Source organism: Dasypus novemcinctus, chromosome 1, assembly GCF_030445035.2.
Source record: "Dasypus novemcinctus isolate mDasNov1 chromosome 1, mDasNov1.1.hap2, whole genome shotgun sequence".
NCBI lineage: Eukaryota > Metazoa > Chordata > Mammalia > Cingulata > Dasypodidae > Dasypus > Dasypus novemcinctus.
Genome location: NC_080673.1, coordinates 200,376,268 through 200,579,104, shown reverse-complemented (window position 1 = coordinate 200,579,104; position 202,837 = coordinate 200,376,268). Strand labels below are relative to the sequence as shown.

The following is a 202,837-nucleotide window of genomic DNA, read 5'->3' as shown; positions in this document are numbered from 1 at the left end:
GCGGGTGAGCTTTCCAGGAGGCGGTGGGCGACGGCAGGGACCCGATCGTCCCCTTGGTGCCTGGAGGGACGGAGGGGTGGGAGGCGATGACAAGAGGGCGCGTCCCTAGGCAAAGGGGCGGTGGATGGGGTGGGAGCCGAGGGGGAGATTTGCAGGGGTGCGGGGTGTGGAGGGAGCGCTGGGAGCCGGAGGCGGTGTCCGGGGTGGGGGGCGCCCGGGGGTAGCGAGAGGGCAACGAGAGAGCCTGGTGCGTTGAGACGAAGGGGAAAGGAGGGTTTCCAGGGGCCTGATCGGAAAGGAAGGGACCGCCCCCCACGCCGCCGCAGCGCCGAGCACCGGGGCGCAGAGAGGGGCCCGGGGCGGGGGGGGGGGGGGGGAAGTGGGGGGCAAAGCTGCAGCGGCCAGGAATTAAGGGGACGGGCTGGGGGGGGGGGGGTTCGAACGGGTCCCGCGCGCCCGAGCAGGGCGCTGTCCCCGCTGCCCAGATTGGGGTCGCACCTTGCAGACCTCGCGCCCGCCAGGCTTCGCCAGAAGCAAACCCGCGAGGGGGGCGTGGGAGCAAGACCCAAACCCGAGTGGGGCCCGGAGCGGGAGGAGGGCGGCTTCTCCAGCCGCTGGGGAAACGGGCTCTCCTCGAGCGGCCGGGACGGGCGTCGGGGCCACTCGGGCACAGAGCGCAGCCCCCCTCCCAACGCCCCCGAAGTGGTCACTTTCCCACCGGGCTTGCCCGCAGGCCCCGCGTTTGCCCTCAGCCAACGAGGAGCAAGGGAACCGCCGGGTAGTGTCAGCGGGAGCGGCCGCCACCGCGACCTCCCTCGGCCCCACCGAGCCTGCCCGCCCTCCCCGCGCACCCTGACTTCAAAATTCCCACGAGGGCCCCGCCCCTTTTTACAGGGGAGGCTCCAAGCTTGTCTTCACCCTCCAGGTCTCTAAAGGGACTAAGTGGAACTCGAACACCCATCAGGCTGGGGACCCAGTTCCTGGCGGCCTGCTCCTCCCTCCCCACCCGCCAGCCCTGGGAGGAGGACGGAGAGGGCGTGCCCTGTGCCGGGCAGCGGGTTGGTGGCATCCTTCCCCAACCCAAAGCCCTTTGGACCCAGGGCGCTGAGAGGCAGATCGTTTTTGGCCACACCCTCCTGCCCCAGCTCCGCCTCGTTTGGCCCCTGGTGTCCCCCTGGACCGCAGGGGACTCACCTGGGGACTGACATCAGGTCAGGAGAGAGCCTGTGGGCCTCAGGGAGGGGCTGGCCTTGTCCCCTTCCCGGCCCCAAGCATTTTACAGACCCCAGCGCAGGCCACCCCCACAGCCCCAGGCTGCCGCCAGACTCCTGGGCAGGGCCCAGTGGGGTGGGGGCATCCTGGCGCCAGTCCCCTCCCTCTCTCTCAGAGGTGCTGGGAGGAGGAGGTCGGGGAAGAGCCTAGAAGCACCGCACCTGTAGCAGAAACAGGCTGTGGGCAGTCACGCTCCCTTCTTTCTTTGTTGCCTTGCCCAGTTCTGGATGGTCTCCCGCCCTGGAACTCTGCGTGGCCGCCCAAAGTACACCCCAACTCTGCATGTCCTGTGAAGGCCCAGGCACGCACGACATGCGCGGGACACCTGCCCACCCGCCGGGAGCTCATGGCCACGAGAAAGCAAAGGGGCCAGTGCAGCGCCAGGAGGAGAGCCTCGGGGCCAGGCTGGGGGCCCACAGGGGCCGGGTGCAGGCCCCTCCACTGCCAGGAGGAGCCAGGGGGAGCCCTGAGCAGGGAGGGAGAGAGCCGCCCACCTGTGCAGTAAGGCAGCCAGCCCAGGGGGACGGCACAGCCCGAGCCTCCTGTGCCTGCTCCACCAACCAACCTGCTCCAAAGAGCAGAAATTGCTCCTCTCACACGTCTGGGAGCCAGAAGTCCCACAGCAAGGGGCCAGCGGGTCGTGCTCCCTCCAGAGAGTCTTCCAGCTCCCGGTGGCCTTGGCTCGTGGCCTCCTCCTCCAGTCTCTGCCTCTTGCTCTTCCCTCTGTCAAATCCCCTTCAGCATCTGTCACCCGCTTTAGGGCCCACAGGAGAGCCCAGGTGAAGTGCTTCCTCTCAAAAGCTCTACTCTAATCGCACGTCGCACCATGGGCTCCGGGGGCAGGACACAGCCATGTCTCTTGGGCGTCGCGGTCCCGCTCACTGCAGTCAGCAAGACGACAACAGCTCTGTGACTTGGGGAGCCCAGGTGACTGCCGGGTGGTTGCAGGTGGTTGGGGAGGGGCCGGGCTGTGGGGAGAGCACAGGCTGAAGAGCTGCAGAGACGGAGCGGGCTGACGCCGCTACCGCAGTTACACCCAGGCACACGGCTTCCCATGCCACACGGCTGCCCCAGCCACCTCCCCACCCCAGCCAGCCACCAGGAGCAGCCAGGTTCAGCTCCCGGCCACTCAAAGCCAACTGTGTCATTCCCTTCAGGGACTTCTCTTGTCCCCCTGGGTGAAGTCCAGACTGCTACTGCACGAGATGGTGTGACACGGTGGCTAAGCCATGGCCTGATTCCTTATCCCATCTCTCCTAGTTCCTAGCTGTGTGGCTTTAGACAAGTGTCCTAGCCTCTCTGTGCTCCATTTCCCCATCTATAACATGGACATAATAGTATCTCCACTCAGAATGTTGTTGTGAGAATCAAATGAGCTATTATTACAGTTATTTTTAAAAAAAGCATGCCTGATTTGGCTATTATTGTTATTACTTTGGCCTCCAATATCTACCTCTAGGGTTAGAAGCATTTGCCCAAGCCAGGGGAGGGGCCTGGGTGAGGTGGTGGATGTGGGATTAGCCTCAGAGTGACAATGGTGACATCGCCAAGCATTCTGGTAAGTCTCTTAGTAGCTCAGAGAAGTCAAATGAGGACTCCGGGGCCGCTGAGCTCTTGCAGAGCTGGGAGCAGGCTGCGACTCGTCCAGCTCTAGCCCCAGGGCAGGTGCATGGGTGCTGAGTGGGTGGCCATGGCTCGCACCTTTAAAGCAATCCCCCTGAGACAGGGCCTCGGAGGAGGAGTCCCTTTCTCGTATGACACCAGCAACCCCTTGTCGTCCCATACAGACATACAGAAGCCGTGAGCCCTTGTTTTATTGCTCCTGGTCAGACCCTTCCTAGAGCCTCAAGCAAGAAATCCCTCCCTTGACCCCCCACCAGGGGTGAAGAATTAGAGGATGCCAAGAAGATACTTTCCCTTCCTTTTTTTTTTTCTTTTTAGCATCACAAAAATTCTGGACTAGAAGGGGCAGGTATTGTTTCACCTGTTTGACAGATACCATGTAGTGAATGCTGACAAAGCACCAAAGTGTGCCATCTGCACCTTCCCCCATGGAATCCACTGAGCCACCCTCTAGGGTACAGGCTACCATCATCCCATCTCCCAGATGTGGCAACTGAGGCTGGCGTGGTATTATAAGTGGCTGCTGTAATAGGCGGTTGTTAGCACGGAGCTGGAAAGCTATATTGGCAGAAGAGGAAACCAGACGCTTCGTGGAGCTCGGTGTGGCCCGTTTTGTGCACACCCACCCGAAAACGCAGCCACCTCCCCTCCATCCCAAGTCCCAGGCCTGCCCCGCGCTCATGCCCTGGGACCTGAGAACCTGGCTTTGCCTCGGTTTCTCCTTTTTGATCGGGGGTCTACCTAGGCCCCACAGGGGGAGAGGGAGATCCCCTAAGCCTGAATATTAGCCTCTGGCCCATGCCAGCCTGCCTTTGTGCCAGTTGTCACTCTCCTTGCTGCAAGAGAATCCTAATAGCATCACGGCCTGCTGGGCCTCGGTTTCCCCTTCCGTACAAGGAAGGATTTGGACCAGAAGGAGAACTCAGTTCTGCTCCAGCTTCAAAGGCCCCCTCTCGGTGATGGAGCAATTTTGGTAACAGACAGTGGTGATGGGAGCACAACGCTGCAAATGTACCACCATTGAATTGTATAGTTGAAAGTGGCTAAAATGGGAAATTTTATGTTGTATACACATTACCAGGAGAAAAAAAATTTTAAACGCATAGAACTGTACAACACAAAGGTGAACCTTCATGTCAGCTATGCACTATGGTTAATAATATAATTTATCATTGTTACGGCTCATTAGTTGTCGCAAAGATACAACACTAAAGCAAAGTGTTAATAATCGGGGAAACGGGGGGTGGGGGTGGAGGGGTGTGTGTGAACGCCATCCTTTCTGGGTTAGAGCTGACAACAGCATTAATAAGAAAATAAATATATGTTTTTTAAAGCTCCCCTCTCATTTGGTTCATGGTCGCTGTGATCAGAACGGCCCAGGATAAAACAGAGCCAAAATTATCGAGGGCGTGTAGAGGTCGAGAGAGCCAGCGCACGTTACCTGGGCAATAAATGACAAGGACCATATAATTTAATTCTGCTCTTCCCCCTGCTTTTTTCATAGACATTCCAATATCACCCAGCACCAGCCAAGGACCAGGTTTCTAGCTTGTAGCAATAACTTGTATTAAATTATTTAACCGGGAAATGATTATGAAAGCGCTTTTCCCAAATAAAGAACCGCAGAGAAGCCAGATTCTAATAACCGTCATCCGTCCGCTTGAATTAATTATTGAATTCTTACCCCTCCCCCTCCCCAGATGGATGAGCGCGATTCATTCCACGCTCTGTGGAGCCAGAGTCCCTGGGAGAGTGTCTAAAATTCACAGGCTCTCCGGAGCGTGCCGGAGATCCCACGGCGAAGGCCCGACTGCAGTGCAGGCAGCTCAGTGATGACCTCATGGCCATTTCCGTCCCCCACGTCTCCGCCGTGCACCAGGAGCTGGGAGTTGGGTCGTCGCGGCAGGAGTGAAATTAGCACGGGGCCCCCTTGGCCAGCACCCATCCACAGGCCCCGGGAGGCCCCGGGCCTTCTGGCCAGCCTGACGCGATTTCTGCCGTGGCTTTTACATCCATAATTCATCACCGCGCCTCTGGCAGGCAGGCTCTCCTCCTTTCTCCTGCCTCGCTGGGGAATCGGCGGTGGGGAGCCTCCTAAGTGGATTTTCCAGAGGTTAATTCCCCCCCCCCCGACCCATTCTGGACAAAAGTCATTCTGCAATGCCAGGCACATTTCCCTGCCTTCCGGAACAGAGGACATTGGCGAGAACGTGACCTCTTCTTGCAGGACTGGCCCATCCCAGGCCCTGCACCGCCAGGCCAGGCTCGCTGCGCACTGGGGAGGCCCAGGCTGCTGGGCTTGTGCGGGTCCCGCGTCTGCTTTTGTCCCTCAGTTACTGTCTCTGCTTTCCTTGTGTCTCCGGGACCTCCGCCCCGGCCAGGCGTCCGCCGGCAACGGTCTGCACCGCCTGCCCCGTCACCCCTTTCCGAGGTACCGGATCTAATCTGTGGTAATCAGGGAAACCAAGTCACCAGACTTACAAGGACGATGGCTATATTTTAATATACCCCATTTTTGGTCTTTATTTATTGAGGGAAAACAGATATAATTTTACCACCAGATATAACATAATTTTACCACCTTAAAAACATTTTTAAGCATGCAATTCAGCCGCATTAGTTACACTCACCGCGTTGTGCAGCCATCATCCCTGTCTATTTCTAAATTATGTCAACACCACAAACAGACCGTTGGCATCTGAAATGATGCCTCCTCCCTACCCCCTCTCCCCAGCCTCTGGGAGCCTCTATTCTACTTTCTGTCTCTATGAATTTGCCTCCTCTGGATGGCTCATGGAAGGGGATTATACATTATTTGTCCTTTCGTGTCTGGCTCATTTCACTCAGTCAGTCCATACGATGGAATATTACTTGGCTATGAAAAGGAGTGACGCACTGACAAGGCTACAGCATGGATGGACCTTGGAAACATGATGCTCAGCGGGAAGAGCCAGTCACAACAGGCCGGGGAGATTCTGATTCCACTGGCAGGAAACATCCAGAATAGGCCCACACAGCGTCAGAACGCAGACGAGTGGTCGTTAGGGCTGGGAAGGTGGTGGGGTCGGTGCTAATGGGTCCAGAGTCTCTTTGGGAATGGATGACAATGTTCTGGTATTAGACAGTGCTGACGGCTGCACCATGTTGTGAATGTACTAGAAACCAGTAGGCTTTAAAGTGGTGAGTTTTATGGCCTGTGAATGATATCTTAATTTACAAAAAAAAGGCTAAAACAAGGAGGGAGAAGACAAGAAGGATTCTGAGGCGTAAGAAAAACAAACAAATACAATAAATACAGGCATTAAATTAAAGCCAAGGCTTTTATAGCACTTATGTGACAGGCCCTCCAGTAAGACTTGACACAAATTTATTAAAGTACTGTACGTACCACACGCTTGTGCAGCAGATGCTATCATGGGAGTCTTTTTTTTTTAAAGATTTATTTTTTATTCATTTCTCTCCCCTTCTCCCCCCTCCCCCACCAGTTGTCTGCTCTCTGTGTCCATTCGCTGTGTATTCTTCTGTGTCCGCTGGTATTCTTGTCAGCAGCACAGGAATCTATGTCTCTCTTTGGTGCATCATCTTGCTGTGTCAGCTCTCCGTGTGTGCGGTGTCACTCCTGGGCAGGCTGCACTTTCTTTCGCACTGGGCGGCTCTCCTTACAGGGTGCACTCCTTGCGCGTGGGGCTCCCCTACGCGGGAGACACCCCTGCGTGGCAGGGCACTCCTTGCGCGCATCAGCACTGCGCATGGGCCAGCTCCACACAGGTCAGGAGGCCCTGGGTTTGAACCTTGGACCTCCCATTTGGTAGGCGGATGCTTTATCTGTTGGGCCAAATCCGCTTCCCTCATGGGACCCATTTTATGCACAGGGAAGTTAAGGAGTCTATCTCAGCGCCCTGGGGCTTCCACACTGTGGGAGCCCAGCTCGCGCTGCTGTGCCGCTGTGATTTTGTGGCAGTGTGGGTGTGCACATGTGTGTGAGGATGTGTGGGCATGTGGGTGTGCCCATGGGTGTGTGTGCACCATGCATGCACTGTGCTTGCCTGCACACATGTGTGTACTGCACACTCAGGAGAGGAGCCTGAGGGTGCATCAGGGAAATGCCACCTCCTGGTGGGGTTGGATGGTATCTCAGGGTGGGAGGAAGCTGGGTTTAGAGAGTATAACTCAGAAGGAAGCCAGTGGGGACCAGGACAGAGCTTGGAATTCCAGAGCGAAGCAGCCGCCCCTCCAAGCTGCTCCTCAAGACCAGCTGCTCCTCTGGGAAACCTGCAGCTCCCCAGGTGGAGCTGGCCTCTTCTGGCCCTCTGGCTTCCACCACATGATGTGGCAGAAAAGAGCACCTGGCCAGAGTTCTGTCCTGGACCTGGGTCCCTTAACCACTGCGAGGAAGCCACGTTGCCTTTCTGAGCCCCCAATCTTCTCTTTGGAGAGAGGAAAGATGCAGTAAGATGCTGTCAGGTCTCAGCAGCTCCCAGAACCTGGAGTGTGGCTCGAGTCCAAGAGAAGACCCTTCCCTGCCGTGGGCTCATCACGACTTCCAAGAGCTGAGCCTGCTGCAGCCGGGCGAGCCACAGGCCCTGCGGACTTGTCTCACGGAATCCCACCCCAGCTAGGGGAGTGGGGAGGCTCCCGCCTTCACTGCCCACTCCCTCTGGGGAAACTGAGGCTGGGTGAAGCCAAGCGCTTGCTTGAGCTCGCACAGCTGGGAGGTGGCGGGCTGGGGACGGGTCTCCTCTGACTCAGGTTCTTCTGTGCCTGCACTATCCCCCCCATCTGTGGGCTCTGAAGGGGCAGAAAGGCCCCCAGACCTTCCACTGAGCAGGCCTGGGTGAGTTTTCCAGAAATGGTGCTCCCGGTGCATCAAAGTGGCCTGGAATAGGTGAGAAGCATGCAACAGAGGAGCTGGGCGGGGGGCATCCAGTTCATTTTGTTCTCTGGGTCGCCTTGGCTGGTGAAGATAGTTTGGAAGCCCCCATCCATGACCCATGGCTGGGAAATGAAAATGTTTTCCCGGTGAAAGAAGCGTCCATCCAAGCAAGATGGGAAGCTGACCGGGGAGCATCGCCCGCTTCGCCCCATGTGTAAGGAGATGAGATTTATAAATGATACAGCTAATTGTGTCTTTCTACAAGATTGATTTTATTGTCCCATTATCTGCTCCTTCTGAATCCACTCAGGGGTGGATTATGTCTTAGCCTTCATATCCGGCGCTTTCATTAATAATTAGGTCACCTTTTAGCCAGGAGTTCTGGATGCCCCAGAAGAGGGAAAGTTCCAGCTGTTATGTTCTCCTCATTGCCAATACCAGGACTCCTCAGCATCTAGGGAAAGTGTACTTCCTCCAGTTTGCTGAGGGCAGAAGCATATGTTTGGCGTTTCTGGGGTTCCAGGCAATATGGGGAGGGCACTTCTGGAAGCCTCAGACAACCTCCCTGTGATATCAGATCTATGACCCCATTTCATGGAGGACAAGGCTGTCACCTGCCCCAGATGGTGAGGTGTGATGTCGTTTAAGTACAGCTTACTCCAAAGCCAGGGCCATCCCCACCCTATCACATGGCAATTCTCCAGTCTAGAGAACTGGAGGACAGAGTGACACTCTCCCAAGATCTAAAAGCAGCTCAAATGGAAACCTACAAGGTTCATCAAACATGTCAGCATTTATTAGTTCTCCAACTTCGCTTCTTTGGCTGCTTTCCCAAACAAAATCCTTTCTGTTTGGTAGAAGATGGAGCAGACAATGGAAGACTGGTCCGAGACCTGGATATATTAATACTGCCACTGATTGAGCCCCAGCAAGTTAGCAGGCAAGCTTAATAGCTCATTTCTGGTCTTCACCATAATCCCCAATGGTAAATATTATTTCCTCTATTTTCCAAATGATGTAATCAAAGTGTCTGGCCAGACACTGGAGGTTGACTCATCATTCAGCACCCAAACAACTTCTGCTGCCCCCTGTTTATCTATTACAAGGGCTGGAATGCTGGATACTTGGTTGTCCAGACTCCCTTGCAGCTAGGGTTTCGTGAGACCCAGATCTGGCCAGGGAACACCATGCGCAGGTCTTCTGGGAGTCTCTGTGGGAAAGCTTTGCTTTCCTGTCAAAAAGGGAGATGCTTTGCTGGCAGGGCCTGTCTCAGTTTCCCAGTGCTGCTGTAACCATACTATAGACTAGTTGGCTTAAACAGGTACTTATTGGCTCACAGTTACAAGTCTGAAATCAAGGCGCTGACAGGGTAGAGCTTTCCCCGTAGCCTGTGACATTCTGGTGGTGGCTCGCCAGCCACTCCTGCCTCCATCTCTGTCTCCTTCTGTCCCCTCCTTTCTCCTACCCTGCGTCCAGTTCCCTCTGTTTCTAAGGACTCAGTCTTATGGGATGAAGGCTGCCCTGGTCCAGTCGGGCTTCATCGTAGTTGGACCTTCAAAGGTCCTATTTACTAGTGGGTTCACACCCACGGGACCAGGGGTTAGGCCTGGAACAAGTCGCTGTGGGGGACGCAGCTCAATCCATACCACTCTATTGCCAACATGCCACCACCAGACAGCTGCAGACTTCAGTGAAAGCATGATCCTGCTGACACCTTGGTCTCCAAAACTGTGATGATAAATTCTTCTTGTTTAAGCCAACCAGTCTGGTATTTGCAAGAGCAGCCATGGCACACCACGGCAGAAGCCTTCCTCCTTCTTCCTGCCTTATATGCAAAAAAAAGACTTTTGATCCCGCAGCAGCCTTCTGTCCACCAGGCTTCAAGTGCGAGGGTAGAATCCTGTCCTCAAAGTATTGTCACCTTTGAGCTGGCTGTACACCAGGCACGGGACTTTTCTGGTTCTAGGAGAAGAGCAAAGCTTCCTTTGCTTAAGCCCTCCCAAGGCAGGATGTCTTTGTTCCTTGAAACTGAGCACTTTCCTTACTGGCTTCGGCTCAGATCGGTAAGGGAAGGTAGAGCTGTTGATTATTCCCAACATCCATTCTTCCCTTCTTCCAATGTGCTAAAAATTTCCTCCTGGTGTGTGTCTGCTCAGAATAAAAACTGCACCGTTCTGCCTCCCTTCCAGCCACGTGTGGCCCTGTCACTAAATTCTGGCAAGAGGGAAGTGAGCAGAGGGCTGGTGCGGCAGCTTTGAGTCACCTTCCGTCCGGGACAGCAGGGCCCACTCCTGGCCCCTGTCTGTTTTGTGCCCCCTCTCCTGCTGCCTGGTGTGTGGACGTCACCACCTCCGCTCATGAGGATACGAGTCCCACCTAAGGTGGTGTCGTGGGGGGCTGGGTGGGCCTTGGGTCCTGAGGATTTTGTGGGGCCCACCCCCACCTCGCCAGCCACCACTTATTTGTATATAAATCCTGTTTGTTTGTTTTTGTTCTTAACATACTTTATTTTTCTCTATTTTTTTTTAATGTTACATTTGAAAAATATGAGGTCCCCATATACCCCCCACCCCCCTCACCCCACTCCTCCCACATCAACAACCTCCGTCATCATCGTGGGACGGGTTAGGGCAGTTGAGTATGTAAAGCCCTCAACATTGTTGCAAGTATCTCTGAATATGATGTGGGGGCATTTACAAACCCTTTTTAGCCGCCGTTATTTGGGATTGCCTGTCACCCACAGCCAACCCTAATCCCAGTCGTCTTGGTTTCTAGGGCTGCTGGAACAAATGACCACAAACTGAGGGGCTTGAGACACGCTCAGGCTCTCCTCTTGCAGCTCTGAGATCAGAAGTCTGAAACCAGGGCGGCGGACTTGGCCCAGTGGTGAGGGCGTCCGTCTACCACATGGGAGGTCCGCGGTTCAAACCCCGGCCTCCTTGACCCATGTGGAGCTGGCCCATGCGCAGCGCTGATGCGCGCAAGGAGTGCCCTGCCACGCGGGGGTGTCCCCCGCGTAGGGGAGCCCCACGCGCAAGGAGTGTGCCCCGTAAGGAGAGCTGCCCAGCGCGAAAGAAAGTGCAGCCTGCCCAGGAATGGCGCCACACACACGGAGAGCTGACACAACAAGATGACGCAACAACAACAAAAAAGAAGTCTGAAACCAGTTTTTTGGGGTTAAAGTCCAAGCGTCAGCAAGGTTGGTTTCTTCCAGAGGTTCTGGGGGAGAGGGTGTTTCCTGCCTCGCCACCACCTTCAGAGGCCGTCACCCCAACCTCTGCTCCCACCGTCGCGGAGCCTTCTCCTCTAATCACGAGTCTGCCTCCACCTGCCTTCCTCTTCTAAAGACCCTCGTGATGACGGTGGCCCACCCAGACATTCCAGGGTCATCTCCCACCTCCTACCCCCTAACTCAGCCACATCTGCGTTCCAGGGATCAGGAGCTGGGCACATTTGGTGACGTTATTCAGCCGGCCACACTGACCCAGTCATTTCCTTGCTCTTGGTCATGAGGCTGGTGGGAAGGGGCAAAGGTGGGAGTCAGGCCCGAGACTCATGGGCTCACACCCATGCCCCATTCTGCCGGCCTCTGGTTGCCGAGGGACCGTGGGGGGCAGCGGATGGCAAGGCGTGGGCCCTGCTTCAGGGGTGCCAGGATTTAGTTAAGTACTATATCATCAAAGATGTAGGTTGCCACGTGTAGAAGTTGATCATGGGGACCTAAGGAGTGAGATGTTTCCCTTTGACACTAGTCTCTGTCTGCAAAGCTGCTAAAAGCAATATACCAGGAACGGGTTGCCTTTTACAATGGGGATTTGTTGGCCCACAAGCTTCCAGTTCAGAGGCCATGAAAGTCACGGAAGACCAAGGCTTCATCAGGCGATGCTCTCCCTGAGGCCCGGCTGCCGGCGACTGGGCTCCTCCGCCACGTGCCAGGCACCTGGTGGCCTCTGCTGGTCTCTGCCTCCCCTTTCCGGTTCCGTTGCTTCAGCTTCTGGCTTCCAGGGCTTTCTGGCTCAGCTTCTGTGGCTTTCTCTGTCTCCCTCGGAATTCGTCCCTTTCTAAAGGACTCCAGGAAGAGGATTAAGACTCACCCTGGGCCTTACTGCAGTGACCCAATCTAAAGGTCCCACCCACAATAGGTCCACGCCCATAGGAAAGGACCAACTGTGTGGGGTCCACACAGCTCAAAGCACCACAGACCGCGTGGCGGACTGCAGCGAACGCCTGAAAATCCGTTGAGGGACAAGGTTAGGCTCTGCCTCCAGTCAGCTGAGGCCAAGCCTGCTGCAGTAACAGGAAACCCCAAGAGCGCAGAGGCCTGCACAGAGAAGCCCGTTTCCCTCCTCTGTGGGTCTCTGTGTTTCCGTGATATATCCTCTTTATTCCACAACACCAAAGAAGCCACAGCCCCTCTCTAGGACACGCTGTCCTCACAGTAGAAACAGCCAAATTGTGGGAGGTCCTTCAAATTATTCCAAGGAGCAGCCTATGTCCCTTCCACACACATTTCATTGTCCAAGGCAAGTCACCAATGGGGAATAGAATCCTTTTGTACATGGGAAGTGGACGTGGCTCAACTGAAGGAGTGTCCGTCTACCATATGGAGGGTCCAGGGTTCAAACCCAGGGCCTCCTGACCCGTGTGGAGCTGGCCCACATGCAGTGCTGCCACGCGCAAGGAGTGCCCTGCCACGCAGGGGCGCCCCCGGATAGGGGTGCCCCATGCACAAGGAGTGTACCCCGTGAGGAGAGCTACCCCGTATGATAAAAGCACAGCCTGCCCAGGAGGGGTGCCGCACACAGGGAGAGCTGATGCAGCAAGATGACATAACAAAAAAGAGACACAGTTTCCCAGTGCTGCAGGATAATGCAAGCGGACACAGAAGAACACACAGCGAATGGACACAGAAAGCAGACAATGGGGGGAAGGGGAGAGGAATAAATGAGGTAAATCTTTAAGGAAAAATAAAAGAATCCTTTTGTACAAAAGATGGTGAATAATTGGAAAGAACCATCTCAGTCTTTTTTTTAAAACATTCTCTGCCGTCTGCAGTATATGATTTCTCTGAAATCATGGAAACTGGGCTTTTCCTCTTGGTAGTTGTAACTTTGTTAAAGTGTACAGATGTTTGCAATTTCTATGAGCTGGGCGACCACAGTTATATAGCAAACAGGGCCCCAAGCCAATGTCTGTGAGCATTCCACCACACACCCCTCAGGAGATTTGAGAAAGGGGGTGAGAGTCAGACAGCCTGAACCCCATCCCAGATGCACCACGCCCTTGCTCGCGGGGGAAAGCAGGTGGTTATCCTCTCCGGGCATTAGTTTCCTCATCTGTGAAATGGGCCCAATCACAGTCAATAGGTAGTTGTGGGCGCAGCTGGGCTCAGTGCCCATTGTGCAGGAAACGTAGGGTGAATAAGATTAAGCACAAGCCCTCGTTCTCATGGTCCACCCGCTATCTCGGGCACCCCTCAGCCCTGTTCATTCATCCACTCAACACCTCTCCCCAAGGACCTGCTCCGAGGAGCTGGGCGCCGCGCGTGGCCTCAGGAATACAGACGGGCAGGTCCAGCTCCCGCTGCCCAAGAGCGACCACCAAAGTCCTGTTTCCTTGAAATGATGACTGCACAGCTGTGTGGTTACACCAAACACGACTGATTGTACACATTGGACTGGTCACTTTGGCTACAGTGTATGCTTTATTAATATGTATCAATAAAATTGATTTAATTTTTTAAAAAGAAAGGAAACATGTTAAAACAAAAAAATCCTATTTTCCCTCACCAAAGGGCTGGCCAGCCTCCCTCTCCCCGAAGCACGGCAGGCAGGTTTCAGGCTTCTGAGCTAAGCCCTGCTTGGCTGTGTCCCTTCCACCCATGCGACTTCCTCATCTATAAATCAGAGCCCTTTTGACCACTTGACTGGCCCCCCAGGCTCACCAATGACCACTCCACGGCACTGTGTGCAGCCGCTAAGTGCTGCACACCCAGAAGGGAGCATGGCTTGTTTCTGAACGTGGCCGTATGTCTTAACGTTCACTGACCCTGACTGGGGATGCACCTACAGTCCTGAGGGCCTTGTTTGGATTCTCTCTTGCAATCCTCAGGATCTCCCTGGAGGTGAAGACTGTTACTGTCTCCAGTCTGCAGAGGCGGAGGCAGGCCCGGAGAGGTCCCCGCAGTTCCCTGCCAGCCTTCGAGGACTGCGTGAGGCTAGGACAGCCGAGGTCAAGAGATGCTGCAGGAACCAGTGCCCCTACAATGTCGGCTCCTGTCTGTGTCCCCTGTGGGACATGCCTTCTGTCCAGGAGAGAACAGAAAAGGATAGGTGTGAAGCAGAGGCCAGCGATGGGGTGAGCTGTGAGCTAAAGTCTTGGCCTTGGGGCTGGGGAGGAGGGTTTGGATTTGACCTTAAGGAGACATTTTTTGGTGTTTTTTTTTTTTTTTTGTCTATGGGATTTCAAAAAGAAGAATCACTCAGATGTACTCTGAGCCAGTGAGGAAGAATGGACAGGAAATCTAATAATTCTTCAGCTATCAAGAAGGGAGGCACTGAAAGTAATTCATTGGAAGCCTGGGAGATTGGGGAGCACAGTCAGCTCAAAGCAAGTGAGGAATGTCAGTGGAGCTCATCCCAGTTGGCTCTCAGGGAGACACTTGCCAGCCCTTCGAGATGCTTAATAACCCCAAAGATAGATGCTTATGGCTGGTGAAGAGTCATTTCACCCGTGACAAGCTGTGAGCACAGACCGTATCTTCCAGAGAGGACCCAGCATTTGCTAATAAAACAGAAGGCATTGGAGACAGCCCGTGCGATGACAGCTGAACACACAGAGCCGGGCTCCAGCCAGGTCTGCCCTGGTGACCTTGAGTGGTTCTGCTGAGCTCCCCGCGGCTCCTGCGTTCGGTGGGAAACATCAACTGAGTAGCTTCTAGACATGTTGAACATCGTGGTACAGAGATGAGAACTCACGCTCCTGTCCAGCTAGTGGTGGAGGCAGACATTCAGCCGACAACCCCAATAGAATATGACAAGTGCTGGAATGGTGTATGGGAAAGGAATGGGCTGGACTAAATTCAACACAGAATCTACTGGGCGCTCATGACAATTGCTAGGCTAAGCCTTTTAATGTACATTATTTAATGCATGTTATTACCTCATAATGGCAAAGCTGGAATCTCTACTCTGGGGTTCTGTCCCCTCGCCCCCCGCATTCCAAATCAGACCTCTGCAGTCCCTTGCGTTTGTAGCGTTCTACTGCATAATGCCATTGCAAACCCCAGGGCCAGGAAGCGAAAGATACATCTTGTAAGTGAGAATTTCAAAGCCCCGGGTAGTGAGACGGTATTCTTTTCTTTCCTTTTTTTTTTTAAAGATTTATTTTTTATTTATTTCTCTCTCCCCACCACCCCCAGTTGTCTGCTCTCCGTGTCTATTCGCTGTGTGTTCTTCTGTGCCCGCTTGTATTCTTGTCAGTGGCACCTGGAATCTATGTCGCTTTTTTGTTGCGTCACCTTGCTGCGTCAGGTGCTGGCAGGGTGCCCTTGGAAAGCTCTAGGGAGACCCTTCCCGGCCCCTTCCAGCTCCCCAAGGCTCCTGGCAATTCTTGGCGCTCCTTGGCCTGTGGCCGTGTGGCTCCCGTACCCGCCTCGGTCCTCACGCAAGCTCCTGCTCTGTTGGCTTGTGGGTCTCTAGCAAGTCTCCCCTGCCTTTCTCTCACAAAAGAATTAGGGCCCACCCTGGTAAGTCGGGATGACCTCATCTCAAGGTCCTTCACCTGAGCACATCGCCAAGACCCTGTCTCCAATAATGCAGCACGCGCAGGTTCCAGGGATCAGGCGTGGACACCATTCAGCCCACCGGCGCTCGTACGTGGTGCTGCTGGGATTCGCACCCAGGCCGTTTGGGTCCTCAGCCCACGCTCATATCCATAACTGACGCTGGGTAGCTGAACTGGAACTCATGTTTGCATCCCATTCTCATTGAACTTGTACCGTGTTCATTTAACCCCGCCCGGCCCCCACGTGTGGTCATGATCTTGACCCCAAATAACCCCGCAGCTGCCGCCCCTCTCTTCCCAGTGTTCCCCACAGCTGCCACCACAGGGCTGGGTGTCCGCCAGATGCCGGGGAGACGGCTCTTCCTTCCTTGAGCTCGTGTCATAAGACAGGTCTAAAGATAAACCGTCACGGCTCCTTGTCAAACAAGTCTGCAAACCACGGGCAGGAGGCGCTTGTGCTGACACGGGGCTGCATTTCTGGGTGGTAAATATCTCATCAGCAGCCGTTCATTGGGCAGCCCCGGCGAGCCAGGGGCCGTGGGGGGCACGGCCGTGTCGCAGGCCGAGTGCCGATTCGGGGACCGTGCTTGCAAGCGGAGGATGCCCGGCTCGCGCGGAATTGGCACGACCATGTGGCCCGGTGCCACGGGCACAGGGGAGGGGAAGGAGGGCTGAGAGCAGGGCGAGCCGCGGCAGGTGGAATTAGAACCCTGGCCCAAAGCACGTTTCCATCGACACGCGTTCCTGTGGACTTGGAAATCGCGTCGTTGGCTCTGTTGGGGCGAGTTGGTGAACAGGGTCTTCGAAGGCCCTAATTAGGTCCAGCTGGGGTGGGGCCTCACCCGCATGCCTGGAGGCCTTACAAAGAGCAGGGCGCCAAAGCCAGGCACCCAAAGGCCCACCCAGGGAGAAGCCGGGAGCCAGTGGAAGGCAGAAGAGCGGGCGAGGTGGCCGCGCCGGGAGGCCGAGAGGCAGGCCCCCGAGCTCTGAGGACGTGCCGAGGAAGCGCGGCCTTGCTCACATCTTGGTTTTGGACTTTTCACCTCTGAAACTGTGAGCCAATAGATGCGCGTGGTCGAGGACACCCCGTTGTGTAGTATTTGTCACAGCAGCCTGGAAACAGGCTGGATGGACCTACCACCGTGTCCTCCTGGGCCTTACTGAATTCCTTCCACATTCCCTGTGGAAAGTATTATCATTCCCATTTTATGAAAGAAGGAAGGTGTTCGGAGAAGGTGAGAAATGCAGCTAAAGTCACACAGCAGTAAGAGGTGAGTGGGTTTGGGGCCTTATCCCTTTGGCTCTTTTCTCTCTGCCACCCCCAAGGGGAGGAGAGTGGAGTGGGAAAGATCTGGAAATCTGGTGTGGAGAAGGTGTCCGTTCTACAGAGCTTTAAAGGCTCAAACTGTTCTGGCTGCGGGTGGCTGGGCACGCAGGCCATGTTGGACATTCAGTGTCGAGTTGAGAACGTCCAAGCTCCCAGGGGCTGGTTTGTGTGGGTTTGGCGCAGGGGGTCTGCCCCGCGAGGCTGGGGTCTTGTCCCTGCTGCAAGTCCCCGCAGATGTGCCCTCCACGCTCCATGGCATCCTGAGGCCACTGAGGCTTCACAGACAATTGGGGGCATTGGGAAGCAGATTTGGCCCAATGGATAGAGCATCCGCCTGCCACATGGGAGGTCCTGAGTTCAAACCCTGGGCCTTCTTGACCCGTGTGGAGCTGGCCCATGCGCAGTGCTGATGCGTGCAAGGAGTGCCGTGCCATGCAGGGGTGTCCCTGTGTAGGGGAGCCCCATGCGCAAAGAATGCACAGCGTAAGGAGAGCTGCCCTGCATGAAAAAGGCGCAGCCCGCCCAGGAGTGGTGCTGCACACACGGAGAGCTGACACAGCAAGATGACGCAACAAAAAGAGACACAGTTTCCCAGTGCTGCCGAGAATGCAAGCAGACACAGAAGAACACACAGCGAATGGACACAGAGAGCAGACAACAGGGGGTGGAGAGGGGTGGGCAGGGAAAGGGAGAGAAATAAAAAATAAATCTTAAAAAAAAATAATTGGGGGGTGTTGAACTGTAAAATCAACGTTTGCTCTCTAGCGGGGTACAAAGGACTCAGCTCCAAGAGCTGTGAGGCAAACCAACCCCCAGCAGGGGAAAAGGCAGATGGAGAGGTGGCGGCTGATTCCAAAGCAAGGTCGCCAAAGTCCGGGTGAAGGCAGCATGGAGACCCCCCTGCAGGCAGCATGGCCTGCTGCTAGAGCTGCAATTATTTGAACAACCCTTGAGTGGCCTTTCCTTCAAGCCAGACACTGTTCCCTGTGCTTGGCAAACAGGAGCTCGTGGAAACCTGCAGCTCCCAGTGACGAGGAGCCATTCCAAACGCTTTTGACTGAAGAAACAGAGGCCCTGGGCATCACAGACAGAGCTGGGACCCCAGGCCAGACTGCCTGGCTCTGCGCCCCCGCCTGCCACTGTGGCTAAGCCCCTTTGCCTTCTGCAGCTTTCTTGGGGGCAGAGAAAAGTGCCTTGTAAAATGCCCAAACCCCGGCTATGGGGTGGGGCCCGACACCCGGCCAGCTCTGCTCCGTGCTTTACACTTCCTCTTACGCCAAGCTTACGCGGCCAGGGTCACTGTCCCCATTTTTCCGACGGGGAAACTGACGCTCACAGAGATGAAGCCACTTATCTAAGCCCTTGCAGCTGGGAAACGGCAGAGCTGGGATCTAAGCTCAGGCCCATCATTCATTCACTCCAGTCCGTCAGTATCATCATTTCTCAGTTGCTACGACAAATGGCCCTCAATTCCTTGAAGAACGGGAATTCCTCCTTGGCTCGCAGTTTTGAGGCTAGAGAAGGAGTCCAGAACTGAGACACTGGCCAAGCAGTACTTTCTCCCCGGGTCGCTGCCCTCTGAGCCAGCTGCGGCATTTCCTGGGCTCCAGGCTTGGGCCGTCTCGGTCACACAGCGCTGTCTTCTCCCTACCCTCCCAATGTCTGGCTCCTCCTGTGGCGCTTTTCTTAGTGTCTCAGTTTCTTCTGCTGTCAATCCCTCATCCCACTGGGCTGCACCCTAACTGGATAGCGCCTTCAGGAGGCCGTGCAGACGATGGGCACTCACCCATGGGGTGCAGATTAAGGACGGGTCTCGGCTGGGGCCTCGCTGGGTGCCTGGGGACCTTGGCTCTTGGGAGGCCGGACCCCAGGGCCCCCAAGCCACCCTCCCGGCGCGCACGCGGTGCTCAGATGGGCCCCTCAGCAAGCACAGAGCTTCCGCCTCCTCACAGCCGCCCTGCCAGAGGTTCCCAGCAGACAGACGGGAAAGCTTTTTGGCTTAAAAAGATTGTTACCCTCAGTGTTTGTCAGGCGCTTTGCAAATGCTCAGAAGACAGAGATTTCCCAGCAACTCAACAAATTGCAGAGCTGGCGAAAGGCCAGTGGGTGCGTCTGGCGGCGCCCGGCGGGGTGGGACACGTTCCTGTCAGCCCTGCTTGGCAGAGCCTCCGGGTCCCTGCAAGCCGCCCTGGGATTGCCGAGGCTGCCTGCGGCCAGAGCACACGGGTGGTGCCGACGGGTGGCCAGCACGCGTCCATGCAACTGGCACCCAGTGGCATCGGAGGACTGGCAGGTGCTTGACTTCCTAGTGGAGGGAGGGAGGAGAGGAGGAGCAGGCAGGAGGGAGGGGGTAGAGCCTCAGGGAGCAGGTCTGCGGTGCCACCGCCAGCTGCCTGCCTGGACAGATCAGGCAGAGGCAGGTTCCAGGGGGCAGGGCCGAGGGCCTGGGGTGGCAGCCGGAAGCCTGGCTGTGCAGACCCACTTAGGGAGCCTGGCTTTGCCCTGTGTAACCCGTGGGGGAGCCTCTGGACAGTTCAGTAGATGACATTGACATTATCGGGGTGAACATTATTGACCTCTGATTCTGCGCTCAGCGCAGCTCTCTCTGCTGATTCAATTCACACAATAAAACCCGATGCAACTTCCCTGGTGGAAAGCAAGTTTGGCAGTTCCTCAAAAAGTTAAACATAGAATGATTAAATGGCCTGGTAATTCCACTCTGGGTATATACCCCGAAGAATTGAGAACAGAGAGAGACTCAGGCCCTCGTACACCGATGCCCACAGCAGCAGTATTCACACCAGCCGGGGGCGGGAGAGCCCCAGTGCCCCTCGCCTGACGAGTGGAGGGACAGAGCGAGGCAGGGCATGCAGGGGAAGGGTGTTTGGCCACACAAAGGATTGAAGTCCCAATACACGCCACAACCCGGAGGCACCCAGAGAAGATGTCGCGGCCCGAAAGCAGCCACGCACCAAAGACTTGTGGTCTAGGATTCCGTTGTTATGAAAAGCCCTACACAGGCAAGTCTACAGGGACGAAAAGCAGGTGAGCGGGGCGGGCAGGCGCCAGGGGACAGGGGCGTGGGGAGCTAGTGCATAATGGGTCCAGGGTTGCCTTTTGGGGAGATGAAAACGGTGTGGAACGCGATGCAGCTGACGGCGGCATAGCCCTGTGAATCACCACAAGATGCTCAATTTTATGTTCTGTGCATTCACCTCGATTAATGGCAAAGGCGATTACTCCCCCCATTGACAGATGAGTGCGGGAGGCCCAGGGCACTTAGCAGTCCCCGCCGCAGGCCAGGTCAGTGGGGCCTGCCAGAGGACAGTGGACATGGCTGGGAGGTGGCTGCCTCTGCAATGTGGAGCGGGGACCTGGGGTGAGACCAGCGCGGGCGGGTGGGGGGCTGTGGCAGGAGGTGTGGTGAAGAGTCAGCCAAAGGGGTGCTGAGGCAAAATACCAGCAATTCATTGGTTTTTATAAAGGGTATTTGTTTGGGGTAGGAGGTTACAGATACCAGGCCATAAAGCATAAGTTACCTCCCTCACCAAAGTCTGTTTTCATATTTGGAGCAAGATGGCTGCCAATGACTGTGAGGGCTCAGGCTTCCTGGGTTCCTCTGGGCTCAGCTCCTCTGTTTCCTCCACAAGGTCAGCTGTAGACTATGAGGCTCTCTAGGCTTTGCCTCTCTCCACGAGGTCAGCTGTAGGCCATCAGGTGACCAGCTCTGTGCCTCTCCGGAGCATGGTTCTCTCTGGGCTCAGCTGCTCTGCTCCTCTGTGCGTTTACTTCCTGGGCTCCAGCTCAAAACTCCCACCTCCCTTCTCTGTGGTGCAGTTTCTCTGAGAGTCCCTATCACCAAGGGGTTAGGGACTCTGTGTCCTACTGACATGGCCCAATCAAAGCCTTAAGCATTAGTTCATCAAGTAAAAGTGAAACCTCTGAATCCAATACACTCTAGCATGCCTAGAGGAAGAGATCCGTTTACAAACATAACCCAGTATTTCCTTTTGGAATTCATGGATAATGCCCAGCTGCTACAGGGAGGTAGAGGGGCAGGCACAGAGGGGGGGAGTGAATCTGGGGGGGATGCTCTGTCCTGAGCAGCCGGCCTGTGGGCATGCCTGGGGTGGGGGACCCCCTGTCCCTTCAGGAAGCCTCCCCAAGGCAGGAGGGGTGTCCTGTGTCTGTCCTTGGCTGGCTCAGGGAGGGGGGCGTGGAGACTGCAAGCCGATGCCCGTGCTAAAGGCAGCAGGCCTTGAGTCTCCCCACCGGTGACCGCCGTCTGTCCTTGGCATCAAGAGCGCGCCAGCGTCACGTTTCTGCAGAGACTCCAAGGACGTCATCCAACAACTGAGAAAACGGAGCTGGGCCCTGGGGCCCTGGGTGGGTGAGGGCTGGGGGTGGGTGGAGAGGGCCAGTAGGCCTGGGGCGCTGCAGCCTGGCTGGGCCACCCGTCCTGTCCCCAGCCTCCTGGCCTCCAGGCTCCTTGCAGCAGCGCACACTACCCACGCGCCTCTCCTTTCACACTAAAAATCCCCTGGGGGAGGGACCCATTTCCTGCATCATCAGGCTTGGTTCCTTGGCAGGTGTGCAATCAACATTTACTGAGTGGAATTGAATTAAAATGAAACTCAGTGACTTAAATGAAACTAATAGAAATGAATTGAATTGAATCAAATACACTGACTACTGGAGTAGAAAAAATAGGAGCTGTTGGAATTCAAATACCAGCCCTGCCTCTTTCTCTGTGGGCCAGATACCTTAAGGGCCTCTAAGCCTCAGTTTTCCCATCTATTAAATGGGGTCCTCATTCCTATGTCTGACAGTCAAGGATAATTGAGCAAGTTAATGTGTAACTTCTTGGCCAGCCCTGACCTGCAGTCACTACTCACGGACCAGGAAATGTTAAACAGGATTTTATTATGGGCCAGGTCCGCCTGGGCTCCGGGGATTCAAAGGTGGACACAGGCTGCAAATGTTTCATTGTAGCGACGCAGATGAGCCCTGGGCTCGGGGGTGGGAGGGACAACGAACAGGGGAATAGAGGAGGGAAGTTCCAAGTTGCCTTGGGACGGTCAGAGAAAGCTTCCAGAGGAAAAGGCAACTGAGCTGGGTCTCGAAGGATGCGTAGGAGTTTGTTGGGAGGAAATGAGAGAGAAGTGAATTTTAGGCAGAGAGAGGAGCTTGAGCAAAGGCACGGAGGAATGAAGGGGCATGGCTGGAGGCTGGAGGGAAGGATGAGCTTGGAAGGCAGGTGGGTAATTTGACGGGGAGAGTCTGGGCCTCCCTTCTGAGCTTGGGTTTATCCTGCAGTCTGTGGGGAGCTCTTCAAGGGCTTTTATTTTTATTTTTTTTAAAGACTTATTTATTTATTTCTCTGCCCTCCACCCCCAACCCCGGTTGTCTGTTCTCTGTGTCTATTTGCTGCGTCTTCTTCCCTGTCCACTTCTGTTGTTGTCAGCGGCACAGGAATCTGTGTCTCTTTTTGTTGCATCATCTTGCTGTGTCAGCTCTCCGTGTGGGCGGTGCCATTCCTGGGCAGGCTGCGCTTTCTTTCGCACTGGGCGGCTCTCCTTACGGGGCGCACTCCTTGCGCGTGGGGCTCTCCTATGCAGGGGACACCCCCGCGTGGCAGGGCACTCCTTGCGTGCATCAGCACTGCGCATGGGCCAGCTCCACACGGGTCAAGGAGGCCCGGGGTTTGAACCGCGGACCTCCCATGTGGTAGACGGACGCCCTGACCACTGGGCCAAGTCCGCCGCCCTTAAATGGCAGGAGGGCATGCTGAGCAGGCTGGCGCCCGCGGGGCACACCCTGCCTGCAGGGTGGAGGAGGGAGGTGGGAACTGGCTACCAAGCGTGAGAGTTTGGGGAGGGGGGCAGAAGGGTACGGCCCCTGCCCCAGAATGCTCTGACACCTCACGTCCATTTGAATGCCCCTTGTCTTGGGGTGGGGGCTGGTAGGTCGGGTCATGCACCCCAATAAACCCATGCTCTTCATCTCAAAGTCGCGACCCAGTGACCGCGACCCCACTGTAAACGGGACCTTTGGCGGGTGTTACTTTTGGTTGAGTCAGGGTGGCTCTTAACCCTATCCCTGGACGCTTTAAAGGGAGAACCCGGGAGTCACAGGGGAGGAGGTGGCCGTGCGACGGAGCCAAGCCGCCGAGCCAAGGGAGCCCAGGGGCCGCTGGCAGCCAGTCCCCGCCCAGCGGAGCTGGAGGCGGCTCCCGCACCTCGGCTTTGGACCTCTGCTAGCCTGGAAACCCGGAGCCAGTACGTCGCTCTTGTTCAGCCCGCCCGTCATGCCAGCTCAGGAGAGCTGAGAGGTGGGGGGCAGTTTCCAGGCCTGTGACCTCCCCCTCACCGGCTCCGTGCCTCCCGTGACCGTGCCCTCCACACTCGGTGTCTACTTTCTCTTCTCTTTTCTGGGAAGATGGAGCTTCCCTTTAGGAGACCTGTTCTCACGAGCACTCCAACCCTTTTTCCTCTCTGCACAGTCTAGTATAAATTTGCAGTCCTGCTGGCTGTACAGTTACATCCTTTTTCACTCAGCCTCAGCATTCTCGTGAGTTGGTACATTTTCCTATCAATCTGATATGTCATTGTTTATCCAATCAATCCCTTGTGGTTGGACATTTAAGCTTTTCTCTAATTTATTTTTACCACTACTTTTTAAAAAGGCTGTAATAACATCTTGTACAGAAAATTTGCCCGCATCTCCGATTGTTTCCTTTGGAGAGATTTTTAGAAGTCGGGATCACTGAATCAAATGTAGGAATTTATTGGCGGCTCCTGGGAAACCAGATCAAATTACTTTCCAAAAGGAGCCGCAAGCCATCTAGGAAAGTGACAGTTTCCACACGCCATTTCCAGCATTGGCAGTGACCATTTTTAAAAGGAGTTTTCACTCATTCGAAGGGCAAGGAAAGGCATCTTGCGGCAGTTTGTATTTGATCCCCGGGGGGCGGAAGCGTGGCCACACGTAGCTGGTGACAGGCCTGTGATTGCCTGCTCAAGCCCTTCAGCCCCTGCTCCGGCTGCTGACGTGGGGAAAGGAAAGTGCTTGGTGCAGGGATTCTAGAAAGGACAGTAAAGCAACCCAGAGGAAAATGTCCCTTTCATCAGGCTCGCGGGGTACAGCAGGGCCCAGGCTCAAGCCCCCCAGGCGCGTGGAGCCAGCCGGTGAGCTCGCCGGCCTATCTCTGCTTCTCATTTTGTGCCAGTGTGTGGGGTCCGGTGCAGGCTGGGGACTCTCCACTTTGGCGGGGACAGCTGGAGGCGTCGAGCAGGCTGGCCATGGCCCAAGCCGCTGAGAGGACCCCGGCTCTCTGGCTGCCGCGCGAAGGTTTGTGGACGTGTCTGACCTTGATTGGGCCACGTCTGTAATCTCCCCATGCCTCAGTTTCCTCTTCTGTCAATTAAGGATAATAATGAATCCACCATTAAAGGACACGATGCATGCAAATGAGGCGGGCCTGATGGGGCCTGACGTGGAGTAAGTTGCCTGGAAAATGTCCTTAGCCCTTCCCCTTTGCTGTCTCCAGATGGGCCCTGCAGTCAGAACATCTGGGCTCCGACTCCAGCTCGGCACCCTCCCAGCCACGGGCCGGTGGCCGACGTCTCTAAGCCTCGGCTTCCTCTCTTGTAAAATGGGAGTGCTGATCGAGCCCTCAGCACCGCACCGGGCTCAAAGGAAGGGCTCAGCAGAAACTGGTCTCGTGAAGGTCTATCGATTTACCGAACCGCTGTTCGATAAAGGATGACTGTGCCACAAGGTCTACTTCGCGCACAGTCTGCGGACCCACAGCCCCTGGGAGCTGGTTCGAGACAGGCCAGGGCCACTGCCAAGTCAGCACCTGCATTTTATGGAGCGCCCCAGGGGGCTCATGCGCAGGGTCAAGTTTGAGAAGCTCAACTGTAATGTAGACTCGCCAGGAGGAGGATCCCCCAGGAAATGAGTCCTTATTACAAATTCCAGATGCCTTCCCAGACCTGGTGTTTCAGAGTCTCCAGGGGCAGGGCCTGGGGAGCTGCATGTTCAACCCAACTCCCCAGGAGAGGCTTTTCACCAGAGCTGTCCAGGAAACAGCCAGCAATGAGCAGAGCTGGCCCTTGCTACGGGTGGCGGCTCGCACCTGAGCTGGTGGGCTTCTCCAGCAGGGGGGCTTAGGAAGGAAGGGGGTGGGCATGCTTTTGACCACTGCAGTCCTGCCGCCTGGGGGCCATTAAAGAGCCTATATTGATGTGGGCTATGGGTGGGGGCTGGTCATCTCTTCATAGATGACCTGAGCTCTCTGTGCCCTGAGCTGTGCATTTGGGACAGTGAGAACTGCAGCCCTGCCCTTGGTAACCACGACAACAACTCCAGGCCTGGAGAAACAGTTTAGCAATGCAAACTCTATAAACTTTAAATATTCAGGGAAATGCAAATCAAATGTGCTAAAAGCTTACCTAGAGTATATGACGTCCATGCTAAGAGCTTACCTAGGAGGTGGAAGATACATGCCAACTCAAGCCTATTGAGCACTGAAACAAAGAACCATTTGGCCCTTCCTCTGTATAAAAGGAACTCAGAAATCTTGTTCCGGGCTCGGATTTTAAAATGAGAAGCTCCAAGCCCAGCCGTTTGTGAATAAATAATTTTTCCTTCCCAAAAATTATTCCAGAGTCCTGGCTTTTCTACGCACAAATAATTAAACCTCTCAGCTTCTCCAACAATATGAGCCAACAGGCGGTGCTGTGCCTACCCATAACGGAATGCGTAACAAGTGCTCAAGAGAGGCGGCTTAAATGGAAGAATAAATGAGCAAAGAATGAATGAATGAACGAATGAACGAATGAACAAATGGAGACAGAACCCTGGAAAAGGTGGGAAACCCTTCAGGATTCCTGCAAAGAGTGTTCTAGCACCTTGGGGCAAGAGCGTCTGTGCAGCAGGAGCAGGCCCTGTATCCCGTGCCTGCATTTTATGCTCGAATTTAGCTGCTGAGCAGGTGAGTGAGGGCCACAGGCCAGGCGCTGCACAGGTAGCGTGCCCCCTGTCTTCTCCTCCAAGCCCTGTGATCCCCAAGCCTACCCTCTCCCAGGCAGGGAATCCTTGTCTCCAGGAGGGCCTCCCACACCACCCTCAGTACTTTCGTAGCATTTATCATATTCTGAAATTCCCTTATTTATTTTTGACCGGCTTGTCTCCTCCCATGAAAATGTGAGCTCCCCAAGATCGGTGCCGGAGGTGGTCTCGGTCTCAGCTGGTCTGCAGCATCCAGCATTGCCCGGGCATACAGTAAGTGCTCAATAAGTGCCTACTGCATAATGAATTGATGCCGCTGGCCCAGAATCACAGCTAATGGGTGTGGGGAGGTGTGGGAAGGGATGGCCAGAAAGCCAGGGCACCTGAGGCAGGGCTGCAGGTGCCCCTGGCCAGGGCCCCAGGTGAGCTTGTGAGTGAGCGTCACAGGTAGGCCATGTACTGGCCCGTGAGCAGGTGCTGTGGCCATCCCAAGGCATGGAGGAACTTACTTCCGATGACACAGAGGATGAGGGCACCTGCCAGACTGGCCGCTCCTCTGTCTTGCTCTGTTTGGGACTCTACCCAGTTTAGGTTTAAGTTAACTTGGAAACAATAGAAAACTATGTCTAAGTCTGGACAAACCCTTTGGTTTCACAAGTCTGTTAGAAATTAATTTTCAAAGAAAGGTAACACCGTGTCTCTCATGCCCTGTGTTAAAGATTTTATTTTATTTTTATTTTTTTAAAGATTTATTTATTTTTATTTATTTAATTCCCCTCCCCTCCCCCGGTTGTCTGTTTTCTGTGTCTTTTTGCTGCGTCTTGTTTCTTTGTCCGCTTCTGTTGTCGTCAGCGGCACAGGAAGTGTGGGCGGCGCCATTCCTGGGCAGGCTGCTCCCTCCTTCGCGCTGGGCGGCTCTCCTTACGGGGCGCACTCCTTGCGCGTGGGGCTCCCCTACGCGGGGGACACCCCTGTGTGGCACAGCACTCCTTGCGCACATCAGCACTGCGCATGGGCCAGCTGCACACGGGTCAAGGAGGCCCGGGGCTTGAACCGCGGGCCTCCCATGTGGTAGACGGATGCCCTAACCACTGGGCCAAAGTCCGTTTCCCTAAAGATTTTATTTAACTCAGCATCAGGGAGGAAACTAGGCAGGTGTTAAAACCAAGTTCAAAAAGGAATCTAAAGGGAAGTGGATTTGGCTCAACTGATAGAGCTACCATAACGGAAGTCCGGGGTTCAAAGCCAGGGCCTTCTGCCCCATGTGGTAAACTGGTCCATGTGCAGTGCTGATGCGCGCAAGGCGTCCTGTGCCACACAGGGGTGTCCCCCGCATAGGGGAGCCCCACACGCAAGGAGTGCACCCTGCAACGAGAGCCACCCTGTGCGAATAAAGCGCAACCTGCCCAGGAGTTGCACTGCACACATGGAGAGCTGACGCAGCAAGATGACAACAAAAAGAGACACAGATTCCTGGTGCTGCTGACAAGAATGCAGGTGGACACAGAGGAACACACAGCAAATAGATACAGAGAGCAGACAACGGGGCGGGGGGGTGGGTGTATGTAAGGGGAGAGCAATACATAAAAACTTTTTAAAAATCTTTAAAAAAAAAAGGGAATCTGAAGACATAAGTTTAGATCAGGATATAAGTTTATAAGTTTAGATCAGGAATATAAGTTTAGATCAGGAATATTGCAATTAATATGAAAAGGGTTCAAAACTGGTGTTTTCCTGGCAGAGAGGTGGAGGGGGTGGGAGAGAGAAGCCAGGGAAACCTCTGCTGCAGGGAACAGAATTTGCAGGTCCCGAGACAAGAACCAGTTTGCACTGCTGTGGGTTACCTGCGGCTGGCAGAGTTGTAAAATGCCCAAAGACAAGGACAAGCTAGACTCAGCTCATCTGGGGGACACGCTGTTGGTGGACAAGGCCGGGCTGCCCTCCGAGGCACACATGGCCCCTGGGAGGAGCAGAGGGAGGGAGACGAGGGACGGGTCTGACGATGCCTTCCAACAGGTGGCCTTGGCGGGCGCTCTCTCCAGCTGCCGCTTGACTCAGACTTTGGCAGGCTCCATTCGAAGCCTCCTGTGGGTGGAAACCTGTGCACCCCAAGGCTCGGGGTGGCCAGGACGCAGCTCCTGCCCGAGCAGCTCGCCAGCTCGTAACTGGCTGCTCAGAATGATTGATCTGCGGCTCCTTTTGACTCATCTCGCCCCCTCCCCACCCCCCCGCCCCCGCATAAAGGTTATTATTGGAGGTAAAAATAACAACCATACTTCCCATGCCGCTGAGGACCACAGAAGCGGACAAAGAAACAAGACGCAGCAAAAAGACACAGAAAACAGACAACCAGGGGAGGGGAGGGGAATTAAATTTAAAAAATTAAAAAATAAATCTTTAAAAAAAAAAAATAACAACCATAACCACAATTTATTGCAGTGTCAGACGCTTGACATGCCTTTCGTTTCATAGATTTGGGTCCTGCTGCTTTCTGAACGATTTTAAGTCTGTTTCCCTAAGTGCATACAATACAAGAGAATATAAGAGTTTAAAATAATTGGATGAGGAAAGGAGGAAAGAAGGAAAGCAAGAGGAAGAAGTTTAGATTTATTTATCTTAGCCGTAAGGAGACAGAAGCCCCTTCCGGAGCAGCGAACAGCGTCAGGGCCATCCTCTAGACAAGAAAACAGGCTCCCAGGCAGCAGCTAAAGGGGGCGGCTCAGCCTGCGAGGAGGAGCTGGGGTTTCAGGCCGCGGGCACTCCCGGTGACCCCGCCCGAATCACCACTGTGCTTTTGCCTTATGGATGTTGAGCCATACAGGGATACTGCTTTGAAGTCTCTTTAATTTTGTCTCCTGCCTTTCTGAGTGTATGGCCTTCCTCCCCGGTGATCAAAAACAGCCACCTGCTTGGGTGGGGGGGACGATTGGGACTGTGACGGAGGAAAGCTCAGAGAAGGCTCAAGGCACCCTTTGGATTCCTGCAGCAGAAGAGAGTGTTTCAGCACGACCAGACTGGAAAGCCGGGGTTTGGTTGAAGAGGAGTTTCCAAATCCCTCTCTGTCGATCTTTAGCACGTCAAGGACTGGGCCCTGTGGACAGAGCTGGCCAGCTCCAGAGTGTAGATCTGGAAAGTTCTGTCTTGGGATATGGATGTGGCTCAACTGATAGAGCATCCGCCTACCATATGGGGTTTGATCCCCAGGGCCTCCTGGCCCGTGTGATGAGCTGGCCCATGCACAGAGCTGCTACGGGCAAGGAGAGCCGCGCCACGTGAAAAAAGCACAGCCCGCCCAGGAGTGGCACCGCCCAGGAGTGGCACCGCACACGCGGAGAGCTGGTGCAGCAAGATGACACAACAAAAAAGAGATGCAGTTTCCTGGGGCCACTGAGGGTGCAAGCGGACACAGAAGAACACAAAACGAGTGGACACAGAGAGCAGACAACAGTGGGGGGGAGGGAAGGGCAGGGGGAAGGGGAAAGAAATAAAATAAATCTTAAAAAAAAAATTTCCATCCTGAAGGTAGAGGGAAGAGAAGGCGGGTGAACAGCGGAGCCATCAGACAGAGGTGCTGGGGCCCCCTCCCTGGCCAGGCTGTGGGGGCTCAGCTCTGCTGATCGCAGAGACCATCCACTGCCTGCAGGGGCCTCTTCACACCTGGGGCCCAGCCACAGCCCCTGGGCCACTCGGCAAGGGCAGACCCACGGAGGATGGAGCTGGCCCTGCCCCGGCCGTGAGGCTGCTGAGACCAGAGCCCGGGGCCTGCCGGGGGCCCACTGGAGCTGGGTGGGCAGATGCACGGTGCAGGGCTTCTAGGGTGGAGGGGTACCGCGGCAGGCTCCACGGCCTGCAGGGATCGGGGGGCCGGCTGCAGCGACGCCAGCCGGGAAGCTTCCCCGGGCTCGGGGCAAGCTGAGAAACTCAGCGGTGAGCAGGGGCAGCAGGGGGCGGCAGGGGACCCCGATTCCCCCCCACTCCACCCAGTGTGGAGCAGCTGTGTGACCCCATTACACGAGTCCAAGTGCGGGAGAAAGCAGAGGGGCACGGTTTGCGCTCTCCCCAGCTGGAAATTGGATTAGCCATTCTGTTTCTTTTTCTGGACTTCCTTTCCTCAGGAAGAATCGTTGCAGACAAAATTAAGGAATTACCAGGATCTGAATTCAATTTTGCGACCTTGACACATTTCATCTGAGTCCTTCCAGCACGTGATGAACCCTTGCTTGTATTTTTACTGGTCATTTTAATAACAACAAGAAGGAAATGAGTTCTTTGACTTGGACCCTCCGTCCACTCAGCAGATCTCTTGGGAGTGCCTGGGACGGGCCAGACCCTGCTCGGGGCTGGGGGGAGGACAGCACTGAGCCCCAGGGGTGGGCGTTCTCCCTGCACTCGCCCCTAGAGACCAGGGCCCAGGGCCAGCACGCCTGGGCATCCGCCTCACGCCAGCCGTCTGGGGTGGGCACTGCTCTATCAGCCCCACTTACAGAGGAGGAAACCGAGGCCAGGCAGGAGGAGGGGGGGCTGCTCTCCACCCAGGTGCTGGTCAACCCGCGCCGAACCACCAGGCAGGACCAGGGGACCCGGACTCCTTGGTGGCGCCGCCCCCAAGGCTGCTGGGAGAGCAGCCCTGAAGCCGCAAGAAGCAGGGCGGAGGGGGCTGCTTCTGCCCTGGCCCTGCCTCGGGGGGGGGGGGGGGGGGGCCGGGGAGGTGGGGAGGGTCTCGACTGCCATCCTCTAGGTGCCCTATGGGCGGGCCCCTCGGAGGCGAGGCCCGAAACGACCCGCGCCTCGGGCGGCGCAAGCGGCAGCTCCCGGGACTCCTCCGCGCACCTCCGGGCTGTTCACCCGCGTTTGGGACAGAGCAGACTCTCGGTAAGGCGGAAGGACTAAGACTACCTGGGAAGACAGAATGCACCCTCAACTATTAGGTGCGGGGGGCGGGGGGGGGGGAGGTTCAAGCGGGCCCGGATGCGTGAGTGAGCACTGCGATCCTGCACCTGCCCAGACTGCCCTCACCTGCCCCGATTGCCCACACCTGTCCTGGCGCTGGTCCGACTACCCGCACCTGCCCAACTGCCCGCACCTGCCCCGACTATTCGCACCTGCCCGACTGCCCACACTTGCCTTGGCGCTGGCCCGACTGCCCACACCGGCCCCCACTGCCTGCACCTGTCCTGACTGCCCGCACCTGCCCTGGAGCTGGCATAACTGCCCGCACCTGCCCTGACTGCCCGCACCTGCCCTGACTATTCGCACCTGCCCGGACTGCCCGCACTTGCCTTGGCGCTGGCCCGACTGCCCACACCTGCCCCGACTGCCCGCACCTGTCCCGACTGCCCGCACCTGCCCTGACTGCCCGCACCTGCCCCGACTACCTGCACCTGCCCCGACTGCCCGCACCTGCCCTGGAGCTGGCACGACTGCCCGCACCTGCCCTGACTGCCCGCACCTGCCCCGACTACCTGCACCTGCCCCGACTGCCCGCACCTGCCCTGGAGCTGGCACGACTGCCCGCACCTGTCCTGAGCCGACCCAGGTCCAGCTAGCGCCGGGAGTGCGGCACCGCCACGTGGCGGCTGCGGGGATAGCCAGGCCGGGAAGCCCAGGAAAGGGGCCTTGCAGGCCTCGAGAGCGCCACTGCGCTGCGTTGGCCCTGCGCAAACACCCCGGAGCTGAAGGGAAGAGTGAGGGGACCATGGCTGGGGGTGATGGGTGTTGTCGACACACATTTACTTTTTGCCAAGGAAAGGTGTGGATGTTAACTTGCTATGTGAAAGAGCAAAGTACAAAACAGTAGGTACTATACCAGCCAGTTGAAAGAAATCAAAGTGCCTAAATTTACTTGGACCTGAATGCCAAGGAAAACGTCTGTAAGGCAGTAAACCAAGATGTGCTGTGCCACCTGATGGGGTGGCTGGAAGGATTTGGAGCTAATGCAGGCAAAACACAGAACCTGGCACAGAGCCAGCCCCAGGCAGGGGCCGCGGGGGCTGCTGCTGGGAATAGTGCTAGCGTCAAATTGGTCATCATCATCTCCAGGTGATGATACTCTTTATTTTTAAACTCATCTGTATTTCCTTGATTTTTTTTCACTATTGTCCATGGATTATACTTGAGTAATTTAAGGGGGAAAAAGGTTAAAGGAGGGGGGGAGAGGGTGATGAGCCCTCCTCAGGGACAAGTTACACGTTTCGTGCCTCTTGTAGTTGTAGGTTGATGGCTGAACGTATGCTCAGCAACCTGGCAGGTGAGACCTGCCTTCCATTCTGGACTGGGCCTCCTCCAGGCAGCGACTCTGTCCCCAAATTACCCTGAGACCTTGGGGCCCAACTCTGCCTCTTCCCATAGCACAAGTTGCTTGACCTCTGTAAATGGGGGTGATGAGATGTACCTCACAGGGTGGTTACCAAGTTTAAATGAGCAGGTGCTTCTCAAGTATCTGTCTGACACAGGATAAACACAATGTGTCTTTTTATTCCTTTTCAATAGACTGTATTTGTTCCAATTATACTAAGACTTTTAATTGTGCACGATGCAGCTCTGCTGTGCAATCACCGCACATCTCAGAGCATCTCTAAAATGAGAGAATTAGAGTAGACCAGACTAATTGCCAGAAAAAGACTTTCCTTGCACTACCCACCTCACAGTCATCTGGGTAACATCCTAAAATGCAGATTCTGAGGCCTCTCCTGAATCAAAAATTTCCAGGATCTGCATTTTAAACAAGCTTCCAGTGAGCTCACAAACAGAACCAGAATGTGACTGGTTCTAGAAGCATCCAAGGTCCCTTCTGGCTCAGACATCTAAGATTCTGGGATTCTTTTGACAGTTTGCCCAATCTCTTCACCTCTGCACCTCATTTTTATAACTAATGAAGTTCTTGGCCCTGGCAGGTTCTAGAGGAAGCTGGTTACGGTTCACTGTTCCAGCGTCTTGGAGCAATGCAACTGAAAACACCTCATTCCATAGTCAGGACATCGAAGACGAGACAGGGGAGGGGACTTGTCCCACAGTCGGCAAGCGAGGGAGCTGAGAACACAATCCCGACTCGGATCCGTGGCGTGTGTGTGTGAGTGTGCACAGGCGCTCTGATCCTTGCTTGTGCTACATGCACAACACAAAGTCAAGGCCTGGCCCCTGCCAGATAATTTGTGTTCAAGTATACATTCATGCACATCCAAGCCTTTTCACCAGTTCTGAGTCTTTATTTAGGGTGAGGCTTTGGGCAAGGTGATAAAACAGGAAATAGGACTTAAAAGACCTTTGGTTTTCATTTTTTCCCCTAAAGTTTTACAGCATTCTTCACGAACCAATTCTTGTCCCCATCAAATAGATTATTCAAGGATATTTCCCTCACTCTAGGCTAGCTGCTTTCTTGGAGTCTCCAGCAAACCCAGCACCTGACATGCAGAGTGACTTTGTAAATGTTTCTTGACAGAATTAGGATGATTCCTAAGGTTAGACAGAGCAACCAGAAGAATGGAATTGCCATTTAATGAGATGGGCAAGAGCAGAGCAGACAGTTGGGAGATTGGGAGCTTAGTTTTGAGAATTTCTAGTTTGAGATGTCTATTCAACGTTCAGATGAAGATGTTGTGTAGGCAGTTGGGTATATGGTTCTACAGTTCGGGGAGGAAGCCCAAGACTGAGTATTATCTTAGGAGTCGTGGGCAAATGGATGGCACTGAAGTCACTGGGCATGGTGAGATCACCAAGGGAGTGAACGAACGGGGAAGAAGAGCAAGGCCTGTGCTTTGGGGCACCCCAACACCTAAAGGTGGGTTGATGAAGAGGGCAAAAGGAGTCTTAGACCAAGCAGCCTGTGAGCTGGGGGGAAACCCAGAGGGAGTGGAGACCCAGGGGTGCCAGTTCTTGTTCCAAGAGGGAGGACCAACTTTCCCCTGAGTGTCAAACACTGCCTAAGGTCAACCAAGACTGGATTTAGCAATGGGGCGGTCATCAGTGACCTGGATAAACAGTGCTCATTGGCGTAATGGGGACCAAACTCTGATTGGCCAGGGTTCAAGAGAGCAAGGAAAATGAAAGGATCAAACAGGAGGTCCAATATTTTGACTAAAAGGTGTTTTCAAAGCATTGCCTTGACAATTATCTACCAAGCATCTGTTAAGAACCAGGCTCTGTTCTGGACCCTGGGGACACGGCAGTGAAGAGAGACAAAAATCCCTACTGTCCTGGAGCTCACATCCAGTGGGGAGAGAAAAAAGAGTGTATGGCGGACAACGCTCAATCTGGGAGAGGCTGCAGTTTTGGATGGGGATGCCGAGCCTGTGGGCACACCAGCAGGTAGGCTGGTGGCAGGGTGGGCAACTTGCTTCTTTGTTCAGTGAAACAGGAAGCCTGAGTTTAGAGGGAGGATGGGTAGGGAGGTGCTAGTGGGTCGAGCAGAAAATGTTTTGAGAGTCTGGGGCAGCACAGAGGCTAGAGAAACTAGGACAGGGGTGCAGCACTCAGGGCTCCCTTGAAACCAGAGAATGGTTCTCTCCAGGCAGCCTGGCTCCGCCCCCTGTGAGGAGGACGGGAAGGCAGAGTTGGATTTAGCTCGGGCTGGAGGTTTACCAGGTTAAGTTTGCTAAAGAGCTGGAGAATGTGCCACAGCCTGATGGAGCCTGGGCTTTACGCCGGGCAAGGTGGGAGGGAATCCCAGGGGTGTGTGGGGCCGTGGGAGATGGATGCATCACTGGGCTGTTGGTCCCAGGAGGGCGGGAGAGGTTTTTGGGGCCCCACACGCAGGGAGGAGCTGGAAAGAGGCAGTGGGAGACGTGGAAGATGAGGGAGGAAGGTGGGTGTGCTTGCTCCCAGGCACAGCTGTGGAAGGAGCCCCAGGTCTCACTCCTCATTAGCTACATGTCCTCCGGTCTGTAAAATGGGGGAAACGAGGAATTAATGGAATCTGCCTGATTTCAAAGCAGATACTGTCCTCTACAACCACGCTGCTCTTCACCTACTGACCAGCTTCCCCAACGGGTCTATTAAATTTCTGAGAAGTTGGGGGGGTGGGGTAGTGCTTTCAAACATCTAAGCCCTTTGTACAAGCAGTTCTGGCAAATATTATGTTGTTTTACTAAAAGTGCCCTGTGGGCAACATTTTCCCATAGGTTCTTACCTTGATGGTCTAGCAACAGCGCTACCACCGGAACAGGTTCTCTGCTGTTGGCTGGGCAGGTGAGAGCAGGAAATACTTGCCCAGGAAGCCCAGGCAGGCGCCAGGCCGCGGGCCAGGTTTAAATGTATGACTGGCTCCTGGAAGTCTTGTGAAATGCCAAAGGCTATTTCTCTCAAATTACAGAAAACCCAGAGAGGATTCCGAGAGGGAGAGCAGCTTGCCCGTGACCTAACAAGGAAGTGGCAGGCTGCTTCCGAAGCCCACTGCCTGCAGATGGCAGAATAATTGAAACCCCACTGCTCTTTTTATATCACTGTGGCCTCTAGATTAATAAAAACGCTGGAGAAAACAGTTTATATAGGAAGGCAAGTCTCATTTATTCAAATTAAATTATGAGTTTCATATACAAATAAAACCTTTGTGCAAATATTTATAAGTACAAAATGCTACAAATTTCAATTTTGTAAAAAAAGTAAAAATAATATATTTTTTTATATATATATACTTTTTCTTTTCGCATGACCAAAATGTACAGCAGGTGACACAGCATGCACTAGCATGCTAGTTAACGTGAGAACTTCTCAAGTCTTTGGCTTCTGTGATTTAAGCCCTTAGCTTCTGGGCCAGCCTTTCTTCCCAAACCCTGAGCTCAAGACACTTCAAACTTTCAGCCACCAGGAGGGAAATGATCAAAATATTCTTTGGCTGGTTAGAAGGGACCAGTCCTGTGGAAAGTGGTTTGCTCCTGTTGCCCTGACACCAGTCTGCCAAGCTTAGAAGACGACGCTGTGGTCAGCCCGTCACTGATCCAACTCGTTCTCATTCTGCAGCGTCTTCATCGCCAGGCCCCAGAGGGTCATGCTGGAAAAAAACTGCCCTTCTGAGTTCCGGTAAGCTGTGGAGGGGGCCCGGCTGCCCAGGGGCTCACCGCAATGATTGTCCAGAGCCGCAAGGGACGAGCGGATCATGGACATGCCGTCGGCGGGCAGCGGCTCGTCTGGGCCCGAGGGCTCCATGCCCGAGTACGTGTAGGCCTGGTGCGGTGCCGGCTGCATCGGGGGCTTGGCCGGTCTCCCGGGCTCCAAGCCCAGTTCCTCCTGGTCACCGGCTCCTGGAGGGGGCCCCGGGGGCCGTAACTTACAACAGGCGCCTACAGGGCGGCTCTCAAATCCTGCCACAGGGTTTTCCACCGTTGGGCCTGGGAGTTTAACAGGCACTGGCATCAAAGTCACAGACATGTCTTGGGAAAAAGAATCTGAACTCTGAGGTTTCGCCAGGTCTGAGGTCTCGACAGCGTGGCTGAAGTCCTCCAGGGCGTCCTGGCTCTCATCGTCCGCTTTGCAGTGCATCTTTTTGTGCCGCCGGAGCACAGCGGAGCGGGTGAAGCACTTGTTACAGATCTCACACGTGTACGGCTTCTCCCCAGTATGTGTGCGGACGTGCCTGCGGAGGTCCCCAGACCCCCCAAAACATTTTCCTGGAAAAAGAAAAATTGGATGTTTTTAGAAGTGGATGTAATGAAGATTCCCCTCTTCCCCCTTCAAAAACTGCAAATGAATCTGCGTTACGGAGAGAGGGACTGAATCACGACTGGCATCCCGCTCCCTCTGGAAACTTCCGTTCTTTGGGGCGGTACCTCCCTGCCGTAGAGGCAGTCCCTGCTGCAGAGCCACCTCAGGTTTCAGAATCTGGGCAAGCCTTCTAGTGACGCTCCCTGTCTCACTGCACAGGAGCGCTGCCTGGCGACGGCCTGGGTGCCTGCTCCTTCCAGGGTCTGGGACTGGGAAACATGAGGTCTCCTTGTTAGACTCATTCCAATCTACACTCAAAAGCATCTCCATATTTGGCTTTTAACGTGATTTTATGCATATGTCCTGAGTCTATTTCCTTTGTCTGTATAGAGGTAAGGGATCTAGTTCCATGATTAAAATAGGTAAGAAGATGAGAAAAGAAAAATCAGCCAACAGCCTAGTATATTTCCAAGAGACTACCTGAGAACAAACCACACCATTAATGTGGGTATATATTTAGAAGTTCTCACTTATCGATATGTCACTATCGTTGAATTCTCAGCTAGCCAGCCCTAGTCAAGCAACAGGAGAACTATTAAAAACTATCTTGAAACCATCAAATTAGTTGTCAAAGTCCATGCATTACATTGTGGACACTTTTTTCCCCATATAAAATGTACTAAAACAATAAACTATAACTTTGTCTCTGTTTAGTGACTTTTTTGTTTTGCTCACTAGGTAAGGGTCTGTTTTCTTTAGTTAATTTTATAGTAAAAGCAGTTTTACATTTTGCTATATTGTCTTTATGGCATATATTTATTAAGCTGTGTGATATTTTATCATTGGACGTGATAAACCATTCCTCTACTGTTGGACATTCGGCTGCTTCCAACTGTTCGCTACTATATATGATGCCTGATGGACCTCTCTGGGCATAGGGCTTTTATCTTTCTTTTCATTGTTTCCTTAAGATACATTCTCAGTGGTGGAACTACTGGGCAAAGGATGACGACCATGTTTAGGGTCTTTCATCTCCACACATTTTTGTCAGAGAAGAGTTCCTTCCTTCCAGTTGTCTCGAGGAGCTTATTTTGTTCTACACATTCATTTTGACAAGCATTTGTTAGACTTTGGCTTTCTAGGTCAAAGAAGCAAATTATGGAGTGGGTAAAGATCACATGAAGAAGCTGATACAGTGAAAGCCCAAGAGGCAGCCAGCAAAGGCTTGCAGCCAGACCTACACGCCACAGGCAGGAGAGGCTGGGACTGACTGTTCTCTGGAAAATGGTCCCAGAGAAAAGGCCTGCAGAGCTGGACAACTGGGGCTGCCCCTGCTGAACAGGCACCCCTGTGAGACCGCTGGGCTCTTCTGCAACCACCCATTTAAAACAGGAATGACAGCTAAGGCCCAGCGACCATCAGGGGTCCTGGGGAAAGCCTCCGAAAAGAAAGGTGCCAAGGCAAACCAAGGAAGACAAAAGCCAGAGATGCACACAGAGACTAGAGGAAAGCACAAAAACAAACCACACCTTCAGAGAAACAAAGGGAAGTCCTGCCTCCATGAAGGAGAAAACAGGATGCTATAAAACAAATATTCAGAGAAGAAAACAGTCTTGGAAATTAAAATTATTTATTATATTGGAAGGTTAGAAGATATACTTGAGAAAACCTCTTCGAAAGTAAAACAGGAAATAAAAATAAATTAAATTAAATTAAAAAAACCCAAAAGGTAAGAAAAGATAAAATAAAACATAAAAACAAAAAAGAAAAAAGAAAAAGAAAACACAAAAGAATAAAAAATAAATTTTAAAGAAGTAAACAAAAAGAAAAAAACAAACAAAAAGTAACAGGAAGCTAAAGCAAGAGAAAAGAGGAGAAAAAGTTTAGAGGACCAACCCAGGGAGGTCCCCATCTCGACTGAAAAGTGACCCCCACAAGTTCACCTAACACATCTCTAGGGAAAGCCACCAAAGGGCCAGGCAGTGCCCTGGGCTCTGGGGCACAGCAGGGAACTGGAGACCAAAGCCCTGCCCTCCGGGATGAGGCACATCACATCCTGATGAGGAAACAGAATTAAAATGTTAAAGATGGTGACAAGTCTCTTCTAAGAGAAGAAACAAGTAGGAAGGGAGACAGGAAGGGGAGAGGTCGGGGGGAGCCTGGGATGACCTCACTGAGCAGCCAAGGAAAGGAAGGAATCGCAGGCCACCTTCTCTGCAACAGCGTCTCTGCAAGAGTCGCTTCTACATGACCAGGGCCACTGTTACGAGGACAGGGCACAGTCCTTTGTATCTTACAGGAGATAAAGCATCGAGGGAGCTCAAAAAATGAAGGAAAGAACAGACTCATGCCATTTCGTTCCTCCAAACAATCCCTAAAACTTTTACAAATGAGGAAGCTGAGAGCCAGATGCAGGTAACTTGTCCAAGTTTACGGAGGTAGGTCAAGGCTAAGCCAGTTTGACTCCAGCAATTCTGAAATCAATGTTTTTTCTACTATACCACTTTATCTTTTAAAAATGTGAAGGTCTGGGGAGCAGATGTAGCTCAGTGGTCGAGCACCTGCTTCCCAGGTACGAGGCTGCAGGTTCAATCCCCGATACCTTCTTAAAAAAAAAGTGAAGGTCTGCACTGGCTGTGGAAGCAAAGTCATATATGACACATTCTATACTCTGGTTATCTGGAAGATTCATTCACAGGCCATTTAAAACTACAAAAATATGGTGGGATTATAAAAGTGACATACAAAGCTGTAGGCTAGTTCTACACAAGAACTTAGTGATACTCAGCTATTTTGGAATAACCTGAAGGAAAAACTTCCAAAAAGCACTTGACTAGATTTGGCTGAATTTATTCCTTAAGATGAGCGATCCGAGCAGGAACCCGCAAAGCAAGAAAAGTAAATCTGATTGCAGAGGGTTCAACTTTAGTGTCTTATATTAATTTTTAACTAGGAAGAGCTGACTGTGCCAGCCTCACAAATGACCCAACAATATCTCAGGTAGCCTGCCACGTGGGGGCAATGGCCTGGGTAAACAGGTGGGTGAGCCACATCAAATGCCAACTTGTTGTCATTACAGAAAAGCATCAGAAGAGGAAGGAAGCAGGCCTGAGAAGTACCCGAGGAGGGAAGAAGCGGTGTGCCCTAAGCAGCTACTCAGGGTCTGCACACAGCAGGTGCAAAGGAGAAGGGGGCAAGGTCACAGCTGGGAAGAGGAAGAGGTCAGACCCCAACCAGGTCTAACGGGCGCCATCATCTAGGTGAACGTACTATATCAGGCCACCTGTAAAAGGAGTAGGAATGGGGAAACTGAGGCGGGCAGAAAAGGAAGAAACTGGGAAGAAAAGTCAAAAGTCAGAGCAGGCGGGATGAGGACCAGCAACTCCTGAAAACAGGCGGTCAGCTCGTGCAGCCCGAAGCTCAGCAGATCCAAACAGGGAGCAGCAGGGGCCTGATGGAGAAAGCAGGTCCTTCCACTGAGACCCCCAGATTCCACAGCTATCAGGTGGCAAGCTGAGTCCCTCCCAGGCAGTGACTGAAAACCAGCTATCCAACTCGTAAGCCCCTTACCCACAATCAGGGTGGGCATCAAGGTCAAGGGCGAACATCTGAGGAAGGACTTTGTGGAGAGAGCTTTGATGTGCCCTCCCTCCTGTGGAGAGGGAGCAATGGGACGGTGTCTCCCTTACACCCTGAGTGGAGAGAGGAGCTTGGCTTGATGCACCTCCTGTCATTAGGTGGGCACAACGGGTCAGCGCCTGCCTCCTGCCTGGTGAATGCAGCAGGCGAGAGAGCTGCCAGCTGCACGGGAGGCACAGAGAGGAGGGCTGGCTCTGCGCCAGTGTGGGCTTGTGCACCACCAGAGCAAAGAACAGAGGTGTCTCCATGGAGTAGGGGAAGGTCACGCTGGTCAGCAAGTCAGCCTGGAGCCATTTAAAACCCAGCCTAAGAGGACAGCCTAGAGGGGCAATGAGATCCCCCTCAGAGAAAGTCTCCTTGGAATAAGCTGCTACAAAACAGGGGTACATGTGCCAGCTGGGCCCTGAGCCTCAGCAGAGTTGCAACTCTGATTCTCCAGTTCGTTGGACTTGCCCCGGCCAGCTAACAGGGAGGTGAGGATGGTCAACCACCACACCAGGGAATCAAGAGTGCCTACAGCTGCCAAGCAGGAGAATCGCATTCAGCATCCATGTGGAATCTAAGCCCCCTCTCGATATAGAGGTGGAGTGGACATCACCATCCCAGGGTCCACAGGATGGAGGAATAAAATATGGACTAGAGTGGACATACTGATATTCTACTATAAAACCATTGTGACTAGTAATAGAAGAAATTGTAGCATTGATATGGAGAAAGTGGCAACAGTAGTTGCTGGGGGCAGGGAGAGGGAAGAAGATTGATGTGGGGACATTTTCGGGACTTGGAGTTGTCCTAAATGATACTGCAGGGTCAGATGCTGGACATTATATATCCTGCCATAAGCCATTGAATATACTGGGGGAGAGTGTGAACTACAGGGTAAACTATTATCCGTGTGTTGCAGCAGTGCTCCAAAATGTGTTCACTGAGTGCGATGAGTGGGGGAGGTTGTTGGTGTGGGAGGAGTGAGGTGGATGGGGGGTTGGGAGGTATACGAGAACCTCTTATGTTTTTTAATGTAACATTTTTTGTGATGTATATATCTTCAAAAAAATAATTCACAAAAATGATAGGAAAGGGGGGTGGGGAGTAGGTTATATGGGAATCTCTTATGTTTTTTAATGTAACATTCTGTGTGATCTATTAACTTTAATTAAAAAAATGTGTAAAAAAAAAAACCCAAAAATACTGAGGGCTAGAGAGAAGAGCCAGTGGGAGGAAAATGTGGTCTGTACCTTGGAAAGTGCAGTTAAGTGCTGGGGGGAAGGGAGAGAAAGGCTGTCTTTTGAAGGACATGAATTGCCCAAGAAAGAGAATACCTTTTAACACTGCAAGCCATCTTAAAACTGCATTTCTTGGGAAGCAGATGTGGCTCAAGCAACTGAGCTCTCGCCTACCACATAGGAGGTCCAGGGTTTGGTTCCCAGTGCCTCCTAAAGAAGAGCTAGACAGAGAGCTTATGCGATGAGTTGACACAAGATGACACGAGACACAAGGAGGAAAACAATAAGAGACATAACAAAGAAAGGAGCAGAGGTTTCTCAAGCAATTAGGCACCTCCCTCCCACACAGGAGGTTCTGGGTTCAGTTCCCGGTAATTCCTAAAAGGAAGACAAACATACAACAGACACAGCAAACACAAACAATGAGGGGGTAGGCAGAAATAAATAAATAAATCTTTTTAAAAAATCAAAAAAACAAAAATCCTGCACTTCTTGGGAGTGGATGTGGCTCAAGGGGTTGAGCTCCCACCTTCCACAAGGGTGGTCCTGGGTTTGGGAAGTGCCTCCTGAAGAAAAAAACAAACCAAAAAACCTACACTTCTCTATGTATCCAAGAAAGAAAAAGGAAATCATCCGTTGACACAAAAAGTTGTACACAAAGTTTACACAGCATTATTCATCATAGCTCCAAAGTGGAAACAACCTAAATGTCCACCTATAAGTGAAGGGAGAAACAAAACATGGTCAAGCCACACAAAAGAGTACTATCCAGCCATACAAAGGAATGAAGCTCTGATACATACTACGACATGGGTGACCCTCGAAAATGTAAAGCTAAGTGAAAGAGGCCAGTTACAGAGGCCACATATTGTATGATTCCTTTTGTATGAAATGTCCAGGAGAGAGAAATCTATAGACAGAAAGTAGATCAGTGGTTGCCAAGGGCAGGGGCTGGGTAGGAATGACAGTGACTGCTAACAGGTGTGGAGTTTCTTTTGGGAACAATGAGATGACCTAAAATTAGATTGTGATGAAGGCTGTACAAATCTGTGAATATATGAAAAAATCAGAGAACTGCTTGCTTTACATTGAGTAAATTTTATGGCATAGAAACGATTTCAATGAAGTTGTTTAAAAAAATTGCACTGTCATGTAAGAACATTCTAGCTCCCTTTAGGCTCTCCACATCTTCCCAGCTGACCTTGCCAGGGTCAGAAACCAGAATCAGTGAGATGGGGCAGAGGGAGGAAGGTTCCACTTCACATCCTCAGCTACAGGGAGGGAAGAGGCAACTGTAAATCAAGTTCACAGTTGTAATAATCACTGGGGAATGACACTTTAGTGATGTGAGACCTTGTTTGTGATTTAAAGGGATGAGCAGTCATAGAATTGCCTAAATTTTTCTAAGAGGGGAGACAAAACCAAAGCTGCCTTCTGGGTACGTCCCAGGAGTCCTACCCTACTCAAGAACCAATCACCACGAGGCACTCTGAAAACTGCCCCCTCTCCAGGCTTCCCGCAGCTGGACTCCAAGCAAAAAAATTTCCCAATTTGTTTTAATCAGGCAATCAAGAATATCTTTACTCATTTATTCACCCCATGATTCAACTGGCATTAGTAAGTACCTGCCACACGTGCGCACGCACACACTTCGGTCCTTCAGAGACATCCTGGTCCTACCACTCTGGGATCATGGGCAAGCGGTCACCTCCATGCAGTGAGGTGCCCTGGGTCCAGGGCTGCTGGATTTCTGCTGTCCTTTCTTGGTGACTTCACTGATGCTGTAGCAGAGCATCACATGCCCCCAGAAATGTTCTCTGCTTTCTAAGTAAATGCTGGCACTCTGTCCTGCCTCTCGACCCTGCCTTGATGCTCACGTGCATCCCCTGCTCGGTCAGGCCACTGTGCTGTGGCACATGCTGCAGGCCCTCCCACAGCCGCCCAGGCCTTCCCACCTGGACCGTCAGCACCTGACAGCCAGGACTGGCTCCTGAGCATCTGCCACGGTTCCTGACCCCTCTGGTACATGAACATATGACCGAGTGAGACAGGAATGTTTTCTGAGGCGGTGGCTATGGCTCCCAAAGGACTTCTCTGGGACGTGGAATCAGTGAGTGACAGAATGCCCTTCCCCTCCACGAGAAACCAGCAGGCCGCCTGGCCTGAGAAGAGCAGACTCACCGCAGGCAGAGCAGCTGTAGGGCCGCTCGCCCGTGTGCCGGATCCGGTGCTTGACCAACTTCCTCTGCATGTTGAAGGACTTCCCGCACTCGTCGCAGGTGAAGACTTTGTCAGCCGTGTGTGTCTTTTTGTGCTCCTTCAAATTACTGAAGTTACTAAACCCTAGGGAGACAAAACAGGTGTTACACCGAAGGACAGAGAACACTTTAATGATTAATCATCAAGGAAAAAAGCCAACGTCCCCACTCTACCTCGACCACAGACATCACACAAGTGCGGTTTCTCCCCAGAATGGATGATGATGTGACGCTGGACGTCGCCGGAGGCTGCAAACCTGCCACGTGAATGAGAATGCAAGTTAGAGCCTTTCCCCACTCCTGGGAATGTTTCTAACTGCAAGGCCCTAAGGGAGGGATGGACTGCACACTTCAGAATGTACGCAGAAGTGGCCTCGTTTCCGATAAAATGTGCATTTAAAAAAATCTTTACTTCTTTTAAAGGGAAATTTTAAAAATTTGCATTTTGTTTTAAAATTTTTTTCCCTACCTGGTTTCATTAATCTTTCTTCCTCAATTTTTTTTTTAAAGATTTATTTATTTCTCTCCCTTTCTCCCCGCTGCCCCAGTTGTCTGTTCTGTGTCTATTTGCTGCGTCTTCTTTGTCCACTTCTGTTGTTGTCAGCGGCACGGGAATCTGTTTTTCTTTTTGTTGCGTCATCTTGCTGTGTCAGCTCTCCGTGTGTGTAGCACCATTCCTGGGCAGGCTGCACTTTCTTTCGCGCTGGGTGGCTCTCCTTAAGGGGCACACTCCTTGCACGTGGAGCTCCCCTACGCGGGGGACACCACTGCGTGGCACGGCACTCCTTGCGCGCATCAGCACTGCACATGGGCTAGCTCTACACGGGTCAAGGAAGCCCGGGGTTTGAACCTTGGACCTCCCATGTGGTAGGCGGATGCCCTAACCACTGGGCCAAGTCTGCTTCCCTCCTTAATGTTATGTGGCATGAGACCACATACTATATAGGATAACCCCATGACCTTAGGAGTTACTAATTAAAAAAAAAAAAAGAGTCTGAACCCTGTAGCTCATCAGTTGAGAGTAGAGCGAGGACCTTCGCCCGCGCAGCCCCGCTGGGGTGGCAGGGACCTCCAAGAGAGCACACCAGTTGTGGAGTCCAGTCCCTGGAGAGCAGCCACAAAGGGGCCCTGAGCCTGAGTAAGGTATGGTCACAGCATGCCCACCCCAGATCCTTCCACCACAAGGGGAAGTGCAAGGATGAGCTCCAAAGCGCCAGGAATCAAGACTGAAGCCTCTTTGAGAGAATCCTCCCCTTCCTTACCTCGGATATCCCTCGAGAATGAGCTCTTTCTCCTACTCTTTATTGGAGTCACAAAAGGTAACTGATACAGAGACCGAAAATTAATAAACTAAGGGAACCAAATGAAAGAGAGAAGGCAGCACTTATCCAGCAGCTACCAGAGGCCAGGTGATTTGCTAGATGTTTCTGACAAACACCATCCCTTAATCCTCTCCTCAGCACTATAAGGTAAGCATTTTATTCCCACTTTTTAGATGGGGAAACTGAGTTCAAAGATGGTCATGAACTTGACTTAGGTCAATCCAGGCCTTCATATCAAAGATTCTGAATCTTTGCTTTCTTTCCATTCCACCACCCTTGGTAAAAGAATAATACATGTTAGGTTTGGGGAAAGATGCTACATATATGCAAGATTTTAAATGCACTGCTACTTTTAAATGGGGTTCAGAAGGCTCACATTTAAAACACTGTGTGAATAATACACTGGGGGTTAAAAGGGAAGTGACGGCACCTGAGCAACAGCAGGTTTATGCTGCCAGGCACACGAAATGAGCAGCGTCTAGCTCCTGGGTCCTGGACCTGACTTTCAGGGGCTGGGCAGCTGAGCCAGAAAGGGAGCCTGGATAGTTGTGCAACCTTCACAGCAGTCTGCAACCATCTGCCAAAAATCCCTTTTCCTGGAAGAGAATCAAGAGCTGCTTCCTTGTCTGGAGAATACAGAGTTATGTGACTGATAATACTCTTGGCTGATGCTTGTTGTCCTGACACAACCATTAGATGACAGAGTATACAGACCCCCCAATAGAGAACCCATGTGATGGGAAGTAGGGTCAAGGTCGCAGGCCTGTGTGCAGCCAGGAGGGGACGCTCTTTCATTCATTCCACACTGCACAGAGGACTCTAACTGCATTCCATCTCAGATGCAAGACTGTCTGTCGCCAAGTCAATTCTCATTTCCCATGCAGACATCCTCCTTGGCCACCACGGCTGAGCTCCATCTTTCCTGCAGCTCTCAAAGCCCTTGATGAGAACATGGCTATGATGCTCTTGACCCTCAACTCTCTTGAAGGGCATTTAGGCTGCATGTCTCCTCTCTTCTACCAATCAGTAACCTCCTTGGGGACGTTTATCTACTTCAATAGACATTTTTAGAACGAAGGAAAATTCCAGTAAACAATAATTTGTTTCCTGTAAAATTCCATTTCCTTCTAATATTCCTATCCTAGACTTTCTTTATTTTAAGCGACATTTCTTTTTCTTATTCGCATATGTACCACTTATGTAAGACCAGGGGATATGAATATACCTGTGAGTGGTAGAGTAAGCCCATACATGGCAGGTATGCAGGCCACAGCTTCAGAAACCTCAGATTCCAAAGATACTCTGACTGCAAGTTGTTTCTTACATATAAGAATAAGCCTAATACTGACCTCTTTCCACAGATTTCACAGATGAATGGCTTTTCCCCAGAGTGTCGACGTAAGTGAGTCTGCAGGTTGCCTGCCTGCAAAAAAGGAAAATAAAAACACACCAATAATAAAAGTTTGATTTTTGAAAGGTTTTATAAACTCAAAAGGAAATCTAACAGATCTCTTCAGATTCCTGGGCAACTTCTAAACAAAGCCTACACTTCACAACTTGAGAGGAGCCACATGCCAGCAAAACAAGGACCTGCCAAATGCTAACAATGGGCAGTAGCAGCTACCCAGCCATCTGCCTAACAAGGGATGGGTTTAGGCTCAGTACTCCTGAGGAAAAGCGGCCCAGGGGAGCCCCCTGCCGGTATCCCTTTTCAGGCATTGTTTTGCATGTGTGTTTGTAGTGTGCTTCCCTCTTAAATGGGTCTTGTAGCAGTACAGAGTATGCCTTGGGGGTCACTAAACCTGTATTTTAAATATCTTCTGGTGTATTTTATTTCTTACAATTTTAAAGTGCACCATCTATATGCAAACATATTTTAAAAAATAAAAAGGTGAAACCTGCCCATGGCTGTTTCAATATTCATCATTTTTGTCTGAACAATATGCTTTCATAAGACATTTCTAGAAAGTGTCTCCTCTGGCAGTCTGGTCAGTGCTGCTTGACAGGCTCATCATCTGACCACTGTGCACAAATGCGAAGCAGGAGCAACACAGTAGTCATTCAGTTCCAGAGTCTTTTCTATTTAATCTAGCAGGGCTTTATAAAGAACTTATTAATATTCAAATGAAGATCATAAAATATGATTTCATGTACTAATCAATAGGAAGTCAATATTAAATTGCCTGAAGTACAGTGAAATTAAAGCTGTAAAGGCCTCAGATATTAAAAAGCTACTTGCTAATGTTTCAAATTAGGATTTAGACACAAAATCTTCTACTGCTGTAATTTAAATTAACAGTCTCAACTTGTCAGTTCTCCCATTTAATGTGTTACAGAGCCCTCTTGCCATGAAACCCTGAAATGAACTAATGCCACCCAAGGGTAAGAGTGTGCAGGCACAGAGAATAAAATAAAATGCAAAGAGAGTTTAAGACTATCGCTTTGAAGATGGATCTGAAGTCCCCTGTGCACTGAAATTTATAAGAACTAAAAAATGTTCCCCTGACATCGCTATGATAGTGAAGTATCTGTGGATTTTATATGCTTATAACATGGAAGATTAATTATATCAGAAGCTGAAAAACCCTGAGCTATATTATATCATAGCTAAGAATCTAATAAATATGGCTTAGAAAATACTCAAATTTATTTTAGATAACCAAAGAGAAAGAATTTAGCAAACCTTTGGGAAATAGTGAGCTTTTTGCAGAACTGACTACTAATAACAATAATAAAACAAGTAATAACAATAGCAATAAGTTTGTGGAAATTCTACTTTGTGCTATGCAACCCAAGGGTCCATCAACAGATGAATGTATTAACAAAATGTGGTACACATACACCATGGAATCATTTCGCCATATGAAAGAATAAAGTTCTGAAGCATGCTGCAACATGGAAGAACCTTGAAAACATGCTTATTGCAATAAGCAAGACACACAGGGTGCATGGTGTCACAGGAGATGTCTAGAAAAAGTAAACTTGCAGAGACAGGGCAAAGTAGGGAGAAGGTGTATATTTTAAACAAGAAAACGTATAGAGACCACCAATTACACACACACATTTTTTTTTTTAATTTTAAAATTTTTAAAATTTTTAAAAATTAAAAAAAATGTTCTTTTAGGGAAGTAGATGTGGCTCAAGCGATTGAACTCTCGCCTACCACATGGGAGGTCCCGGGTTCAGCTCCCGGTGCCTCCTGGAGAGGATGCGTAAAACAGAGAGCTGGCATGATGGGCAGGCATAGTGAGCTGACACAAGATGATGTAATAAAGACACAAAGACAGACAAACAAAGCAGGGAGCTGAGGTGGCTCAAGCGATTGAGTGCCTCTGTCTCACATGGGAGGTCCCAGGTTCAGTTCCCAGTGCCTCCTAAAGAGAAGATGAGCAGACACAGAAAGCACACAACAAATGGACACAGAGAGCAGACAGTGAGTGTAAGCAAGATGGGGAAATAAATCTTTAAAAAAAAAGTTCCTTTATTTAGTAAGTGGAAATGCAGAATTAAAATAATTATCTTTCTCCCAGATAAAGGAACATATCTGAGAAATAATATAAAAGTAGATTCAATAAAAATATTGGAATGATTCAGAGAAAAAAATCCAGTAATATATTCAGATAATTTATACCAAATTAGATATCAATGGGGGAGATTATTTGAACTTTAGTCTGGTGTCATTTTTGATAAACTTTTGATATACTCCAGTACAAATTATATCCTTAGTATATAAACCACATTTTCTACAGCTGAGTCCACGAGAACTCTAGTGCATGGCAATAATAATAGCTATCTTTTATTAAGCGTTTACCAGGCATGAAGCACTTTGTTCAGAGGTCACAAACATCATTTGCAAGTATTACCTCACAACATCCTTATAAAGTAGTAATATTCGGATTTTACAGAGAGGCAAACAGAAGTTTTGTGAGCTAAGTAATCAGCCCAAGTCATTCAGTTGGGATCTAATCCTGTACATCAGTATCTGTATGCCTACTTGAAAGTTTAAGCTGTTAAACCTATGTTAATGTGTATTAGCTGTAAAGGCATTTCAATCATAAGTAAACATCACTTTACTAAATTAAGATGGAGCTGGGGAAGCAGATGTGGCTCAAAAAATTGGGCTCCCATCTACCATATGGGAGGTCCAGGGTTCGATGCCCAGGGCCTCCTGGTGAAGGCATGCTGGCCTGTGTGGCGAGCTGGCCTGCGTGGAGTGGTGGCCTGTGAGGAGTACTGCCTCATGCAGGAGTGCTGGCCCGCGTAGACGTGCTGGTCCAGCAAGGTCACACAACAAAAAGACACACAGAGGAGAGAGAATAAGAGACACAGCAGATCAGGGAGCTGAGGTGGCACAAGAGAATGATCACCTCTCCCCCACTCCGGAAGGTTCCAGGATTGGTTCCTGGAGCTGCCTAACGAGACTATAAGCAGACACAGAAGAGCACACAGCTAATGGACACAGAGAGTAGACAATGGAGGGAGGAGGAGAAATAAATACATAAATAAAAATCTTTAAAAAAAGATGGAGCTGTTAGTAATTTGAATAGAAAAAATTCTGTTGTAGAAAACACATAACAGTGAGGTCTTGAATAAATTTTATAATAAACTGCTTCTGATAATTTACTTGAACACAGAATTTAAGCATGACCAAACCCAACATATATTCCCTTGTTTAACAGCAGCTGAGTGTCCCAGCTACATAAAAAATTGCCAGTGGATCATAAAACTTTGGAAATGCAAGGGATCTTAGATTTTAGAGTATTCCAATTAAGGAGTTCTAAGATTTTAAGATTTCACTAAGTAGTAAAAGTAAAAAGAAAAATATCTAGGGATTAACAGAGAGGGGCCATCTAAACAATGATGATCATTATACCACTAAAAGGACATTTTAACCAAGAGTGGAAAACATCATCTTACAGCCAAAAAACTTAAAACTCAGGAGCTCATTAAGATATCTTATTTTTTTCATTTTCACCATGGACTGCATGAAACTTTGTCACGTGCCAACAGTCCCCAGAGAACCCAGCCCCCTATAGAATGCTGGAGTCCTTTCAGTAACACCCTCTGGACACATCCTAACACAGCTGTGCTGGGAAAATACGGAGCCTCTCAAAACCCATGTGGCCTTCTGTGATATCTGCTCAGTGTTTCTACCTGCTTGGAGAAACAGGACAAGTCTATTCCCACCAGGCCACTAAACACACCAAGCTTTCTTTCTCTTATTTTTCCTGTGACAGGGATAACTGGCCTGTGACTATCTTTATTTTTCTTCTTTGGATACACTCCAAACTGTCTGTGTACCACTTCATACAGGAGGCCCATTGCTCCATACAGACTAGTGAATGCTCTGAAGTATGTTAATGATCCTACTTTCTAAGATCTGGAGAGACAGTGTTCAGAATTATATTTATATATATTTATTCCATTGTTACAATCTAAGATAATATTAGCTTTTTCAACCGATGTACCATAAGGCTTGCTGACTCATTATTAAGGCTGTGGTTAACTTTCTTTTGGTGAAGACTAATCCTACTAAATAACAATTTCTGAATAAATAAAGCTCCCCGCTTTGGTATCACTGCTTTCTAACTTTCAAATCCTCCAGGATGCAAAATCTAAGAACTCACTTCTAGCCAAAACAAACCCTGGCAAACTACATGGAAGCATTCTAAACCTCTGCAACCACAAATGTTTACTGCAGCTCCTTACGAGGACTGATTTTTTGGCTTACGGGAAGGTTAGCTGGCATTATTTATTAAGTATCCCAATACAAACAACACAATCGCTCCCATGACCTGAAATGTTAGACTTCCAGGCTCATCAAAAGTCTGTCTGTCTTCAGGGCTCACCTAAGTAACCTGTGCCGTTGCCCCACCCAAACATTCACCCCGTTCAGGGAGAAATGAACACTCCCTTCTCCGCCCATATTCCCTGTCCGTGTTTCTGCCCCAGAATTTGCAACATTTCACTGCACTTTATCAGTTTATCTATTTTTTTCCTCCAAACAATAAGCTCCTTGAGGGCAGGTACCAGGCCTTATTTATCTTGTACCCTGGCATTCAACAGAGTTCCTTGGACATGGCAGATTTGCAACAAACATTTGATAAATGAAGTTTTAAAAATGTTCTTGTCCACAAAAATTACATCATTTCACTATGAAAATAAGATAGTGATACACATGTGAAAACCATAACCATACATTCATAAAAATCTAACAACAAGTACACAGATACCACTAGAGAAGAAGAGAAATTTTGTGGTATTTATCAGACATGGCCGACCCTTGGGAGGGGACAAGAGGACAGGTGCAGGACAAGCTCTAAAGTCTGATTTCTCAACCTTGCCTACACATCAAAATGGCTGTATTTATAAAAGTACCACTACTTGAGCCCCACAACAAACCCAACGGAATTAGAGTTAACGAGGGTGGGGACCAGGCATCAATGCAAGAAAGAAGGCTTGAAGGCAGACTATGGAGATGCAACACTGTCTGGTTTAACTTTACTGGGTTAGCAATGGAGAGTTACAAAAGGATTCTGAGCAAGAGAATAGCATAACTCATTGTTATCACAATGTAAATGTCTTATAAAGGGCCTCCATATCCATTTTTATTTCTAATAGTCTCATGAAGCATTATCCCTATTTTAAGAATTAGAACCTCAGGCTGGGCAGGTCTGAAGCAGCCAGGGCTTCCCCTAGAATGGTGATGAGAGGAGTGATTACTCCATTCAGTTCATCGAATACTTACTGAACATTACTAGGTGCTGGGCATGTTTCTGGATGTTGGGAGTATGATGACCAATAAGACATGGTCCCTGGCCCATGGAAACTAATCACCTTGGAAGGACAGGACTGACAAGGCAAAGAAAGAATGTCAGAACTCGGTGCGTCCTTGTATTAGGGAATCAAAGGGTGGGAGGAGTGCAAGCAGTTCAGACTGCAGGTTTGAGTGTGTGGGAAAATGGCACTGACACCAACACATGAAGGGCAAACTGGAAGAGCTGGCTCCATGGGAAACGTGGCCAAAAGAAGGCGCTGCTCTCGCTAGTTCTTTGGTCTGCATGGCCTGCCTTCCCAACTCTTTCTAATGCTTGTTACCTACTTCTCAATCAAGCCCCCTTGAAAGCCAGCCCCCCAACATAACAACTTTGCACATGCTGCCACTACAGAACTGTGGATAAAAACAGAAATGCCCGCGGTGGTTTCCTCTGCAGCACTGTGTACTCCCAGCGAGCAGCTCTTGCCTAACTGAGCTCTGGAATCCCACAGTCCTACCCGCGGGAGGTAAGCAGGGTTAGCTTCTATTTCAGAAAGAAAAGCCATTCTATTACATTCTAAATTTTCTATTCAAACAATAAACCTCTGGGTTAATGTCTAGCACCTAGTAGAGTACATGGCCCAAAGCAGGGTACAATAAATGTTTGCTGAATGAGAAAATACATTGTCTGAATTACTTTAACAGAGGTCAGCTGAAAGATAGTAGTAAAAGCAGGGGATGAAAACTGTTTGGTCTTTTTTTCTGACATTCTAAAATCTATAGTCCCTATAAGAATTAGATGACTATTTGTCTTGGACCCAGCCCAAGATAATCTACTGCTTCTAGGTATATGCTCAACAAGTTTTACTGGGACACTTGGAACTACTATATTGATGAAAGAAAATATACTAGGATTAGACTTATCCTTAAAGAAGGAAAAAGGGCATTGTGAGAGTTCACACACTTAGAAAACATTCTACTTTTCCCTCAGTGTACTGGAAATTTGAAGGTTTCAAAATTACAGATATCATTAGAAGTTTCTCTCACAAATCCAAAAGAATTTTTTTTAAGGTGGTTCCTGGGATTGAAGCCAGGACCTTGTACATAGGAAGCAGGCACTCATCCAGTAAGTTTTACCTGCTCCCCGAAAAGGATGTTTTATTTGTAACACAAATAAACACTGTTTCAAGTTTCCAATTAACAGTAAATAAGAGAATCCCCACCTGAGAGAAATGTTTCCCACAAATGTTACATTCAAAAGGTTTCTCACCTAAAACAGAACAAAACAAAAAAACAACTTGTAAAATCAGCAGCAGCATTTGCAATTTCAGTTTAAAATGTTTACACTATCTCCTGTGTCCTGCACTTCAAAAAAGAGCATTACATCCTTTATTACAAATATGAAATGGGGAGCCTCCACTTCCTTATACCTTCTCTTTCTCCCTGAGATGCTAGGCTAAGATAATAAAAGTGAAATCTAAATTTATTTCTCTTTAAAAAGTTAAATTCCCTAAATATAAACTATCAAAATAAAATTTATTTGCATTAAACCCACACCTGAGGTTTGGACACAGATTTTTCCTTCAGTTGAAAATCAAATATGAGTTTTCTCGTGGAACAAAATGAACCTTGTTCACCTTTTCTTCACAGCATGACTCCTTCACTTTACCAGTAATTTCTAAAAGAAATAGAGTAACATTCACATCACCCCAGCTGTGAGCGTGGGAGAGCCCCAAACGGGGAAGCACTTCCTAAAACTCTCCACTGCCTTTCAGCCTTGTTTTAAAATATTAACAAAGAAAACAAGAATTCATTCTGGGAGATGTTGTCCTCTGCTGACTTCTTGGTCACCTCTGATTTCAGAAATCGTAAAAGATTTTATTTGGGTATAGAATAGAAGGTATAGAAGTACTCTTCTATAGAGGACCTACAGCTGTTCTGAATATAGTCTCCAGGGAATGCTGTTTAACAGTACACTTCAAGTTCCCACCCTTCATCTATAAAACCCTACTAAACAGGCTCCAAACACTGAGAACCTTCCATATCCCCCATTCCTCTCAAACCAAGTGGTTTCATCAGAGCTCTCTTTAAAAAGTAACATTTTCTCTTCCTAGTGTATTGTTGGGGCTTGCTACTTTGAAGTAATTCGTATGCTAGCTTTTTTAACTCAGGCTGGAATATTTTCACCTTGCTCTTCTCCTAAAATGTTTAATGGCTTTCTCAAAGGGAGGAAGGAGGCTTTGAATCCTGAACAATTATGATCATATTAATTCTATATTCAGTAACTCCATTTATGTCTGAAATTATTGGGATAATAGAGAATAAACTAAGGCCCCTATTATGAGACAGAAGAGTTTGGAAAAAGGACCAGTTACTTCACTCACAGGTGACCAGGGGTTAATTTTCGTACTCCAGCACATCTCAACCTTTTTGTTTCCAGGACCCCTTTACCTTCTTAAAAATTGAGGACCCTAAAGAGGTTTTGTTTATATGGGTTCTATCAATATATACTATATTAGACATGAAAACTGAGGGATTCTTAAAACACATGAACATGCAAGCACGCCTATCATCAGCCACCAGTGATGACATCACTGCACATCAGGCAGCATCTGGAATAGTTGTGAGAGGAGGACAAAGAAAAGGCAAACAATACACTATTTTGAAAACTGATCTCAGGAACCACCAGTGTTCCCAAACCATATTTTTGGGAACTGCTATTCTTCTCAGTAAAATGTTTTTGTCCCAATAAACCTCTCCACCATAAAACTACTCTCATTCAAAGATGTTCTCTCAAAATAAATATTTTTATTTCCCTTGCAGCAAAACATATGTTCTCAAATTTTAAAAACTCAGTGATTGTTAGGATCTAGAAAATTTAAGCAAAAAGAATGATGTATCACCAAATGCAATGAATGTGCCACAATGATGAAAAAATTTGTTGATGTGGGAAGAATGGGGGGTAGGGGGTGGGTTATGTGGGAATCACTTATATTTTTTAACGTAACATTTTTTGTGATCTATGTACCCCCCCCAAAAAAGATAATAATTTAAAAAGTGATGTAAATTAATTTTTCCAAGGCAAAGGTGAGTCAATGATACTGCCTTCTGTACGGAGTGATTTTGAACCACTAATAGTAATAATGACAGTAATTTATATTCAAATAGCACATTAAACGTTAGCAAGGGATGTCATAAATATTAAAGAAATTTCACAACAGTATGATCAGATAGTAAACACCTGAGCAAACTGGGAACTCAGGATGATGACAGAATGGCACATCAATAAATGCAATTACACAAGGACCTTATAAGTGATTATTTTGGAAATATTGTGTAGCATATTTTTCATGCCAATAAATTAACTGTTGTTAATATGTAATCTGTTATTAAAGTCATCATGTTTAATTACAGGGAGGAAAGTAATGTATATGTATTATATAATACCTTAAAAAAATTGAGGGGAAGGGACGAAGATATGAATTAATACTTTGAAAATTCAATGTTCAAAATGTAAGAATTTTCATTTAATAAAGTCAAATGGCTAAAGCTGACTCTTACTAAAAAGTTTACTTCCTTCCTCCCAGGTAATCAGATTACTTCTAAGAGAATTTTTAGAATTACTCAAACTAAATCATTTTAGTCTAAACCTACATTATGCTTTTAACAAAATAAGCCTAATCTCATTCTAAAGGAATAACAATGTAAATATACCTTACGTGTCTTAGAATTAGTTTGAAAGTTTGACTGCATCAACAGAGGCTTAACATAAAACCACAATTAAGATAAAAAGTAAAAACATACCATCTTTGCTAAACTGGCTTTATCAAATCATTTAAAGAGCTTTACAATTATTCTTTAAGATGCATTATCAAAAACAGAAATAAAAGTAGCTAAACACCCCTGAATTTTTTTTTAGACATCAATAACTTTTCAAGCAATAGCAAAACTTCTTACAAAAACAGGAGCAGGCAGTGGTGTCTGAAAATCTGCATTATTTCATTTCCTTTGCCTGTGGGTACTGAATCAGTATACCTGTATGAGACCGTTTGTGTAGCTCCAAATTGCTTGGGTGTTTAAAAGGCTTCCCACACAATTCACACGCGTACTGCCTCTGTGACTGCAGTGTCTGTGACTGCTCTTCCAACGTGGCACTGTCTTCGGATCTCTCCACTTCACTAATACAATTAAAATTCTCTGGGCTGACAAGTTCTTCACCTTCTTTTTCTTCAGTGCTTTGGCTGCTAGTCTTTTCTATAGAGTTTTCACTAACAGATTCTATCCTCTCTGTTAAACCATTATCTGATTTGTGTTCAGGTGTTTGCTCTGCACATTTCTTTGACTTTAAGAAATTTAGTTTCTTAAGGTGAACGGCCTTTTTGAGCCTCATCTGTTTGGTAGGTTGTTGACATGTGTTGTCTGATTCAGGATCTGGGGTAGATTCATTCAAAGGCTGGGCCAGGAAGTTGGAAGGCAAGTGTTCAGAAGATTCCAGGATGCATTCGGAATGACTGACAGCACAAGGTTGGTTTTCTACTGCATTAAGGTCTGTAGATGTACTGAAAGTAAAAGGTTGCTCAATTAATTTCTCATGACTGGGACAAGTAGCTTGCTTATAGTACTGCTTACTGTAAAAGTTTCTGAGTTTGTAATAGTAATTTGGTTGTTTAAAAGGCAGTTCTGTGCAGCTGCTATCTAAAGTATCAGGGGCTTGTTTTGGTATTTCACCTGAGGAATGATGAAGATTAACTGACAGCGGAGCATGAGAATGAGATTCATCCAAAACTTTATTATGCTGTACATCTGTTGAACACTCTTGCAGTAAGTGAGGAGGGTAATTTTCATTTATAACACAATTAGCATCAGGAGTCAAAGTGCTTTGCAGGGAGAATGTACTGTTACAAGGCATGCCAGGTGCCTGTTCTACAGTTGTTGATTTTAAAAATGTGTGACACAGATGCAGAACATTTTGAACTTGTAAACACTGTGCTATATCTAGCATAACTTGGATATTGTCTTGGTTAAGCTCTAAATGAGAGGTGTACATGAAGTCCAGTATCTGCCCGATACCGCTTACATTTTTAATATCCAAGTGAAAAACATCATTCTTCTGGCCTGAAGAATTCTGAAAGAGGCTCCTGATAAAAGAAAAGATACTTGTTTACAGTGTTAAAAGCTCATATATTCCAACATCTTTTTCTTATAAACATTCATGTTAATATTCAACATTACTACCCTTCTATAAATGCCAGGGCTTTAAATTTAAGGTTGTTTTAATCCTTTAAAAAATCCTGACAAGCTATTCACTTGTGCAATTCAGATGAATTAAATCAGTGTGTTGGGTAGCCAACTTCCAAAGAGATCTCAAAGAAAGATTTTGAAATATACTCCTTACATTTACAAGTTTAAAAACAATTACAGATAATAACATGGCTGATGCTCCACAGATGAAGATGCAAAGGTAAGTGCCAAAACGTAGCCAGTGAATGACACGCACAGCACATACAAGCGCACTCTATCCTATTTCTTCAAATTGGAATTCTCCTTATGTTATTAATTGCATGTTGATAGGATACAGAAAACTAAAGGACACAAACTTTTCAAAATTTCATGTTTAGTATGACAAATTATGTATTTCAAGCCTTAAAACACCATCCAGATATTTCAAGTACAGAGGTGAACGAGTTGATATTGTGTATAAAATAATAAACCGAGTTAAGCAAATTATCTTACAAGATTGTTGAAAACATGTTAGCAAATAGCATCATCTGTTTCCCCTAAACAACCTTCAGTTCTTTTCCTATTTGTGAAAAGTACAAATCTGAAGCAGGATGGGGAAAAGGCAAACCATCCACTGCAATGCCACAAGACAGAGGAAACCCATAGAATAGCCCAGGAGCCGGGACCACTCTGTACCAGCCAGAAAAGTGCTCCCTACCTCAGTGTGTAATTATACACATACAGTGATGGAGACCGAATATGAATATTCAAGATAGCAAAGAAATAGTAAATCATGTGCTATATATTGTGTACTAAAATAGTAGAAGTATGCATTTTGGAAACAAAAAGTACTAAAAAAAAGACGGAAGTTTTGGTGCTTAGAGAGCGAGGTCTCAGTTAACCGGAAAATTAATTTACGCAGAATTCTAACTTCTAAAATAATGCTTGATATTATTCAGTATTTATAAATAAATCTCACATATAAGCAAAAATGATTGCTTTAGAGGTAAGTTGACTTCAGACCCAAGGTTTTCTTAGAATATTCAAGTGAGAAACAAAAATGAAAATATTTTAATAAACAAAAACCAAAACAAAATAAATAGGGTGTTTCTCACTCTGATTTCTTATCATAAACACTTCTTAGCAGGTATTCAATTCCCCAATCTTTTTATCCTGAAAAGGATAAGAAATAGATATATAGAAGACTGACATTATTTGGACTTATTAAAGTTAAAGACAAAGTGCCAAAGTACTTTCAATCACCCAAATACATTTTCGTTAAGAGGCTCTTTTCCTTTCAGGTTACTTTGAAAACAAAAGCAAAAAACCAATGTGCTATAAAGTCAGGAAAGTAAAACAAAATTTGGCCAAAATATTTCCATTCTAGAAGAGCTTCCTCCCCCACAACTGGAAGAATGAAGCCTCAAATACATACCTAAAATACTGACTGAAGGCTGCCAGAACATTCTTATGTGCTTTAAAGCAGACTCCTTTCACCACCAACATGCAGTCACAAAGCAGGCCTTGAATCCGCTGCTCATGCAGTTGCTGGAGGAGATGACAGCTGTGAGAGGCCACGGGGTCCATGCTCAACCTTTCAGAAGACCTTCAATAGGGAATATGGACAAAACTGTGGATCTTAATGGCACAAGAGGAAACTAAACCACAGCAACCATTAAAAAAAATCACCCAACTTTCTTAGGCCATCTAGACCAGTGCTGTCCAACAAAATTTTCCCTGAAAGTGGAACTTTTCTCAATACAGTTGCCACCAGCCACATGGGACCACTGAGCCCTGGAGAGGTAGCTGGGGAGACCCTGAGATACTGAACTCTTAATTTAATGCATATTTAACAGCCACCTAATTAGACAGTGCAGAACAAGAAAATGACTGTGATCACACTATATGTGCTTCTCTCGTGTATTGGACTACTTCAATAAAAAAATTCGTATGAATAAACACATATAAGGTGAAAATACGTGCAAAAAAACACAATTTTTTCTTTTCAGGTCAAACCCATATTCACTGAGCATTTACACATTAAGTCACTGAATTAGATGTTGAGGAAAGCTAGGATATGGTACAAGGTAAAAATAAATTAACAATAAAAGGTTATCCCAAGGCTGCAAGTCCATCCATCTGTTTCTTCCTGCCTCTGACGAGGTACACTTGAGCAGAAGGAGGTAAGACAGTGAGCTGTGCAGGTCCCTGGAGGAGAAGGACCAGCAAGTATGAAGTCTCTGATGAAGGAGCTTGCTGGGCATGCAAACGTGGCCAAAGCCGAGTGAGTGGGAGGAGATGACATTTGAGAGGGAACAGGGGCCAGACCATGCAGAGCCTGATAGGCCATTTTAAGTACTCTATCTGTGACTCGGGAGGGGATGGAAAGCCATATGTGGATCCAGAAACTTTCGTCATTCAATGTATGTTTAATGACTGCCTACTGTGTGGTAGGTCCTAGGCTACAAGAATAACACAACACACAAGGGTCCCATGCTCCCAAAGCTTAAACTCTAGTGAGGAAAACACGCAAAAAATGTATATGACAAATAACTAAACAAAACAGTTTCAGCTAGACAGTGGATTACACAGGCAAGTGAGACATAATCTGTCCGGGAGCTCAGTCAGTAAGGGAAGATTCATGGAAGAGGAAAGATGGGGTAAATGAAGTCAGAATAGGATGAACCATGGAGGCTAAAATGGCAGTTTGAAACGCCAAAAAACTAAAAAGTCATCGTCTGCCTTCTTGGCTTTCATCCTCAGTGTGCAAGCATCACTTAAAAAGGCAATAGCCCACAAAGCCAAATGCTAAGCTTTTTAACATGGTCCCTACACTCTCTCCCATTCTTATCTCTGTTACTTCTGGTCTGAGTCAGGCAAAATGAATTACCTGCAGCTTCCCAAACAGGCTATGCTGTCAGCCAGTGGGTTGGAACCCTAGCTCTACCACTGATGAGCCATACAACTTTGGGGAAAAGACTTCCTCCTCCTATCTCATAGGTTATTGAGGTATGGTGATAACCCCTGTAAACATTTAGAATAGCATCTGGCATATATAATTATTCAGTAAGGATTAGCTATAAGAATCACCTGGGGGAGCTTGTTAAAATGCAGATTCCCCCATCCATCACAGAATTTTGTTTAGCTGCTCTACAGTGGGGCCTGGGTAGCTGCATGATAAGCAGCTAGGTGATTCTGAAGCAGGTGGACTGCAGACCTCTACCTTGCTGTCTCCCCCAAAAGCCTTTAGTTCTGATACTACCAGTGCTGGAAAAACTTTATTCACATCTGACTCTCTCCCCTTCCACATCATGCTCATGCCCTCATCAGGGCTCAGCTGAATGGTCATGAACTTTTCTGACATTCTTAATATGCTCCCTCTTCCCCAGTCTCCCCTCCTCAAGTCTGACTTTGGGGCCCCTCCTCTGCACTCTTGCAGCACCCCATATACACTTCCATATGAGACTGTATCATAGTGCTGTCATAGTGTTCTGTTCCTTTCATTTCCAACCCCTGTGAGCTCTCTGAGAGCACCATCTTATTCATCTTTGCTGGCATAGAAGGAAAGGATTAACTGTTAAAATTCAGGGGGGTGAGGGGTATATGGGGACCTCATATTTTTTTAATGTAATATTTAAAAAAATGAATAAAGACAAAGAAATTACTAAAAAAAAGGATATGAACTGATATATGCAAAAAAAACTTAAAATTCACACTGGCTAACCTCTGGTTGCTAATTTCTTAATATGGTTTTTTTTTTTTAATTTTTTAATTTTATTTTTTTATTCATCTTTTAAATTAATTTCTGTCTCTTTCCCACCCACCCCCACCCGCAGTTGCCTGCTCTCTGTGTCCATTCGCTGTGTGTTCTTCTGTGACCACTTCTATCCTTATCAGTGGCACCGGGAATCTGTGTTTTCTTTTTGTTGCATCATCTTACTGTGTCAGCTCTCCGTGTGTGCAGCACCATTCTTGGGCAGGCTGCACTTTCTTTTGTGCTGGGCGGCTCTCCTTACGGGTGCACTCCTTGTGCGTGGGGCTCCCCTACACAGGGACACCCCTGCATGGCACGGCACTCCTTGCACGCATCAGCACTGCGCATGGGCCAGCTCCACACGGGTCAAGGAGGCCCGGGGTTTGAACTGCGGACCTCCCATGTGGTAGGCGGATGCCCTATCCATTGGGCCAAGTCCGCTTCCCAGTAATGGTTTTGATTTACGACTTTTTGACTCCCTCTACATTCCCCAAAATGGCTATTCTAGATTGTCTCCACTTTTTTCATTCCCTGACAACCGTGTCTGTCTCCTTCATCCATAGAAATGACTGTGATTGTGACTTTACTAAGGTCAAGCCCATATATACCCTGAAAGCCTTCAACTTCTCATTTCAATTCAAATTTCACACTCACCCCTCCCTCATTCTCTTTGACTTCAAGGGATGAAGTGTGCTTTCTCCTTTCAAAGCAAACTTCCCCTCTCCCCTAGGACTCTGGTACATCATCATTCCATTTGTTGTTTTAGTATCTCCTCCACTGGCTCCTGCTTTCTATAGACACACCAAGATCTCCCCATGTTGAAAGCAAAACAGAAGAGGACAACAACAAAACCCTTCCCTTAGGTCCTTCTATTCCCAGCAGGCCTCTCTTACACTTTTCAAAACAGCAATCTATACAACTCCCTTCGCTTTCTCACTATCCCTTTTCACTGTGCAATCTGGCTGCCATGCCCACTAGGCTGAAACTCCTTGCAACAGTGGCCTTCCCTGGGTCCTCGCCATCATCCTCAGCTTTCCTACGAGCATGTGGTAGTGCAGCCTGCCCACTCCAGTCCTTGGTTTGAGCCACAAAGCATTCTTCTGGTTCTCTCATTATCTCCCTAATCTGTCTGCCTATGTTGTAATATGCCCCCCCCCCCACTCCTTAAATGTAAATGCTCCTTAAGATTTAGCACCATAGCCCTCTTATCCTTCCCTTGGCAATCACACCTACTCTTGACCTTTATCTATTCTAAGGAGACAGCTCTTATATTTGAAATTTTAGCCTCAACCACCATTTCCAAATCTCTGACTCTCCGCTAAACATCTCTAACTGTATGGTCCCTCAACTCAGAATACCTAGAACTCAGCCCCCATCATCTCATTCCTCAATCCTATACCCGGAGTAGACAATGTGGCCCAAACAAGCAAACAGACAAGAGAACGATCTGTCTGTGCTGGGCATTCACTCCTCAGTGGAACTGAACAGTCAATGATTAAGTAATCGGGTCCCTCCCTCTACCCCACTGGTGGCCTAAAAAGAAAAAGTTTCTTGGTTTATTATTATTATTAGCTGTCATTTACTGATGACTTATAACAGGCCAGGAAATGGGCTAAGCATATTACATCGATTAGCTCAAACAATTCTACAAGAACCTGATTATTCCCATTTTACAGAAGAAGAACTTGAGAAATGGGGAATTTAAGTAACTTGCTCAAGATCTTAAAACTGACAAGTGCCACAGCCAGGATATGAATTCTGATTCCTTAATTCTCAAGTCCCTGCTATGCTCCCTTCCATTCGAAAAATATTTAAAAGTGACCTTTCTCTGTTGAATTAAATGTTAACATATAGTAAATATTCTGGATCTATAATAGCCATTTTCTTGCACTATGTAAGTGATAAAGAAAAAACTTCCTTGGATGTCTCTCAGAGTTATGATGATATAAGTTCCATGTCCCAAAATTTACTTTTACTATGAAAATTATAATTTCTATATTAATTTATGTAGAGTTTTCTGTTTCACAGTGTTAATCCTCTACCACCCCAGAAAGATTATAAAAAGCTCTGGAAAAAAAGAATTTTGTATCTTGTATCTTTTATGATCCTGTAAATAACAATGTATCCTGTACCTAAGAACAGTAATAACGAAAATACTTATAAAATGTTTCCTATGTGCCAGATACTATTCTAAGCCCTTTACATGTATTAACTCATTAAGACCTTATCATCACCACAAGATATATAGTATCATGATACTCATTTTACAGATGAGGAGAATGAAGCACCTGGCAGATAAAGATGGCCACAAATTCTTTGACACCCCTCCACGAGAAGGTGCATTCTAGGCTCCCCTTGAATCTGAACAGGCTCTGACTATCTTAACCAACAAGAACATAGCAAAAGTAAGGCTGAACTCATTTCTGGTCCAGGCCTTAAGAGCCAACAATGCCCACTTCCCATGTCTTGGAACACTCCTTCTGGGAGGCATGTAAGATGACCGACTGGAAAGAACACATGGAAAGGGAGAAGGGCTCAGCTAAGCCCAGTTTTCCAGCCATCTCTTTCAAGAGAAGTGAGTGAAGCCATTTTGAATCCTTCAGATGAATGCCATGTGACCCTATTCCATACCTCACAGAGCTCAGAAATGCCCAGCTGAGTCTTGTCTGATTTCCTGACCCACAAAATCGTGATAAATTTGTCCTTAAGTCACTATGTTTTGGGGTAGTATGGGGCACACAACCTGACCAGATATAGGGATGATAGGAAACTTTCCCTTGGTCACACAGCTAAGAAAGGGCAGAGGTGGGATGAAACCCAGGCAATCTGATTCCAGCGCCCACACTCTTAACCACTACTCCGAATTACGTGATTTCCTTCTTTGGTCTACTGCTTACCGTAATACTTAACCTGGCCAAAGAGTGGGAGACACAAGTACAGCAACGTTTGCAAGATGTGAAATGGGGTAAGTAGAAGCACTGAAACCAAAATTAAATTGGAGGTGGGGTGGAGGTCTCAGGGGAAAACTTCCTGGAGAATAAGACTTTTGTGCTGAAACCCAAAAGCGAAGAAGTTTGCCAGACAAAGAGGGAATAGAGGAATACTTCAAGTAAGAGGCAAAGGTAGCGGGAAGACCAGGTATATTTGTTTCAAGTGATGACAGCTTTGAGTTTTCAGGGGGATTAAATGAAAAAATGTAGGCGAACACAAGAATAAAGTAGACACATGTACCTTGCACACAACAGGCCTGGGGCACTGCCTTTTTTTTAAACCCGTAGGATGGAGTTTAATATTTTCTTGTTTATTGTGTGAGTCTTCACCTACTGATATAACACACTATGATGAGATGAACACCTACATATTCCATAGAAGCCTGCTCCAACTCTGGCACCTGCTTTTGAACCTCGTGGCCATTCTCCCACTTCTCTTGGGAAGTATTTTTCTCCTTGTCCGTTCTGAGGAATTCCTTCCACTCTAGACCCAACACGGCTCACTTCCTGGGTGAAATCTTCCTGATACCCCACTTTAGGATTAACGTTTCTCATGATACTGTCTCATTCACACCTCCACTCAACCACCCCGCTCAACTTTCATTCACGCAACAGACACTCAGTGACCACCCAGTGTATGCCAGACCCTGTCTCGAGCACTGAGAACACCAACTAACCTTCACTGAGCATTTACTAAGTGCCAGGTATTGTCCTGGGCAGGTGCTGCTATTCCCCCTTCTACGGATGTGGAACCGGGGCGCAGAGAAGTCGGACAGTAAAGAGGGCCTGGGCTAAGCTACGCGCTTGGTAACAGAGGGAAACAAGAACCCAGAGATGGGTAGCCCGGGGCGTGGGAGAGCCAGGCGGGCTTCCGGAGGGTGAGGCCTGCGCCGTCCGAAGGAGCAGGGGGCCAGGGGAAGACCTAGTGTGGGGTCTCCAGGCCGAAGGGACTGCACGAGGGAGAAGGTCCAGGTCCCCGCACGGGGTCTTGTCTTTAGCGTCTCCTTCAACTTTCTGTCAGGTAAAGAGTAGTCACTTGTGAACACGCAGGAAGCGGGATGGGGGCGGTCGGGGCCCCACCGGGCCTTGGGGTCACCCCTCGGGCGCCCGGCCTCCCTTCCGGACGGCTCCCTCTCCCGTCGGGCCCGCACGCCTTCTCAGAGGCCGGCCTCCAGGCCCTGTGGCCACCTTACCCCGGGAGGCCGCGCTCTGCTCCACCGCTGCCTCTTCACCTGCCGCCGCCGCCGCACTCAGCGCCTCTTACCCGGCACAGCCGGCCGCGGAACCACCCGAACGACGCCCCCTGGGCTTGCCGGACCCGCTCACCGGTTTCCGGTTGCGTCACTTCCGCCAGGGGTTGTGGCCGCGGTGCGCAGGCGCGCGGGCCGGCTTACCCGCGAGTTCTGCGCGGGGAAGCGCGGGAGAGAGGTGGTGGCTGCGCGCGGCGAGCGGCGGTGATTCCACGTGTTCCCCGCAGCCGCTTGAAACCGTTGGCGGGCTCTGGCTGAGAGGTGAGGGGGCGGCGGCCCTCAGGGCCGACTGAGGAAGTAGAGGCGCAGGGAGGGAGGGGGCGGTGGGGCGATGGCTCCATTTCCACCAAGTCCACTGTCAACCCCTCCTTCGGCTTCACGCCTGGAAAGAGGAGGAAAGCCATTCACATCTTACTCGCGCTGGGGAGGCGTGGAAGGAGTCGTGGACCTAAGGGGGACCAGTTCGCCCCGTTTTAGAACTGAAAGCCCCACCACCCGGGAACCCCCTCAGTCCTGGACAGCCCAGGCTGGCTGGACCCCGCCGGATTGGGCTTCAGGCTTGCTGCCTGCTGGGGACAGTGCTCTTCTCTGCGTCTCGGGGAGGTGGGCTCCCAAGAAGGAGGCCTCAGGGCATCGTGGTTGAGAGTACGGGTTTAGGACCAGAATCACTGTGTGTGTGACCTGGTGCAAGTTACCGCACCTCTTCGTGCCTCAGTTTCTTCCTTTGCCACATGGAAATGCTATAGAACCTAACTCACAGGACTGTTACGAGGATTAAAGGAGCACAGCCCTGTTAGCTACTCGTGACGGTGTTGGCACGTAAGAGTCAGGCATTTTTCTGCAGCACCTACCCCTGAAGAATGAGGTGGGTGTGTTTTTGCAAGCCTGACTCTCACGTGTCTAGCACAGTGCCGGGCATATGGCACACGTCCCCAAATGACTATTTCATGAGTGAGGGGATGCTGTTTAAACAATGCTGGTGATGGAGAGGTCAGGTCCAGTGGGTGGGGTAGCGGGAGATACACTGGAACTTGGAGGCTGACACATGGTTTAATTTCCCTGAGTCTCTTTTGCTTGTCTAAGTGGAGATAAATGTACCTACCTCCTAGGGCTTTGCAAGGATCAAAGGAGAGGTCCTTCATGAATGCCAGTTGCAACACTCGTCACCCTCACATGCAAGGGTGTGGGCAAGATGGTGGTGCTGTGTACTTGTCTGACCTTCCCTTGCATCATACCCTTTGTCTTGGGGCTCTTCTAGTTGGCCCAACCCCTTGTTTCACAGATGGGAGAACTTGAAGATCAGAGGTGGCACTGAGTTGCTCGAGGTCACTTGCTCACTGAGGACTGTGCTGGGCTGACAGTCCCAGAGCCAGGTGTTCTGTTGAGAAAGGTGGGCTGTTTTGAGGTCAGCGATCAGGTTTAAGTCTGCTGTGCATCTGTGAGTGTTTTAAGAATAACATTGTTTTTGTTAAAGAAAATTGTATTGTTTAAAACATAAGCAGTACAGAAATGTAGAGGGAGAAAGGTTAAAAATCACTCCAAATCCCAATCACCAGAACCAAACATTATCAGGCAACAGGTTGGTAAGTACCTATGGGGTGGGGAGCCAGAGGAGATAGGAATAAAACTGCTCTAGAGTAAATTTATGAAGGTTGATGAGTCAAGGGTTATATTTAAAGGTGCCGTGGGTTTGGGAGGTGACTGGGTGCAGTAGTGTTGATATGCAAATTAATAGATCACTATGAAACATTTTACAGTTGAATAATGATGAAGCTTTTACATCAGGTATCTTAACTGTCCGCATAATGGTCTGAGGTAAATATTAGACCCATTTTACAGGTAAAGAATCAGATTCTGGAAAATTTAAGGTACCTCAAGGTCATTCAGGTTTTAATTGGCATGTGCAGGCTCCAGCACTGTTAAAATGCCTCCAAGACCAAGCCCTGTCAACGGTGTGGCTGCCATCTTGGTAAGAGGAGGCAAAAGTGCCTGGAGTTCTTCCTGAGTTCCCAGCCTGCTGCTGGCTGCTCCCTCTCAGCTAGCTTGGCAACACTGTCCAGCACCTGATGTTACCAGCCATGACATGGATGATCTCCTTGCCCAGTGTGGTTGGCCTTAGAATTAAGATTTAGGGTCCTAATATTTTTAAACAGAAGGCCTTTTAGAGCCCTTGATGTTTCAGATGAGCAACAGCCACCAGATGCTGAGCGATGACCAAGCACATGGCCAAGGACACTACAGATCAAGAGAGGCAGTACAGCAGACAGTGAACCCTTTTGTAAATGATGGACTATAGTTAATGAAACAATAATAAAAAGACTTACGAATTATAGCAAGTGTACCACACTAATGCAAGGTGGTATTAATAAAATGGTATGTGGGAACTCTTATTTTACGCATGATTTTTCTGTAAACCTACAACTTATTAAAAAAAAAAGAGAGAGAGAGAGAGGCAGGAACTTGGGGTTGCTGTCTTACCTTACAAGCCACCTCTGCCACTTACTGTGACTTCAGGCAGGTGACTTAACCTCTCCGAGCCTGTTTGTTGCACTGATGGTGGTTGTGTAATTGTACCTGTCGTTGAGGTGGTGGGTGTGATTTGTGGTAGTAAATGTGAAACGCTTTCCAGAGAGCTGTTGAGCATGTCTCCCGCCCTTCAGCCCTCACTTGCGGCAGGAGCTCGATAAAGTGAACAGACAGGTGGATAGACAGCCAGAAGGATGCACAGAGGACCTGGTCTGAGTTGAGTGGGAGCCCTCGGCTATATCTGGTGCAGCACAGCACCTGGCACACACTCAGCACTCAGTGAAGGATTGCTGAATTGAGGGATAAGGCCTTACCTGGGAGGAGAACCAGGTGGGCTGCCTGCTGGTCCAAGAACATGTTCTCCGCCTGTCATTCTCTTTTAACATATCCACATTTCTAGAAGGGAGGGCACACAGGATTTCTGTGACTTTACGGGAATTGGCACGTTTGGCACCGAGAATGGGGGAGCTGGAAGGAAAGGGGCCTCTCCTTTTAGGTCCAGCCCCAATAGAAATGCTGTCTTGCCATTTAGGACTACAGCTTGAACTATGTAATGCCTGAGCCTGGGAATACCAGGTGTCTCAAAAGTCTTACTGCAGTTATAAGCTAAGTTTATAGCATTTGCACTTCTGAAAGTATGAAGCTTGCATGCTCTAAGACTGGAACCCCCTGTTTACCGTGCAGTTAAGGTTGTTTTGAAAGCAGGTGGTGACCGGCTTGCTGTTCTTTGCAATCCGCCCCCCCCCCATATACATATGCGTGCATGTGCAGGCCTGTGCTTACTCATATGTGGAAGGTGTTTCCCGGGGGTCGATCAAGTGTGGGATGTCCTTTGGCTCTGACAGAGAGGTAAGCTCCTTAGGGACCTAATCTCATCCGCCAAGCGGGCAGATGGCTTGTCTCCATATCATGCCAAGTGTCAAAATGCAGTGATTATCCTCAAAGTCCAAAGGCAGGCACTGAGAGACTGAGCTCCGGCTTAAAACTGTCAAATTTCTATAGATGAACATTTCTTATCAATAAACAACAAATGGGGCACATGACAGATTCTAATCCTGCCTGAGTTGCTGTTTGCCGGCTAGGCCTGGCCCCAGGGGGCGCGCGTGTTTTGCGCAGGTATCTGAGCATCTTTGTCAGCATCACTGGTTGGCTTCTTTCAGTCGACACAGCTGCCCTTCCCAGGCCTTCAATTCCTGACCTTCCAGGAAGGACTGCTGAGCAGGGGGTCTCCCGATGAGACCTTGAGTCCTGCTGAAACCCTCCTCCCACTTCTCCCAGTAGACCGAGAAGAACAGTCCTCAGCAACAAAGGGGCAGAAAGCGCTCAGCCACAGCTACACTTGAGGGGGTGTTTTCATTATTGAATGTCATTGCGAACATTACTTTAAAATTTTTCAGCACATGAATTGGCCTATTGCCGCTACCTCTACCGTGTGCGAAGGATGGCAACCCATTTCTTGGTGACTAATAATTTATTCTTATTCTTACACAAAAGGGCACCCACAGACTACTTGATAATGTCATGGTGGCTCTTGTTTCAGCCTTTGTTCCCCATTGCGGGACAGAATGACTGCTCCTTTTTGTCTTTGCCTGATGTTTGTTGAACATCCATCAGCCTGGTACAGAATGGGGAACCTAGAGGGAGCTGGGTCGTGGTAAATGTGATGCCAGTTTCTAAGGAGCCTGTGACTCCAAATATTTACACACCTGCACATCTTCTCAATAACCAGATGAGATGATGATGGTTTCTGCTGTCCATCCCAGACCAGCAGTGTTTGCTTTGCTCTACACTCGGGCCTGGGCTAGAGCTGACCACTTGCGCCTCCTTCCTGACCTACTCTAATGGCGAGTAGAGGAGGCCACTGGGGCCAGGGCCCGCATATGTAAATGGAGGGAGAGGCCTGCTGTGGTCTGACGGTGTCCTGGCAGGGCAGGAGGCCTCCCCGGGAGGCGCTGGGCCAGGGTGGACGTTTCCATTCCCGGCTGAGTGGGCGTGGGCACCCTGGTCCTTGCTTCTGGGTGGCCTCGGCAGCAGTCATCCGGAACGTGTTAGTGGAAGAGAGATATAATCTCCCGCAGAATCTCTGGGAACCAAGAGTGGCTTGTTGGTGTGGAAGGATTCTTGGATGGAATCTTCCCAAGCAAATTTTATCAGTTTACTTGGTCTTCTCCTTTTTTCATAACAAGGAAGAAAGTTATGCAGTTAAACAGTACTTCTCAATATTTTTGCTCTCAAGCTTATAATGTAAATGGCAATACCCCTTTAGAACCCAGTGATTAAAAAATTGTATAACCACGGAAAGTTCCTATGACTCCTCTAAGGCTTTTTGATTACCTTGTTTTGTTGCGCACAATTGCATCTCTGAAATTCTTAAATAGTGGCTATAAATATGTGCAGATGTTTTGAATGTTGGGATGTGCTAGGGACTCCTGGCACCCCTGGGCTTTTCCCTCCCTCCAGTCCTTCGGTACCCAGTAGGGGGAAACTGGGCAATGCTTCTGGTTCTTTCTGACAAACTGGAGAAACAGCCAGATGCAGGAGGCACCTCCCCCTCCCTGCCTACTCCTTATCTACGCAGGCTGAGGGGCATTTCCTCATATTTTAATAGCTATAGGTACATAGAATGCCTATAGGATTGTCTTTAGTTCCTGTAGAAACTCTTTCTAGACCTTTTTTTAAATGTCATTTTCCCCACCTATATTCTTGTTCTGTCTGAGGCCCTAAATAATTTGTAGTGCCCTCCTAAATTGCAATGCCTTCTTTTAAGTTTAATTAAAGTGTATTTGTGTATATTATACATTAAACATACATTTGTATATATATACCTTAAGGCTATTAGAAAAATTAAGATATTTCACTTAAACATCCCAAAAGCTCTCATCTTAAGAGCCAGCCTTCCAGGTTTAAATGCTGGTTCTGCTACTGTGTAATCAACTTTGATTCTGCTTATTTGTACCCATTTTCATATCAAATTATGGTTGAAAAGTTAACTGTCCGAATCACTTTGTGAATAGACATTTCTGTTTATAAGGATAATTGTCTTTGTCTTTTTTCTTTTTTTAGGACAAGACTCAAAACCAATTGTGGATAGAGAATATTAGATCATTTAGCTAAAAATGGTATTTTTTACTTGCAATGCTTGTGGGGAATCAGTGAAGAAAGTTCAAGTAGAGAAGCATGTGGCTATTTGCCGAAATTGTGAATGCCTGTCTTGCATCGACTGTGGTAAAGATTTCTGGTAAGCTCCTCATAATTTATGTAGACACATAAATGTCCCAGACCAGTTTGGGAAGCCCTGGCCCCAAAAGCTTAAAAAAATAGTGATAAATTTGAGGAAAGAGACTTTTTAAAATCTTATAAAACCTTTTTATTAAAATATGCTTTAAAAAGTGCTTTAAAAAAACCGTTTGCCTTTTTAGAACATTTTTAAGGGATGGAGAAGTGTGGTGGCAGTAGGGCCTCTGCGCTGTCAGGGGCCCACACCCACTGTGCCCCTCTGCCAGCATTGACCATGTGGAGTGGGGCTTCAGGGGCTTTGGAGCCAGTTTGGCTAGGCCGGGGTGTTGCGTGCAGAGCACCCTCGAAGCAGTGGACTCGCACACCAGAAAAGCTGTTCGTTAATTTACAGGGAGGGAGGTGTCTGATAGCAAAGGAGCCCAGGCCACCCTTAGAATATCAAGATGGTGATGACAGCGAAGGAGACACTTCCACTGAGGGTAAGCGAGGTCTCTGTGAAGGCAGGGAGTTGGCGGACAAGGGGCAGGGCTGATCCAATTGGCTCATGCGCCGTTTCTTAAGGTGGATTATTGGCAGATGACTAATCTTTTTGGTTTGTTTTTTTTTTTTAAAGATTTATTTATTTATTTAATTCCCCCCCCCCCGGTTGTCTGTTCTTGGTGTCCATTTGCTGCGTCTTGTTTCTTTGCCCGCTTCTGTTGTCGTCAGCGGCACAGGAAGTGTGGGCAGTGCCATTCCTGGGCAGGCTGCTCTTTCTTTTCACGCTGGGCGGCTTTCCTCACGGGCGCACTCCTTGCGCGTGGGGCTCCCGCACACGGGGGACACCCTTGCGTGGCACGGCACTCCTTGCGCGCATCAGCACTGCGCATGGCCACACACGGGTCAAGGAGGCCCGGGGTTTGAACCGCGGACCTCCCATATGGTAGACGGACGCCCTAACCACTGGGCCAAAGTCCGTTTCCCTCTTTTTGGTTTTATGTCAATTCCTGCGCAGCTTCCGAGGTTTTGGGCAGGAAGCTGGCTCATGACCACATCTGCCCAATGCCCTGTGTGGTCTGTGGATGGTAACTGTGAGCTTCCTTTTGGGTTTCATTCTAGGGCAGTGAATTTTCAATCTTTTTTGGAAACTGGTAGACCCTGTGCATACCTAATCCTAGGAGGAAGTCAAATATGTGAAACAAGTGAAAATTGGGGACTTTGCCCCCCACCCTCCACATTTCCCTGATGAACCTTGTAGAGTTTTGAAGAGTCTATGAAAGAGAATGGAGTTTTCTTTTTTCCCAATATGCTGAGATCCAGAACTTTTTAGTGACCTGATACACCAGCTTTTAAATTTATTCTTCAACTAGTTATTGATCACCTATTGTGTCACCAAGAGGCCTTTTAGTTTTTTTTTTTAGCAAATAATTTTTAATTTTTAATTTAAAAATTTTTTAAATTTTACACATATATCCTGGAGAATCATGCAGTGCTACCAGCATTGGATGCGGTCCTGGGCCACAGATCTGCACACTTCTTTGCAACTGGTCCCGTGATAGCAGAACCTTTCATCTTTCCTTTATTGTTTAGTATGACCCCTGCATTATCTTCAGAATAAAGAAACACAGTGTCTTTTCTCCAGTATGGCTCTCATTGAATGACCACTGCTGGATGGACCTTCTTTCTGAGTTCTGGTTTGCCCTTCTTAACTGTGGCTACCGCCATGTCACCCACACCAGCAGCAGGAAGTCTATTCAGCCGTCCCTTGATCCCCTTTACAGAGGTAATATACAAATTTTTGGTGCCTGTGTTGTCAGCACAGTTGATCATGGCTCCTACCAGGAGACCCAGGGAAATCTGGAATTTTGCATGGGAGGACCCACCACATCCTCACTTCGACATCTTGAACACCAGAAATCATACAGATTTTTATAATTTATGATAAAACCACCCTGTTGCAGAGAACTATTTTCTTATTCAGAATTTAGTCAGTTATGACTTAAAAAAATATATGTATTAATTTGGTTTACAATATTGGTATACAAAGGATGGGTAAAAAAGAAGCCAGAGGTAAAAGATCACATTTGTATGACTCCATTTATGTGAAATATCAGAAAAGGTCAGATTCTAGAGACAGTATAACGCAGATTGTGGCTGCAGGGGCTGAGGGCAGAAGGGGACGGGGAGACAGTGCTTACTGGGTATGGGGTTTCTGCTTGGGATGAGGACAGTGTTTTGGAACTTTTTGATAGAGGTGGTGGTCACACAGCAACATGAGTGTTCTGAATACCACTGAATTGGTCACTTTTAAATAGTTGCTTCTATGTTCAGTCATTTTCGCCTTAATGGAAAATGATAGGTGAGAAGTTTGGAGGTGGGCTGTTCCACTGAACAGTGTGGAGGAAGGAGCTATGTGGTCCTGATCAGGAGCTGATGAGCCCAGTGAATGTAGGGTGGGGGTCCGGGGAGGCTTATGCAGTGGACAGTTGTGAAATAAAACAGCATGGACTGCACATGGTCGAAGGAGTAGACTAGCTTTACGCAGAGCCTCTGATTTGGGTGTCAATCTAATGGTCTCACTTTTTTTAAATCACTTTAAAGGGGCAATGATTACAGAAACCATGTGAAATGCATAAGCGAAGATCAGAAGTACGGTGGCAAGGGTTATGAAGGGAAAACCCACAAAGGCGATATTAAGCAGCAGGCGTGGATCCAGGTAATGTCTGTGTCTTTCACTGCGTCTCGTAGGTGAAGGCTAAATCGGTCATCTGGGCAGATTAAGAGCCGGGAAACACCATCTAATAGGAGATTGGGATCGAGCAACTAAAACTTCTTGAAAGAGCACTCTGTATTTCTCTGTTGATAAAATTGCGTTTTATTTGGCTTCTAATCCCCGTGTTTCACAGATTCCTTGTAAAAATTTTAGAATTCTCGCTAGCTTCCCCTTGGCTAAGAAAGTGAATGGATACTTTCTAATCTTTATCTGCTCTTATTGATAATGGAGCTTTTATAATCAAACCACCTTACTTTGTCATGTCTCTGTCAGGTATCAGAATCAGCCAAAATAAAGATATTTTCATAAATATAAGGAATTTTCTATTTAACTGAAATAAAAATGAGTACAATTAAATGCCAAGAGTAATGAAATCCCTGATTCACTGAGAATTATAACTTCTGGGATGTCACTTATCATTTATAGACAGATGTCAGGAGGATGGATTTAGAAAGGAAGGTAGAAAGAAAATACCAACATCATCTATGTGGAAATTTTTATTCTGGAAACCAAATGAATAATAGTTTTCCCTTTGAAGATAGAGTTTGAATGGTAATCTTCTGAGTATCGATGAATTTACTGAACCTGCATACTCCTGTGAGGGGACAGTCCTCCGGTCACAGTGGATTTATAAATTCTGCCAAATGCAGTCGAGAAGCTAGTGAAAAATCCCTCGAATTAACTAGGATATTTAGGATAGTGGCCACTGGCCCCTCATCTTAATCCACCAAGTACCAGGTGACTGTTCTAGACTCGTGAGGTCAGGTACCTGGGTGTGTGAGGTCCATCTTTGTTGTTCTCATTGTTGAATGAAATCTACTGAAGAAGGGTCAGCAAACCAACCGCATCCCATCTGGCCCTGTTGAGTCGTTGTAAATAAAGTTTTATTGGAACGTAGCAATGCCCATTCATTTGTGTATCGTCTGGCTGCTTCAGTACTGCAAGGCCAGAGTTGAGTTGTAGTAACAAACCATGTTGTCTGCAAAACCCCTTTATAGAAAAAGCTTGCCAACCCCTGTTCCAAAGTGTCAGGCTTCAGCAGCCATGTCACCGTTTCATAAATCAAGAACTTTACTTCGGTTCCGTCCTTGCCCACTGGTCTGTTCCATGCCTGATTTCTCCCTCTTTCCCTGGTCAACACTGTTAAAGAGAATAAATGTGTTTGGCCAGGGGAGTAAACTGGGCCTTCTGTGGCCCTGCTGACAGAGATGAACTTGGGGGTTGTTGTTTTCCTTAAATCCCTTTAATTGCTCATTTATGAAAATAGAATTTTGTAGCCCTTTCAGGAGGGATCACTGCTCCTGATTGCCTTTTTTATTAGTATACTGGTTATTCTGAAGTCATGAATATTGAAGTGGGCTTAGAATACTGACCCTAGGAGGGACCCTTCCTTCTTTCACAAAATGGCTTGGCGGTTCTGTCTTTGCTGCTGGCTGCTTGCTTCTTTGATCTGACCGCCCCACAGTTCCCAAAACCCTCCACCCCCTCTGCTCTGCTCGCATGTTCAGGGCTGGCTCCTCCCGGGCCTCACCTACTTCAACCCTGACACCCTGCTGCCTCTCTCTCTTTTACTATTAACTTCTATCATTTTGATGAAGAAAAACAGGCAGACAGTTAAAGGAAAAACACTCAAGTTATACAGAAAAAAATAGAAGAAAGCAGCACACCATCAAGACTGATGTCACTGTTTGCTGAGTGTCACTCCAGGTGTCTGTGTACTCATAGGCGGATGGTGGATAGATGGGTGGGGAGAAGTATTTCATTCACAAGGCCACAGCGCTTTCCCTCCACACTTTGTCACCAGTGCCCCAGTGTCTTCTGACACTGCACACTGTTCTGAAAGTGCCAAGTCTGGTTTTTATCCTGTTCATTTTTTTGATGGTTTCCTGATTTATGTTTTGTGGTTTTTTTTTTGTCTGGGTGCCTGAAGAAGCTTTTCTTAGTATTCTGTATCAGTTTTTTCTGGTCTCTTTATGTATAGATCCAATTCTTTCCTAATGCAGCGAAAATTTCCTGCATTGTATTGTTTAGTTCCTTTGTCTTTATGTTGGCTCATCTCTGACATTTGACCATCCATCCTGTCTACTGTCCTCTCTAGTTTTAATCATTATTTTCTCCTCTGTGATTGCTGTAAATATTTTCTCTGGGTCACTACTTTAATTGCCACCTCTTGTCTCTACTCTTGCTATTTAAGATGACTTGTTCGGTCTTAATGATATTGTCCAGGTCCTCGGTTTATTTTCCTGATCACTGCACTATTTGTTTTTGCCTAATGCTTTTGATCACTTTTGTTTTATTATAGAATATTCTTAATAATTTAACTGCATGAAGCACTCGCATCCCACTTTCTTTTAGATTTGCCTCCTCCTCTGTGTCCTGCTGGCTGTGTCTGTTTGGTTGCATGTTGCTTGGGGTTGCTTTCTTCATCTCTGTGGAGGTGGGCCGTGTTGGGTCTGGCTTAGGGCAGGCAGTCCATGCGGGAGGGTTTAGACTCTGCTGTGTCTTCTGAGACACAGGACCAGAGCGGACTCGGCCCAGCCATGGGCATCTTCCACTGCCGCTGGTTTAGCACACTGACCAAGAAGAGAGCAAATCTTAGTACTTCCTTCCAAACTCCAGAGTGATATGTAGCCACCTAGTCTCCAGGTATTTTCCTTGATTTTTCCCAAGGCTGTTTATTTACTCTACTCTCCAAACAGGGAGACTAGTAATGGGAATTCTCAGGATTTTTTTAAAGCCACCTTTGCTCAAGAATGCTGAGGGGTTAAGATAACACAAGAGAATTGTGAGAACACTACTATGTAACCAAAGCATTGTTTTGAAAACTGGTACATGAAAGAGTCAAGTATTTACATTTCCATTGCTATACAAACTACAATGCAGGGCAACCAAATCGCAGATGAGTGCAGACTGATGTTGATAGAAATATATTTTAGCTAACAAAGAATGAATAATAGAATTAAAGCACTCCATTTTTCAATCCCTCACAATTATGTGCCTACACACCATCATCTATAGAGTAGCTCGTCCCAAAAAAAGGAATCCAGATCTGAGCCTCTAGATCTGTCTATACTCTACAGAGGACGTGAGGGATTCTATGAATTTCCCAGCAGCCTGTGGGATACTCTGGGAAGAACGATCTGGGTAAGATTAAAAAAAAAAAAAACTGAAGAAAAACCCATAGATTAAAAAGGACACGAGAGACCTATTATTAGCCAATCCCAATACAGGGACCTTTATGTGGATACTGATTTATATAAATGAATATATAAAATATATAGAGATCTCTGAGCGCATCAGGAAAGTGACAGGAATTACTACTTTTTTGAGTATGATGAAGCTATGGTTATGTTTAAATGAAATAGAAACTTTCTACATAGATGTGCTGATACATATATAGAGGAACTGACAAATATCTTGAATTTGCTTCAGAATAATGGGGGGGGGGGTTGGTCATGGGAATGGATATAGATAAAACAAGATTGGCCATCAGCTGGTAATTGTTGAAGCTGAGTGATGGTGATATGGGGGTCATTATATTTTCCTTTCTACTCTTGCATGTATTTAAAATTTTCCATAAAAGAGTGTTTGAAAGGCAGCTGCCCCCAGCTCAGGACTGTTAGGAAGAACAGAATGAACTTGAACCTGCGAAGAGGACCTGCTGTGGCAGGGTTGGCCTGGAGCATAGCAGCTCTACCCAGGGCTCTGGAATCAGCAGACCTGGACTCTGCCCTAGACTTGCCCCCGCCTGGGGGGGATTCTGCACCTCAGTTTTTTCATCTTTGTAGAGATTAAATGAGTTGACAGATGGACAGTCTGGGCAGGGTAAACTGAGGGATGGCGAGTGCCAAGTATTCCCCTACCCAGGTATCTGGGTTCCAGAGGGTGTCCTGGGGTGGAGGAGGAGGGTTAGGAGTAGGCTTTGATGCCTTAAGTTGTCTAAGTAAATTTGAGATACCTGCCCCAAACCAACTGAAACTTCATCTTCCCTTCTGTGGCCTTATGCATATTGTTATAGCCTAGTGGTTAAATCCAAGAACTCTGCAAGCAGGTTGCCTGAGTTCAAATCCCCACTCAGCCACTTGATTGCTAACTGATTACTGGCAAATCCTTTCGTTTCTCTGCACTTCAGTTTTCTTATCTGTAAAATGGGGTTAATGTTAGAACTTTCCTTATAGGTGTTTAATAGGATTAAATAAGTAATACAGCTAAAGCCTAAGGAACAGTGGCAAAGAATAAGTGCTGTAGAAATACTAGGTTTTTTTTTTTAAGGTGTTTTTATCATCTAGAACTATTTATTAATTCAATCACCCTGTTTTAAATATTTTCTACTGAAAGCAATGCTTGGAGACATTTTTCTTGTTGTTCACATCTGTACTTTTAAACATAATTATAAAATCAGACTTTGAAATGTGTACCTTCCGGCCAAGGCAAGGACACTTGAGCTTGGCGTTCATGGACCCTGTGACTGTTGTTTATCAGTTTTGCTTTTATCTTTTTTCCCTTTTTTGTAGAAAATTAATGAATTAATGAAAAGACCCAATGTAAGCCCCAAAGTGAGGGAACTCTTAGAACAAATTAGTGGCTATGACAACGTTCCAAGGAAAAGGGCAAAATTTCAGGTATGTATTTGATATAACTTCCCAGATGGAGGAGTCGTGGGCCTGGTCAGTGGCTGAGTGTGTGTAACTGTCAGAGTGGTAAGTTTTTTCTTGTTGTTGCTTACAGAATTGGATGAAGAACAGTTTAAAAGTTTATAATGAGCCCATCCTGGAGCAGGTGTGGAATATCTTTTCTGAAGCTTCCAGCAATGTAAGTGAAATCTAATTTGAGATGTGTAGTGTGGCAAAAATGATTAGTAATTATGAAATGGGAATGTCTTATTTTTGGAGGTCAAGACAGCCTTCTTTTTCAGAGAGCCTCTCTGTGCCTTCATTTATGGGAAGGAATAGACTGAATGCACTGCAGAGAAGATTTCCTTATTGTGCAGAGAAAGGTATTTAATCCCACTGTTTGATAAGGGTGTCCGCTAACACTTGTGATTGGCTTAGAAATCAGGCAGCGGGGTGCACTGGGAAGAGCTGTATCTTGGGTTTCCAACAGACCTGGTTTGAGTCCCTGTTGGGCTGTTTACCAAATGTTTGATCTTGGGCATGTTGTTTAGCTTCTCTGAGCCTCAGTTTCCTTATCCTTAAAAAAAGAAAGCAGACAAGAATATTCATTCATTTAGTCTGTATTTACCAAGTACCTGATCTATACCAGGATCTCAGCAAATAATAAAAAGTATCATATAAAAGCTTCTAGCCCAGTGCCCAGCATATATAGTGGGCACTTGAATTCCTGTCTCCTTTACTTCTGCTAAAGGGCTAATTCCACTTGAGTGACGAAATCAGCTGCCTGACAGAATGGTTTGATAGTGAGAAAAGTTCCAAATATAAAAAATATACATTCAAAACGTCTTGGTGTGATATCTTCTAGCCACATTGTTGGTTGCATTGTTTTAATTTAAAACCTTTCCCATTAGTTCAGTTTTACTTTTTTCCTGTTTGGTGACTTATATTAGTAGATTTAAAAAAATCAGTGAGGTTGAACAGCCTTTTATGCTAGTTAACTTGGTAGAAATCAACTTTCTTTACATAGAATTGTTTTGGCAGCAAATTGAGGTCAAAATAATTCCATTTTATCTCGGTAATATAGCTAGAGTTTGTCTCAATATATAAATTTGGAAACCTTACAACCAGTCTTTAAGGTGCTACTTTTTTTTTTTTTTTTTTGAGACGTGACTTTACAAAACATATATACCATACAGGATTCCCATACATCGCCCCACTACCAACCCCTTACGTTGTTGTATGTAATGCCTATTTTTAAAGGTTATTTCCATCGTTTTAGTTAAGAATTGAAGATTTGAAATTATTTTTGGTTCAACTGCGGGATTAAAGCAAGGTTTTTTTTGTTTTCCCCTTTAAGCTGGGAACTTAGTAAAGACTAAATGAAACCGTGTAATTAGCTCGCGGTAAACTCTGAGCTCCGCACCTTTGGCCTTGCGCAGTGGCCTCCCAGTCATAGCGTTGTGCAGAGTGAGAGGCCCTGCGGCACCTCTGGTTCCTACCACAAAGAGCGCCCGCCCTTACCGCCCCAGGCATTGGGGTGGAGGCTTGTGTCTCCTGTGCTGCTGTAATTATTGCCCCCATCGCAGACTGCACCTGTCACTGAGGACACAACCCCATTAGGACAGAGTCCTGACCTCATGGAGCTGTGTCTCGTAGGGGAGACAAGCAGCCATGTATCAACATTTAGGGGTTGTTCTAATGCAGGGGTTCTTTTTTTTTTTTTTTTTTTAGATTTATTTATTTATTTAATTCCCCTCCCCCCCCCTTGTCTATTTTCTGTGTCTTTTTGCTGCGTCTTGTTTCTTTGTCCGCTTCTGTTGTCGTCAGCGGCACAGGAAGTGTGGGCGGCGCCATTCCTCAGCAGGCTGCTCCCTCCTTCGCGCTGGGCGGCTCTCCTTATGGGTGCACTCCTTGCGCGTGGGGCTCCCCTACGCGGGGGACACCCCTGTGTAGCAGGGCACTCCTTGCGCGCATCAGCACTGCGCATGGGCCAGCTCCACACGGATCAAGGGGGCCCGGGGCTTGAACCGCGGGCCTCCCATGTGGTAGACGGACGCCCTAACCACTGGGCCAAAGTCCGTTTCCCAATGCAGGGGTTCTTAACCAGGGATCTGTGAGCTTGAATTGAAATTCAAAAAAGCATTATTCTTGTGGGGATGTGTTGGTATGGATGTGACATATTTATAAAATAATACACGGTATGGTGTGGACTTAGTAAGGGTCTGTGGTTTTCACCTGACTGGCAAAGGGGTCCGTGGAACAAAACAGTTAAGAACCCCTGGTGTAATGTGAGGGTGTGATAAGGACTCTGAAGAGCTAGACGGCCGGGAAAGGGGCCTTCTCTAGGGGAGGGGTTGGTGACGGGGTCTCTGAGGAGAGCCTCGTTCCAATGGAAAGACGATGGGGAGTGAATTATTGAGCTAGATGGGGAGATTGTGACTGTCTGTCTGTCTGTCTCCCTTCTGGAGGCCTAAGAGTAGGTTTGCCTGTGGAGGGAAGGCACCAGCTGGAGATTTAGTCTAAACTGGGTGGAAGCAAAGCTAGGGTTTGTGGGACTCAGTGATTATACTAACAACATTTTAAAGACACCAACAAAATTGGGGGACAAATGTGAACTTTCTTTGTCCTCTTCTACTTTCTGAATCTATATCTGAACTCATCTTCTGCCTTCTTCCCTCCAAGTGTCTGAAAACTTTGTGATACCCATTTTTTAAATGCTACTCTTCAGCCCCGAATTGAGCATTACAATCTAAGTGACGCGTGACTGTCATGCATAGTTCCTATACTTTCCAAAAGGCCTTTGGCAGAAGCCAGTCCTTCTTTATGTGGACCAATGTGGAGGAAAATATTCCCTCCTGGATACCTAGTTGCCCTCCCAAAGGAGTGAGAGAGACTGAAGCAGCCCTGGGGCCGCAGCCATTGACCCACCCCCTTCACCTCAGAGGCCCCACTAGGGCTTGTGGAGCAGTGAAATAAATCACTCCAAGTTAGCCCTTGAGAAAGGGCTAGGGCAGAGCCAGGTTTTACAGTGGGGAAGGGGACTGAGCTATGCTGAAGCCACTTTCTTCATTAGGCTCTAAATGCCGAATGCATAAAGTAATGCGGCAAATGGGACGTTTGTCTTGTTCCAACGCATGTAGCTCCTCAGCTCTGTGTGGTTTCTTCCTCAGCCTCCTTTCGCACCTCTCTTCTGCAGTGGCCTCCCTGATGGTTGCATCTTCTCTAAATAGTGATGGTCGTGGTAACACCTTTGTCAGGGGGTGAGAGTTTACAGACCCCCCGAGTAGGGTGGACTGGCTTACTGAGCAGCCACTGTGCTAGGCCAGTGACATGCCTTTCCTCATTGTGTTCTTACCTCAGCTGTATGGGGTAAGTATTACCTTTGACTCCACAGATGAGGAGATAGGTTCAGAGGAGATAAATCACTTGCCCTGAGTCACCTGGCTAATGAACGGAGCTGCAACTTGAACCCAGGTCTGCAGGCATGTAATAAAATGCCAGTGGCTTCTACCAAACCCAAGTGCTCTTCTTTCATCTAAAAGAAGGGTGACTAGTGAGTCGAAAATTAAAAGTCTGGCCCGAGTGACATAAGGATTCGTCACTTTCCAGTGGAAAGGAAATGTCTCTCAAATGCAGAGAGGGCTGTGGGCTGGGGGGACTTGTTCCCATTTTGTATATTTACTACTACATTTTAGCAGTTGGCAGTGGGGCCACAGTTATAAAATGGTAAGTAATAAAACCACTTTTCTTGAGCAGTTTATTTGGTGGATACGTGCAATGATGTGAACATCTGTGTCTGAAATGAGTACTTACGAGTTTCTTGGTTTTGCTTTTAATAATAAGGAACCAGTCGGTAGGGAGCAGGATAAACAGTCACTCAGCCAAGTGGCCGGTCCGCGTGCAGAGCTGGCCACTACGGCCCCGCCCTCCAAAGCCAGTGAAACCCCCAGAGAGCAGGCGGAGGTGAAGAAGAACAAGAGGGAGAGGAAGGAAGAGCGGCAGAGGACCAGCAAGAAAGAAAAGAAGGAACTAAAATTAGCAAACCACCAAGGAAACTCGAGAAGTCAAAAGCCTAAAAAGCACAAAAAGGGGCAGGAGGCTGAGCTGGAGGCTGCAGGTGAGGAAGTTCTTGAGGCCGACGGCTCAGCAGAGAAGAAAACCAAGAAGAAGAGGAGCAAGGGGGCCAGTGCGGCGGAGGCGGGAGTGGATGGAGACCAGGGCAGCGAGGGAGACAGCGATGAGGAGGCAGAGTCGGGTGCAGCGAGAAGAAAGCGGAAGCACTCTGAAGGTACGTGGCTCACTTAGGCTCTGCGCCCTGCTGGGAACGTTTTTAAACTACACATTCGGAGTTTATAAAACCTGTTTGACCTTGCTTTTTTTTTTTAATATTTATTTTTTGTTTCTTTTCCCCTCCTGCCCATTGTCTGCTCTCTGTGTCCATTTGCTGTGTCGTCTCTGCATCTGTTTGCATTATCCACCCACATTGGGAAACTGCATCTCTTTTTTGTTGTGTCAGCTCTCCGTGTGTGTGGCACTACTCCTAGGCGGGCTGTGCTTTTTTCACACAGGGTGGCTCTCCTTGCAGGGTACACTACTTGTGCGTGGGGCTCCCCTACGCGGGGACACCCCTGTGTGGCACGGCACTCCTTGCGCACGGCAGCACGGCAGCACTGCGCATGGGCCAGCTCACCACACGGGTCAGGAGGCCCTGGGGATCAAATCCTGGACCCTCCATATGGTAGACGGACGCTCTCTCAGTTGAGCCATGTCTGCTTCCCAGACTTTGCATTGTGATCCCAAAGAGTATAAGTTTTAGGATCAGGCTGACCAGGGCAAGTGACCACCTCCCATTTCCCCTTTCTTCTTCTCTAAATGAAGGAGGGTAAAAGCCATGGGGCCAGATTGCTTAAAGAAGCTGGATGGTGTTTAGTGCTTCTGGCACCTGGAAGGTACCCTGTAAATGGTAGCTGCTGTTGTAAATGCAAGTAACTTAATATACTTTTATCTTTCTAAAAACTTAGTTGAAGCAGATTCTAAAAAGAAAAAGATGAAGCTTCTGGGGCATTCTGAAGGTGGAGAGACGGAAGACCAAGAAGCTCCTGTGAAAGGTATTGTATTGTCATTTTAAAAGCACTGCCCATTTAGGAATGGGAAAGAGGCCAAGCGAGATACCCCGGGAAAGGAGGGGGGCACCAGAGTCTTCCGGTAGGGTCTCCCCCTCCAGAGGCACAGAAAACAGTGTTGGTGGCACATGTGAGGATTTGAAAGCAAATGAGTTCTCTGGGGTGAGTCTTGAGGGAGTAGAATGAGAATAGTGCCTGCGGTCCCTCTCTTCCAGTGTCTCCATCGCTCGCTCTCTTTCTTTTTCATTTTAGTCCGAGACACTGCTGAAATGCAATATACCAGAAATAGGTTGGCTTTTACAGTGGGAATTTATTAACTTACCAGCTTACAGTCCGGAGGCCGTGAACATGTCTAAATCAAGGCTTCATTAGGCAATGCTCTCTCCCTGAGGACCAGCTGCCGGCCACCCTGGGCTCCTCTGCCACATGGCCAGGCACATGGCGGCATCTGCTGGTGTCTCCCTTCTCTTCTGGATTTCCTTGCTTTCAGCTTCGGGCTTCCGTGGCTTTCTCTCTTCTCTCTCCGTATTCATCCCATTTATAAAGGACTCCAGTAAGGGAACTTAGACCCACCCTGGTCCTACTGTAGTGATCTGATCAAAACTCACCCACAATGGGTTCACACCCAGGGAAGGACCAGCTTTGAGAACCTGGTTTTCTGAGGTACAGTCTCAAACTACCATAGCTCACGCTAAGAATGAAGAGGCAAGCTGTCTGGATTGGAAATGTAGATTGTCTTTGGAATTTAGAGTAAACCCAGTATGGCTATCAAAGGCCCTGTTCCCTCTCTCCCTTGCCCACCTCTCTGTGCTCTCCTGTAAGTCCTTAAGGTCCAGCCAGACTTGACCACGTACCCTCCCCAGCTGTGGGTCTGCTTCCAGTGTCTCTTTGGTTGAAGGAACTCCATGGCCCCCCTGTCTCCTTCAGCCCAGCTGTCTCCTTGTCAGAACCCAGTCCCTTCCCTTCAGAGCTGCTCTCAAACGCTGCCTCCTCCATGAAGCTCTCCTGCTCCCTCAGCCCTGAGGCCTTCTTCTCCTGGGAGGCGGCTGGCTGTCACCCTCTGCCCTCCTGGGGTCCTGCCAGACAAAGACCATGGAGTCAGGTGGGAATCAGGCTTTCTTGATGGCATTGAGTTGGCCCTCTGGACCTGAACCACCCTTCCCCAACACAGCCCTCTACCCCCTCCATAACCCCTGGCAACCACCCATCTGTTCTCCAAATATAATTTTCTCACTTCAAGAATGTTGTATAGATGCAGGCTTTTGCGACAGGCTCTTTTCTTTCAGCATAATCCTCAGATTAATCCAGGTTGTTGCGTATATCGAGCATCATTCCTTTTTTATTGCTGAGTGGTAGTCCATGGAATGGATGGACCACAGTTTGTTTAACCACTCATCATTGGAGGACATCCGAGTTGTTTCCAATGTCTGGTTTTTCTGAATGAAGCTGCTTATGAACATTTGTGTACAGGTTTTTGTGTAAACATAAGTCTTTGTTTTTTTGGGGAAAGGCCCAGGATGCAGTTGTTGGGTGGTCTGGTTAGATGGTTAGTTTTTAAAGAGCTGGACCAACTTTTCCAGAGTGGTTCAGTTCCTGCCGGCACTGTGTGAGTGCTAAAATAATATTAAAAAATAATAAGTAGAAGAAATCATTTTCTGTGATTTCAAGACTTATGATATAGCTATGGTAATCAAAACTGTGTGGTATTGGTGGTACAGACTTTTTTTTTTTTAAAGATTTATTTATTTTATTTATTTCTCTCCTCTTCCCCCCCACCCCAGTTATCTGTTCTCTGTGTCTATTTGCTGCATATTCTTTGTCTGCTTCTGTTGTTGTCAGCGGCATGGAAATCTGTGTTTCTTTTTGTTGTGTCAGCTCTCTGTATGGGTGGCGCCATTCCTGGGCAAGCTGCACTTTCTTTCGTGCTGGGTGGCTTTCCTTACAGGGCGCACTCCTAGCATGTGGGGCTCCCCTACGTGGGGGACACCCCTGCGTGGCACAACACTCCTTGCACGCATCAGCACTGCATGTGGGCCAGCTCCACACGGGTCAAGGAGGCCTGGGGTTTGAACTGCGGACCTCCCATGTGGTAGACAGACGCCCTAACCACTGGGCCAAGTCCATTTCCCAACGTTTCTATGTAGATCAATGAAACAGAGTAGAGAATCCAGAAATAGACCCTTACAAATATGCCCAACTGATTTTTTTCTCTTTGGATGGATTGTGTGCTTTATATTAATATGTATCAATAGAACTGATTTGCTTGGGAAAAAAGACATTAGACCTTAGCCTTGTTTTTAAAGTTTGGTTAAACATTAAGCTAGCTAAATAACCTCCTTGAAAGGTTTAAACACATACAGAAAGCGTCTTCTCTCTGATCTTAATTTTACATACAAGGAAGAGGTGAGGGGGAAAGGTACATAATTCTTTAGTAGCATATAAGGCTAAATCCATCAACCACCTTAAACTAGAATGTCCATTACTGACCCCATTAAAATGAAATGGGCAAATATCAAAAGTTACCACTTCATAAACCAAGGGTTTACAGTAAGTGAAACATTTTGTGAAACACTTCAAAAACTTTTAGCCATAAACTAGAGGAATCATCTCCTCATTCTAAGAAAGAAAGGCTTAACAGAAAGTAAAATATGTTTATACTAAACTGATTTTCACTACTCTTTGAGCAAAAGAAATGAAAAGTAATGGTTGGTTAACTAAGTTCTTTGCACTAACCAAACTAATTAATTACAGTGATTGTAAAAGGCAATAGGCCATCTGACTGAGCAGCTTGATAATTCTGAATACTTTTGCAATAATAATTTTTTTAATGCAAGACACAAATGATTCAGACATACATGTTCATCTTATGCATCCTGCATCACTTTGCCAGTCTTTTAGCTGTTCTATTCTTTTGCTTCTCCATATCAATTTTGGAATCATCTTGTCTAGGTCTACCAAAAACTCTGTGGGGATTTTGATAGGAATTGTGTTCAATCTATAGATCAGTTTGGCGAGAGCTGACATCCTTACCATGTTGAGACTTCCAGTTCATGAACATGGTACATCTCCAATTATTTAGATCTTTGATTTCTTTCACTGGCATTGTGTTTCCAGTGGACAAACCCTGTACATGTTTTGTTAGATTTACACCGAAGTATTCCATGTCTTTTGAGCAGTTGTGAATGGTGTTGTATTTCTCATTTCAGAGTCCACATACTCATTGCTACTGGATTGAAACACTATAGGTTTTTATATGATTGTCTTGTATTCTGCCACATTGCTGAACTCAATCTTAGTTCTAGGAGTTTTTGTGTTTTTTTGTAGATTCCTCAGGGTTTTCTATATAGACAATCAAGTCACCTGCAGATAGGGACGGTTTTATTTCTTCCTTTCGGTATATATGCCTGTTCTCTCCTTTCCATGCTTTATTGCCCTGGGTAGAGTTTCCAGCACTGTGTTGAATGAGATGGTGAGAGTGACATCCTTGCTTTTGTCCCTGGTCCTAGCAGGAAGCATTAAGTCTTCACTCTGAAGTATAATGTGATCTGTAAGGTTTTTAAATAGTTTTTTATAAAATTGCAGAAACTCCCCTGTATTCCTATATTTCTGGAATATTTTGTAGTAGATATATGTTGAATTTTTTCAAATGCTTTTCAGTGGCCATTGATGTGATCATGTGATTTTTTTCCCCGGTTCATTTTAATAAACCAGGCTTTCATCCCTGGAATTTATTTGCTAATATTTTGCTGAGGACTTTTATGTCTATATTCCTGAGAGATACTGGTCTGTAGCTTTCTTTTTTGTGCTTTCTTTTTTTGTACTACCTTTTCTGGTTTGGGTATCAGGGTAACACGAGCTTCATGAAACGGTTTTGTTCTTCTGCCCCCAAGTTCCCTGGCCAGGCTGCCTTCCCTCTACCTTTCAGAGTCTTTAATTTGTTTACATACAATGTACAGGGTTTTGAGTTGTACTAGAAAAGAGTATGGTAATTATTCGTGGTTTTCCTTTCAACTTTAAGCTGGTCTGATCATCTTTGTCTTGCTTGCTGTGCTTAGACACAAACTTCATGGATCTTAGTGGATTCTTCATATGTCTTTGTGGAATAAAACTTTTTATAATAATTGGTAGTAGTGACAGCAGTTGGATACTTAGTTAATGGGATAATTAATTAAGAAGGGTAGTTAGTGCTTCTGGGTCCCTGGGATTGGACGAGCAAGTGGTTGCTCCAAGGACCTCAGAGCATCCTGCTTGTTGAGGGGTCAGTTCATTTCCAGGGCAGTAAGTTAAGATCGCTGAGGTTGTTGCATTACCCCCTAGAAATACAACAGGACAGAACTTCTCATGTGCTTTTCTTTATATTGTAGGTAAATTTAACTGGAAGGGAACTATTAAAGCAGTTCTGAAACAGGCCCCAGACAATGAAATAGCAATCAAAAAGCTAAGGAAAAAGGTATGTGCATGAACAAACTCAGCTCTGTAATAGCTGGGGAGAATCAGTTCCTTATTTTATTTTATTTTTTAAATTTATTTTTATTTATTTCTCTCCCCTTTCCTGCCCCCCCCCCTTTGTCTGCCCTCTCTGTCCATTCGCTGTGTATTCTTCTGTGCCCGCTTACATTATCTGGCCCTGGGAAACTGTGACTCTTTTTTATTGCATTATCTTGCTGCGTCAGCTCTCCATGTGCGACGCCACTCCTGGGCAGGCTGTGCTTTTTTCGTGCAGGGCGGCTTTCTTTGTGGGACGCACTCCTTGCTCGTGAGGCACTCATATGCAGGGACGCCCCTGCGTGGCATGGCACTCCTTGCACGCAGCAGTATTGCGCATAGGCCAGCTTACCACACGGGTCAGGAGGCCCTGGGGATCAAACCCTGGACCCTCCATATGGTAGATGGACGCTTTATCAGTTGAGCCACGTCTGCTTCCCAGTTCCTTGTTTTAAAACTTAAGTTTTTTTTTTTAATTTAAAATACTATAAGGGGTGTGTGGGGGTGGGTGGGGGGCCTGACTGTGTATGTGTCTATCTCAATGATTTTCAAGCTATTCCTTGTAGCTGCTCAAGACCTGTGGGAAAAGATTGAGCAAAATCCCATCCTACTTCTTCAGCTAGGGCAGCTCCTACATTTTGGACTTGTTTAAAAGATTTTTGTTTAGAGAAAGGCTTCATGCATGTCATTTCTTATTAAGTCTAATTGTTCAAGATACTTGGCTGCCCTTTACTTGTTCCTGAGCAGTGGCTTCTTTTCCGTTTTGTTTTTTAACTTTTTATCCGAGTGTGACCCATGTGCAGAAATGTGCTCTGCCTGTTCAGCTGGACCGGCTCTTGGCAGCAGCACACACCTATGTGCCAGCAGAGGGGTTTCTTTCATGTTTGCCATTGACCTACTTCTGGGTTAAAGAAAGAACATTTTACTGGTAAATTTTCAAGATATGCATACCCACGTGACATTTGTTTTTCTTTGTGAAGGTTTTAGCTCAATATTACACGGTGACGAATGAACATCACAAGTCCGAAGAGGAAGTTCTGGCTATCTTTAACAAGAAAATCAGCAAAAACCCCACCTTTAAGTTAGTAAAGGACAAAGTCAAGCTTTTGAAGTGAACATTTTTATATTCTGATAATGAGTGTACTCTATCGTTGACTTGTTCCTTTCATTGCTGTTTATAAAACATGTCATGAATTATAACAACTCAAATTTGCTTTCCAAAGTTGTATTTTTAAGTTAAGGAAAAGATATATTTTTGGTAGAGCTTTTATGAAAAAATAAAATATATTCTTGTCCAAAAGTCTATATTTGTGGTGGTAAAATTATTGTACTTTTGAAAATGCTTTTATGTGGAAATTTTTAAAACATGTAATCCAGTGACAAGTAAAAAAATAATTACTCCTTTGGTTAGACTAAAAAGTATTCATTTTTAACCTCATTTCTATATATTTTCTATGTAAAGTGGGTTTGTTTTTTGTGCGTGTTTTTAAAATGTGTGAGTTGCAGATTTTCCTTCAGGAGTGATTGTACTGAGGCTCTTTTGCATATAACTGTCCTCACTAACCAGCAAGTTAGACTCATTAGAGGGAATTCTTGGGAGCATTTTGAGCCCATGCTCACTCCTGCTGGGTTTGTCTTCAGCCAAAGACAGATCTGTCAGTGGATAGATTTTAGAGCGTGGTCTGAGCAGAATCATTCAGTTCAGGGAAAGAGCACATTTGAGAATGAGCATTATTGCTAAATGCTGTTCTCATGCTGCCCTGAAATGCAACAGAAATGCTAACTGAAGTGCTTGAAGTTGAATAGGTTTTGCCCACAAGCATCTTAAAAACTGGTGTTTTCTGTAAGAACCAGCCCTTAAACCAATGTTAACTGACTACTATCTGTTAATATCTCGTCCTAGAGGTGAAAGCAAGAATGGGCCGCAGAACAACATATAAGCGGATTCGGTAGTCTCGGGAGGAGGTGGAAGAGGAGGCAAAGCCTCAGTGCTCCTGGGAGAGCCCGGGCAGCCCGCTGGGCCGAGCAGCACGCTGTGCTCAGCCCCGGCTTGAGGGCGTGCCGCTGCCAGGCAGTGGGGTTGAGGGGCAGTGCGTCACGAAGACCTAGGACACGGGCTGTGGAGTCACGTCCTTCGTCCCTGAATAGTCAGCCTCTCAGAACTTCCCTTTCCTCATCCGGACCGCAGGGACGCCCAAGGTCCCTCTTGGGTTGGAAGTGAAGGAACTCCTTGTGAGGCACACAGCACTGAGCCTAAAACCTGCAGGTTAAGTGGTTGCTGTCACGTGGTTACTATGGGGAAGATTTTTTGAGTTATGAGAGGCTTTAGATATTCTGGAAAGAAAAGGGAGACGTAAGAAAGTGAAAGTGAAGCTTCATGCAGACTGCCTACTTAGGGCAAACTCCAAACCAGGTGTGACTGCTGCGTCTAGTGCAGGTGGCAAGCCCAGACCCAGGGGTGACTCCCAGGTCCATTCCCTCCGAGAGCGGAGGCACATGCCACTGCCCTCACTGGTATGCAGTGGAGGGATGCAAAGCTCCTCCACGGGAGCTACCTCGTGGTGCGTAAGCCCTGGTTTTCAACATCTGTGTTAATATTTGTTTTTCTGCATTCTTCTGGTTTTACTGTGATACATTTAAGACAAAGTTTGCAAATTTGACAAAATTAACTTAAAAAGTTTATCTATGCTGTGACAGAGTCCTCATTTCTGTTATCCTGTTAGCCAAGATACTCAGGAGTTAAAACTTCCTGGCAGAGCAGAGCTTCCCAGGGATTCTAGCAGAGTCCGTTTCCGACTGGGGCTGGAGGAGTTGGCTTGAGTTCCCTGTAACTCTTAAGGGGACGGACATAAGGCCACTGATGGCGGTTCTGACAGTCGCGGTCAGGAAAGTGTCTCTTTACTGAACTTGGCATTCAGTAGAGGGAAGGGCCATCCAGGCATTCACTTGCCCCCATGGGCTGAGCTGCAGAGCAAGGCCCACAGGTCATTACCAAGGTCTGGGCTTAGAGACCACCCTTTTGGTTTGGGCAGTTGCCTGCCCAACTCAGACTCAAACTCTCATGACACTGGTCCAGGGGACTTCAGAAATGGATCTAAAGCTATTTGTGTACGGCTTCACAGCTCTGGTACTTGGAGTGCAAGACATACTCATGACCAGATATACAGAAAAGTTCTTCCCCAAACCTGCCAGATGCATTTTGCACCTTATTTTCTGGCATCCCTGGCAGTTGCCAGCTATGTGCATCAGCTGGTTCCTGGGGCGCTGCTTAAGCAGGATTTGGGAGAAGATGGGCTTGACCTCCCCTAGAGCTTTAGTACCTAGAAGCAGCTGTGTGACTGTCGCAGGCTTAGGCCCTCCATAATGTCAGGCAGCACTAGGCAATTTACATTCCCATGAGGAAACTTGAGCCTCAGGGATGTGAACGTGCGGCCAGACTGCCCTCTCCTCTGCCAGGCTGTGAGAGCCAGACTTGGGCCAATGCAGGAGAGAGGTCGAAAAAGTGCAAACAGATGGTGGCAGAGGGGCGTGTATATAGATAGAGCTTTTGTTAAAACCTGCAAAATCTCACGGTTAATTTTGCTTTGGTCAAGTGTAAGTGATCTGGTTACTTGACGCCTCTCTCAAGGGCGTCTTTCCTACTTCTCTCCCTCACAGGCTGGTTATGAGTCTTAGCCAGTAAAAGTCAAGATTAATAGTCAGCATTTTTATAGCTCTGCAGATTTTCATGAGTCTCTTTGGAATGCTCTCACATTGTCTTTCTAAACATCTCATTTTAAGGTAAAATTTGAGCTGACCAGATCCCATTAAAACAATTTACTTTGGTAATCTCACTAGCCGGTAATTGCCTTTCTTTTGCAAAATAAATTGCTAGGAATTGAAAAGAGAAAAATAGTATAGACTTGCTGTCTTTTGTGGCTGATCAGTGGTTTTATCCAATGCATCTTCATTAGTGAAAGCTATTTTTAGCATGTCTTAGTTCTTTCCTTTAGTCTACCATTGAAAACTGATCCTCCTACGTGATGTTATTCTTATCTGAGCAATGAACTTGGACTCCAGCATAAATTGTATATTGTTGACTTATACCTGGAGACAGAGCCATGACACGGTAGTACACTGAAGATTGTAACTTCTTCCCTTGTGGAAAGAAATTGGAGATCAAATATTATACTCAACCAAGATAAGAAAAAAGGTATATTCTGTATATTTACCAGTACTTTGAGGTTCCTGGATCTCAGAATATATTCAGCCTTTATTCCTTCTTCCAATTAAGCTTTCAAGAAAGAGCTAAAATAGACCTTCTAATTTTCTACTTAGCGAGCCAAAGAAAGCGTATTATATTTCTCATTTACTAGGTACAGAAAGTGTTATTTTATATTGAATCCTAAATTACATGTGGGCTGGAGGTTTTTGTGTAGTAAAACCTTGTTCTCCTTCCAGCAAGCTAGATTTGGGCAGAAGAATTAGTACATGTGAGAAAGCGCAACCTTTTAACTTCAGAAGAGAAATTACAGATTATACCCATGTGGTGGGATTTCAGTTTTTAAAAAAGATTCTATTAGTGTACAAAGCATGGGAGTGTAACGCAGGGAATCCAGTGATGGATGATGGGCTGTGGTTAACAGGACAAATATGAGAATGTTTTCTCTTGAACGATAACAAATATACAAAACTAATGTATTAATAATTGGGTGGGATTGCCAAAAGATGGAAACAAGCCAGGTGTCCATCAACCGATGAATGGATAAACAAACTGGTATATACACACAATGGAATATTATACAGCTGTAAGAAGAAATGAAGTCATGAAGCATATGACAACATGGATGAACCTGGAGGACATGATGTTGAGTGAAGCAAGCCAGGCACAAAAGGGCAAATACTTACGATTACACTATTATGAACTAAGTAGATTGTGTAAACTCATGGAGTTAATAATTAGAATACAGGTTACCAGAAAATAGAATTGGGTTTAGAGACTGGAAAGCTGAGAGTTAATCTGTGCAGCATTGGTGAAAGCGTTGTTTGTAAATCTTTGGAAATGAATGGAAATGGTGAGCACATCATGGTGTTTATGACTAGCAGAGCTATTATATGGGTATGACTGGTTGAAAGGGAAAGTCTAAGGTCATGTATATTACTAGAAGGAAAGCTGTAAAGTAACATGGGACTGTAACAGTGAAACCTCATGTGAAATGTGAATATGGGTAATATTGCATATATGACTTTTTATAAAATATAAGCACAAACTAAGTTGGAAACAGAATAGCAGTTATGTATGGCAGGAAGCATAGAGATTGAGAGGTGTTACGTTTTTATTTTTGTTATTTTTTATTAGTATTATTGGAATAATGAAAATGCTCTAATAATCATTGAAGTGATGAATGCATAACTATATGATTATACCAAATACCAGTGATTGTATGCTTTGGATGGATTTATGGTTTACTAATATGTATCAATAAAACTGATTTGTTGAAAAAATAATAGCATATGTTGAGAGAAAAATATACCAAATGTAAGAAGAGCTATAGTTGTAATATTTTGACATGCTCTTCCATAGTTTGAAACCAATGTTTCACAACAATGCAAGGTACTGTTGGTGGGTATGGTATGGGAGCCCTGTATGATACACGTTTGTTTTGTAAGTTCACAACTTTCATTAAACATTTATTGTTTATATACATTCATGTATAATGATATACTTCAATACATTTTTATTTTTTAAAAAGTGGACAAAAGAGAAAAAAAGATTCTGTTGGGAAGTTGTCTTGCGTGCATTGATTTTTTTTTTTTTAAGATTATTTATTTCTCCCTACCCCCTTGTTATTTGCACTTGCTATGTCTGTTCGTCTCCCTCGTTTCTTTAGGAAGCACTGGGAACCTCCACTCCCTGCTTTGTTGGGTTTCTCGTTTTGTTTTTCTTCTTGTATCTCTTGTTACTTCATTTTGTTACGTCAGCTTGCTGTGCCTGCCCATCGTGCCAGCTTGCTGTCTTCTTTAGGAAGCACCAGGAACCGGGCTAGGGACCTCCAATGTGGCAGGTGGGAGCTCAATCACTTGAGCCATATCCGCTTCCCTGTGCATTGATTTTTGTGCCTGTATTCTCTAGCACCCCTGCGGCCTGCACTTCTGCCCTGTGCTCTCTGGTCACGGCAATGCTTCTAAGTTACAAGGACCAACCAAATAAATCCAGAGCACGTCCCATGGGCCAGGCTGTGTGCTGGCACCTTGGGATTCCAATGCTGTCTTGAGGGAGGCGAAGACAGATATTGAGGCAAGCAGTAAAGTGTCCTGGTGGTGTGCTAGTTGTAAAGTGGGCCCAGACAGGAAACGATGGCTTCTGCCTGGAGTCCGGTGTCTTTAAGGCCTGTGGGATTTATTATTGAAAGATAAGTGGTTATTGCCTACTTGATGAATTCGGTCATCTTTCTGTTCTGCCTGCCCCTCCACCTACTCCTCCCCCACCCCAGCTTCCACTCCCATTCCTATGGGAAGCAAGGGGAGGTGATATGTGCAAAACGGGCCTGTGTGCCAGAATTGGATTTGAGATTGAATCTTAGCTGAACATCTTACTCGTCAAGGGCCCTGCTTGGGCAAGGTATTTAGCGTCTCTGTGCCCCAGTTGTTTGTTTTTTTAATCTATAATACTGATGTCCTTGGGTTGGTAGAGTATTTAAAAGACTGAATCAATTTCAGTACTGGCAGGACTCTCAGGTTTATAGTTCGTGGGAAACTGGTTTTCAGGAGACTGTGCTGCAACTGCCAAACAAGCCTACATGCTGTAGCAGTTCGATATGGTTATGAATTCCAAAAACAGATACTGGATTGTTTGTAAACTGGTCTGTACCTGGGTGTGATTGAGTTATGATTAGGGCTTTGATTGTGCAATGGTGGGGACTCAAAGATAAAAGGCATGGCAAAGGACAGAGTTGGGGGTTTTTGATGTTGGAGTTTGATGCTGAAGCCTTAAGCTGGAGCCCCAGGAAGTACGGTCACAGAGGAAAGAGAAGCCAGCCCAGGAAGAAAGGACCCTGAGCCCAGGAAGAAGCAAACCCTGGGAAGAAAGGGACCTTGAACCCAGAGAGAAGCAAGACCCTGGAAAGGAGGAACACAGGAAGCCTGAACCCTTGCAGCCATCGGCAGCCACCTTGCTCCAACACGTGAAAATAAACGTAGGTGAGGGAAGTAACTTATGCTTTATGGCCTGGGATCTGTAAGCTCCTACCCCAAATAAGTACCCTTTATAAAAACCAACCAATTTCTGGTATTTTGCACCAGCACCCCTTTAACTAATAATATGTGCGTTACTTTCTTATGTCAGCCTTATATGGAAGCATAGAGAAAAGTATGCAAACAGGCCAGCTCAATGAATTCTCACCAAGTGCACACACCTGTGCAGCTGCCGCCCGAAGCAAAGAAACAAGAGTGTTGCCTCCAGGGCCCTGATCCTTACTTCTCCCAGCAGGAGCTGGTTGTGCCTGGCTTTGAACTTCACGGAATGGAAGCTTCCAGGCTGGACCCTTTTGTGGATGGCTTTTCTGACAATATTACCTGAGATTCTGCCGTGTTGCTTTGCAGCAGGAGTGTATTCTATAGTTCTTAGCCACTCTACTGCTGAATGTTGGGTTGTTTCGGGGCAGCTGGATTTCTAATGAAATCGACATCTGCTAAGTGTCTCCTGGCGCTTGCACGTTCTCATTTCTGCTGAGCAGATGCCTGGGAGAGGAATCGCAGCACCAGAGGGTACGTTTCAGCCTTAACAGCCTGCGAAACAGTTTTCCAAAGTGCTTATACCACTTTACACTGCCACCCACTGTGTTTGAGGGATTACTTATCCCCAAAATGCATAAAATGTACTATTTCTCAAGTTTCCATCTCTGTGTCTATCTCCTCAAAATAGTTATCAGGACTGTTCAGTAAAATCACTGAGGATTATAACTAGGAGATAAAACTGTGGAAAATGGTATCTCCAGCAGATTGCAGCCCTGAGTGATGTTAAAAATAACATAGAACAGTGATTTACTCCAGCTTCAGGAATGCCATCTTAAGAGAGTCTGCCACTGTCCTTTAACATTTAAAGAAACTCACAAGCTTTCTCAGCTCACTCATTAGATTTTTCAGCTTCCGTAATTTGGGGTTAGATCTTACTTTTAGTTGTCTGTCTGGGTTACAAAAGTGAGGATTTATGAGGAAAAAAAACTATACACTGGTGAAAATGGAAGTTACTTTGTTTTCTTTTGAGGGCTAATGCTAGTTTAGCTTTTTTTTGTGACAGGATCCAGGGAAGCCTTATTTATTCCCTTTGATAGATGTGATTCAACTGCCCCTGTAGTAGTTTAAATTGTAATTACTGAGTAAATACATGTGTTTATCAGAGAGTAAAGGTCAGACGTTGCTCAGAAGGTCAGACCTTGTTTGTCCACAGAGCAGGTATTGTGAGCTACTGAAATACTACCTCTGCCTCTTTGCCTTCCTGTGGCCTCAGACTGATTTCTCTCAGGAGGCCCCTGGAAGTCCATATATTAGATTTCTCCATTGTAGATCAAAGGTAGGTAAAGATGCAGTTCTGCTGGGATTAAACGATCGTTCCTCACGGCTCTGCTTTTAGGATTTGGCATCAAGTCTGAATCAGGATACAAATAGTCGTGTTATAGGATAGCCCTCAGAGAATGATTTTGTACTTGAACAGAGAGGTATTATACAGCTAAAATTGAGAAACCAATCTCCCCCAGATTTCCGGGGGAAAAAAAGAATATTCGCAATTTTACGGTATCCCCACTAAAATTCTTAGGCCCCTTGGTTCTTGCAACTACAGGATTCTAGATACCTGCTGTCAGAGTTGACATAGACTTCTAGGGCACTTGGTTATTTTGCACTTAATCAATCCATATTTCATGACAGCCCACAAAAGTGCCTGGTGCTCTGCTCTTGGAACGAGGTTGTGAGCCAGGGATCTGCAGGGAGATACAGTGTTTCCAAAGGACAGTGCATCTTGGGGCTTTCCAGGCTGGGCACTGTGTAGGTCCTGGCAAGTGGGTCCCTTCCCAGCTTCAGCCTAGCCCAGCGGCTGCCATGCAGTTTCGGGCCATCCTTTCTCTCCCAGCAGGTGCCAGTGCCAATCTGGAAAGGCTGGTGTTTTCTTCCTCTTGCTTTTTTAACTTGAGGGCCATCAGATTTCCTTGGGAGATGTGGTGGTAGTGGGGTGAGGTCCAAGGAGGGGGGTTACCGAGTCCACCTGGCCCCCCACATGGGGGAATCACCCTCCAGAGCCAACCAGGCCATGGGTTTTTCTAAGGTGGTGGATGGGGTGCCTTATGAGCTCCGTTCAAAATATGCTTGCAGATTTAGTTTTATAACTTTCAATGCAGCTAGATGAGCAGTGTTGAATCCCTCAAGGAAGGACATGCAGATTCTTACTGGCCTAAAAACAATCCCCAGTTTTCATATACCTGGTTGCTTTTTTAAATTTTTCTTTAAGGAGGTACCAGGCATTGAACCTGGGACTTCATACATGGGAAGCAGGCACGCAGCCACTGAGCTACACCCACTACCCCTCCTTGTTTCTTTTTGATGATTTAGACCATTATTATTATAAAGCTATTTCAGGTAGACCTCTTTTTTCCTAATTCAGTAATTATTTTTTGAGGGTCTGCTTAAGGATGTGGGAGGTTCAAAAGAAATATTACAAGTGCTTAGAGGTTCGTCAGCAAAAAGACACAGGGGAAACCAGAGTTCATTCATCAAATGCCTCTTCTGGGTAGGGCATTGTACTAGAGAGCAGAGAAACAATGGTACTAGCCATTGAGGACTTTGGTTTATATGGGAGAAGGAGAAGAAAACATTAAATTCTGGCTTCAAGGTGGCCCCAGGTGTGAGCAGAGACTGTTCAAGAGCTCTGTTCATGTTTGGGGACTCAGGAGTGGTGGGATGTGTACCAGGATGGTAAGGCAAGAGGCCTCAAAGCAAGCACTGCTCTTGAGACCTCGGCGGGTCCAAGTGCTAGTGGGTCTGAGTTGTTAATGAAGACTTTCATAGGTTTGGGCAGAGACAACCAGACTGAGGGCATAGTTTTTTTATTTTATTTTAGAGATTTATTTATTTCCTGCCCCCTTCCCCTCCTCCCACCCTGCTGTTTTTGCTGTCTGTGCTGTCTTCTCTTCCCATTTTCTGTCCTCCAGGATTCACTGGGATTCAACCCCGGAGACCTCTGATGTGGAGAGATGATCCCTGTTAATTGCGCCACCTCAGGTCCTGGTTTCTGATGTGCTTCAGCTTGACCTCCCCTTGTCTCTCTTCTTGCTGTGCGACTCACTTGCGCGGGCACTGGCTCATGACATGGGCACTTGCGCGGGCACTGGCTCGCCATGTGGGCACCCTTTCTCTTCTTTTTCACCAGGAGACCCCAGGGATAGAACCCAGGTCCTCCCATATGGCAGGCGGAAGCTCTATCACTTGAGCCACATCTGCTTCCGGAGAGCATAATCTTTTGATACCACCCAACCCGAGTAGGACTTTCGTAAATGTATCTGGGCCACTGATGTCTCAGTGGTGTCCATAATGGGTCATGTGATCAGAAAACTCTTTCATTGTTTTATGGATAATAATGGCAGGTAGAGTACATTCATTATTCAAAACTAAGTGGGATTTTTTGGCGGCGGACTTGGCCCAGTGGTTAGGGCGTCCATCTACCACATGGGAGGTCCGTGGTCAAACCCCCGGCCTCCTTGACCCGTGTGGAGCTGGCCTATGCACAGTGCTGATGCGCAAAAGGAGTGCCGTGCCACGCAGGGGTGTTCCCCACTTAGGGGAGCCCCATGCACAAGGAGTGCGCCCCGTAAGGAGAGCCGCTCAGCGTGAAAGAAAGTGCAGCCTGCCCAGGAATGGCACCACACACACAGAGAGCTGACGCAGCAAGATGACACAACAAAAAGAAACACAGATTCCCGTGCCGCTGACAACAAAAGGGGACAAAGAAGATGCAGCAAATAGACACAGAGAACAGACAACCAGGGTGGGGGGGATGGGAAATAAATAAATAAATCTTTAAAAAACAAAACAAAGCAAAACAAAAATGAAGTGGGTTTTTGTTTGTTTTTTAAAGAGGATAAAACTGAGTTTATTTGATCACATGCACATGAATAATAGGCCAAGTATGGGGCACTGAACAGTTCTCCAAACAGCATTTGCATACTAGAGGGTTCTGGGCATGTGGGGAGGGTCATCAGCCAGGGCACCCCTCCACTCTGCTCTAGGTCTGCAAGCCTGATAGCGGCTCTCAGCATAAACACCAGAAATTTAAGACAAGAGATTGTCCCCCACAGAACCAGATGGACCCAAACATTGCTCCCCACTGGGCTGCACAGGCAGAAGCCTCAAGAGTGCATGGGAGGAAGTGGATGTGGCTCAAGCAGTTGGGTGCCTGCTTACCACATGGGAGGTCCTGGGTTCAATTCCTGGTGCCCCCTAAAGAAGGTGAGCAAGATCGTGACCTGATACACAAGATGACACAAAGAGAAGATGCAATGAGATGATGCAACAAGGAGACACAAGAGATGCAACAAACAGGGAGTAGAGGTGACACAAGTGACTGAGCACCTCCCTTCCACATGGGAGGTCCCAGGTTCAGTTCCTGGTGCATCCTAAAAAAAGAAGACAAGCAGACACAGAAAGCACACAACAAACAGACACAGGGAGCAGACAGCAAGTGCAAACAACAAGGGGGGTTGTAGAAATAAAATCTTAAAAAAAGTTAGAGTATATGGGGACACTGACACAGATGAGGGTTCCTGTCTGCCTAGCCACTTAATTCTAGGCTAGTTTCCTTTTATTCACCTCTTCCTTTTCCTTTCTGGTTTTAAGATTGGTCCTTTCACTGCCGGATCCTTTGGTTGAGACCAGCACCTCTGTTCTCTCTGCCACACTGACAGCCAAAAGGAAGCTTCTCCCCAAAATCCTATTCTGGAATTCAAACATACTGCCTATCCTGAGAGTCACTAGGGCTCGCTCTTCTAATGCAGTAGACATCTGCTGGGCTCATGTGAGAATCCCATCTCCACCACTTAGGAAGAATGCATTCAGAGAAGGTGCCCAGGCAGAGATGCCGGTGCTGGCATGCATGCAAAGGGAAAGAGGCAAGGGGATAACGGCAGGGCCCAGCACCGTCGGTGTCCTCAGTGCAGTGAGGTTCGTGTTCCTGGAGCTGTTCTGGGTGCATCTTAGTCTTGACTTTCTATCTTGTGAGGTACCTCGGAGAAATTCCAATCAGTTACTTTAAAATTGTGTATATGTATTTTATTATTATAATCATTATTGCATAGTTATGATTGTTATTTTTATTTTGCTTAAGCTGATCAGAGTTGATTTCTGTTGTGGGTAACTAAAAGAAACCTCTCTTAGTAGAATAGTTGAATAATGAATAATGAACAAGGAATAACTAGGTTCATTTGAAGAAGGTTCAAGTGTATACCTCAGGTGCTATAAACTAGCATTTTCTTAGCACTTTCTATGTGCCAGTCTTTTCCATTTAGACCCTAGGTGCAAGGCCATTTAAACTCTCTTCATCACAGGCTATGAGAAGAGAATAAGAAGAAGAAAGGATAAACATGATCATACAAAAGGTAAACAATAAACTGGAAGAATATACTTGCCACATAACTGGTATTCAAAGATATCCTTGAACTATAACTATAGGAAAGATGAAAATCACAACAGGAAAAAGATGTGCAAAAAGAGCCAATTAGCATGTGAAAAATCAATCTATTAAAAAAAGACAAGCTAATTAAAATGACATGCTCCCCCGACTCCCCCCAAATATCATTTGGGAAAAATTTACCAAAATGATAAAGCCCAATGGCTGATACAAGTGTGGAAGATGGCTTCTGCCCACTGCTGGTGGGAATGTGAAGTGTATTGGCTACCCTTTCTGGAGTTTGTTGGAAAGTATTACTATTTAAAAGCCTCAGAAATATTCATATCTTTTGGCCTAGCAACTCCAATTCTATAACTTTTATCAGGGAAGTAATTAGAGTTGTGTTTAACAAGAGATGTGTATTTTGTTGCATTATTTATATAACGAGAGGGAGAATTTTTTTTAACCAGCTTTTTCCTTGGAATGAAGGGTAGTAATCCAAGTGATATATATACTAAATTTACTGATTGGTGCCTGAATGCTAGGTAGTTTTCCAAGTGCTTTTCATGAATAACCTCACTATCCTCACAGTAACCAAACAAGGTTAGGTGTAGATAATACTTCACGTTATGTCGGCGAGACAGGCGTAGTAAGTTGATTCCATGTCCTGTTTCTCACACACACACACCCCTCCCACCACACCATGGAGCCTTTAGTGTCAGGGTGGTATTCCCTGCCCTTGGAAAAGGCAAAATGGTAGTGGAAAGAGCTGTGTTCCAGCCCCAGCTTTGCCACTCGCCAGCTTGTGGCATGAGGATCATTACATGCTCTCTGAGCCTCAGTTTCCCCATTCTTGACCTGAACTTGCTTCTGGTCCCCAGCAAAGGGCAAGGTCATCATAGAGTGGTCTGGCTTCTCTCAGTTTCTGGATATTCCCCAGAACTTCCACCCTTCCCCCTTCAGCCTCTAGTGGGTCCCCCTACAAATGTTCAAAATGTCAGGAACTAAACACTGGTTCATTATGAGGAGGAATCCCAAAGCTTCAGCTCAAAAGGAGACTAGCTTTAAAAACAAAGATGATAATGAGTCTAAACATTGGTGTTTACCAAGCCTGTGCCACGTGCCCAGTGACACGGTACTTACAAAAGGGAACGAGAATGCCTCGCTTCCCTGTCCACTGTTCAGTTAGGGATCAGCAGAGCAGCTACCTGCCACGAGGAGGAGAGGACTCCTGGTCTGCTCCAATGATTGCAAGTTACAGAAAACCACTCCAAAGGAAAAATACCCACTCTAAGTTAAACTAGGACTATAGTTAATGTATAATTGTAAGAATGTGCTGTCATCAATTGTAACAAATGTTCTACATCAATGCAAGGTGTTAATAATTGGGTGGTATGTGGGAATCCTGAATTTTATGCATGATTGTTCTGTAAGCCCACAACTTCAACTTCTCTAATATCTATCTATCTATCTATCTATCTATCTATCTATCTATCTATCTATCTATCTATCTATCTATCTATCTCTATCTACATCTCTCTACGGATATATATAATAAAACCACTCAAATTAGCATTAGTTTAAATTTTTTTTTCTTTTGGCTCAGAAAATCTGGGAATATTCGTGAGATCTCAGCAATGGATAATGGGGCAGTTTGAGATTATTTATGAATCCCCAAAGAGAAAGATTATGTTTGTAAACTAATCTGTTCCTCTGGGTGTGATATCCTTTGACTGTATTAAATTCAAAGGATTCAAGCTTATTTAATAAAATCAATTTAGGGCTTTTGATTCGACAGCATCAGTAAGGTGTGACTCAGGTCGAGTCCCCGTCCCTTGGTGAGACTATAAAAAAGACACTCACTCAAGAACACACACAGAAGGGGAAAACCTTGGTCATTTCAGTCTTGCCGTGTGACAGAAAGGAGAAGGCTCAAACAGATAAAGCCCCAGGAAGAGAGATGAACGCATTTTCTTGATAGTTTCCAGCCAAAGAGAAGAGAGCAGCTGAGCAGCTGAACAGGCCTGAGAGACCAGGCAGAGATCAGTGACCATCTTGCTTCAACACATGACAACTGACTTTGGTGAGAAAGCAACCTTGCGTTGGACTTTTTAGCCCAGTAACTATAAGCTTCTACCCCAAATAAACACCCTTTATAAAAGCCAACAGCCCCTTTGGCTGACTAATACAGATAACAACCCCTAGCATTAATTTCCACGGGCCAGACTCTGTTTTAAGTTCTTTACATGTGCTGATACTTTTAATTCTTACCTAATCCTGAGGGAAAGGCACTATCCTTAACCCCACTGTACAAGTGAGGAAATGGCCACAAAAAAAGGCTAAGTGGCTTGCCCAAGGTGAGACAGCTAATAATGAGGGAACCAGGTCTAGACCGTAAACAGCTGCTTCCAAAACTCATGTGTTCCCTTAGGTTATCCAGCTGGATCCAGGAGTTGTAGCGCTCAGCTACACTTTTGTGTATGCTTCTCTTCCAGTAAGTATCACTCCTTTCGGCAATTTTCCATTTTTTGTGCTTTCCTCACTTGATTGTGGGGACAAAGTCCTGGAACCCAGCTGGATTCCGGAGTTGCAACAACGCTCCAAGGCTCGCTTGGCTTGGCTTGGCTTGTACCTCAGAGCTGCCTTCCAAGGCGATTTCCTCGACCTGACTAAGATGGCAGCCCTATGCCCACACTCACCTCTCGGCTCACCATACCAGCAGAGCAGAGTCTTCCCAGTAGCCCCAGCACAAGACCTGGGGACTGACAACTCTGGTTTGGATCATGTGCCCTCCCCTAGGACATAGTCAGCCTCTTGAGAACCAAGCAGGACAAGCACAGAAAGGAGGCGGAGTAGTTTCTCAGACAGATTTATGTCCACGACAAAGACAGTTAAGTGTGATCGAGGGCCAAAGGGACAACTGGGTAATGGAGTTCCTACTCTATGTGCCAAGGGGTTGCTGGCACCACGAGATATTAAGGTACAGTGGTCCCCACAATCAAGTGAGGAAAGCACAAAAAATGGAAAAATGCAAAAAGAAGTGATACTTACCAGAAGAGAAACATACAAAAAAGTGTAGCTGGAGCCCAAGGATAAAGGAATTACTGATGGAGTGGTGAACAGGAGATTGATCTTGAAGACCTGGCAAGCCAAATTAAGGAGTAGCGTGTATTAACTACACTGATTAAAAACAAACTGTCTGTCAGGCACTGGGTTAAGCCATTTGCATACATTTATTTTCCCTCTGAGACTTGTCATTTCACAGATGAGGAAACTGATGCTTAGAATAATGAAATAACTTGCCCAAAGTCCCATAGCGACAGAGCCTATAAATGCCTCGGACTTAACTGTGTTCCAATGGGAGGCCAGCAAAAGTTGTAGTCAAGTTCATTTTCTCCCGTAAAAGAAGTCCAGGTGAAGTTGAAAATTTCTTGGGAGGCAGCAATCTGATACCATGTAATTATAATTAAGGTATATAGTACACATACTTAAGAACTGTTGGAATGGAGTCCTCAGCAATGGTGGTCATTATATGTTGGGCTTTTTCCAACCTGGTTTTAGGCATCATCAACATGGTGTACAAATAGTGCCGTTTAAAATATCAGAGGGGGAAAAAAAGCTGGAAGGATTTCAGACCCAAATACAAAAGCCCTGAAAGCACCAAAGTGGGAAACCCAATCTGCCCTGAACATACTACATATGGAAAACCTGGAATCTACCAATGCCCCTGGGAATATTTAGTTACAATGAAGACCCAGCGCTGACCCTTTTGCAAGGAGACAATCAATAGGAGGCTGTATTTGATAGAAGAAATTCACTTCCTTTTACCAAGGTTTCTAGCTCCATACAAGAAAGAAGGGAGGGCAAGGACCCCAGTCGGCTTTGAAGAGATGAACCCCTATTATATTTGGGAGTCTGAAAAGAAAAACAAAACAGAACAAGAAAAGGGAGGTATTGTTAAGAAAAGCCATATGATCCACCCAGCTGTTAAATCCTTTGCTTCAAAGGGTGTTGCTAGAAAGGCTAAGAATTGGTGGAAATAAAACAGGAGAAACTTGACATTCTTTTCTTGAATATTACTGCATCCTTTTACAATTACCCATGACTTATAGAGATAATATTAAAAAGTACCTACTAATCAATTAAATCTTAATTCCTGTGTGGCTTTCCGGCTATCTATCCCTGTAAGGATGTATTCAACCCACCTCAAGCCACCCTCCCAGGTCCCCCATGCACACCAGCAGCGTAAACTGCCTTTTATTTGGGACTCCCATAACCTATTGTTACCGGATTTTATCTAGGTTCTTGGCTATGCTGCAGAAATGAATTTCAAGAGCACGCTAGGTGAGTTAGGCCAGTAATTTATTCAGGTAGGGAGGGAAAAGAAATGGGAGAAAATAACAGAGCAGGGGTCCCAGGTTGAGAGGAAGGGGGTGAAAAGGGATGAAGAGGGCTAATTTATAAACTACAATTCCCCACTACAGATTACAATCTATACCACGTGGCCACGGGGTAGAGGAAAAATCGTGAGAGCAGCACACAGAGGGCAGGGAACAGGTCTAGAAGCAAGAGAGCAGGGCGACAGCGCTCAGGCCTTTGCTTTATAAACTATTAATTATTCCACCCCTTTGCTAATGGCAGGGGAGGGGTTCCAGCTGTTTCCTGTTTTGATTGATTACCCCACCCATCCATTCCCCATGAGGGCCCAATGATAAAGTCCGTAGGGAACATCCGGGGCTTTTCTTTGCATCCAGAAGAAGTCTTTGTTCTGGATAGCAGTATCTTGGGGGAGGGTGTCTTCCAGCAGCCATCTTGGGGGTTACTGATGTCCACATGAACTCTCTGCCAGGTTCCAGATCCATCTATTAATTCCCTATCTTACTATCCTGCTTGACTACCATGTAGGTTATTTCTATTATAGTATCGTATTAAAATAGTCCCTTCCACTAGATACTTACCCCTGTCTTTGGCACAGCCACTCTGCGATGTTTGTCGACTGAGTAAACAGAATGCTTCTGTACATTCATACTTACCACCTATATGGAAATCAGCTGTGTCTCTGAGCTCTTCGGTGCAAATGCAATTATCTTACCCATGTCTACCTCCACTGCCTAGCACAGTGTCTAGTAGCTCTTAGCAAATAGTGGTTGCTCCCTCAAAGCCTGCGGATGCAGGTGCGATAAGTAGCGTGAAGGAGGGAAAGAGAATAACCAACAGAATTATTTGTGGAGAAGTTATCAACTACTGACAGAGAAAAGCCTTTTTTGGTTTATGGGTATTAGTGGTGGGATAGTGGCAATTTGCTGGGAAGGTAATTTAGCTCCCACGTTCCTGGTTGGGACAGTTTTTCCAAGTCGGCGGGGCATGGCTGGAAGCGAAAAGGGGACTGACATGAGCCCCGTCCGGGCGCTTCTCACTTAAAACTCATTTAAAGTCTGAGGCAGGCGTAAACCCTCTGCGCAGAAGAGGAAACAGGCCTAGGGAGGTTTAGTTCTTGCCCAAAGCGGCACAGGGCGGGCTGAGGGTCGACAGCAGGCGCGCCCCATCCCTCCCTGGGCTGCCTGTCAGGTGGAGCTGGGCGACTCCTGAGAAGCAGGAATGGGAAAGAAGCTGGGGACTAAAAGTCGAGGCTAGGACAGAGGGTATTTTTTCATGCTTTGGGTACAGGGAAGCCAGGAGGGCTCCAGAAACAGAGAGGAAAACAATCAAAGCCACATCAAAGGGCCGCGCCGCTATTCCCAGCGCGAATTCCGCCGCCTCGGCAGTCTTGGTCCTTCTGGGCTTCCGTTGGTCGGAGTAAACTTGTGAAACCTTCGGCCGAGCGAGAATCAGTTTTTTTCCATTTTTCCCCCCACCCGGGCCAATACTTGGAAACTCAAATCACGTTTGCGAATTTAATCGTTGAAGCCGCGACACCAAGGTCAGCTGTCAACTAAACCTGCGAAGAAAACGTAGCCTCCGCCCAGTAGCCACGCCGGAAGTGCTGGTCAACGTCACTTCCGTTCCGTTTCCGGGGCGGAACCAAGATGGAGGCCTACCGGGCTCGGGAGCAGCTCCGGCGGAGATACTTGTTTCCTCCGGACGCTGAGGTCCCCCTGGACGAACAGCACGACGCCTGGCCAGGTGAGGCGCAGTCCCCGGGCGTGCTCCGAGCCGTGCGGAGGTTCCCAGGGGCAAGGCTTCTGGCAACGGCTGGCCCTGGGCCGGCTCCCCGCAGCCTCCACCCAGTCCGGAGGGACCACGGTTTCGATTTTCGCGGCTGTGGTGCTGGCGAAGTAGTTTGGGAAGTTGGATATTTAGTGTTGTAGAGATTCTTGGAGACTCCATCGCAGTTGCTTAGAATTCCCTGGAGAGTTGGTTTAAAATATTTATACCACCTTTTTGGTAATAGCCATTAAGACTTAACATACCTGTCGGTTTCACTTCTAAGAATTTGTCAAGGGAACGTGAGCGGGTACTCAGAGACGTATGTGCAAAATGTTTCACCTCGTCATTGTGTGTATAAGACTACTGGAGATACCTAATTGCCCGGACGGCAGAGAGCTGGTTAAATAAACTTGTATATATTCATACATGGAACACCGGGCAGACTTTAATGTATTAATGTGGAAGATTTTCAAAGGAAGATGTAGAACAGTTTGTGGTATGCTACTGTATGGGTACAAAACAGATAACCCGTGTGTGTTGTGTGTTCATCTGTAGATGCATAAAATGTCTCTGAAAAAATTGAGTAGAGATTGACACTGGTCGTTACTCTGGGAAGGGCAAGTTTAGTTAAGCATGGGAGCTAGAGCAACTTCACTTTAGATCCTTTTGTTTTCTAGGTGATAAAGTGTGTGTATCTGTTACCTTTTCAAAACAAACACATAAAATGGTGTTCCCAGACCCGCTGATGTACAAACTTTGCGAGTATTCCCCAGAATCTGTATTACTAGCAAGTTATGCAGGGATTCTGCTGCTAAAGGCTGAGAATCTCATATCTTGGTCATTGATTCTCACATGAACTGGGGGTGAAAAAGGGCCTATCAGAGTCTCTTGGGGAATGAGTTAGAAAGAACTTATCTGATCTACTCGCCACTTATCTGTTCTTCACGTAAATAGACAGTGCTGTGCTAGAAATAGACTTCTGGTGCCTGATTCATTGACCAGTGTGCCCTGTATATTTTTGATCTGCCTCAGCCATTTGTGTTTGTTTAAAATAATGAAAATGTTTAATTATAAAATTAAAATTCCTACACTACCAGATGGTGTCACTTTCCAAGTGATCATAAATATATAAACTTTATTTCAAAATTCATTTAAATGCTGACTGTATTGAAAATATAGTGTGCTCCTATTTTTTATGCAACAAAATGTATCTTGATTATTTTGCACAAAAATCTGTGTTGAAATGGGAGAGACTCTTGTTCTTAGAAAGCTCTAGGAAACCATTATTTTATTTGGTTTGAAATAGGTATAATTTTTTTCTCGTAAAATCATGGTAACTTAATAAGTTGAAATTTTTGCTATTTGCAGAAACTTCTACAGCTGTTGAGAAAAAGGAGAAACCTCTTCCAAGACTTAATATCCATTCTGGATTCTGGATATTAGCATCCATTGTTGTGACCTATTATGTTGATTTCTTTAAAACCATTAAAGAAAACATTCACACTAGTAGGTAAGAAAACTTTATTGTTCCCTAACCAAAACATCTTTGTCTTATTATTTTTTTTTCTGTAAAGGTTTTCTGATGCACAGAGAAGGAGTTCAGTCTTGATGGCCACTTTCCTCATGGCAGCCAGAATGTTGCCCAGCTCCTCTCTCTTCCTCTTGACAGGAATGTATGTCCCTACCCTTTTCTCAATGAGCTTGAGAGCCCACTTGTCCTTGGAGACCTGGAGCAGCTCCATGACTTGCCACTCAGATCATGTCCTGCACATACTTGGTGTGCTTGGTGAGGCACCCATGGAAGCGACTGTGCCTCTGCTTGTTCATGTTCTCAGTCACCTTATGACCCTTGTTGAAGCCCACAGACATGGGGGAAGGGGGGTGCCGAACCGTGGCTGCCACTCTTCTGTGGCTGCCGCAGCAGAAAACCCCTTGTCTTATGTTTTGTGTTACCTTTTGTTGGTTGAATTCTTCAAACGCTTACTAAATCCCTCCCTACTGTACCAGGCACCATGTTGGAGAGGCTGGTGATCCAAAGATGAAAAGAGAGCATATTCCTTGAGCTTTTACAGCAGAGTTGATGAGCCTGGAGATGATCATTTCAGTGTGCCTCTTAAGCACAAATGTGTTGTAGGAGGGGAAAGGTGTGAATTTAGTAAGGGCTTAATCCAGTTGGAAAAAATGGTGGGATAAAGACTCCGAATGGTTTTATGAAGACCAAATGTAGGTATGAAGAGGGATTGAGCTGTGGAGGGGGGAGGATGGAGTCTCAGTATGTTCACAGAGAGTAGTTATAGCTAACAAGGTCCATGGGTGATTGAATTCAAGTGGGAGGAGTCAGGAGCTTTAATGCAGGATGTCAAATGGTCCATTGTTTATGGGGATTGAGGTCCCTTCAGTGGACTGATGAGTAAATCACATTTCTAGCCTTCCAAGAGCTCATCCTGGGCCAAGACAAACAAGTGAATAGGCTGTGTGGTACATGCAGCGTTAGTGCTTGCCAAGCCTGAGTTTTTAGGCTTATGTTAAGTATTTTTAATATTTCATCTTTAAAGAAATTGGTGAGGAAAAGAAGTTAGTTGTAAGATGTTTGGCAGCAAGAGTAAGTGGAACACCCATTGCTGTTGTGTGGCAAGGCCAGGCCTCAGACTCTGGGACTAAGGGTTGTAGAGGATGAAAAGGAAGTACAAGACTAGACCTACGCCCCCAAAAAGCATCATCTTAGATAAAAAGACATGTGTATAACCAAGACGGAGGATTTTGGGTAGTAAGGTGTTCTCTGTGAGGGCCGTGGTAAGCAGGGGGGCAGCTTGAGCAGCCAGATAACCATATGATGAGAGGGTACTACACAAAGCGCAACACAGGCTCCTTATTGAAACTGGCTGTTTCTCTTAATAGCCAAGGTAATTTCAGGTTTTGCTCTGATTCTAACCTAAGTCCAGAAATTTCAAGCCTTAGTGTTCTTTAAATCTGTGCAAAGCTATAAGATTGTACATTGAAAGTCAGGATGGACAGTTCAGTATTAAAAGAAAAAAATTGTGATGCTTTGGAAATCTTAATTTTTTTAAACCCTGGTTGTATGCATCAAAATCACCTGTGGCGTTCAAAAAGAACAACAAAACAAATCAGTGATCCTAAAATTAAAAACCCAGATGTTCGGGGCCTTTTTTAGACCTACCAAGTCAGAATTCTGGAGACTGGGGCAAGAGGGCTTCCTTTCAGAAAGTTGCAAAGGCGACTTTTCACATAGCCAAGTGAAGACCACTGACCAGCAGTATTTTATTTTATATATGTATATATATAATTTTTTTTAAAGATTTATTTAATTTATTTATGTCTTCCCACCCCTTCGTTGTTTGGCATTTGCTGTGTCTGTTTGTTGTATACTGGTTGTCTTTTTTAGAAGGTAGCAGGAACTGAACCTGGGACCTGTGATGTGGGAGAGAGCTACCTTATCACTTGAGCCTCCTCCACGCCCTAGCATTATATTTTGTTGAAGCAGTTTGTTCAGTTTGACTATATCCCTTACCATATCTGGGCAGAGTAGCCATGCTTGGATTCTGCTCGAGGATGAAAATGGAAATGAAAAGGAAGAAGGATTTTGTTGGAGCAGAGAGATCACCAAACCTAGCATGGCATTCCTCAACCTTTCTTTTATCATCACCTTCAAAGGAAGCTTTTTGAGACATTTTTCCTCCATGTTATCGCTGCTCCATTAAATTGTAATACCACAGATAAACTATCAATTTGTTTATGCACTGGACGTGTATTTATGCTGTACACATAAAAGAGTAAGACTTTTCCTCCCTTTGGGGATGATATCACCCCCATTGAGAATGCACACTGTAGCGAGAGGTCTTTGAAGGCCTCTCCCAAAGAGGACCATGGGAATATTTTTCTTATTGACTGCATCAGTGGAATAATAATCATTATCACTGTTGAGGGGTTAGCTGTGGAAGAAGTATTTTTCTAAATACCTTCATTCTCACAGCCATTCCATGCGTTAAGTACAATATTTCCAAAGCACAGTGAGGCAATTTGCCCAGAGTTACAAGTCTGAGATTCAGATCCAGAAAGGCAGATGATAGAGGCCATGCTTTGAACCCCTGTACTGCACTGGCTTAGAATTCTGAACCCCAGAATTGTATCATAATAAAAGTTCTTGAAAGGAATCTGGAGCTGTGCCTTTTTTAAGAGGTCACTTCATTGCCCTGCCTATGTGGCTTCACTGTCCTGTCCATCTCTTTCCCTTTCTCTTGCATGCAATGCCAGTCTTCTCCCCATGGAAAAGCAAGATAATAGGGCTATTGGGTTGAACTGGGAGACTAGGAGGGGGCCTGAAATCCCTGAAACCGGCCCCCTCTCCTGACCAGCAGGGACTGGTAAGAAGAGGCTGACAGGGTTGCCGCACATGGAGTCAGGTCTTGGGCAGAATTGGAAGGGAGGAAAAAGGCATTGCTTCTTGGGGAAGGATTGCGGACATTCAGATAGTGGGAGGATTTCTTTTGGAAACCTTTTATGAGGGAGAATTAGAATTTACTGTCTTCAGAATTGATTTTCAATATTTCAAAGAACTTGTCTGAACCTGGAGGAGTTAATGGCACCCTTTGAGAGTCTTGTTACTTTTACATCAGAACATCAGAAACAACCAGAGAGCTGCTGTCTTCTTTTTAAAGAAAATAAATTGCTGTAACCAGAATCCCATCTTTGGTTGTTTGGTTATGAAAGTGTGTGTGTGTGTGTGTGTATGTAAAGTCTTTTTAATCCTTTCTTGTCTCATATCTCATTTTTTCGTACCCCTACCTCCCATTAGATAAAAACTTTCGGGAAGGTAGGACTGTGTCATTGTTGGTCCTGCCCTACTGCTGACTTGATATCTTTCCTAGAAACTGGCCTGATGTTTAGACTGTTAATAAAGATTTGTCAGATAGCTAGTGATTTGCTAACTCTTGTCATCTATCATTTATTTATTTTTTCTCTGCAGTTGGTTTCTCTTTGGTGGTGCCCTGTTGCTTGTCAGTGTATTGATTGCTTTTTACTGCATACTCTATCTGGAATGGCATTGTGGAATTGAAGATTATGATAACAAGTATCCAACATTGATACCCATTACAACAGCTACTTTTATTGCAGCAGGAATTTGGTGAGTTAACTTTGAAATGACTCACAGAAATTTTTTTAAAATGTTTTTTTGGATCAGGTATTGATGGACATTCAAAAGTAAAAAGGGGAAGTGGACTTGGCCCAGTGGTTAGGGTGTCCGTCTACCATATGGGATGTCCGTGGTTCAAACCCGGGCCTCCTTGACCCATGTGGAGCTGGCCCACGTGCATTGCTGACGCGTGCAAGGAGTGCTGTGCCACACGGGTGTCGGCCATGTAGGGGAGTCCCACATGCAAGGAGTGTGCCCTGTGGGGAGAGCCGCCCAGCTCGAAAGAAAGTGCAGCCTGCTCAGGAATGACGCTGCACACACGGAGAGCTGACACAACAAGATGACGCAACAAAAAGAAACACAGATTCCCGTGCCGCTGACAGCAACAGAAGCGGACAGAGAAGATGCAGCAAATAGATACAGAGAACAGACAACTGGGGTGGGGGGGAAGGGGAGAGAAAGAAATAAATCTTTTAAAAAAAAAAAGATAAAACAAAAGTAAAAAGAATGTAATGGCAAAATCATCTCCCTGTCATTCTTATTCCCCGGTTCCTTTTTGGTGGCATCTTTTTTTATGCTTTTAGTTCTTTAAAACTAAATGGGGACAAATTACATATAGTCTGCATTTCTCTTTTTAAATCTTTTTCATTGTGGGAAGTGGAAAATGCACAGCTGAATGAGCAGTCACAAAATGAGCACTGGTACAGACCCACAGATCAAGGACAGAACCACGCCTGTAACCTAGTAGCTCCTTCATGCCCCTCCCAGTCACTCCACCTTTCCTCCTGCCCAGAGTGAGGCACTCTCCAGCCTTTATGGTACTGACTTTCTTGCTTTTCTTTATAATTTTACCGAATGAAGTATGTATCCCTTAAATACTCTATTTTTATGTTGTCTATTTTTTGAACTTTATAGAAACGCAGTCATATATATTCCACATTTGGCTACTTCTCTGCAACGTTGTATTTGTATGATTCATCCATAATGTTGTGTGTTATTTAGCATTCCACTGTGTAACTAAATCCCAGTTGATTTATCTGTTCTTCTATTGATAGAATTTTTTTTTAATGAGGTACCAGGGATTGAACCCAGGACATCATACCTGGGGAGTCGGTGCTCAACCACTGAGTATACCTGCTCCTCATAATTTGGGTTGTTTTTAATTTAAGTTAATAAATGATGCTGCTAAGAACATTCTTGTACATGTTTTGTGTAGCATAAGTGCACATTCTTCTGTTGGAAAGATTGACACAGGTGTACACATGTGCAAAATTGTTCGCTCATAGGGTATGCCTACATCCATCTTCGGTAAATAGTGCCAAACTGTTTCTGTTTTCTAAACCGATGGCTCATCGTTTCTCTTCTTTTTTTGATGGAACCATATAGTTTGGAATCCTTCCATGTTGATGCATGTAGATGCTTTTGAGCAGGTACATTATAGAAAATTAATACACTATATACACAATTAGAAAACTTCATTGCGTGGACATACCTTGATTCATTCAACCAGTTCCCTGTTGTTGCACTTACTGTTGTTTTTATTCTTTTTCTGTGCAAACAATGCCACAATGAAGATCCTTTATAAGTTATTATATACTCAGAGAAATAAGGAATTAGCTTTCTTTTTTCCGGTTTACAAAAGTAATACTTGCTTACTGAAGAAGAGTGTTAATTTTAGAAAAACAAAGGAATAAATCCCATATTTCCAAACAGAGAGAAAACTACTCTTTATATATTGTTTATAGCTCTTGGTTTTTTTTTTTTCCTTTCTTTATTAAACCTTCAGTTATGTGAGTAAGCAGGTGTGTTACTTGACTTTTTCTCACCCCCAGAGTATTAATTTGTTTTTTAATAAAAAGTAGGATTATAGTTATTTAAAACTCATATTTATCGAAATATTATTTAGTAAAAGGAGTGACTAAGTGAAACATTTGACTATTTATAGTTTCCCTTTATTGACTTCTGCTCTTACAATTCAGTCATTGAAAATCCTTTGCATTTAGAATGTGTTTTATTCTTATCTTGGTGATAGGAATAGTGTTTTTCTCAATGGAAAATTCAAAGCAACTGAAATGACTTTAAAAAATTCCGTTTACAAGAGAAAATATTTTAACTGTTTTTTTTTACTGTTTAATGATGTGTGAGATCATAAAAGTTGGTTCTAGCCATTTTAGTTCATGTTCCACTGTAGAAACTGACTTGAAGAGACTGGAGGGTCTGTTAAGCCATGCCTACTGCTGTTAGCAGACTTCTACTAGTTCCAGTCCCAAGTATTTTTTGGTAATTCCGTAAGTATAACTAGAATTTTCCAACACAGGCTAAATCACATATCTAGGAACAATACGTAGAAAGTTGGTGGCTAGGTGTGCTCTCCCAAATTGAGTAAAAAATGAGCTCTTTAAATCTGTATTCTTTTTTTTTAAAGATTTATTTATTTTTCCCCCTTTCCCCTCTACCCCCCAGTTGTCTGTTCTCTGTGTCCATTTGCTGCGTATTCTTCTTTGTCCGCTTCTGTTGTTGTCAGCGGCATGGGAATTTGGTCTCTTTTTGTTGCGTCATCTTGCTGCATCTCTCCGTGTGTGCAGTGCCACTCCTGGGCAGTCTGCACTTTGTTTCGCACTGAGCGGCTCTCCTTACGGGGCGCACTCCTTGCGCGTGGGGCTCCCCTATGCGGGGGACACCCCTGTGTGGCATGGCACTCCCTGCGCGCATCAGCACTGCGCATTTGCCTGCTCCACACAGGTTAAGGAGGCCCGGGGTTTGAACTGCGAACCTCCCATGTGGCAGATGGACACCCTAACCACTGGGCCAAGTCTGCTTCCCTAAATCTGTATTCTTGAATGAAGTTTATTTGTGTATATTGTGATTGTCAACTGTTTATTTTTTGTTCTTTTCTTTCAGCTTCAATATTGCTTTATGGCATGTGTGGTCCTTTTTCACTCCTTTATTGTTGTTTACCCAGTTTATGGGGGTTATAATGTTTATCTCACTCCTCGGATGATTTCTAAAGGTAAGGTCTCTAAAGGAATGGCATTTCTAAAAATGAGATCATTTGAAAAATGTCCTTCATGACATTTTTCAGTGTACTCAGCTGTAGAAGACTGAATTGTTTTTAGTCGTGTTTACACCAGAGCTGTTCATCCATTGAATTCTGGAATAAAAGGGACTGAGATCCCTTTCCTTTTTTATCATTTGGTTCTAAGTGATGCCTTTTTTTGAGGAAGCACCCTGCTCTTCAAAGACTTAATGGAGACAGTTTTTGCATCCTCAAATAGAAATAAGTTCCATATTAGAATATTTTGTTTTGAAGTTAACTTCCATCACCTTAATATGCAAATGACAGATGAATGGATTGGTCCTAAGATATTAGAAGATGAGTAATTTTACCCATTTGGAGAGAAATTTTTGCCATCTTCTGTCAGGATAGCTGTCCCATAAAAACTTCATGGATGACACATCAGCCTTCCAAGTTTTGTTTTGTTTAATTTATTTTTAAAAGATACATAGATGACACAAAATGTTACTTTAAAAAATATAGGGGGTTCCCATATGCCTCACTTCCCACAACCCCCCCCCCAAGTTTTTAATAGAATTTCTGCCTCCCCACAGACGACCACACCCCAGGTCGTGCTGCCTTACATGATGGGATGTCTTTGCTAGTATCAGATTACTTACTTATTAAGTAAGGCTGCATTTAATGCATAAATAACTATCCCTGTGTATGCTCAGGGCCAGCGAAAAGGCCAAGACAGTCCTTCCCTTCATGTCCTTGACATCAGAACTTGGAGGAGATGAGAATTGAGGCTCGGAGATGAAAAAGTGGATACACCAAGTAAATTATTGGGATGCTAAAAGAAATGACGTTGCAGTCAATGAACAGAATGGTCTTCCTTGGGGGTTTTAAAGGAAAGCCACTGTAACCATGGGAAGAAGTGTACATATTCTCATTGCTACCAGTCTGAACATAGTTGCTAGCACAGACACGGCTGTGCCCAGGGACCACGTGGACTCTGCTCTGTTCACCCTTTATTCCTCTCTACATGGGTCGCCACAAGCAACTCTGGCTGGCAAGGCTCCTGAGTTTCTCTAGTAGGTCTCAGAACTTTCTCTTCTCTGACCTAGCCCCCACCCCTCGTCTCTTAATGTCAGTAAGTTGTCTTTGCCAATTCAGTTTTGAGTTTTTACAGATGTTCAGGAGCTTTTGATTCACTACTGACATGAATTTATAATTGGTAATGGAGGACCACCTAGTGTTGTAGGTGTGTAGGTAGATCTGGGTATTTTAATGTTAAATTAAGTAGCTTATAATAGAATGTTTTACTTGGTACATAAATACTTATTTTCTTTCAGATTTGAGTGCATGTAAATTTAAAGTGAATGATTAAACATCCAGCTACCAAAAGCAACACTGACAGATAATGGAAAAGCCATAATGTGTTCTTGCATCTCTAAAGTGAGTGGCCTCCTTGGATTAATTGTGGCTTTAGAGATCCTTGGTTGGAAGCAGAATAAGTTCTATTTTATTAGCATATTATTAAACTCAAGTGATTATTGAATTTTCCAGATGTCCATGTTACATAGAAATAACTGAAATGTTTGCCTGTTTGAATCTTTGGAGAAAGTAGTGATATAAAAATTTAGCAGAGTTTTATTGTTACTGCATAATACACTCCCAATATTGTAAATAAATTGTTTACTCTGTCATTTAAGGAATAGCAGGAAGCTAGTTTATTATGTAAGATGACTGGATATGTATATAAAGGGATGAAACAGTTATGTGCCTTTTACTCAACTTACATAATTTTATCTCTAATTTTTACAATAAATTTTTAAGGTGAGAGGACTAATTGAAAGTATTTAATGTTCTCCTGTGTATTTTAAATCACTTTAGATTTTATCATTGTGTAAATTATTGGGGTTTTTAATATTTTATAAACTTTTTTTTAACATTGAAATAAAGTGTATTTATATTTTAATAAGGTTTCTTTTTTTTAAGTACAGGAATATAAACATATGTGTAACTGAGTTTTCTCATTAAAATGGATCACATATAGCATATTTAAATATAAAAAACACTGAAACATTCAAGAGAAAATGTTTTCCTTCTCTTCCTCCCCTTGCTCTTATTCCCTACTTCTCTCCTTCCTTCCCTCCCTTCATTCTCTCTTCTTTTCCTGTTTTTCTTAGGCCTTCAAGTCTCTGTTTTCAATGATCTGAAAAATTAGACGTCATCTAAAGGCTTAGCTAGGCTGGACTTCTAGGATGGCTCATTCGCGTGCCTGATAGTTTATACGGTCTTTTCGCTGGGCTTGCCAAATGAATCACCTACACGTGGCCTCTCTGGGGCTTGGGCTTCTCAGCAAATATTTTAAGATGCTGGAAAGCTGGTACTGTGTCACTTCTGTCGTAATCTGTTGGTCAAAACAATCACAGAACCTGCACCGATTTGAGGAGTGAGGACATAGATTCCACCTCTGAATGAAAAGAATATTAAAGAATTTGTGGCTGTCTTTAATCTACCTTATCTAGCTGACTACCTTATCATGTGAGATATTTTGCGTGCCCTAAAACAATTTTTACTTAACTTTCAGCATAGTTGCTTTAAACTCTAAACTTCCTAGGTCATATCTCTGTTTAAGAAAGAAAGATTTACTTTTTTTCACTTGAAATACACATATTCATGTGTATTGACTAAATATTGACAAAATGGAAAACACTGCCCACTTAGTAAAATTATCAGAACAGTGTCAGAGTGTTATGTCTTTTATATCCTGGTCCATTTTTTCAAAGAACTAATGAAAATATGACTGGCTTTTTCATGTGGGGGAAAAACAATTTAAATTGTTCCTGTTGGACAGTTAAAATCAAATTACATCTCGTTCCTTTTTCCACAACACTACACATTTGTTCGATAATTGGTTTGATGGCAGGCTTTCTTTTCATCTCGATTGCTTACTGTTTTCTATATGTCTTGCTGTTACGTTTCATTGAGTTTGGTAGGATTCCAGGTAATGCTACATAATATGGTTCTCTTTGATCTGTGGGACGGTGGCTTTATTATGTGTACTTCTCTAGGTACTTCCTTCTCAATGTGATCTTTAACATCTTTTCAAACCCAAGTCTTCTCCAGAATCCCATATTCTTTATCTGAAGAGATTAACTTGAAAATGCTTGTGCTGCTTTTTTTCAATTTCTTGTATTCATACCAATGTGCACTATCAAAGGCAATGAAACACTGACTTTCTAAGTGAAGCAGGCAGAAGGTGGCCTTGGCAGGAGATTTGGACAGGTATCCCTGTCCTGTGGCGGCAGCAGCAGCCAGGGGACTCAGTTCAAAAGATGATTTAATCATTTTAAATACATATACATTTTTTCCTTAACATTTAAATAAGTTATTTTTTATACCATTTGTATGAGTTGTTTTTTTCTTCCCCACCCCTCCCCTCCCCTGCTGATTTTGCTCTCTGTGTCCATTTGCTGTGTGATCTTCTATATCTTTTCCTCTTGTCTTTTCTTCTCCTCTTTCTCCTCTAGGATTCACTGGGATTCGGTTCTGGGGACCTCTGATGTGGAGAGAGATTCCTTGTCAATTGTGCCACCTCATTTCCTGGTCTCTGCTGTGTTTCCCCTTGACTCTCCCCTTTGTCTCTCTTTTGTTGTGCCATTATCTTGCTGCGTGACTTACTTGGGCGGGCACTGGCTTACCACATGGGCACCAGGCTTGCTGTGCGGACCCTGGCTTGCCGTGTGGGCACTCTGCTCGCCACGCGGGCACTTGCACGGCACTCGGCTCGCCATGTGGGCACTGGCTCACATGGGCACTGACTCACTATGTGGGCACTCGTGGGCACTCAGCTCACCACTTGGACACTCAACTCACTGTGTAGGACCCACATGGGCACTTGGCTCGCAGCATGGGCACATGGCTCGCCATGCAGGCACTGAGCTTGCCACGTGGGCATTAGCTTACCACACAGGCATGCTTTCTTTTTTTCATCAGGAGGACCCAGGTTTGAACCTTGGTCCTCCCATATAGTAGGCAGAGGCCTTATCACTTGAGCCACATCTGCTTCCCTTGGATGAGTTTTGATAATAAAGACTTTGGAATAGTTCCTGTTTTCAGCCATTAGCACTTAGAGTTAACTATAGAAATAGCTAAGGCTACTTTTCAGAGAAGGCTACTCTACCCTTCAGAGAGCTCATGAAGATAGTATTTGCTTCTTCAAATACAAAAACGTTCACATTAAGCCTACACTGTATCATGAGCACTGTGGCGTAGTTGGTACCTGGTGTTGATCTCTTCATTGTGACCGTGACTTCCAGCGATGACCTGACTCGGTCCACAGCCGTGCTTTCCAGTTATGAGAACGTCGGGGGCCAGTGTGGAAGCACTCAGGGTCAGGAGCCCAGTTTGTGGCATTGGCCCTTCTGCCTGGGAGCCACCTGCCTGTTGCCTCTTTCCTTCCTTATTTGTGTTTCTTCTGGAGATTATGCATGAGCAGGAAGAGGAGGTGAAAGGCAAATCAGTCATTTTTACTATGTGTTAAGAGGTGGTTTCCTTTAAACAGTAGGCTCCTGATGTCTGAGGCTCAGGTTCTGAAATCCTGAGATGAAATTATTTGGAGATGGGGCTGTAAGAGAAGGAGGTCGAGTGCTGGGGCCACCTAGCCCCTGGTTTACCCACAGCCTGCCTCTAAGACCTCCAGTGATAATTTACTATTTACCCATTTTATTTTATTTTATTTTATTTTATTTTTTATTTTTAATTTTCTTTTTTTTTAATTGATTTTGTAAAAATATTACATTAAAAAAAAAATAAATGAGGACCCCTTCAACCCCACCACCCCCACCCTACCACTCCCCACCCCCCCAGCAACACTCATTCCCATCATCATGACAAATCCATTGCATTTGGTAAGTACATCTCTGGGCATCTCTGCACCTCATGGTCAATGGTTCACATCATGGCCCATACTCTCCCCCATTCCATCCAGTGGGCCCTGTGAGGATTTATAATGTCTGGTGATTGCCCCTGAAGCACCATCCAGGGCAGCTCCAAGTCCCTAAGACGCCTCCACATCTCGTCTCTTCCTGCCATTCCCCATACCCATTAGCCTCCATGTCCACTTTTCTCACTCCAATGCCACCTTTTCTCTGTGGACACTGGATTGGTTGTGTCCTTTGCACCTCTATGTCAAGAGAGGCTCAGATTCCTCATGGATACTGGATGCAATTCTCTCGCTTTCAGTTGTAGGCACTCTAGGCTCCGTGGTGTGGTGGTTGTCCTCCTTCAACTCCATCTTAGCTGAGTGAGGTGAGTCCAATAAATCAGGTTGTAGGTGCTGGAGTCTGTTGCGGCTCAGGGCCTGGCTATCACATTGTCAGTCCAAAGATTCAGATCCCCTAAATATATCTTAAACCCTGACACCAACTACAACTCCAGCACAGTAGCATGAAAGTCTTAAGAAGAGAGATCCCATCTGAGTCCAGATTCATCACACATAAACACCAGCTCCAAAGAAGGGCCATCTGACATGGCAGTTAACCCCATCTGCCATGACCATAGCACCCATGGGCCTCTTTAGCCCTCAAAGGAACCAATATCTGGGGGTTGTATCTACTTTATCTGTCTCTTAGACTCTGCTCAGTTGTGCATAAGGGCAATCCTTCTGACAGCCTCCAGACTCTTTTTTAGAGACTCGTAGCCATATAAACTGATTTCTCCTTTCCATTTCCCCCTTAGATTAGGTCAAACAGCATTTTAAAGTCATGTTATTTTATGTAGACAGGGATATTCTGCTGATCTGCATTGAACCTTCCATTCAAGGTCATTCTCCAGTTGCATCATCAGTAGTTGATAGTGATCCCTCGGTGCCGGGGAGGCTCATCCCCGGGTGTCATGTCCCACGCTGGGGGGAAGGCATTGCATTTACATGCTGAGTTTGGCTTCGAGACTGGCCACATTTGAGTAACATGAAGGCTGACAGGAGGAAATTCCCAGGCACAATGCTGCTCTAGGCCTTGTTCTTATTTCAGGCATATCAGCTCACAAGCATAGTCATTAGCGTCAGGGGCTCACTGTTGGACCCTCTTTCCTTCCCGGTCCTTTCCGCTGCACCTGGGAGACTGTCGCTGCTCCCCTAGGGACCACGACAGAGCACCACCGGCCAGGAACCCAGTACCCCCCCAGCTGTAGTTTTTAATTGTTGCCACTATGAGTATATCCAAACATTACCATGTACCCTGGACATATGTCCTGTATAGCTCCCTGTCAGCCATATATCACCTGTCAATAGTATCCTATATCAGTATTCCTCTGTTGCCATTGTTGAACCACTCTGTGATCCAGAACTTCCTGAAAATTGAAGCCCAATATAATGTCAGGATCCCTTACTAGCAAAATGGCATATAGCGATGGGTTTAAAGGTTAGATATAGAATACGTGTTGACTTGGAAAAAAATCTACATCCTATCTTTTTCTTTTTTTTTTTTCCCCTAATTATTGAACTTCTCTTAACAAGAGCCCTAGACCACAGCAATTCATATATATAATATACAGCACTCCCACACATCCACCACAAAACCTTTTCCCTTCCACAGTGATACTCTTACACCCTATTCACATCATATTTACTTAAAGTGATGTACAGAGTCTGAGACAATAGCTTTCAAACAAGGTGACATCTGTGCTTACATTGTAGTGCTTACTTTAGGATACACAGTTTTCTAATTTTTTAGTTATCCTATGTTTTACATTATGGTTTACATTATCAGTCTGTTGTCTCCTATATGTTATGGTATAATATTACATGTTTTATATCCATCCTTGTGTACTCTCGCGAAACTCCTCTCTTACCCCCCATTTACCTTGGTTCCATACATTTAACATCCATTTTCCCATCCACCTTGGTGCCCACAGTGACAGCCAACCTCCGTTTTATTTACCCATTTTAGGAGGTACTGGGGATTGAACCCAGGAGCTCGTACATGGGAAGCAGGCCCTCAACACTGAGCTGCCTTCTCTCCCCAAGTTAATTTTCTTTTTAAGGAGGTACTGTGGACCTCATACGTGGGAAGCAGGTGCTCAACCACTGAGCTATATCCAATTCCCCCCCCCCTTTATTTTTTAATGATTTCAGTTGTGAAATGTGCATACTATCTGTCTCGGAGGGTTGTGGATAATAGTAATACTATTTATAAAATACCTGTTCACAAAATACCCATTACAGTGCCTGGAACTTAGTAGGCAGTTACTCAATAAATGGTAATGCAGAGGGAAAAGAAGACAGGAGAACCTTGGTCAGGAATGTTGCATTAAATCATGGTGTCTGCAAAGGGAAAAGTAATCTCTGGAAGAGACAAACGGGGCAGTGGCCAGCAGGCAGGTGGCTCCCAGGAAGGGAGGAGAAGCAGAGGCAATGCCACCAACTGGGCCCCTGACCCCAATCACTAAACAGAGTTAGACTTGGTTTGTGTGCACACGCATGGGAGGATGTGTAAAAAGACTATGTGTAAAATAAGGACCGAGGTGAGAATCAGCCAAGACAGCTGGTGATGGGAGGGTCTGGTGCAAGGTTAAGGATAAAAACCCTGAAGTCAGGCAGTGGGATTAGAGGGAGCCCTTAGTTAAAACCCACCAGAGGGCACTTGGGTGGAGCCAAAGGGGAGTCCACAGTAACTGCTTGACAAATCCATAATGTGCAGACTCTGTGAAACTGGCTAGTAACGTAGGGAATCAGTAGATGGACCTGGAACCTGGCAGAGAGTCCATGTGGACATCAGTAACCCCAAGATGGCTGCTGGAAGACCCAGGATTCTGCCATCCAGAACAAGACTTCCTCTGAAAGCCAGGAAAAGCCCTGGATGTTCCCCAAGGAATTTTATCATTGGGCTCTCATGGATGATTGATGGTGGGGGAGTAATCAGTCAAAACAGCAAACAGCTGGAACTCCTCCCCTGCCATTAGCAAAGGGGTGGAATAATTAGCAGTTCAAAAACAGGTGCAAGGCCTGAATTCCCGCTCTCTCGCCTTTGGACCCTGTTCTTGCCCTCTGCATGGTGCTCTCGCCGGTTTTCCTCTGCCATGATGGCCATGCAAGTAAACCTGGGCATTTATAATCTATAATGGGGAATTGAGTCTGTAAATCAGCCCGCTTTATCACTTTTCAGCCCCTTCCTCTCTATCTAGAACCCATGATCTGCTATTTTCTCCCATTTCTCTTCCCTCTCTACCTTAATAAATTACTGGTCTACCTCACCCAATGTGCTCTTGAAATTCGTTTCTGCAGCAGAGTGAAGAACCTAGACAAAATCCGGTAACGTTTGGAGTGAAATAAAAAGCTGGAATAATCTGTTTAATACAGTTTGTTATAAGCCAGTTAGCCAAGTGTTGATACCGTGGCCAGCTAGGATGGTAGAAATATTACCCTGTTATTTAGAAAACAGACATTTTAATTGCTTTGTTCAAAAAGGGTCATGCTGGTCCTTGTTCCTGTTAAATAACTCCCACGTAAATTATTTAAGGGTCTTTTTAAAAAAATCAGTTTTATCGAAACGTATTCATAAACCATACAGTCCATCTAAAGTGTACAATGACTATCATTTGGTATATCACAAAGTGGTGCATTCATCGCTTCAGTATTAGAGCATTTTCGTTAACTCTACAAAAAAGAAGAAAAAACCAGCAAAATAAAAAAAATCTCTACCCATTAGTAGCCACCTCTCAATCTCTCCTCCTTCCATACATAACTGCTAATCTAGTTCCATCTCTCTCATTTATTTGTATTTACATTTTGTATAGATGGAGTCAAACAGTATGTAGTACTTTTTGTCTAGTTTCTTTCACTTAGCCTACTTTCTTATCTTTGATGGAAGGTTACTAATATATAAATTTTACTGTCCATAGTTTGCTTTGGTTGTAATTTTGCTTGAATGTCACCCTGATATTAACATCTTGTGAGTAACATAGATTTGTTCTATTTCAGAGGAAAGCGCTCCTATGTACGCACTAACCATACTCTTTTTTCACAAGAAGGTTCACTTGGCTACCCAGGTCCATATTTCTTTTTTGGCTTTCCCTCTGGTGACAACAGCCTGAGACTCCCTTTCAACCACTGCATACCCAGGTATTAGTCCTGCTAATTATAAACACTGATGTGCTGTCACCATTTATTTAAGGGTCTTTTTCTCTATTAGAACTATTAAAACATGTCAAGCAATATTGATACTGTTTTTAAACAAGCCTGTGGGAGGAGCACTCACTCTTGTGTTCACTACAAGAGTCATGAGTAACCAAGTTGACAATTGTAAACCATTATCATGAAAACCAGAGCTACGGTAGGAGCAAGTATATGCTTTCAAAGTGTCCCTGACTTTGACAATCCAAATGTCAAGACCAAGTGTTCAACCCGGGTTGTACGCTGCCCAGGCCCAACACTCAGAAGTTCTGATTCAGTTGGTGGGCCAGGCGATCTGGAATTTTTGACGAGTTCCCCCCCAGGTGATTCAAGTGTGTAGGCCGTGCCCGTGGGTTTGGATAGAGATACCTCTGCAAAACTGGAAGGTTAGAATTGGTCGGGAACATAGAGATAGCTGAAGGCACTTTAGCTCAGCAGGGTAAAAACTGGATTGGGGGAAATGGACTTGTCCCAGTGGTTAGGGCGTCCGTCTACCACATGGGAGGTCCGCGGTTCAAACCCCGGGCCTCCTTGAGCCATGTGCAGTTGGCCCATGCACAGTGCTGATGCGCGCAAGGAGTGCCCTGCCACGCAGGGGTGTCCCCCGCATAGGGGAGCCCCACGCGCAAGGAGTGCGCCCCATAAGGAGAGCCGCCCAGCGCGAAAGAAAGTGCAGCCTGTCCAGGAATGGCGCCGCCCACACTTCCCGTGCCGCTGACGACAACAGAAGCGGACAAAGAAACAAGACGCAGCAAATAGACACAGAGAACAGACAACCGGGGGAGGGGGGGAAATTAAATAAATAAATCTTTAAAAAAACCAAAAAAACCGGATTGGACGTCCTCCAAGTCCCTGTCTGGGATCTAGCTTTGAAGGCAACAGTCTTTGTTGAAGACGTGAAAACAGGATTTAGAAATCTGTATCAAGGTTCTTTGGTTTTATGCAAAATGGTCTCTGACTCAGAGTCCCACAGATTCACATCTGAAGTGGAGGAATAAGATCCCCCATTTGGACAGAAACGTAATGTGTGGCTGAGATTTGATTTCGGTTTCTGCCCTCCTTTGGGCATCTTGACTATATTCGCCTCAGGTGGATCATTCCTGTCAGCTCACAGCTCTGTGGTAATATCCCCTTTTAATGACAAACAGTCTGACCCCCTCCTGCTCCTCCAGCTAGGATGCGTTTCTTTGGTCCCCTTTATAGCAAAAACCACACCCAAGAGTTCTCTGCTCTATTTTCTATTGTGGGTTTCTCATTTTTGAAAATTATATTGTGACTCTGATTCAAAACAGATTAACGTTCCATTCTTTATACACTTTAAGGAGTCGAAAAAGGCCTCAGGAGCCTCCAGTAGCAGGAGTGAGGAGTTTCCCCCCCGTGCTTGGCCCTCAGCGCGCTTGGCGCCATGCGCCCGCTGCTTGCCTTGCTCTCCCGCTCCCTTGCAGCCTGACTGTCATCATCTGTTTGGGGACTGTGGGGACTCTACTCATAATGCCCTTTGTCCTTGTCAACAGTGGCCACCACAGAAGCCTGGGACCTCCAGGCCCCCTCTCACCTGGACTCATTCCCACCTGTGCCTGTCGGCTCCAGTTACCTCTGGTTGCACACCGAAACCACACCAAAACTCAGGGCCTTAAACCAGCCTCCACCATTTATTTTGCTCCTCACTCTGAAATCGGGACTGGCAGCAGCAACTTGCTACCATTCCACTCGGTGTCAGTGGGCGGCCTTGAGGGCGGCTGGACCGTCCACCTCCAGGCTGGTTCCCTCGGCTGCCTGGCAAGTCGGTGCTCAGTTTCTCTCCACATGAGCTCTCCACAAGGCAGCTTGCGTTTCCTCCCAGCAGAATAGCTGGCCTCCAAAAATGAGCATTTATGCTAGCTTGCTCTTGCTCTATTACCACAAATATAATGGCTTCCAAAACCACGTTTATTATCTTACTGGTTCTGTAGGTCTGAAGTCTGGAGTCATGTCAGCAGGATTCTGTTACTTTCTGGAGGTCCGTGGGGAACCCCCTTTTTGCTTGTTCAAGTTGTTGGCGATTTCAGGGGGTTTTAGGGCCAAGGTCCCTGTCTCCCTGCTGGCTGCCAGCCGAGGGCCACTCCTCGCTTCCAGAGGCCGCCTGCACTCCTTGCCTTCTAGCCCCCTTCCTCCATCTTCAAAGCTAGCAATGGCGAGTTGAATCCTCCCGCGCCCTCTGTTTTCACATCTCTGGTGCATTCTACCTTCCATTCCCCTTTGAAGGCCCATTTGACTAGATTGGGCCCACCCACATAATCTAAAACCAGCTCCCTATTTTCAGATCCCCAATCTCATCTGCAGCCATGTAACCTGACAGTCACGGGTTGCAGGGGTTAGGGTGTGGACATTGCGGGGGGGGGGGGGGGGCATGATTTTCCCTACCACATATTCCAAGAGGCAGGAAACGGAAGCTACCAGTTTCTTAAGGCCTGGGCTCTGAAACTGTCACTTCCATCATGTGCTATTGGCCAAGGTGTTGCAGATCCCAGATTCAAGGGGGAAGGCATAGACTCCCACCCCTCTAAAAGAGGACTGTCAAAGAACTTGTGGCCACAAATTATTTATATTCCTCCCTGATGCAAAAGTCACATCTCCCCTTGTCCCCCCTCCCCACCTCTGGCCTCCAGTGTCATGCCATTACAGAAACTGGTTTAGGCCCCAGGTCCGAGACAGCATCTAAATAAGTGCAGATGAGGTTCTGCAGGTGCAAAGCCTCTTGACCTGGGCACGTGGCAAAGGACAGCATGTTGGATGTGCTGCTGTTAGGCCTCAAATCAAGGCCTTTATGGATAACCAGAGACGGCATGAAGAAAATTTCAACACGAGAGTCAGGCAAACTCACATTTATTACGTCTGCAGAGGTGAGGAGCCAAGGCCAGTCCAAAGTGACTCAGACCTGACTCCCCGTGCTGCAGTTTCACTCTTGCTTAAATATCAAAGTTACAACTTGGCATTTGCTTTGATTATACATTAGTTTTTATACATATGGATGAACACACATAGCTGGTTATATAATTGTATGACTAGCATGTTCAGGAAATCACGCTTGCACATACATTGCATGATCAAGAAAGGGGCGGACAACTCCATCCCTGGGTGGGAATTTTACTATGTTAATTAAGCAAGTTGAAGTGAGGACAGCAAGGGGCTGCTTCTGCGCAGGTCCGGCTAACTGGTTGAAGCTGGTTTTCATACTTCATTGCTTCAACAGGATATTCTTGACCACCCAAAAGCGGATTTTGGCCCAAGGAGAGGGTTGCATTTCATTACCTTCTGATTTACATACAATTCTTTTCTTTGTATCCTAGCAACAGGGAGAGAAACAAGTTACTTTCAGGTATTCGGTCATCCTACATCCATCACTGCTGGAATGAATGAAGGAATCCATCCCAACACTGAACACAAGGCATGGCCCCCAGGCTGACTCCTTCCTGGTCCTGGCTTCCCCCACCCCTCCCACAGCCAGGACCCATTATGTAAATCGCAGGCCCCAAGGCAGAGTGGAAACGTGGGGATCCCCTGCGAAGGAATTAGGCCTTTCCAGTAGGACAGCAGAGCGTTAAACCAAGGAAGGCCAGGGGCTTGTCGTCTGGACGCAGGACCCAGTGCGACTGCCCATGAGGCTGGCCGTGCCTTCTCCAAGATTCTCGGTCCCTGGCGACCTCTCCCAACTCCGCAGCCCTGCAGGGTACCAGCCCCTCTCTGAGCCGTGCCCTGTCTCCTGGCACCTCCCTCCACAACCACCGGGGCTGCAGAGCAGGGTGGGCCCGGGGGCGCCCTCCTTCCCCAGCCACCCCAATGCAGCCCCGCTGGGTCCACAAGCAGCTTCTCATTTACTTTGGAGGAGGAAGGGCGAGGGTGACCTCTCTTCTCGGGCAGTGGCTCATGTCTTACTGCGCATCTGGGCATCTCCCAGTAGACACAGGCTCACCAGACAGACAACTCAGAGACAGACAAAAGGACAACCCGCTGCTCCCTCTCCGCAGATCCTGGCACAGGCGCTCCTCTCCCCACCCAGACAAAGACAGACGACTGTGACCTGCCCAGAGAAGAATCCCACAGAAACGGAGCTCGGGACAGGCTCACCCAGGCCTCGGAGGACACCCGCGCGCACGCACCAGGGGACGGGCAGCCCCGAGCTGCGCACGACCCCGCAGACCCCCGACGCCCCCTTAGTCCGCCGGGTTTCCGCCCTCCAGGGCTTCAGGGGAGGCCCGACAGGGGCGAGGGCGGCGGGGAGCGGGCGGGTCCCCGCACATGGACGCGGGGAGTCGGGGCGGGGCAGAGGCCCGGGGAGGGGGGTGGTGGTGGTGGCAGGCTGGCCCTGGTGCCAGCTCAGTCGGGCGCGATCGGGAGCCGCAGGCGGCCAGAGTGCCTGGTGGGAGGGCCGAGGGCAGGGGGCGTCGGGGCGCGCCGAGGAGCCGGGGCAGCTGGGCGGGGGCCTTGGCAGAGAGCAAAGGCGCTGCACGGGGGAGAGCAGGGGTCCGAGGGTGTGTGTGTGCTGCAGTAGGGGCGGGCTGACAGGGGACGTCCGGGCAAGGGCAGGAGCCAGGGCAGCGGGCGCGTCCCGGACCGCGGTCACCCCCGGGGACAGGGCTCGGAGGCGGGCTCCTGAAGATGCTGGAAGGCCCGGGAGCGCCAGCCCCCGCCCGGGCGGCGGCGAGTGCCCCGGAGCCCGCGGCGCGCCGGCCGGCTGCCCGCCGAGGCGGCGTCGTGTGCGCCAGCGTCCCGCAGAAGCTGGCCGAGGCGCTGAGCAGCCAGTACGGGCTGAACGTGTTCGTGGCGGGGCTGCTGTTCCTGCTGGCCTGGGCCGTGCACGCCTCGCGCGTGGGCAAGAGCGACCTGCTCTGCTTCCTCACGGCGCTCATGCTGCTGCAGCTGCTCTGGATGCTGTGGTACGTGGGCCGCAGCTACGCGCACCGCCGCCTCATCCGCCTCAAGGACACGCACGCCGGCGCGCGCTGGCTTCGCGGTGAGTCCCGGCCCCGGCGCGGCGGGCGACTGCGCCGCCCGCCCGCCACCTGCAGCCCCGCGGCCACTCTGCGCCCGTTACTCCTTTGACTTTTTTTTTGCTGCCCCTGTCTTCTTGTACGTTTTTTGCCTGGCTTTCCTCTCCTGCCCTTCTTTCCTTCTTTTTCTCTACGACGTTTTTGGCAAGCTCCTGCCTGCAGCTGCACTCACAACTCTTCAACTCTTGCCCAGGTTCGAACCATGCAACGGCTCACTAGCCTGATGAAGGGCACACACCCTAGTCTGGCATTCAAAGCCTCTTAAGAACCGACCCCTGCCCCCGGCCCTCTTTGGTTTTTACCCCTTTTGTACCCTTTTCGTGCTCCATTCATTCCCAAAGGCTAGCAGTTCCCATCACAGTCGTTCCCCCTTCCTTGCCTTTGTATGCTCTTCCTTCTCCTGGCATGTCCCTTCCACCATCCCACCTGTCCTGCTGTCCAGATGCCTCTTCAAGACCGGGCCCAGTCTCCATAGCACCGTCTCCCAGCCAAGCCTTTCCCACCATCCCCAGCTGCCCTGGACCTGACCACGCCCACCCTTCCCTCGCTGTCCCCGGTGGACACGGTCCTTGTTGTACCCCTCGCCGCTCTGGGGAGCTCTGTGATGCTGGGACCGTGCCTGGGGCCATGCCTCGTCTCTTGGTCTAGAGCCCCCTCAGGGCATGGCATTCAGTAGTTGCTAAGAAAACGCAGGTGGGGTGGATGAAGCAATGAATGAGTGAATGAATGTTGGAGCGGTGGGAAATGGATGCCATTTCGGGGAACTCAAAACACATTGGCTGAGACACTGTTCAGGCAGGAACCCTCCCCATCTCAAGGGCATCCTTGAAAGGGAGATGGACACCATGCTGGTCCAAGAGAGGAGGCGGTCGGCAGTCCAGCTGGGAGAAAGCAACCATCTGTAAAGTCTTCATGGAGGGGGGGGAGGCCAGTGCACATTTCCACTCAGAGTCTCTTGTTAGACCTGGATTCGAACCTGGGTGAGACTGGTGCTTTCACTCTCCTTGCAGGACCTCAGGTAAGTTGCTTCATCACCACCCCGGCCCTGCTCCAACATCTGTGGCATGGACGGCACCCAAGGGCTGCTGGCACAAGCTGCCTGCCCAGCACACGTTAGCTGTCCTTCCCACACTCCCTTCAAAGCTCTGGCCCAAATGCTACCCCCTCCCGTGCCTGCAGGAATTGCTCCTCACTCTCAGAAGCCACAGCTCTGGCTCAAGCTCTCTTTTCGGTCCTTGTCAATTTCTGCCTTGTATTATGACTATTTAGATATGAGCCTTATCATCTGAATGAGACTTTAGATTTCTTAGGCTCAGGAACTGGGTGTAGTTTATCTTACCTTTGGGAAAACTGGATGAGACTCCAGGGTGGGCCCAGATTCCAGTTCCAAAAATGGTTGTTTTAGGGAAGGTCCAGGCTTTGTGACTTCCTGTAAATGGCGGTGAATCCAGTGCCATAAAAACAAACAAACAAAAAAACAAAAGCAAACAAACAAAAAAGGGACATGAAACATTATATTGAGAATATTGACTTACACAGGCTACACACACAAACGCAGTCACACACACTCAGGTTTTTCCTATGCTTTGCTGCAATGGAAGGATCCTTTCTCTGTCTCTCCTTCCCTTCCTTCCTTCCTTCCCCCTTTCCCTCTGCCCTTCCTTCCTTCCTTCCTTCCTTCCTTCCTTCCTTCCTTCCTTCCTTCCTTCCTTCCTTCCTTCTCCCTTTCTTTCTTCCTTCCTTCCCCCTTCCTTCCTTTCCTTCTTCCTTCCTTCCTTCCCCTTTCTTCCTTCCTTCCTTTCCCCTTCCTTCATTTCCTTCTTCCTTCCTTCCTTCCTTCCTTCCTTCCTTCCTTCCTTCCTTCCTTCCTTCCTTCCTTCCTTCCTTCCTTCCTTCCTTCCTTTCTTCCCTTCCCTTCCTTCCTCCCACCCTCCCTCCTTCCCTCCCTCTTTCCCTTCCTTCCTCTTTTCCTCCATCCTCTCCTCTCCTCCCTCTCTCTCCCCTTCCACCTCTTTTCCATCTCCTCCCTCCTTCTTCCATACCTCCCTCTCTTCCTACTCTGTCACCTTGGGTGCATTTTAGAACAAGAGCAGTCAAAGCAGGGCTCTCTGAGAAAGTCACTTTTGAGCAGAGGTTTGAACACTGGAAAGAAGCCAGCCCCACAAAGATTTTGAGAAAGTGCAACCCAGACAGGAGGATCAGCTTGTGCAAAGGCCCTGAGGCAGGCCTGGGTTTGATATTGAAGGAATAAGAAGAAGGCGTGAGGCTGAAGGCCTGAGATTTAATAGGGGAAGGGGGGGGGGGTGGGCTTGGTGGGGGCAGATCACGAAGGGCTCCATCAGTCAGGGCTGCATTTTAAACACCTGTGGGTATTGGCTGGGGGGACTGGAGGCAGGGTGCTGCCTTAAGAGGTGGGTGCTTCCCCAGGGGAGAGATGATGTGGCTGGGACGGGGAGGTAGATGCCAGGAGAAGTGGATATCATTTTTTTTAATCAATCTATTTCATTGATTCATATTAATAAAACATAATATGTACAACCAATGGTATTTGGTATAATCACATAGTTTTGCAGTCATCACATCAATCATTATTAGAGCATTTTCACTGTTCCAATAATAATAAATAGACAAACAAAAACCTCATCACCTCTCAACCTCTCTAAGCTTCCCCTGCAGTACATGGCTGCTATTCTGTTTCTGTCTCTAGCTTATTTGTGTTTGTATTTTGTAAAAACAGTCTTATATGTGCAGTATCACCCATATTCGTGTTTTCCATGAGGTTTCACTGTGTTATACACAGTCACCTGCTACATTTTTGAGCTTTCCGGGAAGTGGCTACCTTTTGAAGGTAGAGCTGCCAGGGCTTGCTGATGGACTGATGGCCTGGACAGGGCCGGAGGGGACAGCCGTGCTCCAGGAGGACTCCATGGACCGAAGCGCTGGCAGCGCTGCTTCCCAAGATTGGGAAGATGGAAGGGAGGTGGGGGTGAGAGAACTGAGGACCCCCTTCTAGACATTACACTTGAGATGTCTATTAGACATCCGAGTTGAGATGGAAAGAAGGAGCCAGGAAAGAGAGTGTACACACAGGAGCTGTTCGAGGAACAGTGGCTGTTTGAATGCTCGGTAAATTGCCCCCATGTCACCCCCATCACCATGCCGGGGAGGCTTGTGTGTAATAGGGAAGGCACTGGCCCTGCAGGCTTGGCCGTGTCTTGACCCTGCTCTGTCACCTTCCGCTTTCCCCACCTGTGAAACAGGAATCCTGGCAACCTCTCAGGGAGGAGCTGGGAGAGGTCAAATGAAGTGGTTTGCAAAGCGGATGAGCTGCTGGCCCAGCAGAGAGCCTAGAGGCTCATCACCCGCGGGGAGGCGGGGAGGCCACGGTGCCAAGGGGAAGTGCCTTCAACCGAAGCAGGAACTGAGGCTTGTCCTGGGATCACCTGGAAAGACAGATGGGCCTTGGAAGCCAGCTCCACGCTGGCCCCGGCGAAAGAGTGACCTGATTAAAAAACTCCCTAGGGTTGATGGATTATTAATCAGTGCCTCTGTTTTCCTCTCTTCTGTCCCTTCTCAAACCTGGAAAAGTGTTATGAACACAAAACAATGGGCATGAGGGCGCTAAGAGTAACAGATCTGTTTATTGAGCGTGTTTCCAGTATCAGCCCTACTTTACATACTTTAAAAGACTTGTCCCCATTAATTGTTGCAGCAATTCTTTTTTTTTTAAATGTGAATGATCACCTCCAAGTTTATTTCTTTTGAGTGCAGATTTTTAAAAATTAATTTATTTTATTTATTTTTTATTTTTTAAAATTTATTTCTCTCCCCTTCCCTCCCCCCTACCCCAGTTGTCTGCTCTCTGTGTCTATTTTGCTGCGTCTTCTTTGTCCGCTTCTGTTGTTGTCAGCGGCACAGGAATCTGTGTCTCTTTTTGTTGCATCATCTTGTGTCTGCTCTCTGTGTGTGTGGCGCCATTCCTGGGCAGGCTGCACTTTCTTTTGCGCTGGGCGGCTCTCCTTACGGGTGCACTCCTTGCGCGTGGGGCTCCCCTACGCAGGGGACAACCCTGCGTGGCAGGGCACTGCTTGCGCGCATCAGCACTGCGCATGGGCCAGCTCCACACGGGTCAAGGAGGCCCGGGGTTTGAAGCGTGGACCTCCCATGTGGTAGACGGATGCCCTATCCACTGGGCCAAGTCCGCTTCCCTGATCCAGATTTTTTATCATACGTTTCTCTCTCCCCTTAAAATGAAGCACACCCATTTGTGTTACACATGGCCCAGATATTCAGCGTGCCAAGTGCATGCCCACCGTCCCTTGAAAGGAGCCGTCACAGGCAGCGTGTTCATTGTCCCGGGAGGAGCAGAGGGAACAGGGCACAGACCTGGGTTGCTTAGGTCAGCCCCGCCCAGCCCAGGGAGGTGGCAGTACCAGGGGTGGAGATACAGGCCGAAACCCATGGATCCCTTTTTGGGAAACAGAGTGTCCCCCAGTGGAAACGTGATGATTGCTGGGAGGGAGGGGTCCCAGCATATGTGTAGTGTATGCGGGGCGGGGGTCTGGGCGTGGTGGGGCCTGGCAGCAGAAAGCGGAGTAGAGGAGAGAGCAGGGAGCAGGGCTGTCCCTGCGCGCAGCAGCGCCCAGTCTGCCTGTGAGCACAGTGAGCGAGCCAGGCGAGCAGGCGCCTGCCCTCCGCGGTGGGTGCCCCAGAGCAGGGAGCGGTCCGGAGGGACGCCAGTGACCCCCGCTGACGTCGGGCAGGTGCAGCCCTCAGTCCCGCTTCACCTGAGTCCTCTCCCTGGAATGATTACTCACCTGAATTTTACAGCCTCGCCATTGTGCGGACATCACATTTCCCCGATGCCCCTGGTTTCCTTGGTTCTGATGTGGCAAGTCCATGTCACTGTCACAGCAATTCTTTTTTAAAAATTTTAAACGGTTTTATTGAGTTTTCATCTCCCATACAAGGCACCCATTGAAAGGTACACACCCATGATTTTTAGTGTTTTCGGAGTTGGGCAGCCATCACCAAGGTCAGTTTTAGGACACTTGCATCACTTCGGAATGAAACCCCCATTCTTCAGCCAGCCCCCGGCTCTGCTGCACCTCCCTCAGACCCTGACAACCAGTCATCTGCTTTCTGTCTATACACTGGTCTAGGACATTTCATCTAAATGGGATCAGACAATATGCAGCCTTTTGTGATTGGCTTCTTTCACTTCAGTGTCACGGCAGTTTATTTTCTTTATTCTTTAAGAAGCTTTAGATTACTTAAGTGTTATATTGAAAATATAGGGGATTCCCATTACCCCACTCCCTCCCCGTCTCACACTTTCCCCCATTTACAACACATTTCACTAGTGTGGTGCATTTGTTACAATTGATGAACACATATTGAAACATTGCTACTAACCATGGTCTACAGTTTACATTTTTTTTCTTAAAGATTTATTTGTATTTATTTCTCTCCCCTTCCCCTCACCCCAGTTGTCTGCTCTCTGTATCCATTCGCTGTGTGTTCTTCTGTGTCTGCTTGCATTCTTGTCAGCAGCGCCAGGAATCTCTGTCTCTTTTTGTTGTGTTGTCTTGCTGTATCAGCTCTCCATGTGTGTGGCACCAGTCCTGGGCAGGCTGTGGTTTTTTCACACAGGGCGGCTCTCCTTACAAGGTGCTCTCCTTGTGCGTGGGGCTCCCCTATGTGGGCGACACCCCTGTGCAGCAGGGTACTCCTTGCGCTCATCAGCACTGCGCATGGGCCAGCTCATCACACAGGTCAGGAGACCCTGGGTTTGAACCCTGGACCTCCCATATGGTAGGTGGATGCTCCATCAGTTGAGCCAAATCCTCTTCCCTATATTACGCCATTTTTAAAAACATTTTTAGTTTGAAATAATTTCAAACTTACAGGACAGTTGCAAAAAAAAAAAAAAAAATACAAACGCCATATATACCTCCATCCAGATACCAAAATCACCAAATTTTAACATTTTGTCACATTGGTAGATCATTCCATCTATCATTGTATCTATCTATCTATCTGTCTGTCTGTCTGTCTGTCTCTATTATCTATCTATCTCTACCTATTATTTATTATATCTATCATCTATCTATTTTCTAAACATTTGAGGGTGGGTTGTATACATCATACTCCTTGAACACTTAATACTGCCATGCACGTCTCCTAAGAACAAGGATGTTCACTTACGTAACCACCACAAGTACGGTTGTCAAGTTTAAGAGCGTTAACATTGGTATGCGCTACTCCGGTTTTTCATATGTCCCAATATTCCTCTGTGTGTAGACACCAAGTTCTGCTTATTCATTTATCAACTGATGGACCTTTAGGTTGCCGCCACACTCTCACCACTGTGAACAATGCTGCTAAGAATATCGGTTCACAAATAATCCCTCCAAGACCCTGCTTTCAATTCTTTCAGGTATATACCTAAAAGCGGGTTTGCTGAGTCATATGGTAGTTTTATTTCCAACTTCCCGAGAAACTGCCAAACTTTCTCACAGCAGCTGCTCTATGTCACATTCCCACCAACATCATAAGAAGATTCCCATTCCTCTGCATCATCACGAGCACTTTTTACTATCCATTTAAAAAATAATAGCCACTCTAGGCCACTATTAAAAAGTCAGAAAACTACAAGCGTTGGAGAGGATGTGGAGAGATAGGAGGGCTTATCCACTGTTGGTAGGAATGCAGAATGGTACAGCCACTGTGGAGGACTGTTTGGCAGTTCCTAAGAAAGCTGAATATAGAATTGCCATGTGACCCTGCAATACCACTGCAATACTGAGTATATACCCAGAAGATCTAAGAGCAGAGACATGAATAGATATCTGCACACTGCTGTTCAGAGTGTTATTCACGGTTGCCAAAAGTTGGAAAAAACCCAGGTGTCCATCAACTGACGAATGAATAAACAAACTGTGGTGTAGTCACACAATGGAATATTATGCAGCTATAAAAAGAAATGAAGTCATAAAGCATGTGAAACATGGATGAATCTGGAGGACATTATGTTGAGTGTAGCAAGCCAGACACAAAAGGAAAAATACTGTTATGATTGTGCTTTTACGAATTAAATAGACTGTGTAAACTCATGGAGTTAATTGTAATATAGGTCACCGGATAATAGAATGAGTTTAGAGACTGGAAAGCTGAGGGTTTAATCTGTGAAGAATTGGTGAAAAGGTTGTTTGTAAATCTTTGGAAATGAATAGAAATGGTGAGAGCACATCATGGTGTTTGTGACTAGCAGAGCTATTATGTGGGTATGACTGGTTGAAAGGGAAAGTCTAAGGACATATACATTACTAGAAGGAAAGCTAAAAATGTAATGTGGGACTGTGTAACATAGTAAAACCTCACGTGAAAGACAAATACGGGTGATATTACATATATCAGACTGTTTTTACAAAACATAAATACAAATAAACTAGAGAGACAGAAACAGAATAGCAGCTATGTATGGCAAGGGTAATAGAGAGCTTCAGAGGTGATGAGTATTTTTTGTTTGTTTCTTTCTTAGTCTGTTTTTTTGTTTATTATTGGAATAATGAAAATGCTTTAAAAATAATTGAAGTCCCCAGAACCCCACCCAATAGGCTTTGCAGGCTTGAGGGGGCTAGTGTTGGGAGGATGGGTCAGATGGTCCAATTGGGGAGAGGTTTTGGGAGAGGCAGGTGAACACTGGAGATTGTCAGGTGTGTGGTTGAAACTGTAATGTTGAGAAAACTCTTTAGAAAATATAAGGAAGGGTTACTGGTTTAAGGTGTTTGACAGGGGGCATCTGACACAGGGTGCACCTGGGGCAGACTTCTAGGGACTGTGTGAATGCTCATCTTGTCATAGTGTTGTATCAGTGGGCAGAGACCCATACAATAGTGGGAAGGTGTTGTACCCCCATCCTGGGGAGGCCTGATGTTCTCAGAGGAGAGGGTGTCTCTCGAGAGCATGGGTGGCTCCCAATGGGGGAGGACAGGCTAGTGTGTCAACCCCTCAGCATTGCTGCAAGTTTCTGTGAATCTTGTCCTTCAAGCAGTGATGCTTGGTTGTCACTGTGGGCTCTGAGGGGAGGGGGAGAGAGGAATAGAATAGATGGGAGAGGGGGTAACTGGGGGGCAATGGAAGTGTTCCACAAGATCATGCAATGATGGATATAGGCATGTTAAATTTCACCAAAAATTTAAAAAATGTAAACCATAATGGAACCATGGTTGGTAGCTATGTTTCAATATCTGTACATCAGCTGTAGCAATTATGACATCCACATGTAAAAAGATCTTTGCTGGGGAAAGGGGAAAAGGGTTTGATGTTGGGTATATGGAAGTCCCCTATAGTGTATATGTGACTTTACGTGATCTAAAACTTTTTTGAAGACATAATAAAAAATTTTTAAAATAAAGGATGTAGACACTGAGAAAGGAATGGAAGAGATTGCCTTGCCACTGTATATGCAGGGGAACATGTATCCCAGTGATGAAAGGCAAAATGCCAAAAACAAAGTTTTATGATATTTTTCATTTTTTAATACCCCAATTTATTTTTACTTTATTTTAGTTTTTCTAAGTTATTATGTATACAATTTCTAATCTTTAAACCTACCATTACTATTTCATTTTCCTACTAATTGAATTTGCCAATATATTAGGCCTCATTTTTGAAGAAGTTTTGGATCACAGAGAGGTTCAGCTATGGTAGGGGAGAAGTGCTGGTGTGAGGTGTCATTGATAGGGGATGCAAGGGTGTGAGGGAGTTCTCCAGGGCATGCATATAAGGTATATAAATATGTTTGATATTTGTTGGGTATTCATAGTAGGTAGAGTTACACACAACAACTAAGGGAGTGCTGAGTTCCCATCTGGGAGAGCTCTGTCACATTCCCTAATGGAACAGCAACAATCCCCCAAATGCAAGGGCAAAGACCAGTGAAGAAGGATGATCCAATGATGGGTCCTTGATACTGATGACTATGCTTGTAAGCCTGTGTGCTTGAAATTTCAACTAGGCCTAGAGCTGCAGAGTGCCTAAGATTTACCTCCTGAGAGCCTCCATATTGCTCAAATGTGGCCACTCTCTAAGCCAAACTCAGTATGTAAATGCATTACCTTCCCCCCCAGCATGGGACATGACTCCCAAGGATAAGCCTCCCTGGTGCCAAGGGATTATTACCAATCACCAGCTGGTGATGCAACTGGAAAAAAACCTTGAATAAAAGGGGAAATGGTAAAGACAAATGAGTTTATATGGCTAAGGGACTTCAAAATGAGTCAGGAGGCCATCAGAGGAGTTGCATTTACACACATCTCAGCAGATCTTAGAGATAGCCAAAGTAGACACAACCCCAGGTAATGGTGCTCCTGAGGGCTATGGAGACACCCAGTTCCTAGGGTCATGACAGATGGCTTTGGAGTTCAGTGCCTTGCCAGTGGGCCCTACATTGGAATTTGTGTTCCTGAGTATAATGGAGTTGGACTCTGATGTGACCTCTTTACACATGCCTCTTCTGTCACTTTTACTGATCCTGTGGTTGGCACTGGGGTTGGTGTATGCTTGGGAGACTTGAATCTCTGGACTGTCCATGTGCCAGCTGGGCCCTGAGCCTCAGTAGAGTTGCAACACCTACTCTCCAAGTTGTTGGACTTACCCAGGTCAGCTAACAGGGAGGTGAGAATGGTCAACCACCACACCCAGGAACCGAGAGAGTCTACAGCTGCAAGAAGGAGAATCACATCCTTCCGCCATGTGGGATCTAAGCCTTCTCTCAATTTAGAGATGGAGTGGACATTGCCATCCCAGGGTCTGCTGGATGGAGGAATAAAATATGGATTAGAGTGAACTTACTGGTATTCTACTATAGAACTATTGTGACTCTAGCAATGGAAGAAATTGAATCATTTATGTGGCCATGGGAGTTGCTGAAGGCAAGGTGAGGGAAGAAGAGGTGTGATGTGGAGGCATTTTTGGGACTTGGTATTTTCCTGAATGATATTGCAGGGACAAATGCAGGAGGTTATGTATCCTGCCATGACCCACTGAATGGACTGGGGGAGAGTATAAACTACTAAGTAAACTATAATCTATGTGGTGTAGAAGAGCTTCAAAATGTATTCATCAAATGCAATGAATGCGCCACACTGATGAAAGAGGTTGCTGATGTGGGAGGAGTGGGGGTGGGAGGGGAGGGGTATATGGGAACTTCTTATATTTTTTAATGTTACATTTTGTGTGATCTATGTATCTTTAAAAAAAAAGACAATAAAAAATTTCATTAAAAAAAAAGATTGAAGTGATGATTCTACAACTATGTGATTATGCCAAATACCACTGATTGCAAACTTTGGTTGGATTTATGCTTTATTAATATGTATCAATAAAATTGATTTGTTAAAAAAATTAATAGCCATTCTAGTGGATGTGAGGTGGTGTCTCCCTGTGGCTTTGATTTGCATTTCCCCAATGCCCAGTGTTACTGAGCATCTTCTCATGTGCTCATTGGCAATCTTTGGGAAAATATCTGTTTAAATCCTTTACCCATTTTTGTAATGGATATTTCATAAAGCCTTGTCATTTATTCTGTGTATATTTTTCCAACATTTTCTTTGTGGTTACCAAGAGGCTTAAATTTAATGTCCTAAATCTATAAAAGTCTCATTTTGTTTGAAACCAACTTTATTTCAATAGTATACACACCTATGTTCATTCCCCCCTCTGTCACCTCATTTTTATGTAGTTCTTCTTGGAAATTACATAATTATATAAGTCCCAAACCACTGATTTATCATTTATTTTTTGCATTTGTATTTTAGATAATGTAGGAAGATAAAAGGGAGGTTAAAAATAAAAAGTACAGTAGTACTGGCATTTATATTTACCCATGCCATTCTTTTACTGGAGATATTTATTTCTTCATGGAATTTCAGTTTACTGTCTCATGTCCTTTCCTTTCAACCTGAATAATTCTGTTTAACATTTCTTGTAGGGCTGATCTAGTGGTGATGAACTCCCTCAGCTTTTGTTTATCTGGGAGTGTCTTAATCTCTTGCTCATTTTTGAAAGACAATTTTGTGAGGTACAGAATTTTTGGCTGGCAGTTTCTGGTTTTCAGCACTTTAAATATGTCATCCCATTGCCTTCTTGCCATAATGATTTCCCATGGTATTTAGCCTTATTGAGGCTCCTTTGTACATAACACATTGTATCTCTTTTGCAGTTTTCAGAATTCTCCCTTTATGGTTGGCATTCAACAGTTTGGTTATCATATGTCTTAGTGTGGGATATTTGAGTTTATACTGTATGGCGTTTGTTGATCTTCTTGAGCGTGCATATTCATATCTTTTGTTAAATTAGGAAAATTTTCAGCCACTATTTCTTCAAATCTCTTCCCTCCTTCCCCACCCCCCTTTTCTTTTTTTTTTTTCTCCTTCAGGGACTCCTATAATGCATGTATTCATATGCTTGAGAGGTCCCACAGGTCTCTTAGGCTCTTCATTCTTTTTCCTTTCCTTCATTCTTTTTTTTTCTTCTTCTTTTCTTTCTGCTCCTCAGATTGAATACTTTCAATTGTATTGTCTTTAGGTTCACCGATTCTTTTTTCTGCCAAGTCCAGTCACTGTTGAAGCCCCCTAGGAAATCTTTTCTCTCTCTTTTTTTCTTCTGGGATATGAAGACACAATATGGTTTACTTGTCAACTGTCACTTGAAATTGATATATAGATTAGAGGCAATTCTATGTTTTCCTTGATACCTTTGAACATATTTAAGATCATTTAAAAAAAAGTTTGATGTGTCCAAGTTCTGGTCTTCCTTGTTGATGGTTTCTGATTCTTTATCCTGCTCCTTTGCATGAGCCATAATTTCCTGCTTCTTGTATGTTTTTAAAATCTTTTGTTGCAACCTGGACATTTTGATATTTTACTGTGTTACCTCTGAAATATAGATACTGAGTTACCTGTGTCTTAGGCTTGTATCCAGCTGGTATTAAGGAAAAGATTTCAAGTGGCCAGCAGCTAACTATAGAAGAAGAAGGAAGAAGGGGAGGGGCAGGAGGAGGTGGTGCGTGAGGGTTACTCTGCTCCCTCCAGAACTGGCACCCAGAACTTCACTAGGCTCATGGGTGACTATGTGCTGAGCTGGTGAGGAGATGGGGATGAGGCCAACTGGGTACCGCTAAATCCTACCACATTTAAGTTGCCTTTTTCTTGATTCAGGACTCACCTAGTTACTTCAGTCCTTTAACTGTTTTCTGGAGCTTTGAGAAAGATGTTAATGTAAGCTTTTGTTTGTTGCTTTAAGGTTCTGTGGGAGAACAGAGCCCTAGAGTGGCTAACTTCGCCCTCTTGATGACTGAAACTCTATATTCCATTTTTATCTGAAAACAAAACACCAATTTCCCCTAGAAAGACATATTGCTCCCTTCTCTAAGATCCTCTGTTATTCCCACTTCCTCTCTATTCCAGTGAGATAAGACCTTGAGAATATGTTTGCTTCTTTCTTTCTTCTCCTCCTTCCTCTCTTATCTCTTTTCTGCTCTTTTCCCCTATGCCCATCTCTTTAACATGAGATATTTGGAGGGCTGTTTTCCTTTTATGCTAATCTCCCTCTATCCCCACTCATGAGTTTTGCTAAGATAGATTAATATTTAACAGAATTTCTCCTCAAAATGTTTTGTCTGTGTCTGAATCTTTATAGTGTGTGTAAATTACACATTCCCAGGCAGTCTATCTTGATTCATTTGAATTAAATTCACTTAACCTATTTTGTTTTCTGTTAACCTACTTATCTATTAATTCATCTACTCCCACCCCCCCAATCCATCCATTCATCCGTCCATCCACCCACCCACTTATCCATCCATCCATCCATCCATCCATCCATCCATCCCGCCATACACCCATTTATTCCTTTATTCTTTTAAAGTTTATTGCTCACTCTCTTTGTCTTTCCTCTTCATCCTCTCCAATTTTGAGGACTCTCTTTTAGTTCATGATTGTTCTGTTAGAGCCCTTTGTCAAATATTCTTCTCAGATGAGTTATGTGGTTGATATTTTATATTTCTGTCCTCTCTCCAACTACCAACAACTCTGAGAGCTCTTTCCTGAAGATTCACCACCAACCCCACTCCCCTTTTCTACTTTACTTTTCTTCAAAGCACTTATCACTTCCTGACTGTAGCAGTTGATATGGTTATGAATTCCAAAAATAGATATTGGATAATGTTTATAATCTGGCCTGTACCTGGGTGTGATTGAGTTATGATTAGGGCTTTGATTAGGCCATGTCATTAGGGTGTTGAGTCCCCACCCCTTGGTGGGTGGGGACTCACAGATAAAATGCATGGCAAAGGACAGAGTTGAGGCATTTTGATGTTGGAGTTTTGATGTTGGAGTTTGATGCCAGAGTCTTAAGCTGGAGCCCCAGGAAGTCAGCATGCAGAGGAAAGAAAAGCAAGGTTCAGGAAGAGAGGACCTGAGCCAGGAGAAGAACACAGAGGAATAGGGATGGCTCCTTAGACACAGCAGAAACCCCAGGGAGAGAGACAGAGCCATTCATCTGATAGTCTACAGCTGACCTTGTGGAGAGAGGCAAAGCCTAGAGAGCCTCAGAGTCTACAGCTGACCTTGCAGAGAAAACAGAGGCACTGAGCCCAGAGGAACCCAGGATGCCTGAACCCTCAAAGACTTTGGCAGCCATCTTGCTCCAACATGTGAAAACAGACATCGGTGAGGGAAATAACTTATGCTTTATGGCCTGGTATCTGTAAGCTCCTACCCCAAATAAATATCCTTTATAAAAACCAACTCATTTCTGGTATTTTGCATCAGCACTCCTTTGACTGACTAATACACTGACACATCTTACATTCTCATTTCTTACATTGTTTCTTTTCTGTCTTCCCTCCTAGAATGTTAAACTCCCCACTTTGTTTCAGTGATCTTTTATATTCCCAGTGCCTGGGACAACACCTGGCCAATAGTTGGTGCTCAACTAATAGTTGTTAAATGAATTGCATTTTGCATATCTCCAAATACCAGTCTTTTGCTCTAACAAGTGTTGACATCATTTTTTAAAATTTAAAAATCTTTTATTAAATTTATTATAAAACATGATTACAAGAGACTCATATCACAGAGTTGATTAATAAATGTATCCTTTCTTCAAAGCTAAAGTTTTAGAATTCCCACAATAATACCATTAACTTTGTTTTCCTCTTGGCTAAGTACATATTTTTTTTCCTCTCGTTTCCCCTACTTTGTTTTTTGGAAGCATTTCTATAGTTTTGGGTGCTGCAAGCTCATACTGTTGATATTCCCATCCATTGCTACAGCATTGTAGATGCAAAGACTAATAATAAATGGGACAGAAGTCCTTGCAGTAGCTCTGAGAGTGAGCAGGGTTCCCAGTGGGTGACATCTGGACTGGGAATAGGGTTCTTGGGCTGCAGTCCTTTTCTGAGAAATCTGGTGCTACACCTCAATTTATGCAATATTATACTTGTGTATTTTTGTTTCTTCAGCAATCATCTTTGAGCCCCTGGCACAATACCTCATGCATAGTAGGAGTCCCCAAATATCTGTTGTATTAATAAATGAATGAATGAGTTCACTGATAGACAGATGAAGGAAGGAAGAATTCCAAGAACGTGAGAAGGTATATGAAGACTCACAGAACTCTTGATATGTCAACCACAGTGATGTTCTAGACCAGAGGGTCTCAAAGCAAGACCCCAAGCCAAGACCATCAGCACCCACCTGGGCAAGTGTTAATCAGATTTGGGTGCCCCACCCCGACCTACTGAATCAGGAAGTCTGGGAATGAAGCCCAGTGGGCTATGTTTTAACAAGGCCTCCCGATGACATGACACACCCGCATTTGAGAAACACTGCTGTAGAACAACTTCATTTTATAGATGAGAAAAGTGAGGCTAGGAGCAAGGAAGCAACTTGTCCTAGCCCATGCATTGCATCAGTGGCACTTCCAGAACTAGTTCCCAGGTCCCCTTCGCTCTCAGTCTGTGCTCTGGCTGCCCCACCCAGCCTGCTTAGCCTTGTGTGGTGGGCTGAATTGGGCAGCCCTGCTTGGGCGTGTTCTTGGTCCACATTGTGGTGGGTATGGCCCCACTTTAAATGAGGTCTTTTCAAGATGCTGCTTCAGGTAAGGTGTGGTCCAGCTGAATCAGGTTGGGCTTTAACCTGGACTACTGGAGACCTTTCTAAGCAGAGTGGATGTCAGACAGAGAAAGAAGCCACGGGGAGCAGCCAGAAGTGGAGGTCAACAGAGCCTGAAAAGGGAGAAGATGCCACCACACATACACACGCCTTGCCATGTGACGGAAAAGCCAAGGGTTGGGGAGGGCTGGCAGCCAGCCCCAGAATGCCTCAGTCTTCTGGGAGGACGCCTCACCTTGCTGACGCCTGGATTTTGGACTTCTCCTACCTTCGAAACTGTGAGCCTATGAATTCCTGTTGTTCAGCCAACCCATTGTATGGCATTTGTTTTAGCAGCCAGGGAACTGAAATGCCTCGTCTTGTTATTTCTTTTTGTAATCAGAATGAACCATGCATTTATCAGACCATTTCAAAGCATTGGGATCGAATCTCCACTCTTACAAAGTTTCTGATTACACTGGGGTGTTTTCAGAAATTAAAAAAAAAAAGTGACTTAGGGTTTTTTCTACAAGGCTTTGAGCAATGGAAATGCAAGACCAGGTGATTGCGTTACTTCTCGCAGGAGGCTGCTTGGGCTGGGCTGTAATGCTATATCTCACTGTTAGGCCCTCTCCCCCTGCCCTGCTCAGTGACTTGATGCATGTCACACGCGATCTGATTTCTTCCTGCTTGTTGGAGAGAACGTGTAAATGGCAGTGTTGGCCCAGGAGAGGGACAAAGGATTTTTACATTGATGAAGTCCCAATGAGCAGTGTGCTTTTCTCCATATTTATATTTGTCCCCAGGTTCTTTTTTTATCTGAGCAGTTATAAGTTTACAGTAAAATCATGCAGATACTACAGAGTTCCCATATAAATCCCCACTCATGCACAGTTTTCCCTGTTATTAATATTTTCCATTACTGTAGTTTTGCTACAATTGATGAACAATATTATTATAGTTACACTATTAAGTATAGTCCATAGTTTACATTAGAATTCACTCTTTATGTTGTACATTTCTATGGGTTTTTTTTCCCCCAAGAAACATTATTCTAGTAACATATATACACCCCTTACCAAAAGTTTTCCATCATCTGAAACGAACTCTGTACCAATCAAGCATTAACTCCCCATTCCCCATTCCCATCTGGCTCCTGGTAACCTGTGTTCTCGTTTATGACTTTGACTTTGCGTGTTTTAATTATTTCATAGAAGTGAGAACCTACAATATTTGCCCGTTTGTGTCTGGCTGATTTCACTCAACACAATGTCTTCAAGGTTCATCCACGTGGCAGCATGTATCAGAACTTCCCACTGTAACCAAAAAATGAACAGATGTGTTTCGACTTACCGAATTGTATTTTAAGCAATTGCTAACCTTCTGATATTTCACTCTGTAGCCCAAAGAAGATACCGATAACTGTGACAGTTTATTCAATTATAGCCTTGGTGCGTGTTAACCTGGAAATATCCTGAAGCAGGTATCTGTTGTAACTGTTGTAAGTCACTGAACTGCGGTCCCGATGCGTTGTGTCTTTCATGCTGATGCTACGTTTTGAAATTGCATGACCAAAGCCAGTACCTGCGTGGTCATGAGACAACTTGTTACAGTCCCTGCTTATATCTCATTATCTTATTTTGCAACCCAGGAGTGGGGTGCCCCTTGTTTATTGAAATGAGCCAGCCCAGGACTGACCACCCAACTTCCTAAGTTATCTTGCTCAACCAAACAGTTCTAATCAGAGTTGGCCTGCCTGACATGCACCATAGCCTAAACTTTAAACTAAGTAAACTAAGCATGGAGTCAGTCTGCGCCTGTTCAGCAATTAGACTGTCTCTAACCTCGTTATCATCCTGACCCTGCCTGCCTTTGTTTGGATGCTATTAAACGTCGTAAGTTTCTCCAGTTCAGGGAGCGTGATTTGTGCCTAATCAGCCTTCTGTACTCCTTGCTTTGTGTTCAGTAATAAACTCTTTCTCTCTTTGAAACGCAGGTATCATATAATTGGCTTTTCTTTGTGTATCTGACTGAGAACCCCCACACTGATTGGTATCAACTCCTTTTTAAGGCTGAATAATGTTCCATTGACATATACACCACATTTAGTTATCCATTCATCTGCCGATGGACACAGGTTATTTCCACCGTTTACAAATTGTGAATAATGTTGCTGTGAACATCAGTGTGCAAACATTTGTTTGAGTTCCTGCTTTCAGTTCTTTTGGGTATATACCTAGAAGTAGGGTTGCCAGGTCACATGGCTGTTCTACACTTAACCTTCTGAGGAACTGCCAAACTGTCTTCCACAGTGGCTGCACCATTTTACATTCCCACCAAAAGTGTACAAGTGTTCCGATTTCTCCACATCATCCCCAACACTTATTTTCCTTTTTTTTTTAAAGCAGCCATCCTAGGGGGTGTGAATGATCTCTCATTGTGGTTTTGATTTGCATCTCTCTAATGGCTAGTGAAGTTGAGTATTTTTTCATGTATTTATTGGCCATTTGTATATCTTCTTTGGAGAAATGTCTTTTCAAGTCATTTGTCCATTTCTTTTTTTTTTTTTAAGATTTATTTTATTTCTCCGCCCCGCCCCCCCCCCCCCCCATTGTTTGCTCTCTCGTGTCCATTCACTGTGTGTTTTTCTGTGTCTGCCTGTATTCTCGGCAGCACTGGGAATCTGTGTCTCTTTTTTGTTCCGTCATCTTGTGTCATCTCTCCATGTGTGCAGTGCCATTCCTGGGTGGGCTGTGCTTTTCATGCAGGGCTGCTCTCCTTGTGGGACACACTCCTTGTACATGGGGCTCCCCTATGCAGGGGACACCATTCTGTGGCATGGCACTCCTTGCATCTGGCAGCACTGCATGTGGGCCAGCTCACCCCACGGGCCAGGAGGCACTGGGTTTGAACCGTGGACCTCCTGTATGGTAGGTGGAGGTGCTATCAGTTGAGCCACATCGCTTCCCATTTGTTTGTCCATCTCTTAATTGGGTCGTTGGTCTTTTTGTTGTTGGGTAGACACAAATTTCTTTTTCATGTATTTCACATAATTATTTCCAGCCTTTTTTTTTTTCATATGCATGCTTTTTGTTTGTGTTTTTTTTGGCCAAAACCATGCTGATGTACAATGTGAATGTTGCCTTCCTTTATTTTACCTAGTATAAGCCCTTTCCATGTTTTATATTTACAGAAAAGTTGCAAAGTTAAGACGGAGAGTTCCTATATACTCTTCATCCATTTCGCCCTACTGTTAACACATTACTGTAGTTCAATTGTCACAACTAGGGAAACAGCATTAGTACCTGTCTTAGTTTGCCAGTGCTGCTATGACAAATGGGGCATACTGCTATGACAAATGGGGCACACTAGTTGGCTTAATAACAGGAACTTATGGTCTCCTGTTTTCAGTGGCTAGGAGTCCAAACTCAAGGTGTTGGCAAGGCCGTTCTTTCTCCCTGAAGTCTGTAGCATTCTGGAGCTGGCTTGCCCCAATCCTGGGGCTTCCTGTGCCTCTACCACCTGGTCATCCTCTGCTCCTTGTGTCTCCTCTTTCAGTTTCCACTGACTTCTGTTAACTGTATCTGAGTTTCTTCTGCTTATGAAGGACTCCAGCCTATTGGCTAAGTCACACTGATTGAGTTTGGGCACACTGTATTAGGACTTATTCACAGATGAGACCACACCTTAACTGGAAATACGTCTTCAAAGGATCCTGTGTACAAATGGTTTCACACCCACAGGAATGGAAATTAAGAGGAAGAACAAGCCTTTTATTGCCATTCAATCTACCTCTGCATGACTATTACTCAAAGTCCAGACTTGATTCGGATTTCAGCAGCTTTCTGCTATCATCCTTTTTCTGTCCCAGGTTCCCTTCAAGGATACCACATCACATTCATTTGTCCTGTCTCCTTAGCTTCTTCTGGTCCTTGTCATTTCTCAGACTTTCCCTCTTTAGGTGACCTTGACAGTTTGGGGGCTGCTGGTCACGTGTTCTGTAGACATCTTTTTTTTTTATCCCCATCCCCTTTGTGGCTTTTTGCGTGCTGTCTGCTCTCAGTGTCCATTCACTGTGCGTTCTTCTGTGTCTGTATTTATTTATTTTATTTCCCCTCCCTGCTTGCGGCTTGCTTGCTGTCTGCTCTCTGTGTCTATTCGCTGTGTACTCTTCTGCATTTTTGCTAGTTTCCCTTTTTGTTTCGTCACCTTGCTGAGTCAGTTCTCCACGGCACTTGCGGGCTGGGCAGCTCTCCGCAAAGTGCGGGCGAGCCTGCCTTCACAAGGAGGCCCCGGGACGCGAACCCAGGGCCTCCCATAGGGTAGACGGGAGCCCCACTGACTGAGCCACAGCTGCTTCCCATCAAGCCATCATTTTTAATGACCTCACAATACTCAGTGAGTGGCTGACAGTAATTTCACTTAATTGTTCCCCTGATTTAGAATATTTGCTTTGAGTAGAATATTTGACTTCCCAGGAACTTCTAAGGGCATTCATTCATTCATTCATTCTTTCATCAAACCGTTGCAGGGCACTTGGGAGGGGCCAGCCCCACGCTGCCTTCAGAGGACACAGAGGGAATTAGGCCAGGCTCCTGTCTGGCAGGGTGTTAACAGAGGGGAGCCACAGATGGGGAGAGCATCACAATTCTTTGTGCAAGTACTTATGAGCACTATGAGCACAGAGTTGTTCAGCATGATAAAGGGAGTATAGATGGAACAGGGAAAGATTAAGAGGTGCTATTGGTTTTTTGTTTTTTTAAAAAAATATTTATTTATATATTTACTTATTTATTTATTTGAGGTACTACAGGGGATTGAACCCAGGACCTTGTGTTTGGGAAGCTAGCATTCAGCCACTGAGCCACATCAGCTCCCTGCTATTTTGTTTTTTTAATTTTAAGGATGAATGAGAGGAGGCAGGGATGGGGGAATGGGCATGACGTTATGTCCTCAGGGATTAGATATTGGACATGGCTTGGATTTTGGATACATGGGCGGAGGGGCAGGGACACGGGATAGAGGCTATTGCCAAGGGCTTCGGGTGACATGCTAAGTATTTGGGGATTATTCTTTAGAAAGCAGGAGGCCACCTGAGGTTTTGAGGAGAATCGTGACACTCCCAGATTGATCCTTTTTGGCATGATGTGTCAGATCCTGGATAGGTGATGGGTACAGTGATGAATAAGGCACAATACCTGTCTCCTAGTTTTCAGTTTATCATGCCAGAGATATTCTTAAGCTATTTTGAAATGACCGCATTCATGTTAACACGTATGTTTGTGTGTGTTTCCCCCAAATTTAGGTAGCATCACACTGTTTGCAGCCATTACCATCATCCTAGGATGTCTGAAAATTGGCTACTTTGTTGGATTTTCTGAGTGCTTACCAGCCACTGAAGGAGTTTTTCCTGTCACACATGCAATACACACTCTCTTGCAGGTAAACCACACTGAGTTTATTTATATTGTTTTGGCTCCTGTTAAGTGTATCCCAGGATGTATGCTGCCTTGAACTTCAAAAAACCTGCAACCTCAAGACAGTTAGCAAGTGGAGGACACCGTGAGCGGCTGTGAGCTTGCCCAGCAGGTCCCAAGTGAACCTGAATCCATCTCTAACTTATTTTCAGGATCACCTCTTTCTATGATAGTTTTATGGAGATATAATTCACATACCATACCATTCACCTATTTAACGTGTGCACGTCAACATTTTTAGCATATCTACAGAGCGGTGCGACCATCACTGCAATCAATTTTCGAACATTTGCATTACTCCAAAAAGAAGCCCTGTACCATTATAGTCACTTCTCTGGGTAACTGAGAACTTTTTAAAAATTTTTAAAATTTAAGAAATTTTTTGAGCCTTTTTTTTTTGTTTTTTGTTTTTGTCTTTGTCCACTTGTGGATGAAAGTCTTTAGAAATGTAAACAATTCTTTTCCTAGCACTGGTGAATTCAAGGTGGCACAGAAGTAAGGGGCCAATATATAAAATTTAACTACATCACTTTGAGTTAGAAAAATCCCATGGTTAAGAAGACTTTAGAAGGGCCTCTGGCATAGCCCTGTCCTTAGCAGATTGCCCTGGTAATTGTCATCAGAGGTAGGATGTTAACTTTCATAATAATAAAAATAATAATGAAGATTCCTGTAGCACTTTAGAGTATTCAAAGTACTTTTCATTTTTCCCTTTATGTAATTCTTTGGAAAGCTCCATGAGGATAAGCCTTAGCTCATCACCCTCATTTCCTAAGGAAGAGAGGACAAATGATTTGTTCAAGGTCACAGTCGTAGCCTAGGCATGATGGTGATTTTCCTCCATGCCGTGGACTTACTCCAGTGGTACAGCCACTGCTCTGAATATTTACGTTCTTCAGAGCCCAATGTCAACAACCTCCAGCATGCCAATATTTCAAACCCCTCCTCCCTCCCTCCCTTCCTTCCTTCCTTTTTCCCTCCCTCCCTTCATTTTCCCCAGTTTGTGAACCCTGTTGATTCACTAGACAACTCTAGATGAACCTTTGAATGTTTCTCGAGGTCAAACACTTTCTTGAAGGGTGAAGGGCTAGGCCACGCGTGCTCTGCAGCAGTTTAGCGCAGCGGGAGCCTCTTGGAGTGAGTCCGGAGCCTGGCGGGGGCTCCTCAGGAGCCGCCTGGCGTAGGGAGAGGGTGCTGGCTGAGCGTTCCAGGGGAACCAGACCCCACGAGGACAAGGTCTTGTAGTGATGCCAGTGGCGATGTGGAAAGCACTGGTGAGGCTGGAACTGAGGTGGCCCTCTCGTGCATTCATTCGGCGGTTCAGTCCAGTTTTCAAGCACCTGGTATACCTCATTTTTTAAGCACCAACCTCCGTATGGATGCACAGGGATGAAAGAGCTGTGGTCTGTGCCCCATGGGAGGTGCCAGTCCGGTGGGGACACGGTCAAGACCACTTGCAATACTGGGGTTTGGGGCTTTGACCAAAGTCGACCGGGGCGAGAAGCGCGCACCCCAGAGGGCATCTCCCATTGCGGGGTGCAGGGTGGCTTTTCCCTGGGCAGGGTCCCTGAGTTGGCAGCTGAAACGGGGAAGGGGAGGGCGTGACAGGAGGGTGTTCCATAGAACCGAGTGAGGACAAGGCAGGGGGCGAGGCTGGGCAGCCGGCCCGGGCCAGGGGCTTCAGCACAACTTGGGCTCCCTAGGTTCAAATCCTGGCTCAGCTTCTATGGCTGTGTGACCTTCGAAAAGCCTCATGGCCTCCCTGGGCCTTGGGGTCTCCTCTGTAAAGTGGGGATAATCAGGGTGCCTGTCTGCTTGGGGTGGTTGTGATGGGGCCTCAGGCATAGCCCTGTGCCTGGGTCTGGGCAGGCAAAGAGCGCTGGGTCGGTGCTATTATCACACCATAGGCCACGTTACGATCTTGGACTTCATCTTGAAGGCAAGGGAGAGCCATCGAAGGTTGTAAGCAGAGGGATGACCCTAACAGGTATGAATTTTCGATACACCTCTCTGATAACTTGCGGAGTTAGAGATCTCTGTCTTCCTGATTTAGGTTTTTTTATCAGTCAATTAATCAATCAGTCTATATTTATTGGACAGTCATCGCATGACTATTGCTCCATTAGATGATTAGAAAATGGAAAAATTATTTTTAAAAATTATTTATTTTTAAAATATAACATTATTGAAAAAAATTGGAAAAGAAGACAAAATGCATCCCATCAACCCATCAACTGAAACCAACGTTTGTTGTTTTTTTGTTTCCCTTCATTCCTTGGATTCAAGTGTGCATTCTTGTCAAAACTTTCCTTAGAGCATGTGAAATTTTCTATTTTGAGTTTTTCTTTAAAAAGAAACAACACCTACACTTTTTTTACTGTTGCTATGTAGTCTTTGTAACAAAGTATCAATTTAATGGGTGTTCAGTGAAGCATTCGCTGACAAATCATTTTTTTAACAAATCAATTTTATGGATATGTATTAATAAAGCATACAATTTATCCAAAGCCTACAATCAGTGGTATTTGTTATAATCACACAGTTGTGTGTTCATCACTTCCATCATTATTAGAGCATTTTCTTTAATAATAATAATAAAAAACAAAAACCAGACAAACAGACAATTCCTCACCTCTCAATCTCTCTGTGCCTCCCCCACTGTACATAGCTGCTGTTTCTAGCTATTCTTTCCAAAGTCTATAATCAATGGCTTAATTTAGTATAATCACCATGTTGTACACTCATTATCTCAAAAATTTTAGAACAATTTCATTACTCCAAAAAGAAAGACTCCACACTCCTGAGCATTCCTTCTTCAGGCCTATGTAACCACTCATCTCAGAAAAATCATAATTATTAGTCGTTTCCCTGTTGTCATGCTGAATGTCACCTTTACCGAGGTTACTGCTGGTGGGCTTTTAAGTTGTTGAGTGACTGAGGAGAAGAGCAGTGATCATGAATTCTGCCCTGAAAATGTTTTGTAGAGCAGGACAGCTGATCCTGGCAAAACAATGCTGAAAGAGGTAATATGTGTGAGCACATTTTATTTGGTGGTGCGTGATTTTCTTTTTATAGCTCATTAATGGTAAAATGAAGATTAAACAAGAAAAATTTTATCAAGGGCCAGTGCTGTCAGGCAGGGTAGGTAATTGATAGGTGTATGTGTTTAAAATAAGGCCCCAAACATTTTAGAAGTTCAAATAATGCTCGGTACAGATTAGGTGCTCAGTCAATGGCAATGAATGAATAAGTTGACAATGCTGAACATTTACTGAGAATTTAACGCATTCGAGGCACTGTTCTAAGTAATTGATATGGATTATTCCATTTAATTGTTCATAGCACCTTCCAAGGTAGGTTCCCTTCTTACCCCCATTTCACGGATGGGAAAGCAGACACTGAAAGGTTCCCTGAGAGAGGCCGTGTGGCTAGGCCTGAGGGAGCCAGGATTTGCACAGGTTTCAGATACCCAGCATCTGTCTGCTCAGCTCCTATCCCATGTGATCACTGTGGCCAGGGCCCTGGAACATAAGTTAATAGAGGGAAACAAAAGACCAGCTTGGATCAGTTTCGTTCTTCATTTAAAGCCCTCAACATTTATTTTCTGGCCACTGGCATATTTCATTAAATATTTTTTTGGGGTGAAAACTGATTTAGGAGAACAGGGTTTATGAGAGGCTGCCTTTCCCATGCCTTGTGCTGTGGCAGGCATCCTCAATCAATCACAGCAAGGCAGACATTCCCAATCAATCACAGTGCTTTTTCTCCTGAACCTGGAGACCTCACTCAGCTTCTTATCACAGTGCTCTGGGAGTCCCTCCCCGACCGCTGAATGGCACTTCCACCAGAGATAAGGTTAGCAATTTGCCTCCTTGACCGCTGAATGGCACTGCCACCAGAGATAAGGTTAGCAATTTGGGTGGTTACTGATGGTCCCAACATTTTCCTGCACCTTTTTCTTAGGTTTTCTAGCTTCTCAAGTATGTAGGGGTAATGGCAGTTTTCCCACTGATGCATTTTTTTTCTTCCTTTATTTCCATCTAGGTGTATTTTCTTTGGGGACATGCAAAGGACATTATCCAGTCTTTCAAAACACTTGAAAGGTAAAAAGAGTGCGTAACTGCTTTCAATGTGATTTGGCATTCCTTTAGCTCAAACAAAACTCGTCCCTGCTATCTTGCCTAGAGTGATAAGAACTGAGACCAACTCTCTTGCTTTGTCCCAAAGAACAAAATGCTCCCTTCTGGGAGCCATCTTTGGTCCCTTCCTGGAGATAACTGTTATAGTAGGATGATGCAGGTTTGAATTTCAACTCTTCATCTTAGACACTTCCCTTTGCTGATGCTCAGTTTCTGCATGTGTAAAATGGTGATAATAATAGAGTCTGTTGTGGAGGATGGAGTGAAGTAATAGACATAAAGCACATGGCACGTGCCTGGGGCCTAAGTACTCAGCAAAAGGGTTGAGTCTATTCTCATTTTCTCTCCAGGTAACCGTGAGGATCACAGGAAATAATCTATATGGTAATGGGATGAATTACACCAATGCTCAAAATATTACAATTATGTAAGAAAGCCATATGTGCATACATATGGATGAATCAAAGGATCAGAATTTGCTTTATAGAAAGACCCCTCATCTTATAAAAGATCAGCAAGGAAGAGAAAACTCCCCCAATACCACTTGAAATGACAAATGGCATTTAAAAGATTGATTTATGTATGTCTACTAAATAGAACTATTTCAATAGACTATTAAAATAGAAAAAAATGTCACCAACCTCATTTTGCAAAAAGGATCAATGTCAACACACAGTTGGGCATGTGTTGAGTGCCTGCCGCGTGCAGGGTCTGCTACCAGGCACTGCTGGGAATATGCAGTGGTGACGAGCTGCTGTATCCTAAGCTGTGTGAGTGACACCCTCTGCAGTTGTGCACTGGGAAGCCTGGTACTCCCTGTGCAGCCCCAAGTGTGGCCTTGGCAGTGACGTTTAACCCCAGTATCATTAACAAGAGAAGCCATGTCTCCTAGTGGGGGAGGAACAAAGGAGGGACTGGTGGGGGAAGAGAATGGACTGATGAGGCCAAATGGACAAATCAGGGTCAAATGAGGTCCAGGGCCCCAAGGAGCCCACAAAGCCACCTTTAATCATCCTCAGAGCTGGACAAAGGCTTTCACATCCATTGACACCTTTAGTCTGCACTCTGTGAGGGTAACTGGTCTTATCTGCATGAAATACACGAGGCATCAGCTTCCTTGGGATAAGACGCTTGCTCAAGCTCACAGAGGGTCAGTGGCAGGCGTGAGCTTTCGGGCTCTGAACCCACATCCTATTTCATACACTGGGGAGCAAGGGGCACGTGTGCATTGCCCGCTCGTCCATCCACCCATGGGGCTGCGTGCTGGCTGGCAGTGTGAGGGTGTTCCTTGCTGGTTTTGCTCCAGGGCATGGGTCTTGATTCATCTACTCTGCAAACAAAGATAATTGTTACATTATCTTTAACAATTTTACCTTTTTTTCTGATAAAAATAAGGATACAGTAGAATTGAAAAGTCACCATAACCTCACTACCCACTACTGTGAACATTTTGGTATATTTCCTTCCAGTCTTTTTTCTATGAATAGGTGTATTAGTTGGCCAAAGGGGTGCTGATACAAAATACCAGATACTGGTTGGTTTTTATAAAGGGTATTTATTTGGGGCAAGAGCTTAAAGATACCAGGCCATAATGCACAAGTTAATTCCCTCACTAAAGTCTATTTTCACGTGGTCCTGTTCTTCTCATTCTGCTTTTTCTTTTAATTTTGTTGGAGCAAGATGGCTGTTGACAGCTGTGAGGATTCAGGCTTCCTGGGTTCCTCTGGGCTCAGCTCCTCTCTTTTCTCCACAAGGTCAGCTGTAGACTATGAGGCTCTCTAGACTTTGCCTTTCTCCACAGGGTCAGCTGTAGACTATCAGGTGAACGGCTCTGTCTCTCTCTCCCTGGGGCTCCAGCTTCAGCATCAAACTCCAACATCAAAACTCTAACATTAAAAGCCCCCACCCAACTCTGTCCTTGGCCACCCCTTGGTGGGTAGGGACTCAATGCCCTACTGGCACAAGGGGTTTACCTGATTACTTAATTAACTTAACCTCTGAATCCAAAATAATCTAACATGCCCAGAGGAAAAGATCAGTTTACAAACATAATCCAATATTTCTTTTTGGAAGTCATCAATTATATCAAACTGTTACAATAAGTATATCATTTTTCCTTTTTTTCTTTTTAAAATTGTGGTCCTGTTCTTCTCATTCTGTTTTTTCTTTTAATTTTGTTGGTGACATTTCCCCATCAGCGTTTTTCTATAATATGATTTTTATTGATATCATAATGCTTCATTTCTATAGTCTAACCATTGTTGGACATTTAACTGGTCTGAAAATTTTTATTATTATAAATAGTGCTATGATGAGTATCTTCAATCAAAAATATTTTTGAATACTTCTGATTATTTCCTTGGGTTAAATTCTAGAAGTAAAATTGCTGGGATGAAGAGTGAGATTTGAGCAGCTTCTCTGTGCCTAGAAACTCCTGGCTGAATCATATTAACTCTACTGTTTACAAAGCACTTTCTTTTACATGGTGTTACTTATGAAATCCTCTCTCACTAGATCCCTATCCATCAGGCACAGTAGATATTATCTGTAAAATGATCAGGAACCTGAGGCTCAGAGTAGTGAAGCAAATGTCATAAGAGGCAAAGAACATTACATATTGTTAAAAAGGTCAATGCACCAAGAAGCTATATCAATTGTAAATATATATGCACCTAACAACAGACCTCAAAATATATAAAGCAAACATTGGCAGAATTGAAGGGAAAAATAGTTTTATAATAGTAGTTGGAGACCCCAATAAACCATTTTTAATATTTGATAGAATATCTAGAGAGGAGATTTATAAAGAAATAGAGGAAAAAGCAACTAGATCTAAAAGAGCTACTTAGGACACTTCACTCAACATGAGGCTCAGAGAAGTAAAGCAAATGCCCGGGGTCAGGCAACTTGCTGTGCATGGCTGGCTGGGACTTGAGTGTTATTGACTTCATCCACTGCTATTTCGAAGGCATCACAGTGATGGCAGTGACTAGCTGGATTTTCTGGGTGAGGTTCTTTCTTTTTGCTTTAGTCATTTATTTAAACACAGTCTCAGGACATTTGGGCCCAAGTCCCTCCAAGTAGAAAAGGGTCTTTTGCTTTGCTTACTCTTTTAGATCTGTTCTGTCCAATAGAGCAGCCACTAGACACATGTGGCTACTAAGCACTCAAATGGTGTCCAGTGCACATTGAGATGTGCTATAAGTAGAAACACAGTCTGGATATTGGAGACTAGAAGAGAAAAAGAAAAATAAATCTCATTAATAATTTTTTTGTATTGGTTGTACATGACACAATAGTATATTGGGTTTAGCAAAATATTATTAAAATTATTTGCACCTATTCTATTACACTTTGAACAAAAATGTAGCTGCTAGAAATACTAAAATTCCATATGTAGCTCGCATCTATGTCTTGCACTACCATAGGCCGTGTTTGCAGACATGACCCCAGGATCTTTCATTTGGGGGATTCAGAGGGTCCGGGCCCTCGTGCTGTCTTGGCCACACTCACCAAGTGAGTGGAGTCAGGCTCTCTCCAGCTCTTGGCCTCATTTTCCAAAACTGGACAGGGAATGGTTTGAACCAGATCAGATTTAGTTTAATTTCATCTGCTGATAGTTTTGTTTGTACTAACATTTTCAAATCACTTACCAACTTGTAGATTTTAGATTTAGAGTTCTCTAGAAAAGTTGGAAGAGTTGGCAACAAAGGCTTGAGCTGAGCCGGGGTTGCTCCCTCTCGATGCGGGCCATCCCTTCATTTGGCACTGTTCCCACCACTCCCTCCATAATGCTTATGCAAGACCCCTTTCAGTCATTGGCGCTTCCTTCAGGTCCTGCAGTCTTGCCATTCTTGCGTTAACTCTTTCAGGTCTTTCAAGTCAGTATTCCACTGTCCAGTGCTTTTAGTATGCATAGGAGGTTTTCACCTGAGCTGTGAGTTTTCCTGACTGGTGTGGGTCTCTTTTCTTTCCCCAAGGGTGAGGTTTACAAGCACGGAGGTTCTGAAAGCAGGGCTGGAAACTAACTGTGATGGCTCAAGGAAGGCCTCCCTTTATTGGGGTCTGCAGTTATCAGATCCAAGTATGAGAGAAGCAGCTTGGCATGGGGAAATTACGTTTGCCCTTTGTAGGACAATTTCCAGATCAAACCAACAGGATGCTGCCACCTTGCCTGGAGATGGCATTGCAGAACAGACTGCCTCCGCAGGTGGCCTTGGCTCTACCTCCTTGGGCTCAGGGGGCCCTGGGATTGGACAAAGCCACTGGACCAGGAAAAAGAGAAAGGGGAGCTGTGTGCTTTATGAGCAAAAGAAAAGCCAGCCAGTCTGAGGCAAACAGCATTGTCCGTGCTTGTCAAAGGCACTATACAATACCTGCAGATGCCTTGTGGAAGGCTGGCCACAGTCTATAGCAACTGGGCAGGGGAGAGGCCGACAGACAGGCACCCTGGGAGTCTGCTTCCTTCTCCAGCTGTGCTTGCACGTGATGTAGCTGCCAAAGGAAGCCAGGGTTCAAATAGGCAAGTTTTCGTGGGAACCTCAGAGGGCTCAGCTGGAGTTAAAACTCAGAGGAGAGGCAGGGTCAGGGTTGAGGACACAGGGACAGTTTTCTTTTTTCCTCTAGGCAGATAATGGGTGGGCATACTCTCAGTGAGGAGGGATAAGGCTTCCTCTGGGCCTTTGTTCTCTAATTTAGGAGTAACCAGTCCCCCAAAGGTTTTAAAGAATGCATCTCTCAAATCCCAGGTATTTGCTGCACCTGCTGCATGCAAGGCACAGTGTTAAGCACCCTGGATGCCAGGTCTTAAATCTGATGGCCTGGGGAGACTTTGGAGCTTTGAAATAAGGAGAGACCCAATTGGAGCTATATTTCCCATAGCTCTCTCCTCCATTCTCCAGAGCCCAGTGTTCACCTTCCACTGCATCTCTTTTCCTGTTTTCTCCTTCTTCAGGAGGTGGCATGGCAGAGAGGCAAAGGCAGGGCTCTGGAGCTAGAATAGAACAGCTCTGCCACTTACTAATTCTTCAAGTCTTGGTGTGGTTATTTATGATATGCCTGACTGTGGGCTAGATCTTGAACCTACTGGAGGTTCCAGCAGCTCAACAGTATCACCACAGAGCAGGCTTTCTGTTTCCACTTTGCCATGCTTGTTGCCTCATGGTCACCAAACAGTTACCACAACTCTAGCCATCACATCCACATATAAGGCAGATAAAAGGGATGGGGGAGAACTGTAAGTAGATTCCTCTCTTTATTACTCCTTTAATCAAGAAAGAAAAAGCCTTCCCAATAGTACCCAGAAGTTTCCACCTCACATCTGAGGTGGCCATACGTAGCTGGAAAGGAGGCTGCACAGCAAGTCCCTGGCTTGCTTCAGTGTCTTTAGTGGTGGATGGCAAAGCAGAGGGGAGTGGACAGTGATTGTTGGGTTGGCCGACCAACAGTAAGGCTGTTTCTAGATTTCCAATCATTGGTCTCTCCTCTCCTCTTCCCCCCTGGAAAATATTGGAAGGGTTTAGTGAGCGGCAGGGTTGCTTTGCCTTCTTCTAGTAAGATTCAATCCCTGTAGCTCTGCTTCCAAGACCTTGTTTCTTTGTTGTCCCATCGATAATGGTTGAGTACTGGCAGGTTCAACGTGAAGGCAGAATGTGACTTTGGAAGAGCCCATGGAACTGCTCCTGCCAGCTGGGCAGGGAGGCCCATGAAGGGCCTGAGCTGCCGGATGACACTAACTCATGGCTGAGAAGGGGGTTTGTGAGAGTGTATGTGCACACATGTGGGCATAATGCACGGTCTCACCCCACGGGGTTTGGAGCTTTCCCGGACCTCCCTGTGAACTTCTCAGAAACTGAGTCCTTGTGTTTTCCAGGTTTGGGGTCATCCACTCGGTCTTCACCAACCTGCTTCTGTGGGCCAACAGCGTCCTGAATGAGTCCAAGCACCAGCTTAACGAGCACAAGGAGCGGCTCATCACGCTGGGCTTTGGAAACATAACGATAGGTGAGTGGTGGGAATCGCCCTTCCGCCATGTTGGAATTCCTTGGAAACGTCCAGAGTGGAGCGGCCGGTGCCAAAGAATTGCAGGGTCCAGCGAAATCATCAGCCAGACAGTTCTCTGTCGTTGAAAACCTTATAAAGCCTCCTAAGTCTCTTATCCTGGCATCACAAGAGGGTGTGCACTAAGCAAAATGAAGGGTTGCTTCAATAATTTGGGGACTTGTGAGACCCAAGGTTATCATTTGCATCAGCATTTCTCTTGGTCTAGTTTGGCAGTGAAATGAATCTTTGTTCTCAAGCATGGGAGACAGGTAGTTGTTTTTTGTTTTCGTCTTTAATGAAGCCCCTCCTACCAGTTCTTTCAACAAACGAATAGTTATTTAAAAAATCGACAGAGGTCTAACAGTAGGTGGTGGCTGATTGGTTTCAGTTCATTTGACATTTTATTGAACTGTTCTCGGCTCATAATTTTGGCCTGTTTTTCCTTCCCTGCTCCTGTTTGAGAGCCTAAAGCCCTAATCTGTATATACACATTTTTTTTGTAAGCTCTTCCCATGCATTATCTCATTTATTCTGTGTATCAAGGTTTTCCAGAGAAACAGAACCAACAGAATATATGTGTATGAGTGCATATGAGTTGTGTGTGTATTTTTTTTGTCAGATCAATTTTATGATCCATATTATTAAAGTGTAAATCCATCCAAAGTGTACAATCAATGGTATTTGGATATAATCACATATTTGTACATTCATCATCATTCTTAGAGCCTTTTCATGATTCCAATAATAATAATAATAATAAAACCAAAAAAATACAGAGCTCATCAGCTCTCAGTCCCTCTCTGCTTCCCCTGCCGTACATAGCTGCTGTTCTTTTTCCTTCTCTGTAGTATATTTGTGTCTATATTTTGTAAAAGCAGTCTTATATGGGCAATATCACCCATATTCATGTTTTACATGAGGTTTTACTATCTTAAACAGTTTTTAGCTTTCCTTCTAGTGATATACATGACCTTAGATTTAAAAAAAATTTTCCCCCAAATTCTCTGGCGTGTATGCTCCAGCACCCCTCTGTTTGGACCTTTGGGTGGAGAGGAATGCAGGCTTAGCCCTGGGAGCTGGAGGGCTGGGTTTGGGACTTGCCACCACTTGCCAGCTGCGTGCCCTTTGGAAACCATCCACACGCTCTGAACGCCTTCCTCGTCTGTGAAACGAGGGGAGCTGGACTCCGTACTTTCAAAGGTCCCTCCCAGCTTCGGCTTGCTATGGTTCAAGTCCAGCTGTGCCACCGCAGGCCTGCTGCGGGGCAGTGGTGCACCCCGGTGTCCTCCCCCGTGGTGGGGTGATGAGGTCAGGGATGCAGGTTCCATCTTGCCACCCCACCCCCACAGCTCCAGGGAGGCCACTCCCCTCTTGGGCTCCATTTCCTCGTTGAAATCAGTAACAGTAACAACAGCAGCAGCAACGAACACTCGTGAGCATGTGCCGAGTGCCTGCGCTGTTCTAGGCTCTTTCTGTGGTCCATTTAATTTTTGCACCCTGCTCTGAGGCAGGTAGGCAGGGCCCCGCGACAGAGGGGAAGCCACCCAGCCACGGAGAGTTTAAGTAACTTGTTCAAGTTCGCACAGCTGAGTGCTTAAGTCAGGATTTGAATCCAGGGCCCTCTGTGAACAGGTGCAATGAAGTGACTTGACTTTTAAAGACTCTGTCAGCTCTCATGTTCCGTTGATCTGGAACTTTCCTCCAGATTTCTTCCTGTCTTCTGCATATAGCACTGTGTAAGCTTACATGTGGTGGGGAGACACATTATGAATGGAAAATTTCAGTGTTCTGAAAAGTGAAGGTTGTTCAATGCTCCTATAAAGTTTTCCATTTGATTTTAAAAGTAAGACATGCATATTATAAATTAAAACAGTGACAAAGGTATGAAGAAAAAAGACACAATATCACCTACCCCAAAATACAGTTAAATGCTGCTAACACTTGGTTATTTCCCTGTCGTGTCTCCAGCTTGGTCCTTCCCCCTTCCCCTCTCTCTTTCTTTCTGGATCATACTGTGTATACTAGTGTTTTTCAATCTTTTTTTGGAGTACAACTTACAGCAAGAAAAGATTTTACATTGTGACTCAATCGTACACTTACCTGTGAATGTGTGTCATGAAATAATACTTACCTACTTACCCTTACTATGTCAGAGATACTCTCAAATTTCCATTCCATTCTGTTCTCTTCTATGCCATACCATTCCATCCCATTCTATTGTTACAATTCCATTCTGTAAAAAAAATGTTGGTTGCTACCCTCTAAACTGATTTCACAACCTAGTCACTGTAACATGATTATTTTCCTGTATCATTAGAACATATCTTTATTCTAAGTTTAATGGTTTTCTATTTTCCCATTTGTATGGATTGCCGAAACAAATTCCAAACTGGACATTGAAATGTTTCTCTCTCTCTCACATATTTTAAAAATAAAATTTTATTGAAGGTATATCATTCATACATAAACATACACAAAAAATAAGTGTATAGTAAAAGTTGTGAGCTTACGAAACACACAAGCCTATCATCATACAGGGCTTCCACACATCACTCCACCACCACCACCTTGCATTGTTGTGACAACACCTTGCACTGTGTTTCAAACTATGAAATAGTATCATCAAAGTACTACTCCTAACTACAGACCAGATCTTACATTTGGTCTCACACACACTCTTACCTCATGCTTTGTGCTTTGATCGCATTTTTTAACTTGTCTCTTAGACTAGAGTGGAATCGTGCATTAGAGACTACACCTGTATCACTTTTAGGGCTTCTGTTACATAATTCATATTTTTTTATTTACAGCGTTTCCCCTCCTTATTGTGAAATGGTTCTCTATTATTAGCAAGTTGTCTTCAGGAGTGGTGATGCAAACGTACCCTCTCATCACTGTGTTTGAGGGTGCCGGTCTCGTGCCACACTTGCTACTATGGGGTATTCTTAGGAGGAAAACCTTTGTTAAATTAGAAGAGGCAATTTTCCTCCACAAAGTTTTAAAAGAATATCTTAAAAATCACACCTATAAATCATATTCACACAGAAAAATGATAAATAAAAGTCTAGAAAAAATTAAAAATCACTTGCTATTTCCCCACCCAGAGATAACCGTTGTTAATATTTTAGATTATGTCCTTTTGGATTTATCTGTCTTTTTATCTGTCATCATCATCTATCTATTGTTTATCTATCTACCTACCTACCTATCATCATCATTTAACTGTTTAATTTATCATTTATATGTATCTCTCTCCATTTATCCATATTTATCATCTATCTCTATCATCTATTTGTCTAATTTATCATTTATCTATGATCTATATATCTGCTTAATTTATCATCATTATCTGTTTATCTAATTGTGATCATCTATCATCTATATATCTATGAGTCACAAAAACAGAGCCATATTCTCTATTTCCTTTGGCAACCTGCTCTTGTTCTTCTGAACATCTTTGTATATTAATAAATTTCTGCATACCACTCACAATAGCTGCAAAATATTGTACTGTATGGACAACACAGGATTTATGTAATTGCTGTTCTTTTGGACATACAACTGCCAGTTTAGCTATGACATTAAACTTCATAAGATAATAAGCTTAGAAACGAAGATTTACGTTAACGGGAGAACTCCAGCCTGCATCCCCAGCGGAGAGGTTTCTCAGTGTCTCTGCCTTCTCCCCTGACCACGCTAATTGCCCTCCCCTGTGATCTGGCCCCTTGCAGTTTTAGACGACCACACCCCTCAGTGCAACTGCACCCCGCCGGCCCTCTGCGCTGCCATCTCGCAAGGGATCTACTACCTGTACCCCTTCAACATCGAGTACCAGATCCTGGCCTCCACCATGCTCTACGTCCTGTGGAAGAACGTCGGACGCCAGGTGGAGGGCCATCAGCACCGGAAGATGCAGTTCAAGTTCAACGGGTTCACGGCCGGCTCGGCCCTGGGCCTCATGGTGCTGGCTGCCACCATCGGGGTCGTGGTGGTCTACCTGATCCAGATCGGGCGCTCCAAGACCAAGAGCGAGTCGGCGCTCGTCATGTTCTACCTGTACGCCGTCGCCCTGCTCGTGGTCATGGGGGGCGCGGGGCTGGTCGGGATCTGGATTTACAGGCGAGATGAGAAGTCGCTCGACGAGTCCAAAAACCCTGCCCGCAAGCTGGACGCGGACCTGCTGGTGGGCACCGCCTCCGGCTCCTGGCTCATCTCCTGGGGCTCCGTCTTGGCCGTGCTCTGCGCCGAAGCCTGCCCCCCGTACACCTGGTTCAACCTGCCTTACTCCATCCTGGTGATTGTCGAGAAGTACATCCAGAACCTCTTCATCATCGAGTCCATTCATCGAGAGCCCGAGAAGCTCTCCGAGGCCATCAGGACCGTCCGGGTGGTCACGGTCTGCAGCGGCAATGCGCCACCCCTCGCGTCCTCTGGCCCCACAGGCGGAGGGGTGGCCGGGGATGGGGCTTCCCGAGGTGGGGAGATGGCCCGGGCGGTCAATGGAGGCATGTGTCTGCAAGAAGGCGGCGGCAAAGGGGAAGAGGAGAGGGGCTGCGGGCGGGCCCCGTGCCCGGCCTGCCGACCCCGTTTCTTCCAGGGCATCACCAAGAGACGAGTCCTCAGGAACATTGCTGCTTTTTTGTTCCTCTGCAATATTTCGGTAATCCGCCTCCTTATTTCTTTAGTTTTAGTTCCTTCTCATTTCCTTGTCCTTTTCAATGAAAGAATGGAGGCAGCTGGAACATAGACATCCAATCATCCAAGCCCACTTACCGAGCACCTGCTGTATGCCAGGGGCTGGGCTGGGAACTCATGATTAAAGGTGAGAAGAATCAATCTCTTCCCTCAAAAAGTTCACTGTATTTCAGGGGGACAGAAAGGGGGAAAGAATAGAATACAATGAGTATGGCAAGTGCTGGCACAGGGGTATGGGGAAGACGTCATAGGAGCATGGATCCAGGAGGGACCTCAGTGAGTAGGGGATGCTTGAGGGGAGCTCTGGTGCCAGTAATGCGAGAAAGAGAAAACTTGGCAGCTGGTGTCTTATGTCTTCAAGATTTTGATGATCTCAGGCATTCTGGAGGTTGGTTGCTCTGGGCTGGCCTGGCAGCTGGCTTACAGCATCAAGGATCCCAGGCTCTGTTCATGTTTCTACTCTGCCGTTCTTGGTGTGGTGACTTGTTGCCACATGGTTGTAAGACAGCTGCTGCGGCACCGGGCATCACTTCTGGGTTCAATACTAAAAGAAAGGGTGAGGGAGGGAGGACTGGTGCACTATCCCTCCCTTTTATAAGGGAAGCAAAACCTGTCACAGACGACTCAGCAGAATTCTACCTAAGTCTCATGGGCCAGAGCCATGTCACAAGCAAGGGAAGCTGGGGAAGTGGAGAATTTGCTTTCTGGCCCCGATGGAGAAAGATAGCAAGGGAGAAGGTGAGAGGACCAGTCACTCGATGTCCTCTGCCTTGGCCTCAAGAAATGGTGGTGGGAGGTTCACGAGGCGGTCAAGGCAGGGGAAAAACCTTTCTAGAAGATGGTGCATGACGTGCCAAGACACAGAGGCAAGAGGCGCCATGGCATATTTTGGCTGCAGCAAGCAGGTTAGCATGAATTACACACACGGTAGGCTGCGAAGCAGGGTGCAAAATGGGGGGAGGATCTGGGGAGACGGGGTCTGGTTCGAGCTTTAGGCTGTGGGCAAGGGAGGATGCTCTCGGACTTGTGCTTTGGAATGGGGAGAACAGAGGCTGCTGCGGCTGCCCAGGTGGGAAAGGCTGGGAGCTTGGACCAGGGCCGGGTAGGGGAGTGGAGAGCAGGGAAGGGAACGACAAGCACCGTGTGTTGTTGGGACTCTCCTAGAGGCACCTAGAGGAAGGGGGGCAGGGAGTGGAAAAAAGGAAGGGGAAGCCGCCCTCGGCATCACGCAGGCCTCGGTAGTGACCGTGGCTGGTGAAATGGGGAGGGGGTCCCCGGTCCAGCGAGGTGCGGCAGCCTGCCCACTGCTGCCTGGGTGGAGTCAGCTCTCCTCTCCCAGCCTCTGTACCGTTGGGTCTACTCAGTGTTTCCCCATCAACTCATGGGCTTTATTATTATTATAACCGTGGTGCAATTCATGTAAGATTAGCCATGGGGAAACGGACTTGGCCCAGTGGTTAGGGCGTCCGCCTACCACATGGGAGGTCCATGGTTCAAACCCCGGGCCTCCTTGACCCGTGTGGAGCTGGCCCATGCGCAGTGCTGATGCGCGCAAGGAGTGCTGTGCCACGCAGGGGTGTCCCCCGCGTAGGGGAGCCCCACGTGCAAGGAGTGCGCCCGTGAGGAGAGCCGCCCAGCGCGAAGGAGGGAGCAGCCTGCCCAGGAATGGCGCTGCCCACACTTCCCGTGCCGCTGACGACAACAGAAGCGGACAGAGAAACAAGACGCAGCAAATAGACACCAAGAACAGACAACCGGGGGAGGGGGGGGTTTAAATAAATAAACAAATCTTAAATAATATATATATATATAAAAAGATTAGCCATGTAAAAAGGAACCATTCGGCTCACTTAGTACATTCACAATGTTGTGTGATCACCAAAACGTTTTCATGACCCCAAAGGAAATCCTGTACCCATTCAGGAGCTCCTCCCCATTCCACCTCCCACCCCCAGCCCCTGGCAACCCTCAATTCTGGGTAACATTCTGGATATTTCTTAGGCGTGGAATCATCAATACGTGGTCCTTTGTGTCTTGCTTCTTTCACTTAGCATGCCTCTGAGGTTCATCCATGTAGTAAGATGCGTCAGTGCTTCCTTCCTTTTTTATGGCTAAGTATACTCCACAGTATGAATATACCGCAGTTTGTTTATCCGCGCAGCTGTTGATGGGCATTTGGGTTGTTTCTGCTCATAGGCTTTTTAAAAATTTAATTAAGTTTTTTATTTTTAAAGAAGCTTTAGATTACATAAATGTTACATAAAAATATAAGGGATTCCCATATGCCCCACCTCCTCCCCTCCCACACTTTCCCACATTAATCACATCCTCCATTAGTGTGGTACATTTGTTACAACTTACAACTGATGAACACATACCAAAGCATTGCTACTAACCATGACCTACAGTTTACATTATAGTTTACACTCTTTTCTGCACAATTTTGTAGGCTATGACAAAATATACAATGGCTTGTATCCATCATTATAATGTCATGCAGGACAACTCCAATGCCCTGAAAATATCTCCATATTATAACTTTTCTTCCTTCTCCCATTCCTCAGAATCTCTGTTGGCCACTGCCTTTATGTCAATGATAAGAGTTCTTGTATTGCTAGAATAATAATAAATCTATAATAGAAGAATAATAAGTAAGTTTAGTCCATTGCTCATTCCCCAGTCTCGGGGATTTTGAGATGTGGTGCCCACGCTGCTTCTAATTGACAGGGAGCTTAGGTCCCATGGGGCAGATGGATGGAACCATCTTGCTTGCAATTGCATACACTCTGTGTTACTTGGGATGGGTGCATTGTCCATTATGATTCCACCCTCCCCCCCACCCCCACCGTGGGACATTACTCCTGGGGATGAGCCTCCTTGGCACTGAGGGATTATTGCCAAGTGTCAACCAGCAATGCATCTGGAAAAAGACCTTGACCAAAAGGGGGAAATGGTAAATACAAATGAGTTTTTATGGGCTAAGAGATTTCAAAGTGAGTTGGGAGTTTATTCCAGAGGTTATGTTTATGCAAGTCTCAGCATGATCTCATTGACTGCCACAGTAAACATTGCCTCAAGTAGCAGGGCTCCTGAGGGCTCTAAAGACATTCAGAAACTATAAGCAGGGAAGATAGTTCAGGAACTCAGCACCCCATCAGTGGGCCTTACTCTGAAATTTTTGTTCCCCAGTGTAACAGAGTTAGACTCATTTATAGGTTCTCCACATGTGGCTCTTCTGCCCCTTTTATTTGAATGTATAATTAGCACTATACTTGATAGATATTTGTCCCAGACACTTAAATCTTTGGTCTGTCCATTTGCCAGTTGAGCTCTGAATTTCAGCAGAGTTGCAATACTTACTTCCCAGTTCATGGGACTCATAGGCTTTTGAATTGCCTCCCCCTAGTGTGTGTGCCCAGGGAATAAAACTTTTTCTATTACCCCAAGGCCACAAAATTGGCCTGAGTGAAGCCAGAAGGATGTAAGTCTGCCTCCCAAATCTAGAGTCCTGCTTTTGATCACGTGGGCTTCAGTTACACTCCTGAAAGGAAATAGTTATGAGGTGCAATGCAGGGAGAAGTATCCAGAAGAGTTTGGCTCTAGGAAAACCCTCTTTTATTTAATAGACATTTACTGAGCCCATGCTGTGTGCCAGGAACTACATCAGGAACTGAGGGCACAGCACTGAATTATGGAGTTAAACAGTGAAACAGGATAGATGGATATTAACAATTAGAGTGGGGGTACATTTTATATGTAGCTTCTAGTCCAAAGAGTGGTGTATAAGCTCACCACCTCATAAAGTCAGAATTCACCCTAGCTGTCCCCTAAAGCACATGCATTAGTCCATGCCCTGGGATATGAACCTATCTCTTTTTAGCACATTCTGAAGAGCTACTTTTCCTTGCTGCTTCTTTGGTTGACCATCAGGTGAAACACTTGGCTTGTATTTTTGGACCAGCTTGAACAAAAATAGCATTGCTAGGGGGAGAAGATGTGGCTCAAGCAGTTGGGCACCTGCTTCCCACATGAGAGGTCATGGGTTCGGTTCCTGGCCCCTCCTAAAGAAGATGAGTAAGAGAGTGAGCTGATACAATGAGCTGGCTCAGCGAGCTGACACAACAAACTGATGCAATGAGCTGTCGCAATGAGATGACACAAGGAGACACAATGAGGAAACACAACTAGAGACACAACAAGTAGGGAGAGGATGTGGTTCCAGTGATTGGGCTCCTCCATCACACATCCTGGGTTTGGTTCCCAGTGCCTCCTAAAAAAAAGAAAGAAAATGAGCAGACAAAGAGAGCAGGCAGTGAGTGCAGACAATGCAGTGGGGAGGGGGCAGAAATAAATAAATCTTAAAAAAGAAGTAGTACTGCTGGAAACACTGGAATCTGATCTGCGAGGTGAGGTGCTGACATCACAGTCCACAGAAGGCATCGAGTCTGTAGGGACCTGGAAGCCAGGCCAGGGCTCAGTCCGAGAAGGAGGATCCATTTTGCCTCTGTGCTCCAGCCCCGTGGTGGCCCCAAGTGCTGCACTCAGCAAGGATATCCCCCCAGGCTGATGTCTCAGGAGGCCTCAGGCTCTCTGTGCCCAGCGCTTTGAAACCCTGTGGTTGACTCCCTGTCGAGTCAACGTATTGTCATTATCAAGTACCAGGAGTTAGTGCAGGGGCTCCAGCTGGGGGGTGCCGTGTGCACCTCCAGGTGGAGTGATCAGCCGGGGGTGGCAAACCGAGACACAGGTAGAAACATTTGTTGAATGCTCATGAGACGTGGCACTTGGACAATAAAAGGTGAAGGGTGCGGTGACAGAGAAGTTCAGTGGCTGTGTGAACACTGGGCCTTCTTCTGCGGGAGGGAGGAGCTGTGGGGAGCATTCTGGACAGAGGCCACAGCACAGGGGAAGGCGTGGATGCAAACCAAGGCTTGATGTGCTCAAGGAATGGCAATGCGTGATTGCAACGGAGAGAGCAAGGGGGAGAGAGGCATGAGACTGCGACTATAAGCTAGGACTTAACCCTAAATGCAGCAGGAAACCATGAAAGGGTTTTATGCTGGGGAGTGACAGGATCTGATGTTTTAAGGAGACCCTTCTGGCTGCGAAGTGGAAAAATAGATGGAGGCGAGTTTCGTGGTGGTGTGGGTGAGAGACAGTGCTGGCTTGAGCAGTCATGATGGATGGGAATGGAATTTCCAGAGCTATCCTGGGGTCTAGGCAGCAGTAGCTGGTGAGTGACTGGAAGTGGGTGTGATGGGAGGGAGGGGTCAGGAATGGTTCCCCATCTCATGCCTTGGGCTCCTGGTTGATGGCCATGCTACTTATGGAGATCAGGAACTCTGGAGGAAGAGCAGGCTTGGGCCTCAGTGTAGAAGGAAGTGTGTGAGGTTATAGCACAGGACAAGTGCAGGCTAAGATGCCTCTGAAATACCCACGTGGACATAGCCAGTAGGCAGATGCTTCAGTTACTGATTGCTGTGTAACAAACCACCCCCAATGTATTACAAAACCGTTTTCTTTCATCTCACAACTTTGTGAGTTAGAAATTCTGCCAGGGCTTGGCTGGGCAATTCTATTCCTCCTGGCAACTGCTGAGGCTGGGGTGGGCTGGACTGGAGGGTCACCTCATCTAGTGCCTCGGTGGGGGTGGCTGAGTCTAGTCTCAGCTGGGACTCCTGACTGGAGCTTCAGCCTGTGGGCTCCCCAGCATGGCACAACCAAGGCAGCTGGACCTCTCACGTGGTGATGGCAGCTGCCCATCTCTTAAGGCTTGGACTTAGCAACGGCATGGTGCCATTTCTGCCACATTCTCTTGGTCAAGCAGGGACAGAGTTTGCCTAGATCCAAGGGAAGACACCTGGACCAAACTCCTCGGGAGAAGCAGCAAGCACTTGCAGCCCCTTGAACACCACATATAAAGATCCAGATTTCAGGAAATAAGTCCAACATTCCCAGAGAGAGGGAAGGGAGCACTGAAGAGGTAAAGTTAGAGCTGAGAGCTGACCGGCAGGAGTGGTCCGGGTGGAGGGAGGAGCCGGAAAACACCCCAGGTGGGAGGGGGCTGCTCTTGTTTGAGGAAGAGGAAGGTCTGTGTGATGGGGGACAGTGTGGGGGAGATGGGCTGCTAAGGGTTAGGTAATGAAGGACTTTATACTCCCATGTAGGAGTTCAGATTTTGTTTTGAGTATGATGGGAAGACTTTGGGGGTTTCATGTGGGGATGGACATGACCTGATTTACCCAAAAAATGAATCTGGCTGCTGAGTGGAGAATGGACCATTGGGCCCAGAGTGTAAGACCTGTTGGGAGGCTCCAGCAACTGTCCAGGTGAGAGAAGATGGTGGCCTGGCCAGGTGGGATGGAGACACATGCTTGGATTGAGCTTATTGTTTTGGAGGCACTGAAGTCAAGACTTGCTGATGGGTTGGGTGGCAGGGGTGGTGGTTAGGAGAATAAGAGGGAAAACACAGGTGATGCCTGCATTTTTGATTAAGCAGCTGGGTGGAAGATACAGCTGATAAGATGGGGGATGGGGAAAGTATGCTGAGTTTGAAATACATTTTAGACACTCAAGTAGCCAGTGGAATACAGGAGTCTGGGATTGTCAATCGTTGATCAGCCTGGAGAATTAGACTGGGAAGTCTTAAGCCTATAGCTGGATGAGATCACCCAGGAATCATGTGTATAGGAACGAGCCCATGGTCTCCGGCTAATGTTTCAGACACTGAGCAAAGGAGCCAACAAAGAATACTGGGAAAAACCAGCTGGAGTCATAGGAAGGAAGCTTCTAAGGGTCCCAAAGCAAAGTGGGAGAGAGCTATAACCTAGGGAGGGTCCTATGTGTAGATGTTAACGAAAGCCATGTGTATCAGCTACTTATTGCTGCAAAAGAAATTATCCCACAACTTAGTACTTAAAACAGCAAGCATTTTTTGTAAAATTAATTAATTAATTTTTAATGTTACATTAAAAAAATATGAGGTCCCCATATACCCCCACCCCCCTCACCCCAGCAAGCATTTTTTATGCCATGGTTTCTGTGGGCTGAGAATTCAGGGATGGTTTAACCACCACCACTGCAATCAGGATCTTGTGCAGGTTGTGATCAAGCTGTAGGCTGGGCTGCAGCCACCTCCGGGATGGACTGCATGGGGGCTTCTTCCAAGCTCACTCATGTGGCTGTTGGCAGGATTCAGGTCCTTGTGGGGTGCTGGATGGCAGGGCTCTTGGTACCCCACCCGATGGCCTCTCCATGGGGCAACTTACAATGCAGCAGCCAGCTCCCATGATTGCAAGTGAGCAAGGATGAGCAGGATGGAAGCCAATGTGTTTTTGTAACCTGACCTTGGACGTGATGCCCCACGGCTTTTGCCACCTTCTGTTTGTTAGAAGCGAGTCACCAGGTCCAGCCCTGACTTGGGGCTGAGGGATCCCACAAGGGAGTGAATCCAGAAGGGGGGCAATTGGGGTTCTAGGGGCTGCCTACCGCGCACCAGCAGTGGGGAAGGCTGTTCAGTGTGGTGCAAAAAGTGAAGCCGGCCTTGGCCGGAGCTCGAGGAGCCCTGGCACTTTAAGGGGTGGTCAAGGGTGAGGAATGGGACAGAGTGCAGGTTCCAAGAGCAATACGAACAACAGGTGCATTGCTTTAGGTTTCATCGACTTAACTCTTATGTAGTTCTCCTAACGGCCCTCTGAGACAGGGGTTAGCATTCCCATCTTACAGACAGGGAAACTGAGGCTCAGAGGGGTTAAAGTGGTGAACAAAAGGCCCAAACACAGGTCTGAATCCCAAGCACACGCCCCTCCCCCGGTTCAGTGGGATGTGGACGGACCTGCATCCCGCCCCGTTAGCTGGCATCTCCAAGCTTCCTTCCACTGGCCACGGAGTTGGGGTCAAACAGATGTTGTCAGGGGGGTGGCGAGCAGCAACGGTTTGATGACATCAGACAGCGCACGCCGGTTAACCTGCGATGCCCTGACCCTGGGGGCTGAGGGTGGCTCCCACACAGTGGTGTTTCGAAAGGACATTGAATGTAAGGGCAGAGGACTCGGGTTCAGAGCTGTTCCCTCAGCTGCAGTCAGAGTCACGGGCAGCTCAGAGGTTCTACCCATGACCGCTGTGACCTTGGGAGAATGGCCTTTCCACTCGGAGCCTCGGGCTGCCCCTCTGCGAAATGGGGGTCCTTGCAGATCCTTGCTGTGTGTCAGGTCCCAGCATCTTGCCTGCTCTCAGAACTCACTGGACTTGGGGGAGACTGGCAGTGATGGGAAGGGAAACACATGAGGCTGTAGGAACGGGGAAGGGGTGCTGCCCAGGCTTGCTAGATCAAGGAGGGCTGCCTGGAAGGGGTGGTGTCTTAGGACTTGGAAGAAAGGCTTTAATGGAGGAAGAGAGGTGAGGAGTTCCTGACAGGAAGCAGCGGGATGCCCCAAAGACTTGAGAGAAAGGTGACTTTGGGGACAGCCGACCTGGGAGGTTGGAGCAGAGGACTCGAGGAGGGGAGCTGGAGACGTAGTTGGGGGGCCAGGTCCCTGCGGGGGTGAGTGGAAGCGAAGGATGGTAGTGGGCACGGTGGATTTGGCGACTCCGGGGTGAGAAATCATGTAGGGTCAGGAGGTACGGCTGCGACTCTGGCTCCGCGTGTGTCCAGGTCACTCCCCGGATCCCTGGGCCATGTGTTCCTCCTGGGTGGCTGCGGCTGGTCCCTCCCAGTGGGGAGAGCCCAACGGTGAGAGGACTCTCTCTTCTCTTGTAGCTTTGGATACCCCCCGCCTTTGGCTGCCGCCCCGAGTACGACAACGGACTGGAGGAAATCGTCTTTGGCTTTGAACCTTGGATAATTGTGGTCAACCTGGCCATGCCTTTTTCCATTTTCTACCGAATGCACGCAGCTGCCTCGCTCTTCGAGGTCTATTGTAAGATGTAGACGGGCTCTACACAAAAGGTGGAAGAGCCAGTGGACAAGAGCGTGCAGGAGAGCCACCTGGGGACGGCCAGGTCAGGCAAATATTGAATTTGAGAAGGGCTGCCCTTTGTCCGCGGTCATTGTTTCCTGTGGTTTGGAATTGTCTGTCTACCTTGTTGAGGATAAACAAGAGAGATCAAAACTGATGAGGTGGCTGCAGTCTGTCCTTGGTTGATCTCATCAGGCCCTAATTATTTTGTCTCTTTCTAAAACAAGGGCCTCTGTTTTGGAAGAATGTGATCCTAGGTTGGGAAAAAAATCTATCCAGTTTGTTTCCTCATAAAAGGCATTTTCTATGTTCCTTATCATGTTCCTACGTTCAACCTTCTTCCTTAAGTTCCATCCTTCCAAGAACAGTTAAATATAGGTACAAGCACGTTTGGTTTATATTGTAATTTCTAAGTATATTTAACTTTTGAACCAAGTTATTTTTATCATCTGGAAAAAAAATGCATGTGTGGATCAATGTAAAGATAATATATTTTTAACTGAAATTTTGGCACAGTTTTATTGTGATTGTTTTGAAGTTTTTTGTTAACTAAATTTTTACTCTTCTTTCGCTTACTATAAATGTTTATTATAGAAAATCCGGAAATTTCAGAAGAAGAGAGGGAAAAACTTCACCTACAGTGCCATTGCTTAATTAACAATCACTTTTTACCATCTTGTAGTATTTCTTCCAGCCATTATTGATGTATAAAATTCTATTTTGTTGATATTGTTGTTATACCTGCTAGTGATGAGGTGACATATTCAATTTTGGATTCCTTTTCCCCAAAAGCGGGGGGGGGTGGTGGCTTTTTTCTTACTTACCAATATGGCATAAGCATTTTCCCCATATCATTATGCACTTTTGGTAAATATCACGTGTTATATTTTTTCAAGTGACTGTATTGTCATTAACTTAGTTTCCTATTGTTGGGTATAGAGTGTTGTAGCAGTTTGATATAATTGATGAATTCCAAAAAGAAAAGCATAACAAGATTATGCTTGTAATCTGATCTGTACCTGGGCAAGATTGAGCTATGATTAGGGTGTTGAGTCCCTGCCCCTTGGTGGGTGGGGACTCACAGATAAAAGGCATGGCAAAGGACAGAGCTGGGGATTTCTGATGTTAGAGTTTGATGCTGAAGATCCGGGAAGTCAGCATCCAGAGGAAAAGGAAGCCAGCCCCAGGAAGGAAGGAACCTTGAACCCAGAGAAAAGCAAGCCCCAGGAACGTAGGAACCCAGGAAGCCTGAACCCTTGCAGACGTTGGCAGCCATCTTGCTCCAAATAGACTCTGGTGAGGGAAGTAACTTATGCTTTATGGCCTGGTATCTGTAAGCTCCTACCCCAAAGAAATACCCTTTATAAAAACCAACCAGTTTCTGGTATTTTGTATCAGCACCCCTTTGGCTGAGTAATACAAGTGTTTGTAACTTTTTCTTTTATAAATGACTCTGCAAAAAACAACCATATTCATAAAGCATTTGGGGACCTCTGCATATGTTCTCGTCACAACTACTTTTAAATCATAATAAAATTAGTTTACTTACTGTAAATACTAATGTGAATATCCTTTCATTTGAATTTTTTTTGACAGCACTGGAAATGGGACATTAAGACATAACATTTTTTGTAGAACTAAAATGTTTACGTTAATTTTAGAAAAAAATTAAAAAATGGGCAGTCATACTAAAAACAAGGGAACTATCACCTATAATACCAAAAGTGGTTCTCAGGGGAATCGATGTGGCTCAAGCAGTTGGACTCCCATATACCGTATAGGAGGTCCAGGGTTCGATGCCCAGGGCCTCCTGGTGAAGGCAAGCTGGCCCACCGCGAGGTGAGCTGGCCCACATGGCAGTGCCACCCCGCGCAGGAGTGCCGGCTTATGTGGAGAGCTGCACAACAAGATGACACAACAAAAAGAGACACAGAGGAGAGACAATAAGAGACGTAGCAGAACAGGGAGCTGAGAACAGAGAACAGAGAATGATTGCCTCTTTCCCACTCCGGAAGGTCCCAGGATCAGTTCTTGGAGCCACCTAATGAGAATACAAGCAGACACAGAAGAACACACAGCGAATGGACACAGAGAGCAGACAAGGGGGATGGTGGCAGTAATCTTGTCCCCCCAGGGGACATTTGGCAATGTCTGGAGACATTTCTGATTGTCACCACTAAGGGGTGATGATACTGGCATAAGCATCTTGCAATGTCCAGGTCACCCCCCCACAGCAAAGAATCAGCCAGCACAAAATGTCAATAGTGCCGAGGCTGAGAATGATCTAGAGGTAATCACTGTTAATTGCTGGTACCTATCAGGATACTATACACAAATATAATTACCTGTGTACGTGTGTCTGTAACAAGGATTATTTTTTACATTTGCTGAGTGTGTACGTAACTTGCTTTATTTCCCTGAACACATCAGAGTGTTTTTAAACTATTTTGGGGTCCCTATGGTATAGATTCTCACACTTTAGTTGACCAAAGAGTCCCCAGGGACGTTAAGCCTCCTGCCCTCCCAGCCGGAAGTTCACATTCAGCGGCCTCGGGTGGGACCAGGAATCTGCTTGTTAGTAAATGTCTCGGCCGATGCCAACTCCCTTTCGGGCCCCAAGTGAAGACGGCTGTACAACTTCCCTTGACCTTGCGTATTCTTCTGCAGTATGACTTAGGGTGGCTTTCGAGTCCGTTCCGCCGCTGGGTGTACTCCCTGTTTGGTAAAACCCTGCTGCTAGACTTTCAGCGATGTTCTTTTTTCCTTCCTCTGATGAGCAACACCGTGGCGAGCATCCCGGCTGCTGCGTCTCTGCTGACCTTGGCACACTGCGCCCTGGAAAGCTTTGTGCTGATGCGGCAGCGACGGCACGGGAAGGCTAGTTCTCTCAGGGATCCCATCTCGCTGGCATTAAGATGTTCTAAGAACCTCAGTGCAGCCCCAGGGCTTCAGCCCGTAGGTTTTGGGCTCTGCCAACGAGATAATGGGAACCATAAAAACTCCGGGAAGAATTGATCTGGGTTTGTCGTGGCATACGGTGGACACAGGGCACCTTCAGAGCTTGGAAATGTCAGCACGGTTCCATCGGGCTCTGAGCTCCAGAGAGGAGTTTTCAACAGAGGGAGCATTTGCTGCCTCCAAACAAGAAGAGCCATGTGGACTCAGGATGGCTATTTCAGCCAGGAGGCTTTTACCCATGAGTCATCAAGCATCCTGACTCAACCAGCTTGGACAGCAAGGAAAATTTATTATCTTACATACCTGGGCAATTCAGAGTAGAGGAAACCTGAGTGTGCAGTAAATCAGCATTAAGATGTCAAAGCTAGAATAAGGGGAATATAAATTAAAATGATAATGCATCCCAGTTCACATTCATCAGACTGGCTAGGGCTGGCAAGATGTGAGAGAACGGGAGCTCACATATGCTGCTGGGGGGAGAGAAAATTGGGGGAGCCAGACTGGAGCATGACTGGTAACATCTATTAGGGTTGAAGAAGCACGTTGCTTAAGAGCCAGCAATTCCATTCCTTATTTGTGCTCCAGAGACATCCTCATGCATATATGTAAGGAGGCAAGTTCCAGAAGGTTCCTTGCAACAGTGCTTGTAAACGAGAAAAATTGAAAACAGCCTAAATGCCCATCAATTAAGAGTATGAATAACGCATGGACTAGTCCTACAAGGGAATATTATACAGCGGTGAAAAATGATTGGAGCAGCACTACATGTATCAATATGATAATCCTCAAAAAACAATGCCGCAAGGAAAATTAAGTAGCATCAAGGTCTACTTGTTATGATATCACTTATATAATGTTTACAACAGGCAAAACAATCCCTGCTATTATTTAGGGATACATACCTATGCGCTAAAATTGTATACACATGTGAAGAAAAAATGAAGGCCAAGTTCATCTCTGGGACGGAAGGGATGGAAGTAGTGGGGCAGCAGTGCCTGCTGAAGGCGCGCTGTGTCTGTTATGTTTTAATTCTTAACCAGTGACTGGTAGAGAGGTATTCATTGTATTTTCCTCTGTACTTTTTGTGTGTGCGTGAAATACTACAAAATAAAATTGCTTGGAAGAAAGGAAAAAGAAAGTCAGCTGAAGGAAGACGAAGTTAAAAAGAGGCCATCACTGATGGTCATTTTCCAATATTTGTCCCTGGCTGTGGACCAGCGAGTGCCAAGGTCCCTGGAGTTCTGTTCTTGGTGGGCTGATCCCTGAGTGGGGCTTAGTGCCCAATGCTCCCTACTCACCCCCAGAGCTGATGCTGTGCTCATCAGGAAATCAGATCATTTGCCTTCCCGTTTGGCTCTTCATTGTGGGGACCCATGCTCTGGGCACTCACACGATCTGGAAAAGTCTTGTACTTGCCTCTTACAATGTTATGTTTTAATTTCCTTGTTGCCAAAGCAAATACCATGCAATGGGTTGGCTTAAATTTGTGGAAGTTTTGCGGTCACCCCTCGGGCTGAAGTGTGGTTTGCTGGCCTGGCGGGGGAGCCGCCGCGGCAGGCCAAGCCGCTGCCCCCATAATAGGGTGGCTGGTCGGACTCACCGCCACCCCTGAAGGGAGCTCGGCATGGGCGCAGAGTGCCCTCGGGTCTCCCCTTCTCGGCAGCCATGCTTCCGCGGCCGCCCCTCCTCCCGGATGGCGCCACACGATGCCTGTGGGGCAGCACCCTTCTTCTTCCTTCTCCCTGCGCAGGCGCAGGGCGGAAAATTCCAGTCTGCCCTTTTCCCTCCCCCCGACAGCAGCAACAGCCAGGTGTGGGCGGGAAACTCAAGTCTGCCCTCCACCCCAGCAACAGCAGCCACCAATCCCTAAACCCTGCCCCTTCCCCCAGCAACAGCAACAGCCAATCCCTAACCACCACCCCTCCCCCGTCCAGTACCGCCCACTGACCTTTCGCCGGCAACCAATCAGAACAGGGCGTGGCTTCGACCAATCAGCCTTCCCCAGCCCCTATAAAACTGTTGCCTCTCCCTCAGTAAAGTGGACTGGCGTGTTTACCTTGTCTCCGCGGTAGTTCTTCTGCCGTGCGCCCTCCAGTCCTGAGAGCCCCCGACAAGGGCCTGGCCTCCCTTGTCCCCAGTTCGTCGCCTGCTTCTCCGGGCGACCCCTTCGCCGCCTGCTTCTCCGGGCGACCCCTTCGTCGCCGGCTTCTCCGGGCGACCCCTTCGTCGCCGGCTTCGCCGGGCGACCCCGTCAGCCGAACCGCGCAACCCCTGTGAGACCGATCCCTCGTCTGCTGCCGGACCGACCCCTCGTCCAGAGCTGGACCGACCCCTCGTCCGCAGCCAGACCCCACCTCTACCGACCGAGCTAGCCGCCGCAAAGTTTTTTGCCTCATGGTTTTGAGGCTAGAAGTCCAAGTCCAGGCCTCCTCAAGGTGAGGACTGTGGAGCTCTGGGCTGGCTGCCCTGTCACAGGGCAGTGCACACGGGGATCTCTCCCTTTCCTTCTGGGTTCTGTTGATTTGTCGCTTCTGTGGCTTTCAGTAATAGGATCAAGACCCATCCTGGGGAAGCAGATGTGGCTCAAGCAATTGGGCTCCCGTCTACCGTATGGGAGGTCCAGGGTTCAATGCTCAGGGCCTCCTGGTGAAGGCGAGCTGGCCTGTGTGGTGAGTTGGCCCACGCAGAGTGCTGGCCCACGCAGAGTCCTGGCCTGCGCAGAGTACTGCCCTGCGCGGGAGTGCTGCCCTGTAAGGGAGTGCTGGCCCATGTGGAGAGCTGGCGCAGCAAGATGATGCAAAAAAAAAAAAAGAGATACAGGAGGGGGAATAAGAGACACAGCAGATCAGGGAGCTTGTGTGGCAAAAGAGAATGATCACTTCTCTCCCACTCCAGAAGGTCCCATGATGGGTTCCCGGAGACACCTAATGAGAATACAACAGACACAGAAAAACACACAGTGAATGGACAGAGGGCAGACAACGGGGCTGGGAGTGGGAGAAGTCAATCAATAATTAAAAAAAAAGGACCCATCCAGGCCACACCTTACCTGAAGTCACTTCCTCAAAAGGTTCTGTTTACAAGGGTTCACACCCACAGGAATGCATTAAATTTGCAGGCATGTTTTTGGGGGAACATAGCTCTAAACCACCACACCTTCTGTAGGAGAAGCCTATGAATTTGGTAGCTTGAGCTCATCCCCACTTTGTGACACCAGGATGTAATCTTGGTGTTTTGGGCACAGGGGGCTCTCGCGGCAAGAACTCTGGAGACGGACCTCCAGGGTTACAGCCAGCGTGTGCACAAGAAGGTGCTCCCGTTCCAGAAAACATCCTACAGGCTGTTGAACTGAACCTCAACCACCAGCAACTGCCCCGTGGCCCATGCTTGGGGGGGGGTCAAGTTAGACTCCTTGGTCTGCCCACAGGAGCAGCCAGCTGTGGCAGCCACTTGGAGCAAGGGCTGTTCTTGCCTTCCAGTGAGTGGCCCTTGCAGTTAGCTAAGCACTTCCAAGTCTATCTCTGACTCTTGTCTGTGAAACCCCAGCACCCAGTCCACCTGGTTAGGGAAGTGCATCTACACTGTTGAAATGGAAGGAGCCTTTGTACTCTGCCTACACAGCCAGTAAGTCATAGCGTTTGGACTTTCTTGTCAGTTTTTTTTTTTTGTCTTTATTTATTTTTTAATGTTACATTAAAAAAATATAAGGTCCCCACCCTCCTCACCCCACTCCTCCCCCCATAACAACAATCTCCTCCATCATCATGAGACATTCATTGCACTTGGTGAATACTTCTCTGAGCACTGCTGCACCTCATGGTCAATGGTCCACACCATAGCCCACACTCCCCCACATTCCACCCAGTGGGCCATGGGAGGACATACAATGTCTGGTAACTGTCCCCGCAGCACCACCCAGGACAACTCTAAGTCCTGAAAATGCCCCCACATCACATCTCTTCCTCCCACTCCCTATCCCCAGCAGCCACCATGGCCACTTTCTCCACACCAGTGCCACATTTTCTTCGATTACTAATCACAATAGTTCATGAATAGAATATCAGTAAGTCCACTCTAATCCATACTCTACTCCTCCATCCTGTGGACCTTAGAATGGTTGTGTCCACTCCACCTCTATATCAAGAGGGGGCTTAGATTCCACATGGATGCTGGATGCAATCCTCCTGCTTGCAGTTGTAGGCACTCTTGGCTCCCTGGTGTGGTGGTTGACCTTCTTCACCTCCCTGTTAGCTGAGTGGGGTAAGTCCAGTAAACCAGAGTGTAGGGGTTGCAAGTCTTTTGAGGCTCAGGGCCTGGCTATCACATGGTCAGTCCAGAGATTCAGGTCCCCTGGGTATACATTAAACCCCAGCACCAAGTACAGTTCTGGTAAAAGTAACAGGAGAGACTTGTGGACAAAGATCACATCTAAGTCCAGCTCCATCACACAGAAGCACAAACTCCAGTGTAGGGCCATCTGACATGGCACTAAACTCCATGTGCCATGACCATAGAACCTGTGGGTCTCTGTAGCCCTCAGAAGAACCAATACCTGGGGTTGTACCTACTTTATCTGTCTCTGGGACTCTGCTCAGGTGTGCATAAGGGCAACCCCTCTGATGTCAGTTTTTGAAACTCCTATTGCCTTTTCCACTCTGGTTAGCCAAATCACCTTAGAAAGAACATCAATTTGGCAAAAATATCCATCAAACAATTGCTCCGGGGATATTTGTACAGAAGAACCAGTGCGCCGGTAGACTATTTCATTTTCACCCAGTTATGTAATATTACAATTGGCCTAAAATGCCGAAAAGTGAAGGCTGCTCCCACGCCTCCTGCCGCCAGGAAATGTGTCTTGCTGTGGAAGAGCCTGACCAGCAGGGGGCGCCGATGCTATTCCTTCTGGGCCTCCTCGTCCCGCCCACAGAGACCAAACCCTTGGGAGGTGGGGATGGGGTCCAGAAAACAAACGGGGGAGGGATGAGCGCAGATGTGCCCTGATTGTCTTTCAGTCTCTGCTTTGGTCTCCTGTAGTGTGTGTCTGAGATGGCGGGATGGTAAGGATTTTGTGTGTGTGTGTGTAGATACCGGGGATTGAACCCTGGACCTCGTATTTGCAAAGCAGGTGCCCGACCACTGAGCTCCACCCTCTCCGGGGAGGACTGTGACTCCTCCGGGAACTAGCTACCATTCCAGCGACCCTGACCCGCTCCCCACTGACCGTGGGGCCTCTCAGTCCCTCTCAAGAGGCTTGCAGGAATATGGGAGTTGCAGGGGCTTCCCACGGTGGCAGAGCCCCCGCAGGAGGGTGGGGGTGGAGCTTGAGTGGGGTGCAGCCGGGGCAGCTGGCGGGGAGGGACCCTTCGGTGAGGTCTGGTGAGGGAATGGCAGGGACAGGAGCTCTCTGACAGCGGGGCCCTGGGACCCCACGGGGAGGGCGGGGGAGGGACGCTGCGGGGTCATCCTATGATGTTTCAGTGACCTTGATAACACGGGGCAGCCACCAGCACAGCCGTTAGAGCGATGCTAATGGCCTAACAATGAAAATCAAATCAAGTCATGAAGGAACCCTCAATGGCTCCCCGCCCACCTCGTGTCTAGAAAAAAGTATGAGATCCTCATCAAGTTCTCAGGTCCTCGGGTTCAGCCACGGCTCCCTCTGCTACTCCACCCTTGTCGCAGGCCAATCCCCCTCTTGCGTTCCCCTCTCGGGGCTCCCCCCTCCACTGGCATCACCTCCTGCTCCCCGGGACCATTGCACCTGCTACGCTCTCTCCCTGCAGTGCTCTCCTCCTGGCTCCTTGCCAGCATTTATCTCTTCCTCATCCCCTGGCCCTGGGGAGCTGTCCCTCCTGAGGGAGGCCTGGCCACGGCCCTATCCAAACAGGCCCGCACTCACCCCTTCCTCATCTGCTCAGGCCCTTTGTCATTCAGCCTTGCTCATTTGTTTGCCTCTTGTCCCCGCCTGGACTTTCTCAGTGAAGGCAGGGGCTCCGCCTCCTTCCCTCGCAGGGAACGTGGTGGGCACTCAGGATTTGTGCGTTTCATGGAAAGGTATGGTTTTAAAAAAAATTTTAGGTACTGGGGCTGGAGATTGAACCCAGGACCTCGTATGTGGGAAGCCGGCACTCAACCACTGAGCGACATTGGCTTGCTGGAATGATTTTTGTTTTTTTAATTAATTAATTTTTTCACCCTGCCCCCACCCCCACCCTGCTGTGTTTGCCGTCTGTGTCCATTCGCTGTGTGCTCTTCTGTATCTCTTCCTTTGTGTCTTCTCTTCTCGGCTTTCTCCTCTAGGATTCACCTGGATTCAGTCCTGGGGACCTCTGACGTGGCGAGAGGTTCCCTGTCACTTGCGCCACCTCTGTTCCTGGTTTCTGCTGTTCTGCACCTTGACTCTCCCCTTTGTCTCTCTTTTTTTGTGTCATCATCTTGCTGCAAGATGCACTTGTGCGGGCACTGGCGCAGCACGTGGGCACTCACGTGGGCACTTGGCTTGGCACACAGGCACTGGGTCAGCATGCAGGCCCTCAAGTGGGCACTTGGCTCATCACGCGGGAACCTGTGTAGGCACCCAGCTCACCGCAGGTGCTCGACTCACCAGCTGGGCACTCGGCTCACCATGCGGGCACTCCCGTGTGTACTTAGCTCACCGTGGGCACTCGGCTCGCTGCGCAGACACCGACAGGGTCTCTCGGCTTGCAGCACGGGCACTCGGCTCACCACATGGGCACTGGCTCACCGCGTGGGCACTGGCTCGCCAAGCAGGCACGCTTTCTCTTCTTCTTTTCCACCAGGAGTCCCCAGGGCCCTCCCATATGGTAGGTGGAGGCCTCTTCACTTGAGCCACATCGGCTTGCCTGGAATGGTTTTTAAGACCTGGCAGAGATCCTCTGCATAGCTCAGCACACACATCCAGTTTCTCCATTCCCCTCGAGGGCACACGAGGGCGCTCAAAACCTTTCTAAAAGAGGCCAGAAGAAACTAGAATTCAGACTGGCTCCCCTCTGCTCCTTCTCCAGACCTGCCCCCGGGGTGGGGGTAGGGGGTGGGGGCAGTCGATGGTGTTCCTTAGGGCCAGGAAGTGGGGTTGTGACTGCTTTCTCAATAGGGCAGCTGCCTTCCAGGGGCTCTGGCAGGGGTTTGCAGGGCACCGGATTTTGGATTGGCCTAAGTCCTGCGAGATAAACGCCCTCCCCTTTTGCCATTGGCGAATGGGTGGGCCTGTGAGCAGTGGTAGACCGGGGGCTGCCAAAGCAAGGCCCGTGGGCTAAGGATGGTGTTTACATTTTTGAAGGATTGATTGTAAAGAAACACACAGCAGCAACAACCAACAAATTAGTGTATACTGTAGAGAACATATGTGGCCCGCAGAGCTTAAAATATTTACTATCTGGTCCTGCAATGTTTGCAGAGCCCTGGTCTAGACAATGAGGGGTCAGGGGCTGCTGCTGGATGGCCCCAGGAAGGATTATCATCCAGTATAAAAGCAAGGGTGAGGAAGAGGCCTGCTCTTCTTCCGGCCTTGAGTGCAGTTGTGGGAGCAAGTCAAGCATGGAGCTGCGGCAGCCAGTTTGTGACCACGAAGCAATAAGCCCAAGAATGAGAAGCTGGCCTCCTGAGGCTAGAAAGAGGCTGGTTCCAGGTGACACTGCTGATCTGATCCTAGGGCTGCCTGTCTTTGGACTCCTTACAGGAATAAATCAAATGTCATTGTTCAAGCCAGAGGTTGGCAAACTCTGTTTATTTTTATTTTTTATTTTTTTATTGACTTTGTAATAATATTACATTAAAAAAATATATATATGAGGTCCCATTCAACCCCACCACCCCCACCCCACCTCTCCCCCCCCAGCAACACTCATTCCCATCATCATGACACATCCATTGCATTTGGTAAGTACATCTTTGGGCACCTCTGCACCTCATGGTCAATGGTCCACATCATGGCCCATACTCTCCCCCATTCCATCCAGTGGGCCCTGTGAGGATTTACAATGTCCGGTGATTGCCCCTGAAGCACCAGCCAGGGCAGCTCCATGTCCCAAAGACGCCTCCACTTCTCATCTCTTCCTGCCTTTCCCCATACCCATCAGCCACCATGTCCACTTTTCCCAATCCAATGCCACCTTTTCTATGTGGACATTGGATTGGTTGTGTCCATTGCACCTCTATGTCAAGAGGAGGCTCAGATTCCACATGGATGCTGGATGCAATCCTCCCACTTTCAGTTGTAATCACTCTAGGCTCCATGGTGTGGTGGTTGTCCTTCTTCAACTCCATCTTAGCTGAGTGTGGTGAGCCCAATAAATCAGATTGTAGGTGCTGGAGTCTGTTGAGGCTCAGGGCCTGGCTATCACATTGTCAGTCCAGAGATTCAAATCCCCTAAATATATCTTAAACCCCGACACTAACTGCAACTCCAGCACATTAGCATGAAAGTCTTATGAAGAGAGATCACATCTGAGTCCAGATTCATCACATATAAACAACAGTTCCAAAGAGGGGCCATCTGACCTGGTAGTTAACCCCATCTGCCATGACCATAACTCCCATGGGTCTCTTTAGCCCTCAAAGGAACCAATACCTGGGGGTTGTATCTGCTTTATCTGTCTCTTAGACTCTGCTCAGTTGTGCATAAGGGCAATCCTTCTGACAGCCTCCAGACTCTTTTTTAGAGACTCGTAGCCATATAAACTCATTTCTCCTTTCCATTTCCCCCTTACATTAGGTCAAACAGCATTTTAAAGTCATGTTATTTTATGTAGACAGGGATATTCTGCTGATCCGCATTGAACCTTCCGTACAAGGTCATTTTCCAGTTGCATCATCAGTTGGTAGTTGATAGTGATCCCTCGGTGCCAGGGAGGCTCATCCCCGGGTGTCATGTCCCACGCTGGGGGGAAGGCATTGCATTTACATGCTGAGTTTGGCTTCGAGACTGGCCACATTTGAGTAACATGAAGGCTGACAGGAGGAAATTCCCAGGCACAATGCTGCTCTAGAGCAGAGCAGCAAACTCTGTTTATTTGTTTACCCCTCCTGTTGTCTGCTCTCTTTCACTGTGCATTCTTCTGTGTCTGCTTGTCTTCTCTTTAGGTGGCACCGGGAACCGATCCTGGGACCTTCTGGAGTGGGAGAGAGGTGCTCAATCTCTTGCGCCACCTCAGCTCCCTGGTCTGCTGAGTCTCTTACTATCTCTCCTCTGTGTCTCTTTATGTTGTGTCATCTTGCTGCGCCAGCTCTCTGCTCAGGCCAGCCTGCTGTGCGGGCCAGCACTCCTACATGGGCCAGCACTCCACCTCAGCCACCTCGCTGTGTGGGCCAGGTCTCCTTCACCAGGAGGCCCCGGGAATTGAACCCTGGACTTTCCACATGGTAACGGGGGGCCCAGTGGCTTGAGCCACGTCCACTTCTGCAAACTTGTTCTTTAAATGGCCAGATAGAAAATATTTTAGGCTTTGTGGTCTCTGTTGTAACTACCCAGCTCCGCCATTGTAGTGTGAAAATAGCCGGAGATAACGCCCCAATGCGGGGGCGTGGCTGTGCTCCAGTAGAACTTCATTTACATAACGCCTGGCAGGCAGAGCCTGCGAGCCCTGGTTTGAGCCTTGGTGTACTAGTATTCTCTGGAACCACCCTCCCTAGTACTCCCTAAAGTCTACCTCAGCTCAGAAGCACCCCTGGGTCCTGGGAGGAACTAAGCCTTATAAAGGGGGCATCTGCAGGACCGACGGTGGGGGTGTGGTGGGAAAGCCCATAAAAGGCCCCCCCACAGATGCACGTGGGGCCTGGTTCCTCCGACGCCTTCTCCTCATAGTCCTAGCCATCGTCACGCCAACACTTTCTGAAAGGTGTCCTTTTCCAGGGGAACAACAGGTGCCTCTGCGTCCAGCCGCACCCATTTCTGCCTCAGGCCTGGGCAAGCTCCGCCTGACCCCACCTGATGGACCACGCATGGGTCAGGCAGGTGGCGCAAACAATGGGGCAAGGGGTGGCGGGCAGCTCGTTCCATGGAGGGAGGATGAGTGGCACAGGGACGGGACAGGCTTGGGGGCCGGGCTCGTGTGTCCCCGGAAGGTTCTCTTCCCTCTGTACCTTGTTTCCTCCTCTGTGAAAAGGGGTCATAAGACACGTCCCTCTCAGGTCTGTCTGGAGGACAAACTGACGCGGTGCTGGGAACCCCGACGCACAGGGCGTGGCTCCCAGCCAGCTATCCCCGGAGCTGGGTCTGCAATTGCAGGTCTCTGCCTCCAAGGGCTGGGGCTGAGGGTAGACCAGATGTTCCTCTCCTCCCAGGGAGGAGGCAACCTCAGGCGGCTGATCCTCCACAGGGCCCAGGCAGGAGGTGCCTGGGGTGGTGAGTCATGGCCCTAAGGCAGCCAGCCCCTAATCCTGGAGGGATGCATTACTTTGTAAAGGGGGATTCGTTCTCTTTTTTTGCAGGGGAGATTATCCCGGGTTATCCAGCGGGCCCTAAATGCAACCACAGGAGTCCTTACAAGAGGGAGGCAGAGGGAGATGGGACTTCAGAGCAGGAGAAGCGAAGCGACAACGGAAGCCGAGCTCAGAGGGTAGCGGCGGCTGAGGAAGCCACGTGGGCAGCGGCCAGTAGTGGCCGGTGTGACCCATCTTGGCCGTCTGACCTCCAGAGCAGTAACAGCTCTGCCCAGCCTGTGGCCCTGAGTTACAGCCATGGCCCACTGGGTGGACTGGCGGAGAGTGTAAACTACAATGTAAACCACTATCCATGGGGTGCAGCAGTGCTCCAAAATGTATTCACCAAATGCAATGAACGTGCCATGATGATTAAAGAGGTTTTTGATGTGGGAGGAGTAGGGTGAGGGGGATGGGGGTATATAGGGACCTCATATATTTTTTAATGTAACATTTAAAAAAAAATAGAGAAAGGATTTCAAACTTACAGAGGAAATACAAGACAAAGAGCTCTCATATACCCCTTACCCAGATTCATCAACTGTTATCATTTGCCACATTTGCTTTACTTCTCTTCATTATATTATGTATTATGTCAGGGTATGTTATATTACATAATACATTATTACAGAACTGTTAATACTTCTGTCTTTTTTTTTTTTAAGATTTATTCTTTTAAATTTCATTCATTTATTCTTCCTCCTCCGCTTGTTGTTTGCATTCGCTGTTTGCTGTCGGCTCTCCACGGTGGTGCAGGCCAGCTTGCCTTCACCAGGAGGCCCTGAGAATTGAACCTGGGACCTTCTATATGGTAGACGGGAGCCCAATCACCTGAGCCACATCTGCCTCCAATAACATCTGTCTTTAACTATGATGCAATTCTGACTCCAACACCTGCAGTTGGGCCAGACTCCACAGGCTCAGGGCGATCCTCTACACGCTCACCTTTTGGGCACCAGCAGCAAGTCCAAGTACCCAATGCACCCACACTTCCGACCAACAGGCCAGAAATTCGGGGCTTCCCACTACCCCCTCGGGTTCAATAATTCACTGGAACAACTCACAGAACTCACTGAAAGTGCTGTATTTATGATTATAATTTTTTTATAGAAAAAAAGGATATAAAGAAGAGAAGCAGAGGGTCTCAGTGCAAGCCTCCATGTCCTCTCCAGGCGGAGCCATGTGTCTGCTCCGTGTGAAGCTCTCTGGGGCTTTGGTGCGAGAGCTGCTCCTGGGCTCTCACCGCGTCGGCATGACTGAGGGAAGCAGTGCCACTGGGTTGAACTCACCTCCAGCCCCAAAGCTCTCCCTGGAGGTTGGGGAGGTAGGGCTGATCAGACCTGGCTCAAAGCCCCAACCTTGAGTCATCTCATTAGCATAAACAATTGGGGTGTTGGGGGGCACTGCCATGAACAACAAGAAACACTCCTATTGTGGGACATGCCCAAGCCATAGAGGTTACAACACTCAGTCCTCCCCAAAGCTGGGACAAATGCCCAATGAATTTTGGAGGCCAGATTCATTGCTACATGAAACTATATGATGTGATGCAATAAGATGCTATACTATATTTTATCAAATATGTATTTTATTTAATATATATGAAAAGGTATGTATTATATATCTTTTCCTGAGACACAGTTTCAGGCTTCTTGCCCCTTTGCCCTTAAACATTTCAGCACATGTATCCTAAGAACAAGAGTCTAATGATCAAATTTAGGAAATTTAACATGGATACTCTCAAAAGAAACAATTTACCACAGATAAACTAAAGCATTAAAAGAGTTTATGGGGAGAGGAAAAAACTGCTCGTTAGTAAGGAGACCGCAAACCTAAAACAGAGCGAGAGTGTCGATAGCCGCGTGGTCACGGCTGCTTTTAAAGGCATTTAGGGAACTTCCACGTGGGGTTTCAGTGACGGGCTGACATTGCTTAGGAGGGTTTCATAAAGTGGGGAGCAGGTAGACATTGATTGGTCTGGCAGGCTTGTCCATTCTGATAAGCTGTCTCGGTTGGACTGAAACGGTCTAACACCAGGTGTTGCTTAACGGCAATTCTGTAGGGTATGTTCTAGTTTCTCAGAAAGCCCCTGAAGTCAATGGTTTTTGTAAAGTCCCTATCATTTTGGAGAAAGGGGTTACTCTTAGGAATGCCAGGTAGCCATTTTTATTTTACTTAAAAAAGACTACGGTTGTCTAATATACAGATCACATTAAAGCCTACCAAGTGGAATAATAGCCTTTAAAGTTTTTTCTCCTGATGCAGAATCAGGGGGAAAATGCATTTCTTTTAGCTTTCATGCCACCTTTAACCTTTAATCTGGAAGAGTTCCTCTACTTTTCTCTATTGTGACATTGATATTTTTGAAGAGTTCAGGCCCATTGTAGAAGGTTTCTCAGTTTGCATTTGTCTGATGCTTCCTTAGGAGACAGGAAAACGAGGGAATTGATGCTGTGTCTCCAGCGTATCACATCAAGAGGCACTTGATGTCTGCTTATCCCATTTCTAATGATGTGAACTTTGCTCACTATCTGGTTAAGGGAGTGCCTGCTAGGTTCTTCTACTTATAATTACATTTTTCCCCCTTTGTGGAAGTGCTTTGAGACCATGCAAATCTCCTGTTCCTTTTCAAACTTTCACTTAATAAAGATTTTTGTCTGAATCAATTATTACTACCATGGTGGCAAAATGTAATCTTCTAACTCTGTTATTCCTTTAACGTGTATTAAGAGAATTCTACTAAAAGGAGACTCATCTCTCCCTCCCTCCCTCATTTCCTTCCTTCCTTCCTTCCTTCCTTCCTTCCTTTCTTCCTTCCTTCCTTTCCTTCCTTCCTTCCTTCCTTCCTTCCTTCCTTCCTTCCTTCCTTCCTTCCTTCCTTCCTTCCTTCCTTCCTCCCTCCCTCCCTCCCTCCCTCCCTTCCTTCCTTCCTCCCTCCCTCCCTTCCTCCCTTTCTTCCTTCCTTCCTTCCTTCAATTATTATGGACTCATGAATTCTTATTTTATTCAATAAATTATAATCCATTACTATTATATTAATTTTGATCCCCACATCGTTCCAGATTTGGCAAGTGGGAGCCCCTTTAAGTTGATCGTAGAGTCCTTTTGACAAGTCCCCATCAATCTTTAAGCACTTTCTTACTTTTTGGTGATAGAAAACTTTTCAGGCTCATCTTGTATTTTCCTTGTCCTAGTTCTGGCATTAGCCCTTTCTCTCAGGAGCCCTGGGTCCCTTTAGTGAAGGATGGCATTTACAAACCAAGATCTGAGTGCCCTGTGCATACTGAACAACATCCACTTAGAAGCCATGAAAATTGGTGCAACATTTATTCATATTGTGTATTAGCCAAGGTAACAAATGCTATGTTAAGCTGTGGTGTGAAATAACCACATATTGCAGCGACAGTGCACAGGAAGCATGCTTCTCCCTCAAGCAAAGTCCAGTGCAGGTCAACAGGGGTCTTCTCCAGGCAGTGACTCAGGTATCCAGGCCAATTCCATCTTCATAGGCCTACTTACTTCACAAGTGGTCATCCCTGAAGGAAAGAGAGGGCAGTAGAGGCATGCCCATTCTTACTTGCTTCCACAAGGAATTCTGTATCACTTCTGCTATATTCCTATTTGCCAGGGGAAGCTGGGATGTCTGGAGAGCACATGGACGGCTGGTGAGCCCTCATCCATTTATGCAACAAATAGCAACTGTATTCCTCCTTGCCAGGCTGGCTGCAAGGGGCTGAGACCATGTCAACTTCAGTGGTACACAGTTGTGGGGAGAGAGTTAAGTGAGCAAATCATCACACTGCAGTGGACTTATGAGCTGCCACAGAGGTTCACAGAGGGCACTGCAGGGCCACAAATGCAGAGCAATTCCTTTCTTGGAGTCCGAAGGAAGTCCTCATCAAGGCTATGCCCCATTGGCATGGATTTCGAAGGTGAATGGGAGTCCATCAGGCAGAAGAGGATGGGAAGGCCATCCCAGATGTGGTTAGAGCAAGTGCAAGGGCATGGGGCCTGAAAGAACTAGGTGTGCTGTGAGATTGGGATTGGAAGGAAGATGGGGTATCCTGGGGAAGTCTTTTTTTTTTTTTTAAATTAAATTATTTATTTATTTTTAAAAATTACATTAAAAAAATATGAAGTCCCATTCAACCCCACCGCCCCCACCCCCCACTCCCCCCACAGCAACACTCTCTCCCATCATCGTGACACATCCATTGCACCTGGTAAGTATATCTCTGAGTATCACTGCACCCCTAGTCAATGGTCCACATCATAGCCCACACTCTCCCACGTTCCATCCAGTGGGCCCTGGGGGGATCTACAATGTCCCGTAATTGTCCATGAAGCACCACCCAGGACATCTCCTCGTCCCAAAAACGCCTCCACATCTCATCTCTTCCTCCCATTCCCCAAACCCAGCAGCCACCATGGCTACCCTTCCCACACCCATTCCACATTTTCTCTGTGGACATTGGATTGGTTGTGTCCATTGCACATCTATGTCAAGTGGGGGCTTAGATTCCACATTGATACTGGATGCACTCCACCTGCTTTCAGTTGTAGACACTCTAGGCTCCATGATGTGGTGGTTGACCTTCTTCAACTCCATGTTAGCTGAGTGGGGTAAGTCCAATAAATCAAAGTGTAGGAGCTGAAATCTGTTGAGGCTCTGGGCCTGGGTGTCATATTATCAGTCCAGAGATTCAAATCCCCTAAATATATCTAAAACCCCAGCACCAACTACAATTCCATTAAAGTAGCATGCAAGTCTTGTGAAGAGAGATCCCCTCTGAGTCCAATTCCATCATGCAGAAACACCAGCACCAAAGAAGGGCCATCTGCCATGGCAGTGAACCCCATCTGCCATGATCATAGAACCCGTGGGTCTCTTTATTCCTCAAAAGAACCAATACCTGGAGTTGTATCTACTTTATCTGTCTCTCAGACTCTGCTCATTTGTGCATAAGGGCATTCCTTCTGACAACCTCCAGACTCTTTTTTAGAGACTCATAGCCTTATATTCTCATTTCTCCTTTCCATTTCCCCCTTACATTAGGTCAAACAGCATTTTAAAGTCATGTTATTATATGTAGACAGGGATATTCTGCTGATCCGTGTTGAACCTTTAATTCAAGGTCCTTTTCTAGTTGCATCTTCAGCTGATATGTGGTAGTGATCCCTTGGTGCCAGGGAGGCTCATCCCCGGGTGTCATGTCCCACGCTGTGGGGACTGCACTGCATTTACATGCTGAGTTTGGCTGTGAGAGTGGGCCTGGGGAAGTCTTGGAAGGAAAGAGATGAGGCTGAACTGATTGATAGTGACCAAATTGTGAAGGGCCACGTTTGGGAATTTCAAATTTATTCTGTGGGTTATGGGGAGTCATGGGAAGTATTTAAGCAGAGCAAGGGCATCTGGTTTTAAGAGAATCATCTTGGTGGAAATGCATTGGATGGATGAGGAGGGAAGAGACCAAGCCTGTTGGGAGGCTTTTGCAACCACATTGGCAAAAAGTGATGAGGACCTGAATAAGACATGGCAGAAGGAACAGAGCAAAGGAGTTGGCTGTCAGAGCCCCTTTTGAAGAATGTAGAACATAACAGCTTCTTTGTACTGTGGACTGTGTGGATGATATTTGTTCACAGCTATTCCTGCTCTTTCCACCTTGCAGGGCTTTCCTGTGGACGGAGTATGTTTCTTGCTTTCCCACATGGTCTGCTTTGTCAGTGGCAGGTGAGCAGATTTTTTTTTTTTATAACACATTTGTTTTTATTAAAGTTAATAGATCACACAGAATGTTACATTAAAAAAACATAAGAGGTTCCCATATAACCCACTCCCCACCCCGCTAGGTGAGCAGATTTAACATGTACCCTGTCTGACCAGAAGCTCTGAAGTGCCTGTGTGGTTTGGGAAACCCTGCCGTGCTTCTGCCCTGCCCCAGGAGAAGAGCAAGCCCTGGCCCAGGATGAGGGACCCAAGGAGCAAACTGAATCTGACTTAGCTTCCCTCACTGACCACAGACTGTTAGTGAGAAATAAATGTTTGCTCTTTTAAGCTACTGGGATTTTGGGTTTGCTTGTTATGCAGCGAAAACTTGACTAATACAGAGACTTACTATTTCCTAAGTACAGCATCTCATTTATTCATCATATCTCTGCATAGCATTAGTGTTACCATTTTAAAGATGAGGAAACTGAGGCTCAGAGAGGTTAAGTAACTTGCTCAGGTTTTCAGAGCTAGTAAGTCATGGAAGAGGGATTTGAACCTAGGGCTGTCTGACTTGCAAGCCCATCCTCCTTCCTCTGTCTACACCACTGCCTCAGGAATGTGCCAACCTTCTTGGGAAGTCCTATCAACCTATTGGAAATGGCAGCTTGGTGCCTCCTGTGTTGCCGAGCTGGGGAGAGGAGGACAGGACACCCCTGGACCACCACCCACGGCACTGGGCTTGAGGGGGTGTGTCCCAGCACAGGGATGGAGGCACAGGACCGTCTCTGCCTTTCTGCCAAGCTGAGCATGTTGGCAGGGCTGGCAGCTGGGGAATCAGTGGGTGACCTGTGGTCAAAGAACTGAGCTTATCTTGACATATTCTGCCTCCAGATGGAAAGGACCTGACAGCTGGTCTTTCAGATCCTCCCAGACCTTGCCCTAAGCATCTTTGTTTTTTTTTAAGATTTATTTTTATTTATTTATTTCTCCTCCCCCTCCTTGTTTGCATTTGCTCTCTGCTCTCTGTGTTCGTTGTGTGCTCTCTGTGTCTGCTCATCTTTTCAGGATGCACCTGGAACTGAACCTGGCACCTCCCATGTGGTAGGCAGGCGCCCAACAGCTCGAGCCACATCTGCTTCTAAGTGTCTTTTCTTTTGGCTTCTTCTTATTTGGATACCCCTTTACTGTAATAAAACTATAATCTGTCTCACAGTATACAGATACAGGAGTTAAACCAATGCCACTAAGAAGCTTAGTGGTACTTCTCTGGTTTCTTTGGCAGTGAACGACCAATTCACCTCTGTCTCGCATTGGTCAGTCTCGGAGCCCATGGCCTCGCATTTATCAGTTTATCCATCAGCTCACACACCTCCTTCCTCTGTCTCCATCTAAATTCACAGTACAAAACTGGATCGTGTCTTTTCATGTCTGCTTAAAAAGAGGGAAAAATGTCTGGGTAACTCTAGGGATCCAGCAGTAGAAAGAAGTGTGGAAAACGAACAAAACCGAAAATAGTTGCATCTGATGAAAAAAGTAGTAGCACAGCAGCAGCAGCAGCACTAAAAGCCCAGCTTTTTTCCTATTGATTTTGCTGTTTGCCCCCGTGAAGCAAATCCAATTAAAAATACATCTTCAGAAAAAGGAGGACCAATGACTTCAAACAGGAGAATATTTGCTCACTAGATTAGGAAGACCCTGTTTGTGCTAAAGTCTTCTAAGAAAATCCTCTTAGAATAATTTTGCAGGAGCCAAATGTGTGAAAGGAGCATGTCTCTGCTGCTGTGCCCTGGGATCTGGCCTCTGGCTGGCAGGAAATAGGAGCAGTACCTTGTTCTCTTGCCACCTCTGAACTTGAAGGCTCTGTCTACTAGGCAGGGCATCTGCACTTGAAAGTGATACCTAACAGCACCGTGGGAAGAAAGGAACCCAAGAAGCCTGAACTCTTGGCATACGTTGGCAGACATCTTGCCCTAACACATGGCAATAGAATTGGGTGAGAGAAGTAACTTATACTTTATGTCATGGTGACTGTAAGCTTCTAACCCAAATAAACACCCTTTAGAAAAGCCAACAGATTTCTGGTATTTTGCATCAGCACCCCTTTGGCTGACTAATACAATGACACAGATGCAAGAGTTTCCTTCTGTGAGCTAGAGCAGATCTACATCACTACTGCAGGGTGGTGGGGATGTGGAAAAGCATGGGAAAATACAATTGGTGTGACCTATAGGCTGTGGTTAATGGCAGTACTGTAATATTCATGCTTCTATGCCAAAGATGTACTGTGTTGTTAATGGGGAAGTATGGAAAAACTGTGCCAAATGTACACTATGTTCCATGGTTGTTGGCAATATCTCAGAATCTGTAACAAATATTCCACACGGTATGTTGACGAAGGGGTGTTGTCTGGGACTTCTACACATATGTGTGATTGTTTTGTAAGTTCATAACTTCTGTAGTAAAAATATATATTTAAAAATAATAACAGGGTTGGCTGGGGAAAAATATACCAAATGTAAAATATGGACTACAGTTAGTAAGGTTTTGAAATATTCTTCCCTAATTTGTAACAAATGTCTCACAACAATGCAAGGTGTTCATGCAGGGGTGAGGTATGGGACCAATGCATGATGTTTTGCATGTTTTTTTTTGTAATTATGCAACTTTATACAACTATTTGTTATGTATTTTCATGTATGGATGATATACTTCAATAAAATTTTAAAAATGAAAGGAAAAAAAAAAAAGTGAGACCTGAAACTCAACTCGGACACATTTTAGCAAAAAGGTGACGTATGGACTTTTGCCACCACAAAGGCCAGATATGACAGGATCTAGAGGTGCAAAGATGTTATTCCCTCTCTCTGCCTCCCCCCACCTCTCTTTTTCTTTCTTCTCTCTTTCCCCCCTCTCTTATTTCTCTCTCTCTCTCTCACTTGCTCTTTTCTCTGTGTGGGCCTCATTCTTTCCCACTTTAGACAGGGAAAATGGCTGTGGGAAACCCAATGCCCAGCTTGGCTACTCAGCAGAAAGGGGCCCAAGTTTGCTTTCCTGTATCTCCATAGCAACTCAGGCTAGAAGTCTGATCTTGTGTGACTCATGTGCCCAGACCTCAAGCGGCTGCTGAAGACAGGACAAGAGAGCATGATTATGCTTCCTGGGTCATGGGACATTCCTGTAGCAAAGGCTGGGGAGGGGGCTAGTGATCTGGAAGGCTCAAGTCAGATCACTCACAGGGCTGGCCGTGGATGCTGGTTGTTGTTTTGACTAGAGCACCTTCAAACGGTCTTTCCATGTGGCTAAAGCTTCTCACTGCTTGGTGACTAGAGCCCAGCAGGGAGAGTCCCAAGAGCAAATGTTTCAAAGACCAAATTGGACATGGCAAGCTTTCTCATGACCCAGACTCAGCAGTGACGTAGCACCATGTCCACCGCTTTCTATTGTCTCCATGATCAGCCCAGACTGAGTGGGGGAGGGGACCAGACAAGGGCCTGAAAACAGGAGGACTGGTTCCATGGGGACATCTTGGAGACAAGCCACCCCATGGACCTGCTCCATCTTGTGGCTGTGCCCCTAGAACATGTGACTCCGAGGCCACTGCAGAAGCTGAAGAAAGAGTTCAAGGATCCCGTGGACGCTTCTAAGGTTCAGACCTTTGATTTACATCAGCTCTAGCCATGCTGAATAAGCCAGAGCCAATGTGGTCAATGTGGATATCTGCCAAGAATGCCCTCTGCCACAAGGAGCATGTAAAAGCAAGTAAAAAAAAGAAGCCAAAGCTGACACAGAGGTGGGAGTGGCGACACAGATTGTTCCACGGGAAGTGATGTGGATCAAGCAGCTGGGCACCAGTTTACCACATGGGAGGTCGTGGGTTAGGTTTCCGGTGTCTCCTGAAAAAAAAAGAAGATGAATAGGGAGCAGAGAGTGAACACTAACAACAAGGTGAAGAGGGAAGAAATAAATGAATAAAATAAAATAAAGATATTTTGCACAAAAAGAAAAAAAAAGAATATTCCAGACATCTCAGAGAAGCCAAGTGCATCCAAAAGAAAAATAAAGATGATTAAAGGGGGATGCAGATTTGGCTCAACGGATAGTGTCCACCTACCACGTGGGAGGTCCAGGGTTCAAACCCAGGGTCTCCTGTCCCATGTGATGAGCTGGCCCACACGCAGTGCTGATGTGCGCAAGGAGTGCGGTGCCACGCAGGGGTGTCCCCTGTGTAGGGGAGCCCCACGTGCAAGGAGTGCACCCTGTAAGGAGAGCCGCCCAGTGCAAAAAAGTGCAGCCTGCCCCGGAGTTGTGCCACACACATGGAAAGCTGATGCAGCAAGATGATGCAACAAAAAGAGACACAGATTCCCAGTGCTGCTGACAAGAATACAAGCTGACACAGAAGAACACACAGTGAATGGACACAGAGAGCAGACAACTGGGGGTGGGGGGAGGGCAGGGAAGGAGAGAGAAATAAATAAAAAATAAATCTTAAAAAAAAAAGATGATTAAAGGGAAGGTGGGTGACATATTGGGCAGAATAATGCTCCCTCTCTAAAGATATACGTCTTAATCCCATGAACCTTTGAGTATCTTAGGTTACATGGCAAAGGGGAGATACGGTTGCAGAGGGAATTAAGACTACTAATCAGCTGACCTTGACAGAGGGAGATTATTCTGGGTTGTTCAGGTGAGTCCAAGGTGTTCACAAGGGTCCTTAAAAGTGGAAGAGAGAACTGGAAAAGAGAACTAGAGAGAAGGAAGCTGAGACAGACTGGGCCCACATCTCTGGCACTGCAGATGGGGGGAGAGGACTGCTGGGGGCTGAATCATGCCTCCCACAAAAGGCATGTTCAGGCCTCAGCCCCTGGTCCTGTGGGTGTGAGCCCATTTGTAATGAGGACTTCCAAGACGTGATTCATGAAGATGTGCCCAAGCTGAACGAAGGTGGCCTTCATTCAGTACGGCTGAAGTCTCTCTACAAGCAAAGGAAATTGGGCATAGACCGAGAAGCCCAAGGGAGCAGCCTGAAGCTGGCAGTCAACAGAACCCATAAGAGAAAGGAGAGGAAGACACCAGCGCGTGCATTGCCATGGGACAGAAAGGCCGGGGAGCCCCAAGGTTCACCAGTAGGCAGCCCGAGAATGCCCAGTCTTCAGGGAGAAAGTACCACCTTGTTGACATCTTGATTCTGGACTTGTCCCAGCCTCAAAACTGTGAGCCAAGCAATTCCCATTGTTCAAGTCGAGCCACTCTATGGTATTTGTTTTAGCAGCTGGGAAATCAAAACAGGGGCCAGGAGCCAAGGAATGCAGACAGCCTCTAGAGGCTGGAAAAGGCAAGGAAACGGAGCATTCAGAAGTAACAGGTTGACACCCTGATTTTGTACTTCTGATCTCCAGAATTGGAAAGTCTACTTTCAGTACTAGACTGGAGGCTCTTTGAGGGAAGGGACAATGAATATTTGCTGAACGAAAGAATGAGAGCTGAACTTCAGATTTCCTATCTTCAAAATCCAAGTTCTTTTCCAACGTCATGAGTTGGGATCCTCAGAAGGATCAGATGGGATGAAGATTATCCCAGGCTGAGGAATTAGCATATGACCTACTTGGGGGAAATTATAACTAGTGTTCTCTTTTGGAGGTGGTGGCGAGTTAAATCCAGGTTATGTGCAGAGTTGTGGTGGGGCAAGTGGGAGCAGCAGGCCAAGGGCAAGGACAAGGCAGTTGAGAGAGTTGGAGTGCTCAGCCAAGGACTGGAGGTCACAGGGGGCTTTTCACCTGGGAAGTGACATGATACCTGCATTTAAGAAAGATTGAGCAGAGGGTGGCTAGAGGGCCAGGGCCGGGTCTGGAGGTTAGGTTAGTGTCAGCCTATCACAGGTTGGAGAAGATACTGTCTTGGATTGGGATGGTGCCTGTGGTGGAGAGGAGTGGAAGGATTTGGTCCAGCTCCAAGGAGAGCCAGGGAGAGAGGGGGTAAGGCCAGCTCTCTGGTTTTAGGCTTTGGCACTTGGGCAGACAGTCTTGTCCTCTCCAGAGGTAGAAAACACTGAAAGGGAGGAGGTTTGAGGAAGGAGAAGCTGTGTTTAAGGCTCAGCAGGCTACGTCTGAGAGGCTGGGGCACTGAGAGGCTGGTGTCGGTCCAGGGTGCGGGTGGTATGGTGGAGGGGGCAGGAGAAAGCCCAGTCCCTGTTTCTGGACCTCACTGCACTGCAGTTGTGCAGGTCAGCCCGTCTCAGATGGAATTGTGGAGCAGCTTCTCCCTCGTCCATTTCTCTCTCCCATTGCCTGCAGCCGAGATTAACACTAGCAGAGACATTTGAACGGTTCACAAGTGAAAATGAAACTTGTCAGTTTGCGAGATGTGGGAAAATCGCAGGAACACTGCTTTCCCCCTCCGGCGTTTTCAGCCTGGGCTTCCAGCCACCTAGCCAAACCTCAGTTTCTTCTTCTGTTAAACACTGGGAGACGTCTCTGTCCCTCTCAAGGTGCAAGAAGAGGTCTGTGGACGCGTCCTGCATGGAGGAGGCACCCACTTCTCTGAGGCTCCCTTGCCTTTTGGGTTCATCCAAAATTATTCCCGGAGTAAAATTTGGGCAGGGTTTGGAGTTGGCGATGGGGGCAAAAGATCATTTCCCAAACAGTCAGGTTAAGCCCCTGTCTCAGGATGGGTGTGGAGAGGAGGGGTGGGAGTGGCAGGGGGGAGGATACCGTTGCTAGGAGACATCATCTGTGCTTCGCCCTCACCAGGCCCTTTTCCGAGATGGCCTCACCCAATCCTTTCACCACTGGGAGCAGCTGGAGGAAACCGAGGCCCAGCGAAGTTTGGTAGCTTCCTAAAGGTCACACTGCATGAAATAAAGTCCACTTTGGAACCCAGGCCTGGGAGAAATCCAAGGCCACCCTCTTCACCCTCCCAGTCGAGAAGGCAGGGCTCCCCCACCTCACCCCTCTGTTCCCGCGCTCCCTCCCCAAACACGGCCGGGCCGGGGTACTAGGGCTGGGCCACGCACCCGTTGGTCTACCTGGGGCGCTTCCTCTGGGCACGCCGCGAGCGCCTGGCCCCAGGGCTCCTCTCGGATGAACCTGACGGTTCGCGCCTGGCCTGGCGGGCGGAGCGTGGAGAGTGAGGGCGCCCAGGAACAGGTGCGGGCGGGTGGGCGGCGCAGGGGGGCGGGCGCGCGGGTCCGAGTCGCGCAGCAGCGCTCCCCGGGCGCCGGCGGCTCCGGCCCCCGCCCCCTCGGTGGCGACTCGCTCATCCCTTCTCGGTCTCCGAAGAGGACACAGCTGCCGCTCGGCGTTCTGCGGGCTTTGGGGAACAGCCGAGTCTGCCCCGCCGCCCGCGGGCACCAGCCGCTCTCTACCCACAGAGTCCGGCCTAGAGGGGCGCAGCGCGGGCGGCGCCCACCCACCCAGAGGCGCACCAGCACGCGAGAGGAGTCCCCGCGCGCTCCGGGGTGCCAGCGCAGCGCACGGTGAGCGCCCCCCGGGTCCCAGGTGTCCCTGAGCCGCGGGTCTCAGCGCGCCCCCGGGGTGCCCGATGGGGACGCCTGGGGGGCCCCGGGCTGAAGTTGGGTCCTCGCGCAGCCCGCTCCTGCCGCGGAGCCTGACATGCTGCCGCCGGGGCGCAACGGCACGGTGTCCCCGGCGCGGTTCCGGCTGCAGCAGCTGCTGGCTCAGGGGGATGCCGTGGGGGGCTCGGCCCGGGCGGCGCGGCTGGGGCCCAGGCAGGTGGTCACCGCAGGCCTCCTGACTCTGCTCATCCTCTGGACCCTGCTGGGCAACGTGCTGGTGTGTGCGGCCATCGTGCGCAGCCGCCACCTGCGCGCCAAGATGACCAACGTCTTCATCGTGTCCTTGGCCGTGTCCGATCTCTTCGTGGCGCTGCTGGTCATGCCCTGGAAGGCGGTCGCCGAGGTGGCCGGTTACTGGCCCTTCGGGGCGTTCTGCGACGTCTGGGTGGCCTTCGACATCATGTGCTCCACGGCCTCCATCCTCAATCTTTGCGTTATCAGCGTGGACCGCTACTGGGCCATCTCCAGACCCTTCCGCTACGAGCGCAAGATGACCCAGCGCGTGGCCTTGGTCATGGTCGGCCTGGCCTGGACATTGTCCATCCTCATCTCCTTCATCCCGGTCCAACTGCACTGGCACAGGGACAAGGCGGGCTCCCGGGGACGGCTGGGTGCCGCGTCCCACCTGGCCAATGCCACTTCCTGGGAGGAGGCGGAGGAGCCCGAAGGAAGGGCGGAGAACTGTGACTCCAGCCTGAACCGGACTTACGCCATCTCCTCCTCACTCATCAGCTTCTACATCCCGGTGGCCATCATGATCGTGACCTACACGCGCATCTACCGCATCGCCCAGGTGCAGATCCGCAGGATTTCCTCCCTGGAGAGGGCGGCGGAGCGCGCGCAGAGCCGCCGGCGCCGTGCGCCCTGCGCGCCTGCCACCAGCCTGAGGGCCTCCATCCAGAAGGAGACGAAGGTCCTCAAGACGCTGTCGGGGATCATGGGGGTCTTCGTGTGCTGCTGGCTGCCCTTCTTCATCCTCAACTGCTCGGTCCCCTTCTGCAGCGGCCCCACTGCTGGCCCCGCGGCCGGCTTCCCTTGCGTCAGCGAGACCACCTTTGACGTCTTTGTCTGGTTTGGCTGGGCCAACTCTTCTCTCAACCCCATCATCTACGCCTTCAACGCCGACTTCCGGGGGGTGTTCGCCCAGCTGCTGGGGTGCGGCCACCTCTGCGCCCGCAGCCGGGTGGAGACGGTGAACATCAGCAACGAGCTCGTCTCCTACAACCAGGACACCGCCTTCCACCGGGAGATGGCAGCCGCCTACGTCCACATGATCCCCAACGCGGTGACCCCGGCAGAGGGTGGCGCCGACAGAGAGGAGGAGGAGGCCCCCTTTGATCGTCTCTCTCAGGTTTCCCAGACATCCCCAGACGGTGAACCTGCTGCAGAGGCTACCTGGGAGCTGGATCGGGACGGGGAGATTTCACTGGGCAAAATAACGCCCTTCGCCACAAATGGATTGCATTAAAATGTGAAACAAACGCCTCTCTTGGATCTGCAGAGACATTTTATTAGCATGCACACACAGACACAAACACACATTTCCAGCAGTTGCTCAGTTTATCAGTATTTCTGTGTAGCAGTCCATGTGCTTAGAGACCTTGCCCATCCGTTTATCCATGGAAGAATTGGCAGAAGGGTTTGGAATAAACTCAGTCAAATATACTCCAGCTGAGCAGAGGTGGACCAAGATCCTGTCTAAGGACCAAGGTGATACTTGGTCCTTTAAAAAAAAATAAACTCTTCGCTCCCTTTTTAAAGCAATGGAATTGTCCGGGGACTTATCTGTGCTTGGATTGAATTTTGAACAATAGGTTCGTGTGTGCAGTGATGCCACCAGGGTGGGTGGTGGCTTTCCTGGGTCTTGCTTTCTGTGGCCTGTGTTTATGTAGCTTCTGTGCTGGAAGGTGTCTTTACTACAAAGGAGGGATCCTTCCCCATTTGTTTTGGTGTCAATAAATACAGATTATGTGAATCATGGGATGATGCTCTCTGCTTTGCCAGGTTGGTTTTCCGAACTGCCCTTGGACAACTCACAAATGTGTCCTTAAAAATCAGGGGAGAGTTTCTCTGGGTCTGGAAGCACACATTTTTTTTTTTTTTTTTCTTTCCAGACAGGACTTAAAGGGATATTCAGGGACAAATGACTTTGAAGAGCTTCTGACTTCTCAGGTTCTCTTTGATTAGACATTCATATTTAGAGTCTTTACTGAAAGCTGGCTGCAGTGCCAAGTTGTCAGATACGGATGTCTCAAGCCCAGAATTCAAAAACATGTTTTCTCATTTGGAATCTTCTTTTAAAAATAACATAAAGCAATTCTCCTGATTCCTAGACAGATGCCCCTCATTCATTGGAAAGGCCATTTAGAAAAATAGCTAGATCTTTCTCAATCTCGAATCGATAGTGTATTTTAGAGTTAGGTGCCATTTGATAAATTACTTTGCTGAAGGGCTTTGAAATTGAGTAAATATGCTTTAAAAAAGAAATCCCATTTTAAAATTGATATTTTTGTCTGTGGACAATAGCAAATGGAAGAATGTATTTTGACCAAAATGTAAGAGCCGGAGATGAAATTTGAATGAACTGGAAATTGGAAAATCTGTTGTTTGAAGTTCTTAACAAAAAAAGCCCACGTAACTCCAGTCTTTTAGTTCTTCCTCTCTGCTGTCTGCTCAGTGAAGGGGAGCATTTTATTCCAGAACCATTCCAGTTAATAGCAATTTATTACCATTAGATCTGAAGGCTAGTACTGTTAATGGAAGCAAATGAAATGTGAATATGTAATTTCTTACATGTCTCTATTTTGAAGCGGTCTTATCAAGGACAGTTTAATCAGTTTTCGTCTCTTTAAGGATCATTTTATTGTCAG

At 47.1% G+C, this 202,837-nt stretch overlaps 5 protein-coding genes across 7 annotated transcripts; 4 read left to right on the top strand and 1 right to left on the bottom strand.

Moving 5' to 3' along the window:
• Window positions 1-35,371: 35,371 nt before the first annotated feature.
• On the bottom strand, window positions 35,372-64,999 carry ZBTB49 (zinc finger and BTB domain containing 49). Of its 2 annotated transcripts, XM_058301138.2 has the most exons (9): window positions 64,887-64,999; window positions 58,385-58,555; window positions 56,807-56,867; window positions 55,765-56,288; window positions 52,953-52,999; window positions 46,322-46,395; window positions 43,825-43,907; window positions 43,574-43,735; window positions 35,372-36,496 (listed from the first exon to the last, which is right to left on the bottom strand). In XM_058301138.2, exons 2-9 carry the CDS (start codon window positions 58,413-58,415, stop codon window positions 35,820-35,822), a joined length of 1,659 nt encoding a protein of 552 aa, XP_058157121.1. In that variant the 5' UTR covers window positions 58,416-58,555; window positions 64,887-64,999; the 3' UTR covers window positions 35,372-35,819. The 2 variants fall into 2 exon arrangements, with proteins under 2 accessions (XP_058157121.1, XP_058157115.1); XM_058301132.2 differs by having other exon boundaries at window positions 55,765-56,867.
• Window positions 65,000-65,031: 32 nt separating this feature from the next.
• Window positions 65,032-93,365, top strand: LYAR (Ly1 antibody reactive). Its single transcript, XM_004449266.4, has 9 exons — window positions 65,032-65,204; window positions 70,533-70,707; window positions 73,287-73,401; window positions 77,973-78,080; window positions 78,187-78,270; window positions 81,915-82,359; window positions 83,093-83,179; window positions 87,559-87,644; window positions 88,660-93,365. The coding sequence occupies exons 2-9, from the start codon at window positions 70,586-70,588 to the stop codon at window positions 88,792-88,794; spliced, it is 1,182 nt and encodes a 393-aa protein (XP_004449323.2). The 5' UTR covers window positions 65,032-65,204; window positions 70,533-70,585; the 3' UTR covers window positions 88,795-93,365.
• A 12,917-nt stretch (window positions 93,366-106,282) lies between these two features.
• On the top strand, window positions 106,283-116,588 carry TMEM128 (transmembrane protein 128). 2 transcript variants are annotated; one of them, XM_004449269.3, is made up of 5 exons: window positions 106,283-106,433; window positions 107,826-107,967; window positions 111,442-111,600; window positions 114,511-114,619; window positions 115,960-116,588. In XM_004449269.3, exons 1-4 carry the CDS (start codon window positions 106,337-106,339, stop codon window positions 114,608-114,610), a joined length of 498 nt encoding a protein of 165 aa, XP_004449326.1. In that variant the 5' UTR covers window positions 106,283-106,336; the 3' UTR covers window positions 114,611-114,619; window positions 115,960-116,588. The 2 variants fall into 2 exon arrangements, with proteins under 2 accessions (XP_004449326.1, XP_012373872.1); XM_012518418.3 differs by having other exon boundaries at window positions 115,339-116,588.
• Window positions 116,589-128,303: 11,715 nt separating this feature from the next.
• On the top strand, window positions 128,304-174,830 carry OTOP1 (otopetrin 1). Its single transcript, XM_004449271.3, has 6 exons — window positions 128,304-128,778; window positions 149,282-149,418; window positions 153,498-153,556; window positions 159,465-159,595; window positions 163,366-164,294; window positions 173,088-174,830. Exons 1-6 carry the CDS (start codon window positions 128,424-128,426, stop codon window positions 173,256-173,258), a joined length of 1,782 nt encoding a protein of 593 aa, XP_004449328.2. The 5' UTR covers window positions 128,304-128,423; the 3' UTR covers window positions 173,259-174,830.
• A 25,174-nt stretch (window positions 174,831-200,004) lies between these two features.
• Window positions 200,005-201,931, top strand: DRD5 (dopamine receptor D5). The gene has a single exon (XM_004468905.4). It carries the CDS (start codon window positions 200,005-200,007, stop codon window positions 201,433-201,435), a length of 1,431 nt encoding a protein of 476 aa, XP_004468962.1. The 3' UTR covers window positions 201,436-201,931.
• Window positions 201,932-202,837: the final 906 nt, after the last annotated feature.

Coding starts and splice junctions, on each gene's coding strand:
- ZBTB49 (XM_058301132.2), bottom strand. CDS start 58,536: ATGGACCCCGTGGCCTCTCACAGCTGTCATCTCCTCCAGCAACTGCAT. Junction 46,396..52,952: donor GTGGGAAACATTTCTCTCAG/GTGGGGATTCTC, acceptor CCTTTTTTGCAG/GCAGGCAACCTGCAGACTCA. Junction 36,497..43,573: donor CTACAGCTGCTCTGCCTGCG/GTGAGTCTGCTC, acceptor TTCTTTTTCCAG/GAAAATGTTTTGGGGGGTCT.
- LYAR (XM_004449266.4), top strand. CDS start 70,586: ATGGTATTTTTTACTTGCAATGCTTGTGGGGAATCAGTGAAGAAAGTT. Junction 73,402..77,972: donor AGCAGCAGGCGTGGATCCAG/GTAATGTCTGTG, acceptor CCTTTTTTGTAG/AAAATTAATGAATTAATGAA. Junction 87,645..88,659: donor TCAAAAAGCTAAGGAAAAAG/GTATGTGCATGA, acceptor TTCTTTGTGAAG/GTTTTAGCTCAATATTACAC.
- TMEM128 (XM_004449269.3), top strand. CDS start 106,337: ATGGAGGCCTACCGGGCTCGGGAGCAGCTCCGGCGGAGATACTTGTTT. Junction 106,434..107,825: donor ACAGCACGACGCCTGGCCAG/GTGAGGCGCAGT, acceptor TGCTATTTGCAG/AAACTTCTACAGCTGTTGAG. Junction 107,968..111,441: donor GAAAACATTCACACTAGTAG/GTAAGAAAACTT, acceptor TTTTCTCTGCAG/TTGGTTTCTCTTTGGTGGTG.
- OTOP1 (XM_004449271.3), top strand. CDS start 128,424: ATGCTGGAAGGCCCGGGAGCGCCAGCCCCCGCCCGGGCGGCGGCGAGT. Junction 128,779..149,281: donor CGGCGCGCGCTGGCTTCGCG/GTGAGTCCCGGC, acceptor CCCCAAATTTAG/GTAGCATCACACTGTTTGCA. Junction 159,596..163,365: donor CTTTGGAAACATAACGATAG/GTGAGTGGTGGG, acceptor GGCCCCTTGCAG/TTTTAGACGACCACACCCCT.
- DRD5 (XM_004468905.4), top strand. CDS start 200,005: ATGCTGCCGCCGGGGCGCAACGGCACGGTGTCCCCGGCGCGGTTCCGG.